Source organism: Nuphar pumila, chromosome 8, assembly GCF_984573655.1.
Source record: "Nuphar pumila chromosome 8, dmNupPumi1.hap1.1, whole genome shotgun sequence".
In the NCBI taxonomy this organism is placed as follows: domain Eukaryota; kingdom Viridiplantae; phylum Streptophyta; class Magnoliopsida; order Nymphaeales; family Nymphaeaceae; genus Nuphar; species Nuphar pumila.
The window spans coordinates 3,263,732-3,552,089 of record NC_143256.1 but is presented as its reverse complement, the minus strand read 5'-3'; the positions used below and the strand labels follow the sequence as shown (position 1 = coordinate 3,552,089).

Genomic DNA, 288,358 nt, shown 5'->3' with positions numbered 1-288,358 from the left:
AACCTTGTAAACTACAAGATCACACAGACCATAACCGGTCCCACTTTCAGTAACAACCCAACTGAAAGCAAACAACTCCTTTACACCAAGGAGTTCTTCTTTTTACACAAAAGAAATAAGAACTTACAATACAACCTATGAGCCTTCCTTTTGAATGCAAATGAGATGCAATTGGCTTTTGAGGTTGTTGAAACACTCTACTCACGAATTCACTATCTCTCAAAGTGATTTGAGTGAAAAACTGAAGTGAAAATATCACGTGAGTGAGAAAACAAATACTTGAATGGATAGGAGTGAAAAGCAAGATTCAAATCAATTGAATTGTTATTTTTGAGTGTAAAATGCACTCATATTTATAGTTAAAAGATTCCATACGTTGAGAGTATGAAAGAGTGTCAAAACGTTTGAAAAATGAAAAGATACCTTTTTGAAGTTTCAAGAAAACGGCAAAATTAGTCGACTGAAACATCAGTTAGTCGACTAATAGTTAGTTATTAGTAGACTGACAGTTATCGTCGGTCGACTGATCTGTTAATCGAGCCGTTTGAAAATCTAAACTTTTGAAACTTAGTCGACTTAAGAAAAGTTAGTCGACTGATAATATCATCAGTAGACTGAAAAACCTTTTAGTCGACTGCTGCTAAAAACTTCTGAAAAACAAACATTCTGTTTGGTCGACTGATAAAAAGCATTAGTCGACTGCTGCTAAATTTTCAGAAAACACATGTTCTGTTCAGTCGACTGAAAAACCATTAGTCGACTGCTGCTAATTTTCCAGAAAACAGACATTCTGTCCAGTCGACTGATAAAACCTTCGGTCGACTAATTTGACAAGAATGACTTTTTAGAAAATATGGCGCGAAAGGATTAGTTGACTGATAAGTCTATTGGTCGACTAATAAACATGAAAATTTAAGAAAAGAGTTTTCTAAAAAGATTTTCAAAAGAGATTCTTTTAGAAAAGTTTTTCTAAAGACTTTTAAGGTGAAATGCAACCTAAATATGCACTCTAAGTAAGGCTCTTACAAGAATCTAAGACTTTTAATGAATTAAACATTTGCACACTAGTCTTCAAGGATTCTTCACTGAATTCTTCAATTTCTTCATAGCCTTAGCTGAAATGTAGTTGATTCCACTTGCTCATCATCAAAACCTTGTACTTGAAGTATCATGTATGGCTTTATTGTCGTAACACAGAGGAGCATCCTTCTTTGTGCTGAGATGTTGTAGTTGTCATGCTAGATCATGGTCAAATCAAAATAATAGCAAACCTACTCTGATACCAAATGAAAGTGCAGTAGGATCAAGGCAACGAGCACTAGAGGGGGAGTGAATAGTGCTTTTAAAAATTGTCTGCGAAATTTTGACAGATTTTGCAATTCGCAAAGCAAACACACAAAGAACACAATAATTTATCCTGGTTCGGTCTTTCCCAAACTACATCCAGTCCCCAAGCAAAACTCGCTTGAGATTTCCACTATCAACCTTGTGTAACTACAAGATCATACAGATCAAATTCGGTCCCACTTTTAGTAACACACCTACTGAAAGCAAACAACTCCTTTAAACCAAGGAGTCCTTTCTTTTACAGAAAATTAAAACAAGTAACAACTTACAATACAACCTATGAGCCCTTCTTATGAATGCAAATGACATGCAATTGGCTTTTGAGGTTGTTGGAATACTCTACTCACAAATTCACTATCTCTCAAAGGAATTTGAGTGAAAAACTAAAGTGAAAAATATCACGTGAGTGAGAAAATGAATATGAGTGAAAAGCAAAGAGTAATTGATTCAAATTGATTAAATTACAGTGCTTTTGAGTGTAAAATGCACTCATATTTATAGTTGAAAGTTTTCATACGTTGAGGGTATAAAAGGGTGTCAAAAGAGTTCATTTTGAATGATCAAAACATTTGAAAAATGAAGACACGCCTTTTTGAAGTTTCAGGAAAAACGGCAAAATTAGTCGACTGAAACAGTAGTTAGTTGACTAATAATTAGTTATTAGTAGACTGACAGTTATCGTCGGTCGACTGATCTGTTAATCGAGCCGTTTGAAAATCTGAACTTTTGAAACTTAGTCGACTAGAGAAAAGTTAGTCGACTGATAATATCATCAGTAGACTGAAAAACCTTTCAGTCGACTGCTGCTAAAATTTCCTAAAAAACATACATTCTGTCTGGTCGACTGATAAAAGCATTAGTCGATTGCTGCTAAATTTCCAGAAAACACATATTCTGTCCAGTCGACTGATAAAGTCATTAGTCGATTGCTGCTAAAATTTCCAGAAAACAGACATTATGTCCGGTCGACTAATAAAACCTTCGATCGACTAATTTGATAAAAATGACATTTTGTTTAGAAAATTTGGCGCGAAAGGATTAGTCGACTGGTGAGTCTATTAGTCGACTAATAAACATGAAAATTTAATAAAAGAGTTTTCTAAAAAGATTTTCATGAAAGGTTCTTTTAGAAAAGTTTTTCTAAAGACTTTTTAGCTAAAATGCAACCGAAATATGCACTCTAAGTAAGGCTCTTACAAGAATCTAAGACTTTTAATGAATATAACATTTGCACACTAGTCTTCAAAGATTCTTCATCGAATTCTTCAATGCTTGTCATATTTCTTCATTGCCTTAGCTGAAATGCAATTGACTCACTTGCTCATCATCAAAACCTTGTACTTGAAGTATCATGTATGGCTTCATTGTCGTAACACCGGATTGTGTCTTCTTGAAAGACTCTGAGTCCTTCTGTAGTATATTAATCATCTCAATGACCTTGTTCAGGTTTTGTGGTTGGCTGATGAGGACCTTAGTCTTCAACCCATCATGAAGCCCATATATGTATTTCTTGGCAAGGGCTCCATCTATGGTGTAGAGGTGCAGGCAGTATTTTTCTATATACCATAATTTAGTCATGTACTTGGCAATCTTCATTCCACCCTACTTGAGTTCTAAGAATTCATGCATCTTACGATCTCTGGCAAAAAGTAGAAAGTAGGTGTCCAGAAACACTTCCAAAAATTATGCCCAGGTGAGCGCTTACGATTCCTCTAGTATGTACGGAGCCTCTCGTACGCTCTCCCACCAGCTCTTGGCATCCTCCTTTATTTGATTGACACTAAATGTGACTTGTCTGTCCTCAGGGACCTCTAGTACCTGAGAAATCTCCCTGATTTTACAGACCCATTCATCTACAATGTCAGTGTCCTCTTTTAAAGAGAAAGATGGGGATCCATATCCATAAACCGCTTGTAACTTGGTCCATGGTTCCTGTTGTTGTTTCTCCCATATTGTCCATCGCAATTGTTATTTCTCCCATTATTGACGAGGTCCTGATAAGTCCATGTCAAGCGTCTGGCCATCTAGTATAATAAAGAATCTATAAGTTCTCATAATTAACTGTGATGTCCATATTTCAACATCTAAGTTCACAATTGCAAACATTCAAACTCTCAGTACTAATTATCACAATTTCAATCAATTAACAAAATGAAATAAGCCCCTCGTTTAAAGAAAGTCTGCCAATCAATAAAGGTAGGCACCAATTGAAGCAAATGAATAAGCACTCGCCATTGTCAGCTTAATATACAATAGGTTCCAATTAAAAGGAATGGCTTTCCCCCACTCAATAGCCCTTTGAAAGTCAAGTAAGTTCAAGTGGAAGCCTTCAACAAGACTCTTTACAAGTTATTGAAGAAGGTGGTCCATAAAAAGAAGCGTGAATGGCATGAGAAGATGCTCGAGAACTTCTGGGCTTATCGCACTACCATAAGAACACCCATGGGATCCACACCCTATGCTCTAGTTTTTGACGGCTCTTGGAAATGCAGTTATCCTTGTTAAGAGTAGCAATCCAAGAGGAACTTACTGATGAAGAAAATGCTAAGTTGCGCTTTGCGGAGCTAGAAGCCCTAGATGAAAGAAGGCTAAAAGCACAGCAAAAACTGGAGATCCACCAGTCACACATGACTAAGGCAGTAAACTTGGATGCCCAGTGGTGACTCATCCTTTCCATACGCTCGCTAATCTTCTTCTTCCTTACGCTCAAGAAAGATGTACGTCCTTTCAGTGATCAATGAAAAAATGTGTCTCATCCTCTTGATTTGTTGCTTCTTGTTCTGCATCTGTCCCTTAGCCAACCGACAAGTCCTGCACCCTATCACAAACTTCTCAACATCTTATCTCATCCTCGACCAAGAGAGTGGTCATCAGCTCGACCGTTTTGTCTCATCTGACATGACCACCCCACAGAGCCCTCCCTCTTTGTCGCTATGTAATGATTTCTTTTTGGTCCCTCGCTCATGCCCTGCCCACCTAGCCTGGTCATTTGATAGGGCTGCTTGAGGCCTGTGTCTCTTATCTCAGTAAGCTTGCCTATATATATGCCCGATATATAGGTAGCCTACTCTTGCAGTTTATGCACTCAACTTCCACTTCTACTTGCCTTCTATGCAGAACGGGGAGAGAATTCCCTTTGCTGCGGTGGTTCACTAACTATATCATAGTGGAGGTTCTTGTTCCGCTAGTCGACATGAAATTCGCAAAAAGGTTGTTCCTGGATCTCTTGCTAGTATGCTCTTAGGCATGTCGCTGGCCAACGTTAATGGTCGATTAGTAACTCCCTCATTAACTCGAACAAAGGTGCTTACTGGATTTAAAAAAAGCCCGAAAAAAAATCATCGTAGCAAAAGCTAGGAAGACGACATCTCACAGTTAATGCTTCTAATTTATCCAACCATTCGCATAGCACCATTAAGAGACAAAGATGTCAAGTGGGGAATGAGAAAGAGAGATGTTAATGATGATTTTTTTGACATGGAATCGAGTCTTTCTAAATGGAAATGAAATGGGTGCTCTCAAAAAGGGACCGATTTCGAGTTGGATTCACTTACCAAATTTGAGTGGCTCTATGTCACAGCAGGTAGGTGGCTTGTTAAAAAAAATACTCCATCAATCGCCTTATACCGGAGAGAGAGAAGGCTTGATCCACCCACCCCCTTAAGATAAAGTAGTTGGGTTGTGCATACCAACTCCTAGGTTTAACAACTAGAATAGGAATGGCGGGCCAAACCTTTTGCAGTAGGGCCACATTTTTTAGAGCTTTGCTTCTGTTGATGATAGTGATGGTGCAGGGTCGGGGGATGGATACTAGTACTGGGATGGATTCCGATGCAAGGAATGCTCATACCCCTCACCGGCGTTGTCTCCTCGTCCATACCTATAGTACTTCTGCCTCCGGAGAATCTTCTATTGGAAATGGATGTGGATAGGTGTGTGCGCCCATACCAACCTGGTAAGGATACTGGCTAACTAATCTGAGGGGGTGCTGCCCCTCCCACGTTACTTATTCCATTGTTGGATCAACCTTCTAGGCAATGGTTCCACTGCTAGATAAACAACTCAGCAAAGTGGCTCTTTAATAAGTTGTGTGTGTTCTTCATATGGATCTTCGATAAAGGCTGGACCCTCCTACAGGAAGATTAAGTACGTAGTTCTACCAACCCACCAAGTGACCAAGCTCTCCTCGTGCAAGGCCCAACGGTAAGGGGCCTTTGACTGGCAATGGAATTTTTTTGTTTGCTAATTGGTAGCCTTTCCACTTACCCTAGGCCTTCAAGCTCCTCCACCATCTCTGTGAAGTCTAGAAGGCTATTTTCCACCGTCAAGTAGAGCCTGCGGAACTTGACTCTATAGCTCAAGCCTTCCCTCGAGACCTCTCTCGGGTCCTTTCTGTAGTAGCATGCTCTCCACTCATCTCACCCCTCTCCCCCATGATGGCTAACATCTACTTCCATGAAACGGACCTACCTTACATCATCGTCCCTGATGTGGAGGCAGGCAGCAAAGCTCAGCAAGAAGAAAAATGAGGAGGGGTCTGATTCTTTGTTGGGGTTTCTTTTTCAAAGCATTAGTGAATAATCCACTAAGATAGTTAAGGAGCTAACCAAAAAGGTTAGGAGAGGTTAGGGATTTGATGGAAATAGGAGATAAAGATAACCCCACCCTAGTGATTCTCTTAAGAAGAAAGTAGCGGCCAGAAGAGAGACCGAGTGATGGTCCCTCTTCCCCGACTGATCAAATGGACGAAGATTCTAGGTGTGATGAAGTGTAAGACAAAGAGCAAGTGAGGTGGAGCCATTTTAGGAAGGGAGTGGTTGAAACAAGAAGCTTCTATGAGCAGACCTTCCTTCTATGCTAGAGCGAAGGCTCAAAACATGAAACGACTAAAAGGATGGATGAGGGGTCGAAGACAGGTGTGTCGAACTCACTTTACCAGGAGGCCTTTTTCCCAGACCCGGCAGGGTCTACACCAACCTTAACTAAAGGCGAACAATAGCAAAGGCAGGCAGTGGCTACGATCACAACCACGGTGATGAAGAATTAAGCTGGTTGGCTCGTAGACTCACTTGTTTTTGGGCTCGCAAAGCTCAATAATCAAAACTCGCCCACTCTCATCACTCACCACCGTAAATGGAACTTGTTGTTTTCTGTTTCGTGGATTCCACGTATTTTACTTTGCTTATAGCAAATAGGTATCGTCCACTTTAACAGAACATGTCAACGATGGGAGTTTACGAAATGAGTAATCACTACCAAACCAATGTTCACCACCACTAATGCGGATGTTGCACTCGCGAGAGCTGCTTAAAGCGCCTACTACACGAAGGGAGTCTCTACAACTCGTTGAGTCTATCACTAATGCTATGGAACGAGCCCCTTCACCACCACTATAGCGGCTGCTAGAGAACAAGCCCACCTCTTCACTAAGGGCCTCCTTCGCATAAGAAGGCTAACGTGTGGATACACGTACATTTCGTGTACTCTAAAAACATCTCTCTACTCCACATGTCATGTCGGCTGCACTTTTGACTATTATAGTAGTTCTATTTCAGATGAGCACATAGAAGAGCAGAAAAACATATAAGAAACCAGCATTTACAGGTTGTCCATATTTGCAACAGTTTGCAGCAGTTTTCATTGTTTGAAGCAATTTACAACAACTCTCTGTAATGGAGGTGTGATTGCAGTCTTTGTTGTTTGGCTTTTGTTGGATTATAGTTGGCTGGTTTTTGTGTCTCCAGTGTGTATTTACATTTCAAACCAAGTGCTTGTTGCCGCTATAGTAACTTGCAAAATCAGAACAACCTTTTTGAAAACCATTCAGATGCTCTCAAAAAGTGAGATGTGCTACCCTAGACACCTGAGGAGACGTACAATCAAAGTGATCAAAGTTACAACTTCGTGAATCAATGTTACTAAAGAAAATGGACCTCAAAGGAATCCCAATGATGCAAGTGCTCTTCAGCAAATTCTTAATGCTCTCAAGTAGAGGCAACAAATCTTTGACTCAGCAGGTAACTTTGTTTCATTATCTGCTCATAGTAGATGCATTCCTTTATCTTCTTCCGATTGGATTCTTTTCTTAATTCGGATGCAACTAATCATATGATCGGTTGCAATCGTGAATTCCATGTCACTTCACCTTTCCCAGGGAATTCTTCGGTAAAAATGGTTGATGGTTCACTCCTTCCAATATCTAAAAAGGGGACCTAGGTTTGTCACCTACTTTTTCCTTCTCTAATCTTATATTTGTGCTTAATTGAGACAATTAATTATTCCTTCTCTCTCTTAGTCAATTATCCATAAGTCACACCACTAATAGCAGGCAGCTCCAAACCCTTGTTCCCTTCTTATTGCCTCAGACCTACAAGCAGGGAAGGTGATTGGATGGGGCCGAGAGAGAGATGGGTTGTATTACCTAGACACGGCTTTATTGGATTTACCTTCTGCACTTGTGTTTACAGTTTCGAAGAAAACGGATGTTGATTATTGGAAAGTATGGCATGCGAGACTTGGGCATTCTCATGACAAGAAGTTGGAGTTCTTTTTAGAGCTCAATTAAGAGTAGGGAACATGAAAATGCATCTTCGGACCACAAGTAATCATCCCCATTGTTTTGCCTATGAACTAGCCAAACATCGCAAGCTTGCTTGCTTGCTTGCTTTCCTAAAGGAAGGAAGGAAGGAAACCCAAACCCTTTGCATTGTTGTATAGTGTCATTGTAGAGAATTCTTGTCTTCCTCGCTAGCTACCTTCCTCCATGAAGAAGGAGTGATTCATCAGTTCTATTGTCCTTAGACCCCTGAACAAAAAGGAGTTGCCGAAAGAAAGAATAGGCACTTGTTGGAGGTCACTCGTGCATTGCTTTTTGAGAAGGATGTTCCTATACACGAGGAGTAGCGAAAAGGAAAAACAGGCCACCTATTGTTGCTCTAGCCCTCTTGATTCAAATGTATTACCTTAAACTTATAAACTATGGATGGAGCAAAGCTTCCTTCTTTTTAAGACTCTAAATTGGAATGAAGCAGTTAACAATGCCACCTATCTAATCAACTGAACCATGACTCACTTCTGTGCTGGGAAACAGATCGCCTGTGGAAGTCTTCCTAGGCCTAGGAAGATCTGCGAGTCTTTGGGTGCCTTTGTGTCTTAGTGGATATGTGACTTGGTCTCTAAAAGAGCCATCTGGTAGTAGGCGACTAACAACTGGCCATTCTGGTTTCACCTGGATGCTACTTACTCCTACCTTTCTCGTTGCTTCTGTCTCTAGCTTACTCTGCTACTTATGCTGTGACTTCCACTGTTGCTACTTGCTTTGCTACTTTAGGTAGTGTTGTTGTAGGCTCCCTTTGTTGCTAGAGGGCATTATGTTGTTGCTGGTGGAGGTAGTGGTGGGGAAGCTGGTTCTAGATCTACTTCTGTGGAATCGACAAAATCTACTACTCGGTCGACTGCTTCTTTGACTACTTAATCTGCTGGATTGATTGTTGACTCCTTTTGACTCTTCCTAAAAAAATCATGTATTTTGCTTTAGTAACAGAATCGCCAAAATCAGTCGGCTCTACTGAAGCAGCTACTCGCTTTGGAACTACTTGCTCTGAATATGCAACTGGAAGATAGGAATATATGCATAGGTAAAGGTATCATCAAAAGCAATCGTAGTGGTTGCCCAAAGCCGGAGTAGATGAACTCAAAGCAGATAAAAAGGCAGGTGCAAAGCAAACTACTAAGTCAAAGTAGCAGAGAGTCGCTATACATTTTTTCAAGCATAAGTAGGTGAATCCAAAAAACCACTAGCAGAGGTGGAGGCATCAGTGATGAATGTTGTGGGAGAGGCCTTGAAAAAGGCAAGCAGCAGGAAAGCCTGAATGTCAGCCAACAGCTTGTAGTGAGCCAGCAAATTAAGTTGCAGAAAGAATAGGTGTTTCAACAAGTGCTTGCATTCCTATAATTGTAGTTCTGATATTTTCCAAGCATAAGTAGGTGAATCCAAAAAACCACTAGCAGAGGTGGAGGCACCAGTGATGAATGTTGTGGGAGAGGCCTTGAAAAAGGCAAGCAGCAGGAAAGCCTGAATGTCAGCCAACAGCTTGTAGTGAGCCAGCAAATTGAGTTGCAGAAAGAATAGGTGTTTCAACAAGTGCTTGCATTCCTATAATTGTAGTTCTGATATTTTTATGTGTTCCTATACGTATAGTGTATAGTAGAATACAATGTGTTACAAAAGGTGTCCCAACAGTTGCCTTTGTCCTTAGGGGTGTCGCGGAGGTTAAGTCAAAGGCAATAAAGACAGACGGAGACCAACGAACTATCCTTTGCATGAGACTGGGTTTTTTGGAAAGTGTTGCTCCACTCCACTGGGTCTCTATATGACCTATATCCCCTATGAATAGGACTTGCATTGGATTCACCGGGACAGAAAGGGATGCTCGCTCTAGAATTGGCTCCACTATGGATTGATCCTGCTGCCAATAGCTTCTTTTCCTAGGGGACTGCTAGCTCTACCTTTCGAACTAGAATTAGACGGATGGATGGATGGAAGGCGGGTTATCTTTAAAAGGCATCGACCTCTCCTTGAAGGGGAAGCTTATTCACTATCCATCAGTGACTCGATCAAATGCCTCTGCCTCTGTCTTTCATGCTTGCTCGGATGTTTATGTTGCTTCAATGCATTCTATTTGGTTAACTAGCACTGGAACATATAGAACAGGCTCTGCCATCGGTGGTACTCCTTATTATACTTAAGATGCCTTATGCCTATATTTTAGTAAGCTCTGCCCTTGCCCTGTTAGTCATCTCAACCAACTGCCTTTTTTAATAGGCTTTTGAATGGGAATATGTATTGTCACTCTTATTCAACCTTTGCATGTGGGCCGGAACAGGTAGACTGGCCGGAGGGGAAATATGCTAGAATCGGAGAGCTTTTGAATGATCTGAAACAAGCTTTTGAATTTCCACTGGTCAAACTGGCACTGGAACAGTGGCTACTTTATCCCCCTTTGCTGCTTGGTAAACTTCTGGTTTCGGGCTCATCGCGGTCACCTAAATAACAAAAAGGCACTGGAGACTAACAAACGATCTACTTGGTCGGTCTAACAAGTGCATTTGGATAGGAAAAACTGGATATAGATCTGCCTCGGAAGGGTAAACTTATTAGGGAGAACCTACCCCTACCGATTCTGGATAAATGAGGAGAGGAAGAAGCTATTGAACCAGAAGTAGCAATGGAAGTTGCCTATCCATGACCTTCCAACCGCCCACAGATCGAGACTGAAACCCATTAGTGTGAGCATCAAAGTGCAAAATGTAGGCATTGGCATCGGTTGACCCGCACCCAAAACAGTATGATTGTTAGGTCTTGCCTCTTTCGGATTCTCTTTGGTCGAGCCAGCCTTACGACTTCTTTCTAGTTAGAGAAGATTGAGACCCAATGGTTGGAGATGGAGTTTACCTCATAGAGGTTGCAGGAACAAGGGTAGAGGCAATTGATAGAGCTTAAGTAGCAGATACAAGGCCGGTCAAAGAATTTGTTGATCTCGTAATGGAAGCAAAGGAACCAGCAATCGAAGCAAGGATGGTAGCAACTGTAAAGGCAGTAGATTCGAAAGATCAAGCTCATATTCATATCCCTACGCAGCATCTCTTTCCACCCTAATCCCAACAATGATTCCATTAGGCACTTGTTGCTATTAGCTATTAATGGAGCTATGCTTGATGTTGGTGACGTTTCATGCGTGCTAGCCAGAGCAGAGGATCGTGCTTAATTGGTTTGACCTCGTCTTTTGGTCTACACGAGCAAAAAGAAATAGAACACTAATAGCAAGAATACCATCAGTTGGTGGCACCCCAATCGCATGCACATCATCTGGAAGACCAATAATCTTCCACCCTCGGCCCACGTCACACTGCTCTGCTGTCGCATTTTTTGAAGAAGAATGTAGGACACCCACCACAGGGATAGAGAGTGAATCAAAAAACCATCTTCCAGGATATCCACCCCCCACGGAGACCCAAAAAAGCTATATATAATAATAGAGGTCATTTAGTCCATGAGAGGTACCCGGAGGAGCATGTCATAAACCGTAGCTATATATAAAGTCGTTAGGTGGGACCATCCACACCACTATGAAAGGATAAGGCAAGGCGCTATTAAGCCCTAATGCCACTACAGAGGAGCGTCGTGAGCCCGACCGAAAACCATACGAAGCACAAATGAAGCATGAACCATTTCTAAGCATGTTAGAATCAAGCCCTACAACCCTAAGAAAAAGTGTGGTGGAAATGGCAGAAATCATCATTCATCTTTCTTTTATGCTTTTCATTTCTATAGGATGCGTCAGAGAGGAGACAGACACGAAAGTGATCACTTGCTTCCCGACTCGTGTTGAGTGATTGTAAGCGAAGCACCGAGATGTTGCTATGTTGGCGAAGCGAGAGTTTCCAACCGTTATGCTGGCAGAGCGATTGACTACCGAGATGATGGGCAACAAGCACCTATTCCTATTACTCTTACTTGCAAGATAGTGCATTGCGCTATTGCGTGGATGTCTCAAGCGAAGCGTGTGGTGCATGCACCAGATTATTCTGTTCTCGCAGCACCAAGCAAGTAGAAAGCCAAGCAAGCCCTAACAAGCATGTTCTCGCTAGCCTAGCATCTCGAGTGAGCCCCCTTTGGGGGCGATGGGCAAGCATCCCGACCGTGTCTCCGAGGGACAGTGGAACAAGCGACTCATGAAAGCAGCCTGTCAAGTGGTCTACACTTGACGCAACAGGTTCTCTTTGTAATATTACAAAGAGAACAACATGGTTGAGATACTAACTGTCACCCAAATGAGTGAATCAAAAAGTCGGATACATGTGCTTGAGTAGCTAAAGTGTTTGCTTGGGATGAGCGTGTGTCAGGGTGAGAAGCTGATCCAACTAGTTGGTCACCCCCTTCAACCGTCAGGCACTAGGAAAAAGGGAGCAAGGCATCCGTCCCACAGCCAAGCGACCAATACGGGGGATCAAGGGGGTGTCCCCCATCCGGGGGTGAAGGTGGGTAGGCTCCCCTTCCCATACAGTAACACAGATAGAGTCAGACATCTCCCTTGTTGCTATGTGCCCGACCTACTAAGTCAAGAGAGAAAAAACTATACTAAAAAAAGAGAAAAAGGGAAACAAGGGCTGATTAAGCCAGAGAGGTAAGTAAATAGTCAAGGGCCCTTATGTTGTTGTGCCTTTTTTTTCATAGCCAATAAAGAGGGAAAGGATTGCTTTAAGAGGTTTTGCCTTTTTGTCGGTCTATGCCCGACCCAAAAAATAACTCAAAAAAAGGTCAGGTAAGGTATCTTAATTCTTGAAGCTGGGCTCTTCCTGCACTTTCCTGATTGTAGGACTATGGAACAAGATAAGCAAGTCAGCTCAAACAAGCAGCGGCTACTACTATGAGTAACAGCTCTATTGTTCTAGTCCCTTCGGACTTTAAACAAGGGATTGTTATCCTCCAATGATACACTAATGGAGGAAAGGAATAGGATCTACTACTAGCTATCTACTAGTAACTTTTCTTGTGCTTTGGTATTTGATGAGTCACACCTGACTTGGGATTTGAGAACACTCTAACTTAGTGGACTTTGGCAGACAGGGATTTGACTACCCTAAAGCCATTTACCGAAAACGGGCCTTGGATGAGACTTTTACACAGCTTACCTCAATTCAAAACTGGAAGGGGCAAGAATTGGACATGTCACAAACCAGTATTTTATTTATATTTTGATACCAAAGATGACTTTAGTAAAGACAATTTGGTATTCTCACTGAATCATGTCTTAGCTCTAATGCCAATGATGTAATGCCCCAAGATTTAAAACCCAAAAAATGCATAAAACACTTTTTTTATGGCAGCTAAAAGACAACCTTTTAACTTTGATTAAAAACCTCGGGCAGGTTATAGAACGCTAGATAATAGTAAGATAGAATAACACATATAAATGATTCAGATCCAAAATCAAAGTATTCTCATTCCAAAACAAGCCATAATGTTTCTACAAAATTAGTACAATCAAGTACTCAAAATACGTATTCTCATTCCAAAACAAGCCATAATGTTTCTACAAAAGTAGTACAATCAAGCACTCAAAATACATATCTTAGAAAAGGAGGATGACTAGCTCTCGACGTTGCTACAACTTCCTGATATCGCTCTAATAGCTATTCAGTACCTGTAATTTATAGGAGGTCAATATCCATAAGCCCCCAGTGGGAATACAATAACAAAATATAATTGTATAGAAATAGAAATACATAAAACGATAGACAATTACAATGCAGTTAAATATCATATGCAACAATCTTATTTATGCATGACTTACTTATGCAGGCAAAGCATTCACAATAAGCATGGATAATGATGCATGACATGCTTCACTATATGTACAATACACTTTTTGTTTATACTTTGTGGGTATAACACTATAAGACCTACAAATTTTCTGAAATTTTAATACAATATAGAGGAATTTTAATGTAAAAAAATCAAAATCTGAAAATATTGATTTCTATAATTAACTTAGCTAATTAATGTTGTTTATATTATAGAATACAGAATTTTTTGTATTAATTAACCAAGAAGATTATTTCCTAAATAACCTTAGTTAATTTAAAATCAAGGTTTAATTAAATCTTAGAGTAGCTAATTATTTTTGAATTATGCCTTAAGCTATGATTTCACTAAGGAAAAGTTTTTGACCTAATTGGATTAGATCAAAGTAGAAGATTCAAAGTAGAAATAAAGACTCAAAATGGAATTTTAGAAAAATAAAGACTCAAAATGAAATTTTAGAAAAATAAAGACTCAAAATAGAATTTCAAAAAAATAAAGACTCAAAATAAAATTTCAGAAAAATAAAGACTCAATATGAAATTTTAAAAAAATAAAGACTCAATATAGAATTTTAAGAAAAGTAAGATCAAATATAGAATTATCATAAATTGAGGTTATTAAATAAAATATCAATAAATAATAAAATAATAAATAATGAAGTAAGAATAAAAGCTAACTAGATAGTTAAGATGGTTGGATTTGAACTAGATGAAAGTACAAACAAAGCGGAGGGGGGGGCAATTTTTGCTAATGATGGTTTTGGGATTTGAAATCCAAGTTAGATCCACTAAATCCCAAATTGAATCTCTAAAATATCATAGGTGAAACAAAAAAAGTAGAGAAGCTAGAATCTTTAGCTTACTTTTCTTTCTCCTACCTCCTCAACTTTCCTTCTCTTGTTTTATTTATCAATCTTTTTTATTTTTTTACCATACGTAGTCTTGATTAATATGTATTACATATGTAGTATATACTATATTATATACTATGTGGTTTTCATGTGTATGGGCTGGTCGACATCCCCCCTTGGGGGTTTCTAACTTTTTTATATTGCAAGAGTTGTCAAACTTGTTTGCTTGGCAAGCAAGTTTGACTAGGTTAAGTTTATATTTTCTTTTTTTATTATTGGTTTTTTTTTCTTTCCTTTTTTCTTATTCAACTTCCTTTCCTTCTAAATATTCCAGCCCTATCCTAGATTAGACATACCCCCCTTGGGAGGCCTTTCCACTTGTTTTGACAAGTTTTGACTTGCTTTCTTAAAGTTGGATTTTGGTAACTTTTAAACATTTGTATTTTAAAGTCTTAAAGTTTTAACTTATATTTTTTTTTGTTTAAGTTAACAAAGGAGTGCCACAAAGGATGGGGTGGCCCACCAATGGACTTCTACTCTCTTATTCAATTTAATTGATTTACATTTTTCATTCTAATAAATTTTTTCTTAATTAATTAAATTTAGTATTTTCGATTTCAATTCTTTCTAAATTATAATTTAGGTTTTAAATGAAATGACTCTAAATGCAGCTTAAATTATTTTTAAATGAATATGGATTCCTCTAAACCAGAATTTGGCTAGCTTAATTATATTTTTTCCTAATAGTTTTATTTTCTCAAAAATAAACTTTGAAAGTAATTTCCACTGGGGTAGGTAGGGCCCATTTTTCTTTTTGAGTATTTTATTTTATTTTTTATAAATTGGATTTCAAACTTATAAAACTAAATTCAAAATTATTGAAATTACATTACATACATATTAAATTATCTTAATTTTGCCTAAAATCGCATTCAACAAAATTTATCAATTATTTTATTAAATTCTATCTTTTTTATAAATTCGATTCTAAATGCAAATCTCACTAAAATCAACTTGAATCAACCTTAATTCGTCATAAGATATTTTTTAGAATTCATAGTGGGCTAATTTATATTTTTATACTTCTTTCTCATAAAATTCTTCATTAATATTATTTTATTTATTAAAAATACCCTAATAAATCGCAGGTATTACATCCAAATTTAATTTAAATTCCAAACTCAATTTCGATGAATATTCAAATTATTGTATAATTCAAACTTGAATTGACATTCAACTATATCTTAATTTAGGCTCAATTTACACCCAAATCCAATTATAATATTCAAAACATATTTATTAAATCCAAATCTGATTTGAATTTAATTTTTCAAATCGAAATCCAAATTTGATAAAACTTCAAAAATTAAAATTGAAATTCAATGAGACTCCAAATTGAAATACACACTTAATTTGAATCCTCACTAATATTGAAACTTAAATTAAATTTCATTTAAGTTCAACTTAAATCCAAATTAAATCCGATCATAAATCAAAAACCTGATTCAAAAATAAATTCTCAGCTTGGAATTTATTTTAAATCATAATCAATGCTCGAATCACAATTTAATTCTCATCTTAATTTTAAATAATATTTTAACCTTAAATTTACCATTATTTCTCGTAAAAATATCAAAAAATTATAGGTTTTATATCCTTCCCTCCTTAAAGAAATTTTGTTTTCGAAATTTAACTAGGGTTATTTATCAACAAAATTCTAGATGTTTTATTTTTATCATGTATATGTTTAATAACTGAAAAACAATTTATGGGTATTACAAAAGAACCGGCCTTTCAGTGATCGGATTTGCTACTTTCGCAAAAGGGTAGGGGGTTCTATTCTTTACCCATAGAACGAAACTTGAACCTCCCATACGAGTTTATTTTGATTCTAAATAGAAAAACCCTACATCGATCCTACCATATGAGGATTCGATGTAAGATCTATCATATTTTGTGTAAAATGGTTTTGGGGATTGAGAACTGCCTCAAAAACTCAATTCTCACTCGAATCGATTTTGAAGATCAAAAATAAATTTGGGCTATATACACATATGCATGTATACATATTGAATCTGATGTGTATACACACATATATTTGTGAAAAAGACTCTGGTCTAGAGTATTAGGGAACAAAAACATAAGAAGATAATATATCTTTATGCATTTTAGCTAAATAGGGCCAAATCGGGCGTAGCCGATTAGCTCAAATCCTATGCACGAATTAAAACCCTTCATGGATTAGAATGGGTGTTAAAAAGGTGGGGACTGATTAGATCCCACAGTGGGGGTCGGTTCAGTCCCTAGAGAAAAACAAAATGAAAATGCATAGGATTGTGTAAAACTTGCGTATTGGCTTAATTAAAAAAAATGGCTTCGACTTCAATAGGGGAATATGTAAATGTTTTTCATAAAATGAACTAATGTTCTTGCATTATTTCTCTCATTCGTAGTATATGCCATTAATAAAAGAAGATTGAAAATATAAAATATATTTGTTGTGCAAAATAAATACATATGTTTAGTAAAATTACCAAAAAAAATATGAGGAAATGGTTTTTGAGATGACAGTTCATTTTTCAGTTTAATGGTTGTAGAATTATGGTTTATTTGCAAGAAAAAAAATTGTATTATTAGTAGTTGAGATTGTTATAATAATGTATGACATGTTGTTAGTGAAAAATAATGGAAAACCCAAGTTGGTTTGCCTATTTTTGCTCACCTGAATTGTAACAGTCTGATGGATTTCAAATAAAAAATATCAAGAATTTTTTTTTTAAGTTAACATGTTGATTTACTTTTTCTTTTCCAATATGTAATAATACAATGGTTTCACTAATGGACATGTTCCAACCGTACCAAATACTAGATGTCCCGCCTGAGTGCAAGCTTGAGCGTGTCTTAGAATCCTAGTATCAGATCCAGTATGGAACCACCGTTAACAAATCTGATTGAACCATTACATAGAAGAAATTATTAATTTAAGTCTTTCATCATTGGCATTACCTTAATGAAATAAGCTCTAAAGAGTCAGCTTGCATATGCACCAACATTTAATAACTTCTTAGAACAAAGTTCGAAAATAAAGCGTCCAAATGACAAAATCCTTAAGTTATTATTTATCTGAGTAAACACAGCATAAAATATTGATTTTGAAATCAATTTAATAAGCTGATTTTTTTGTTAAATCTCTTGGACATGTTACATTTTAAAAAGATATTATGATTCAATCACTAATAGGAGAAATTAATTGAAATATGAAATAATCTCATTAAATATTAAATCATTCAAGCCATTATTCAAAAATAGATAATTAAATAGTCAATGAATATCAAATTAAAAACACAAGTAGCCCCTATGATCTCGAAAAATATCAGCCCTCACAGCCCCCTCCAGCATCCTGCACTCGCTCTACTAATCACATATTACCTGAAAAATATTTTATTTTGAAAGCATTGAGACTTTGAAAAGTCTCAGTAAGATTCACACAGCTAATGCAAGATACAATACATAAAGCTTGCATAATAAGCATCAATCACCAAAAAATTATAACATTTGATATCTAATAGGTATATAAATGATTTTCCAGTAAGTTTATGCATTTATGATTCTAAAAATATACACAAGCATAATATAACAATTTCAAGCATACATATCTGTATTATAATTGAAACTGAGACATTTAATGATATGCATGAATCCATATAATCATATGAACATAAACAAAAGTGCAGAAAAGTAAAGTGAGCAAGTATTTTAGGTTTCACTTGATTACTAAATGCCTATCGGGTATGCGTAGGACCAACACGAAACATACTAAACTACTCAGATGTTTGTTATGCTATATATTTTAATTTCTCGAATAGATGATTGAGTCATCTCTCCTAGGAGCACAGTCAGGCCATAAGAGGTAATGTCGTGCTCAGAGAGAATCTACCCGAGAGCGTGGCTTTGTGCCACAATGATGATCATGAACACTCACTTTTGCAGAAGTCTCAGGGACATGCCCACTTAGGATATAAGAGACAGTCTTGATTCTCCTAAATTCTTTGTGTTGGGGACTACCGAAACATTACCCCTCGCAGTATAATAAAAAAGAAAAAGGCCTAGAGAGTTTTATACCGCCTACCCTCTCTAAGGAAGACCACCATCCATTCTGGTTCAACATACCTCGGTAAAGACATACCCAAAAATATAGCATAGGGTTATCTTTATTAATTAGGCCATAGGTAAATGCATCTACCATGTAGGCTAGTGCATTGCCATCTCATTGTTGTCTCTTTGAAACCATACATTATTATTTAATAGAGCATCCAAGTGCACATGCAACCCTGTGGGATTTATATCATCCTGCATGTATTTCACAAACACTGCATCTCAAAGCATAACATGCATTCTCATAAGTAATAAATCATGTCAACATGCTATTCAATAATTTATTCATGTAGTATCACATTATTTCAATATTTAGAAATAAGCATGCATCATTATCACAAATATAAATCAATCAGTTCTGAATCAATGTCAAGTTATTTATGTCTCGCGGTTAGAATAACCCAAAACCGCACAACTAAAACAAGTTTTGCCAAATCACAATGCAACCAACATGTTCATATACATGTTTCACATGCTTTGCAAATACAATCATGTTCATGCTCAATTTATCATAAAATTAAACACATTTAAGCTGTCATAAATGAATTTATTTATAAATTTCAAATATAATTTGTTTAAGAGCCTTTTTTTCATAAACAGGGCATCCTTACACCACAACTATAACTTACCAATTGCAATATAACTCACATTTAACTCTATCATAAATATTTATATCAGATATGATATGATCCAAAACTGCATTTATGAAAAGTTTAAAGAAAATATCAAAACATAATTAAAGCCACAAACCCGACTTTCCTGATAAGAGCTCCCATAAACCCTTACCGAGCAAATTGACATAACTTTAATTAATGTCTTGATTTTTTTTATAGTATTCAAATCATATTAGACCTAATTAAAACATCCACGATAACAGATTGAATCAATGAATCCACTACAACTAACCCACAACCAAAAACATATAAGTCAATTTCCCCAATCCAGGCCCCCATAAGCCCAAATCAGAAAGGCTTATATATCTTTCATTATGTTCAGTTGTAGCCATGCTTAAACATTGTAAATACACATTACTTAATTCAGTTCATATTGTATATAGTTTGGAAAAATCATATCTCAACAACATATACTTTTGGAAGAATCGAAATCTAAGAAAGAGCTCAAAATCCTAAATCGATTTATGAGAAATCAGGGTTTTGATTCTCTTAGACACAAACCATTATATCTTCATTAAGTCAAGCATGAATTTAGATATTAAACAAGCTAAACATGTTAAACATAATCATGTAAATAAAGGTACTCACTTTTGGAATCAACCAAAACAATTAATTTACAAAGCAATCAAGATTTGGTAATGTCTTTTAATTACAACTTGCATAAATTCTAATTCAGATCTTTTAAAATGTTTAGCCCTTTGTTTATGATTTAATAGAGTTTCTAAACACTGATAATATGCATAATATAACAGAAAAATTATAAAAACATAAGATCCAAATATGTTACTGACTAATCATAAGCATAAGTCATCAGGGAAATTCAGATCTCTATTGATCCATTTTTATAAAATCTGTCAGAAATATCATATCGCATATAAAATTATTATATTTTTACTGTGGTTGCTTGTACCTGTCAAGACTACAACCAATAAACCGATCTAAAAAACAATGAGTACAAAAATAATTAAAAATATTTTACGAAACCATGTTCTGACAAAGTTTTGATCCAAAATCTGTAAACCGTAAGTTTTTTATCAGATTAATGTTTTTCTTGAAATTTATAGAAAACGTTTTTGGCAAAACCCTTTTTAAACGGTTTGTTATTATATGTTAGTCTTCACCCAAAATGTTTATAAAATATTTAGAGTCATTTTGCTTGGGCGTTTTTACCTTTCATCAGAGATAGGTCGAAATAGTCCTATAACTAGAGCTAGAAACTGAAGCTCTACTAGAACAAAAATTCCTTCCTCAATATAAATCCAAATCAAATAAAACAAGATTCGAAAATCAAGAGCAAGATGCATAGATTAACCTAGTAGTTTTTTTTAGATTTTTTGGACTGATATTCGAAGAGATATCGATTTATTTCTGCAGCTGGTCAGGAATAACATATCAGTCATCACCAACTTAGGTTTCTCAAAAAACATTTTTGTTAACAATCTTCTTGAGTCCATAAAACCTTTGAAAACTCAATATTTTAGATTCAATCAGATACAATATAGGTTAACTTATGAATATCACTAATAATAAATAAGTTATGACTGAATCTAATACGAACCAACAAAGAAACCCTATTTAGGCATGCTTTTCAAAATCATTTTTATGAAAAACTCATGATTCGCCTTTTTCGAATCCAAATAATGATTTTTTTCATAAATAAAAACGTGTATAGCAGGTCTAAACATGTAGATATACTTTTAAAAATAAAAATGATTCATATATGCATGTTTAATGGATGTGAAAAGCATCTACTACGTAAATCTTACCTAAAAAATTGATAGATCTTTAAGACAAAGAAAAAATCGGATAGTTCAATCTCTACACCACCACATCCACCAAAGTTTGTGAAGGTTTATTGGTTGCACACACTACTCCAACCCTCCTATATGTTTTTAAGAGAAGAAGATGAAAAAGAAGAAAGAGAGAGAGAGTTTCTAAAAACAAATGAGTGGGGCATGTGAGAGGAGGTATATATAGTCTCTCCACAATCCCTAGCCTAGTTAAGAAAGGACTCGCCCTCTCCAAAATCATGTGGAGGGGGAGAGGAGTCCTTTCTAGAAAGAAAACTATCTTTTAGACTTCATTCTCTCTAGTTATTTGATTTTTTTTTTCAATTTTATTTAAGTAGGATTTTTAGGTTTGACTATTCAACAACTAACCATTAACAATTCTAACTATTATTAACTCTTCAAGAGGTGTGGGATGTCACAACCTTTTAAATCTCTTAATTAATTATTTAATTAATTTTTTAATTAAAAATCTTAATTATCACTTTTATATATTTATCTGAATTAAAATTAAATAATATTTTAATTTGTATAGACTCCTGGATCCAAATGGGATCTACATAAGACGTCCCCTGTGAGGGTCCAATCCATAACCATTGAGTCTAATAAATGTTTAAAATTGGATCCAATCCAAACACCCAAGATCCATATTAGATCCAAATGTCAATTTTAGATCCACAACCGAAGCCTAAGATCTAAAACCATACCAACTCGTTTAGTCTTTCTACCTTAGCTTTTTTAATTATTCTTGAAATATTCTACATAGCTTTAAACAAAAGTTCATAATTAATCTAAATCAAGAAAATCAAGAATTTGCAATTATAGTAATAAATACATCAATAATTCATCATTTATTCATTTTAATTATCAAGAAAAAATCTTGGGTTTTACACGAAAGCATATTACCCGTTATTGTTTATTGTGCATATCCGGCCTTACATCCGTTTGGTAAATCGTTTGTATCTCCCCCATCCAGAAGACTTTTCATGAATGGTTTACTGCATTGGAAAGCTAAAAAAAATCACATAATTAAAATTTTAGGCTCTGTGCCTGGATTGTGCATAGAACAGTGACAGACGAAACAAAAAATACAGGCAAACACTAAACTTGTTGTATCTCCCTCATTCAGAGGAATTCTTATGAACGGTTTGTGGCATCGAAAAGTTGACAGAATTTCCTACAACATACTAGAAATTGAGCTTTGTTCGCATATTGTACACAATTTTATGACAGTCGTAATAGTAAGATAGTTTGAGGGTCCAACGGGTCCCGGACCGGCTAAGGATCGGGATAGCAATAAATATGATACCTTACCAGTATTTGAATTTGATTTTATACTGAAATGAATGGTACTGCAAATATGACTCTAGTACTAATCTCATGCAAGTGTCGAGTGCCAAATACGGGTACGATTTGAATATAGTACTTGTTGTACAAAATGACTTTCATTGCAAATTGATATCGAAGTAAATGAAATGTGCATGAAATGTGAATGTATATGGATGCAGCTACCTGTGTATGTCCAATGTCTATTGATGAATGAATGTTAAAGTTAAAAACGTAAAAATATGCAATGATACATGACTGTTAAATTTGCATCTAAAGTATGTGCATCCATGAGCTCGGAAAGGGCCTGAATCTTTAAATTAGATTCATAGTGTGAATTTCATGGATTTAATGAATTAAAAAGGTTAACCATGTGACACTAAAGTATGATGATTACAAGGAGAGGATAAGTGGTACATATGGCTTCATGGATAATGTTTTTGAGCATGGAAGGTTGCTCATCCCCAACCATGAAGATACGAGAAACCTCCACAGTAGATTGCAGGGTGAATGATAAGAAACTCATGAGTCAAAAACTGATGCATTTGGATGATGGTGTTGGGAGCGCTCTCTTGATATGGTTGTCCCTCACGCGTAGGACTGGTAAAAAGTATTTGGTCAGGTCTAAAGTTATAATTGTATGAATACACTACCTATGTCATGGGCCTGATCCAAGTTAATGCATGTATCGTACCTATGGGGTTAGGAAGTAAGACCTTAAATTGATTGTGCATTTAGTTAGTCATGGCCTGCATCATTTAAAAAAAAATAATTAAAGACAATTAAGTCACTCATGCATAAATGGTCACCCGTTCTGTATTGGTAAGTGCATGCATCCTTAAGTGCTCATGCATATTTAACTATTCATGGATATGTAATTGCTTTTGATTGGAAAAAAAATATGCAAGTGTGTATGATTGGTAATCGTGTGAGGCATTGCAATGTATGCATACTTAAATCGATGGTTTATGTCTTTATGTGTGAGTTGTAAGAATATTCTTTTGCATGATTGTTTTAATTTACGTGTAGTGAATAGAACTTCCTACCAGACTTTCACAAGTCTGGCCCGTTTTATGGGCTTTAAGGTGAAGTATAATATGCAACTGTGGAGCGAATGTAGAATGCTTGGGCGACATCAAGAGCCAGTATTTTCCATTCCTGAGGATAGTTTTAAAAAAATTAATTTTGTTATTTAGATTGAAAATACTGTGATGTGAATTTTAAATTATTGGAAATGAATTAAATCTTAATAGTGAATGTTATTCACATCTTAATTTAGTATGATGATTGATCGTATTGTAACCTGCCTAGAATGTTTAACTCAAAGAAAATTTGTTTTTACTGTTTTAAAAAAAAAATCTCTTAAAATTTATGGGTGTTACATGTGATCTTATAATACATGAAGAAATATCAAAAATACCCTTGAAGGATTCTCCTCAATAAGCATGAGGTGGCTCAGATTTTTTCAAATATTTAACTAAGAGCAAGGGCACGCACTCTCATCTTGGTTAACAGTCTGATGATGGCAGCGACAGAACAGTCACGACAAAAGTGGCAGTGAGAGCAAAGTAACGACATTGAGGTGGCTGAGATGCGATAAGAGAGGCGGTTGAGATGGTGCATAACAGAGGTGGTTCAATTGGCTGCTGGTGTAGTTGGTGGTGAAGGTATTGTAGAGAGGTGGAGATGGCAAGGTGGTAGATGAAAGTGGTGGCAAACGGAAGTGGTGGTGGCTGCCAATAGGTATGGCAGTCAGGGTGAAGGTGGACGATAGTGGTGGTGGCACACGGTGAGGGAGAGTGGGGAAGGGAAGAGGGAAGAGAGAGAATAAGGTGAGGGAGAGAGACGTAAGGAGAAGTGAGTGTGTGTGCTGAATGGGTTTAAAGCATTAGAGGGAGTGGGTATTTATAGGAGGGGGATGGTGGAGGTAGGGCACTCAATGGTGGAGTCTTAATAAGAGGTGTGAGGGGATGGCATTTGGGTTTGGATTTGGTGAGACCCATTTTGGTCTCATTAAATTCAAATCCAATCTCAATTATTATTATTATTATTATTATTATTATTATTATTATTATTATTATTATTATTATTATAATTAAATTGATTTGGGTCCCAAGTGGACCCAAATCCTATTTATATAAGTGAGATTCATTTGGGTTTTAGGTGGATCCAAAATCTCATTATATATATTTATTTTTGTAACATCCATTTGGGTATTCCAAATAGATCCAAAATCTTATCTTCTTAATGGGATCCAATTGGGTATTCAGGTAGATCTGAGATCTCTATTTCACTTAGTAGGATCTAATTGGGTATCCAGGTGGATCTAAAATCTCTATTTCACTTAGTGGGATCCAATTGGATCTTCAAGTAGATCCAAAACTTAAGAGGATCCATTTGGGTCTCCAAAGATAACCAAAATACCCTTTTTTTAGTGCAATCCATTTAGATTTCCCAAATGGATTCCAAAAACACATTTCACTTAGTGGGATATATTTGGGTCTCTAAATGGATCCAAATCATGTTTTGCTTAGTGAGATCCATTTGGATTTTTAAATAGATCTAAAATATTTTTTAATTTACGACAGGTCCATTTGGGTATCAAATGGATCTAATCCCTTCAGTGTCTGGTTTAAACCTCGATATGGGTCTAAACCCTACCCAAATCTATTTGGGTTGATGCAAAACATAAAATACCTTATAAAAACCTCATAAATTTCCTAATTAAATGTTTAATAACTTAAATAAATGCTAAAATATTATCAATAATAAATTTGCTAATTAATCAATCGATATTTTAAAAAAATGGTATATAACTAAATAATTCACAAAAAATCTTCTTTTATTCATTTTAAAATTTTTGAGAAATTTATGAATTTTACAATTAGTAATCAAGATCATATCATAACCATATATACTAACATAAGCACATAATTCAAACCATACATGAAATGCATCAATATTATGCTAACATTATTACTAAATCACTTAAACAGTTGTGAACCTCATTTAATATATTATTACATTGTTACTCTTTCACTATCTTGTAAGGGTGCACTCGTAGGAACTTAACTTCAACTCAACAATCACATAGGGTGTTTATTATGCCATGTATTTTAATTTTTCCATGGATGCAAAGAATATGCAAAACACCCACTTGAGTGGTTCATGATTGAGAGAACTCACACTGGTCTAGTGTGAAATTGATTTCTACTCTTTAGAGATTTTGGACTTGCCTACCTATGCCTCTTTGGTAGTTTGAGCCCTTATGAATGATGGTCGAAGATCAAGTAGATGCCTTTGCCCTCCAAAGAAAATATAATGGTTAGTTGGTCATGTGTACCTCCTACCCTCTTCAAGGTAGACCTGAGTTAAAATGGGCTACTATGTGTTATGACACTAAGTTAACTATCAAACTAGATGCATTCGTCACTGGGCTCTTTAGGCCTATGCTCCACTCTAGGTAGGTTAACACATTGCCTCACTAGGCATGAGCCTCATAACCCTAACGTAACAACTGCGAAATTTCTGGATTTATGAATAAACTATTTTAACATAATTAATGATTAATTATCACTAGCTGTTATTATTTAATGATTTATCGGTAATATTCTGGTATTTGTTAAAGTTATTAGATCATTAGATCTCAAATAGTTAATATTTATTATTATCTAAGAAATTTTAGGGGAAAAACAATTATCGAAGGAATTACTAAATTATTTAACTAGTGATCTAGATATCGAGTTTGGATAGAACCCAATTTGAAGTAATTGCAAAACTGTAATTTTTAAAAGATTATTTTATGACTTTTGGTTGCATACGTGTCAAAAAATTTGAAATAAATGAAAGTGATTTCGTCAAATTGGGAGTTCATACAAGGTCAAAGCATGCCCAACAACACCAAGGGAAAAATTATAATTTTACCGATCTATTTTTAGAGTTTTAAATATTGGGTTGCATTTGTATCGAAATTCTAAAAAGAACACTCTTGATTTCATAAAAATAGAAGTTATAACGCATTTGGAGCGCTCCCGATAAGTTTTGGGGGCATAGTGATAATTTTTATTAAATTTTGAGGACACATAGGACGTGAGGGTCATAGTCATCCAACCCTCATTGACTCGGCTGGGTCAACTATAAACTAACCTTATTAAAAACCTAATCCTTAACTAAGGTTAGCTATAAGACTAAATTAATTAAAGGTTAAGTAGAAAAAGGTAACCAAACTAAAACCAAACGATAACTAAACTAGGACCTAACCAAACTAGAGACTAACCTAGTTAGGTCTGATTAGACCTTGGTGGACTGGATCTGGATCTTTACCCAAGGTCCAGACCCCATGTTTTTGGCCCATGGTTTTCCAAAAGGTGAAGCCTCTTCTTTTCCACTTGACAATTCAAAATTGCCAAGTGTGCCCCTCCCAAGGTCATGTGTCATCCCTTTTCCGACCTCTCCTTGGCTATAAATAATCCTCTTCCCCCTCCCCATTTCCCTCATTCCATCCTGCCATCTCTCTCTCCCTCTCCCATACTCTCGCTCCCCCTCCCCCTTTCTCCCTAGTTGGTGCCACCTTGGTGGTCTCCTCTCGCCCCTCCCACTCTAGCCTTGGCCTATGTTTCCGTAGCCTACGAGGTCCAGTCCCTTCTCCTCTAAGTGCTTACCCAGTTGACTCACTTAGGTCCAACCCTCCCTTGACCATTAGCCCAGTCCCTCGGCTCAACCCTATTCTTCCCTAGGCTTGACTCACCTAGCCCTCCTAGTGCACTCGGTTTGACCATAACTCAGCTAGGATCAAACACCTCTGGTTCCACCCTCCTCCACCTAAGTAGGTTCGGTCTAACTTAGCTCAGCCCAACAGGGTTCAAATCTGCCAATCTCCGTCAACGTAGTTATGCATTCGAAGGGATCACCGAAGCTATTGTAGTATTATTTCAAAAGAAAATTCTCCTGGGTTATTTTGAGAATTTTTTGTTTCTCTCAACAAGTGTTCCAAGGTAGGGTCTCTTCCTACCAAATGCGCCTAAAATTATAATGTTTGACTTTAAGATCGATTATTTTATTTTATTAATGCACCAGTGTGAATATTTATAAGAAAATAAATCTTTTACAAACATTGCAAGGAAATAAATATTTTATAATTGTTTTCCTATTAAATGCTCGTAAAAAATGCATTATATTTAATATATGCATTTATCAATTAAATTATGCAATTCCTTGTGACTTTGCAATATTTCGAATGTAATAGATTCCAATATAAATATCATTTGAGGACTTAAACATTTAACAAAGAATTAAATGCTTTTCGAAGAAGAAAAATATTTGAGATATTTTATAAAAAAATGGATGTTTTAAAAATATTTTACAAGAAAATAAATATTTAACTTAGAATGTTCCTGTGTTTCATATGTATTCACATGCATTAGTTTACGTAAAATTATAGCTCGCATATATTGTTTCATGCTCACATGCATTAGTTCACATAAAATTATGTCTCACATGTATTGTTTCATGCATTAGTTCAAGTAAAATTATGGCTCACATATTGTTTCATGTTCACATTTCACATACATCGCTTTATGGTTAAAATAATGTGTAAAGTTTGCATATGTTATTTTGAGCATGCCTAAATATTTGTGATGATTGGTGCAGCTCTTGTGGAACCCTGCAGGCAGTGAATTGTCACGCCTAAGAATAGATGTTATGCATAAAATAAATTAATTGTGGCCCGATAGAGGTCCAAAGTTAGAGGAACCTGTTGTTGCCATAGGAGGATAATAGTGTGTGTATGGCATAAAATTATACCGGGTTTGACTTGTATGCAAGCTCGAGATGACTCAAACTCATAGAGTGCAAAAAAGGGCATTAGTTGATAATGAAACATGCCTACACACACCTAAAGGGGCATCTACCTTCATAGGCATAGGCTCGTATATATAGAGATATCAATGAATGGTTGAGTATACAAAACCATAGTTGTTACCCTAAATAGGTACGTGGGTTAGTGAATCCTGGTCTGGCCTACGAGAGTGAGGCACATCCCCTGTAATAAAGATAACCCTTCAGACTCATTCAAGAACAATATCTACTTTGGAGAGGGTAGGTGGTACAAACTCTGATAAATATGTCTCTCAAATGGTAATGACTCAACGTCACTAGCAATCAGAGATACAAGATAGAATATATCACATATATATCCTAGGTGGGTAGTTTTCATACTTCTACAAAAAGTTAGGATGCATCCTTGTTTATGGCCCAGGGCAAACTTCTCTCATGGTTATTGAACGGCCTCCTACGGAGTCACAGAGTTAGTTAGTTATGCGAGGTATTACAATACGTAGCATAATAATCCCTCGTACAGCCCCAACTGCACTCAAAGTTTCTCCTGTGAGTACCCACAGTGGGAGTTAAATATCGAAACATAAGATCTTCCTGCTCACACTAATTATTTTATTATGTTACTGTACTTAAAGCATATTCTTTCTTCTGATTAAAGTATGCATACATGTTGATGAATTGTGACATCCAAATGGTGTTTTACTGTCACAACTGAATTTTTGTTTACTATATTAACATTCTGGAATCATGTTTTCTACATATCTATTGAGTTTCTAGAATATATAATCTAAATTTGTTGTGACTTCTAGATTTGAGAACACTGTGTTATAAATGTTAAATTTTATGCTTTTATTTGGAATTGGTATGGAACCCTACTACGTTTCACAAGTCGAACCATTTTTATGGTCAAATGATTGCAGATAAAAAAATACAATATAGCTGTGGAACAAATACGGGATGTTGTGACGCTGTCGATGAGCAAATGATTTTCCTTTCTTAGGCATTAAATTCAGACACATGATATTGTATTGATTTTAGAATATTTTAAATAATACATTGTTCTTTTGAATGAAAGCATTTTATTTGTGTCATCTTATCCCCTTTTGAATTCAGTATAATCATTTTTTAGTATAATGTAACCTGCCTGAGGTTTTGAACCCTATTTGAAAATATTTCTACTAACGATTTTAATAAAAAAGAAAAGTTTTTAATTTTCACGTATTTTTTCAAGGGTTGAAAAATCTTAGAGCGTTACACCTGAATTTTTCTGAAATACAATTAGCTCACTAGATATAGCCCATTTGAATTCTCGAGGTACATACTCTCCCTTAAGGGGCATCATGTAACAATATCTCTTTGAGACAAAAAAGTGTATATGAGTATGTTAAACATTATCCATAACCAATGGTGCAACTGCACCCAAATGGTCTTCCCAAACTAGGGCTTGCTCGCAAGCCAGTGTATGTATGCCTTACATGACTTACAGCACCAACACATACTACATATCATACTAACATGATGCATGAGACCATTTAACATAACATAAACCATGAAAATACGTAATCAAGATATGTATGCCAATGCACACTAACATGGTTCATCTAACATGTCAATCACATAGGATAACATGACACATGTACAACATTGCATAAGCACAAGCCAGCACAATTAATACAAGTTCACAAGTAAATATGTCCCAACCAAAGACTTACACTTAGCAGAAAATTATCTGTTGATCATGGCTTTGTAGGTCTGCAAAAAAAATTTTTGCTCTGACAGAATAGGGCAAATATAAGTTGCTCAAAGAAACTGCCACTAGCCTCAATCCAAAAGAAGTTTCAACCTCTCAAATTTTTTGGTGATAGCTACGTGTCTTAGCTTTCAAATGAACCTATTTTCATTGAAAAACTCATCATAAATTTTCTAAATATTTTGGACTAAACCCTTTCTAAGATAGTTCAGGTTTTTTGCATAACTCAAAAACTCACCCATCTTGAGTGAACTTTCGAGATTCACACACTATAAAATTTTGTATTATTAGTTACGGCCACTGGCCATAGTCAATGCTAAAAAAAACCATAATAAATAATCTTTAACTAGGGCCAACAACCATAGTGGATAATACTATATCTAATAGCATTAATTAGGACTGATGGCCATAGTTAATGGTGTGTTTTTTAAGTACTGGCGCTGACTATAGTTAATGAGGATACTGACCAAGGTAATGGCAAACTATTAACTACGGCCATGGGTCGTAGTTAGTGCCAGTAGTCATTGATGACTATTAACTACGGCCCATGGCCATAGTTAATGTTTTTTTTTTCATTTTGCCCAATAGGAGTTCTAGCTTCCACACAAAATATGAATCTGTTGATGACAAACCAAAAGTAGTTTATCAAGAAACCACAACATTCAATAGACAACAACAAAGAAGCATCAGATGCAAAAATGAAAAGAAAAAATTTAGAAACCATGGAAGATAAGTTCCAAATTAAGCATCAGATCATGTTTTTGCAAACCACTGGAATCCCTATCTTCCAATGCATCTACTTTTGCTTGATCTTGAAGTTGACCTTGCCAATCTCCATGAAGTTCTTTAGAAGCTGCAACTTTTCCTTCATTAACCTGGACCAGATCAGATTCTTCCCAATCCCTTCTCATGTCTTCTGTAGATCCTTCCTGAGCATTTAGCACAGATTTGTTGCTTTCCACAGCCTCCATATGTTCTGATATTGGATGTGCATCAGATTCTTCATCTCTTGGCTGAGACTCATACTGGACTTCATCTAGAACCACCAAAGTTGGCCTTGTTTGATCAGTTCTAGAAACATTTACAATACTACCAACAGCAGAATCAGTATGATTGCTGGATTGACCAAGAACAATATTTTCCAATCTGTATCGAAAACCATCCCTAATCACATAACATATACATCATTGTAATTTCAAACCAAAGTTTACAAAAACAGAACAGAAATGCAAATAAACTTAAGAGGACACATTGTTACATTACATTATGGTGTCTTATTATTCATTCACATCAAAGGATTATTTTTAAAATTATCAACACACATCTGAAAGGTCCTGGAAATTTTTTGGGCTCTCATGCCCTTCTGCAATTTTATGCCTTCATCATATGCACTTTTAGTATTATGTTCAGGGAATTCAGCCTATATTGGTTTCTCTCATGCATCAGTTCGATTGATATCCACAAGGGATTATCAGTTGGTGATTGATCAACAAAAAGCTTTAACATATAACATAACAATTTATTCTAGGATTCTTGCTATAAGTTGAGAAGGAAAGAGTGTCTAGGTAAAGATCAACTATGGTGGCATGTAAGTCTGTCACAAGTAATCAAACAATTTACATAGAGAGATTGGAATTATGGTGGCTTGTAACAGTCTGTTACAAGTAATCAAACAATTTACACAAGCTTTAAATATTTAAAACAGAAACTCACCTAGGGGCTTGGATGCCAGGGAAAACAAAAGGCAAGGATGTTAGAACATTAGAAATGGTTTATGCGACAGACTGATCACCTATAGAACCAAGGAAGCCTCTCTCAATTTATGTTTGTATGACTGGTAAAGACCAACTAGAGAAACACTTGAATCCCTAAGAAGTTTTGTGGCAAGAACATCATGCTTTTGCTTATGATATGAGTCGATAAAAGAATGCACTCATTGGACACACAGGATACTTACACGCCACCACGGTTGTGACACTACCATGTATGAGACATATGCTTTACTTAAAATCTTCCAAAATTACAAAATATGCCATTATATTATTGACATCAAATAGTCTAACGTTGTATCTGCATGGACAAAAGATGCTCAAAGTTATGAGTCAAATGTTGATCAATGATATTTGAATAACTAAGAACATATTTATCCCCAACTGAAGTAAAATTGAGGTAACTTGGAGCAAAAAAGCATTCAGAATTTTGGCCACTGTTATTTTCTTTTCCTTTTCTACAACAAAATAAAGACTTAATTGAAAGGAAAACACAGGAATAACTTGGCCAGATGTGAGGTACTAGTTAAATATACAGTAACCAACTTAAGCACAACATGCACACAAAGAGAGAAAGACCTAACAGAAGATGACAAACCATAAGCATTACAGATATAAGAAAGTCTAGCGAACTATCTATAGAGAAAAACAAACAAGTCACTAAAAAAATGCACCTTTGATGCCAATGCAAAGGCATATTCTGCAACAACAGTCTTTCCTGTAGATGTATGAGCAGCAACAAAAACAGAGTCCCCCTTTTCAAGATAATATAGAGCCTGTTTTCATTGAAAAAATAAGGATTAAAATACAAAACCCTTAAAAGTGTAAGTGATGCAGAGCAGGATGGACCCAGGTCCATACAGCCTGACCCAGGCGGTGGACTGGATTTGCACCATGGGATCGGTGATCGGATCCAAGTGGTGGATCCGATCCGGATCACTGAACCGAGGCGCGGAGAAGAGGTCCTTTCGTACCTACTCCAGGCGAGCACAAAGGGCACGAGACGGAACGCCCCTGATCCAGTAGCAATCAGAGTTCGTCTCGGGTCCAAGGATTGGACCCGAGACCCAGATCCAGCCAGGCATTATTAATACCCTGCCTAGGGTTTCGTGAAGGACAAAGAAGATTGGAATTCTACCACAGCCTGTTTTGTTTTTCTTTTCCTTCTGTTGGTTCACGGCAGCCTTTTGTTTTCTTTCAGCGTTTGTTTTTTTTTTCCTTTTCTGCACGATCGTCTCTTTGTTCCTAGCATCTAGCCATCAGTTAACCGTTTGCTTATTATTTACCTTGATTCATTGTGAGTTGCGTCAGTCCATTAAATAAATAGCCTTCTTTGCATTTTTGTCTTCAGTCGCACGATCATTGTTGGTGGCTTTGCATTCTTTCTGTCATTTTTATGTTCCCTGTTACTTTTCCATTAGTCATTGTTTGATGGTTCTTAATATTATCAGTTGGTGAACATTCTTGATTTCTTCAGTTCGTTAATTTATTGTTGCTTGGTTCTATTGAATCGAATTTGTGCTGATTCAACGTGGCCATTGGGATTTTGTGCATTGCACCACTGCACATTACAAGTAGCAGCCCGCGACAGTCCATTAACGGAACAACTCTGATCCTTCACCGCATCGGCGGCCCTCACGTTGATCCCCATCGATGTTGAAACTACGGTTCCCACACTGCATCAAAGTGGTATCAGAGCGTAAACATCCTCCTTTGTCAGCGGGATGGCTCAAGAGGCTTGGCACGATCCTACCGGTAGAAAAGAGCGGGAGGGAACCGCCGTGGAAGATCCAGTGCTGCGGGTGCTGGACGTAGTAACTCATATACAAGAAAACCTACTGCGCCTAAACAAAGATATGGCTGGTATGTCAAAGCGCATCGATGGGATTGAGGATCGACTTGTGATCGTCAAGTCATCCGGGGGTACGCGCACGGCCTCAATGTTGAAAACAGGGGCAGACCTGGGTGACGATGCAGACAGTCATGTACCTGTTACATCAGCCGAATCAGGTCAGTCGATCCTTCTTGGTCGTGCCCACGATCCACGTCAGGTATCGTCTGTCACAACGGGACCTGTTCCGGCTACCAACCTGGTCACTGGTGTTTGTCAGCCAAAACCAGGGGCTCTGGCCGTGTACCCCAACGCTAATATTGGTGCATAGGCCTGGCCACACGCCATGGTGCCTGTGCCGCAGCTTGGACCCAGGTCGCAATTCCCCAGCGTGACGTTGGGCCAGGCTGTTGGCACCACAGCGTCAGCTGGACCCAAGACCCATTTCCTTGAACCTGCGCGTGGGGGCGCTACTGCAGCCCACCTGCGCACAGGGGGTCATGGATCCGTGTGGGTGGGTCCGAACCTGGTTACGACAGGACCCCAGCCCGGGTCTCGGGGACCACCCTTTGGGTTCCTAGGAGCGAGTTCGAGTTTCGAAGCTCGTTACCCGACCTACCCAGTTGGGTTTGGTTCGCGGTTTGCCCCAAATCAGACCCAACCCATTATGTTTGAACCCCAATATGGATCCAATGCCGATCAAAACCCATATCGGACCCGAACGGAGCTCCAGTTTGAATTTGAGCCGGGTCGAAACCAGACCCATAATCATATGGATTGTGGATCAAGTTCAAACCAAGCCTTTTATCCCCACAACTCAATCCCCGATCCAACCTATCCAAGTCTGGGTTCGACGAGTAGCTTAGGACTAGACCCGATCCATATCTAATCGGGCGAATCATTCCAATACTATACCAACCAGACCCAATACCCGCACCAGAACCAACCCATTAACCCATCCCCGATCCAAAATGTCATCCAGTTCTTCTTCGACTACCACAATGTTGCTGAGCATCGTCGTGTCTCCCTAGCCTCTACTCGATTGAGAGGCCTAGCGCAGACATGGTGGGTTGAGCTGCAGAGGTCGAGGGAGCGGCAGAGACTAGAGCGCGTACGAACTTGGGAGGAAATGCAGTGGTTGATGCAGTCTAAGTTTGTGTTGTCAGATCACGCTGAGAGAGCCTACAAGGAGTACCTTACCTTGCGTCAAGGCACCAGTACTGTGGTGGAGTACACTGCTGAGTTCCATCGCCTATCCCTGCGAGTGCAGATCGAGGAGACCGCCCGCCAGCAGGTCACGAGGTATATTTCTGGTCTGCGTCCTGCTATTTTTTATGACTTCAGTTGTATCACAGTCGAATCATTAAATCAGGCAAGCAGTTAGACTATGAATGTGGAGGAAAATTTGAAAATGAGGTAGGAATATAGGACATCCCGTAATGATCAGTCCAGTCAACCCAAGTCGAGTTTCCCAACCAAGGGAGCGAGCTCCCCTAGGAAAAGACTCAAAGTCCACCCCTAGAGTCGACCCTAGCAAACCCGATCAGTTTGGACCTGCGTACCACACCAGATCCAAAGCTACGCCCAGTGAGTCTACCGTTCATTGTTTTAGGTGTCAAGAACTAGGTCATATTGCGTCCAAGTATCCCACCGTGAGTAAGAACACCCATCTAGCGGAGGGTATTGTTGAGTCAACGTCCGATAGTGAGAGCGAGGGTGAGTCGCTTGTTGAGGGAGATGACGAGATGAAAGTCGTTGAGTTCGACGGCAGCATCGAAAATTTGTTAACCATCCGTCATGTTTTGACCACATCCCGAGAGTCGGCCCCGACAAAATGGTTGCAAAATAATATTTTTAGAACCCGGTGCAACTGTGAGGGGCGTGCGTGTGATGTTATCATTGATACCGGGGCATGTGAGAATATGGTGTCTGAGAGTGTCGTGTCCACCTTGAACCTAAAAATGAAAAAACTGTCTCAACCTTATAAGATGGCATGGTTTATGAAAGGAAATAAAGTACCTATCACCCTGCGTTGTCTAGTTCGGTTTTCCATGGGAGAGCATTACCACGATGAAGTGTAGTGTGATGTGACCCCTATGAGTGTTTGTCACATCCTTTTGAGACGTCCTTGGTAGTTTGACCGTACCATCCATGATGGTCGTAGGAACACGTACACATTTATCTTTAAGGGTCACAAGATAGTTCTTCTTCCCACCAAGGAGACCGGGTTTCTCTCGCTCGCGGGCCTATTTTACTGGTCTTTCTCGTTTGATGTTGTCGAGCACATGCGTGACATACATAGAAAAGCCCGCACCAAACTCATTGAGAACCGCGAAGCCTACGGCACCTTTGTAGACCAAGGTCGTCATGATGTCCAGTTTCAAGTCGGTCAACTAGTATGGGTTTACCTGCATCCTGGGTGTTTTCGAGTAGGTACTTATAGTAAATTGAGTCCTAAAGAATATGGTCCTTTCAAGATCCTTCAATGCTTAGGTTTGAATGCCTACCTCCTTAAATTGCCTGAAGATTGGCACATTTTGCCTATCTTCAATGTGTCTGATCTATATACTTATTGTGGAGACAACAAGTCGTCAGAGCCGACTTCTTTCCAACCAGGGGAGAATGATGCAGAGCAAGATGGACCCAAGTCCATACAGCCTGACCCAGACGGTGGACTGGATTTGCACCATGGGATCGGTGATCGAATCCAAGTGGTGGATCCGATCCGGATCACTGAACCGAGGCACGGAGAAGAGGTCCTTTTGTACCTACTCCAGGTGAGCACAAAGGGCACGAGACGGGACGCCCCAAATCCAGTAGCAATCAGAGTTCGTCTCGGGTCCAAGGACTGGACCCGAGACCCAGATCCAGTCAGGCATTATTAATACCCTACCTAGGGTTTCGTGAAGGACAGAGAAGATTGGAATTATACTGCAACCTGTTTTGTTTTGTTTTTCCTTTTGTTAGTTCACGGCAGCCTTTTGTTTTCTTTCAGCGTTAGTTTTTTTTTCCTTTTCTGCACGATCCTCCCTTTGTTCCTGGCATTTAGCCATCAGTTAACTGTTTGCTTATTATTTACCTTGATTCATTGTGAGTTGCGTCAATCCATTAAATAAATAGCCTTCTTTGCATTTTTGTCTTCATCCGCACGGTCATTGCTGGAGGCTTTGCATTCTTTCTGTCATTTTTATGTTCCCTGATACTTTTCCATTAGTCATTGTTTGATGGTTCTTAATATTATCAGTTGGTGAACATTCTTGATTCCTTCAGTTTGTTAATTTATTGTTGCTTGGTTCTATTGAACCGAATTTGTGTTGATTCAACGTGGCCATTGGGATTCTGTGTATTGCACTGTTGCACATTACAAGTAGCCGCCCGCGACAGTCCGTTAACGGAACAGCCCTGATCCTTCACCGCACCGGCGGCCCTCACGTTGATCCTCATCGACGTTGAAACTACGGTTCATGCACTGCATCAGTAAGCATACCTGAAAAAAAAGTGTATTTAGCATGCATTCATCCATGAAATTGCAAAAATAGGAATTAAAATATAAAACCTCTAAAATTTATGCATAAAAAAATGGATTTAGCATGCATTAACCAAATAAACTACAATACAAATAGGTATCAATCAAACATATCTACAAAAGAAAGCATCGGTGGTTGAGTTGCAAGTTGCAACTATGCCAAAATTCATAAACTTAACAACTGAATCAACCACAACAGGGTTTCCAAATATTATTTTCAAAACATGCCCCTTCGAGCTAATAACAAATTAACAAGGGGACCTTGTCTAATTGAATCTACAATGACACATCAGGTTTGCAGTTACAGGACAGTATGTGCTTTCTCATCAAAATAGAGTTTGTTAAACTAAATATATCTGAGATCCAAGCCATGCATGATGATGATGAATAAACATCAAAGGTGTCCTATATTATTAAGCCATACCTCGTGATGAGCTGACCTCTGACACCAATCAGTTTGACATGCCAGACAAATCCTTTCTAAAACATACATGAATTTCAAAATTCAGGAAACAAAATTTATAAACCAAAGAAAAAGAAGTGGAAGACAAATGAAAAGAGCAAGGGACTGAAATGGAAACACTTACTTTTTTGCTTTGTGATTCACAAGGATTGCTGCTCTAAATGCTCCCCAGCCTATCTTCTATTATATCTCATACTGATTCATTCTTGATTTCATAATGATGTCCAATAACAGATCTAGAAATTAAATAGAGGATGATTTCCTATGAAAATCGAGATGAATTTACAGGGGCAATTTGAATTCTCAAAGAAAAAAATATACTTCCTTTAGTCATGCTTGAATCCGTAGAAAAAAAGTGTGATTTTAATTTTTTACACTTCTTGAAACTAATATTTAATGTTTACATGTGCAACATAAAAAACTAGAGATGGAAAAATATAAACAAAAAGTATAGAATAGGGTTTCTCACCTACACATGCATTTTCAAGTAAAACAGAGAATATGGATGAGTTTAGAATGGTTCATTTAGTACAAGTTATCCATTCACCTAACATGTGGATGTTGAGGGGACTTTCTATAGTTAGATTTTGGAGCAATCCAAGTCATTCTCTTTTATCTTTGCATAAAATACATTTTAACATTTACATTTATTGGTTCGATGTGTACTCTGAAATAAGAGAACGTGCTAAGCCCATCAATGCACCTAAAAATTACAAAATTGATGAGATAATACATATTCGTACATGAAGTTTTTGAAATGGGTGGGCACACCATAAATTTGGAATAATGAATAACATCTCATTACTTAGGATTTCTTAAGTAAATCTAACAGATCGAGCAGGACCGGACGAAGATAACAAACATGTGGATACTCCAAAGTAGGCTAATTCCAAGCTGTGACCTATAGATAGAGAGATTATTGATGATTGCATAGTGTATAGGCAGTCGGTCAAGAGTTTGATTTACATGACCATCTCTAGATTGGATATGAAATTTTCATTACATGCTGTGAGTCAGTTGATGACTGTATTAACATCAGTAACTAGTGAAGCCAAATAATCCCCACAATAGACTGTACCATGACCCTGTATTAAGCTTCTGTAGTAGACAATGCAATTCTTTGATACTTTTTATTCTCGCAAGAAATCAATGAGTTCTCATGATAAATATAAAAGTGAGTAATAGAGTGTCTATCTATATGAGAGCCTCCAAAGCCTGAGTCACAATGGGATCTCTTCCACTTACGAGGGCACCAAACACATTGAGATAGATTGTCACTTCACTAGAGAAGCATACTTGAATGGGATCATGTCCTTGACTTACATTGGTTCAGCCCAACAAACTATGGATATGATCACAAAGAGTTTGTCTACTTCTTAGTTTTATACATTTCTCCACAAGCTTGAGATGATATTGTTAACCTCATATGAAGCTTGAAGGAGAGTGTAGAAATACACTGTATCATAGTGCTTGTGCAATATTTATATAGTCAATTTAGGGATATTGCTGCAATTTTCTGCTTATGTAGAATGGTGATGTCCTTTGTCTGCCCCTCCTTTTTGTGTATAATATAGTTAAATGTATAGGAACATTTTGGTCATGGATTTTATCCCTTAGAGGGATCGACCATAATCAAACATGATGTAACCCTAATGCTGAATAGAATGAGCAATTTCTTTATGCTATTATTGTGTGCTTTTCCTCCCCCATTCATATAGGACCATGCTAATATAATATATATTAAGCGGTTGGAGGACTATGATTATTTTGCCACGCTATATAGAATCTTCAATGCAGAAGAAGATACAATGTGCATGCTATCCCACAAATCTCTACTATGGAAACAAATGAAAAACTATAGAGAAAAAACTGCCCTAATAGGCTAAAATCAAGAATAAAGAACAGGCTCTAATTGAAACAACACAACTACATTCATATATTTTAAAGCCTACGAGATGCCTTTCATGAAAATTCAAAAAACAAAGACCTCTGAAACTAAGGATGTAATCTAGTTGATTTACAACAAACTGATCTGTATTTATAGCAGAAAGAAATAAAAGGGGTAGAAAGTATAAGTGCCTATGGGTTAACAGTATCAGAAAATTAATAATTCCACTTACCCTCAGAATGTTCTTTTTCAGGAACTGCTCTGTACAGTCTAGACCCCATAGAATACCAATGCCTCTCTCTTTATTTGCTGAAAGGCCTGGGCTCGTTGATGGATCTGACCATAATACATCACCAGGAATCAAGTTTAGACCCTCCCAAGGAGGATCAAGAACCGTTCTCCTTGCCCTAGATAATTCCTCGATACTACCAAGGGTCGGGGACTTAAGATTAACATTAGAAATTATTTTACGTCCGTTCTTTGACTTTGCCCTCTTGGAAGAAACAAATCCAATGCTGCGGAACAGACCTCCATGAGAGGCATATACATAGCCAACTATGAGAGAAGCCAAGGGGAGACCTTCAAAGCATCCCAAACATTTCCTGTATACATGTTTCCCCTGGTCACCATACTTGGCCATTACCTCTTTCTCAAAGCCATAGACTGATGTGCAATATTTAGTCATGATTACCACGAAGAAGGAACACACTTAGGGGTAAAAGAATCTGCATACATAAACAGAAACAAAAATGTCAATAGAAATACACAGAAAAAGATAATAAAATGAGCAATAGAGTCACCAAAGCATAAAGAATTCAATAAAAGCATTCAAACTCCAAAGGGCTCTGCAAAATTTAAAGTGAAGCAAGGAAGTATATCTTATCCAATTTAGTTGTCAAGAATAAGTAGTTACATCTCTAATATTAACTCTACATACACTACCTAATGAGTAGTCCAGATGGTCATCCCATGACATGATAATGAAAATCTTCAACATTCCAATGCCTTGACATGGATCAAAGAAAAGGGTAAATGCAAAACTAGCTCATCACAAAGTATTAGAGAAATTCATGTTCTTCGACTTGTCCAGGTGCTCAACAGCTTCACCCCTTCCTGTAGTAAAAAAAGAACCAAGAACGACCAAAACGACATCAAAATCAAACCCGAGACGGATAAAAAGAGGAGGAGGATCATTAAGAAGCTCTGGCATCAAGTCGTTACCTCTCTTATATTCGACTTGTCAGAGGACAGCTTCGATACGACGTCCTGGATGTCTCTGGACGTCGCCATGGCGGATCGACGATTGGGTGCCTATGATACCCTAACTGTGAGCGTGGAGATTCGTTAGGTTTCTTGAGGAGGAAGGAGTGTAATTACCATAAATTTTTCACAATTATTAAGCAAATAAATGAAAAAATATATATACCAAGAATTTATCTAGTAACTTTAAATTTTGTGAAGGAAATTTCTTTAAATAGCTAACCCTATTAATTTTTGATATTTTTACGAAGAATCAAGACAAATTTAATATTAAAATATTATTTGAATTTAAGGTGAGATTAAATCATAATTCAAGTTTTAATTTGGATTTAGAATGAATCCCAAACTGAAAAATTATTTTGAATTGAGTTTTGATTTTTAATCGAATTTGATATAGATTTAGGTTGGACTTAATAGAAATTTAATTTGAGTAGTCGAGATTCGAATTGAGTGTGCATTTGAATTTAGATGTCAAATCTAAATAAACCCAATTCTAATTTAATATAATTATATTACCTATATATCAAATTAAACTTAAATTCATCTGAAATCATATTCTACTTTATTTTGATAAAATGTGTCAATTATTTCAATAAAATTCTATTTTTTCATAAATTTGACTTTGAATGCGAATTTTACTCAAATCAACTTTAATTCTTCATAAAATCTCTTTTAAAGTTTAACTTAAACTAATTTGCCTTCACATAAAAAATAATATTAATATTAATATTAATGTTAATATTAACATTAATATTAATATTAATATTTATATTATTTTATTTATTAAAAATACTCTAAAAATTCACAAGTGTTACATCCAAATTCAATTTAAAATTCAAAATTCAATTTCAAAAGGATTCAAATTATTGTATAATTCAAATTCTGAATTAACATTCAATGTAATGATAGTTGAAATGAAATTTTGAATCAAATCTGAATCCAATTAGAATATTCAAAATCCATTTATTAAATCTGAATTAAAATTCCAAAAATTAAAATTGAAATTCAATGAGACTACAAATTTAAATGCACACTCAATTTGAATCCCGACTAAATTGAAACTCAAATAAAATTTCAATTAAGTCCAACCTAAATCTAGATTAAAGTCGATTAAAAATCAAAATCCAATTCAAATTAAATTTTCAGTTTGAGATTCATTCTCAATCCAAATAAAGCTCAAATTATGATTAAATCTCACCTTAAGTTTAAATAATATTTTAGCATTAAATTCATATTTATTTCTCATAAAAATATCAAAAATTTATGGGGTTTACATCATTCTTTTCTTAAAGAAATTTCATCTCCGAAATTTAACTAGGGTTACTTACCGAATAAATTCTCGGTATATATATATTTTATTTATTTGCCTAATAGCTGTAAAAAATATGCGTGTATTATATTATTCCAAAAAAAAAAATCATCATCGAAATTCAATATCAAATCGTTGAACCTGAGATATACAAAATATAAATCATCATGTGTCTACTACGCAGTATCTCATATTAAACCTTTTATTATAATCAACATGAGTAATCACAAGCATACATCCTGGATCTAGTATATCAGAATTTACTTTCAGTGTTCATACTTAAAAAATCATCATATCTTGAAAACAAGTTCCACTCCGGATCACGTGATCTTGGGAATGTATAACCTCACATGGAGTCTCCGTCCTAATCGGATTACCTGGTCTTGGACAATGTTTTTCCTTACAGAGATTTACCGTCTTAGTGGGTTACCTTATTTTAAACAGTGCACCTCCTCACAAAGATCTACCGCTCTAGCCGGATCACCTGATGTTGGTCATGCATACCCTCACATATATGTTTTTTTAGAACAATTCCTCAATAGATCTATTACCATATATGCATAAACACAGTTAACCACTCATAGCCACCAATTCAGGCACAAGCATGAATACATTCAATGTGCATCATATCATATAACATAATCTAAGAAACAAAAGAAAGAAAAAGAAAATCTATATGTAACTAGATCAAAAACAAATCACAAGATTTGCCAAAGCATGATTTTCAAGAATTTTTTTTCTTACTTTATAACACAATACCAAATCGTGAGGCTTCTTTACTATGCTAATATCAAAAACAAATGAACTACAAACTAATATCAATACCCAATGCCCCGCTACACCTACTCCATTAAAAACAAATTTGAGACATCAATTTATACTAAATCAAAAGAACATCAATGTAATACCCGCAACTTTTCAAGAAATTTTCTTAAATGTTCATAATTTCCTTATTGAATAATAAAAAAAAATTATATTAAGCTAGGCATTGTGATCTAAGGTATATAGGACTTCAATTTTTTTTCTAAGTACAAGAAAACACCCCTACCGTCCAAGGGTCTCATCAACCCTATTGAATTTCATTTCTTTAGAAATTATTTCAGAAGAATTTGAATTAACCTTAGAAAGAATATTTAAAATAAATAATCAAAATATATGGATTTTCAAATTTTAATAGGTGACATATAATTGAAATTAAGCCTAATTAAAATTTCATCTAATGCCATTTCATTTAATTTCACATTTAAATTTTTAAAGAATTGAATTTGAATTTAATGTAAATTAATTTAGAATTTATTTAATGGAATGGAACTTGCAAATAAATGAAATTTTATAAACTTGTAGGAGTCCATGGGTGGGTCATCCCATCTTATGTGGCACTCCATTTAAGCTTTAAAATGTTAAATTAAAAACTTAAACTTTAAAATCAAGTTAAATTAAAAACTTACTAAAATAATAAGGTTTGTCTGAAAGTCAAAAGTTTCCTTTTTACAAACATGAGAGCTCCCATGAGAGGGGCGTCCCCCCAAGAGAGTTCTAGGAGGGGGTGGGTTGGGCCAAGGAAAAAAAAAGAAAGAGAAAAGGAAAGAAAGAAAAAATAATAATAAACTAGTCAACTTGCTTGCCAAGCAAGCAAGTAGATAATTTTGGTTTTGAAAAGAGGGTCAACCCCATGGGGGTCGACCAGCCCATATAGGCCACCTTATACTAATTATATAAAATATATACTATATGATATATATGAAATGAATACTACACCCTAAGCTAACTAAATGGAAAAAAAAAAAAGAGAAAGAAAATGGATTGGGATTTGGAAACTAACCCTAGATTTAGATCAAGGGCTGAGATTTTCTCCAACCCTTGACCCTTTTCTAAACCCTATAAAAATAGAGAAGGAGCTCATGCCCCCCCCCCCATTTGCTCTTTTTGAGATTGCTCCCCCTTTCTTCTTGTTTTCTCTTGCTCCCTTGTGTTTCCCTCTTCTTCCCCTCTTCTTCCATATGTGTGCTCCTCCTTGACCCAACAAGGAGTACACTTACATACGTGTGAAGAGCGTGAGGAGATCATGGTGAGGTCGTTGCACACATTGGATGGCCCGTTCGTGCTTGAAACTCATTTTCGTGCACGTAGGAGCAAATTTTTCCAAAAAAGGTAGGTGGTCCTATACTCTACATGTAAATTAGAATTCTTAGGCATTTCTCTAAATTTTTGTATGGAGAGACCCTAAACCATGCCTCCCACACATGGGGTTAGCTTAGAGTTGTTGAAATATGTGATAGAAAGGGGTTTTTGAAAGAAAACTCTACTAAAAATTGATTTTTCCAAAAATCAGGTAGGAAGACTTGAAATAAGTTTTTCGAAAAGAAACAAAAAGTGAATTTACAATAAAAAGTTATATTGGATGTTGGAACAAGGAGTAGACTTTGATTTTCTCTAGAATAAATCAATTCATCTCAAAAGATAGTCAAAATTTTAGACTAAAAATAAAAAATAAATCAAATATGCATGTTATTAGTTTCTCAAAAATAAAATCCATAAATTTTAAATTTTACACTTATTATTTAATTGTTTTCTTGCAAATTAAAATTTTAAATAGTAGAATAGGTTCACATGAATGTATTTTAAAATTTTTGTTGTTTTTCGTTATGTCTTGCATATAAAAATACATATTTCATGCTATTGAGTTTCTTATAAATAAACTCTATAATTTTTAGAAAAAACATATTCTATTTAATTATTTTTATGCAAATTTAATTTAAAATTTGTAGTGGTTGTGCATGTGAATACTCTGTAATTGTAGCATAATTTTTTTGATTTTATTCCATGAAAAAAATTATGTGTTTTAGTTATCTTAGTGTAATTTTACCGAAACTATTTTTGACAAAATAAGCTTCGGGGAGACGAGTCTATTTTCTGGCCTAACAACTGTGAAAATGTGACTTGTTCATAATGGATTAGTCAGAACTAATGTGTATTTAGATTTTATAAAATTTTGTAACATGTCCATGTAAGAAAATTTGAAAGTATGAATTCGGGTGGCGTGTTTTGGCCTCACCCGAATGCATATACCCGTTAATATATATTTTTATCGTAACACCCAATCGACAAATTGCCCGTATCTCCCTCGTCTGAAAGAGTTTTAATGAGCAATTTATTGTGTTGGAAAGCTAACAAAATTTTACAGCTACTGTAAAATTTTGAGCTCTATCCATGGACTGAGCACTGTTATATGATAGTCAAAACATGAAAGTATAGGTCTACACCAAAACGTTTGTAACTCCCTCAAATAGATGTAGTTTTATGAACAATTTGCGACATCAAAAAGTTGGCAAAATTTTTCACAAACTGTGAAAAATTTAGCTTTGACCATCGATTGAATTTTTTTTTTTTGTAGCTTCTGTAACAGTCGGACAGAGTTGAGTTTTTGCAAGTTTGGAATCGATTTAAGAACCGACCCCCGAATGCTTGCATAAATTACGTATTAATATGCATGCCTTTACGAATGAATGTCAACCTGTATATGCACTGTTAAAAGTTAATTTTCTTTAGAGAATCATATGCCCAACTATGGGGCATGAACTGAATGTTAAGCGAAGGAATAAGTCATCCAATATGGCCCTTTGCTAATTAAGGGACTAAGATGTTCATTTATGAATTAACTACAATGTTAAAGAGGATTGTACCTACTGTAATTTATTCATATGTATGCCATGATAATGATGATGATGATGTAAATGAATGGATGCATGAAATGTTTAAGAATTTCATCATTTTGTTTATACATATACACATATAATTGACAAGAATAAAGCATGAGCATGAATTCGAATGTAATATTTTAAATGTACATCCATTAGCCCCGCAGTGGCCGAATCCTCTTTTATAAGGTTATATACGGTGTTGCATGTAAATAACTTAAATTAAGAAGTAAAACATGTAACATTAAAGCAAGGGCTTGCACGGAGAGGGCAAGCGGTACTTACGGCTTCATGAAAACATGTTTTGAGCATGAAAGGTTGCTCCTCCTCAACCACAAAGATAGGATAAACCCTTTGTACTAGACTGCAGCATAGATGAAAGAAACTCATGAGTGAATGTCAATTGCATCAGGATGATCGTATTGGAAGCTTCTTTGTCTCTTGTTGTTCCTCACCTCGAGAAAGGTATCCGGACAAGCCAAAGCTACCAATGTTTGAAAATATTGTTTGTGTCACGATCCTTATCCAGGTATAAGCCTGTGTTTGTACCTACCGGTCTAAGAAGAGAAACTTAAATGTATATGCATTAGATAGGCATGATATGCATCATCTAAGAAAGAAAAGTTAATTAAAGATAAGAATCATCCTATGCATAAGAATGACTTCTGCATTGGTAAGTACACGCATTTCTAACTGTTCATCATTTTTTATTATTTATGTCTGAATGAATGATTGATTGGAGTTAGTTTCACAAATGTATACTTATATGAGATATTAAGAATAAATATTAAATTTTGTTGTATTCACTTTTGTTAAATGCATGAAAATTTATAGTAATTCCTACTTACTAGTTTCAATTTATGTGTTTTGTATAGTTCTACCCTACTGCGACAAGTGTTGTCTGATCCTATAGATTTTGATGTTTTTCAGAAAGTGAGTAAGCTCATATGCGATGACGGGAGGTTGCGATGGGGACTGATCCATGCATTTTCTAATCTCTGAACATTTTGGAATGAGAGCAATTTTAGTTGTTCAAAAGACTGATAATTTAATTTAATTTGTTAAATAGATATTTATATTTAATTTAGACATGTATGAACTTTTATTCAATTTTTAAATGTTCAATTTCGAAACTCTAAGTGCATGTATGGTTTGAATGTAAACGAGAATGTAATACGCTAAGATTTTGTTCTGTTTGATTTTTCACTGCAATTTGATAATAGAATTCAAAAGTATTTCAAAAAAGAAAAAATTCTATGATTTTCGGGATACAAAATTTGGGGCATTACAATCAAAATAATTTGGGGGCGATTTAAGGCCGTAACAACGGCCTGATAGGATTTTTGAGGTATGCAAAAGTTATTTCCAAGTTAGTTTATCGTGAGGTCTAAAACTAAGGCGCTATAAGCTGCATAATGCGTTTAAAGATTAAGGTAAAAAAATTTAGTCTTGCTTGCACAAAATGTGCCTAAGCATTGAGATGGAAAAAAGTATGTTCATAGCTTTCTGCTCCGTTTGTGCTTTTGTGTACAACCATCAATTCAGAGCATCGTTGCATTCACCTAATGAAATGGGAGGAGGTTTGTCTCCCAAAGGAGGATGAGGTTTGGGGATTCGGTCAGTAGCCTGCCTATCTAAGTTACAATGGGCAATGGCCATCAATCATAATAGCCCACAAAACACCCTTCCGCGAATGAGTTTTTAAATAGGAGCCCAAGTGGTGATGCAAGGCACTAAGTGGGAGGTGGGAAATGGAGAGAAAATCAATTTTTTGTATAACTCATGGTTATATCACTATCCTCTGAGTGCTTTACTTCCTACCACTCCCACTCAAAAACAAAGTAAGGAGCTGGCACTAAGGTCAGTAGCTAATATGCTCAACGTGGATAGGGAGCTGAGGAACATTGATTCATAGTTTTGTATCAACCTCCCATTAGAAACCTTGGTATCTCTAGATGATACTCAAATAGAGGCCAACAAGAAGGATGACTTTAAATGGACAGTGTCGCATCAACCCAGTTCTCATCAGCATCAACTTGGCAATTGATCCCAAGGAGAGGGAATGCAACACGATGGATCATATACATTATATATATATATATATATATATATATATATATATATATATATATATATATATATATATATATATAGTGTGTGTGTGTGTGTGTGTGTGGTGAAAAGCGGCCCTCAGAGAGAGAGCAGATCAGGTTATCTGCCAAATTACTTCAAGAAACTAATTTGACATCTTCACCGTCCATTGCTTCATCCGATGAACCCAATAAGCTTTTATGCAATTTATGGACGATGAGGGTGCCAAATCAGTTTAAGGAAAGTGATTTGGCAGATCACCTGATCTACTCTTACAACCCATTTGGTGATTACAAAAGAAACAAAAAAATTTGTTTGACTCAAGATTGACTCAAAACTGATGGGATTAGCCTTCCCTCATGCATACTCCTTACGTTTTAAAGCGAAGGAAATTGTGTGTCCCGAGTCGATCTTTCGAAATATGACATGTGCAGTGTGGAGATCTACTGAGTGAAAAATACATCGAGTGTAGGAACGTGCGGTATGCGTTCGCTTGATCGGTGACGTGCGGTGGTAGCACGGCATGCGATAGGCATCGATATCATCGTTAGTGCATTGTTGTGTAGCAGCACAGACATGGAGCATTGTTTGGTTACATAGTGCCAGCGAATCAGAGAATGTTGGCTTTAGAGATTTGGTTAAGGACCTCTCAGCTTGCAAGAGTGTCTCATGCATAGCGGTTGGACGCACGGAGGTGGGTGTGGGTTAGGGATAATTCTCCCAAGGATTACCTTAGGTGGTTCCAACCGAGTATGGTGACTCGAGGCTAGGAGAGTGAATGCCTAGGCGCTGATGAATGAGTCTGGGTGGTGCTCTTCGCTATGGAATTTAATCATCAACTGGTCTTCGGACTAGGGGCCATAAGGTCTTGTTCCTTCGGTGGTGAGGTTTTGCTATGTCCTGCGCATGGAGCTGCAATATACTTCATGGCATGTAAGGCTAAGCCAAAGTTTGTGCCTCCTTCGGAAGTGATAGATGGTATGTGACAGCTATGCACTAAGCGGCATCACTACAACAAAGCAGTGGATTAGCGATGACCTCATTCCGTCGCTAACCGGCTTAGCGAAGAAGTAGCGACAGATATCTTATGTCACAAATTTTTCGACACTAACTGGCAACGGCATAAATTCGTCGCCAGTTTCGTCGCTAAATGCGACGGAATAACGAACGATGGATTCCGTTGCAAATCCGTCGGTACTAAACGGCGACCTCAGCTTGGCGACATATTTACAGTCGTCGCTAAATTATATATAGCGACAGATATATCCATCGCTAATCCATCGCAAACAAGAAAAAAAAATATTTGAAAATTAAATATCGAGAACGCTACAATTTATATTTCCTATACAAATTTATATTTCCTGTAAATAAAAAACAAAGTACACATAAAATTACATATAAAAGGAAACTAAAACAATTAATCATTCCACTTTAAAATTCACAAGTGTAATTATTTACAATTCAACAATTACATTTTCGAAACAAAAAAAAATAGAACAAATTCAACACATTAATCTAATTATCGCCAAGATTTTGTGTGTTTTCTTGTTCATTGCCTTGATCTGTCTCTTCAGCTCCGCTACGCTGATTATCGCCAGCAACCTACACAAGAAAAGAACAGTCAGTATTGGTAAAAAAAATATATTGAAATAAATTATACACTATATGTGATTCTATCATGTGCTCATATGTGTTCTAAGGCAGTAAAAGAACTCTATATGTGATTCTATCATGCTCATATGTGCTCTAAGGCAGACAAAAAACTTTATATGTGATTCTATCATGAATGATATGTGTTCTAAGGCAGTAAAAAAACTCTATATGTAACTATATCATGCTCATATGTGTTCTAAGGCAGCCAGAAAAACTCTATATGTGATTTTACCATGCTCATAAGTGCTCTAAGGCAGACAAAAAGCTATATATGTGATTCGATCATGCTCATATGTGTTCTAAGGCAGTAAAAAAACTGAATATGTGATTATAGCATGCTCATATGTGTTCTAAGGCAGTCAAAAAAACTTTATATGTGATTCTATCATGCTCGTATATGCTCTAAGGCAGGCAAAACAAAAAACTTTATAAGTGATTCTATCATGAATGATATGTGTTCTAAGGTAGTAAAAAAACTCTATATGTGATTCTAGCATGCTCATATGTGTTTTAAGGCAGTCAAAAAACTGAATATGTGATTATAGCATGCTCATATGTGTTCCAAGGCAGTCAAAAAACTGAATATGTGATTATAGCATGCCCATATGTGTTCTAAGGCAGTCAAAAAAACTTTATATGTGATTCTATCATGCTCATATGTGCTCTAAGGCAGGCAAAAAACTTTATATGTGATTATAGCATGCTCATATGTGCTCTAAGGCAGGCAAAAAACTCTATATGTGAATCTACTATGCTCATATGTGCTCTAAGGCAGGCAAAAAGCTATATATGTGATTCGATCATGCTCATATGTGTTCTAAGGCAGTCAAAAAACTGAATATGTGATTATAGCATGCTCATATGTGTTTTAAGGCAGTCAGAAAAACTCTATATGTGATTCTACCATGCTCATATATGCTCTAAGGCAGGCAAAAAGTTGTATATGTGATTCTAGCATGCTTATATGTGTTCTACGGCAGTCAAAAAACTGAATATGTGATTATAGCATGCTTATATGTGTTCTAAGGCAGTAAAAAAAACTGAATATGTTAAGGCAATCAAAGTTACATGAAATCTAACGACATGTAATATATTGCATGAAACTTTCATACATGAGAGAGACCTGCAATCAAAGTTCTCCTGTTCAGGAAAAAATTGTTGAACTCAGCTCGGAGAACGTCGGCGACTGTTTCATGGAAGTAGTCACACATTGTGTCCTTAACGATTTGGCGTATATCATCACCGGAAAGAATAGGATGTTGCTTGAAGCTTATGTCGACGGAAGAAGTCTATGAGCCATAACTGGAAGAAGCAATAACAGGTGAAGTCTTCATATTACTCTCAAACCCGAACACACGACCTTTTTTGGGTTCACCTGCTGCAGTCACCCATGTTGCAGGATCAAATAATGGATGTTGAGTAGCGTCATCGCCATATCGCTCTACCATTTGTTGCTCATATGCCTCCTACAAAATAATGTTTACAGTATGCATTAATAATTAATGATAACATTATGATAACTTGCATATTGCAATGATTATTAATAGAATAAATACATACCATTGTCGTTCTCGCCTTCTCTGATACGAAGTCTCCCGTGGTCTTCCATTTATGTGTTTCAACAAACACATCCTTTTATGGTACAATGTCTCCTTTTTCTGCTTCCTGCGAACTTAAATGATAAAAGATTTAGTTAACAAGTTTGCAAAAATACTTATAAAATTGATATTATATATTAATAAGTTACCATTTTCTTCAGGTGGCTCCCAAAAGTCTTAGATCTACCTGTGTGTAGATGGGCTTCGAGCATTTTCGCTCGATTTTGTGCAGCCTTAGCAGAGTATTTCAAAATGCATCCCCCGCCCACTTGTCGCACATTCCCTCCCAATAATCTCTCCTAATAGTAATAGGGTCATGACCCTTCCACTGTAGTGGATCATCTATTCCGCCAGATGTTTTTTTGTTGCAGACTTCATATTGTGCAGCATGTCTGCAAATCGATTGGCAGCCACCCTCTGCCACACCTTCCTTGCATCATGTTCCTCCATCGTAGTCGCGAGACGATTCGAAACCTATATATATTTTTAAAAAGTTAGTAGACTTGATTATAAAAAAAATTTTAAATATGAAACACATTAACTATGACAAACAACTGTATACCGTGAATGAGGATCACAATCTGTCTATCACCTCTTTTTGATACTCTTTCCATTGAGCGACTAGTCCTGGTAGATGTTGAAGAAGTGAATTCCTAATCTCGCGTACTACTTATTGTAGCTCAAACCTCGTGCTGTATATGAATTGGTACACAGTAAATATCAATATAAAATATTTATAAGATATGCAATAATTGAAAATGAAATACTTACGGTCGATTATCGATATACACTATTTGAATGAGTCTTCTTATGCCAGACTGCAAAGACCTTGTATCCTGTGTTGGCTCCTGACTTGTGTGATCAACTGGTGTAGGTGGGTCGTGTACAGGCGAAACATCATCTGTAAAAAAATACGTTAGAAATTCTCAGAATGCGCATTTCAACTAATCAAGCATCCAATTAGTTAAATGATACACCTATCACAGGAGCCCGTGAAGATGAAGGCCGGGCCTAGCTACTACTGGATGAACGACCACTGTAACCTACACGAACCATATTCTAACAAATAACAAATGTCATACAATACATTCAAATAATTTGCATCAAGTATTACAATACATTCAAATCATTCGCATCAAGTACAATACAACCCATTCATTCGTATTAAGTATTACAATACGTTCAAGTCATTCATATCAAGTATTACAATACATTCAAGTCATTCACATCAAGTCATTTTGCCAAGGTACACATACATCCATTTTTTTTTTCATATTGATTGTACAAACCCACTTAGAGTGCTTTGATGCCTTTAAACCAGTCAAGCACACAAAATTAACCTTAAATTTTCTCACCAGTGTTATTGACATTGAGTGCAAGCTCATTAACCAAAGTATCTGCATCAGGTACCCAATTCACATTGCCCAATTAGGCCAGATTACCAAACTCCCTATCATTCATTTTGAATTCACAGTGGACAAAGGAAATCAATTCACATAACTTGACTGCATGCAACAGACAATTTTAATAAATGACATTTCATTAATATGTCTCATAGCTCTTCTACAAAAAGCAGCCAAAACTCAGACATTTCTAGATTTGAATGTCAGCAGTTTACATGATAAAATTTCAGATATAACCAAATTGCATTTACGCCCATTTCTATATCAAGTTACAATTAAAACATAGTGTTTCACAAATGGGTAGCATCACGTATTTGTAACTATGAGTAGAATGCTCATATGCAATTTTCATAGTAAATCAAATTCTTAATGGCAGTAAAGATCTAAACACAATTTTTCACTGATGTATAATATCACCTGGTTTCAGCTATAAGCATAATGCCCAAACACGGGCAACCAAGGACTGACTCATGTTATGCCAAGGTCGACTCTCTGGTCTTTCAGGTATGACATAATGCACTATGGGTCAGCTTCCTGAGAAAGGGTTCGGCTCCCATGCGCAGGGTATGGGCACATGTATAGTCATGACAGCAATGGGAAATCACATATTTCATTATCTATGTATGTGCAGCAGAACATATCAAAGAGGGAGTCCATTCTGTTACTAATGTCACAACAGAAAACATATACATATTTATGTGGGTGCACAGTAATGTGTGCAGCAAAATGCATACCAACTGAGTGTGTACTGCAGCAATACAATATTGATACAATTAAAGATTGGACACAATTTTTTGATGCATTCCAGAGCAAGTAACTATTGTTATCAACGTTTTACTTTCTACCATCAAATTGGATACAATATCAATTGCTAACCAGATTAATAAATAGAATATAAAGGTTTCTAGTGCACCTCAAATAATAGCAAAACATTTTGAAAGCAGTAACAAGATTCCTAACTTCAGTGTATGACCACCAGGGTTAACAGAACAGAACGACTGGTCAAGGACATCCTTAAACACTGCTATAATTCTAAAGGAAATTAAATGAGAGTTAACCACCATATTACAAGTGATGTTAGCACCAATATCATTAAGACTAATCATCATTCAAATTGGTTGTAACTGAAGCCCCAGAGGCTCTGCTAGGTAGGATTAGCTCGCCCAAGACCCTTTTTTTTTTCAAACATCATTAACGCCAACTATTTCATAAGTTAACCCACATCGACTGCTCGAACACACTTAATACACAAAACAAGTAAAAATGGCAGTAAGACCTACAACATGAAAAGAAGAACTTACCAACCCCCCCCCCCTCCATATCAAAGATCTGAAACCCCCAGATCATGAACTTGGGGTTTTCGGTTTAGGGTTTGACAACACTGTATTAAGAATCCAAAACCCCCAAATCATGGGTTTGGGGTTTTCAATTTAGGGTGAATTAAAAATCCGAAACCCCCAACCGCAGGGGGTCGACCCTCTGCCGAAAAACGCAGGGGGTCGACCCCCTGCCAGAAATCGAAAATTACCTGAGCGTCTCCGGGCGGCGGCGAAAGGCTGACGGAGATCGGCAGCCAGCGAACGGTGAACGGTGGGGGCCGAAGAGAGGCCGACGGGATGGATAGGGTGGTGGGAGGAAGAGGGCGGCGGGCGGGAGCAACGAAAGAAGAAAAGAAAAAGAGGGCTGGGATTAGGGGTTATGCGACATTTAGCAACGGATTAATTCCGTCGCTAAGCCTCCGTAAATCAAAACACGAAAATGGTGACAGAATATATTTCATCGCCAATTCCGTCGCTAAATCACGACGGAATATTTTTTGTCGCAAAAGACGTTGCTAAATGGTGCATCCATTATGACAAAATATTCTCTCATAAAATACGTCGCTAATTAGCAATGGATTTTGCGAGGGGATATATTCTGTCACTATTTTCGTAAATTTCATTGATTATAGCGACAGATGTATTTCTCTCGTTAATCCGTTGCTAACTAGCGAAAAAATTATTCTGTCGCTAATCACCTATTTTCTTGTAGTGCATGGACTACATGAAATGCATATTTGAAAATGTGTTTGATCAGCTTTCGCTAGGCAGTTGCGTACGGAATGGTGCACAGGGCCAATGAAAATGATTAAGCACATGGAAAGGTGTTGGTACATGGCCTTTGGCCATTAGACTGGCCAGCTTGAGCATCTTGGCACATTGCAGGTTTGCGAAGCATCCTATGCCCGTGACAGAGCGATAGAAAGGCATGTAGCAGTAAAGAATGATCATTACGCTGCACTAGCTTATTGAAAAAAGTAAGCCCGTGACAAATTGGCATCAGAGCAGAAAGATTCACGGAGACCTTGTTGTTCATTGTGTGCGACACTGAAGAGGATAATGATGGTTTATCTTGGTTACACAAATTATTGCATCTGAAGTGTAGTTGATCGAGTACAGAAGCAAGATGTTGGAAGGATGGTATGAGACATTATGTCTATTATAAGTAGAAGTGTAAGGTTATTGTTTAGTTGGCTAAGAGAACATAGATAAGCCAAAGATTTCTACCAGTGTTGTTAGGCTCATGGGTAGAGCATGACGTTTGCCTTGTACATGCAGAGAATGCACGTTGAATTCGGCTGGATGGATTTGCACCTTTGGGTATGAGAGACTCAATTAAACTTCTAGATTTCCTCATAAGATTATGGGTTAGTAGAGTGCCCACGTTGAGCAAGAATGCTCGTTATTTTGGTCCCTTGAGTTGGTAGATCCTTAATAGATTTGAGGGAGAAAAGTTGTTCATGGCTCGTTGGCTCCTGCGGGAATGTTTTGCTGACTCTAAGAGAAAGTTGCAGCATGCTTGCTTCAGGAGGGGAGTTTCAACATTGGGCCAAAGGTTCTCATGTAAGGACGGGTGCTTATAAAAATGCTTTGAAGGACCACTTTAGGGTGATACGTAAGAAGGCGTCCTCCCACTTGAGGACTAGTTTGGACCATTGAAAAATCGCAAGTTGGTGCTTAAGGATGTTGATATCTCTGCAGCACGCATTGGTGATCATCTTTCTCTGTGAGGACCACAAAGGGCTTGGAATTGCCCTTGCTGGGGTTAGAAGGCACCCTAGCCATGAGCATAAAGATGACAAGTTTATCATGCAGGCAAAGATGACCCGTTTGTGTTTGAGACTGCATTGGGGTCTCATGAGCAGAGAATGTTCGATGTTGATAAAGCAGAAGACTGTTGTTTAAGTGATCAGCGAAGCATTAAGGAATGAAACTTGACGTGTTAAAGGTTGCAACGATGGTGGATGTAAAGCAAAACAAGTTGAGTAGGCTGAAGAAAAAGAGTAAACCAAAGATAAGTACAAAGGAAAACTGGCATATCAGTGAAGACTGTGTTCTTACCTACATCATCATTGTCGAGGACGATAATGGTTTTAGGTGGGGGAGAATGTTCGGGGCTGGTCTTTTAGAATAGGACATGTGCAATGTGGAGCTCTACTGAGTGGAAAATGCACCGAGCGTAGAAATGTGTGGTATGCGTTCGCTTGATCGGTAACGTGCGGTGGTAGCACGACATGCGATAGGCATCAGTATCGTCGTTAGTGCATCGTTGTGTGGCGGCATATACGTGGAACATTGTTTGGTTAAATAGTGCCAGCGGATCAGAGGATGTTGCCTTTGGAGATTTGGTTAAGGACCTCTCAGCTTGCAAGAGTATTTCATGTGTAGCAGTTGGATGCACGGGGGTGCGTGTGGGTTAGGGCTAATTTCTTAAGAATCACCTTAGGTGGTTCCAATCGAGTATGGTGACTCGGGGCTAGGCGATTGAATGCTTAGGCACTGACGAATGAGTTTGGGTGGTGTTCTACGCTATGGTGTTCAATCATCAACTGGTCTTCGGATTAGGGGTCACAAGGTCATGTTCCTTCGATGGTGAGGTTTTGCTATATCGTGTGCATAGAGCTGTAATACGCTTCATGAAATGTAAGGCTAAGGCAAAGTTTGTGCCTTTTTTGGAAGTGATAGCTGGTATGGGACGACTATGCACCAAGCGGCATCGACTATAAGGAATGAGCATTTAAAAATGCTCTTGATCAGCTTCTGCTAGGCAGCTACGCACAGAATGGTGCGCACGGCCAATAAAAATGATTCAGCACATGGAAAGGTTTGTGAAGCATTTTATGCTTGTGACAGAGCGATAGAAAAGCTTGTGACGGTAAAGAATAATCATTGCGCCGCACTGGCTTATTAAAAAAAGTAAGCTCATAACAAATTAACATCAGAGCAGAAAGATTCACGAAGACCTTATTGTTCATTGTGTGCTACACTGAAGAGGTCAATGATGGTTTATCTTTTTTACATAAATTTTCACAGTTGAAGTATTGTTGACCGAACACAGAAGCAATATGTTGGCAGAATGGTATGAGACATCTTGTTGATGATAAGCAGAAATATAAGGTTGTTGCTCATTTGACTAAGGGTAACGTAGATAAACCAAAAAATATTACCAGTTGTGTGTTAGGCTTACAGGTAGAGCGTGGTGTTTGCCTTGTGCATGCAGAGAATGCATGTTGGATTCAGCTGAATGAATTTGCACCTTTGGGTATGAGAGACTCAATTAAATTTCTAGATTCTCTTCAAAGATTGTGGGTTAGCGAAGTGCCCATATTGAGCAAAAATGCTTGTTGTTTTAGTTTCTTGAGTTGGCAGATCCTCAATGGATTGTGTGTGCAAAAAAAGTTATTGTTTGTGGCTCGTTGGTTCCTGCAGGAATGTTTTGTTGACTCTAAGAGAGAGTTACAACATGTTGGCTTCGGGAAGGGAGTTCCAGTGTTGGGCCAAAGGTGCCCATGTGAAGACGAGTGTCGAGAAAGACGCTTTGAAGGACCACTTTGGGGTTATACGCAAGAAGGCATCCCCCACTTGAGGACTAGTTTAGACCATTGAAAAACTGCAAGTTGGTGCTTGAAGAAGTTTATATCCTTGTGGCACGCATTGGTGGTCGTCTTTCTCTACGAGGATCACGAAGGGCTTGAAATTGCCTTTACTGGGGTTAGAAGGCACCTCAGCCATGAGCATAAAGATGACAAGTTTATCGTGCAGGCGAGGATGACTCATTTATGTTTGAGACTGCAATGGGTTCTTATGAGCAGAGAATGCTTGATGTTGATAAAGCATAAGACCACTGTCTAAGTGATCAGATATGCATTAAGGAATGTGATTTAACGTGTTAAAGGTTGCGGCGATGGTGGATGTAAAGCAGAACAAGTTGAGTAGGCTGAAGAAAAAGAGTAAACCAAAGATAAGTACAATGGGAAACTGACATATCAGTGAAGACTGTGTTCTTACCTGCACCGACATTATCGAGGACGACAATGGTTTTGAGTGGAGGAGAATGTCCCGTGTTGATCTTTCATAATAGGACATGTATAGTGCGGAGCTCTACTGAGTGAAAAATGCATCGAGTGTAGGAACATGTGGTATGTATTTGCTTGATTGGTGACGTGCGATGGTAGCACGACATGTGATAGGCATCAGTATCGTCGTTAGTGTATCACTGTGTGGCGGCACAGACGTTGAGTGTTGTTTGGTTAAGCAGTGCCAACATATCAGAGGATATTGACTTTGGAAATTTGGTTAAGGACCTCTCAGCTTGCAAGAGTGTCCCACACATAGCGGTTGGATGCACGAGGGTGCGTGTGAGTTAGAGCTAATTCCTCCAGGGATCACCTTAGGTGGTTCCAACCGAGTATGGTAACTCGGGGCTAGGCGAGTGAATGCCTAGGCTCGATAAATGAGTCTGGGTGGTGCTCTTTGCTATGGTGTTCAATCATCAACTAGTCTTCAAACTGGGAGCCACAAGGTCTTGTTCCTTCGGTGGCGAGGTTTTGCCATGTCATGCGCATGGAACTGCAATACACTTTATGGCACGCAAAGCTAAGGCAAAGTTTGTACATCTTTCAGAAGTGATAGCTGGTATGAGACAGAAGCAACATGAACTACATGAAAAGAGCATTTTAAAATGTGCTTGATCAACTTTCGCTAGGCAGTTGTGCACGGGGTGCTACGCAGGGCCAATGAAAATGATTCAGCACATGGAAAGGTGTTGGTACACGACTTTTGGTTGTTAGGCTGGTCAGCTTGAGCAGCTTGGTGCGTTGCGGGTTTGCGAAACATTCTATGCCTGTGACAGAGCGATAGAAATGCTTGTGGCGGTAAAGAAGGACCGTCACACCGCAATGACTTATTGAAAAAAGTAAACCCGTGACACTGTGAGCCATATTTTTTATTCAATGCAGGATGGCAAAACAATTATGGAGGTGCCTACAGATGTTTGAACAAAATCAAGGACAAAAAAGTCAATCAAGCTTCATTAGTGACTTCCCAATCTGCTGTATGGGCTCTACGAAGAATGAGGAATGAGAGTTGGGAACCTCCTTTCTTAGAGAGGGTGGTGTATGTTCTCTCCCGATGATTCACTGAATCCCACGTCTGTGTTCGGGGCTTTGAATGAGCACCACGTATACAAGCACATGGGGCTCGTATTCTCGTGTATGTTGACATAACTTTGCATCGGACTCTGGTGTTGTTGTAAAGACTTAAGTACCCTTTCTTGCTATTCTTCTCATAAAGTGATGGTTTGAGAAAATGACAAAAATGCCCTTCATTCAAAAAAGAAAAAACAAACAGTTCAAAAAAAGGACAAACATGTCCTCCATTCAGAAAGTCGAGGATGATGTTGACTCTTAAAAGTCTTCTTCTTCTTTCTCCGTAAAACACTGTAAAACCCTCTTTCTCTAGAGAAGAAATCAAGGGAGGCAAAGAGTTCTCCCTGGAGAAGGCCATGAACATCAACCCTCTCACTCTCTCTCCCTTCTCTCTCTACTTCTGTGCACATCCAACAGACGATCCTACATTGCTCCATTGCCATCTTCCTCTTCTTCCTTCTCCATAAAACACTGTAAAACCCTCTCTCTCTCTAGAGAAGAAATCAAGGGGGCAAAGAGTTCTCCTTGGAAAAGGCCATGAACATCAACCCTCTCACTCTCTCTCCCTTCTCTCTCTACTTCTGTGCACATCCAACAGACGATCCTACATTGCTCCATCACCATCTTCTTCTTCTTCTTTCTCCGTAAAACACTGTAAAACCCTCTCTCTCTCTAGAAAAGAAATCAAGGGAGGTAAAGAGTTCCCCCTGGAGAAAGCCATGAACATCAACCCTCTCACTCTCTCTCCCTTCTCTCTCTACTTCTGTGCCTGATTTAGAGTTTTTGCCCTTACAGGAGGGGGGTCTGAGGGCTCCCCCTGGCGCGGATCCCGCTGCGTGGTCAGCGGGCGGGGGTCCAGGGGGGTCCGCCCCTGGCGGGGGGCTCGGGAGGCAGCGCCCTCCGGACCAAATTTTTTTTGGGCCTTCCAACAACGATTTGTAGTATTATCGGGCTTTTCTACAGCAATTTGTAGTATTTTTGGGTCTCCAACGAAACGCTATAGTGATTTGCGGAAGACACTATAAATCGCTATAGCGCTTTGCGGAAGACACTACAAATCGCAAATCGTTATAGCGATTTGCAGTGTCTTCCGTAAATCGCTATAGCGATTTGTAGTGTCTTCAGCAAATCGCTATAACGATTTGTAGTGTCTTCCGCAAATCGCTATAGCGATTTGTAGATTCTTATGCAAATCGCTATAGTGATTTATAGTGTCTTCCGTAAATCACTATAGCGATTTGTAGTGTTATTCAGTAAACAAATCGCTGTAAATCGCTACCCGAATTAGGACAAACTTGTGAGGGCCATATCTCCTTAACCGGAGGTCATATTCCAAATCCGTAAAAAGTGGTGTCTTTGTTATTGAGTCTAGTTTATTTCTGTAAATTTTCAGCGATTTCTATTGTCATTTCATTCCTCATTTTAACTAAAAACCAGACCCCTATTATTTTGTGTTATTTGAGTTGCACAACATCATTCTCGCTTGACATCCACATCTTGATTCTAGCATGCTCCTTGCTGGATTTTCCATTGATTTCTTCCAATCAGGCTCCACAACAATCAATGTGCAGGTCAGTCGGTGCTTGATGGAGCAATGTAAGATCTTTTGTTGGATGTGCATAGAAGCAGAAAAAGAAGGGAGAGAGAGTGAGAGGGTTGATGTTCATGGCCTCCTCCAGAGGAGATTTCTTTCTCAGATAATCCTGCAGTGTAGAGACTGAGTCTTAAATAATCATCTTCGGGGCACAAAAATATGTCTTTCTCACCACGATACCCTGTGCATTTTTTGACCATGACACCCGGGACCCGTGCCGGGGGGAGCCCCCAGACCCCCCTCTTGTAAGGGCAAAAACTCTAAATCAGGCTCCACAACGAATCAAGTTGAACGATGCTACCCACGCTGGGAGGAGCCCCCAAACCCTCCTCCTATAAGGGCAAGAACTCTAAATCAAACTCCACAATGAATCAAGTTGAACGATGCTATCCACGCTGGGAGGAGCCCCCAAACCCTCCTCCTATAAGGGCAAAAAGTCTGAATCAGACTCCACAACTCATCGAGTTGAATGATGCTACCCACGCTGGAAGGAGCCCTCAGACCCCCCTTTCTGTAAGGGTAAAAACTCTGAATCAGACTCCACAACTCTTCAAGTTGAATGATGCTACCCACGTTGGGAGGAGCCCCCAGACCCCTCTCCTGTAAGGGCAAAAACTTTGAATCAGGCTCCATAACGAATCAAGTTGAATGATGCTACCCACGCTGGGAGGAGCCCCCAAACCCTCCTCCTGTAAGGGTAAAAACTCTGAATCAGGATCTACAACTCATTTAGTTGAATGATGCTACCCACGCTGGGAGGAACCCCCAAACCCTCCTCCTGTAAGGGTAAAAACTCTGAATCAGGCTCCACAACAGTGAATGTGCAGGTCAGCTGGTGCTTGATGGAGCAATGTAAGATCTTCTGTTGGATGTGCATAGAAGCAGAAAGAGAAGGGAGAGAGAGAGAGAAGATTGATGTTCATGGCCTCCTCCAGGGGAGATTTTTTTCTCAGATAATCCTGCAGTGCAGAGACTGTGTCTTAAATAATCATCTTCGGGGCACTTAAGTCTTTACAACCACTCATTTTCAAGAATCGTCATTTTTTTTTTGCACCAATGGAGGAGAGGGTACTTAAGTCTTTGCAATCACATCAAACTCCAATGCTAATTAATGCTGACAAACATGGGGATACGAGATGCACATGCTTACATACGTGGTGCTCTTTGGGACCCCCGAACATGAGATGTAGCTAACTGCCATGTTCGAGGGGGGGGGGGGGGGGGGGAACATATAACCTGCTTTGCCTTCCTTAGGTTGGTTCAAGTTGAATGCATACAACATCTTCAAAAATGGATGGCAGATTGGATTCACCTTTGGTCAAGTTCTGGCTGCGGGATGGAGGGCCTGTCATGGAGGAGCAGTTTTTCTAAAAGAGAGGGAGTGAAGAGAGGATGGTTCAAAATTCTGAATCACATACCACAACATAGCAGGTGCATATAGAGGTATCAAGAATTGACGTTGCAAGCTCGCTTGTAAGGAGCTTTGAAGGCAAAGGCAGATCAAATACAGAAATCACAGGAGTACTTGTCCATATCTTACTAAACTTTGAGCAGCTCAAAGCGCCTAGCTATTCCTAAAGCACAGAATGGATTTGCGAGATCGCTGGCACTTTTTGGCAACAAGGACCAGATTGGATCCCATCAATATGTAATTGAGTTTTATACAGATCCCATGTATAGACTTTGTACGGCATTTGATGAATACACTGGTAGGGTTCTGCCAAACCCCACAGCTTGACTATCAAAAGAAAAGAAAGAAAGAAATTTTTAAAATAAAGTTTAGAAAACAAATAATTATATTTAATAATTTCTTAAAAAAATAATAACTCTAATATGGATTCAAATTTGTCAGATCTTGAACTTGGATCATGTTGAATCTTGGATTTGAACCCATACTTCTTAGATCCTACCTTCGTGGCCATGGTTTGTCACCTGACATCGGATGACCATGGTTTGAAACTAGATCTGGCCTGAAACTAGGAATGGTTTTACACCTCGGCAACATGAGTCTCCCACATGATCTTTTTTATTGTCAAACCCAGTCACATTCGTGGTGCAACACCTAGTATGTATGTTTTCAAATCATATACAGGCCTGAGTTTGCCTATATTGGATCCAGATCTGACCCATTTGAAAACTTAGGTAAGGAGGCGTAGGCCTCAATGTGAGATTCAATTCAAGCATTTCAAAAATGAATTTCCACTTAAAGCCATGGTGGGATCCATTTACTTTTATTTTATTTTTCTTTTACTTGATAATGAAGAGTGTAGGAACATGTCGAACCTCGTTTACAAGTTTTAATGAGCCGAACCACAAGCAACTCATCTTTCTCAATCCTATTAAAGAAAATAATTGAAATACATGTGTTCATATATTTGTTTTTCTTAATCTTAGTATAATTATTTCATTATCTTACCATGACTTATATTATATTTAGGCTATCTTACCATGACTTATATTATATTACCAAAATGGCGAAATAGAAAAGTAATAAGCTAGGACAAAAAGTTCCAAGACGGGGATGTCCAAGCCATGAGATATCTAAGTTAGGCTACAAGACTTTGGCCAAAAGAAAAGCATCATACTGGATATATAGATGCTAGCACCGACCCTAGATCCCTTTTGCGATCTAAAAATAATCTGTTATTTCTTTCTTCACAAACCTGGAAACAACCAACACTCCCAAAATTTCTTCCAATGCTTAGATTTGTTGTGGGTATGGAAAAAAGAGATGCAGTGAACCTGAATGTTGATGGGCAGAACCAGAGTAGACACATGAAGCGTCTGATTGCCAGTTGTCAACCATGCCTATTAATCCCTATCCCTAGCTAAAAATGGTTCATGCAAAGAACGACGCTTTCAGGGGAGTGTCTATAACCCCAAACCAACAAGTAATAATGGACATCATTTTCTTAGCCTTTCCAACTTGTTCATGTAAAACACTATAAGAAAAACGTGGATTAGCGACGGATCCGTTGCTAATCCGTCGCTAAATCTGATTAGCAACGGATAGCGTTCTACGCATAATCTTAGTCGCTAATCAGCGACAGAACTGATCTATTGCTACTTTCATCGCTAATTTGCGATGGATTAACGACAAACATGATTTGTCACGAGTCCGTCGCTAAATAAGCATTGATTTGGGTTTGCGGTGGATTATATTTCGTCGCTCATTCTGTCGCTAAAATAATGATGAAATTAGCGACGGAATATTATCCGTCGTTAATCCGTCACAAAATTTTTATAAAAAAAAATTAAAAAAAAAAAGAGCCCCGAAGCGTGCGCCTCATACACCTCGAGGCAAGGCATGCCTCAAGCCAAGGCGTATATGCTAATGGCAAGATACAAGCTCTATTCGCTTGATTTCTCTGTTTCATCATCAGGCATGGTTGATCCAGAAAACTCATCCTGACAACCTTGCAGTGGTTCTCAAAGAACCAGTGCTAGGCAATCTCAAGAGTTGCAGCTCTGCAATTCATCCACATAACCAGTAGTAAATGAGAAAGGGACTTCAAAACATGTAATTGTGTTTCCATCAACAAAGAATGGTCTACCTGTGACCGAGCAAAGCAAGAGGGAAAACAACACAAAACTTTGGCTGTCATATTTTGTGGTTCTTCTGCCATTGTTCAAAATTTTGATTTTTGAAAACTCTAGACTTGTTTTCTTCAAACCACTGGTACAGTGACCAGCTTCATAAAACAGAATGAGACCAACCACCCATAAACATCAGATATTAATGTTTATATCAAATGACAACTTCTGTTGCCAAAGAGTTTCTGCACAATGAACATAAACAAGAAATATCATGATGTTGCAATGGACCCCCAACAAGTAGCTTTTTAAACTATGTTTTGAAGCTCCATTGATAAAACTGCAACTAATATTTGATTCAGAAACGTCTAAACGGGGGGTGAGGCGTGGTGGGGCAAGGCGAGGATTGAGATGGGGACTGTTATCGTCGCAAATTTTTTCCCTCCCTTTGTAAGAGAGAGAAACGATTCTGCAAGTCAAACTCGATCAAAGTTTTTAAATTTGTTTTTGAAAATTACTCGCCTCTGTTTTTTTAAAATTTGCGAGAAAATTTTATAGAATGAGACTCGCCTGTCGGTACGAGGTTCAACCGTTCCTGGCGCCTTTACCAAGAGTAATTAAACCAAGAATCAAAAGTGTGCTCAGCTAGGCTCAAATATTTAAATCATGCTATATTTCCTAAATGCACAGAGAATCAGGCATGTGCTATGAAGTTTTTGAAGAATGCACATTTAAAAAGAGGATGTTTACTTCTGATGTTTGAAAAGGGTTTGAAAAAGATATTCTCTGAAAAATCATGAATTACTTTGAAGCTTGCCTTTTGAAATGAAAATTGACCTCTAAAGAAGATTTGAGAATTCTGAGAAAACTAATTTCAGTGGTAATTCAAAGATTTTTAAGAAAATCGATTTTTGGAATAATCTGAATATTCTTTCTGAGAAAATCAATTTCTTACTGAAATAAGTCAATAACAGAGGATTTGGCCCTTTAAAATGCTTTCATGATGCGAATTAACCAATATGAATGAATGAATGTAACTTTAAAGAATATTTTCTGAGGAATTTGAGAAATGCAGTGGATTTCAAAATAGCCTAAGAGTATAGGCTGAATGTGGCTTATACGAAGATGACAAATCTGGGTCTCGTTCGTATTCTAACTATGACCATAAATACGAATTTCACAGAATTTGCCAACTCCCTAAAAGCTTATGCACGTGCCATTTGTGTCAATCATAGTGGATTTCAAAAATACATGAATCATCATTCATCAGATATCAGAATTTACGGAAGCAAACTATATCCAGTGCACCCTATTCTATGCAGGAAATGTAACTCTTATTCCAATATTACATTTGTTTTTATATTAATGAAATAAAAGAAAAATAAATAACATATTTCTTCTGAATATCCCTACAAAACTAGAGAATGAGTTAGCACAAATATGTATATTTTTCCAGATTTATCCGACAATATCAAGAAATTATTGAATTTTATATAGATATAAACCCAATTCATACCTTCCTGATATAAATACAAGAAATAAATGATGCTAATGCATAAAAATACAAAAATAAAGTTTGAAAATTCAAAATTAAGATAAAATGATCAAAATACCCCTAATAACAAGACTATGGCCTTGAAATCAGGGTTTTCAGAAAGAAATTTTGTAAAAATGAGAGTTTTAAAATTCAAATGAATGCAAATGAAAATAAAATTAAACACGAGATGATATGATATGTTAAATCCTTAAAATTGTAAAAATATCACTAAAATATCGAATTTCACTTGAATCTCATGCGAATTTTGCCTTTTTTTTACTGTTTGACTAACACATGGCAATTGAACTTAGAATCAAACCAAATTTGACATGGATTATTATATTAATCCGAAAAATAGAATGGAATATAAAAATCAAATTCTTTAGCATTAGTTTAATATGAAAATTAATAGAAACCCTAAAAAAACATGATTTTTGCCTTTTAGCCTATACCTATCTTAATGACTGCCTGATTCTGGGTACTAACTTAACATAGAAATTCATCAAATTTTACAGGGTAACAGTAGACAGTTAGGCAATGATTTTTTCTTTTTACATATTTAAGATTTGACCTATGGTCGGAGAATTACAACTTCGGCAAAATCGATTAGAATCCGGTGAGTTTAAAATTGATGGCAAACTGACAAGCTTTCATAAAAATTAGAGGAAAAATAGTAAACAATAACAAAAATTCCTAAAATTTTAAAGGGGAATTGCAGACAAATCAGAGGAGCATATCTTTTTTTTTACAGTTTTGCATTTCGATCTACAGTTGCAGAGGACACACTAGATTATCAGACACCTAAATCTAATGAAATTGTAATAACTAGAAATTAGCAGATCTACTTTAAAATCTAGAAAAAATAAAAAATATAAATCGTAAACCCTAAAATTCTGAGAAATGATAGAGGACATCATGAGGATCAATTCCTCTTTTGACAGGCCAAACATCTGACTTACAGGCTGTGAGCCATGATCGACCTAAATCGATCAAAAGCTCTGACAAACCTGTAACAGGCTTGATACAATGGTCTGTAAAACCCGATTTTTAAAAGATAGTAATCTTTATCAGAAAAATCCCATAAAATTCAGTAAAATACTAGATCTCGCCATGAATCTAGTGTATTTTACATATTGTGAATCGAATCTCCCATGAGGGAGATCTCATATTAACAACTCTACTACAGTGGAATCCAGTGTTTTCACAGGGTTGAAAACCTGGTCCGGCTTTTTATTTTTTTAAATGGGGTCACAGAATCCAAAAGGATCTGGTTTTTTTTGCAGGAAACTAATAACAAATAAACATGATCATCACGAAATTTTCAGGATTTATTGACGAAAAATTTTACATAAAATAATGACTGGACTTCACGCGTAAAACCAAAACCTACAAGCTATTGAGCAAACATTAATGAATCTATTGAATACATGCAAAACAATAAAATAAACTAAGTATGATTCCTAGAACATGCCATCTACATGAAAACAATAAAAAGAAAAACAAAAATAAGCAAGGGCATACTAATCATCTTTTTTTTTTGTGGTTGTGGGAAAGGAGGATCTGATTCATGCCTCAGATGGATCTCCCTTATTCAGCCTTGATCATGTGAATCCGGTCTTAAACTGGATTCACATGGTAGATTTCTAGGAAAAAGAGAAAATGTGAGAAAGGTTTTTACCTTGAGAGGCTTTGTTGGAATCGGCTGAAGGAGAAGGCTGCTACTTCACTTGCAGTGGCTGGAGGTGGTAGCCCCAATGGAGATTGTTTCAGTTGATATGGTTGGAGCAATGGAGAAGATGATGGCGCCGGTTGAAGAGGGTGCAACAGGGCTGAAGGAAGGTGGTTATGGTGGAGCCGCCAAGGTTGAAGGAGGAAGGCTTGGAGGAGGTGTTGCGTCGGCTGGAGGTTGGTGATAGTGTTGTGGCTGCACCAAGTGGAGGTGGCCTGTCAAGGAAGGAGATGGGGCTAAAGCCAAGGACTGGGCGTAAATGAGAGAGAGAGAAAGAGAGTTGGAGAGGAGAGGAGAGAGAGATCCAATGCCCCAGCCGTGTGGTGTCTTGGGAGTATTAGAAAGAGGAGGGAGCAATAAGAAGAAAGGAAGAAAGGAGGGAAAGAAAAAAAAAGGAAAGAAAAGAAGGAAGGGAAAGAAGAAGAAGGAAAGAAGAAGGGAAAGAAGAAAAGGGAAGAGGAAAGGAAGAAAAGAAGGAGAAGGGGTTGGCGACCAGGGGGAGGAAGAAAAGAAGAAGGAAAAAAGGAAAAAAAAGAAAGAAAGAAAAGAGAAGAAGAAAAGGAAAAAGAAGAGGAAGAAAATGGAAAGTGGAGAGAGAGAGGGGGTCGACCCCCTTGTGGGCTCCACTCCCTTCTCTAGGTGGAAATAAGAAATAAAAAATAAAAATAAATAATCCAAGAAAAAGAAAAGATTTTTTTTAAAAAAAACTCAAAATGTGGTGCCACCTTGAAAGTGGGTCCACACATAATTTCAAAATTCATTTTGAAAACCAAAGGGGTAGAATGATTTTATAAAAAATTTTAAAAGAATTTTAGATTAAATGAAAGATTTTTGAATTGAAATTCAAGATTTGAAGTTTCATCCCCTTCGCAGAGTAGATCTAGTTTAAAAATTTGAAAATCAAGTTTAAAAGGAATCTTGATTGTTTTCTTAGAAAAATATTTGGAAATTTGGGGTTTCGGGGGTAAAAATGTTAATTTTGAAAACTCGAGGTTTGAAATTGAACTTTGAAAAACTTTAAAATTTGAATCTGGATTGAAATTTTCAAAATTGGAGTTCTAGATCTCAAAAATGAAATAAAATGATGAGAAATGATATGCAATGTCATGTGAAATGCAAACCCTGAATGAAGAATTTTAGGTATTAGACTCCGATTGACAGTTGTACCAGTTTAAAAAGTGATAAATTTGATAAAAACATGCAAAATGGTTCAAGAAATGGTTTTTTGTCTCTGCAGGGGTAAGAGTGACACTGAAAACTGAGGTTTTAACTGGTTTGAACTGGAATGAACTGAGTTCTAGGGTTTCAGAACTCAAATGAACTGACAAGACACTCGCTCAACTAAACTCCTAGACTGAATGATAGAGAAATTGTGTCGTTTTCAGAGAAATGGTGGGAAATGATCACTAGAGTGAAGTGAGGTACGAACAAGAATTGGGTTTGAGCTGAAACAAAGATCAGTAACACTGAGATGAACTAAATCTGAAGCTCAAACACTAGCTTAACTTGATTGGACTTAGCTCAATTTCAGCTAAAATGAGCTAAAATGGGCTAAAATGAACTCCTAGACAATGAGAAATGGATTTGGACTGAAACTGGAGTACTTGAACTCCTGGTGAGCTCAAGCTAGACTCAAAGAGATAAGATTGACTAGGAATGATTGACTCAGAGACAATTGTCTTGAATTCGAGCTAGAAATAAGATCATTTATGAGAAAATGAACCCATTTTGGCAGGAATGATCAGAAATGAACATGATTTGCTCATTGTGAGTTCAGGTGAGCTAGAGATGACTGACATTCTAACTGTTTTGAGCTTAAGAATGAGCTTGGTTGACTCTGACTGGCAGGGATCTAAAATAACCTGGGGGTAAAATAATAATTTTCCTAGTGAAAGGAGGTAAAATGACACCTAAACTGAGACAAACTTGGGGTTTGACTCTTATACTGACCTACCAGGGTTGACATATGCAAAAGGAGGATGTCCGAGAATGAATAAAGAAAATTTAAGATGTTTACAAGGACTTGGTAGGATTGGGGAAAGCGTAAGTCCATCTCCGAACGGGGATAAATTTTGACCTTCACTCCCGTTTCATGCCCTTCATCCCCCGTTCAAAAAAGGCGAGGGCGGGCCCCATTGTCCCCCGGTCCACTGCCATCCCTAGCCACCTTACCCGCCCCTTTCCATCTAGAAACAAACCCGAGCCACCAAAGTAAGAAAACCAAGCACTACAACATCATTTATAAATAATAGAAAGGAAAATAAGAAGAACATGAAATAGAAAAAAAACAAGTGGAGTGTGACACACATTCACAAGCACCAAAATAAAGAAAAGAAATCAGGTGGAGTGGGTCTCTCTCCCTCCTGTCGTAAAAATTTGAAAACATAAAAAACGGAAAAGAAAATGATGAAAAAAGTGCCGATGAGTGACCGCCGAGTCCTGTCCAACGCCAGCCAAATAGGGGAAGCCAAAAGAAGACAAGGGAAGAAAGAAACACGAACAGCAAGCAAAGGTGCGGCCGTCTAGCATCCGATCGCTCCCCATCGTCTTCCTCAAGGATGACGCCATACCCTAATTTCTGAGGAAACAGCAGCTGAAGCAAGACGAGGAGTGTTTTGACTCGATCGCTTTTGCTTTGTATTTGCGATCTCGTAAGGGGGCAAACAAAAAAATCCGTTTCCTTTTCCTCTGAAGGGGCGTTCTTCTTCGGGGCGGTGGATTGTTCGCTCGATCTAAGATGCCTTCCCACGCGGATCTGGACCGTCAGATCGAGCATCTGATGGAGTGCAAGCCCCTGCCGGAGGCGGAGGTGAAGGCGCTGTGCGAGCAGGCGAGGGCCGTCCTCGTGGAGGAGTGGAACGTGCAGCCCGTCAAGTGCCCTGTCACCGTCTGCGGCGACATCCACGGCCAGTTCCACGACCTCATCGAGCTATTCCGCATCGGCGGCAAGCCCCCCGACACCAATTACCTCTTCATGGGCGACTACGTAGGTCGGTTACCCCCCTCTTCTTCCTCTCCTTCCTTCCCTCCCTGTTCGTTTTTTGATCCGGCCTTCTCCCTGTTTTCCTTTTTCTGATGATGATCTGGAGATCTATTTTTCAGGTTTATTTGTTTTCCTGATGCCCTAATTTAGTTTCTTTTGAATCCTTTGGTTCTCTTGTCAACTGATTTCCCCAATTGGTTCCGACGCTCTACTTCTGTTGTTTATAACATTATTGTTTCTTTTGTTAAGTTTACGATGCCTGGCGATCAGTGCCAAAAATCTCAGTATCCGGATTTCCTCGGAGTCGGAAAATCTCGGGACAAATAAAAAAAATGTTTTTTTGGAGGAAATTAGGCATATAACATGTTACAAACTGAGGAACATATATAAAACATGTAAAGAAGAAACTATAACAAATTAGAAAAGTAATTCATGATACATTCAAAATAATCATGATACTTTTAAAATTGGAGAAATTTTGAAAAAAAACACGATTTTTGTTGATGACATTGGTTAATGAAGTAAAGACCCTGTCTGATTGTAAACCTATCGTGGTTACTTTGATTAACTTTGTTGAAGACATTGGTTAATGAAGTAAAGACTCTGTTTGTAAGATTGGGCAAAGTCCTGGGAGTTGGTTTTCCTGGGGTTTGATTCGATAAGAAATACCGCATGCTGTGGTGCTGATCAAACGGTTACAAAGTCCATTAGAATTAAATTTGGTTAAAAATAGTGGAGCCGTTTTAACCACAGAAAATTACAAACAGAAAATCAGGGATAAGACAGAAGGCAAGGATAGTACATAGTTTTCAGATTTTTGATCCTATCATTAGGACACTTATCTAAGAGGCCTGCTTATTCTGAAAAAGACCATAGTTTAGGTCTTCTTCAGTCTTTTTATGAACATTAAGAATACTAGTGGAGTGCTCCTTGAATATTCTTGCATTCCAGTCCTTCACGAGCTCTCATTAAACAGCAAAACAACCACAATCTTCAAACCATGCACCAGTTTCTTCCTTGTTTCACTAGTGGATCATAATAGATTTCAAGTTATTCGATCTCCCTCCCTGGTTAGGGGTGCAATGATCTGGCCAGACAAGTAAGGATAATAGTAGATAGGTGAGATGTTGCTTTTTGGCATCTATTACCCAAAGAAAACCCATTTTCTTTAGATTCAACTACATTAGTCTGTCCAGCGAGAAGGGCTGGGCAAAGAATACAGCTCTAGCTTAAAGGACCTCTTCACTGAATAAATAGGTGTAGCATTCGGGGTAGGCAGTAACCCACGCCCCCCTGGAGTACCTCGTCCTCTGTCGCCACCAAAATTATTATCCCCACGTCCCTGACCAAAAGAAATGCCAGTAGTAAGAACCTGTCCACCAGTCTCATGTGACATCCCCTTCAAAGTCATCTCATATTGAAGTAGTTTTGCTTGCAAGTCCTCAAATGACGGTAAGTCGGGTAGACATAGCAGTGAAGTCGAAAGGACATAAAATTCCGGTCTCAATCCATTCAAGGTTTGCCTGACTTTGTCTTCATCTGTCAAGTTGATCACTGATGCTCTTAACCTTGTTCAAGCACTCCATGACAGACATGAAGCCCTTAGTCAGGTGTTGAAATTCACGATAAAGAAAGAAAATTCTAGCCTCTGATATCTGAGAGTATGTCTTCACTAGTCTGTCCTACAATTCTTTTGTTGAACACTCGTCTGGAATTCCCACCAATACTTCTTGAGAGATAGTAGAGATAATAAAAGCAACTGCAGCTTGATCACGCTTCATCCAATTCTCGTATTGGGGATTTGGATTTTGTTGTATAAAATCAGCCTCATTTCCATTCTTAGTTTCTTGTATGATAAATTCTGGAGGAGCTGGAATTGATCCATTTAGATGTCCAGAGAGACCTTGACTTTTAATGAATGGAAGAATTTTTTTTTTCCAGATCAAAAAATTTGAATTGGTAAGTTTTTCAAAAATGAGTTGGCCAAGAAAATTAGATGAGAGAAATCATTGAGAAGAAGAATCCATGATTTAAAATTTTGGTGTGTGCAATCAGTATGTAAATTTTTCACAAATCATGATGCAACAAAGTAAGACTCGTCTCCTTTTTTTTTTAAACAGGAGAAAGCTCGAGTACTCAACGTGAATGTGAAATGTCAGATCTGATACACAGATCTAATCTGATTTCATCAAGGAAATGTGAAATTGCACACAGCAGTAATGGATACAAAGAGTAATAGATGAAACCGAGGATTAAGGAAGGAAAAACATATCTGAAAATGTCAGACTGCAGATCTGATTCTAACCAGCTGTCAGATTTGATGCACAGATCTGGGAAAAACTGTGAGGTGTCAGATCTGATACACATATCCCGTGAACAAACCCAATATGCAGAGATCAACGTGAATGGTAAAAGGAAAAAGGATGTCGTGAAACTGATTTGACGCAAACCCAAATCAGTTTCAGGAAATAAGAATGTTGTGAAACTGATTTGATGCAAACCCAAATCAGTTTCAGGAAATAAGGAGGTCGTGAATCTGATTTGACGCAAACCCAAATCAGTTTCAGAAAAAAAAAAGAATATCATGAAACTAATTTGACGCAAATTAGAAGGCAGAAAAATAGTGGTCAGACGTCAGATTTGATACACAGATCAGATCTGAATGAAAAGATTATAAGAACAAGAATCTAGAGAAGAAGAAATAGAAAACATAATATTAAAGATGAGATGCAGAATGGAAAAGCCGCAGAATAGTAGAAGACGAGAGGAGATAAGAAAGGGAATAAGATCTCTTAGAGACACATCTGCTTGGAAAACTTTCAGCCCTCGGATAAGATCCGCTCTGATACCATGTTAGACTTCTCCAAAATCGATAATCAGGAAACTGCAGAGAGGAAAGAGAATGAAGCTGCAACTAATCACGTTTTTCCATAGTGGAAAAATCGTGATCTCTTCCTTTTAATATATGAAACAAAACCTAATACATGGTTTTTTTACAAGTAACCCTAATAAGTTACAAGTATGTCCAATATATGCTGGACATGTTACACAAAAGTAGTTTGGATCCGGGTACTTCAACATCATATAATTGCATAACACTAAAGGTGAGAGGGGGAAGAAGAAGAAGAAAAAGAAAAACAGAAAAGGGAAGAAAGAAAAAGGAAATGGGAGAAAGGAAGGAAAAGAAGAGGGTGGAGGGTGTGGGGCTAGAGGAGGAAGAAAAAGAAAAGGGAAGAAGGGAAAAAAGAAGAAAATGCAGGAAAATAAAAAAGAAGAGGCTAGAGGGTGTGAGGTCAGTGGACGATGAAAAAAAAGAGAAAATAAAACAAAGAAAAAAAAGGGAAGGAAAAAGAAAAGAAAAGGAAGAAGATGGTGCGAAAAAGAAAAAAGAAGAATAAGAAGAAAAGAGGAGCAGGAGGAAGAAGAAACGAAGAAGAGAAAAAAAAGAAAGAAAAAAGTGTACCTGGTCTTCTTCTTCTTCTTCTTCTTCTTCTTCTTCTTGCAGCCACAACGAGAGAGAGAGAGAGAGAGAGAGAGAGAGAGACTTTCCCCCTTTGTATTTGCCCTAATGGGGTGAAAATGGGTTAGACTTGGGCCAGATCCGAATCCGAAATAAAACATGAATTCAAACCTGGATTGAATATCCGATCTGTTTTCAGCCCAACAAAAAATGATGTGTCCCCACGCCTAATCAACCCTAATCCATAAGCTCAGGAGGTGGGGCTGTTCTTAGGGCTTCTAGGCACCACTTTTGACAACTAAGGGCATAGTGTCATGTTTTTGCTTATTCCAAAAATGGAATTTCAGAAAAATAAATTTTTATTTGCTTTATGAATTTGACCACATTTTGAAATGACTGAGAAATTACTTTTTTGATATTTTTCTTAACACAACATGCACACATGTTCACTCTTCCTGCTTCTAAGGGTGAGGATCCTGGTTTGGAAGTTTTCCTGTTGTGAATGGAACCGACAATTATCTAACAATGCATTTTTGTCATATCTTTGGTTGCAGATCGTGGATATTACTCCGTAGAAACTGTCACATTGTTAGTGGCCCTGAAAGTACGGTATAGAGATAGAATTACAATACTTAGAGGCAACCACGAAAGTCGGCAGATAACTCAAGTGTATGTTCTTTCTTGTTTTTCCCTTTTATCTTCAGTATTGCTTATTCCACAACTCTCATAACTCTTTTGGTTGGTTTATTCCTTGAGGTGCTACTTATCTCATTTGTTTGTGATTATTGGGTCATCAATGCAGAGATTTAAAATAGGATTTTTGTTTTCTTGCAATCCATATTTCTTAAAGTTATGAGCTATGTAGTCAAAAGCGTTGGCTAGGCACCGAGTAGTCCACCTAGTCGGTCTAGGCACAAGTAAAACACCTAGGCTTTACGATTCTTAGGTGGGTACCTTAAAAGGTACCCATTTTGCCGACTAGGTACCAACTAGGGCACCTAGTAGGCAACTAAGCTGCCTGCCTAGGTATAAGGGCAGTTTAGTCTTTTAGTATTATATATTCTGTTATTTTTTGTATATATATAATTATATGTGTGTGTTTATGTAATTTGTTATGTGAAATAATGAAAACATGCTTAGTTAATTATATGTTTATGTATTGATTATTTATATACGTATATATGTGTGTTACTTTGCTTTTGGGATTTTTTCTGTGAAACGTTGAAAGCGTGCACAGTTTTAATTGATGATATTTTTTTGTATATTTGCTTTACTTTGTTTCTGATGAGTTCTTCTATAAAAGCCTGAAAGCATGTTTAGTATTATGGATTATGTAATATATTATTTATATAAGTATGTGTTATTGTGCTTCTGTGAAATGCTGAAAGCATATTTTGTTGATTGTTGCTGAATATGTTATGAATAATTTTTATATATAACAACAACAACAACAACTACGCCTTCATCCCAAAACAATTGGGGTCAGCGATATGAACCAAAAAAGAAATTCATTTTGGGTCTTCCACATGAATCCTTTTCCTCCAATCATATATATATATATATATATATATATATATATATATATATATATATATATATATATATATGTATCTTTCCATATATGTATATTCTGGTTATGTATTATGTATATTAATATAATTTGTGAAAGCATGTGTAATTTTCTACTTATGTGATGAAAATATCTTATTACTAGAAGAATTAAACATGTTTTAATGTATATTTTTTTTTACTTTTTTTATATTATAATTGGGGTACTGACTAGTCCTGCCTAGTCCTCGACTAGTCTTTTTAGGGGTCTACCGACTAGTCACTGCCTAGTGCTTTTGACTAGAAAGGTTATGAGGGAAAACATTAGTTTAATAATTGCACTTAATATTAGTCAAATTTGCAAAGAATTTGTTTCATTAGAAATGCTGAAACTTTGCATTTTCTGGTTGCCTCCTTATGTTCTTGTCTGATGTTTTTTTTCTTTTTATAACATTTATATATCAAAACACATGCCAATTAATTTGCAGGTTTTTTTTGCTTCTGTCATTATCCCTCCAACAGAATGCTCATGCATAAAACAAAAAATGAAACACCTTCTTTCAACGGTAGAAGATGTTTCCATCAACCCTTGCCTGTCAAATGAACTATCAACACACCAGCTCCTCTTTAACCCTTGAAGTTGATTTCCATCAACCCTCTCCTGTGAAATGAACTATCAACACACCAGCTCCTCTTTAACCATTGAAGTTGATTTCCATCAACCCTCTCCTGTGAAATGAACTATTCTTTCTGTTGCCATTTTAATAAGCTTTATGCTTGGGTACCTTGATCCAAGGGAGTTAAGTTAATCAAGTACATAATTGAAGCTTCACATTCCCCACTATCTTCAAGTATCTACTGACAGCAAAATCTAGTTGCTTAATCTAAAAAGTTTCCAGATCCACAAGTTACAAATATTATCTTGTTCTGAACCAAGTTTCTTGAAAATATAAGCTTCCTATTGCAAACATTATATGCGCAGGAGATATTTTCATTTTCAAAACATGTAAATGGATTATTGTTTATGGGGTTTCAAAATAATCCTGATTTATCTGTTGTCATCAAGATTAGTCTTTCTGTGCATTTGATGGTATTACCTTGTCAAGTTATCTCTATAATTCTTGTTTTACTCTAAAAGGTGTTTGATTATCCTTGTGTTATTTTTATCTTTTCCTGATCATCCAGTTAATTTTCAGGTATGGCTTCTATGATGAGTGCCTAAGAAAATATGGAAATGCAAATGTCTGGAAATATTTTACTGATCTTTTTGATTATCTGCCCCTCACAGCTCTTATTGAGAGTCAGGTCAGAGTTTATCATACATATCCATTTTGATGATCTCTGACTTGTCAAAATTCTGACAAGCATTGGTTAAAATTTAACATTTGTAGGTTTTCTGTTTGCATGGTGGCCTTTCCCCATCATTAGATACGTTGGATAACATTCGAGCACTGGATCGGATACAGGAAGTATGCAATAATTCTTGTCATCAAATTTTTCTATTATTTTTTCCCCTAATAACTTTCAAGTCTTCGTCAAATAAATGTGAAGAGTGCATTAAAGATGAGATTATCATCTTCTACTTCGGTCTGCACATGCATGTAGACAGAATGTGTGGGTGGATGAGTGTGGTTTATATGCATATTTTTCATTACAAGTTCACAATGTTTGTTTTACCCTGAGCAGACTCTAAGAAGAATTTGGTAAGTTTCAAAACACTTTGCTAGATAATTAAGATTCCCAAACTACAAGTTAGAGAAGGTGAAAATTTAACTGGGATGTCCTTGGGATGCCAACCTATTGTATTTTGAATATATAGGGCTAACATTTGCTAACTTGCTATAAATTCTTTTTCTAAATTCCATTTCTCTCAAATAATCATTCCATGATTGTGATAATGCTAGCAAATGCTAAAGTGTTTTCTTACATTTCTAGAGGTCCAGCGCATTGGCATCCAGCCATCCAACTTTGACACCGAGACTTCTAGACATGCATTGAGCACAGCTATTTTTCAACTCCAAGTGTCTGTTGTTGGACATGCTAGACATGATGTATGAACTGCTGGACATTCCACATGTACTGTATGAATTCTTGGGAACTTAATGAAGTGATATTTTACAACCCATTTTTTCATAAGTATCAATTATACAATAGAGAATGTGGACCTCTTGTACAAAATAAGCCTTTGAATTTTATTTTCTAAAAATCCTAGGGATCTTCCATCCAAATTCAAAGGATTTACAATTTACATATTTTTTCCTTCTCTTGGGTCTTGGCATCTCTCTCTCTCTCCTATAATGTGTTCCTTAACAAGAGTTTAGTGCCTAAGTTACTTTGTGGTCCTCTTCAGTATATCATGGCTCTTTCTCTTAGTTACGATTGATCGGTGTTTGGTGGGTGAAACAGGTCCCGCATGAAGGACCCATGTGTGATCTTCTGTGGTCTGATCCAGATGATCGTTGTGGCTGGGGAATATCCCCCCGTGGTGCAGGCTATACATTTGGACAGGATATTGCCACACAATTCAATCATACTAATGGTCTCACTCTTATTTCCAGAGCTCACCAGCTTGTGATGGAAGGTTTTAATTGGTGTCAGGTATGTAACATGACAACGGCTAGACAGATCTTTCTTTTCTTTTTTGTTCATTAATTACTGTAGAATTTTTGGATGTTTCTTTTGCAGGATAAGAATGTGGTGACTGTTTTTAGTGCTCCCAACTACTGTTACCGCTGCGGTAACATGGCTGCTATAATGGAGATTGGGGAGTCAATGGAGCAGAGGTTTCTTCAGTTCGATCCAGCTCCACGACAGATTGAACCTGACACCACGCGCAAGACTCCTGATTATTTTTTGTGATCCTTCTCACTTTTGTACTCTGCGATGCTTGTTTTCTGCGGTGTTTCTGCAGATTTGTCTTTGAAAAGAAAAGTTGCTTGGTAAGTGGAGATCATTATTTTGTATGGAGTCATGCTCTGCACAGTATTGCCATCTTTCTGATTGGTAGGAAACAGTTGAAAGGCTTTGTTGTTCATTGCCGTGTATTTTTGAAAGAGAGCAACAATAAAACGGATTTTGTAGCATCATTGTAAAAGAAGCATAAAAGTCCGGCATACAAGAATTTAGAGTCCCGGCTTGTAAGGGAAGCTAGATGGGTTGCTGCTAGTCAAATTGGTATGACTGGAGATGAATCTTTGTTTTGCGAGTACATGACCAGACACATGCTTGCCATGCATACTTGCTTCCACATTCTTTTCATGACCTTTGCGTGCATATACATTATACATTCTTTTGGGAACAGGTGGTCATGCTGGTTCATTGTCAGGAAAAATCCTATGTGAATGTTTTTTTCTGATGAGGGTGATTTCTTAACCAGCTGTCTTGAACAAATTTGGGATTGATTTGGTGGTCATCCCTAAGCTCTGGTTGCAAAGAAGATTTTTAGGTCCACCTTTCACTGCACGGGCACGCGCAACGCCTTTTTCTGGATAACCAGGGAAAACCACCTTACCCACTCGGCGAGTTTACTGGTGTAATAACAAAAAAAGTGAGTGCTAAGAACGTCAGATCCCCTTGCCCACGACGGACTGCTCCCAGCATTGGCATTGTATATGCACAAATTGGTGGATAATGATTGCATAAACCGAAGTTGGTAATGTGATTCTGCAACATGCACTCAATGTTGGCTTTTCGTAAATGGATTAACATTTGCTAACTTTGATCTGACCGTCTCAATGAGCTGGAAATCATGTGACCGCCGTATTGACCCAATCCGACCTCATCATGGATGGATTTAGCATGGTCCAAAGATTTTGGATCATGCATTTTCGATGAAAAAACATGGTTTTATAAGCCGAGAAAATATTGCACATTGTACCCCATTGATTTTTTAAGGCTCATATTGTGCTTATGCATTCTAATCAGATGATCTAAGAGCTGACTTCTACTAACCTAAACATGTAGATAACAACCCTAAAGTTACTTTTATGAAAAGCAAAACGAAAATGAAAACTCGTTTGTAGGTAATGTTGACATGAGCAAATGTGAACTCTTGGTAAATGCACTTAAAGAGCAGAACATTCTGGATGTTGTAGATGTGTTTTTTCTTTTGTTTAAATTTGTTTTTGATAGGATAATTGTTGTTTGGACGAACCATTTATTACATTGTTGCATTCAAAGAACAAGTTTTATCTACTTCTCAATGTTATTTTCAAATTGCTTCAATTGTTGCTTGCTCACTTTTCCCTACGCTTCCTCCTAAACGTTTTTCGATTACTCGCCTCACACATCGCTTCTCACGACCATATCTTACTCTAGTGACTCTGTTGCCCAGTTTTGTAAGGTGATTTTTTTTTTAGGAAAACGTGAATTTAATTAGAGAAGGTGATGAGAAATCACCCAAAAACAACAGGTACAGGTTTTGTAGAGGTCAATTGCCAACTGCTCGTGAATAAGGTGATCAAGCAGGAACATGATTGAAATCCAAATGGAAGCCTCAAAATTTTTTTCCTGAACAGCAAGTACACATGGTGATAAATAAACATGTGAAAGAAGGATTTCATTTCGTTCACAGCAAAACCACTAAACATTTTAAAGGAAAATATAAAAGATAACCTAAACTGCAGAAGAAAATGGAACTTAAATACAAAAAACAAATTCATCGTGTCACACTAACACCGAAGGTCTTGCTATTGCTTCTGTTTCCTATCATGCAGCATTAACCGCTCAAATGAGCCAATCAACAGTCCCCCCGTGATATGTAATAAACTAGAGGCCTTGAAAAGATTCTTGTTCATTATAAGTTTTAAAGAAGCACAGTACAAACAGATCATGCAGAAGGTTCCAGAAAAAGTGAAGGAACCATCACCGAAGATGACAGTTCACTTTTCTTGTATGACATAATACTGAGCCAAGTTATGGTGAAATCACAAAAGAATGAACCTGTACCATTATACATATATAGAAAGAAGAAGAAACTAACTGATCTTCTCAAAAGACAGATATATTCTAAACAATCATATGTTATAATAGAAGTTTAGGAAAAATTCAATTAAGAGATCAAGCATATACAGTATCAGCTAGATTATAACCGGCCTTACCTGGACATATAGAAAATAATTATTGCTAGGGACCAAAAAAAAAGTTGGAGAATAAAAAGAAAGGAGATGTGATTCGCTAAGTATAAGTGTCGATGTTAGATATAGGTTTGAAATGTCGCATACCTCAAGTTTTTAAAAGTAATACACATGAACATGGTCATGCATATGTGATTTTTTTTCTTTTTGAAGTCTTTTTTTTAGTGAACTGCTTTTGAAGTCAAAAAGGGGAGGAGAGAGAAAAAGATAGGTGTATAGACAGAGAGAAGAAATAACTTAAAAAAAGCATGAAAAGAAATAAAGATATAAATAAATCTTTGCAGCTTAGATGGAAAATTACTGAGCTCTTTTAAAGAATAGACTTGAAGCTAGTTGATGTTAGAGATCCCCACAGCTCACTATATAGACGATAATTGAGAGAAGAAAAATATAATTTATATACTAAGAAACATCATCCTTCCATACACCATAAATGGAGTTCCAACATTTGACATTCCCTATTAATATGACCAACCATGCCCAACACTTGGTTGGAAGAAGCCAATGGCAAGCAATTTTACAAATGTAAGACACAGATGGACACTAATACGTTGGACATCTGGTAATTCAAGTAACATAGACTATAACATGACATAACATCACCACCAGCAGCAGAAGCAGCCAAATTAATGCTTTGTTAGCCTACTACAGGACAATCACGACATATCCCCATCGACAATAAGAGAAAATTCAAGTTGGTAGCCTCCCCCTGCTGCTACATTCTTCCCAAAGATACAACAGTCCAAGGCTCTCTATTCCATTTCCAATGGCCAAGTCTGCCAATTAGACTACCAACATCCCAAGAGCACTACCATAATTCTATTAAAAGAGCATGAAAAACCATGTATTTTATTGTCATATACAACATATACAGATACCAACTATTGACAGGCAACAACTTCCCACACCAGATTTTACATATTGAAACAGTTCCAACCATACAACAAACACAAAACCTCCAATACAAACAAGAATTGGGGTCAGATACCCCTGAATTGCATCATTTATTGGAATCATCTGATACACCATATATACAAATCTCCAACTTGAATTGTCCATCACACAAATAAACATCATGCGGGATGAGGAGAAAATCCTGAGGTGGAACATCCAATACCTGTTTCATTCTCTTTGTAAAAGACTGTAATCTAAGGCTTCTTTCCCCACACCGAATGGCCAAGTCGTATGCAAAATCAGATTTTGGACAACTTGGACTGATTAAGGTCACTGACACAGCATTTCCTAAGGGGTCTGGTCTGTTATTGACAAGAAAGAGGAGACCATCGTCTCCATGTAGGACAAGGAATTCTTCAGTTTTATCCATTGTAAAAGTAACAGGATTGTTATATCTGAAACATCTTGTAGAAACTAAATGAACACTGATGAGATGAAATGACATTTGTTTGGAGGAACCACAAAAGGTGCAGTTCAAAATGGGGCAGATGTAGGGTGCATAAATGCACAAATCCTCGTGCTTTGTTTTATCTGCATAACTTATGGACTTCAAACATCCATAGTGTGCATGGCGGCATCTAGTTCTAATGGATTCAACAACTTTCTCCATAGCAAGACAGCGGCAGATACCAATGAACTGAGAACAAGAGTGACACTTCTTGAGCTTCAAGCAGCACGAGGAGCAGGCAATATGTCCATTCCAACACTGAGTTCAAAGACATCAGCTAAGCAAGAATGCTTGCACTATAGACGAACATAAGCAACATATATACACCATCTCTCAAGCAATGTCACAAGGAATGTTGAACAAGCCACATGTCTAGGAGATACAACACAAGATGGTGACACAAGGCGTGACACACCATAACATGCTTTAACAACTTTATTTGTATTTTATCATTTTATGGTTCTTATTGGTTTTTTAAAATAATTGAGTTTAATCCTTAGTTGAAAATATCATATAATATACTTTTCATAAATCAAATATATATTACTTAAAATGCATGTCTTCATATCCAATTTTTCATAAAAGTCAACTATTGATGTCCCATGTCCATACCATATCCATATCCATGTGAATAGCTTCCAAGTAAGCTACCTGGATATAAACACAGTACTGAAAAGGCAAGAATATGAGTAACTATAAGCTTATGTGCTCAGTCGGTTAGATTACAAATTTGCAAGAGCAGCATCATATGTTTCAACTGTTTTGAGAATTCAGGCCCTGTGTTGAAGGTGCATCAGAATAAGATGAAAGCTTATTCAATTTTTTTTCGGAGGTCACGATCCTTCAAAACTTACAAATACTTAAAACTCACACACACAATATTGGCCCTCTTACTTTTCTCTGGTAGGATTCCTATAACCAAAAGGAATGTAACTCTTAACAATATTGGTGTTAACTGGTTCACCTCAATTTTATACCCTTAACATACAACACCTCCACAATGGACATTTTAGTAATTTTATAGATAATAAATGAAACACCTTCCAACTGTATTTTAAAAATGCATGGGATCTTGTCCATACATTTCGAAAGCTCATAAAAGCACAATTATGCGTCAAATGACTCATTTTTAAGCTGTCAGGGTTGTAAATTTGTGGTGACTGATGAACCGTCGATTTCCACAAACGGTGATGAACATTAACAAGTTCACCATGAATTTATGCCCTAATAAGATAAAATATGGCATGGTGATTAATTGCATAAATTGACACCACAGGGCATTTTGAAGCTAATAGTTTCAAAATATCCCTTATTATCCAATACAATAATTAAAAGAAAAATATTCAGATATTTTCAAAACATTGCCTACTTAAAAACATCATGATGGATAGAAGTTATCTTAGAAGCATTCCCTCACGATTTTTCTATTTGTGCCGGTGGTTGTATGGTGGAAGGTTTGTAGATAAAATCAGAACAGAGCACATAAATGCTTCATTGGCAACTTGCGGAGATTTGAAGTTGGATAGGCTTATATCATTGGAGGTAGTAGATTCAAGCAGTGGAGTATAGTCAGCAACTTAAGAGGATTTTTATAATTTAATGTATTTCAGTTTTTGAAGGTGTGACCTCTAATTCAGATACTGACAATCTTGAAGAGCTGTTTGCAAAAGTAAAATGCGACAAAAAGGTATCACAGTTTGATGTAAGACTGTTGAACCATTATTCAATCTGGACTTATTTGTTCCATTGATACTGAGCAACTTTAACCCATTTTCCAACGTCCAAATAAGCAAAGCGGCATATGTGTGTGAGAGTGTGTGTTTGGGGGGGAGTTGGCATGATCTTAATTTTGTAATCTTGGATGTAGAGGACAAATACACAACCAAATATAAACTATGGTAAGGCCATATAGTCATTTTAACATCATCCTGACAGGATGAATGCTGGTTTGCCAATTTCCTCCCTTCTCATGGACAATACCAGCATATGAATGCCTTGCTGAAGAGATAAGCAAACACATAGATGGATACACTTCAGTCAGACAGATTGACAAGTTAATATACACAACAAAATTTCCAGTTAGGCTGGAAATGAATAAGGATGTAAAATTGTGGTGGTGACTCATTTCCAGCCAGCTTCTTCCTTGGTCCCAATATGAACAGTTAAGTTGTATGCATGTGTAGGAGAGAGAGAGAGAGTGTGTGTGTAACGCTCCCCCCCATCGTGGGGGGGTTACGGAAGGAGATGGGGACGACGCCCCTTCCTCTCCCACGAAGAAGATCGTGGGAGAGGAAGCGGGCTGCCCCCAGTTAATGAAGAAGGAGGGAGGGGGTAACCGACCAACCCCCATGGCTATAAAAGCCATGGGGGGCCTCCTCTCATTTCCCTATTCAATCACCAGAGGAACAAAGAGGGAGCGTGAAGGGAGAATCGGGAGGAGGTGTTGCAGTCGTCACTGGTCGCCGTCAGGTAAGCCTCTCCCTCTCGTTGGTTGTCTAAATACGGGGGTCGTCGGCAACCTCACAGTTGCCGGTGAGTTGCAACAAAACAGGGACAGGGAGAACCCTGTCCTGCCTTGCAATAGAAGAAGGAGAACGACAGAGGGGTTTCCCCTCTGTTGTTGCCTCTCGTTGGTGACAAAAATGGGGAGGGGAGGATCGGCTGTCGCAAGGAGGCTGTATGTCCGATCGCCGCCCTCATCACCACATGCACCGGCCCATCTGCAGAAGCTGCAACAGTTCGACAACAATGGTGTTGCCAGAACTATTGCAGAATTTATATAGGGCAAAATCGGTCTGCATTTTCTGCAGACTGAGTCGGCCATATTGCTCGGTTTGAGCATGACCGGATCGAGCCAGATCAATGCAAACCGAACCAGGGTCTGAGTACTTTGACAGACCGACTCGGTCTTAACGAACCGAATCGGGTCTATATACCGTGACAGACCGTCTCAGTCTATTCGGATCAAGTCGGGTCCTGATTAGTAAGCAGACGGAGTCGGGTTTGTAATGGGGGATCGATTCGGTCCAAACCAAAGGTGGACCCAATATGGGTCAGACCGACTAAGTCTAGACCGAGACAAATAGGATGCGTGTGCGATTGATTCATCGAGTACGGTGGAAAAATCGAAGTAGCGAAGACTCGATTTTTCTATTACAAATTGGATTCAGGTTTGGATCTCAGTTTGGACCCAAAACTCAAAAGGGATTCGATTAGACGACCTGGTTTAGATCCAGACAACCCCTTTTTAAGCAGGTTTGGATCAAGAATACTGAATCCATGATCCAAATCATAGTTGAGTTGAGGACCTGAGTGGTCAAATTTTATTATGTGTGTGGATCTTAAAGTAACATGAAGTAAAGATGACATAGAGGTCATTGAAAGAGCAAAAAGACTATTTTGCCCTTGATATGCCTACAAAATATACAAGGCATAGCTAAGTACCCGAAGTCAGATCCATGTGATTCTTGAATCCATGGATTCTACTGCTTGGGTAGAGTCTATTAGTAGGGGATGTGTGAACAAACTCTGAAAGAATGGAGTCAGAGTTTGACAATTAAGTTTAAGGGTGTTTTGGTAATTTTGATGATACGATGTATTCGTTGTTTTCAGATCAAGGGTTGCAATTGGAATTTAAGCGTTCCAGGTAAGTGAACATTTGCAAATTCCTCTTTAGTTGATTAAAACACATGCTAATTAGTTTAGGCATCTTTATATATGATTTCATGTGGTTCAAGTATGATAGTTTTGTTTATTGTAAAGAAACACTGTTTTGCATGCCTAGGAATCTATAAAGTTCAAGTGTGATGCTTAAAACTGATCATGCATATTTTCTAAGTTATAAAATAAAAGTGGCATGACATGATTGCATATATGAGATTGATGTGTTATGTGAAAATTGAGGGTAGAGTTCCAAAGTCTCAGGGTAGGTATTACCTTGGGAAATGTCACGCTTATGCCTTGGGAGGGGCATTGTAAGTGTTATGAATTAATCTGTGGTGGGTTGTCATCCTTAACAGTTCAGACATGTAAACATGTATTAAAAGTAATTAGTGGATATACATTGAGGATTGTATAACGCACTAAATTCAAGATGTGAATGTTGAGTAAAAGTTGTCTATAGGATGACCACCCGGTGTGTGATGGGAACTCTACTAGGAGGCATGGTCTAGGGTAATGTTGAGGTGTGTACCTCGTGAGTAGCCTGAGAATATCTCAGACGTTTCTAGGTGACCCTTAGGGGTTAAAACATTGCCCACTAGACACATGTAGGACGTAGCATGAACCACAAAAGCTTGGGGGCAGGTATAGATCTTTGAGACACCTTGGGGGCAGGTATAGATCCTTGAGACACCTTGGGATCAGGTATAGCTCCTTGAGACACCTTGGGGGCAGGTATAGCCACCCTGGCTCTTCGGCTAGCTATCGTTTGAGTCCCTTCGCTCCCGGCTTGCAACCGACGAGCTGCTGCAGCACCTATGTCCGTAGTCTGGGCCGATTTGGACTACGTTGTTTGTGAGTGATTCATAAGTCTGGTCAACATTGTAGACTCTGAGTTGTCTACATGGGTTGATACGCCCGAGGAGGCTATGTCCAGAATAGCCGATTAGAGTAGAAGAGGTGTTTGAAAATGAAAATAAAGATGCGGTAAAGAGGGTAAAACTCATAACTAACATGTGTGCATAAGTAGCAAACTAAACTAAGACAAGGAGCTTAGAGCTCACTATAGTTGCAACGGTCGTGTCTATTTTTAAATGGAATCTTACTGGATTGTAGACTCACCCCCTTCTTTTGGTTGCAACTGTAGGTTCAGGGACTGTTGTCATCACTCACAGGACTTAGTACGACTCTGCCACATCAGAAGTATGATTTTCCTTTACTTTTTATTCTGCTTTTGTCTTTGGATGGTTATGATATTGTAAATGGATGTATGGACCTTCAAGTATTGAATAAAAAAAAATGCACGATTTTTGAGCTATTTTTGAGATTATTGAGTAATTTCCCTCTGGAAACTAACGTCCACGAACCCGGGCTCGAGAGGCCCCGGATCGGGTCGTTACAGAGAGAGAGAGAGAGAGAGAGAGAGAGAGAGAGAGAGAGAGAGATTAGCTATATCTTGAGTTTCCAATTTCCGGTCTGCATATTATTTCTTTGATTTGAAATCTTAGTTTATATCCAGTATATGAATCTGGTCTCCTATTTTCCCTAATAGTACGTTAAAATTTTGTAGTTTTCAGTTACTGTTGAGTTTCCAATTTCTTGTCTGCATATTGTTTCAGTAAGTGGACCGTAACTTAAAATTCAGATTGTACTTTAAAGTATGATTCTGATCTCCTATTTCTCTTAGTTTGCAACATTAGAATTCTATATTTTTTTTCTGGGTTTCCTAAATTACAATTTAAAGTTGTCACTTACTGCTACTCCATTCCACTAAACAAAAAATTCATCAACTTGATTCAAAAGTTAAACAAATTATGGAATATCACTAACTTGATTTGGCTGGTGCTTCTAACCTAAGGGTTCAGATTTGAACAAACTAGACAATCTTAACACGCCATACATAGGTGCCACCACCATTGTTGTTTTTAGAGTCTGTTCAGAAGTAATTTTCACATCCACTCAAGCATAAATTGAAGGTTGAAAGATCAATCTTAAAATGATAAAGAAAAACATATACGAACTGGTAGTATGACTAAAACCTCGTCCTTGATTTTCAAGATTTTTGTTAACGACTAATTGTTCTAGTTCAGAGAGCCTATGCATAGAATGACACGGAAGCATGACATGCACCCTGGAATTGAAAAATTCAGGTGCATCCTTATAAAAATTCTCATTTTGGAACAGAAAATTTGAAAGAACAAACATCAAATTGGAAAATCTCAAGTGATTTGGTAATATATAGCCAAAATCCTCTCTAGTCGTCATGTATCAATTGGACCTCTGCTAGCAAATTGTGCACTCTAGCAATTGCCTAGTTTCAGCAGAACAAAGACAGCAGCTACTACGTAACCTGGTTTCCCCACAACCCCCTACTGTGTGTAGAATGATCCATGGTAATTTTAGGACAAATTTCCATTGAAGTTTATATCACATTCCATTTAAACACCCCCCACAAAAAAAGAAGGAAAAAACTAGGTTTTCCTTTTTTTTTGTGGATAGGTAGAAACTGGGTATTGATAATTACGCAATAGATAGACACAACCAAGATAAGATTGGAGGGCAACAGTATTGCGACAATTTCCACTTTCCTTATAAATCGAAAATCAGATAATTCCGACTAACATAATCAAGAGTCCTTCTTTCAACCGAAAGGGAGAGTAAGTAAAGAGGAGACCTGGTAAATGGGTGGGAACAAAGGTTCCATGCAGATGGGGCAATCGAGGAGGTCGGGGTCTATGGTGACGGAGATGAATCTGCTTCCCCTTCTCCCCTCATCCGCTTCGTCTTCCCCTACATCGTCTTCGTCGTAGTCGCGATCGACCGATTCCGGTGCACTCGACCTCCTCGTCCTCGGGCGCTTCCTCTGGGGGCTTCTGCTGTTGGTGCTGGTGCTCGGACCTTCTTCGTCGGTGTCGTTTGCGGAGAACTTGGTCATGCTATATGTTGCTGCTGCTTCACCTTCACCCTTCGGATCTTTCGAATGCACACCAACAATTCAGACTTTTGTAAAGGGGAAATATGGCCAAACCGCCAATCCAAGTCCACAAGGAGGAGAGGGGAATCTCCACCCTACTGACTCACACGCGTTGTCCATAATCCATATGCTGCTTCTCGCTTTTGCGAAGCGTCAGCACCCACACGGCCTTGTCCAAAGGAACCGTCCGCCATGAAGCTAGTCTACCTGTAAACGTACTGAAAAGAAAATAAAAGAAAAGAGAGTTTGTTTTAAAGAACAAAAAAGTCTGAATTTATCGCGTTTTTATTAGAGAAAAATATCGGCAGAATAAATAATGGCTCTCCTGCACTTGGTTGACCTTTTCTTTTTTGTTTTTCGAAAATTTCATTAGGTCAGTCTTTTTGCCTAATCTCAAAAAACGGCTTCACATTTCTGAATTTCTGATATCTGCCTTTCTTCTTCTAAAAACTGCCAGGAAAAGGCATACCCTTATCATTGTCTATTAACTCCCTACTACGAAGGTATTTAAGTATTTTTCAGTTCCAAAGGCAATATAGAGAATTCAACAAAATCACAGAAAATATGGAGGTTAAACCTGAAGCATTTTGGTAGTTTTTAGAAAAACAGAGACACCCTATTAGGAAATTCACAGACATCAAGCTTCTTCTTTTTTTGAGATTAAGGGAAAAAGGTTGGCCCCTAAAAAGTGAACATTTCCTTCTTCTTTTTTTACGAAAATAAAAGAAGTTGCACTGGTCAGAATAGATAGACTTGAATGCTTTTTTGATTCTTTTTGCTTTGCGTTGGTCTTCTGTTTGATGGTTGTACAGACCATATCCGATGCATCATGTTCTAATTTTTTTTATGTCTCTCGCAACGCTTTGGAGCATTTGCCGCTGCATGATCCATAGTCATTGATCACGATCATGCCTTATGTCTTTCCTCTTTTTCTTTCGGTATCTTTGCGTGCTATTTTATTTTTCTTTCGACTCCTCCTCACATGACTAACTTGTCTTTCCTATAGGTGTGCAGGTATTCCATTTCCTTGTGGCTGTCATCTGCATAAGTCTGTTTCTTTTTTTTTAAATCGAAACTGAATTTTTCCCCTTAAATTAGCTATAGCTTGTGCTTCACATCACAGTAGCTACAGCCTACTTAGAATTCCTTAAATTAGGCATCATTAGAAATATATATTTCATTTCTTCTCCATAATGTTCCGGCCTTCATCCTTAAGCATCTATAATATGCTCAAATTCAATAATTGAATAGTTCAATGCAGTTCTTAGGACTTTAAAGGGGCCTTTCGTATTCAAGACAAATGTCATGCGGACAGAACACTCAGCATTTGTTTGGTAAGTGTGGCATTTTCCTGAGAGGGTGTTTTGTTGTGTGTTCTTCCCGGAAGACGCATTGTTTGCTACAATGCATGTTTGGGGTTCCGAACGAGCGTCACGTATATAAGCACGTGGGGCTCGTATTCCCGTGTGTGTCGGCATCACTTATCATTAGAGTCCGATGCAGTTGCAAATACTTAAGTATCCTTTCCTGCTATTCTTGTCATGAAACGATGATTCAAGAAAAATATAAAAATGTCTTTTATTCAAAAAAAGGAAAACAACGGTTCGAGAAAAGGACAAAAATGCCCTGCATCCAGAAAGTCGAGGATGATGTTAACTCTTTAAAGTCTAAACGTTCCGTTTTCGCCCAAAGCAGTAAAATTTTGCATCATCTGCTGTAACAGAAGCTTTCTTTGACGACACACCCTTTGCCATCGTCTGCTGCCACCAGAGCAACTTTTGTCGTCGTCTCGAGTCCAGGTTTTCGCCTTGGTTTTTAGCTTGTGTTACAACACATTGTCGCCTTCTCGTTTTTGCCTTGTGTTACAAAATATTCTCATGTTCGCGATCGACTGGTTCGATCATTGGTGGGCATCATAGGGGCATTTGTCAGCCATCTCTTTTTACAGTCTTCTTTTCTTTTTCATTGTCATTAGGCAGTATGGAAGAAAGCAATGACGCACATACATTCCAACAAGTGCCATTAAGGCATCGTGAGTACCTTTCCATGTCATCATGCTATTATTAAAGAATGTATGTCGTCGTGAGTGCCATTAAAGCGTTGTTTTGTTATTACAGGTGGATCTTGTCCTTTCGACAGTTGAAAACTTAATGATATTTGTAAGACGCTGGGACCTGTTGACAAGAATGCTTGTTTACAGATGCGAGGAAGGGTCTCGACCCCATCAGGTATCGTCTATTCACTCAGTATATGCAATGTATCACAAATCGCGATTGTAGTAACATACTACCGATTTGTGAGATATTGGTTTGTTTGTTAATATCTATTTGTAAGCTATTATGCCGATTTTTTGTATCAATTTGTAATATATTTTGTGATATGTATATCGATTTGTAAGATATTATGTATTTTGTAGTATCGATTTGTAAGCTATTATGCTGAATTGTCGTATTGATTTGTAATATATTATGCGATATGTATATCGATTTGTAAGATAGTATGTGTTTTCTAGTATCGAGTTGTAAGATATTTGTAAAAAGAATTTTAAAACATGTGCATGCAAAAATACATTGTTGTGCGCTTGCAGTGGTGATTTTCGTATTCAAATCGTTGCTCATTTAGCGATTTCTATTGAAATCGTTTTACAGTATCGTAGATATAATTAAACCGTTGTCACGTGAATCGCTATCGTCAACATATATACGAAAAATCGTTTCTTTTATGGCATGGCAAATAACAACTCGATGCATAGTATAAGCAAATAACAAATCATTGTTGCTTTTATACGGTTATCCATTCAATCATTTTTTTGACTTGCTTAACCTTATCGGTATCCGTTGTTATATGCATCTTGAATAAATCGTAGTAAACGTATGTGTTGGCTAACACAAATTGATATCTTGCTTATAACAGTGGTGAGCTTATCATCTGGTTGTAATGAAGATGATATATCTTAATCATTGGAAAGTTGTGGAGAAGTGAACATTTGTACTAATGACGTACCTGAAGAAGTGAACATGTGCACTAATGATGCACATGATAAGAAGGGTGCATGCATTGGATTCACTCTTGACTTGAATGTTCGAGAAGAAGAAATGCAATTCGATAATGAGGTAGATGATCGTGACAGTATAATTGATAAAGGTGCATGCACTGAGAATGTACATGATAGTACACCTAACTCTATTCTCGTAGAAGGAATGCAGTTTAATAATGAGGATGCTGCACATAAATTTTACAATGATTAAGCCTTAAAATTTGGCTTCAGTGTTAGAAGGTATTCTTGGTCAAAAAATGCACATGGTGTCATGGTGAGAAAGACATATGTTTATTTTAAGAAAGGTTGAAAGAAGTCAAGTGTAAAACCAACAAGGAGCAAGTCAGATTCAAGATATGGATGTCCATCGAGAATGATGTTAAGAAGACTTCCGAATGGGAAATATGTAGTTCATACTTTAATCAGTGATCATAACCATGATTTATCTGATTCATTTATGACTCCTATATTAAGGTCACATCGTAAAGTAACTGAAGCGCATGCTGAAATAGCTGATAGTATCGGCATTGCACCAAGAAAAATATATAATTTATGCAAGCACATAGATGGTGGTCGCGAGAATGTGTCATTCACACCTATGGATCTAAGAAGCCACTTGAGAAGGAAGATGACAGATAACATGAAGAATGGAGAAATATGTTCTTTGGTTTATTACTTACAAAAGAAATCAAGCATTGACCTTGGTTTCTTTAATGCAATGCAATTGGATGAAGATGAATATGTTGTGAATATGTTTTGGGCAGATTCAAAGTCAAGAGTAGATTATGAATGCTTCAATGATGTACTTATTTTTTATACGGCAGTGAAGATTAATACTGAACAATGGTCATTTGCGCAGTTTGTCGGAGTGAACCATCACTCACAGAGTTGTATATTAGGAGGCGTTTTTTTATACGACCAGACCAAGGAAAACTTTGAGTGGTTGTTGACAATATTTACACAGACAATGAATGAAAATCAACCTGAAGCTGTACTTACAGATGGTGATCACGCAATTGTGGCTGCAGTGTCTCATGTGTGGCCATATGCACATCATCGCCTATGTTTGTGGCATATCTTTTAAAATGCAACAAAGAACATAGAACACATTTAATCAAAAAACAGGGTTTTACAAAAAGTTTACAAGGTATGTACTTGAGAGCGTATAAGAAGTCACCTTTGTGTCTGATTGGGAGAAAATGATTTAGATGTATGACCTTGAAGATTGTCTGTGGTTACAAAATTTATATGTAGAAAAAGAGAAATGGGCATTGACACATGGAAGACAATACTTTTGTGCATGTATGATAAACACACAAAGAGTTGAATCTATGCATACCACACTGAAGAAAACCATGTATTCATGTTTAACAATGTTTCGCTTCATGAAACAATATGAAATATTTGTAGACGGTCTTAGTCAGAATGAGCTTGAACAAGATGTGAAATGCTTCAATACATGCCCTGTAACTTTGGACATGAAAATATTGATGCGACCTGCAGATCCGTATACACTAATTGTATTTGAATGGATTAAGAATGAGGTTATACAGGTTATGAATTGTAACATAGAAGGACACGTGCAAACCGAGAATATGCACAATACTATATTGTATGGGAGGACAAAGAGCATCAGAAAAGGCAAGAAGCACATGTCACGTACAATTTTGACAACAAAACAGTTGAATGTACGTGCAAAAAGTATGAATTTAAAAGTATTTTATGTCATCATGCATTAAAGACATTTAATCAAGAGAAGATACAAGAAACACCTGAGTCATATTTAATGCAAAGATGGAGGAAACAAACAAATATTGAACTGCTGGATACATATAATATTAGTCAATCTGATGTTGATGAGAAGTGTCACATAGCCTCTCGTACCAACAACTGTGTAGGTCATTTAAGCATGTTGTAGATTTGGTATTGAAAAGTGAAGAAGCCTATGTATGCATGAGAAAAACGTCAAAAAAGTTACTTGAAAATGTGCAGTTAATTCCATCAGTCCATTGCAGTTCATGAAGACCAGTCCAAGAAAATGAGAGTGAACAACAAAGGTAAAAATCATGCTTTCCTTGACACTCATGAGAAGTTGCACCTAAGCGTAAGCATCATCTTCAACAAGTAGGAGTGAATGTTGTAGATTATGATGAAAAAATTCACATAGCGAAAGGTATAAAAAGAAAACTCCATCTGATCACAGTCGTCGGAGGACAAAGCGTGCACTAGAATTGGTTGACAAGAAAAGGTCTAAGAAACAACCAACCTCTAAGCAAAAGCAACCAAGCCTTTCGTATGAACATGTATGTAATATATTATATTGCTTTCTATGTAAATTGTATTACATGCAGCTTATCAATATCTAACTTGTGTAATTTCTAATATGCAACAATACCCTACGGACGTAATTTCCAACGTTGTAACCTTCAATCCTCCTGACCAAATTTTTTGGAATAAAAGCTTCAGTTTTACAAGTCTTTTGGTATGTAATCAATGTTGAAAGGATGTTTGAATTTCTTGTAAAACTTAATATGGTGTCTTATATTGTTTTATTTCATGACAAGCTCAGATCAATTCGAAAGTGAGCTATAGAATACATGAATTACGTGTGAATTATGTTTAAGTATTACCATAAAGTTGGGCCTTCACTTTTTATCACTCATCATTAATTTTTCAACATTTTTTAGTCACACCTCCTCCAACCATAAAACCCATTCTCATCTCGCCCCCAAGTTGGCAACAATGGAGGTGTCAACGAATCCAGTAAGAGAAAGGGCATTCCCATCCATACCGTAAAACAGACGCACCATTGGGAGACGGGTGTCAATGGGTCAGGTATAACGTGATCTCAACCCCTCTAATATTGTCTTTGGGTTTGGTTTTAAGAAGGAGGTCTGATTAAAAATTCAAGTCAGATCGATAGTAACCATTTAATTTACAGAAATGGGTATTATTTGTGAAATGTGATACCAGACCTAGGTCTCACCTGAGTTTCAATTAAGATCCGATTTCCAACGTAAAAAGCATACAAATATTGTTTTACCAGGTATGGACCAGATCTGGTTATGTAATCGTTATAAGATCCACGTATAGTTTTTTTTCCCTATTGTAGGTCCAATCATAGCCCGGTCCAGACCTGGTACCATCACCTTAAACTTGGATCCGGGTCCAGATTCAAACAGGTCTGGTGAAGGCCCGAACCGTTGACACCCTTAGGAGATTAGATATATATTATATGGACACAATAACAGTGTGTTAATCTTAAGTCGCGGTGATTAGGAGCACCCAATTAACCATTAAAATTAATACGACTTGAGTCGAAGTCTCTCTCTCTCTCTCTCTCTCTCTCTCTCTTCAGCTCTGTCAGATCGGAAGAAAGTAACGGCAGGAGGAAGAAGAGGAAGATCGTCGGAGGAGAAGGAGAAGGCATCACAAACAAGGAAGAAAGGAGAAATCTGTTTCTCGACGTGCGATCAATTCATCGTCAGCAATTTCGATGGCGAGAGGTGGGAAGCATCATCACTCCTCCAAGGTGGCTTCGTCATCGTTTCGGAGGTGGAATTCGAGCCTGCTGCTGCTCGCTTTCCTGTTGCTTTTCTCGGTGGTGTTGCTCGTCCTTCTCTCACGCGGGATCCTCTCCCTCCCCATCAACACAACCGCCCCTAAGACCGCCTACGACGTCTCCGACCTCTCCTCCCTCAAGTTCCAGACCGACCTCCACAACCGCCAGTACCATCTCTCTCTCTCTCTCTCTCTCTCTCTCTCTCTCTCTCTCTCTCTGCTTATTTATTTGTTGGTATCGCTTGGTTTTTTATTTGTCAGAGATAGCGAACCCGGGAATCAGCGGAGGCAGTGGACGGAGGTGTTATCGTGGGAGCCCAGAGCCTTCATCTATCACAATTTCCTGGTACCATGATAGTAACAAGCGTAGTAGTAGCTGTAACAGTAACACCAGCCACCACCACCTTGCATTTTTTCTGCTCAATTTGAATTTCAGTAAAATGTGGTTGCTTCTATTCTCAATTTGACCCAGTATTGATTTTTAGAATGTTGGCTGTTTTTGATGTTTTTGACGGGTGGTTGGTTCTCTGCAATGCGATCCGTGTTTTTTGCATTTCATTCTTTAGTTAACGCAGTAAGGAGTCCAATGATCTGGTTTTATGGAAAAAAGTTTCTCAATTTTTTACTTAATCTAGCTATGGATAGGTGACCTTTGATTAGGTTCACAACCTAATCCTCTGCACCACCAGCATTCCTTGAGGTCTTATATGTTGGTGAAAGTGATGTAATATCCATGGCTGGGTTAGTTTTTCAGGGAGGAACTGAAACTGAAACGAGGGAATTAACTGCACATGTTTACTGCTATTACAAAATTTGGGAGGGTGTGCGTGAGCTCAAAACTTTCAAATACATAACAAGGCAGACACACTTTTATTCTTAATCTACGCTCTGTATACAATTTTATGTAATTTACGTACAGTGACAGTTCCCTTAATCTCGATTAGGTCTATGATTTTTATTAGACCTTCCCATGTTCATCTCTACTCTCTACTAGGTGTATGAAGTTCAGATGGTTGTGACAATTGGCGGCAGTTGCTCGGTTAATTACTCATGGATTATGAATTTTATGCTTTTTCTTATCAGACAGAGGATGAGTGCAAGTACTTAATCGATCTGGCCAAACCTCACATGCGAAAGTCAACGGTCGTGGATGGCACAACTGGCAAAAGTCAAGACAGCAGGTTCCAAGCTTCTCAGATTATTTTTCTTTAGTTTTGGTTGAAACGAGATGTGCATTATATCTCATGAAGCTTTTTATTGTTGGTTTCTGCATCTCGGTTCTCAGAGTACGTACGAGCTCTGGCACATTCCTGCAGAGGGGGCAAGATAAGATTATTCGGAGCATTGAGAAGAGAATCGCAGATTTCACCTTTATACCTGTCGGTATGTTACTTAGACCCTTTTGGGTTAGGGTTGCCTTTTGATGCTGCTGGCTAGTTATTTTCTTTTTGCTTTTATCAGTGGTGCTATCTATATGGGATGCCAGTTATGGTACTCACTTATAAAGCTTCCAAGTTCAATTTTATGCATTATGTTATTTCAAGATATTGCTCAAAATCAGACATATTTTTTGTGTGTCAGCATTCAGTTTTCTTCATGTTGTTTGTCTTGATTTTCTATGCTTTCACTAACTTATGCTAGCGCAGATTTGCTTGATTCCTTTGTTGAATTCCAAGGATGAGCATGCTCTTCCTTCCTTCTTATCAAACTCTTTTTCATATAGCAATGGCTTGTGGAGGCTTGTTGTGTAGGATATGATATACCTGTATGTTATGCATTGTTGGTGGTGCTATTGAATTTGACCATTATTTTTCCATATAACTTATTAGACTCTAGACTATACATCAGTTGTCAATAAAATAAAATAGTTTTTGGTTATTCAAGAATTGAACTTTTGTTTAAAAACAATGATAAAGCACCATGCTTCACATCTCATTATATCAAGAAAAGGAAATGAACCAATCATATTTGAGTAAATTCTAATGAGGCTTCTAATGGATGTTTTGGGTACTGGTTTGAAGGCTGTACCAATGTAGAGCTTGTAGATAGTAGACATACTGAAATCAAAACACGTCCAGATCTAGAGGTGAACTTGGAGAAAAAAGTAATATTATAGAATAATTTCCCCTTTATAAGTGAACTTGAGTCTCAACCATGGAATGGCTAATTAACATGGAAAATAAAAAAATTACCTAAGCAACTTGATCCTATGCAACAGTAATTCCCAGAATTTCCCTTAGTGGTTTGGAAATTAACTATCATAAACTTCTTAATCTCATGCTTAAAAGGGGAAATTTGAACCATAGAGTGATGCATAATGGATGATAATACTAATACTGCTCATTATAACATTAGAGGTTTGAGATCCCAGAAAAGGAAATCCTTTAATCGCTTATCATATACACACATTCCTTTAAGAGTATAACATTGTTAAGTTTAGAGCATATGAAAATTTTACTAGAGCAAAATGTTATAGATAAATGTAAAAATTTGGTCATCACTTCATCCACAAAGCCTTGGACCAAGGTGGCTAAGGATGTTAGGAATGGTTTGCGGGCTTGGGCTTATACTTCATTGAATGTAGGAAAGATTCATATCGATTGGATGCTTAGCTGATCTAAGTGGGAATTTTGGAGCATTTAAGTTAATTTTAATTGTGGATACAAGTTTAATTTCAAGGATATAGAAATCATAATAAACCGCAAAAACTTAACTTCAAGCAGCCTAATCTTATTAGAACTCTAATTACTTACAAAACTTATTTAATCAAAATCTAATTTCTAAAACCATAATTAATTACTTACAAAACTAGTTTTAGAAGAATCTAATTACCAAAATCATAATTAATTACTTACAAAATTAACTTAATAAAAAATCTAATTGCTAAAACTATAATTAATCACTTAACCAATTTAAGAAGGCCTAATCATTAAAACTGAAATTAATCACTTACCTATTAGCGACAGTCGTAAGCATCGCAGGTGACCCTGACACCCTTGCTCCTTGGGCTCCTTTGTGTCCCTTCCTTCTTACCCCTAAGGGTATTTATAGAGGTGGAAAGTATTAGAGCATGAGGTTTGAGGTGGTCGGATCTAGATCTTGATCCAGATCCATATCACTCATGTCACTATTCACGACATTACTGTTCACGTCACTGTTCACAATGTTACTGTACACGCCTCTTAGTTCCCTATTGTATTTTATTATATATTGTGTTTCTAAAATACCCTTTATTAGTCTTCTTGTCTTTTGTGTTAATAAGGGTATTTTAGTGTAAAGTAAATATAAATAGTCGCAATGAGACACGATTTTTTCATATTGGGAATCGCGAGAGTTCAGCCAAAACCATTCTCTTATCTTCTTTCTCTTTGCAGGAACCTTAGAAAACCTAAATCTAACATGGTATCAAAGCCATGATCTGGAGTGGGGGCTAGAAAATCTTGGTGACCTTCAAGATTCAATCTTTCTTTCTCCAGATAACAATTGAGTCTTCTATTCTTTTCTCTCTTCCTCTCTTTTCTTTCCTTTTCTCTCAAATCTGCGTCTCTTCTCTTAGTTTTTTATTCTTAAATCATATATGCATATTTCTTGATTTCCTAATATCTCTTTATCTTTATTTTCTCGTTATTTCTTCCCCTTCAAATCAGATGTGCGTATTTCTTGACTCTTTCTTTTCTCCCTAAGATCTTGGATTTGAAATCTCTTTTATAAATTTGTCTCTTTTGTGTTTTGGGTCGCATCTTTCTGGCCGAACCAGATTTATCATATCTGAAAAATATTTCAGATTTGAAAAACAGATTGACGTCACCTAAGGCCAGCTATTCCTTTTTTGCGTCATTCAACAAAAAAAAGGGATTCTAAGTTGAGTGATTTCATTAAGATATTCTATTTGCAGCGGCATATCTGATTTACTGTTCATATTCCTTTCTGCAAAAAAAAGAGAGGACGTGATTGTTATTCTTGCCAATTACTCGTGCTAATTTTCTACATCTTGGTTATTGATTTATCTTATTTTCTTTAATTATTTGCTACCCTGTTTTGTTCCTTTTGCATTGATTCTTTATTCACCTGTTATGGATTCAAGTTCCTCTTCAGGATCCATCTCTGCTAACTTTTTTTGCCAATTAATTTTTGAAAAACTGAATAACTCCAACTACCTTGCCTGAAAAAGATAAATTATTCATTTTATTAGTAGTGAGGATCTCGTTGGTCACCTCGATGGATCAGTTGCTTCTTCATCTGAGTTTCTTATGCAAGAAGCTAAAGATGACAAAGGGGCTATAACTGCAATGAGGATCGTTAGGAATCTAGATTTTGTCAACTAGATGAAGAAGGATCAGGCCTTAGTGGCCTACTTCACTTCGACCCTATCTCAGGTAGTATTGGTGAGAATTTCAAATGATTGCACAACGATGACATTATAAAATACATTACAACAGACCTACTCACAAATTTCAGAGGCCAAGATCATTTATTTGAAAAGAGAAATTCAGATGTTGAAGGAGTCATCCATGTATATTATATAACATTTCAACAAGATCAAGTCTATTACAGATCAACTAGCGTTAATTGGATGTCAAGTGTCAAAGAAGGACAAAATTCAACAAGCTCTAGTTGGCTTGGGACTTGAATTTCATGTGTTGTCCACTACTTTACATTATACTGGGACCGCTTGTACTTTTGATGAAAAAACAAACTCCTCAATTATGAGATGTCATTGAAGGAAATGTCAGATACAAAAAAGATTGAAGCACATTCCCACGATGTGTTGTTTATGGGATCCTTTTCAGGCCGTGGACATGGAGGAAAATGTGGTAGAGGTAGAGGTTACAATCAGGGAGGTCGAAGAATTCTTCCTACTCCCAACATCCCTCTAGGAGGAAGAGGTGCATTCAATAATAACATTCCTACATGCTACATTTGCAAGAAGAAAGGACATGCAAAAGCAAAGTCTTGGTTCAAAGATTATCCGAGGTACAATCCTAAAGCTAAAGGCAAATATTTACTTAAAGATCAAGGGCAAAACAAGGGGAAAACTAATCCTCACAAGGCACTTTTGTTGGCTGCCCTTTCCAGACTTAGTTTCAAGTAAAACGATCAGGTTGTTTGGTACATTGATTCAGGAGCTGCTAGTCATGTCACAGATGATGCAAGTAAATTCTTCAAACTGATTCCTTATTCTAGTAAAAATAACATTGTTACTGAAAATGGTAGACTCCACCCTATTACACACTTCGGAGATATTGTGTATGACCTACAATTTTTTGAGAAAATTTTAAGTATTATGAAAATAAATTGTGAAAGGATAATGAATTTAAAAATGTAATTTTGTGGATTCAGAACTACTAGGATTCGGATCTGGGTTCAGTACCGAAAATATATGAAGCCCATTAGTATGGGAAATGGATCCAGTACTTGTATCTAGTTATTAGACAATATCCAAAATTTACAATGAAAGATATACAACAACAACTACGCCTTTATCCCAAAACAATTGGGGTCAACGATATAAACCAACAAAGAAAATCATTCTGGGTCTTCCACACGAATCCTTCTCCTCCAATCATTTATATCCAATGCCATGTCCTCGGTGAGGTTTAAAGCATTCATATCCTTTCCTATCATCTCCATCCAAGTCTTCCTAGGCTTACCCCGACCTCTTTTAACTAATATATTTTCCCATTTCTCCATCCTTCTAACTGGAGCATCATTAGGCCTTCGCCGAATATGTCCAAACCACCATAAACGATTCTCTCTCATCTTATTTTTAATGGGTGCAACGCCTACCTTCTTACGTATCTCCTCGTTCCGAATTTTATCTTTTATTGTATTTCCACACATCCATCTAAGCATACACATCTCAGCTACACTAATTTTTTGAATATGATGTCTCTTGGCAACCCAACATTCCGTACCATATAGTAAAGCGGTTCTAATAGTCGTCCTATAAAACTTTCCCTTCAACCACAATGGCATTCTACGATCGCACAATACTCCAGTTGCACTTTTCCATTTCATCCACCCAACCTTTATCCTATGATTTACATCTCCATCAATTTCTCCGTACTTTTGAATGATAGATCCCAAATATTTGAAACAATCATCCACCAGTATTCCTTGCTCACCAAGCTTCACTACACTCTCATCACTACTTCGTTGCTTACTAAACTGACATTCCATATATTCTGTCTTACTCTTACTCAACTTAAAACCTCTTGCTTCCAATGTTTGTCTCCATAATTCTAACTTAGCATTAACCTCAGCTCTAGACTCATCAATCAAAACAATATCATCAGCAAACAACATACACCACGACACATTTTCTTGAATTGATCTCGTGAGCTCATTCATCACTATAGCAAATAGGAAAGGGCTTAAAGCAGATTCTTGATGTAACCCAACTGTTATAGGAAAATTGGGTGTCACCCCTCCACAAGTGCGGACATTGGTTACTACTCCTTCATACATATCCTTAATTATACTAATGTACTTGAGAGAAACACCGTTCTTCATCATTGTCCACCAGAGAACGTCCCTAGGTACTCTATCATATGTCTTCTCCAAATCAATAAAAACCATATGCAAATCTTTGTTCCTCTTTCTATTTCTCTCAATAAGTTGTCTAAGAAGATGTATAGCTTCCATAGTTGATCTTCCAGGCATAAAACCAAATTGATTCTCCGATATCATGACAACCTTCCTCAACCTAGACTCAATCACCCTCTCCCTAAGTTTCATAGTTTGACTCATGAGTTTTATACCACGATAGTTTGTGCAATCTTGTATATCACCCTTATTCTTATATAGAGGCACCAAAGTACTCTTCCTTCACTCATTAGGTATCTTATTTGTCCGCCAAATCTTGTTAAAAAGATTTGTTAACTATTCTAAACCTTTCTCTCCCAAGCATTTTCAAGCCTCGATAGGTATACCATCTGGGCCAACTGTTCTTTTTTATTTCATTTTCTTCAAAGTCTCTGCAATTTCTTTCTTTTGAATCTTGCACATGAAGTCACGATTCATCTCATGAAAAGGAATGAACAAGTTTCCAAGATTCTGAGCATGACTTCCATTAAATAGCTTATCAAAATAATCTTTCCATCTCTCCTTAATCTCCTCATCTTTGACTAAAACCCTTTGTGTTTTATCTTTGATACATCTAATCATACTCAGATTCCTCGATTTCCTATCTCTCATCTTTGCAAGCCTATAAATATCCTTCTCACCCTCTTTGGTATCCAACTTGTCATAAACCTCCTTATATACCTTATCCCTCGCGTTTCGAACTACTTTTTTAGCTTCCTTCTTTGCTATCGTATACTTCTCCAAATTCTTATTATCACGACTCTTACTTAGATTTCTATAACAGTCTCTTTTAACCTTAATAGCTAATTTGACATCCTTGTTCCACCATGATGTATCCTTACCTAGCGGTGCACCGCCTTTAGACTCACCCAATACCTCCTTAGCCACCTTTCTCATGCCACCCGCTATCTTATTCCAAATTGATTTTGAATCATATACTTCTCCAAATTCTCATTACAATGAAAGATATAAAAGAAAAAAAATTTGTATAAGGGTTGAATTATGATAATTGGATCGGGATATCGAAAGGATCCAAATTGGATTTGGATCTCAATATCTGAAATCCACATTGGTTTCAGTAAGTGTATGGAGCGAGGTACATGAGAGTGGACCCAACATGGATCCAGACCTGAATGAGATAAAATAAGATGAAAGAAGTATTAGAATAAGATTTAATCCATGAGATGAATTTTATATGAAGTAATTACATAGTAAAGATATGATATGGATTTCATAAGGTAGGAAATAATTACATAGTATACACTTAGTAACATTATATATATAATGGACTAATAAAGTAAGAGGGAGATAATGACGTTAAAGAAGGGGGCATTCCCTTTAAGTGGACCCCACTTGAGAAAAAAAATATAGTAATAAGTAAATAGTAAGAGAGATAAAACACATTTTTTTTTGGGGTTACACTAAGTGTAAGAGGTGGGCTGAACCCACTCTCTCTTTTACGTAAATATGAGGGGGAGTTACACTAGTTAAGTGAGTTAGAAAAAAATATAATTAATATAGTAATAAAATTAATATAGCAAACTAATGAAATAGTGAAACACATTTTTGTAAGAGTGGCAAAAGTGGACTGAACCACTCACTCCCATTTACGTAAACGGGAAGGGAGGTTACAAAAGTAAAGAAGTGTAAAAAAAAAAAAAACGTGAATAAGGATGGTGGGCTGTGGGGGTTACATGAGCCAACAAGAATGGGCTGGAGTAACACCCCATTCACGCAAATGGAATAGAGGAGTTACAAAGAACATATAAAGAGAAAATTAGAAAAAAAAATAAAGAAAATAGAAGGGGCTGTTGGAGTTCTTGAAACTCCCACCCACTCCTTCACCATTAAGCATTGAGAGGGTGGTTACACTATGTGCTGTGTAACCTCCACTCTCCCCCATGCTATATAAACCCCTCATTAGGCCCTCAAAACTTCCATCTTCTCCTGCTTGTTCTCTAGATTTCTATAGTAAAATAAGAAGTGGAAGTGACGAGGGTTGCTGGCCGAATAGTGGTGGAAGTAGCCCGGTTTGCAATGAGTCCATCGTAAACCGTGAAGAGAAGAGTGATTCGAGGTAGGTACTCTGACCTTGTGTATGTGTATGATTGTAGGCTGTGCATATCGAATTTTGTTTATGGTATGAATTCCTGAAATTCGGTAATTTTTTTATTAGTCATGATGGTCATTTTTGCCATATTGTGTATTTCCAAAAACTTGCATTTTACTTGACCGGGTTATATTGAAATCTGTGGTTGTCAATTTTTCTATATCCTAAAATCTGGAATTTTATTTGAATTACCACTACACTGACTGATATAAAATATTCAGTGGTTATTGATTTTTTTTCAAGTAGTAAGTTGTTGTGAATTTCAGCTCACATTATTGACTGGAATTAAATGATTAATTGCGTAAATTCTTTGAGAATGATATGCTGTATCATTCTTTCAAGAAAAAAGCCTGTACTTAGAATTGGTTTATGTGTGTGTGCATAGACATTCTGTTGAAAGGAAATTACATATTGTCTGGACACGTATATGAATGCGAAAAGTGAAACATCTGATTTCTTGTTATTAGCATATTCGGTTTTTGAAATGACTTATTATAGTGTGGAAAGAAAAAAAAGAGACTTGTCACAACTTGGGTTAAGCGGCAAAAATTTAGAGTTTGATAAAGTCTGATTTGAATTCCAAATACCAGCTCGAAATCAGCGAGTTAAATTCGTGTATGTTAACAAAAAAAGAAAGAGATGTTATAACAAAATCAGTAATTTAGAACCTACAGGCCGTGCGTTTTTAGAAAAAAATATACATATGCCAAGATTTAAAGACTGCGATTTTTGTATTTTGTTAAAAAAAAAGAGTTCCAGGTGTAATTCATGTTGTGAATTTATTATAAAAAGCAACAATATTGATTTTGCTATATGTTTCGAGTATGTTGGCTTAGAAAAATGAAAACGGTTTATAAATGGATTTTGGATTTGATAAGTTTAGAAAATGGTGACAGTTTCTAAATGGATCTTGAATTATGTTTTGGTTCCATTGGTATGCCTAAATGATCTTGAAACGGCATATTCGCTTTATGTTGTGCTTTTTGATGAAAAATTTTAATATCTATGGAAATAGTATTTTGCTTTATGAAACAATACATTTTTTTTAATAAAGAAAAAAATATATGTATTCAAATAATATAAAGGTTTGACATCCAACTAGATGGTATTACTTAATAAATGCAAAGAAAGTCCGTATGTAATTTTGCGACACTTTAGTGAAATGTCTAAACTGACTCACAAAGGCAATAAGAAACGCCATAGCTGTTCTGAACCTCTGAAAAGAAATTTGTAATATGTATGCCCAAAGTGGTGGCCACTGACTGATTCAAAAGTTAAAAGAAAAGCATGTGTACTTGTGCCCTATGGAGGCCATTGTAAGTCTGAAAATTTTGTTTAAGTACGGATGTCATGAGAATTAATTAATTAAAAATATGAATGTTAATTCTCATGTTGCTTACAATGAGAGAGTAAGTGGTACATTTGGCTCCATGGGGTATTGTAAAGCATAGAGGGGTTACTTCTTTATCCACGGAGATAGGGGATAGCTATCACCTGTGCCGTGGGGGTAATAGTGAATAAGGCTTCAGCTAAAGAAAAGACTGGTATACCAGGTTGAGGGTGTCGGGGTTTCTCTCTCGATAAGTGTTGTCCTTCACCCATGGCCGAAAAGGATGTACATAACCAAGGTAATAAGACACAATTTGCTTAAATGTACCTCTTGGTTGTGTCTCCAATTCGGATTATGTCTGTGTCGTACCCACAGAAACTATTAACAAGTGGAACAAGTGTGTACTATGCATTATGGTAAAAGCATTACATGCATCATTTAAGAAAGAACACCTAAATAAAAGAATAATAAAACACTCATGTCATATATCTATACTTTGTTGCAGTGTTAGGTCATGTATAACATCCTTGATCATGCATACCTATCAGAGTATTTTCAGTGGTTTTATGATTTCCATAATGTCTGTTTGAAAATGATGTTTCTTGCATGCTTAATGTTGTATACATATACTTTGTTGTTGTATTCCTACTGGGGTGTTGTTTTGACCCCTACACAATTACAGGAACTTAATGAATCACTGGGGCAATGACGGGGAGCTGTGGCGGAGTCTGGGAGCCATTCCATTTCCCTTCTCTGAAAACTGGATTTTTGAATTATGGTCATTTTTTATTTGATTTTATGAACTTCTATATGCTACCATGCGAATTTTATAAAGAGATGTTTCTGCATTTATTAAAATCCAGTGCTAGTGTATTTGTCTGACGTAACTCGCCCAAGGTATTTGGATCCGATATGTTGAGAAATGTTTTCGCTGATGAAAAAAAAATTACTAAATTTTTTGGGTTCAAAATCTTGGGGTGTTACATATTGTAGTTCCTTTGTCTAAATCACATTTTGTCCAGTTGTCTGATGTATTGTGTTCCCCTAATATCAAAAAGAATATAGTCTATGTTTCTAACCTTGTTGATAATACCAATTCGTATATTGAATTTTCTCCATCTTCTGTGTATGTCAAGGATCTTCAAACGAGGAAGACGTTCGCTGAGAGAAAGATGTGGCAACATATACGTCTTTAAAAAAGATCCATGACTGCTCGAGCTACATTGGATAGTCACTCGAAGCTTGAGTCCTCTGTGTGTGTTTTCAGTATTTCAAAGTCTAGTCAGTCAAATGTTTGGCATGGTATGTTAGGTCATTGTGGTGGAGTTTTTCTTGAAAGACTAGTTTCAAATAAATTATTACCCAAATTTGTCTTGGGTGAAGAATCTTATGATAGTCTATGTCCTAGTTGTCAAGTTTGTAAGTCATGTTTTGCCATTTAATTTATATAATAAAAGAGCTTCGAGACCTTTTGGTATTATTCATTCTGATGTCTGGGGACCATCTCCACTTACTTTCTCTTTTGGTAGCATATATTATGTATAATTTATTGATGACTCGTTACTCTTGGTTATTTTTCTTAAAAGTATAAGTCTGATGTTTTTTGTGTGTTTAAAACCTTTTGGGCCTATGTTCGTACTCAATTTTCATCAAATATTATAAATATCCAGTGATGGTGGCGGTGAATATTCGTTAAAGGAATTCATTGATTTTTTACAGAATAATGGAATTGGTCGAAGAGTTTCATGTTCGCGGACACCTCAACAAAATGATATTGCTGAAAGAAAGCATTACTATATTGTAGAGAGTGCGATGTCCATGATTCATGAGGTAAAGTTCCCATAAAGTTATGGACCGAGGCATTTCATACAGCTGTATATGTCATAAACAGATTGCTTATGAAACTTTTGCAGAACAATTCTCCCTATTTTATGCTATACAAGAAGTACCCAAATTATAATGAGTTAAAGGCATTTGGATGTTTGTGTTATGTTCATGTGGACAACCAGTTGAGAAACAAATTTCAGGATAAAGCCATGTTTGTCATTTTGTTGGATATGCTGATGATTACAAAGGTTGCAGGTGCTATGATTCCAAGTCGGGCAGAATTAAAATATCTAGCAATGTTGTGTTTGATGAGTACAACTTTTCTAATGATCAGTGCAACCATTATGTTTTGCAGGACAAGAATAATATTGAAGTATATCATCCTTGGCTGGATAATAGCTTGTTTTCAGCCATTGAAAATAAGATAAAAGAGAATCGTTTACGGTGGTTTGGACATATTCGGCGAAGGCCTAATGATGCTCCAATTAGAAGGATGGAGAAATGGGAAAATATATTAGTTAAAAGAGGTCGGGGTAGGCCTAGGAAGACATGGATAGAGGTGATAGGAAAGGATATGAATGCTTTGAACCTTACCGAGGACATGGCATTTGATAGAAATGATTGGAGGAGAAGGATTCATGTGAAAGACCCATAATGATTTTCTTTGTTGGTTCATATCGCCGACCCCAATTGTTTTGGGATGAAGGCGTAGTTGTTGTTGTTGTTTGTAATGATAGGGTACAACAACTTGTTCTTTTTCCTAATCAAAGTCAAGATGTCTTAGAAGATCCACCAGCCGAATTGGATTGTGACACAAAAACCGATTCAGGCAATATAGAAATCACATCAAGAAGATTCAAAGAGGGATACGTTTATACAAGGCGTAATCGAAGCCAGCTTGCTTTGCAAGAACAACATTCGTCGGATCAAGAGAGACAACTTTAGTCAATAAGAAAATCAAGCAGGGTGAGACATCCGATTGAAAGATGAGTGAGTTACGAAAATTTCAGCATAGATTTTCAGTGCTTCCTTAATCAAATCAGCCGACAACAAGAACCTAAAACATTTCAGCATGCAGTGCAGTCAAATAGGTGGATAGAAGCTATGAATGAAGAAATGCAGGCCTTGCATGAATGCCAGACATTGGAGATAGTAAAAAGATTCTGCCTGATAAAAATGTAGTTAGTTCGAAATGGGTATATAAAATAAAATATAAACCCGATGAAACTATCGAGAGATATAAAGCTCGCTTAGTAGCAAAGGGATTCACTTAGGAGTATGGGTATGATTATGATGAGACTTTCAGTCCTGTTGTCAAAATAGGTACTATACGGATTATCCTTTCTCTAGTAGTTGATCATGGGTGGCAACTAAGTCAGTTGGATGCAAAGAATGTGTTCTTACATGGAGCAACCACCAGGGTATAATGAAAAAGATCCAAAAACTCATGTTTGCAGGTTAAAAAGAGCTATTTATAAACTGAAGCAAGCTTTAAGGTCTTGGTTTAAGAGTTTTTCAGTTGCAATTCAAGGTTATGGTTTTACTCGATCCCCATTAGATCATTTACTTTTCATTTACAAAGATAATCATTTTATCACTGTGTTACTAATTTATGTTGATGACATAATTGTTACTGACAGTTGTAGTGAACATATTGAAGAAGTGAAAAGGTTTTTGCACAAAAATTTTAAGATGCAAGATCTTGGTGTGTTACTGTGTTTTCTTGGGATAGAGGTAGATCGGCAAGTTGATTTCCTTATTTTAACTCAGCACAAATACACGATGGATCTCTTAAATAAAATGGGCATGAAAGATTGTAAACCCATTGCAACCCTAATTCCCATTCATCAGAGATTGGGTGCAAATGATGGAGAATTGTTTCATGACCCAACACAGTTCAGAAGCATAGTTGGATTCCCGCAATATCTCACTTTCATTCGTCCATATATTGTTTTTGCTATTAATCAAGTGTCACAATTCATGCATCAGCCTAGAACATTACATATGGAAGGTATGAAAAGAATTTTGAGGTATTTAAAGGGCACTGTTGGAGATGGCTTGCTCTACAAAAAATAGGGCACCACATGAAGATATATTAGTGGCTACGACTTATCCAGATGCCGATTAGGCAGGAGATCCTGATGAGAGAAGGTATGTTTCTCGATATTGTGTTTTCCTTGGAAGAAATTTTGTCTCGTGGAGTAGTAAGAAACAAAAGGTTATTGTGATGTCTAGTATAGAGGATGATTATTGTTTCATGGTTGCAGTTACAACTGAGATGACATGGATTAGACACGTTGTATGATTTGGGAGAAGTCATCCCCAAGTCACTCTTGTTATGTTATAATCAAGGAGCTAACAAGATTTTAGTAAATCCCATTCAACATGGAAAGACAAAACATATCAAAATTGATCAACATTTTATTCATCAGAAAGTGAAGAATCAGGAGATTGAGACCAGCTATGTTCGAATTGAAGACCAAGTGGCTTACTTGTTCACTAAAGGCCTCACAAAGAACAGGTTTTGGTATTTAAGAAGCAAGTTGTCTATGGTTGTTAACCATGTACAACTTGAGGGAGGCTATTAGAGTGTGAGGTGGTTGGATCTGGATCTTGATCCATATCCATATCACTCATGTCACTGTTCATAACGTTATTGTTCACGTATCCTAGTTCTCTATTGTATTTTATTATATATTGTGTTCCTAAAATACACTTTATTAGTCTTCTTGTATTTTGTGTTAATAAGGGTGTTTTAGTAAAGATGTATTTTAGTGTAAAGTGAATATAAATAGTTACAATGAGGCATGATTTTCCCATATTGGGAATCGTGAGACTTTAGCCCAAACCTTTCTCTTATCTTCTTTCTCTCCGCAGGAACCTCAAAAAACCTAAATCTAACAGTAAGGCGGCAGGGGGGGAGAGAGGGTAGGTGGGTCGGTTGGAACAGGGATGAAATGACTATTTCACCCTTAGCCTGCATTCTTATTTACATATAAGCCAATGGCCTCCTTTCTTATTTACATATAATATCATTTAAGTAAATAGCCTCATTTATATTTATTTTATTTTTATTCTCCATTTAAGGAAATTAGTATATATTATTTCCTAAAATACTCTTGGAAAATGTGAAGATTAATAACTTGCTTTTCCACTCTTGTACATCGACTTTTATACTGCCCTAGATCCTTCTTGTTATGAATGAGAAACCTCCTGTCGGTCTTCTTTGTCAAACTTGGCACCAAAACAAAAATCATACCTGCACTATGTCCTCAATGCAATCTCGTTTGAGTATCTGTCCTTGTAATAGTAGGAACCAAAAAGAAGGCTTTCTAAGAATATATATCAACAATCTTACTAAATCTTTTGTTGTGCGGCTTGCAGACATGTTTGTACAGCAGGTGACACTTGTTATGGATATCATTAAATTAGGCCCATAAGTTCATGTACTTTATGACTTTCCTTGGCCCCGTAGTTAGCATGGCTAGATCAAAATCAACAGAATAATCTTGCTCTCATTAGAAATGCTGGACATGCACGAAAGGGGCAAACTCAATCAGATACAACCACAACCTGTGCTGTTTCTGCATGTGGATGGGGATGATTCTCCCCCCAGCAGAGAGCAGCTAGGGTAGCCAGCATATAGCAAATGCAGCCTTCCCATGAGCTAGTAATTTTTTTTAATCTTCAGTGTGGGTTTATCACTTTGATGATTAACCATGAAGGCAGTTTGGCTTGACTTGTTGTATTGGAAGCACAAATTTTCTTCCATTTGACTAGTTGTTTCATTTGTTCTCCTTTTTGCCTATTCCTTGAATAATTAGTGTGAAGTTTTTCATTCTTAGAGCAAGGAGAGGGGCTTCAAGTTCTTCATTATGAGGTTGGACAAAAATATGAACCTCACTTTGACTACTTCCTTGATGAATTCAACACCCAAAATGGCGGTCAAAGGATTGCAACTGTTCTTATGTACCTGTATGAGATCAACCACTGATTTTCATCTAATTTAAAGATGTTGGTTTTGTTGGACTTGGTATAATTATGTAAGATGCTGTACTAATCTCATTTTTCCCTATTACAGTACTGATGTTGAAGAAGGTGGAGAGACAGTGTTCCCATCAGTCAAAGTGAATAGCAGCTCCGTTCCTTACTGGAATGAGTTGTCGGAATGTGGCAAAACTGGACTTTCAGTTAGGCCCAAAAAGGGAGATGCATTGCTTTTCTGGAGCATGAGGCCTGATGCTACACTTGATTCAATGAGTTTGCATGGTCAGTTGGTTTCACATCTTAATGTGGTTCCATAGATATTTTATTTCATCCTTTGACACGTCATAGTCCTTGAAGAACTTCACAATTCCTTAAGTGGCAAATTTGTAATTTTTATCAATTGAAGTTTTAATTCATCAAGTGGCTAGAGGAATTTTCATTGGCTATGATTATCTGATTGTGACATTTTGTCATTTAAAACTATGCCTGCATTTGATGTGACTTGGTGTTAACTTGCAAATCTAATTGTTCTTGTCAGGGGGTTGCCCTGTGATTAAAGGAAACAAATGGTCATCAACAAAATGGATGCGTATTAACGAGTATAAGGTGTAATTTACAATGATTTAAGGTAATCTCCATCCCATATGACCTGTATGCAGATCAGGATTATGATTGTTTTGGGTGGCCATCTCCATCCCATATGACCTTGAAAAATTGCTTATACAAGTAAGAATAAATGGAGCATGAAAAAAATAAGAATAGATGCATGACATAATCTGGCCTTCTTTTTCTTGTTCTTGATTAGATGGCCTAAATAGTAATTCATTGAATATCTGTCTTCATTTTCTGCCCTAAACATAAATGAAGATGGTGGTGGTGTTGGCCATAGCATATTTTAGTTACTCTTTTGCACATTTCATATGATGATTAAATTGTATGGAAGTCTTCTTTTAAGAAGGATGAAACTTGAAAGCGTGTTATACCATAACATGGAGTACATTTTAATATTTCTAATTGCTCCAAGAAAGGCAATGCCTCCAGACACAATCTTTGATTTTGATTACTTTTATCTTTATAAGTTGACAAATTAATTCAGTATTAGAAATTGCAACTCAATGAATGATTTTTAATTAGGGTGAAAGTATAGAAGAGGAAAGTCCTGATGTACCGTACTCTTTTGTAGGCAAAGAAAGGAAGCAAAATTCATTTGGGTAGAAGAGTGGAAAAGATTATGAAACTTGCAGAGGTTCAATACAAGGGTCACCGAGTGAAAGAGGATCAAAGGGAGAGGAAGTTGCTATTACTGGTAGAGGTAAAGGTGGAACTCAAGCCATGCAGCAAGATCTGATCACGGAGATGCTTGCCTAAACGTGTAATGAGTGACAAAACATTAAACCTGACACTCTTGAGAACTCTCTAAAATATTTGAAAATTCAGTTCTAGGAAAACATGCTCCCAAGATAGGTCCAATCACCATCTTACAGATAATTTATCTGAAATTGTTTCCCTTTGATCTCATGAAGCAAAAGGCCACCTTGTGAGGAGAAAACTTCCACTGTTATCTTCATAATTTCAGGTAGTGCTATAATAGTACTTGGATATCAAATATTGTGTTATAGAAAGGATTTAACTGGAAGATGGAAGTCAAGGTTGTTCTCTATTTAAAGTTGAGAAGTAGAGAATGACTTCTGTGAGTGATTCTCGTCCCCCCTCCTCAAGTGTGGAGCACCATGATGCTTCACACAGCCCTGGTCCCCCAGGTGGTCCGCCTAGGTTTGCTACTCAGAGAAAATCATGGGTGAATGTTTGTTGGAGGATTTTCTTCGATGCCATGTTCAGAGATGTCTCTGTCTAATGAAAGTGTTAAACAAAGGATAGTGGTTCCCCCTGACTGCTACGAGTTGATGTTATTGCCTTTTTGTTGGACTTTACATGCTGGTTTTGCAAGTCATCATGGACAGCAACCGGAATACAATTATGCTGTAGCCCAAGCTTTGTGGTGGTTCATTCCTAATGTTCAATTCTCGTCAATGAAGAAAGGTCTGTTTATGATCCATGTTACCAACAACGAAAACATGCTAAGGATCGTTCACGGTGGTCCATGGCAGGGTTACCGAAAATGCTACTAGCCCGAAATGTTAAGAATACTCACTGTTTGTATATGGATCTAGATCAATAATGTAACACGTCACACACATATAAATATAAGAAAATATGTCGGATCTATTAAGACGTCTTCCTTTCTAATCCACAGGTCTTCTCTCTTTTGCTTTCCTTGTTTTCTTCCTTTGCTGTCTCTTTATTGTGCAACAACAGATCTTGAGAGGATTTTCACATGGTAATGCTTCGAAAGCATGAAACGCGGTGAACAACTCCCATAATCTAAATATATGCAGCAAATAGTGTCAATACACAACATCTCCTTTACATGTCACACTCCTTTTCTATGAAAAGAGATAGAGAATTTATCATAAGAATTGGGACTATCATTGAATATTAGAACATTTGCAGCTTAACACGCATAAGCGAATATGCAACTAAATAGGCATTTGAGCATTAAAGCTTTGCAACTAATCTTCCGAATGTACGGCTTATCATGCATTTAAAACCGTATTACATATGCATCCTAACAGGCAACTAACTTGACATTTGGAAATATGGATGCATGCAACTTCATATGAAATCGAAGATCATCATAATAGGTGAATAGATCATGGCCTATAGTGGATGTGAACTGATCTGAATCCCGTAATACAAATCTAAGAGTGAAGTGACTCATCTGTACCACAATCTCCGGCAAATATGCTAATTGCTGAATAAAACATGAAAGACACAGCATTTCAGGCGCAGTTTTAGAAGATTCAGAAGTAGCATCAAACTTATTATGTTTACCAAACAACAATAGAAATATTCCGTTAATCAATTAATAAAGCACACAATGCTAAGACATAGTTTACTTATATATTTTTCCACATGAAATCAGGTGCCCAAAACAGAATCAAGACATACACAACTTTGTAGATGATATAGAATCTAATGCAGGAATCTAGAAAAACAAATCTGATCAAGACAATAAATATGATCAAGGAAATAAAATTGGATCAAGAAAACCCATTAATGAGATTATGTTTGTCTACATGAAACAGACACATTTGGCTGTCCAGATGTAACATAAGGACATTATTTAATGTTTGAATGAAACAGGCTCTAGAGATATTCCAAGAGGTGTTTAACAGAAATATTGTTAAAACTGACTCCACTTAGGACTGACAAGAATCAAACATGTTAGCTATTTCTCAATGAAACAGATGAAGATTAAGCTAATTAGAAAATCCATACCAACATGCTATGGTTACCAATAAAATCAGAACACAGACTCAAATGTGCATAACAGGGGATCACCTACACATGCAACCTACTATTTAAATAATATAGATATAATAGGTCGGCTGACCCCAAAACAAAAGAAAACTGCCTGGGTTTGAGATTTTCGAATAGATGAAATCGTAGGGTCCGTAACGACTTATAATCATACCAAGTACATACAACAATAAGACAAAAATGATCACATGTTTATTTAAAGATATGTGATTTCCAATATGTAAATATAAAAAACAAATATGAAGATGATTCAGAAAATATCAGATCTTATTTGAACAACAGTCTTATAAAAACCAGCTTTGAAAAGATCGAAAAAGAAACCCCAAATCATGGTTAGGGTTTTCAATACCAAGATCAAGAAATAGAGTACTAACATGACATGTTGTGTTTATCAAATGGGATTAGATACATACAATTATCAGTTAAGAAGATTTACATGCTTACGCACAGTTTCTAAAAAAAACAAGAATCGGATGCAAGATCAGCACCAGAATTTGACAAGAAAAAATCCCTCTCCCAACCGAGGTGAACATATATTGTCGAATTAGGGTTTTATCAAGAAAACCCCCCAAATCAATTTGATTTGGGGATTCTTGGTTTAGCAAGATTTCCCCTCCTTTTCTCCAAATTCATCGTTACCCTTACCAGAAACCCCAAAATAGGGAACCCCCAAAATCGATCTTCACTCCTACAAGAAACCCCAACCCACAACGTGGGTTCTTCGGCAAGCCAGAACACAGTCAAACGCCGTGGTTCCCTTCCATTGGAAAACCCTAATCACACACTGGTTTCATTCAATACCGACAGGAAAAAGATACAGGATCCTACCAGTTTTTTGGCGATTGAAGAAGGAGATGGCTGACGCCTGAAGCTGCACAAAGAGGGTCGCCTGCGACAGAATCCGCAGGCATTGACGGCAGAGGTTGGCCGGCGTTGTCGATGTTGATGGCTTTCAGCAGGTGAACGGGATCATCGACGACGAGGAGAATGGGCTCCAACGAGGTGGGAGGGAAGAGTCGAGAGGGAAGCGAGAGAGGTGGGTTAGGCGAGGTCCTCTCCTCCCATTTATCGAACCGAACCCCAGCAAGAATCTTGCAGTAACCCTCCTTGTTCTCTTTCTTGTTTTAATTTCACAAGAATCATGCCAGGCACGATTCTTATATATAGTGTTTATAAATAGCGAACCGGGTCCAGGTACGGGTCCCGCGACCCGCGGTGCCGTTGTACCAAATCCACTCTAACGTGGATCCGAGTCCAAAAAAAGTGGATCGATGGATCCATAGTATGATTTATTTGGGTCCAGTCCCAATTACTCAATGTTTTTTAATTATATTCTTTTGGATCCGGGTAACGGATCTTAAAGCCAAAATGCATAAAATTGCTCAAAATTTTGGGTTGTTATAGCAAAAGGCCACTATTATCAGAAAATCACCATTCTAGACGACCAACGTCAGAGAATTTTCACTCTAATACACTATCCGGATAATCACCACTCTGATATCATAAATACAGAGCCACTGCTCGAATGACATCGTTAGAAGATCACCACCCTAACTACATTGTTGAAGAATCACTACTCCAGCCACTTCATTAGGGTGTCACCACCTTAAAAACATTGTTAGGGAATCACCACCCTAATGGCATTACTGAAGAATCACCACTTCTATCACTTTATTAGATAATCACCACCCTAATGACATCGTTAGAGAATCAACACCTTAACGACATTGCTGAAAAATTACCACTCCAGTCACTTCATTAGAGAATCATCACCCTAACGGTATTGTTGAAGAATCACCATCCTAATGACATTGTTAGAGAATCACTACCCTAACGACATTGTTGGCATCATCAGGAATCACCACTCGAGCCAACCTTTCTTAGCACACCACGATCCCTTACGATTGTAGCTGGGAACAAGAACTCCCACAACGTTTTCTAAAAAATAATACCATGAAGTTTCAGTATTATGTTGCCTCCGTCCACAACCCTCCTAGGTGTCGACTACCACCAGGGGCAACTCATAAGCAATTTGCTAGGCACGAAAACTTTTATGTATGTTCTCATCACCAAGAAAATTTGGGGATCTACAGTTTCCTTTAACGGGAAATTCAAAGGTTCAACGGACACAGACAAGGCTCTAGCAATCTGTCTAAAAGGTCTAGATCAGGAAGTAGAACTCTCACAGAAGTTGACATGGGACTAGCTTGGGAAGCTACGTCCTCAAGCGCATTCGCATTTCCCTTTCAGAAATTCACACCAACTTTAACTGGCACTCATCTTCTATGTGTCCTCTCATGGGCCACATGATGTAAATTGTCGTTCATTTATTGCATTATAATAGCCTGTTGGCTTACCACCTCAGTCAGATTATGTAGCGTCTCCATAATATCGTTGCAACGGTTTGCCCAAGCTATATGTTTGGGCAATAAAATGGTTGTTACAACCTTAGTTATAAATCCATGAAAATATAGTATATAATTCTATGTTTTTGTCTCTACATTACGAAAACAATATTTTTACATACTTACAAAGCCAACGCGGTCGGTGGAAGAGCAAATATCTCATATTTTCAGTCCTGCTCTGATACCAAAGTTGTAACACCCCAACAATTTGGACATAAATTTTTGGATACTTTTTTTTTAAATAGCAGAAGTGACAAGTCCAAGTGTCGGGTGAATTATAGGTAAGACAGAGAGGCACTAAAATCATTCCATTTATTAATTTAAAGTATTAACTACATCTCATAAATGAAAATAGTAATCCAACTAATCAGAGTCTAAACAGGAAACACTGAAAAACTAAGATCTCTTGACTACTTCCAAATGTGACACCACGATGCTCTGTTTACTCGCTACCTGAAAAAGATTTAAAGCAGAAGGGTCAGACTCCCCTGTCTGCGTAAGAAGTATTATATTCATATATTGTGCTCAGTGGCCGGTATACAAATATGTGCAACATTTTAAATTCTGAACTATCATGTAATTATGGAAATTTTACTGAAATAGGCATGCTTTCTATAATGTTATGAAATAAGAAAACAATGCTATATCTAAGTTCATTCACACAGGTATGATCTTGTTTCTATCATTGCTATAGTTTCATGCTATTATTTACAATATTTACTCAGAGGCTATTACTAGAAACAATTCAACACTTTTTATGTTTGTCTTTCACTTATCCAGTGGGTACGCACATGCATTCGACATTGTATCAAAACAAAACCATACGGGAGTCTGTTATTTAGTAACCCGTATGACTAGCCACACGGATATCCAAAGGGGACGGTCCATGATCGAGAAAGAACTCCTTAGTGGCTAGAACTAGAATTAGGATGCACCCTGAACACTTATGCAGAAGACTTGGATCTACCACCTAGGACGCATCGATAGTCCTGGCTCACCCTTAACTCTGTAGACTGGAGACCAGGTGAGACCCCTAGTTCTCATAAAAACGTAATTGTCTCATGGATCTTGTATCATCTACCCTCTCCAAGGTAGACCATGGGTCTGATAACATACACTGTCTTTCAGGTGTACCCAGAGCCTTGGAAAACTGATAACATATACCGTTATCAGATATACCTAGCATCCCAGAAAATCGGTAACATATACCATCTTTCAGGTATACCCAGATTCCCGCAAATCTTATGATTTTACTTACATTTTTATGTTTCATTTATTGTCTTGTGCGAGCCATCGCACCACGGGGATTTCCAAAATCCTGAACCCACCACTGGGTTCAAACACACTGTATGCATCTTATCACTTGAGTGACATAAGCACTGCCAAGATATGCAAATTTCTCATGATTCAGCTCATCTCAGAGCCCACATTCAAACATTTATCTTTTGAGCTATGGCGTACGTTTTTGTACCCATGAACAATGCATACTCGCGGCAAGCTTTGTTTATCTTGAATGTGCACACATTTTTTTCTTTGTGTGCACTCTTATTGAGGTCACATGGACTTTAAACACCGTGTGGGGCTGCCCTAAGCATGCCCACACCATGGCCGTGTGGCAACCACCACCAAGTGATACCATCAACGAGACATGCTAACCGACACTAGCATTCATTGAGGGGTCCACCTGCCATTTATGTGAACAGGCCCTACAAGTATTTGCAAAAAAGATTCTTTCTTTCCCGACCTTGTTGCAAACAAGAGACCATATGAAGAAAAGGTACTCCATTGGCAATGTCCATGAAGTACTATTTATTTATAAATATAAAAAAAACACCTCGTTCCTAACATTCTAAAGTTATATCACATGGATATGGTGAAAGGATACAAAACAGTAAGCAAGAAGAGGATGAATACTCAACAGAGAAAATGAGCAGGACACTCTAGAGAAGCCTCTTTTTTTTATTGGCCTCGAGAGAAGCTTCATTGCACACTAATTGAGAGATTACAAGATTATAAGGGGGTCAACCCCTCTAAGTCACTACATGACAAGCTGACTCTACAACAACCTAAGGCAAAAATAATAGAATACCCCTGTAAATAATTATATGTACAAGATAGTAAAGAGGTACCATAAAAAGAGTAAAACACATATATTATACTACAATTCTCAATACAAAAAGGATACAAGGACATGGGAATTTTAAAAAAAATAAGGCATCAAGATGCAATCATTAGACAATTAGGATACATAATATGCATTTCCAAATATGAGCACGTAAGATTCCATAACTCTAAATTGCAATCTAGACTGCCAAGTTAAGGCATGATGACTAAGAAAAAAAAGATGAAACCATAGGCATCATACTTATATTTGACCCTGTCCATTAAGCATTATGGCACACCTGATGCGTGAATCAGCAAGGACCACCTCGCAGGGCTAAATACTCATGGGTGGCCAGTAGCTAACTGGTACTATGAGAGAAAGATGAAAAGAACGACCATGACAGAGCATGTGACAGGTTCATGCTGATAATCAATGGATACAAGTCCGTGTTTACAGAACATAAATCATAAGAATTAAAGAAGAAAAGGGAAAGAAAAGAAGAAGAAAACATGCTATGTGCTTGGTATTTCCATCCTTACCCACTATATATTGTACAACAAACTAAGGTCCTTCTTTCCATCTCCAGTTTCAAAAAAAAAATGAATTTCATCCATTGCAGTTCCACTAAACAATTTATCATTTCGTAACATAAATTTTTTTCTAGCAGCTTCAGTGTACATAGAAACCAAATTAATTTTTTTTTGTGGCAGTTATCCTTTGAATTTACATTCAGTGTAAGTGCTGAAGAAGTAGAGGATAAGGTGCACTCCCAAACTATATGAAAGTCCATTATCACGAGTAATTTTATTAGATCTTTCACAAATTGTCAAGAATTATTTAATTGGATTGAAGCTTATAGAAGTCATTCCCCAACCAAAAAGGTGTAATTAAACCATGGTCATCATTTTGATCTCACAATGATGGTAAAAAAAAACATCATGTATCTAACTTTACTTAAGATAAAAATGCAGCTGTTAGTAAAAATATTCCTTTAATTTGTTTTTTTTATTTAAAATGTTCCTATTGTGATAAAATGGAGGTCAATAATGGCTTGAAAATTTGAAATGAATTCCAATAGAAAGACAAACCACACAAATGGCATTCTGATGGCATGGATTTCAAGATGAATGAAACTAAATCCTATAAATGAATAGAACCATCCCGCCTTGATTAGCAGCCACAAAGGGGGGAAAAGGAAAAGTGAAACTGTAATGCAAGAAAAGAGAGCCAAAAACTAAGTTTAAAAAAATAATAGAAAAAAATAGAAAGGGAAACTAGAAAAACATTCAGCAACTGCATCACCCACACAGATACACACATGCATGCACCATACTAGTACCGCAGGGCACTAATCACACACACAAATAAAATACCCCTTACTTTTTTGAAGCTTCAACTGACGATAATGGTGTTTCTTTTGTTTTCACGTTGAAGCACACTTCTTCACGAAGGAGAAGACCCTCACGGTCCAACCATGGAGGTCGAGCACGATGGGAGAGAGAGAGAGAGAGAGAGAAGGTCTAGAGTGGGGTTTAGAAAATCGTGTTTCACGATTTCTAAAACCCCCTTTTTTATTTGTCTCCACTTTCTCAGGTGGAGTTTCAAAACTCAAACCTCATAAATCTCCTCCAAATCCCTCAATTTTTGTTGGGATAGCATCTCTTCCGATATTGCCCTTTACTCCATGTGTTAATTTTTCCAACTTTCACCCTTTTTTTTCTTACTGTGGTACCCCTCATCCCATGATGCATGGGATTCTTCTCTCTCTTTTTTTGTAAAGTGAGAGGAGTACATTTTTTGTGCAGAGAGGCCAAAAATGTAGGGTTTAATTTGAACCCACATTTTTACCTTTTCCAACAAGGTAAAAACCATGGTGTTTTATGCAAAAAGAACTCCGCGCATAGGAGGTTTCGAACCAGGGTCGTCCACCTGAGGGGCAGCAAACCCCACCACTTGTGCTATCTTTAATTTTGTTGTAAAGTGTATGGACTTTATTGTATTTAACCCTTTTGGTTCTGTTTCAATTTTCATGTAAAAAAGAAATGTTTTTCCTTTCTACGTGGGCGCACAGTCGATTTTAAACTAGGGTTGCGGCTTTATACAATCATGCGTCCTACCATAACACCACCTTCTCATTTGTTGTTTGATTTAGCAAAATAATTTCCTATATGCTTACTTTGGACGTTTTCCTAGTTGGTAAATTTTCTCTTTTCCATGCCGGCTTTCTTGATTCTTCTTGTCTCAATTATAACTTACATTTAATTTGCTTCGGATCTCCCGCTATAGTCCTGGAGTATTCAAATTTTTTGAATTAACCTCACAAATCGGGTCAGATCTTCAGAGCTCACTGAATTTTGAATCCGAGTCTAAATCCGAGTATTCTTTATCGGCTTCTCACGAACCAACTCGTAGGCATTGGAATCACATTAAATTTTGACAAAAATCATATTATTTCATACTAATTCACATTTTTATTTCATTGAAAATTCCTTAAAATTCATAGGTTTTACAACACCAATGTTATAGTCCAAGGAGTTGTATAACCATATTTTTTGTTCTCGTATATCCAACACGTATAAGACCCAATGCTTTTCTGATTGCCATAATGTATGAATCAATATCTGTAAATTGATTATAAAATATCTTAAAAAATAGATATGGAAATGCGTATTGTTACCATAAAAATTGATATTAAGAATCAGCATATAAATCGATATTAAGAATCAAACCAATATCTTAAATCGATATTAGGAATCTGCATAGAAATCGATATTAAGAATCAGAACATCATCTTAAATCGATATGGAAATTCTTATTGATAGCTTAAAAATGATATTAAGAATCAACATAAAAATCGATATTAAGAATCAAAACAATATCTTAAATCGATATTAAGAATCAACATAGAAATAGATATTAAGATTCAGAGCAATATCTTAAATCGATTTAGAAATTCGTATTGTTATCTCAAAATTTGATATTAAGAATCAAAACAATATCCTAAATCGATATTAAGAATCAAAACAACACTTAAATTGATATGAAAATTTGTATTGATATCTTAAAAAATGATATTTAGAATCAAAACAATATCTTAAGTCGATACTATGAATCAAAACAATATCTGAATTTGATATTAAGAATCAGCATAGAAATCGATATTAAGAATCAGAATAATATCTTAAATCGATATGTTGATAGCTTAAAAAAAGGTATTAAGAATCATCATAGAAATCAATATTAAGAATCAAAACGATATCTTAAATCGATATTAATAATCTAAACAGTATATTAAAATTTGATATTTAAAATTAGCATAGAAATCGATATTAAGAATCAAAACAATATCTTAAATCGATATGCAAATTCCTATTGATAGCTTAAAAATCGATATTAAGAATAAAAACAAGATCTTAAATAGATTTAGCATCTTATAAATCGATATGGTCACAAACCTTTTCACTTAAACAAAAGTTTGTCATTTGGTCATTGTTACCCCAGTATTATAGTTCATCTAAAAATCCAACCGCGTATGGCATTCGATGAACAATACTTTGTTCAACGAAACAGTAATAATAGTAAGTTTAAAACACAAAGGTACATTAGTAAATAAAAAAAACAAACATATAAGATAACCGATATACCATAAAATAAGGGGTGACGATGCTGACCGACATGGTTGTTCCCTTGCTTTGAATATACATGATGAAATCGTGTATAGTCTGTTTATAACAAATATGAACTTGTTAATATACATACCCATGGCATATGTAAATGTATAACTGATAGTGGATTCATACGTACAAAATTACTAATAGTGTGTCCTTTTGCAAATTCATCTCACATCCAGTCGATGTTCTCTTCGAACACTTTGTTGAGTTTTCTGGCACCTTGTTTTGTAGATGTTGCACTGAAATTAGCTGAATATTCAGTAAACGAACTGTAGCATTATATTCAGTAAACGAACTGTAAACGACGTAAAAAAGATGAAGCAAGTTATAGGAATCGAAGGTACCTTTTTTTGTCGACATTTGACTGAATTGTAGCATCCTTCTTCGACATCAATATAGCTTTTGTGATGAAGGAGGTTAAAGGAAACGTCGGTTTTTTTGTTCGTTGCTCACGAAGCAGGTTATAGGAAAGGCTCCTTTTCTTCTTTAAATGAAACATCGCCCGTTCCATGCTCTTAAAAGAAACGTCTTGTGTTCCTTGTGGAACACACTACTCAAGTTATGTGATGCTTCATTCATTTATTCTTCACGTCATTTCACGTCTCGCCAGTTTTAAAAAGTCGCACAAAAAGAATATTAACAAATAAATAAATTACATTGTGCATTAATTAAAAGACATCATTTCATTTTCTACTATCATCGAAACGACGATAGTATGTGTAAATGAATGACACGTCGCATGACCGCAGTAGCATGTCAGATGACGTTTCCCTAAACTCTAGACCCTAAACCCTAAACTGATGTTATGCGACGTTCCTTGCACCTAAAAGAAATGCTATAAATAATAAAACCTAAACCAGTAATCGCTTAACTATTAAACAAACCTGAGTACAAATCGTGGTAACATCGTAATCGCTATACCTAATAATCCCTATTACCGGAATCGCTATACAATATAAACTCAAAACTAGTAATCGCTATAGGATTTAGCAAACGTAAGTACAAATCGTGGTAACTTCATAATCGCTATACCTATTAATCGCTATACTAAGTAATCGCTATCACAGAAAATGCTATAAGTAATAAACCTTAAACCGGTAATCACTATACGATTTAGCAAAAGTAAGTACAAATAATGGTAACTTTATAGTCGCTATATTGAGTAATCGCTATACGATTTAGCAAACGTAAGTACAAATTGTGGTAACTTCATAATCGTTATACCTATTAATCGCTAAACTAAGTAATCACTATCACAAAAAATGCTATAAATAATAAACCTTAAACCAGTAATCGCTATACGGTTTAGCCAACATAAGTACAAATAATGGTATCTTCATAATCTCTATACTGAGTAATCGACACATTAAGTAATCGCTATCACGGGAAACACTATAAGTAATAAACCCTAAACTAGTAATTTCTATACAATTTAGCAAATGTAAGTACAAATTATGGTAACTTCATAATCACTATACATAGTAAGCGCTATACAGAGTAATCACTATCATAGGAATTGCGATACATAATAAACCCTAAGCCAGTAAGCGCTATATGTAACTACAAATAATGAAATAATTATATAATTACAAACCTAAGTTTATGTAGTCTTGTCGATTTTTCAGTGACACTTATGTGTTACACTTATTAAGGAAAGAATTATATAATTACAACAAAGAATGATAGAATTACAATATAGAATTATCGGGATACACAAATCACATAATATGTTTATTCACTAGCACTTTATGACTCAGGTGGACATAGAAATCGTCTCTTTATTGGACTTGGTGGAGTCTCTTTATTTGGTGGCATCTTTGTTCCCTTGATCTTATTAAACCCACTGGTAATCATCTCAACCAGTGACCCAATTTGTCTACTCAAATTCTGCACGTCCTTCTGTAACTCCTTATTCGCACTCTCCAGCATCGCTAATCTTTGGTCGGACGATACCTTCTCCTTTGGGAGCTGTGTTTGCTCCTCATCGTGTACTGCAATGAAGGGAATTGTAGTATTCACCAAATGGACACGATGGACGTTACGTCTATGCTGGAGGACGACATGCTCGGTGATAAGAGTGAGCTCACTTTCAAGTTGCTTCTCCTCAATCTGTCAATTTTCACGCATGGGTTGCCAATATTGTTTAAAATAGTTGGGGTCATATTATTGTTTTTTATAATCATATGATATGACACAAACACCTCCTTTCTTCAAGCTATACAATTGTTTTCTGAAGCATTCGTGCCAATTCATGTTCCTGGCCCCACCACTATTCATCTTCCTTTTCAATACCAAAGGCAATTTTGGTATCGACTGTCCTATGCCAGCTTGTAGGAGTACTCGACTACCATGCTGCAACTCGGCTTCACATTTGCTAAAGAGCTAAATATCGCAGACAGATAGTCTCGCAGCCTCGACAACAACCTCGTCGTCCTCATCCTTCCCATCCCCATAAGGTCTCCACACAACCTGTATAATCGAGATTGTGGTTTGGATATAGACATAATTATTCATGCAAAAAGTTGAATGCGATAACGATTTGTACTAAGGAAGATGAAATATTGAATGCGATGATTACTTAAGAATGCTTAACATTACAATGATTTACGCTAATGAAAGTTAGATACAAATACAATAACAATTTGTACTAAGGAATACAAAATCCTAAAGTGATGATTACTTAAGAATGTTAAACATTACAACTATTTAGGCTAATGAAAGTTAGATGCAAATACAATAACGATTTGTACTTACTAAGGAAGACAAAATGTTGGATGCGATGATTACTTAAGAATGCTAAACATTACAACGATTTATGCTAATGAAAGTTAGATGCACATGTGATAACGATTTTGACTAAGGAATACGAAATCCTAAAGCGATGATTACTTAAAAATGCTAAACATTGCAACGATTTATGCTAACGAAAGTTAGATGCAAATGCGATAATGATCTGTACTAAGGAAGACAAAATCCCAAAATGATGATTACTTAAGAATGCTAAACATTATAACGATTTACGCTAATGAAAGTTAGATGCTAAGGAGATAACGATTTATACTAAGGAAAACAAAATCCTAAAGTGATGATTACTTAAGAATGCTAAACATTACAATGATTTACGCTAATGAAAGTTAGATGCAAATGCGATAACGATTTGTACTAAGGAAGACAAAATTCTAAAGCGACGATTACTTAAGGATGCTAAACATTATAACGATTTATGCTAATGAAAGTTAGATGCTAAGGAGATAACGATTTATACTAAAGAAGACAAAATCCTAAAGCGATAATTACTTAAGAATGCTAAACATTGCAATGATTTACATTAATGAAAGTTATATGCTAATAAGATAACGATTTGTACTAAGGAAGACAAAATTCTAAAGTGATGATTACTTAAGAATGCTAAACATTACAACGATTTACATTAATGAAAGTTATATGCTAATAAGATAACGATTTGTACTAAGAAAGACAAAATTCTAAAGCGATGATTACTTAAGAATGCTAAACATTACAACGATTTTAAACAACTTACCTCATTTAATTGCAACTCATCTAAAATGAACTGAGCATTTTCGTCCTTGACATTTATTGAAGCTCACTGGCCGATCTTGGGAAAACCACAAACCACAGGGTCACACTAAGGACGCAATGCGACAATATGCTCCCATGTCTAGGCCTACAAAAATAATATATTAGTAAGACTACAATCTTCAACGAGCTCAGTCCAAAAGCACTAAATATATAGTAAATAAATACCTGAACAAATGGCCAAAACCTCCGGATGGTTTTCGTACCCCTACTCGCTTGGTAAAGTTGTTTGTACAAGTGTGCGAGCATAGCAACACCCCATGCCGAGTTATCGACTTCATCTAAGTCTTCTAGGAACTGCAACCACAAGTAACTTATTCTCGAACTCGAACAATTAAAAATTAAAGTAAGCCCAAAATAATAATGAAGGAAGTCGTGCAACTCTTGGCCAGCTGCTTCAGATGCACATGTAGCGGGCCGACCTTCCCATTTATTAAAAAAAAATAAACTTTCATCGATGAAAAATTGCTTCCACCAGAAATACACTCACACCATTCCTCCATCGACATTCCTACAAAGGTCGTGCAATTGTCCCTTGGGTTATAGTTTGAATATTGTGTTAGGACAACACTTCTATGGCACTTAAGACCCGTAATCCATGCCACATCTTCTAGGGTCATGGTGATCTCAAAACCCCCAAACTTGAACGTGTTCATCTTATGGTTTCACTTATTGACCCGGTGGGTCATGGTGTTCCAACAATTTCAAAATAATGTTGGTCCAGAAGGCCGCCAAAGTGCATCTTTCGTAATCGGTCCTTCTGATATTCACTCAGCTTTCTGAACCACGACAGAACTACAGGCCACTGACACCGCCCTTTCAGCTTTTCATCTGTTGCACTGCTTCTCTTCTGACCTGCCTGTAACACAAAATATCAAATCACATTTAATCACTATCGCAGTAATCGCTATACAGAGTAATCGCTATCGCATTCACCGCTATCGCAATAATCGTTATACAGAGTAATCGTTATACATAATAATCGTTATACATAGTAATCACTATACAGAGTAATCACTATTCATAGTAATTGTTATTCATAGTAAGCACTATACATAATCATACCTACAACAGTACATCACGACATAGTGTGCTTCTAATTGCTCATACAAAGTATATTGTTCGATGATTTCGTCAAGAGATTTCCCCTTTAACGATGAAGTGTTTCTTTTCTTACGAATATAAGCCATTGGTAACCTGCACAACACAAAAACTCATTGAGACGACAAAGGGTGCTCCGACGAAAGAAGATGAAGCATTAGATTTTTTGTGAAACGTTTAGGAGGAAATATTGCGAAGAGCTCCTTTTATAGCCAAGGAGATTAATGCTTATGGGACCCGCCAAAGATTTTTTGTCGGTTCACGTTTTGTAATAAAAGATTTTATAATAACGTCTTTGTCGGCCACAAAGATTTGCCTTTGTTACAAAAATATTGTCATAGTATAATGCAATTCGATGATCAAATATCATACTAATCGATATGGAAATTACTGTTGATAGCTTATAAATTGATATACAGAATTCAGATAGAAATCAATATTTAGAATAAAAAAAATATCTTAAATCGATATTAAGAATCAAAACATCTTAAATCAATATGAAAATTCCTATTGATATCTTAAAAATCGATATTTAGAATCAAAACAATGTCTTAAATCAATATTAAGAATCAAAACAATATCTCAAATTGATATTAAGAATCATCATAGAAATCGATATTAAGATTCAGAACAATATCTTAAATCGATTTGGAAATCTGTATTGATATCTTAAAAATCGATATTTAGAAACAAACAATATCTTAAATCGATATGAAAATTCCTATTGATATCTTAAAAATTGATATTTAGAATCAAAACAATATCTTAAATCGATATTAAGAATCAACATAGAAATCGATATTAAGATTCAAAACAATATCTTAAATCGATTAGAAAATTTGTATTGATATCTTTAAAATCGATATTTAGAATCAGAACAATATCTTAAATTGATATTAAGAATAAAAAAAACAACTTAAATCGATATGAAAATTCCTATTGATATCTTAACAACTGATATTTAGAATCAAAACAATATCTTAAATCGATATTAAGAATCAAAACAATATCTTAAATCCTTATTAAGAATCAACAAAGAAATCGATATTAAGATTCAGATTAATATCTTAAATTGATTTGGAAATTTGTATTGATATCTTAAAAATCGATATTTAGAATCAAAACAATATCTTAAATCAATATTAATAATCAAAACAATACCTTATGGGTTTGGGTTTAGGATTTAGGGTTATGGTTTAGGGTTAGGGCTTTTAGGGTTTTTAGGGTTTAGGGTTTAGGGTTTAGGGTTTAGGGTTTAGGGTTTAGGGTTTATGGTTAGAAATTAGGTTTAGGGTTTAGTATTTAGTAATATATTATGGGTTTAGTAAGATATTAAGGGTTTAGGGTTTAGAGTATAGGTTTAGGTATAGTAATATATTATGGGATATATGTACCAATTTGTAAAATATTAAGTGCTTTCTAGTGTCAATTTGTTAGATATTGTAGTATGTAATTGAAAACTATGCATGAGGAATTTACATTGTAGTGCCATGAGGTGGCCGTTTGTGTGTTCAAATCGTTGCTCATTTAGCGATTTCTATGAAAATTGCTCCAAAGCTTGGTACCTGTAATTAAATAGCTGTCACGTGAATCGCTATCGTCAACAAGTATACATCGTTATTTTATCAAATGTATAAATCATTTCTGCTTTAAACATACAAATCACTGGTTCAAACGTATAAATCATTGTATAAATCACACCCTTCATAAGTACATATCGTTGTAACGTTTGGGATTCAATAGTAAACATCGTTCCACATCCCGCTCATTGTCAAAAATTGATATGCCTTGTGAGATCTGGATTTCGGTTGACGATTTATGCGATTTACACAATGACGTATATGTTGGCCACAACGATTTGCCTTTGTATAGAAAATATTGGAATAATATAACGCAAATCACGATTTATAAGCAATTATGCTGAATTTTCATATAAATTTGTAATATACTATAAGACATGTATATTGATTTGTAACATATTCTGTGTTTGTAGTATTGATTTGTAAGATATTTGTATTATGATATTGAAACGTGTGCGTACGACATTTATATTGTTGCGCGATTGCGGTGAAGATTTGTGTATTCAAATCGCTGTTCATTTAGTGATTAAAATTGAAATCGCTTCACAGCGTCGTAGCTGTCATTAAATCATTGTCACATGAATCGCTATCGTCAACACACATATAGGATAAGTCATTTCTTTAATTGGCACGGTAAATAACTACTAGATGCATAGTATAGTGCGATGCAACTGACGATCGTGACAGATAACATGAAGAATGATGTTTATCTAGATTTAATTTTGCATGGTCGGCATGAAGAAATCCTTTTGCCTTATAAGTGCGCGTAGTTTTCATTCTCCTCCTCCTTCCTTTGCTTTTCCTTCTCTTCGTCATCCTTCTTCTTCGTCATCCTTCTTCTTCTTTATCTTTCTTCGTTTGCTTTTCATCTTCAATATCTGATAGATCAGGCTCCACATAATAAATATCCAACAATTTGTTTTTGTCTTTTTCATGGTCAATGTTCATTATATTTTGGTACTTTACATAACCCTCATATATATCGGATTGATAGATGATTTCTCTAAGAGTCATCCCCTCCAACGACGAAGGCTTTTTTGCTTACGAATTGTAGTCATTGCTAACTTGCACAACACATAAATTTAACAACAAATCGTTGTAGAAATTGAACCCTTCATAAGTACATATCATTGTAAATCATAAATTGCTACTGCATTAAACGTATAAAGCATGACTGCTTTAAATGCATAAATCATGAATCATAAATCGACTAAATCATTACTGCTTGAAACGTATAAATCGTTATTGCATCGAACAAATCGCCACTGCACTAAATGTATAAATCATTGTTAAATTCAAACTTACAAATCATTGTAGAAATTTAGCCTTCATAAGTACATATCATTGTAATGTTTGACCTTCATAAGAACAAATCGTGCTACCTGTTTTTCGATGCCCAGAAGGTGGATAGGTTCAAATCGATTTGTTTCAGTATGAAAATAGGTGTTATTTAGCATGAATAGTATAACCAGTTGTAAGATTTATCACTCTGATTTACATAACAACAATTGATTTGTTTACATAACAAAACCTTACACAAAACTCATCGAAAGGACATAAGTTTTATTAATCCGACAGTGGAGGAGAAACACCAAAAAAGTAGATACAGCCGATGGTGGCAACGGTGCTTCAACTACGCTCCGACGGTAGTAGACGACGAAAAGGGATGCTCTGGCGACAATATATGACCAAAAGGGGTGCTCCGACGACAACAAACAACAACAAAAGGTGATCCCGCAGCAGCAGACGACGTCAAAGACTGCATCGTCAAAGGGAGCTCCTGTTACAACAGATAGTGCATCATCAAAGGGTGAGACAGAACGTTTAGGGCGACATATTGCGAGGAGCTCATGTTAAAGCAAAATCGTTTACTTCTTAGAGAGAAAATGACAATGATTTTAACCCTTTCTCTTTTTTGGCGAGAAGACATTTTTGTCCTTTACTCGAAACATCGTTTTATGACACTAATGACAAGAAAGAGTACTTAAGTCTTTGCAAACAAACTGGACTCCGATGCTAAGTGATGCCGATACACATGGAAAAATGAGCACCATGTGCTTACATACGTGGCGCTCATTCAGACCCGAGAACACGCACCTGCGTGTTCCGGGGGGGAACATATAACCTGCTTCGATAAAGGCCTTTTTAGTGGCTTTGTTTGATTAAAGAAATGCCAACTAGATAATTATAAATTATTTAGGAAGACCAAATATACGATTGAAACGTAAATTACAAATTGTAAAGCCGGCAAGTCAATGCAATAATCGGATGTCAAGGGGACTTTTGTGAATTGTTGATAACTTAGTCGGCTTTTTGTAATTAATCGACACAATTTAATGGGAAGATGTTACAAGAAGTTGATGTAGAATTCGTAAAAAAACAAACAAACGGTGAAGCTCTCCAGCATGAATTGAACATGAGAAAGCCTGCCTAAGAAAGGAAATCATTGATTTGAAGAAATTAAAAAACAATAAAAAAATCTTTAAATGTGGTAATAAGGAATGCAATACACAAGTAGACCGAATTCCTCCACGCTTAGATTAGATGGCCTAAACTCACCCGCCAGCTAACCATATATGTTGACAGAGTTGATTTTAAAACAAAATGACATTATTAAAAATATAATCTGCAAGTAATGTTGAGAAACATTGATTGTGCCTTCCGGGGTCCTTCATCAGCGACCTATAAAAAGATAAATTCTGTTGCTTTCACCAAGTCTTAACTGAGAAACAGGTGCTGCAGGTCTTATACAGGTGCTCTCTATGCAAAAAGTCCACAATTAGAAAAAAAAGTGCCATGTATGCCACGCATGTCCTATGTTAGGAAGACCATTTTAGCAAGAAAATTTCTTGTCATCAAAAGTTTTCTCTCTCTTCCCATCAAAAGTTTTGGCTTCCTTCCCATTCTTTCCTTTTCCATGTCTACAAAAGATCCTTCTAATATGTAAATTGGCACCTAAAAATGGCAAAACAATATCAAACCAACCCCTCAACAAGGAAATCACAACCGTGTGAGCCTAGCTGTCTGTCCCACGTTTTCAACTAACTCCCTACAGAGAGAGAGAGAGAGAGTTCTCTCATTAATACAATAAACAATATGTGCATAAAAACCATTGAACTTAGTTTCAAACAACAACCCTCGCTCTGGACACATGGCAACAAAACTACTTTGGTTTGATTTTTAGATAGTTTATATAATTTTAAGAATACAATAGTTAAATCCCACGAAATATTCTATTATTCTATTAAGAGAACGGATCCGGGTGAACAAAAGGAGAAGAGAAAGGCGACACCCTCTCTCTCTCATTCATTCATTCGGAGAAGGCTGCCACCATTTCAATCTCTCTCTCTCTCTCTCGAAAGGAGACACTTCTCTCTCTTCTGTTTGGGGATCGCTAGGTTCGGAAAATGGGATAGATTTTCTTCTTGGGAGGGATATTGATGAGCTTCCAAGGCGGTTCATGGCAGCGTTCAACAATCAATCGGTCGGTTACGCCCTTCTCTTTCTCTCCTTCCTCTTCCTAAACGCCAGAATTGCTGCCTCATCCTTTTCCTATTCCATCATCGAGAGCGCTTCGTGCGAGGACGATCTCAATGGGACGGGGTCATTCCACACCCTCTGTACTCTCACTACCAGCTTAACCCTAGACAAGGATCTCTATATCAAGGGGGACGGGGGCCTGCGTGTCGCTCCGGGCGTTTCCTTGACTTGCCCAATAGCCGGCTGCGTCATTGATGTGAATATCTCCGGTAGTTTCGAATTAGAGCAGAATTCGTCGATCGTTGCAGGCACTGTCGTGGTTGGGGCGGCAAACGCGAGCTTGGAGGAGGGGGCGTTGATCAATTGCACCAGTTTGGGGGGGAAGCCGCCTGATCAGACCAGCGGGACGCCGCTTGGGATCGATGGTGCGGGCGGTGGGCATGGTGGGAGGGGCGCATGCTGCGTTAGGGACAAAGGGAAGCTTCCAGAGGATGTTTGGGGCGGGGATGCGTACTCATGGTCGACTCTCTCTGAGCCCTGGAGCTATGGGAGCAAGGGTGGGACCATGAGTAGGGAGGAAGATAATGGGGGTGGCGGTGGAGGGAGGATTAAGATTGTTGTGGCGGATGTTTTGGATGTGAACGGCACTATATGTGCTGATGGCGGAGATGCAGGTCTAAAAGGCGGTGGGGGCTCCGGTGGGAGCATCATTCTTAGGTCGTATAAAATGTAAGTCAAAAACTCCTTTCTTTCAATTCTTTTTTCCTTTTGATAATTTACTTCTAACCTTATAGATTCATTCTAGACTTACGTAGGTCAGCATGTATGCCCATTGAAGTTTTTGAATATGTCATGCTTCTTGGACTTGCATATATCGGTCTACCATAAGAGGCGGCTATTTGCAAATATGATTATTAACTAATGAATTGTTCTTACTTGTATAGAGAATGTGTTCTTGTGCCGATAGCAGTAGAGATGTGAAAGGCGTATCTCCTGTTTCGTATTTTAACTTCTTGCTTATATCTCTATCATTGGACTATATGTTTGGAACTGTATTTAGCAATGAATCAGTAGATTGTTATTTGTCTCAAGAAGTTATTCTCATGCTGATAGCACTAGAGATGCGGAAAGGGTGCTGTTTTTTCATTTTTTTAGTAACTGGGACATTCTTACTCGTTGTTCTTGGATTTTGCCTGGTAGTCTGTGGTAATTGCATGCTACACTAGTTCACGAGAAAATGAAGAATATCATAAGATTTACTATTAGGCACATGAAGAAAGATAGGTTGATTGTACAATGTGGTCGTTACAGAGGAGTCCTTTTAAATATCAGTATAGGAGTTGCTTCGCTAATGTTTTATGTTTTGGTACTGTTTATATCCTTTTTAGGTAGAGAGCTGGTGCATCCTGTTGTTGGAAAATCCAATGTAGGTGAGTCTTGAAAGCCAGTTCAGATGATAAGAGGCTTATGAACATATCGTGAAATTGAGCAGTGGTCATTATAACAGAGTGTTTAAAAGTTCTTGTAACGCCCCCAAAATCTAACCTTTTAAAACTTTCACATTTTGAAAATTTTCAGATAAATTTTTTTATTACATTGATTGGTTAAAACTTCCTGAAATGTAATTTATCAACGGGTTTAATAATGGCTACGTTCCAACTATACCAAATGCTTGAGGCACCGTATGAGCGCAACCAGAGCCTATTATTATGCTACTAGCATCAAGTCCGGTACAGAACCACCCGTAATCCAACCCGATTAGATTTTATTACACAATGAAAGCCATAACAAAAACAAAGTCTAAAGGATAATGCAAAAATGAGTTATTCTCAAAATGGTTAAGATCTTTGGCTGGGGTCACATACGAGAAATAGATAAGGAAACATAACCATATGGGATATTTTGAAACCACTTGAATAAACAAAGTTTAAAATTCACAATGTACTCTCATTCCAAAGTATAAGGACAAGTTTATCAGTCTTTACAAGTGCTTAAAATAAAACACAAGTCTGAAAATAACGAAATGAGTAATCTCCCCAAAAGATTGAAGAAGGTAACAATATTGCCCCCATGATGCAACTCGATCCGCCCTTCGTGTCAATCATCAATAATGATATCTGTAAATATTTTTGGGCATCAATACAACTTGCCTAGTAGGATACACCAATACTCAACTTGAAGAAAACAAATCAGGTATTCAAAGGCATAAACGTGATGTTTCATACATCCTTAATCAAGCGATGGACAAGGATAAGCGTCCTGTCAAATCGTTCATCTAAGCAAGCATATATAATACTCACATACAATAAATATAATCCTTATGCATTCATAACACAAGAATAACTCATATGCATTCAAGTATAAGCAAATTCTTTCTCAATCCGACATATGACATGTAGTTGTTTCATATGCACATATGCATCCCACATTATATCATCCTCGGACATTCCACTAGCATTTGCATTTACACATATGCCCATATGTAAATTAGCATCTATCATTAGTGTTTGTGCTCATATCCACTTGCATTCTTCGAGTTATGATTCAACATTGTTACATGCATTATCCTTCATCAAACATCATGCTCACACGCACTAACATACAACAATTGCATCATGCTCATTATGCTCTAGCATGTATTCTAACTGACTACATGTTTCAATTATGTTATCAATGCGTATGACAAAAAGAATACATGATATATTTCTAAGTTACTAATGCATTATTCCTCTTGAAATAGTTAAACTAAACCCATTTGGTACAAAAGAGGGTATAGCCACCCAGAAACAACCAAGGTTTTAAAACCCGTGACTCGGGACTCGACTCATTGTTTATTGACTCGTGACTCGGTGGGTCAACTCGGTGACTCGGACCGGGTTTTGTTAACTTTTGATTTTAAAAGAAAAACAATTTATAATTTGTCTCAAACCATGTTTTTCAGTAAACAAGAGATCCTTGGGTTGTGTTAAGGCATGTAATCACTGAAACTGGGAGAGAGATGTGACTCTTTCTTAGGTTGCTTTTGAACTGATAACAATTGGCATCAACTAAATTAGCTTGGTTTTTGCTTGTATTACTTCCTGGGTTTGTCATTTTCTAGTTAAACCATTCATAGAGAGCAGTAGCATTGAAAAATGCATAGGCTGATCTCTGCCAGACTATCTCACAGGAATATTCCCAACTTACCAGTTACCCTTGTGTCATGCCCCCTTATACTGTATTCTTAATGAAAAATTGAACAACAATGGCATGCCATGTGTCCTTTATGTTGTCCATGTGACCATATATAAATGTACATCCTTGACAAATGAACAAAGGTCATTAAAAGCAACTAATGCTGTAGCAAAAAACTCTAGGATAGCCTGCTAAATAGCCTTCAAAGGACTATGGAGTAAGTTGAAGAATAACTATGGTGTAAGTTGAAAAATATGAAATTAAGTGGCATGACAAAAATTCTCGAAGGAGATGCAGCATATAAAATCCTGGTTGTTCACTCCCAAATAGAGCTAAAACTCTTTTCCCTATGAACATTGGCTCCTAATGTTGTTTCTTATGAATTAGTGGGATTTTTGTATTTTGATGGTTCTGTGCATTGTCAAGCAATCAAGAACTTATGTGAAGCTCTGTTGACATTTGTCTTATTGGTAGAAATTTATGGAAACATTACAAATCCTCTCTTGAGTGACTTCTAGCTACTGGCTACCACAAGGCCAATTACCAGTTTCCAACATATACTTAGTTCCTATATTTTATGCTTCTGATAATACATGATGAATATTATAGTTGATTATGCTATGATAGTGATACCTAGTACCTGTTACGAAGTTAACACACACACAGGGAAGATCCAAGAGCACACATACCACAAATCCAATGAGCACATCAGTCCACCAAATCAGCCAACACAAGGACCACTAAGGACACACTCACAAGAGACCTTAAGGGTCTGTCTGATTGCTTGTCCAAGATTGGACATACCCTTAGAACATAACAGACAGAACATATGTTCTGTTTGTAACAACCGTACTTCATCCCATGTTTGTTTCAACTCAAATAAAAAATCAAATTTCAAACATCCCAGAACTCGCCCGAGTCAGGCCGAGTCAAGCCGAGTCAAGCCGAGTCAGGCCCGAGTCAAGCCCGAGTCTTGGCAAGCCGAGTTTGCCTTGCCGGGTTGACTCGTTGGAGGGCCGAGCGCGAGCCGAGTCAACGAGTTGACTCGGCGAGTTTTAAAACCATGGAAACAACCATTGGGGTGTTCATTATGTTATGTGTTTTAGAATTTTCCCTGAAGGTTTAACTAGGTCTATCCCGAGCAGTCAACCCTGTGGTGCAGTGGTTGGGAGTTGGACTCGTGCTCCTCGTATCAACCTTGACCTGATACAGGGACGAACCTAGACATCTCGAGAGCCCGGATCACCAACACCTCCAAATGGACCAATTGTCCGAGGCTATCTTTCATTAAGGTCATGAGTCATATTTCTAGTGCCATTAATTCTTTTGATGACCTTTTGTTTCTTGTATTCATAGATAGCCTAAGCTCACATATTTTTTACACACAACATGCTCTTATGCATGATTCATGTCTCAGTTTATCCATGCTATTATGCATAATTCATTTCACAATTTATTGATGTTCTTATTGCATGATTTATGTCACAGTTTATCCATGCTCTTATGCATGATTCATCTCATAATTTATCCATGCTCTTATGCATGATTCATTTCTCAATTTATTCATGCTCTTATGCATGATTCAATCATACACACACACATAAATTTCCACAAAACATGTATCATTGACACAAGTCATGCAAAACATCAAAACAAGCTCATGCATATACATGGTTCATTATATTGAGTGTACCTGCAACAAAACATTTATTATCTCCACTACACTAAAGTCATGTCTAGCATGACCTCCGTACCACAACAAGAAAACACACTTCATATTCCTACTAATCTACGTCATGCTCCGCATGACTCAACTTCAACAAGAAAATACACTTCAAATATTCACTTTACTACGTTATGCTCCACATGACCTTCAACTTCTTTTATATATGCATGATTATTTAAATCATGCACACTTACGATCGCCTGTCATTCATTGATTTGACATTCTTTCCAATGCCATTGCATTTACTATGGGCATCACATCACTTGATGCCTCATAGAGCATTTGCACCTGTCAAGCACACAATTCATGCATATAACATTTTATAACTCAATCACATTCATTTGCATGTAAAAATTTATGCTTATCCATGCCTTTAGAATTTAAAATTTAACATGTGCATAAACATGGGAGTTAACATCTACTTATGCATTGGAATCTAAATTTTTAACATGTTCTTAATCATGTGAATCTCATCCACTCATGCATTTAGAATCTAGATTTTTTTTCTAACATAACCATATGCATAGGCTTAAAGCTTTATCCACGTAACTCATTCATTTTCTCTAAACAGAAAAATTTGAGGTGCACACACACATACAAAACTAAATTTCAAATATGCACATTCAATTATTCCAAACTGAATTTTTGATATACACATTTGCTTTCAAAACTAAATTTAAAAAATGCACAATTACATATGCAAACTGAAATTTAGATGTGCACATAATTACTTTCCAAAACTGAATTTAAACTATGCACAATCAACTATACAAAATTGAAAATTGGATGTGCGTGTTAACACCTTCAATCTGAATCTTAGCTGTACACAACACATATCCCAATATGCATTTTAAATGTGCATAATGACAATCAAAACAATATTGTAAACGTGCACAAGGGTACCTTCCAAACTGCAATTTAAATGTGCACAAACACTTCTTAAAAACAAAAAATATAAAGGTGCATATTATCACATTCAAATCTGGAATTTTCTCTCTTGCAGATATTTCAATGAACACTTTATGTATAGGCACAAATCTCAATGCCAACACTAATTTCCAGTACCATTAATTTACTATAACAGAATTTTACTCAACACCTAGGCATTCTAATGTCACGAAATGGTGTGGATTCCAATGTACTCCATAATGATCTCCAAGACTCAAAACATTATACATTTAAACCACAAACTTAAGAATTAAAAGACACATCAAAATGATCTCCAAGACTCAAAATAAATAATTTATTCATAATGAACATTAAAAGAAATACAAAATAAAATTATATTCATGCCTCACTACAATGCACTCAAAGAAAAAATATTAGACAACCCTAATATTACCCATCACTCCCTCAACCTTAGACATGCACACTCACCCTTTATTTATAGAAGAAAAATAGAGGAAGAACTAAAAGATAGGAAGAGAGGAAGTCTTCTTAATAGCCAACAAGGAGAAACCTCCCAACGGCTAGAATTCTAGCCGTTGGTAGCTAGTCAAACAAGTTTGACTTGGTCCCCAATATATATATTGTAAATGTATGTATATATGTTATAATAAATAAATAAATAAAAATATATATATACATATTGTACATATATAGAAATATATATACGTATACATTTGAACGTATACATATATGCTATACTATATACATAAGTATGTATATATACAAATAATAATATACATATATATGTATGTATATACGCATATATACAAAATGATACATTTAATCTTAACATTCAAAAACACTAAATTAAACATCTAATTAGTCAAATAACAATCTACCTAATCATTTAGCATTTAAATGATCTAATTAGGCAAAAATCTCAAATAAAAAATTAAGAGAACCATAATTATAGTAAAACTAATCATGCTTTTATACTCAATGGATCCCTAAAATGAATTCAACAAGTAGGATATAGGGATCCTACCTAAAAAATATGAAATCCCCAAAAATCCGGAAATGAAGAGATAGCTTAAACCACCAAAAATCGTTGGTGGTGGTTGCTCCAAATAGAAATTCGACGAAAATTGGTGGAGTGGCTGCCACCTCCAAATTGAATCTCCAAGGTGGGCGTCTCCACCAAAAACGGCAAGATAGAGGCAGCAAGGGTGAGAAGAGAGAGGGATTTTCAGCCTCTCAAAACTCAAGGATGAAGAAGGAAATAGGGTTGCGTTTTTCATGGCTCCTCCACCAAAATAATGACAAGGGGGGGTGACTCCACGGCTGGGGGTCCTCCACGGAACCCACAGCCAAGAGAGGGAGCGTGAAGAGGGATCTCACGACAGCCAAGGAGAGAGGAAAAGAAGATGTGAGAGATGGGGGTGATCAATGGAGAGTCTCACAGTGGCTAGGTGAAAGAAAAGAGAGGGAGGTAGTGAAAAGAAGTGATTGGACCCGACCTTTGTACCGGATCGGATCCAGATCCAAACATAGTGTTGTAATTCTTTTTGTTATTAAAGGATATTTTTGTACCCTAAAAGTATGTATTAGTTAAATACTCATACCCTAATATAATGAAAACACGCTGAACACTTTAACGTGTTGTTTTTCTGTAGCCTCTTTCCCATTATCGCGTTTTCTCTTTTCTTGCACAGGTGAACTTGGAGATCATCGTATTTTAACATGGTATCAGAGCAGTGTTAAACTGGGCCTGGGATTGTTTTTCCAGAAGGAATGACCACAAAGAGAAGATGATCTGATTTTTTCCTCAACCCCGAATTCTGCGTCTTCTCCCTCTTTTCTTCTCTGTTTTCAAATTTGGTAAGAACGTCAACATCTTCCTTCCCTTACCTCTTCTTCAGATTTATTTGTGCGTCTCCCTCCTCCTCGGTTTCAGTTCTGAACCGATTTACTTTCTTCTTCAGATCTGAATCTCTAGAGATTTAGAATCAGTTACTCTATTCAAAAACCAAAGGGTCCTCGTTTGGGTCTCTTGACGTCATTTTTGAGTCTCTCGACGTAAAGAGACATCGATCAGTTTTTGGCAGTCGACCAGAATCCTATGCTTGCTGAAATTAATGTTTGTGAGTCTTCAGTTTGCATAATCGCTATCTCGAAATACTCGTATTCCTGTCTTTCATGTTTTTTGCCTAATCTGGAACCATTTTCTGTTGATAGTCAGTTTTCTTTACTGTCGATCTGAATATTATACTCTCTGAAATTCATATTTCTGCTATCTCAGTCTGCAATATTCTTTATCTTGAAGTATTCATATTCTTGTTTCATCTTTCTACTTAATTTGGAACTGCGTTAATGTTGATATTCAGTTAGTTGATCAGTTTTTCTTTCTGATCATACCCGAATACAATATATCTGTCATACTACCTAAAAAAAAAGGGCGGGGGGACAAAATATTCGAGTAACTGAGTTTCTTGCGAGTTAAAATTTTGGTTTAGAAAATTTTCTTGAAAATTCTCTTTCTTCCCACAATATCTTCCAATGGACTCAACTTTCCCACAGTCAGGCCTCTCCTCTAACTTTCTTAGCCAATTAGTCTATGAAAAGCTGAATAATTCAAATTTCTTGACCTGGAAAAGGCAAATTATTCCTTTTATAAGGAGCCAGGATCTCTTTGGTCATCTGGATGGATCAGTCTCAACCCCTCCAGAGTAAGCAGGATGATAAAGGGGCGCAATCTACTATTCTTCTAAAAAATCCAGATTATGTTGCTTGGGTGAAAAGAGATCAAGCATTAGTGGCATACATCACCTCAACACTCTCACAAGAAGTTCTTGTAGCCATTCCCGATGATTGTTCAGCCAAAGAACTATGGGACAAGGTAGTGCAGACATATTCGCAGATCTCTGAAGCGAGAATCGTGTTTCTCAAGCGAGAATTTCAAATGTTGAAGAAAGATTTAATGTCAATTATGGAGTACTTGAATAAAATGAAAGGCATCACAGATCAACTGGCTATTGTATGATGTCTCGTCAGTGATAAAGACAAGGTGCAACAGACCTTGAGTGGATTGGGGTCAGACTATCATGTTCTGGTGACGTCCTTGCTGTGTCTCCCAGAGCTTCCAAAATTTGAAGATCTTCGTGCAAAGCTTCTGCAGTATAAAATGACCCTGAAAGGGTTTTCTGAGGACACCCATGCACATTCAGGAACTCCGGATGTGCTGGCCACCAGACTGACTTATGGTAGAGGTAGAGGTAGAGGAGAAAATTCTTTTCGAGGAAGGGGAGGACAAGGGAGAAATGTCTTTGGAGGTCGTGGTTTGCTTCCAACGCCCAATATACAGGGACAAATGCCCATTCCTACTTGCTTCCTATGCAATAAGAAAGGGCATATTAAAGCAAATTGTTGGTTAACCCTCAAAATAAAGGAAAAACCCTACAAACAGAGGCTAAGAGGGATGGAGAAGTAAAGGAGTTGCTATTGGCAGCCTTGGCAGGCTTGAACATGAAACAAAATGATAAAGGTATTTGGTACGTTGACTCCGGAGCCGCGACCCACGTTTCGGGTGATGCGGGTAAGTTCTTGAATCTTACTCCTTATGTTGGAAAAAATAACATAGTCACAGGAGATGGTTCTCATCACTCAATCTCACATATTGGAAATGCCATTATACCCATGTCTAAATCTTCTCTTAATCTTTCAAATGTTATTCATGCTCCTAATATTCGGAAGAATATTGTTTCCGTCTCAAAACTTATTGATGATGTTAATGCCTCAGTTGAATTTACTCCCTCTTCTGTTTATGTCAAGGATCTTCGCACGAGGGAGACATTTGCTGAGGGAAAGAGACGATGCAACATGTACATCTTCCAAGAAGATCCCTCATTCTCAGTTTATTCTGCCTGTTCATCCTTCAAGCCTCATCAGCATCCATCTTTTGTTTCTTCCGATTATGTGTTTGCCATTTCTGAATGTAATAAGCCAACTCTTTGGCATAGTCGTTTGGGTCATTGTGGTCGTCATTTTATTGAAAAGCTTGTCTTGAATAATTTCATTCCTAAGTCTAGTCTGAGTCCAAAGGCCAGTGATACAAAGTGTCCTAGTTGTCACTTATGTAAGAGTCGTGTTTTGCCTTTCAATTCAATCAATAAGAGAGCTTCAATGCCCTTTGAGGTCATATGTTCTGATGTCTGGGGTCCTGCCCCAATTGCTTCTGTTTCTGATAGTAAATATTACCTTATTTTCATTGATAGCTATTCACGCTATACTTGGATATTTTTTATGAAACACAAATCAAAAGTTTTTGGATTGTTCCAAAAATTTGGCTTGTGGACAAATTGTTGGTGCATGTTAATGTTCCTTCTCTAGTAAGATGTTTGATCAACTGTCTAGAATAAATTTTGTCTCATAGTTTTATTCAAGGGATGGTGGTATTGGACAGCTGTTTTCTTGTCCGAATTCTCTAAACAGAAATGGATTTTTTGAAAGAAAACACATACATGTCATAGTGGTTTCTCGTTCACTAATGTTCCGTAGTGGCAATCCCAAAAGCTTATAGATAGAGGGTTCTCACACAACTATTTACTTAATTAATAGACTTCCCATTGAGGAATTAACTAGTGCATCACCATCTGAAATATAATTTGAAAGGCCACCTGATTATTTATTGTTGCAAACTTTCGGTTGCACATGTCATGCCCATGTCAGTAATTTTTTGAGAACTTCGTTCTAAAATGGAATTTTGCGTTTAATTTTGAAAACCAAAAGAGATATAAATGTTATTCTATGCAAGCATGGCTTTATAACATGGATGCTTCAAAGTGTCGATTAACTGCATTAACACCAGTGCTTTAGGAGATAGTGCTGGTGCGAGTGCTTCTATGAGTTTAGGTGGGTCTGAGTCAGTCCTGTCTATACATGTAGAAGAATGTGAAAGTTGTAGGTAGGCAAAGGCTTATGCCTTTCCATTTGGGTTGAAAGATTGCGAGTCTGAGAGTCCCTTTAGCTTGTACATTCAGATGTTTGGGTCCTTCACCCCCATTTTGTCAAAGGGTGGTTCATCATATTTTGTAACCTTTATAGATGATTGTACAAGATATACATGGGTCTATTTCACAAAGAATAGAAATGAACTATTTGATATCTTCAATAAATTTTGTGTTATGGTTGAGATTCAGTTTTCTGCTAAAATTAAAGTGTTACACACTGTTTCTGGTGGAAAATATATTGGTAGAATGTGAAAATGTCCTGCAGGAAAGAGGAATTGAGCATAAGAAAACATGTTTATATAGTTCTGAACAAAATGGCGAGGCAGAAAAAAAGAACATACACATTTTAGATGCTACTAGAGCATTGCTCTTTGGTGGAAATGTGCCTAATGTGCCTAGAGATTATTGGGCTTATGTGATGTTCATGGCAATTTATTAGATTAATTGTATGTCGTCATGGGCGTAAAGGTACATCTCCATTTAAGAAATTGTATGGTATTGCTCCTAACTATTAGATGATAAAGATTTTTAGGTGTACCTATTTTGTTCTTTTACCTAGTAGATATAGAAACAAGCTATCACCTCGTTCTGTGAAATGTTTTTTTGAGATTTTCTAAAAGGCAAAAGGGGTATAAATGTTATGATGCTATTGAAATAAGAATTTGGATATCATGACATGTATTTCATGAGGATACACTCTATTTCAGTAAAAGTGACATTAAGGAAAACAATCAGTTGGTTTCTCCTTTTTGATACTGTTTCTTGTGGAAGCGAGGGTTGAAAAGAATATTGGAAGTCAGGGGAAGGAAACTCAAGGTAGAGGTGATAGATTTAAGCAAATCTATTCCTAGAGGCGAGAAATGTGGTAGAAATACCGTGTTTGGATCAGGTAGAAGTGAAGGATTCAGATGATGTAGAGGCTAATTTTGATTCCCTTCCAGCTGATCTAGAGCAGGCAAGTTCAGAGTTCACTCCTATATCCTCATCTCTCTAGGTATATAGAAGTTCTAGAAGATCTAAACCTCCTACTCATTTTATGTCCTATGATTCCTTTTCTCCTCAACATCATGCTTATTTGGCCATGATCCACTCTTATATTGAGCCTGCTTCCTATGCAGAGGAAGCTTCTAAAGAGGTGTGGCAGGAGACAATGGCTGAGGAGATAAGGCACTAGAGATGATGCATGCTTGGGATATTGTAGAACTTCCACTTGACAAGAATTTAGTTGGATGTAAGTGTGTCTAGAATATTAAACTAAGGCAAACAAACCACCGTAAGAACTCTACTTGCGGTTGCTTCGATACGAGAATGAAACCTTTGACAACTAGATGTGAAAAATACATTCTTGAATAGAGATGTATATGGGCCTACCACGGATTCTCAAGGCAGAGTGTGCAGATTGAGAAGAGTCTCATATGGACTTGAGCAGGCACCTTGGGTTTGGTTTGAAAAATTCAGTAAGGCTATGAGATCACTTGGCTTTAAGGAGACTGATCACGACCTTGCTTTGCTTGATTCCTCCTTCACTCAGGAGAGGTGTATGTTTCTCCTTTATGTGGATGATATGATTATTACAGGAGATGATATACATAAAATAGTTGATATGAAGAAAAGATTAAGTGACATTTAAAATGAAAGACACGGTGAACTTGAAATATTTTCGTGGCCTTGAAGTTGCATGCTCAAGAAGAAAGTTCTATTTGTCACAACATAAGTATGCAACTGATCTTGTGGTGAATGTTAGGTTGGCTGACGATTTCAAGCGGGTGACTTCTCCAATGGAGGCTAATGTCAAACTAAGAGCTATTGATGGAGAAAAACTTGAGGATCTTATAATATATATGCAACTAGTGGGTAGCCTGATATACTTGACTTTCACCTGGCCAGATGTCATGTACACAATCCATGTTGTTAACCAATTCATGAGTTCCTCTACTTCAGTCCATCTTGTTGCTATGCTTAGGATTATTCAGTATGTGAGGGACTCTATGCACTTCGGGATGTTCTTGTCGTCCTCTATAGATGTTAGACATTTTGTGATTCAGATTTTGGAGATTCGACTAGAGATTGTATGCCTACTATTGGATTTTGTGTGTTCCTTGAGAGTTCTTTGATTTTCCTGAAAAGTAAAAGGCAACAACAAGTTGCTTTGTCTACTGCAGAAGCAGAGTACAAAGCTATGACACAAGCTCCCTCAAAGATCACATAGGATGACTTTTGGAGAGCTGGGTATTTCAGTCTTTGGGAGAACCTCCTTAGATTGTGACAAACATAAGTGCCATTTATATTGCTAAAAATCCAGAATTCCATGAAAGGATGAAGCATATTGAGATTGATTGTCACTTTACTAGGAGGGCTTATGAAGATGGGACCATAACCTTGATGTCTGTGAGTTTGAAAGAGCAAATTGTAGATGTGTTCACAAAGAGCTTACTTGCGGCACACTTTCAGACATTTCTCACCAAACTTGGGATGAGTCCTTTAGCATCATCTGAAGTTTGATAGGGAGTGTTGAAGAGTGTAATATGGATGTATATGTATTACTATCTTTGGTGCTACCATGTTCTTTTGTTCATAGCTATGTATCATAGGTGCGTGTGTGAATGCGGGTGCGGTGATGCGGCACTTTAAAAAAACTTGGGTGCAGGGGTACGGGGAGGGTATATATATATATATATATATATATATATATATATATATATATATATATATATATATATATATATACACTGTAACAGTTTTAAGTTAGCATTACTAATGAAATAAAAATAATTATCATATCAAGAGCATAAACTAGCAGGCCTATGTTTAGGTTGTGCCGAACCCGACAACATTGCTGAACCAAACAACCATGGGTTCAGCAGAGCCGAACCCAACAACCCTGGGTTCGGTTCTGCTGAATCCAGGAGCATAAACTAGCAGGCCTGGGTTTTTCTATTGAACCCAGCCACCATGAGAGCCGCACCCAAGCTTGGGTTCGACCCTTGCCAAAACAAGGGAAGGAGGAGAAGGAAGAAGTTGAGAGAGAGGAGCAGGAGGAGAAGGAAGAGGAAGAAAGAGAGAGGAGGAGGAGGCAGTGGAGGGAGGAAGAGAAGGAAGAAGGAGGATTACCTGTCGCTGCGGGTGCTGGTAGGAGGAGGAGCGAGGAGGACGAGAGGAGCGGATGAAGGGTTGAGAATGGGGGGGGGGGGGAGGTTGTGTTTTGTGCAAATGTCCCCTAACACCCACCTTAAAACACAATTTTTTTAGATCGAAATTGACTCGATCATAGTTGACCTAGTCCATTTTTTGGACACATAATCCTGGGTGTGGTTGACCGTTGATCGCACCCAGAAAAGTTTAACCGCACAAGGTGATGCTGATTTTTAAAATAGCCGCACGGGGTGCTCCACCCACATCGCGTCGCGTCGACGTGGGTGCGGCAACCCTTTACAAGAGTCCATGTGACATAGGTACATAGGATTATTTATCAGGGCCAATTCTGTATTTTATTAGGAGGTTTGAGGTCAACCAATTTTGTATTTCAAAGTAACAAAGGGGACCATGTTAAGATGTATATATATATATATATATGTGTGTGTGTGTGTGTGTGTGTGTGCGTGCGTGTGTGTGTGTGTGTGTGTGTGTAAACCGAAATACCCATCAGGGGTATTTTGGTCTTTTCACTATAATAGTCGTCAACCCATTAGGGGCTGATATTTTAATTTTCTTTTTGTATTTTATTTTTTTTTGATTTTATCTTTTTTCAAGATATGATGGGACACCTCCATATCCTGTTGGAGCTGACCGTTGGGTGAAGCCCCAACAACCATATGGAGCTGCACCCTTTAACCTCCATATGTATTATAAATAGGCCCTTTGTGGCCTTGTATTTTTAACTCATTCAAGAGTGCCTCTATGCAATAACAAAGTTTATTTGACCCTTGTGTTGGTGGTTTGATTATTCAATCAAGTATTCTACTTGATTGAAGTGTGTTCTTGCATGTTTATTGGGTTGAATCCATTTCATTACATGGTATCAAAACTTTGGTGCTCTAAAAGCAATTTTTGAAGAGGAAAATTGTGATAGCATCAAGAGGAGGATCGTGAGCTTGGCGAATACAACGAATCGTGGATTGTTGCATCGGGAAGCGCACAATCTCTCAAGCAAATCTTGTATTGCATTCCCTTCCTTTTTCTCTTCTTCTCTCTTTCTCTCTCTATCTCTCTTCTTCTCATTGTAAAGAAATGGAATGAAAGGGAAGTAATAGTCTCCATTCCCATATGCCTAAATAATACAAATTATGTGATGTGGGCATTCATAGTAAAACACAAAATATGGGCAAAGAAACTATGGGGTTTGGTGGATGCTACCGAAAAAGAACCTAAACTTATTCTCATTAAAATTGAGAATGAGAAGGAAGTTGCCCTTCAAGGAAAGGAAATGTCTAAAGCCGTTTTTGATTATGAAAAAAGTTGGAAAGAATGGAGGATAGGTCATTCCAAGATAATTGGATGACTCATCAATAGTGTGGACATCTACGAGCATCTACAAGTGTTCTAGTTTGGCGAAATTTGATTTCACTAGTGATGTGTAAAAATATCTTAAAGACACATATAGTCTTAAAGATATTGTTCACATATGTAATGTTCAAAACAAGGTAAGAACCATGACTCAAAGAGAGATGAACATTAGGGAATACTACAATGCCATCTCTCTTCTTTGGGATGAATTGGTTATTCTTGAGCCAAAATGGCGTTGCCCACAAGATGTAGAACTTCGTAAAAACCAAATTAAAATGGAGTACTTCTACCAATTTATTAATGGTCTTAGGCCCAAATTTGAAGTGACTAAGTCGGCTCTCCTTCATAGAGGAGGTGTACCATCCATAGTAGAAACTCTTGAGAAATTGACTATGGAAGGAAATAGATTGAAGAAGCCTTCCGCTTTAAAAGATGAAGAATCCGTGCTTGCTATGTCAAAGCTCGGTAATCATACTAGAAGCTATAAACATTAATGAGAATTGAAGAAACCCCAATAACTATGAAAGAAACGGAAAGAGGGGTGACCATGAATACAAAAAGGGTAAAAAAATCATATGCTATCATTGTTATGAACCGGGACACATCAAACCATTTTGTCTGAAAAGAAAGAAAGATGATCATAGAGAAGGCAAAAGAGTTGCTTCGGTTGAAAGGAGTGATGTAGACGACTCCAAATGTATTGGCTCAACAAATGGAGGCGCTACAACCAATGTTTAAAACTCAAGCTTCTTCTTTCTTAAGAGTGGCCGTATCCACAAGTGGTGACCTTGGTAAGACTTCTTGTATCCTAGATTCTGATGCTTCTTTTCATATGACTCCAAATGAGTCCATATTTTCCGAATGTAATTCTAATTCAAATGACTCTTATGTTTCAACCGCCGATGGGACGTCATTGAAAATCAAAAGTTTTGGGATTTTTAAAAAATCACAAGCGGCAGATTTATTCACTAAGGGCCTTACCAATATGCGCTTCTCGTTCTTGAAGAACAAGTTGTCCATGGTGCAAGACCATGCACAACTTGAAGGGGAGTATTGAGAATGAAATGTATGGGTCTGGTTCTAGACCCATATTGTCTTTCTTGTTTTATGTTACAGGTTGGTATTATTGGATCTGGACCGACAGACCCGATCCAATGTGTATTGTTTATATAACACTGAAATAGGGCACGATAGTGGTGTGCGTGTGCATCGTGATATCCACTGCCGCCTCCCCTCCTTCCAACCCTTCTCTCTCTTCTGCAGTGTACGAGATTCAGGCTGAAGGTACGTGATTTCTCACACTTGGGTGCTTACATGGATTTTGCGAGGGACCTTCAAATCCAATTAGGTGAACAATTGGATCTGGTTTGGAGTTTCTCCTCTGCGCCCCCCGTCAAAAGACAAAATCCGGTCAGAACACCAAACATGTATTAGTAATGACAAAATGTTATACGGGTCTAGTGCCTCCGGGGTTATTTACTATCTATGTTGAATAAGAACCTAATATTTGGTTATTTAGTATTTGGTATTACCCAATGTCTAGATTCATTGGTAGTTCTGGTCATGAATGAGGATATTGTATTGCACGTAGATACCAAAATTGAAAGTGGGTATGAGAAGCAATGACTTAAGTCAAAGTGAGGAAGTTAGTATTAAATATAAATGAGGAAATAAGTATTAAATATAAGCATGAAGCATGAAGTTGTAGAGGCATGTGGGAAGCAGTAAAAGTAGCATGTAGTTAGTGATGAAGCAGAAGTGGAAGTGAATCAGAAGGGATATGGGAACATGGTGGGTCTGATGTGGAAGCGAGCATGAAGCCAAATGAAACTGAATGTACAAATTCTTATAGTAAAAAATAATATATAATAATAGAAAGAAATAAGAAGCAAGTGGGAAGCACATTTCTTTACACAGGAAGCACACTTCCTCCTAACCTACCTAGATACATCTGGTATCTATGATGGCCAGTTGGAGGCTTTGCACTTTATCTGCCGATTTATATTTTCCATGATCTTTCTCAATGGAGTTGATATCTATGTAGTGTTAATTGGGAAGTTATCAATTAAATTTATTGTGGAACAGTGTTTCTCATTTATCTGCTATTGGAAGTTTCTTTGTGAAATTGTTACAGCACTAATGACATGTTTGAATGGTTGTCAGCAATGTTCTTCATAGCATGTTTGTAGGTGAAAAATCATAAGTGAAAATTTTGTTTCACTAGCACATGGCAATGAATGAGTAATCTTCGATCATGTATGTGTGCATGGACTGAATTTTTTGTTTAGCATTGTTTTCATTTTATAATATCCTGTTGATCTTGTAAATTGGGTTTTGTATTTGTTAATTGAGAAGGAAGGGAACTGGAAAGATAAGTGCTTCTGGAGGTAATGGTTGGGCAGGGGGCGGAGGTGGAAGAATTGCTATTGATATGTTTAGCCGTCATGAAGACCCAGAAATTTTGGTTCATGGTAAGCTTGATTAGTTGCCTTGGCTTTTCTTGTTGTAGTTGGTTGGACATGTCTTTGCACTGTTGGCTATTTTGAATAGTCTGTTCTAACATGGTCTTCTTTCTTTGAATCTTACTAGAATATATGCTTATTTCATCTTAATGATTTTTTAATTCATATACACCATTTTGGTCTTGAAATTGCATGAAGCTGCAGTTCACTGTCTCTTGTCATTGTTCCTGTCCGCAATTTTGTATGGCTGCTAATGGTTACTAGCGCTGGTATCTTGGTGTAAGAAGCCTGCTGAAAAGTTCCGACAGTTGTGGGCTGCTGAAAAGTTCCGACAGTTGTGGGCCTTTTAGCATTTTATAGTGAAATCTCAAATATGATCCTTAAAAATTTATTAATCACCTTTTTTTTTATATCTTATCCTTCAAATTCCAAGTCACCTTTTATAAGTTTAGCCACCTTGTTCTGACATGGGGAACAATGCTGATAGAAATATTCATACATTTTAAGGATACATAAATAACATTGAAGTAAAAAATTGAGGGAGCATGATATCAACGTAAAACCCATCTAATTTACAATGCTTGCAACCCAAGATAAAATACGAGACCAAGAGTATTCTGATTGTTAGAAGTTAAAATGGTAATATCTTTATCCTAATCCAAGATAGGTTAGCGGTAACTGCCGTTAATTTTAAAAAAGTTTATTTTGACCTACATAAACAAACTTTGGGACCTTTTTAAAATTTTGAAAATGTTAAGTATAATTTTTTATTTTGCCAAAGCGTTGTTGCAGTTTTAAAAATTTCCCTTTTATTTATCATACTAAAAGAGTCCTTGAAAATCAGGTACACTTCACTAGAGAATAGAGATTGAGAGAGAGGAGGAAGAAGAGAGATAGAAGAGGACTGCAACAATACTCCACACACCCAATGTGGGTCTCGGGTACCTTTTAATAAACAATACTAGATGTACAAAAATGCCCTAGGATAAATATGCAATATAACTTACATTAAAGGGGCAAAACAGGAAACAAATGAATACATTAAAGGGGCATTACATTAGGGATCAGTATTGACGTTAGTTTGAGTCCAGATCTGGATCTAGATCCAAAGTGTCATGTCTCAATAGCCTCCCTCAAGTTGTGCATGGTGAGAACCATGGACAACTTGCTCTAAGTGTCAAAACCTTTGCGCACTTATCTCCTTTGTGAATAAATCAGCCACTTTATCTTGATTCCCAACAAACTGGGTTGTAATCTCCCAACTTTCTATTTTGCTTCTGATAAAATGCTGGTCTATTTCAATATGTTTGGTTCTTCCACACTGAATTGGACTAAGTGAGATCTTAACCACACTTCGATTATCACAGAACAATATGGAACTTGGTGTCTGCTGATTTAGATCAAACAATAAATACCTAATCCAAGTTACTTTCGATGAAGCTGCCACCATTGACCCATACTCTGCCTCAGTACCGGAATGGGCCACCGCCTTTTGTTTCTTACTGCTCTGCGAAACTATATTTTTCTCAATAAAAACATAGTATCTAGAGACTGTTCTTCTTTCATCTGGGTCCCCTGCCCAGTCCGCATCTGAAAAGGTCATCACTGTTATCATGTCCTCACCATGCCAAACTTGATTCATTATAATTGGTGGACAAACAAGGAGTTGATTTTACTAAAAATGTTCTTAAGGAAAAATTTCAAATGACTGATTTTGGTTTCCTTAGATACTTTCTTGGAATTGAGGTCGCTTATTCCCCTCATCGATAATTATGGATTCAAACAAAATTTGCTATTGAGATCATTAACATGTCTGAAATCTCTGATGAAAATACAATCAATACTTCAGAAGTTATTAATACAAAAATGAAGATCGATGATGGAATACCTCTAGAAGACCTCACACCATATCACTAAATTATTGGACTTCTCACATGCCTATCAATCACTCGACCATATATTTCTTATGCGATTCATACAATGAGTCAATTTCACATTCTACCCTCACAATAGATATGATTATTGTTAAATATATTAAAAATTATATTTTTAAAGGGCTTTTATTATCTTCATCCTCTTCTCTAGATTTAATTGCCTATTCTAATTTTGATTGGAGAGGGGACCCTAAGAAACAATGCTTAACCAAACTCAACCATTGGTTTTGTGTATTTTTACGTGGTTCTTTTGTTTTACGAAAATGCAAGAAGCAATAGAAAGTATTGTATCATCAAGTGAAGTTGAACATAGAGCCATGGTCATGACAATTTCCAAAATTGTACGATTGAGATGACTGCCAGAGGACATGAGACATGTGATCGCCATTATGAGAGAAATATTTGAATAAGGCCATATCTTTGCCCTTAGTGTCTTCAAAATATCAACTAGCGATCTTCTTCCCCAAAGCACTTTCCTTTCCTCATTTTCATTTTCTCCTTGACAAACTTTCAGTGATTTCACCGTCCGTTTGAGGGGAGCGTTAAAATCTCTCTCTCTCTCTCTATATATATATTGATTCAACCTGGATCCAAAACAATTTTTTTTTTAAACCCGAGTCTTCACATCTGTATTCTGCGAGTCGACTCTTTTTATAAAGAGTCGACCCTTGTAACAGAAGAGTCGACCCCTGTTATAAAAGAGTGAACCCTTTTTATAAAAGTGTCAACCATTGGATTTAAAGAGTCGACTCCTACATGCAGAGTTGACCCTTGAATATAAGAGTTGACTCCTGAGACACCCGAATGTGTTTTTCTTGGAATTTCGACTTCGGGTACGAGCTATTAGGCTAGGGGTTCGATGTATTAGCCTGAAATTTGTTGTGTATGAGTTGCATTACTTGTATTTAATGCTTTTAGAGCTGTTTTTGTACAATGAGGCACTGAAGTGAGTATGGATGGTACAATTGGAACCCATTTTGTGCATTGATGTATATTGCATGTTGTGTGATGCATTGGGATGTGAAAGTCCACATATTCCAGTTATGAGAATTTCCAGACTGGTAACATCAAGAAATAAAAAAGGATATGTATACGTGCAGTTGGAATCCTAGGGTAACAACCTTGTTGGTATATTGTCACAAGCGCATGCTTGGGTGTTGACCCATGGTACCAAAATAATACTTGTGATGCATAGAAGTGTACACTACGTTAATTATAGAGAGAGGGATAAGGTCTCAGACCCCAAGTCCTAGAAAAAGCAATGCCTTGACGAAGGATTTTCGGACTCTGGTGCAAGCATCAAGGTAACCATATGGGTTTTATAAATGAAATAGAAGAATGAATACCCATTGAATGGTCCGGTGATGCCCAAATGGCCACGGGAGTTGTGCCCCTTTGGATAAGTAGGATTAAAATAATAAATGTGTGGTGTTAGCATATGACGCAACAAAAATTGAATAAAAAGATTTAATAAAATATTCATACATATAAGCATAAATGGCATGAGTGTGTCCTCGGTGCATGGTGCACCTAAGGGTCCACCCCATGAGTTGGGAGAGTCGACCCTTGAGTTGGATGTGTCTACTCCTCTTAGTTTATGTTGGTGTTATGTTCGGCATTAAGAGTCGACTCCTTTTGTTGTATATTATGTCAGAATTTTGAGAGTTGACTCCCGGATGTATCTGAGTCTCCTCCTCCTTGTTAGCTGGGGTCGACCCTTGTGTTGAAAGAGTCAACTCCTCTTGAGTTCTTCCTTGTATGTGTTTTTTTAGCCCTTGAGTCTACCCCAAGGTGGGGCGAGTAGACTCCTTTGAGTTTCTTCTCTCGAATGAAAGTTTTCCTGAAGGTCGACTTTTGATAAGTTGATCAATTTTTCTTGTTTGGAAAAAGGGTTTTTAAGCATAGTGACCTTTTCGAACGTACTTGATCTCGTGCTACTACCTGGTGACGTTTGTGTGAGTAGGTGGTTCACATTGAGACTGCGGTTTGTCTCACTCCACAATTATTACTATTTTTCAGGTATTCAGCAGTAGGCAAATGTGACAATGAAGGATACATGAGCAACTCATGGCCATTAGTGGACATGGACCTAGTACTTCTTCTGTGGTCCTTGGGAACTTTGTACAAGTTGTAAATGTTGATAAACATTTTGTGCAAGTTACATTTTGTGAAATAGAATGACCTTTATGTTTTGCAACATTGTGCAATTGACTTGTGAAATTTGGATCCTTGTTTGGAACTTGTATTTGAAAACGAATTTTAAAGAACAATCTTCTCTTGTCTTTTTGAAAAAGGAAAATTTTAAAAAAAGAAAATAGTGAAATTCAAACAAGGGTTTACATGCAGTGCGGTACGCCGCACTGTGTCAGGTCTAATGTAGACCCGAACCTCAGAAAAAGAAAACAAAATTTCCCCCCCGTCTCGAAACCCTGGACTCTATCTCTCCTTGGTCTCCCTCCCGAAACCCTCAACTCTCTCTCTTCCTGATCTCGCTCTTCTCCTCTCTCGTTTCTCCCATCTCTCTGTCTCTCTCTCGACGACTGCGAGGCCACTTGATAGAGAGAGAGGTAAACCAAAGGGGCTGGGGGAGGGGGAAACGAGAGAGAGAGAGAGAGAGAGAGAGAGAGAGAGAGAGAGAGAGAGAGAGAGAGAGAGAGAGGTGGGGGGTAAACCAGACGCGTTGGGGGATGGGAAAATATGAGAGAGAGAGAAAGAGAGGAATGACCCGTACTTGGTGCCACCTCATCCATGTCTTCCTTGCGGAGCGAGAGAGATTTGAGAGAGTGTCAATGCCCTTCCCACCGCCTTTTTCTTCTTAATGAAATTAAAGGCCCCTACCAATCTTCATATTCTTAAAAGAGTTTCTTTTTACTTTTTTTTTGTATTCATAATATCATCTTCTTCCTCTTTTATTTAAAAATAATCAAAAGATTCCCTTTTATGTTATTTCAAAAACACATTTTTAAAACACCTTTTATTTTAAAAAAATTCATTTTCCCCTTCTTCCTCTTTTACATTTAAAATGTTATTTTTTTTCCTTTTATATATATATATATATATATATATATATATATATATATATATATATATATAGCCATGCCCCCGTACCCACATTTTTTGAATTTGCCATGCCATACCCTCTGTACCCGCACCCACACCCGTACCCGTACCTAAGTGACAAAAATTGACTCCCGAAAACATCTATACGGTCAGATTTAAGTAATACATGGGAAGATCCCATTGAAAGCCTGGTTACCATGGTGGTCAGCTAGAAAAGTGATTAGCAGCTACCACCTTCTTTCTCTCTCTCGATATATATATATATATATATATATATATATATATATATATATATATGAGTAATGCGTTCCGTAAGCCCCCTTTTTCGTTAGGTCTCGTTAGGCTCCTTCAAAAATCATAGTTTTAAGTATTTTTTTCTCACGTCTAACACCGTAGATGTGATCTATAGGTTTTATTTAGTAGGAGTCAGCTTTTGGATTGCCGAAATCTGACCTGTATGCAGGTTTTTATGGTGATCCAAAATCAATGGCTATGAAGGTACCAGTTTTCCATGGCTCATAAAAACATGTTTTTTCGTCGAAAAAACATGATCCAAGAGTCGATTCCCACTAAATCGATCATGCTAAACACGTCTAATGGTTCAGTTATATCATAAAACACTTAAAACCTATTGGGCAGAACATAGCAGAATGAGAAATGGGGCCTAATTTGTTCTATTCTCTCTCTCTCTCTCTCTCTATATATATGTATATATATTAGACTTATGTACTTTTGTTGTCATGCATTTTCGTAGTGCATTTCATTATTAATAAAATTTAACTTTTGTCTTGCGTGCTTGTCAATTCAATTATATCTATTTGCCAGCCTTGTTTCTAAATGGTGGTTTAACCTTGTGTATTTAATATTTAGCTAGGTATAAGTTGTATTTGTGTTATATTTCTTGACTCTTTCAAGTTTATTGCATTTCAATTATGTTGAGTTACAATATCTTAATCTAGGTCTTGTCAGTTCAATTGTTCAGCAAAAAAAAGAAATTTGCTTTTGGACAAAATGGACTTAATATTCATTGCTTATGAATGACTTTTAGTCTGAAATGAGAGAAGAAATACATTTCCTTTTGGAATAAGGATTCATTGTCGCTTCTTTTCTTTTATTGTTCCCACAGGTGGGAAGAGCTATGGCTGTCCAGAAAATTGTGGTGCTGCTGGTACACTTTTCGACTCTGTTCCTCGAAGTCTTATAGTGAGCAACCACAACTTGACAACTGAGACAGATACACTTCTTTTGGAGTTGCCGAATCAGCCTCTTTGGACAAATGTTTTCATTAGAAACCATGCACGAGTTGTTGTTCCTCTGTTGTGGAGCCGTGTGCAGGTAATTTATTGTCCTTCTGTGGTGGTTTTTCCTCTATGTTTCTGCTGCTGTTCTTATTATGATTGTTGTATTGTTAATTCTTCTCACTTATAATTTGTATCATATTGGCTGCATATATTGTTCCCTATCCATGTAATTGTTAATTGGTACTCTTGGTAAGCCACCTTTTTATTTCGTTGTGTCCAACCTTCTTCATTTTTACAATATCAGCAAGTTTGATGCTTGATCATGATCTTTTAACCGATTTGTGATTTTGAGTGTTCCAAGAGGCAGAACCTTGCCATATTCTGATTACGGAGGTTGCCTAGGCTGGGGTAATGTTCTATGATCTTGTGATCTGGAAGTATATGAACATTTTGTAAGTACAACATATATTGTTGATTATGCATTTTCAGGTACAGAAACTTGGGCAGGAAAATATTGTTTGCATTGTAAATTACATCGAGGGTACATTTTGGAAAAAAAGATTACCCAATGTCTTATAAATATGGCATTGTATACAAATACATTTTTTTGCTGCTTGAATATATCAATGTCATGCTTAAATATGCTTCCGGTAACTTTGCTTTAAACCATGTGGAGGATCATTAGGTTAACTTATAACCTATCATTTGTTGGTTCTTGCTATGTTGGATATGGGTGGGGATCTCACCTTGTGATACATTACTAGAATTTAGTGTCTACATTGCTATTACTTTGTTCTCTCTTTGCATTTTTACTTCATGAAGTGCTTGTCAGCTTCTTATTACATGAAAATTTAACTTTTCAATAAATATCTTTGCTCTTCTTTGCTTTACCACCCTTACCTCACATATAGAAAAGACTTCTTCGAAGCCTTAGGTTTATAGAATACATTGTAATTTCTTTTCAAACTTGAATGCTTAGGAGTTGCTTTAGATTCTTTTATAATGGTTTGATATTCAATCCACACATAGCTGGCTTCGGTACTAAGGGATAGCTATGCATGAAGGCATACATGTTATAGTTAAAAAATTGATGTACTAGTGTACATGTTCAGTTTTTCTAGAAAAAATGTTCCTGCATATTTCTGTTAAGGCATTCGTTTGTGGTTTCAGTCATGGTTTGTTGAGCTAGCTTAGGTATTAAGAGATATCTATGCATGAAGGCAAACATGTGACAGTTAAAAACTCGACGTGCTAGTGTACATGTTCAATTTTAATGGAAGAAATACCCCTGCATATTTCCATGAAGGCATTGGTTTATGGTTTTAGCTATGGTTTGTTCTCATTGTGATTATTCAACTGACAGGTACGAGGGCAGCTTAGTCTGTTGTGTGGAGGGCTCCTCACATTTGGGCTTAGTCACTATCCATTTTCTGAGTTTGAGCTCATGTCTGAAGAGCTTCTCATGAGCGATTCTGTAATAAAGGTACAAGGATTCTTTTTGTTTTTTTTTGTTTTTGAAAAATTTCTGTAACTGTCTTGCTTATGATTATTTGTTTAAGCTCAAATATGTTCTGTTGATTGGCATGTATTAAAGTTAAGAACTGACCTGCAACCTGTTCATATGTGTGCAACCCAAAATTACTTAATTGTTCAGGTGTGACAAGGGAAATTTTGTTATCAAGACAAAGCACATTTTTGGCAGTTACAAAGCTGTCCAGGACCGGGAGTCAGCTGTTAATGAGAAACATTACAATGCCCCAAGTGTAAATGTTTATGAAGTAGTAACAATGGTAACTCTTGGACAATGGTGTAAAAAGTGTATTTTAATTTAATAAAATAGGTAAATGATAGTATTGCATTTTTATACAGTACAATATAACCCCTGCATCAAAAAGTGGTCTATCAAACCATATGTAAATACATGCTATATAGTACAATATGTTTGATTTTTTGTACTTTAAAATTTTTACGATAATTTTTTGAAATTGTTATTTCACTTGTGATGAGGACTTTATTTAAGGTCCTATTTACCTAATCACTCTATTAGTAAGAAACAGGAAAACAAAGCAAAAAGCTTCTCATAGTTTATTTTCATTAATATTTGGGATCAAACATAAAAGAGGAAGGAAGGAAAGAAAATGATTGTGGGAAAAAGATCATTGTTTCATTTTTATGTTTATTGTGATTAGTGGAAATAATTAATAAGAGACATTGGAAAACCCTTTCTTTATTTTGTTTTTGTCGTAGTATACTTATTAAGAATTTGTTATACTATTGAATTAAAATTTGATGGCGAATACCACTTATAATTTTAAGTGCTGTTGCTTATTACTTTATTTAATGCTTTTATTTTTTTTAAGTTTTAATTTTTAGATCCTTCCTTTGCATGTTAAAAACACTTTTCGTTCACTCTCTTTAGGGAATTTAGATCGCATCTTATACATCTCCCTCACCGTTGTATGATGGATAGTTTGTGACATTTTGGCTAGAGTTGATGGATGAAATGTGGAGTTGCATTTTAATTAACCAATGAAGAACTTAGGTTTCCCTTCTAACAATACTTTTCGGAGTGTACATTTTAAGTTCCGCCACACACATGCTCTAACACCCCAAAGTTTCAAACTTTTGAACCTTTCAGAAAACAGGCAAGAGACTAAAAGAAAATCTCTTTCCTTTCAGAGTTTGTTTATGAAATCAGCGGAAGATAATTCTTTTGTTGAATTTAGAAAGACAAGCTGACAACTTTGGGCCCGTTAGCTAAAAGAACCAAAACTAACAATCCATGTTACTTGCAAAACACTTGAAAAAGCCACTTTGATTAAAAGAAGTTTCCAAATAGTACAAAATTCGGATATCCAAGGGAAAATCCGTGACAAAACCCACAAACGTCCAAGACGTGAGCTAAGAACAACAAAAGGAAATCTTGAAGTCATCTTGTCATCGCCCGTGGTGTACCTAATCATCACCTGTACCCATAGAATAAGTTAGTTTCGCGAAAAACTAGTATGTGCACAAGAGAGACTACAGAAAACTGAATTAAAAGCATTTAATTCAGCATGCTAAGCAGTTTAAAGTAGATCAACAATTAAACATGTAAGCAGTTTAAAGCAGGTAAGCAGTTCAAAACTCGATTGAACAAAACGTATATGTGATTAAATTTTTGTCTTCGCAAGAGTTTATACAAAGCCATAAAAAGGGTTTAGCAGAAGACTATAAGAATGCTATCTTCTACTTGATTCGACATGGATGAAGAGACACAATGAGACATTGCTCTAGCTTGTTTTCGTTCCTTGAACGGGGCCTCTGCATTTAATTATTATCAGGTCATCGTTTGTCGCTCTCACTATTTCTAACAAACTCTTTGTCCTGAACAATCTTAATTTATTCTCATCTCTCAAGGCCTTACGCAGCCAACTGTCACCTGTAATGACTCACTTAAGGCGTCATACTTTCTCAGAAAAGCTTACCCTTCCATAGAAGGTCCAAAACATGATCATGATCTAAAATCAATAAAGATCTGATTCTCACATTTGAGTCCTGAATGAAATCATGCTAAAACAGAAAGCCAAATCTATAGATTCATATCTGGCTATTTCAATCAATCTCAGAAGATTATCACAGCTCACCATAACTTTTTATGGTAATAAAAAACCACAAGTTCCACATCGGATCGTTGGCTTGAAAAATATACGACCTTACAAGGAATTACCGCCCTAGATGGTATACCTGGTCTTCGACAATACACTTCTTCACAGGAGTTCACCGTCTTTGCGGCTACCTGCTCTTGGACAATGTACATCCTCACATAGAATCTACCACTCTAGCCGATTACCATATCTTGATCATACATACCCTCATAGAGAATCCTTTGGGAACCCGGTTCTCAACAAATGCCATATCCAATAAAAATTATTGTGATACACACATCAACACAAATGATCGCTCTCAGGGTCGATAGCCATTATTATAATTAACAAGATCAACGCCGGATCACCTGGTTTGGGAAATGTACAACCTCATAAGGAATTACCTTCCTAGATAGTATATCTGGTCTTGGACAATACACTTCCTCACAGGAGTTCACCGTCTTTGCGGCTACCTGCTCTTGGACAATGTACATCCTCACAGAGATTCTATCGCTCTAGTCGGGTCACCTGATCTTGATCATACACACCCTCGCATATAATCTTTTGGAGATCAGGTCCTCAACAGATACCATACTCAGTGATACATGCGTCAATACAATCGACTGCTTCGAACAATTGACCATTCTTGGGGTCAGTAGCCACCAATATGGGCATAAACATGTATACCAGTAATATGCATCGTATCACTTCACATGGTAAAACAAATCACATATGATTCAAGTTATATGTGCAAATATTCAGATCATTGCATCATCATATGCATTCACAATTCTTATCTCAAAGCACATAGCATTCGACCTTTCTAGCGTGTAACTCACGCACATATCTTCAAGACATTTTAATCAAATATTCATGATACTTATCAATCATGTTATACAGGTATGATATATTCACACAAACAATCATAATTCAATATTCTGCAATAAAACTATGTAGGCGTGGCGTGTCATTTACCTGCATAAGCATCATAATCATAAGAATCTCGGAGACACCAAAGTCATACGTAATTTCATCGATAAGCTTTTACTTGACAAAAAATACGTATAAAAAACACACGAAAGTCTTATGACCCATCAACTAGTGTGAACAGACTTTATGTTTTGACATTACTAGCCTGCGGGTACACGCAAACCAATCGTAGAAACAATTGAGACTAGTTCGGGCGTCTGTTATTCTATGTATTTTCAATAACTCGAATAGCTAGTTGGGTCCGCTCCTAAGGGGGCGACTTTAGCCGAGAGAGGATTCCCCAAAGTCAGGTACTTGGCAACAGATTCATCCAACTTCTGCAGAAGTCCATAGGATCTACCACCTAGGATAATGTCTGGTAGTCCCTTTCCCTAATTCCAATGACTGGGGAGGCCGGATCTTTGCCCGTGGGGTGGTTGTTAACAACCTGTCCATTAGAGTGTGTACCGCTCTGTCCTCTCCCTTGATAGACTAAAAGAAGCGAATGAGTGCGTCAGGGGTAAATTAATTGACGACTTATTCTATATGCTTTGGTCTTTTGACCAAATGAGCATCGTACCTGTGAAGGCGATTCCATTTTTTATGTGTTTACAGTATTGTGCATTTGACACTGTTCGAGGTCGCACGACTGTCTCATCCGATCATCGCAGTACTAGCGTGTAGTGCACGACTACAAGTACTCTAGGATGAAAGGGGTATAGTTCCTCAATAGGAGCCTCAACAAAAGTGTTTCGCAAAGATGTAATGTTTCTCAAACTTTACTTTTGACATTATTTATCTTTTGAAACAGCCAACAGCTTGTGCCAACATTTGACATGCGATTTTCTAGAATCTCATCCGCTATCGTGGTATCTACATGCCTCACATGACTCGATATCGGCCTCGATGAACGAGATACGAGTTTTTCAATATAACCCCCTGCTAAGAAGTTCGCTCAAGCCCTAATTCGGGGCTACCAGAGATATATCGAATAGACGAACAAAACCAGCCAATCACATCCTTCCAAATACTTTGATTTGGGCAGTCTTTGATGCTTTTGCGTAGCTCCCTAAATTCTCAAGTCTACTTTGCAGGACTGCTCACTCAAAAAGTCAGGATCCCTGCTAGGAATCCCTCTCCTTAGACGATGATGTATCATTAAGCTCCCGACTCAACTCTTGTCGCAAGAGGGAGAGTGATAAATACCTCTTGCATCCTCCACAAGGATGCCTTTATAATACATGCAATGAGCGAAAACCTGAGCATCATCTGCAATGGCAAGGCAATAACGAAGCATTTGCAAAAGCAAGAGCCTGGGCGCAAAGCGCGACGTCAAAGTAAAGACATGACAGAAAGTGAAGGGCAAGGTTCGCGAAACTGCGTCCTTGCGCTAACTACGTACTCGTATAAATATATATATGCATATATATTTATTTAATTATCCTTTGTAGTTAATTGAACTCAATTCAATTGCCCAAGTCCTCCGTGCAATCTTCCCCTACCTTGGGGAGTTGCGAGATTGCTGTCGTCTGTGGGTATAAGCGATGGACGGCTCAAGTCACGGGGTGCGAGCGTGATTTGTTGTACGAGCTACAAAAGTGAGACGTCAACGTGCTATCTCAGTCAGAAAGGTAGAGAGGACAGGGGCGTTGCCGTTGTCCTGACGTGAAAGAAGCAGAGGCAGGGGCAGCGTGCCCCTGACGAACCTGCTTTACGTGTAAGAAACAGGGACAGGGGCTGCGAGCCCCCGTTGACCCGCTGTCAACAAGAACAGGGAGGCAGAGTGTTGCACCCCTGCCTGCGGATTGTTCAGAGAGAGGTAGGGGTTTCGCCCCTGCCTGACGAAGGCAAGGAGAGAGGCAGGGGCTTCGCCCTTGCCTGTCGAAAAGTACAGAGGCAGGGAGCTTCGCTCTTGCCTGCCGAAAACTTGCGATGGCAGGGGCGATGCCCCTGCTATAAAGAAGAGGGTGCAGGGAGGGGGCTCAGTCCCTCCCCTTCCCAAACCAAGGGAGGAAAGGGGTCTCGGCCCCTCCTCAGCAAAACAGGGAAGCAAGGAGGGAGCCGATGTTAAATTATATACCTAATCATTCAATGTAATATATATATTTTATATATATAAGGTAATACATATACATATATTAATATATATGTATATGTATCTACTTATTATATATATAAAATATATATTTCTGTTTTGTTTAGCCGTAGGGGTAGATTAGTCTTTTCCTCCATTTTACGCACATTCAATTTATGAATGTGATTGTAATTTATTTTCGTTTTCTTTTTCTTTTATTTTTATTTTCTTTTATGTAAAGTACCAAAAGGTACCTTGGGGGCCCACTAACATAGACGTTGGGCCCTCTCCAACGGTCACATTTGTGACCGTTGGAGGGGCTCCAACGTCTATGAGTGGAGCCCCTCCAAGGCCCCTCTTGTGTTGTTATAAATAGGGGTTTCACCCCTTTGTATTTCTTATGGCTTTGAGGCAAAGCCCAAGTTCTCAATAAATCGATTCCATTGTTTTTATGCCTTTGTGCATTTGTGAGTTATTTGTGGGTTGTGCTTTTTGTGCACAAGTGCTCTAAAGTGTTCTTATTGTGCTTTCGTGGTGGGTTTAATATCAAGAATATTAAGGTCTTGATATTAGTATCTTATTGGAGATACTTTCACAACCGACCTCTTCCCTGGGCAATAAACAAGCAGGGAGGACCTCGACCCCTCCCCTTGTGTAGCTTGAAGGCAGGGAGGGATTGACCCTCCCAGTGAAAAAGAAGAGACAGGGAGGGGTCTCGACCCTCCCTGAAGAAGAGACAGGGAGGAGTCTGCACCCTCCTACTGTTAGGGGGAACCAATCACACACACACACATATATGTGTGTGTGTGTGTGTCGGGGGGGGGGGGGTAGTGGGAAGCTACCCGACTGCCAGATGGTACTAGATTGCTTGGGACAGTCAAATTTCAGTATTTTTTTGAAATTTTGACCTCACAGATGTGTTCAACAGATTGATTTACTAGAAATTGACAGAAATCATTTGATTCTGATGCATGGATAGGTTTTTATAAGGTGCAAAAATCAACACTCTACAATTTTCATAAATTTTGAGGCTTCAAACATGTTTTTTTTCCATACAAAATGCATGATCCAAGTGTCAATTTCTAGTAAATCAATTGTGCTAAGGTCAGAATTTCGAAAAAACACCGAAAAATTTCTTAGTGGGTAGGGTTGGTATGTTTTCTATCTAATTGGTTTCCATTTCTCTATATGTATAGGGTAGTGGGAAGCTACTCGACTGCATCCTTACCAGATGGTACCAGATTGCTTGGGACCGTCAATTTTCGGTATTTTTTGAAATTTTGACCTCACAGATGTGTTCAACTTGATTGATTTACTAGAAATTGACACTTGGATCATTTGATTCCGATGCATGGACATATATACATAGAGAGAGATGGGAGTAAAGTGTTTGACATTATGTCGGAGGAGCATGCATTGCTGATCGCGCGCACGATCAGTGATGCACGTTGATTATGCACATATAAGGCCTTTAGTGGCGGTCTTTACTGCCGCTAAAGATCCTACAGTTATCGCGTAAAATAACTTTGTGATTTTTTTCCCGCTGCTGATCGTGTGCGTGATCAGCGGCGGGGATTCGTCCGCCGCCCCTATCTGATGATAGGGCGTTCGACGATACTCTTCTCTCTCTCTCTCTATATATATATATATATATGAACTGCATAGGTAATATCTGGTTTGGAAATAGTCAATATATATGAAACTCCTAACAAACTGGCCTAAGATTACAACATTAACATGTTTCATGAGTCTTCAAAAAGGTACATTGTTGGGCTGCCTTTTTGCTGTGGCTTTTTATTTTTGTTATGGATGCAACTGTTCTAAAATTATGCTAAGGGTTTGATGTGTAATCTGATGCCAATGAAGCAACACAAGAGGGCAATAAGCCAATAACACACTCCAGTAAGGGCAATACAAATGCACTAAGACAAATAGAATATGAGAGTGAGAGAACACCAACATAAAAAGTATAAATTTCATTAATAATAATGCTCACAAAAAGCATACATAACAATGAGTTTGAAACCCATTTAAATACAAACAAGTGACTAGCAGTTAGAAGTGTCTAACAGCTAGCCACATTACAAATAACAATAAAAACAACAACAAAAAAAAACATAATTCAAAATATGCATATTATATATTTTATACATACAAAAATATATATACGTATATGCATAAATAGTATATACATAAATAGTATATCTATACATACAACAATCTTTAACATGATTTATTCCATATTCTTAAAACATGGAATAGTGCTGCATGTTTTAGTTCAAATGTAGTTGTCCCAAAATTATGTGAACTGGAAGATGTGATGTTTCATTTTATGGTGCTTTGATTTTGTTAAAAATTTAAACCTATAATTGTAATTTCTTGATGTGTGAACCACAATTAGTATCCAAAATTTCCTTTCATTTGCTAATATCTGCCTACAAAGAAGTGATGCATTTCACCTCTTTGCTCATTGTTTTCTTTTCCCAACATATATTCGATCTTGTTATTTCTCATCCTGCTTCATTTTTGTATATCTTCGCTTTATCTTCTATTGAAGACTTGTATTTCAGATAGTCAAACTATTGGAAGTTTTTTATTTTCTATCTCCTTCGGGATATGTATGCTTTTTCTATTACCTATCCAGTTGGCACTCTCTTTGACTCTTATTGTCATAATGTTTTTGCTTGTGTTCATGCAATTCTATGAAACACTTCTTAATATTGCATGTGTTTAAAATGTGAAAGCTTCGTTGTTTCTAACTAGTTCTTGTCTAAGTTCAGGTCTATGGGGCATTGCGTATGTCTGTCAAAATGCTCCTAATGTGGAACTCAAAGATGCTAATTGATGGTGGAGGTGATTCTATTGTCGCAACATCCTTGCTTGAAGCCAGCAATTTGGTGGTTCTTAAGGTATTTACCTATGTGCTCTTCTACTTCTTTTGTGTATCCAATGTCATGAAGTGATCCTGGACACAAAAAATAAGAAAAAATAGTGATCTAACTTAAAACAAATGAAAACCAAATGCATTATGTCAATGCATTTGGCTAAAGACAACAAACAATACATAACCAACAACAAATAAAAAATAAATATTTTTATTAATCAAAATATTCACATAATTTACAAGGCATCCTTAATACGATCACTCATGCACACACACAGACACCTATTTACATCCATCCTGTCTCAACTACACAACAAAAAGAATGAACAATATATTGAGGAAGGCACCCAACGGCTAGTTTGATTAGTCAAACTAGTCTTTAGACTTAGAGCTAATCCCAACAACTAGTTGGTTATTCAAGCTAGCTGTTAATGCAAAACCCAACGACTACTTTGATGCCTTTAGAGCCAATCCCAATGGCTAGTTGGTCATGCAAAAAATGAAAAAAATATATATGAAAAATACAAAAGTAAAATATTTAGTCATTTCAATAATGACCAAAAAAGAAATAAAAAACCTAATCTAACCTAAAGTATACATTAAGTATACAACAACAACAACTACGCCTAAAGTATACATTAAGTATACAACAACAACAACAACAACTACGCCTTCATCCCAAAACCATTGGGGTCAGCGATATGAACCAAAAAAGAAATTCATTTGGGGTCTTCCACATGAATCCTTTTCCTCCAATCATTTCTATCCAATGCCATGTCCTCGGTGAGGTTCAAAGCATTCATATCTTTTCCTATCATCTCCATCCAAGTCTTCCTAGGCCTACCCCGACCTCTTTTAACTAATATATTTTCCCATTTCTCCAACCTTCTAACTGGAGCATCATTAGGCCTTCGCCGAATATGTCCAAACCACCGTAAACGATTCTCTCGCATCTTATTTTCAATGGGTGCAACACCTACCTTCTTACGTATCTCCTCGTTCCGAATCTTATCTTTTATTGTATTTTCACACATCCATCTAAGCATCCGCATCTCAGCTACACTCATTTTTTGAATATGATGTCTCTTGGCAGCCCAACATTCCGAACCATATAGTAAAGCGGGTCTAATAGTCGTCCTATAAAACTTTCCCTTCAACCGCAATGGCATACATTAAGTATGCTTAACTTAAATTCTGAAAAGGCACACATAAAATATACCTAAATCGAAGATTAAGTACACAAAAATTATAGCTTTGGTATACCTCAAATGCAAGGATCAATGAAATAAAAGAAATACAAAAGAAATGCCTATAAGTACACTTTAGTATACTTAGGTATGTACAACGTATACAATGCATATATCTGAATACTCCCCCTCAAACTTATGGTGGATTACCGGATGTTTGAAAATACAAGACAAGGGACAAAGATTGGTCTTCAAATGCCTTCATTGATAATCTTCATGATAAGATCTTCAAGACATCTTAAAAAACTGATACTTTAATCGCCATTAGAACTCCTAACACTTTAATCTTCAAGTCCTCAAGAAACCTTAGCTCAATTTATAACTTCTCTTAGAGCTTGTGAAAAAAGAACACGAGACCACAATAACAAAAGAACCATCAGAACAATATATATGTAAATAAATAACTTTTTAAAAACAAAACAAGTTTCAAAGAAAAACACAAATAAAATTAAGTAGTTAGAATACTATTAGACTAATGTATGGAGAGATGTTGGTCAAGCACACCATAAAACACAAAAGTACAATATATAGAAAATATCAGAAACAATTTAAATCACAAACATTTAAGCAATCATGAGAAAAACTAATTAAAAATACTTTAAAATAAATTAAAATAATACAATAAACATTCAAACAAGGGACAATAGTCATTAACATAGAAATGAGGAAAGTAAATATTTTTTTTTTAAAATTCCCAATAATTTAAACAACCATAACTGCAATTTTTTTAAGAAATATCAATGTATCTCCAACCCCTGTTTGGATCACTTTTTAAATTTCTCCTTGCCATTTATACTTGTTTTAAGTAGCAAGTTTTGGTGTTTGATCTTTTACTTTTATTTTTTGTTAATGATATTTTATAAATTTCACCTTTTTTTCGAAAACAGGGGGCGGCCTACTTTTTTTTATTACAAGTTCTTATTTTCTTCCATTCCTTCATCCCCATCACTTCTCCACCATCGTCACCATTACCACCACCACCATCCATCACCATTGCCATGGCCACCATTACCATGGCCACCATTACCACCACCACCACCATTACTGTCATCACCACCACTACCATTACTTTCATCACCATTGCCACCACCGCCATTTCCAGCATCACCGCTACCACCACCACCACCACCATTGCCATCATCACCATTACCACCACCACCACCATGTACCGTCATCGTCATCACCACTACTCACTAATCTTCTTTTTTTCATTATAATTTAAACAGTTAGTGATCCAAACATTTACTTAATTAAAAATAAAGGTAAGATTCTTTATAAAATGTGCTTAAATTTATATATGTAAAAAATAAATAAAAATGGATCCAAATAGGGCTCAAGAAAACATAGAAAATACTAAAAATAAAAAGATCGAGCCACTAAAGACCAAAAACAATCACATATCAATATTAGATATAAAGTATCAAGAAAGGAGGACATTCATATAGATAACAATCAAATCTTCATAGGAGAAACATCATTGCACAAAATTTCAAACAAAAATCTAATATCTTTATAGAGCAACCAATGCAGGAATAAACCATGCCCAAGGAACAAAAACAATATTCAAAGAGATGAAGTGTCAATAATTCTAGACATCTGTAATAACTAGCAAATATTTAATGATCTAAATATTAGATACAAGGTTCCAAGATCTATAAAATTCTACAAAAGCTCAAGAGAGCTCACAACACAAGGAGAATTAACTTTGAATTAGAAAATGCATATGCCAACACATGCAAGATGAAGAAATAAATGGAACCTTTTCTATAATAGGTGACACTAGCAAATCTTATAAGTGCAACAAAAAGGATTTTAATGCCCATAGAGAAATTTTGAAATCTCTACACATTGAAAAACAAATATCAATAAGAAAAATTTCAAAAAGAGAAAGTTAGGCATTTATTCGGTTATCATAGGTAATCACTCACAAGCCTCCAGCTTACCAACCTCAAAACCAGTCTACCAAATATATGCATATATGTTTAGCATGTGAGACATGCACAAGCATGGTACTTAAATCCTCATGAGAGGCAACGCATGATATAAAAACATGTATCCTAAATTCCATAAAGAGGAGCAACAAAACCTTGTAAACACTTATGATGTCAACACAAACAACTTATGCATGAAAATATTCTCATGCATCCACAATACGTAAACAAATAACTCATTGACATGTATGAGATATGCTTGCAAAGAAACAACAAGATTTTATATATCCTTAACTCAAGTCAATAAGACTCATTAAAAGCAACCATTCAAAAACCATGAATCTCATGAGAAATCAATGATTCATGCTCAAGAAGAAGTAATCAATCACAAACTTCTGAAAAGAAGTTTGCAACATGCACATGAGGAATCATACATGATTTATAGAAGCATGTTTTATCACATAAAAAATATTATTGATATTCACAAGGTACTCTCATAGCCATAAATACGATAAGGAATATGTATTCAATGATACTAAACCATACAACATAATAAGAGACATCAAAAACAAAAATCAAATCAACACCGATATATGTCAAGTCCAAGAAAATAAATTTTGAAATCCACGAGGATACATTTAAATTTTTTAAAATCGTAACAAAAAAATTAGCATAAGCTCACCAAAGAGACATGATACGAAGGAGACTTCAAAAAATGAGGATTTCAAAAACTACAAACAATTTATATTATTATTTTTAATCATAAATAAATGCTTTCTCATACACAATGCATGAGAATAGCAAAAGAAAATACATATCTGATCAAGATTTTTTTTGAATTCAAGCCACCCTTCGATTAATGCTTTCTCAAGAAACACCTTCTCGAACAAATGATCCCGAGTCCACCAAAATCCAAACAACAAAGAGATCATACTTTGGCTCTGATAACATGTCATGAAATGGCATAAAATTCGAGACACAGAGAAAATATAAAAGATAGTAATCTCACTTAAAACAAATGTCCAAATGCATTATCCCAACAAACACTACATATCCAAGAATAAGAAATAAAAAATAATTTTTATTAATCAAAGTATTCACATAATTTACAAAGCATCATCACTACAACCACTCATTCACACACACACCTATTTACATTCATCCTCTCTCAGCTATACAACAAAAAGAATGAGCAATATATAGAGTAAGACATCTAATGGTTAGTTTGACTAGTCAAAATGGCTTTTAGAGCTAGTCCAAATGACTAGTTTGACTATTCAAGCAAGCCGCTAAAGCAAAACCCAACCACTAGGCCGTTAGAGCAAATCCCAAAGGCTAGTTGGTCATTTAAAAAAGGACCAAAAATAAAAAAAATTACAAAAATAAAATATTTGGTCATTTCAATAATGACCATAAAAGGAAATAAAAAGACCTAATCTAACCTAAAGTATACATGAAGTATACTTAACCTAAATCCTAAAAAAGTACACAAAATATACCTAAATTAAAGATTAAATACACAAAACATTATACCTTTCGTATACCTTGAACACAAAGATAAATAAAATAAAAGAAATACAAAAGAAATACCTATGAGTACACTTTAGTATACTTAGGTAACAATGAACATATCTTAAAATTCCAATCCATCTATGCTACTCATCCTTTTTTTGGTGTTGATCTAGGAATCTTCCATCATACATTCAAACTCAAATCTGGGAGTGCATGGGCAAGGATTACTTAATTTGTCAGGACCAGGAGATATAATTGAGGCTCAACGCCTGATTCTTTCACTATTTTACTGCATCCATGTAAGAAATTGCAATCACCCCTTCTCTCTCTCTCTATATATATATAAGTTGTAACCAAAGGAAGATCCAAAATCTACAACCGATGATAATTGATGGTGTTCCTTCTCTAATGATTGAGTTCTTCATCGATCAGACTTTACATATTGAATTTTTATCATTCATTTAGTGAACACATGTTTTCAATTATGAATTTTCGATGTTTAGATGCATTTTTGAAAGCGCTAAAAATCAACTGCCCACTATACTTTGTATTGTGAAGTTTTAAATGCATTGTGAGCCATTGATTTTTCATTTATTGAAAAACATGTCTATATGTCATAAAGTCTTCGTGTAAAACATATTTCTTACTAAATAAATTATATAGAACAAACATGAGGTCCGATTGATGAGATGCTCAAGCATTGGAGAAGGGGAGCTGTCCATTCGTCGTCGGTTGTAGATTTTGGACCTTCCTTTGGTTGGACGACCTCCCTTCCATCTCTCTCTCTCTCTCTCTATATATATATATATATATATATATATATATATATATATATATATATATGAGCCTCTCTATATGTTTCCACAAATATATTTATTGTTGAATACATGAATACATATATTTGTATATATTCCTTGTACATTTTCTTTGGCTTTTGGGGTTCTATGTTTAAGCTTGTGTATTGAGTTTTTGGCTTTTTGATGTATGATAGAACACTAATTATGTATAGCCGGTCCATATGTTTCTTAGCACGTTAGATGTAGTTCCATAGCATCAAGAAAATGCCATCTGTGCTTCCAGAGTTTTTCTGCATGGGTCATATCTTGTGGCATCTTATTGATGGGATTTTTGCTAGCAGGCTATGTCATAGAGATACTGCCTCTTTTATTTTGGAACCATATCTCACTACATGCTAGTTTTCTTATTGAGATTAAGGAAAAATTTGTTAAAGATTTGAAATTTACAGTCGTACAAGAAAGATCATGGTGACAACAGGTTATCAGTTTTGAGGCTTCAGTAGATCCAGTTAATGAGGATGTAAGGTCCCATCTAGGACAAATCAAATTTTGGCCGCTTATTAGCAGCACAAAATACAACATCAAACTGATTAGCATGATGAATATAAAAAGAACCTCACAAGAGTGCTCCCTGAATATTGTTTCTTTCCTCCCTAACAGTTCCAACCACAAAGAAGCTAGCACATTCACATTAGCTTCCAACTCTTGCGTGTTCTAATTTTGGCCGAGTTCAACAGTAAATTTCAAAAGCATGGGGCTTCCTTCATGTCCTAATTAAATTAGGCTGGACCAATGCCTTTAACTTTTGAGAAAAAATCACAATACCATAACAAGAATTCTGTAGTTTCCTCCTATTTGCAACAAGCAACATGTAACGATCCCAACTGACTCTCGTAAAAATAGTGGATTTTTTTTAAACATTTGTGGAAACAAACACAAAGATTCGGGGCCTCACAAATTTAATATACCAGACCACAAACTAAACTGTGCATTGAAAAAAAAGAATAATCATCAACTTTATTAAATCAATAAATAATGTCAAATAAACTAAGATAGTAAAACCGTCTATATCATGAATGAGCCACTCTATCAGAGAACCAGAAACCAGTCATACAAGGCTCGTAGTCTCCAGCCAGCAAGTCAAGACATCACTAAGCATTAGGATCTGTAAAAGTTTTATGAAAACGGGTAAGAGCCAAAGTTCTTTGTATGAATTCCTCTAAAAATCTAAACATTTAAGAAAATAATATAAACCAAATTTATGCATAAATTTTAGAGGAATATTATAATTAACAACTTATCACAATCAACTTACCATTCAAACATTTAAACAAGTATCATGCAATAACAAATATCTTGCAAAACAAAATATGCATGAACTAATGTTAAACAGTAAAAATGCACGATTCAATGCATATGCATGAATAACTTATTAAGTTATTTATCAGAATTGCTTTTGCTTGTATAACCCTATTAAATGCACACAAATTTAGTTTTCACTTTTCTTTATACCCGCAGATACTTAAAACAAACACAAATTCTCGAAGTCCGAGTTAGGTTTTCAGTCGTAGCTTAACATACAATTTCTATTTTATTACTGGGTTCTACATTTGTTCCTCGATCGATATCAAGAATCAACACCATCAATCAGAACATTAAAAATCAACATCTAATGCTGGGACATCAGGGAAATCAACATCCACTGACACCACTTTCTTGGTATACCAATAACTACAGCTGAGTCAACAATACCACTCCTAGGCAAAATGGCTGAAAGCTCACTAAAACCGTGGTCAGGATGTGAACTTCTACGTCGAGTTCTGTGATGCAATAATTTTTTTTGTCACTTCTTATATTTTATTTTTTCCATCCAAAATATTGCATAACCTTAATCCATGCTATTCTTCTTCATTCGAGTTAAGAGAAGAATCTGTACCTTTTTCGAAGCTTGAAAAGCGATCGGAGAAACTTTGAATATTCGAAGAGGAAGAAGGCTTCTTCCTTTTTCTTCTTCACTTTTCCTTCTCTTTCTTCTTTTCCTTTTTTTTTTTGAATCTTTATATAATGGGCAGCTAAGGGGGTGACGCCCCCCCACCTTTTCTAGCTTCTTCTAAAGGTGGCTCGAGAGAGGACTTCCAATATGGGAGTTCTTCTCCACCCTTCTTTCCAATTTTTTTAACACTTTTTTTATTGACTTTTCTACTTCTTTCCTTTTCTCTTTTTTTTTGTTAACTTTTGTTTTTCTTTTTTTAACAACTCTACTCTTTTTAAGGTTACTAATGGGCTCTTCTAGAGAACCTAAATAGTTAGATACTTCTGAAATTCAGATTTTATTTGTTTTTATAATAAAATAATTAATTAATAATTATTTATTACCCAAAAATTTTTAGAGGGTACCTTATACCTCTGGGAGTCTTTTTAACATTAAATATCTTCAATTTAAACCTTTATTCTAATTTTAAAACTTTAATTCCATTGGATCTGGATCCGGATCTAAGATCCAAATCCAAATCCAAATCCAAAAATCCATTTGGATTTTAAGCTGGATCGAATTCCACTTAATATGGGTCTTGGACTGAGTCAAGATCCATATTAATTTGGATCATATTATTTGGATACAGTCTGATCCAAATTCAGACCTGGATGGGCCTTTTTTGAAAAGTTGCAATTTTTGGGCCAACCGTACCTCGAATTGGGAAAAGTAAATTACCGTTGAGCTTAGAATTTTGAGACGCATCAAATAGTATATATTTCAAATTTTGCCTCTGAATTTCTTTCGAATTTAACCTGAATTTCACTCGAATTTAAAGGTTTAAAATAAAACTTTTTATCACCCTTTAATTGGCTCGTTTTAGGTCTTGTTGATGAGACCTGAGCCAAGCCTAGACTCAATTATCACATTTCTATTATCGAAGGTTTATCGATTTTTCCTCAACACTTAGACAAATTTTCAAAAGTTCTAAATTTGACCAAGTATAAAGATGCACAATATTACACATTTTGTTAATGACCTTTGTAAAAATGATTTCACTTTGTAATGATTGTATTCTTGGAAAAATGAGAAGCTTGCATTTTGAACAAAGATCTATGTTAACAACCAAACTGTTTGAACTTGTGCATTCGGATGTATCGGGACAAACACCCGTTATATCTAAAGGAGGATTGACATATTATGTCATTTTTTTATGACTACTTTAGATATTGTTGGATATATTTTCTTAAACTTAAACATGAGGTATTTGCATCCTTCAAGACCTATCATATAATGATTAAAAATCAATTTAATGGTAATTTAAAAATTCTTAGAACTGACTCCAGAGGTGAATATCTTTCAAATAAATTTAAGAACTCTCTTGAAATTAATGAATTTGTTCATAAAAAATCTTGTACCAAAACACCTCAACAAAATGGTTTAACCGAAAGAAAATATAGACACATAATTGAAACTACTAGAACTATGCTTATTTCTCAAAATATTCCTAAAAGATTTTGGGTCGAGGCGGCTTTTGCATCCGTTTATCTTATAAATCATCTTCTCTAAAAAAATTTAAATAAGATCTTACCTTTTGAAATTCTATACAAAAAAGAACCCGACTACAATAGGTTAAGAGCTATGTCACGTGGGTGCGGAGCAATTTCAAAATTTTTGGACATGGGGATACGACTATATATATACATATATATATATATATATATATATAAAAGACTCGGTCAAAGTTGTGCCTATTAGGGGACACAGTGTTAGAAAATAATATATACGTATATATTTGTAATCTTTTTTCTTTTTCTTTATTTTTTACTTCTTACTTTATTTTTTTGTTTCTTTTTACTTTGTATTTTCTGTCAGTCAATGACAGACTCTGCAGTTGCACAGTCTGCTAATGACAAACTCTGCAGCTGCACAGTCTGCTAAAGCATTAGAGACGTTAGTCTGCTAAAGACAGACTGTGCAGGCTAAAGAATTAGAGACATGGCTATATATATATTTAAAAAAAATGATATAAAATGATCATTTTTTTTTAGTTTTTATACGTCTTTTGCCTTAAAAATGGATAAAAATAGACTCAATCAAAGTTGATCGAGTCCAAAATGTGGACAGACTCGGCTTCGGTGCTTTGATCGAGTCCGACACTTGGTTGACCGTGTTTGCCCCGTGTTCGAAGCTGCACCTGTGTCGGGGCATGTCGACGCGGGTGCATCGACCTTATAGACGAGTCCGTGTGACTTAGGTTAAGAGTTTTTGGATGCAAATGTTTTCTTCTTACCGAAAAAAATAATAAACTTTTACCAAAAGCTATTTCTTGTGTATTCCTTGGATATTTCGAAATACAAAAAGGTTTTAGATGCTATGACATTAAAAATGATAAATTATATGTTTCTAGAAATGTAACCTTTTTAGAAAATGTTAGTGGTTTTAAGGAGTGTGAACCTTATGGAGATAATATGGATTATTCCTTTTTGTTTGAATTGTTATCTAGAAATGATGATATTTCTAGTGATGATGAAATGCTATATAAAAATGATGATACTCATAGTGATAATGAAAATATAGAAGAGAGTAACAACTCTCATTATCAATATCTTGAACAACGGTAACATCTATTGAACTTATTACCTATACACATAGAGATAGGGATTCTTTTATGAGTGTGATTGAGAAATCTAGTCAAATGAATGAGCCTATCTCCACAAATAACCTAAATACTCGTAGGTCCGAAAGAACTAGAAGAAATCCTACTAGATTTATATCCTATGAATCATTTTCAACCAAACATAAAGCTTGTCTTAGTGCCATTCATTCATATGTGGAACATAAAAACTATGAAGAAGCACAAAAAATTGTAAAGTGAAGAGAAGCAATAAATAATGAACTTAGACCTATGAAAAAGGCTAAAACTTGGGAAATTCTAGATCTACCTAGTGAAAAGAAGTCAATAGGATGTAGGTGGGTTTTTAAGGTAAAGACCAAAAGTGTTGAATCCCTTGAAAGTTATAAAGCCCGTCTACTTGTAAAGGGGTATAGTCTAGAATACAGAATAGACTACGATGAGACTTTTGCTCCTGTTGCACGTATGGTCTGAAAAGACGTAGCCATTCACATCTGGGTCTGGACCCTGAGATCCAAACCCAATTCGTTTTATCTATTTTAACACATGCTCATTAATGGTATGTTGTAATTTTAATATTGTCTGTAATGGGTATTTTTGTACCCTAATTTCTGTATATGAATTTACTTAATGAAAATCAAGCATAGCCGACCCTATTGGGGTTTCTCCTGCAGCCTTCAGAGCTTCTCTCTCCTGTCGTTCTTTTCTGATATGGTATCAGAGCGGTGATCCTCTCCAAGGTCTCAGTCCAAGGTATTTCTTCTTATCTTGCTCCTCCTTTTCCAGCCAACATATTCCTTTCTTTTCTGCATATTCCTATTCTCTTTCTTTCTGCCTATTTTCTTTTCCTATTTCTAAAATCTGAATCTGCATATTCCATCCAACGTAGTCTTCTAAAATCTAATGGCTATTGTCTGAATCCTATCCTTTCCTATTCTCCTTCTTTGTGCAAGTTTCTGCATATTTTTTTATTTCCTATTTCTTACTCGTTTTTCTCTTTGACGTGTTTTCATTTTCTTTTCATATCACGTCTATATTGTTTTTTATTTTTTTTCCAGAAAGACAAGGCCAGATCTGAGTAAAACATCAGATCTTTTTTCCTTTCGGGTTTCCTTTCTTTTATTCCTATTTGTTTTTCTTTCCTATTTGTTTTTCTTTTTTTGAAAAGAAGCGCATGAAGTACATCTAGATGGACTGCCACTATGTTAGAGAAAAATATCTCAAGAAAGTCATAGATTTGCCTTATGTAACATCAATGTAACGACCCCAACTCATAACTCTTGAAAATGCATATTTTTTTAAACCATTGCGGAAATCATCCATACCATAGCAAATCAAAATTTTATTAATTAAGTAAGAAATGTCTCGAGACAATTGCATAAGCAAATCAGAGTGCATAGACATTTAAATGTAAAGAAGTAAAGAAAAGCAGAGCCACATTGTCCATCTGTAAAGCTTTCTAGTAAATGTGTAACACTTGTAGCTCTCCCAGAAGCGAGTCATTTCACTGATCCCCTGAGGCTGCGAAAAACACCAAAAGTAGAGTGCCAAAATCCAAGGAATTCTGTGCACGAATATTTCTAATGAATCAAACAAATAAAAAGAATACAAATAAGATTCATACAATATTTTAAAGGGATGCGATTATGACAAATTTATAACTTAATTAACTATTCATGCAATATGACACAATTATTAAGCATAAGAGACAATTTAATAAACAACAAGGATCACAATTTAAGCAATAAAGACATGTTATATGCATTAGGGAACATACATCATGCATTTACCAATATATCAAAATTAAAAGAATAAGTAAATATGCATGATTTAATGCATATCAGGAATATGCATGATTTCAGTACAATGTATGAATAAATTATTATCTTTTATCAGAGTTTTCTTTTCATATGCATGTCCCTATTAAATGATACAATTTAAGTTCTTTTTTTTAATTACCGTTGCCTGCAGATACACCAAACAAGTAAAATTTTCTGAGGTCAAGTAGGGTTCTTAAGTTAACTTAGCATACAAGTTGTATTTTATTATTGAGTTCCAAACTTAGCCCTCGACCGAATCACCTTCGAAACATTAGACCTCTACATCTAATGTCGGGACACTAAGGACCTCCACATCCAATAGTGCTACTTTCTTGGTATACCCAAACAACAATTGTGTCTACGTACCACCCCCAGGTAAAGTGACAGACTCTTCCTAAAACTGTTGTCAGGAAAAAGAACCTCAATATCGGGTTTAGGAGTAATCAATAATGCACACAGAATTTTTGTATCCTCGTGGTCCTCCAAAATCGAAACTCTAAGATTCTTATTCTAACGTTGGGAGATCTTAGAACATATATTACATTGTTCTTTATTTTCTTTATCTTGTTATTAAAGGCCAATTATTTATTTTGCAATTTAGCATGCAAAAGCAAATGTATAAACTCGCATATTCCCTCGCGAGAACCATCACAGGACTAACGCCTGCGGAAAAACATAGAACAATGCAATACAGTGCGACAACATTAATATGATTTTTGCGATGCATTATAAACAAGTAAAGAAGGAGCAAACCAAAGCTCATGACTCACCAGACCTACGATGATTCATTTAGATCATCGATGCATCATATGCAAAAACCATAGCGACATGTCATATATGCAATAGAGTCACGTGCTCTCCGATGCACATTCACTTATGCTTATTTAACAATGAGCAAGGACTACAACAATCACATGCACATGTCCACACTATTCATGTGCATGTATTCATGTACTCATGCCACATATGCTTTTTATTCAATACCCATATTCATATCCAAACATGAATCCTTTTAATGCATGTGTGCATGTCAAATGCAGGCTTTGACTCATGAATCCACCTTACTTGAAACATATGAATATGCATGCCATTATGTACGTGCAAAATCTGTCTATCTCACATATGCATATGCACAAGAAAACCACAACCACCTTGCATTAACACTTTAATTAAGCATGAGGTACTAAGCTGCAAGCATCCAAAACTTTTATTCTTCTACATGCATACAACCATGTTTAATGCACATAATGAAATTTACATGCAAACTTAACATGCCATTTTCAGATTTAATGTAACATTTCATATGGGCATCAATAACATTCACAAGATACCCACCTGTACATGACAACCATATATATTTTTTTTACACCTATGACCCAGCTGACACGGTCGGCTGAGTCTGGCACACAACCAAACCCACCCAGCCGACTTAGTCGGTTAGGGATGACTGCTCATGGCTCAGCCGACTGCAGGTCGGCTGTGGCCCAAACAGTTAAAAGAAAACTGTTCTTTTTTTAAATGTTCACACCCAGCTGACCTAGTCGGCTGAGTCTAGTTTGGACAGACCCTGGCCGGGCCTCCAGGCCTGTCCCAGTCCTGCCCAAGGGCTGGACTGGGCCTGGCAGGTCCGAGACAGCCCCAGCTAGCCGAGCCAGCCCATGCACTTCCTATATATACATATTCAATTTGACATGCCGACTTCAGCCTTATAAATCTATTTCACACGCATGGCCACACTCAACATGCTTGTAGATGGATTTTTTTAAGTATAAATACCTTGATCAAGTGCACTCAGGTCCATAACACACAACATGGTCATACAATACATATCTTTTAGTACCACAACAGCAAACATGCATGCCACAATTTTCATTTTTTGTGAGCACATATGAAAAATAACTTAAACATATGTATGCACATCTCGATTTTACAATCAGCTCTTACATTACCCCTCTACACAACCCATTGTCATGAAATATACCTTTAAAGTTTAAACATACCGTCATATCATGGTAAAAATTATGTTTTAATATAAAAATACATCCACATATATTTTATTCCACAATAACCTTCAAAAAGAGGAAAATACATTGATTTGAACCATGGATTTTAGAGTAAATAATCAAGATTACTCTTTCTCATGAATTTTCATCGAAAATAGTGCATGGAATACCGATCCATGCTCTTTTTCTCTTTCAAAACAAAAGAGGAACCCGTACCTTTACGTGAATTGAGAAAAAAAACAAAATCAATGGTGAAAAACACGGATAATAGAAGAAGGAAACCCTCTTCTTCTTCCTCACCTTTTCCCTCTTTCTCTCTTTTTCCCCTTTTTCTTTCTCTTTCTTTCTTTTTTTCTCTTTTTTTTTTGATCTATTTATAGAGCTCTAGATGGACTGGAGAAGAGAGTGCAGCCTCAGCTGAAACTCTCTTATCTCTCACCCACTTTCTCGAATTTTTCGAAACTCTTCAAGTGTTGACTTTTAAAAGTTAAGTGTTTTGAAAAGTCTTTCTTAAAGCTTCTAAGGCATGAACAAGAGCTCTATAAAGAGTCCTAAACTCTCTAAAAATAAATCTCAGAATTAATTAAAAATAATTAATTATTTATTTTTTATTAATAAATAAATACCTATAAGCTTTCAAAAATGATATTATTGAACTGAAACACTTCTAAAGTGATTTTATATGGGTTTAAGGGCTCTACTTAGAGTCCTAAACAATTGTCAAATTAAATTTTTGAAATTACATTAAGTTCATTAATTAATTAATTATTTAATGTTAAATATTAAATAAATTTCCAGAAGCTTCCAAAAATTACCAAATTAACCTTAACATTGATAAACCCTAATTTAAAGGTTTCTAATGAATTTAAAGTTGGAAAAATCATTGGGCATGAATTTGGATTTAGATCCGAATCCAAGATCCGAATCCATCTCAAAAATCCAAATGGGTCTTGAGCTGTAATATGGGTCTTGGATAGAGTCCAAATCCATATTATTTTGGATCCGATCCATCCTATCCAGTCCGATCCAAATCCGGATCCGAACCGACAAGCTGCTCAATTTTTGAAAAAATGCAATTTTCGAGCCAACCGCATCTCGTATCAAGGAAAATAAAATATCAGTACCCTCAGAATTTCAAGACGCATCCATCGATATATAACTCGAATTTCACTTTCGAAATTTGTCCGAAAATAACCCAAATTTTGCTCGAATTTAAAGTTCAAAAATATTTTTTTTTCTCACATTTAGATTGGATCGTTTAGGCCTTCACAATGAGACCTGGGCCAAGCCCAGATTCCAAAGCGTCGGCCAAAAATTGAGAACCAAACGATTTTCCTTCTATACTTAGCCAAATTTTCGCAAAATCTCAAATTTAACTAATTGTGAAAATGCGCGATATTACAATAAGAGTATCAACCGGTTGACTTTTTCACTAAGGCGCTCTGTTCTCCTAGATTCAATTTCCTTCTTGGCAAACTTTCGGTCATTGCACCGTAAGTTTGAAGGGGGTGTTAAAATTATGTAGACTTTATGTAAATACATATATATTTAACTATGTATATTTATATATGTATATATATACTTTTCATATATTTATATATATATATAGTTAAATATATATGTATATAGGTTATATTTGTTTTTTCTTTTTATTTATTCTCTCTTTTTCTTTTCCTTGTATTTTTCTTTTTCTTTTTTTTTGTTTTGGTCAAAATAGGACTTTGACCAAAAGGTTGACCAGCCGTTGGACTAGCCCCAACAGCTCTATTTAGAGCCGTTGGAGCTAGCCCAATGACTAGACAACCCTCCTCTCATGTATAAATAGAGGGGACTATTCCCTTTGTAATGAAATGCTTTTGCTAAGCATTTCTTCTTCAATTAACACTATATTTTTTATGCCTTTGTGCATTTGAGATCATTTGTGAATGTTATTTTGTGCCTTTGTGCACATATTTTCCATCGTGATTGTTGTGGGTTAATCAAGTCATTTTTCGGACATGATTATTTTTCAAGTTTGAAGATATTTTCATAGTTGCCACCAAGAAGCTTTCACACGAACACCCGGACCTCCAATACGAACACGATCTTGAATCCACATGCTCCAAGTGCCCAAGGCTCTGATACCATGTGATGAAACAAGAAAAAATACAAGAGGAGGCCACTAAGGGCTACAAAAGAGCACAAATACAAAAGGGGTCACTTATGGGCCAAATACAGTCCCACAAAGGAGATACACAACTATAAAATCACAAGAGAGCAACAATGTAAAAATCTAATATGTATTACTTCACAAAATTCTTAAGAAAACATCTGTTTTACAATGTGGAAATCCCCTATATATAGATCCAAAAGAGAGCAAAAGGGACCAGTCCAATTAGTCGTTGAACTAGCAAAGGTTATAAATATGACCATTGGGACTAGCCTGACGACTAGTTGGGCTGTCCCAACAGTCACATAATATAAAAAATAAAAAGCAGAAAAGAAGAACAAAATTACAGAAACAACCCCTACTAGGCTGACCCTATTACAAATAAAAAATACCAAAATACCCCTAATGGGTATTTTATATTATATGCAACACACACACACACACACACACATATATATATATATATATATATATATATATATATATATATATATATATATATATATATATATATATATGCCCATACACAATATACATCAACAACCAACACAATCACAATGATGATGATTACACGCCTTGTGAACTACAGTGACTCAAGGAATATTGAGTGGACAACTATGTCACCTGGGTACAGGTACGAGTACAGGTGCAGAGGGTATGACAGCAGCAACAACAACAACAACAACTACGCCTTCATCCCAAAACAATTGGGGTCGGCGATATGAACCAAAAAAGAAAATCATTCTGGGTCTTCCACATGAATCCTTCTCCTCCAATCATTTCTATCCAATGCCATGTCCTCGGTGAGGTTCAAAGCATTCATATCCTTTCCTATCACCTCCATCCATGTCTTCCTAGGCCTACCCCGACCTCTTTTAACTAATATATTTTTCCATTTCTCCATCCTTCTCACTGGAGCATCATTAGGCCTTCGCCGAATATGTCCAAACCACCTTAAACGATTCTCTCTCATCTTATTTTCAATGGGTGCAACGCCTACCTTCTTACGTATCTCCTCATTCCGAATCTTATCTTTTATTGTATTTCCACACATCCATCTAAGCATACACATCTCAGCTACACTCATTTTTTGAATATGATGTCTCTTGGCAGCCCAACATTCCGTACCATATAGTAAAGTGGGCTTAATAGTCGTCCTATAAAACTTTCCCTTCAACCGCAATGGCATTCTACGATCGCACAACACTCCAGTTGCACTTTTCCATTTCATCCACCCAACCTTTATCGTATGATTTATATCTCCATCAATTTCTCCATACTTTTGAATGATAGATCCCAAATATTTGAAACAATCATCCACCGGTATTTCTTGCTCACCAAGCTTCACTACACTCCCATCACTACTTCGTTGCTTACTAAACCGACATTCCATGTATTCTGTCTTACTCTTACTTAACTTAAAACCTCTTGCTTCCAATGTTTGTCTCCATAATTCTAACTTAGCATTAACCCCAACTCTAGACTCATCAATCAAAACAATATCATCAGCAAACAACATACACCATGACGCATTTTCTTGAATTGATCTCGTAAGCTCATCCATCACTATAGAAAATAGGAAAGGTCTTAAAGCAGATCCTTGATGTAACCCAACCGTTATAGGAAAATTGGTTGTCACCCCTCCACAAGTGCGGACATTGGTTGCTACTCCTTCATACATATCCTTAATTATACTAATGTACTTGAGAGAAACACCTTTCTTCATCATTGTCCACCAGAGAACGTTCCTAGGTACTCTATCGTATGCCTTCTCCAAATCAATAAAAACCATATGCAAATCTTTGTTCCTATCTCTATTTCTCTCAATAACTTGTCTAAGAAGATATATAGCTTCCATAGTTGATCTTTCAGGCATAAAACCAAATTGATTCTCTGATATCATGACAACCTTCCTCAACCTAGACTCAATCACCCTCTCCCAAAGTTTCATAGTATGACTCATGAGTTTTATACCACTATAGTTTGTGCAATCTTGTATATCACCCTTATTTTTATATAGAGGCACCAAAGTACTCTTCCTCCACTCATTAGGCATCTTATTTGTCCGCCAAATCTTGTTAAAAAGATTTGTCAACCATTCTAAACCTTTCTCTCAAGCATTTCCAAGCCTCGATAGGTATACCATCTGGGCCAACTGCCCTTCTTGATTTCATTTTCTTCAAAGCCTCTGCAATTTCTTTCTTTTGAATCTTGCGCATGAAGTCACAATTCATCTCATGAAAAGGAATGGAGAAGTCTCCAAGATCTTGAGCATGACTTTAATTAAATAGCTTATCAAAATAATCTTTCCATCTCTCCTTAATCTCCTCATCTTTGACTAAAACCCTTTGCGTTTCATCTTTGATACATCTAACCATACCCAGATCCCTCGATTTTCTATCTCTCATCTTTGCAAGCCTATAAATATCCTTCTCGCCCTCTTTGGTATCCAACTTGTCATAAACCTCCTTATATACCTTATCCCTCACGTTCTGAACTACTTTTTTAGCTTCCTTCTTTGCTATCATATACTTCTCCAAATTCTCATTATCACGACTCTTACTTAGATTTCTACCTTAATAGCTAATTTGACATCCTCGTTCCACCACGATGTATCCTTACCTAGCGGTGCACCGCCTTTAGACTCACCCAATACTTCTTTAGTCACCTTTCTCATGCCACCCGCTATCTTATTCCACATTGATTCTGAATCCTCTTCGAGACACCAATCATCTTCCTTAACTTCCTGCTCTACAAACATTTCTTGTTTAGCTCCTTTCAGTGCCCACCACTTAATTCTAGGATCTATCCTATGTCTATCCCTTTTGCGGCATTGTCTAATTCTAAGATCTAAAATTAAGACTCTATGTTGTGTAGCTACACTTTCTCCCGGTATAACCTTACAATCAATGCAACAACCCCTATCTCTCTTTCTAAGTAGAAAAAAATCTATCTGACTCGTATTAACCCCACTTTTAAATGTTACCCCTCTTTCTAAACCAAGTGTTTGCTAAGATCATATCATAGGACAAGCCAAAATCTAAAATCCTTTCTCCACTTTCGTTTCTTTCTCCTATACCATAGCCTCCATGGATACTCTCAAATCCATCCCTACTAATGCCTACATGCCCATTAAGGTCACCGCCGATGAAAAGCCTTTCTCCAAAAGATATCCCTTGTACTACTCCATCTTAATCTTCCCAAAATTGACGCTTAGTAGAATCATCTAAACCTACTTGAGGTGCATAAACACTAATAATATTAATAATATCCGAACCTAATACTAATTTAATAAGTAAAATCCTATCACCCTTCCTACGGACCTCAACTACATTATCTATAAACTCACGACTCATAACAATCCGTACTCCATTCCTATTCCTATTTATTCCTGTATACCAAATCTTATATCCCCAAGGTTCTATCACTTTTGCTTTCTCACCTACCCATTTGGTCTCTCGTAGACATAAAATATCAATCTTTCTCCTACACATAATATCTACTAACTCTACCAACTTACCAGTTAAAAATCCTATGTTCCAAGTGGCTAACCTAATTTTATGGTCTTGGACTAACTTCTTTACCCCCACCCGTCCAACAAAGTGAGGGAACCCTTGCCTATTTGACACCACACTCGGGCGCCGGTGTGACGCGTTGCTTCCGGGCGACGACCTAGCAACCCTTGCCCATTTATCACTGCCTCCGGACATATAGAGTACAACGCGTCGCTCAGTAGGGAACACCCCCAACGAAATTCTCATATTGGTTCATATTCATAGGGTATGACTAAGCTTTTATGCTGGCTGTCACAGGCCTACCACAACCCTCCTCCTTTATCCGGGCTTGGGACCGGCAGTGTATAACTAAACAATTATATACAGGCGGAGTTTGCAGAGGGTATGACAACAATTCCAGAAAATGAGGGTATGGGTTCACAACTCTATATATATATATTAAATATCACATGAATACAAAATAAATTCAAAATAAACTGAATATAATCTAAATATATATACTATATCTAAAATATATATTATATACTGAAAATATAAAGTCATAAACTGAAAAAATAGTTATAAATTATAAATTAAATACAGACTTGTATGTATGGAGGGTGAAATGGTGTGTCCGGCTGCCGATGTTGTCGACACGGGGATACACGTGTCGACACGAGTACAGAGGGCAAAATGAAGTGTCTGGGTACCATAGGTGGAGAACTTCACAAGCTTATGACATGGGTATTTCTACCGACGCCCCAATGCCAGTGTTGTACATGCACTGGTACTTGGGTACTTTGGTTATGGGTCAATCAGGCTTTGGACAGGACGATACATTTTATTCATTTTATGATCCAATCAACATGTAGTCAAGATTCGGGACCAACAACATCCAGTGTTAAGTATATAATTTTTTATTATTGATTGTTTAGTTAATTATACATCTTTGATACCTTATGGACTTTTAATTCATATTTGGCAGACTATAAATTCTCATATCATGTCCTTCATAACCCATAGCTGCACACGTGCCTATGTGACAGTTCATAAGACTCAGTTACAGGTAAAACCAATCTGAAAACATATTTTAATAATATAAGTGCATGAAATAATCGAGAGCAACTGTAACTCCTTGATTTAATAGGTCAGATAATCAGTGGAACAAAAAATTTGAGTATAACAAGGTGGCAGTAAATCTTTATGAGCAAAAGAATAGTTTCTAAACATAGCATTAGAAAATAGTGAAACCTCCACTGTGATTGTTCTTTTGGTGTTTAACTGATGAAAGCAAGGTCTTTTAGGAATGGAGAGGTGCACTTTCATGAAGAAGAAAACAGTGATAGAAGTCACTCGATGGGAGTAACATTGTAACAAGATCACAAACATGTAACATGAGAAAGATTAGAAAAAAGAAAAGAAAAAGAGAAAGCATTGAACAGAAGATTATATTGAAGTAGCTTGTGATTGCAGTCTTCTGGATCCAGTGCAATGAAATTCTGAGTCAGCCTATTTTCCCCTAGCATATAGGGGGACTTGTGATTGAATTCTTGTTTGTATCACCTCATGTCTTTCTTCTTCCCCATTGAAAATCCTGTCATTCTTCCCACACAAGGCATACCACCAAGCAAGGAAAAACCACCACTTTCAAATCATTTTCCATTTCTTTCCTTCAGCATTCGTTGATGGAGCTAGGAGAATGGTTCTAAATGATTGAACAGTCCACATACGGATACCCTAATGTGGCCATGCAAGGTAAAGGACAGAGAAAAGCTACAAGATCATACAAGATGCCGTGTTGTTTCTTTGTTGGATTCACACATACTGCAACGACTGGCCAGGTTTAAGCCCCTCGTTCTTAGGTTCTCCTGGGTCAGCACTCTGCCTAATGACACTAGCCATGGAAAATAACTGGTGCACATTAGATGCTGCAAGGACGTTGAAGGTGTCAAAACTTTTTCACCGCCAGAGCTATTCCAACTGCAAGAAAAAGAACCCAAATTCCAACCAAGTCGTTCCCATGAAGGAACCCCAAAATTCAATTCATGGCTCTGATATAATGTTAACTTGTTAAGTAATACATAGGAAATGTGAAAGATCTCATCTATTATGAGATTGAATAGAACAATTAGGTGAAGAATAAAAGAGTACCTAAACTATGCATTACACATAAGACATAAAAGTAAAGATTGACAAGAATACCCTGCCCATGTACAAGGTTATTTACTTGTTATACATTTAAGTACTGAAACCCTTCACATTATGAGAAGTAGCATGGGAACATTTCATTCAACAAGAAGCATGTGAAATTTTTTCAAGATAAGGTCACAGGGTTCTTGTCGGTTTTCTTCATTGGCTTGTTAATGCTGGCAAGTTTGATTGCTTAAATAAGGTTAAAAAAACAAATTAATTGGATTGGTTAGTTGGGTTGCTTGTGTTCAGATTGCAAACCAGAGAAGTAAAAATACAAAGTGCAAATATACATCCCTTTTCGGGTGAAAGTACAAATATCTTTTTTGGTTCTTCACTATTTGATGGGATACAAGCAGTTATTGATGTTTGATGACACAGCTTGTGAGCCTTACCAGGCACTGTAACAAGTTTTGGACTCTGTGGCTCTGCATCAACTGTTCAGATGATTCTGAAGCATGTTTCATGAAGATGCATTATCTAATTGTTCGGGATTTTTTTTTCTATTTTCTGATTAATTTAACCGTTTCATAGGTTGTAAGTTTATGTTTGTCAAACTGATAACTAACACTCGTTTCTGTCATTATTTAATGTTAATTGGTGGATACAAACTGTTCACTTTGTAGGTTGGACCAGGATCTGTCTTGCGGGGTCCTTTAGAAAATGCGACACCTGATGATGTGTACGTATAGATCCTTTTTCCTTTTAGGTTCCTATGTCAGGTGAGTACTCTTTATATTCATTATATCCTGTAAAATTACAATGCAGGACACCTAGACTATACTGTGAAAGCAGGGATTGCCCTGTGGAACTTCTTCATCCTCCTGAAGATTGCAATGTTAACTCCTCACTTTCTTTCACTCTTCAGGTACCTTGCATCTGTGGAGTTTGTCTTATGACTTTATGCATTGGCTATGATTCTTTACTGATAGTCTTATTTTGCAGATCTGTCGGGTGGAAGACATTAGTGTTGCTGGTTTTATACAAGGGACGGTTGTTCATTTTCACAGGGCAAGGTCTGTAGTGGTCCATTCATCTGGAAGTATAAGTGCATCTGGACTAGGTATCTTAATTCTGTTTAAACATAGTATCCGTTTGCTTCTGTTGTCTCTTATCTTCATGATATAATTGAATCTACACAAATTTCTATTCTCTGGGTACAGGTTGCAGAGGTGGCCTGGGAAAAGGTGGGGTTTTAGACAATGGTCTTAGTAGTGGTGGTGGGCATGGTGGAAAAGGAGGTGCAGGGTACTTCAATGGGAGCTTGATTGAGGGAGGGGATGCATATGGAAATGCTGATTTGCCTTGTGAGCTGGGTAGTGGGAGTGGAAATGAAACCTTCAGTCCTGCCGCAGGCGGGGGTATTATAGGTGTAGTGCTTGCAAAATGAATTAAATGTGATGTACCATTTTAATCATTTTCTTAAATGTTTGCATTTTTGTAGATTCCTCATGAACTATTACCTGATTTTGTTTATGCACTAAGATGATACCTTATCTTTGCATAATAATATTTTAGTTTTGATTATGATTTTAAGCGGAAAGTTTCAATAGTTTAATTCTCCGGTCCTATTACTGCAATTATATCACCTTTTGTATAGTTTTGCATCCTCATGAGTGCTCATTTTGCTTCTTTTTTAATGCTACATATTGTTTTGCTTGTATATGAATTTTGTCCTTTCTTCTGCTTGATGTAGGTCTTCATGCAAACACTACTGTTATTTGTTTTCCTAGTTTATTTTAGGTGCTGGACTTTCATCCTGTTGAAAGTTCACATCTGATGAGATCATGAAGGCTGGATTTTCACATCTTTTGAGTAATGTTGTTTTTCCCCTTTCATGCTGCATATGAAAAAGGTCTTAGTTGTTGAAACTAAATATTTCCCAGCTTGTATATTTCAGAAACACGGTCAAAAGTCAATCTGTTGGCTATATATAGGTTACACATTGCTTTAGTCAGCAATTTAATAACTAAAATATATAAAGTATCTCATACAGCAAATTTTTAGTCATGTAACCCATTCATTCATGTTAGCCTACTAGCCTTTAGGAAAGCAAAACCGGCCAGATTCAAATTGGATCTAGGCATGAGAAAAAAGGACGTAATCTTTCCTGTGAGATAAAAAAAGGATGTAATCATACCTATCATTGTCCAAAACCAAGCACAGAATACTAGTTACAAGACCACAATCTGAATCCAGCTCCAATTAGGACCCTAAACAGGATCCAACTATGAGGCTGCAATATGAAATCAACTCCATTTAGAGACTCCTAACTTTATGGTATCCAAATATGGTAGATAACTTTCATTCATTGCCATAATATATAAACATAGTATCTGCACAAATAGTAAAGAAAAAAATCATAATTATGTAAAAAAAAGATGTAAGAATGGAAGGACCAAGGCAGTAAAGAAGATGGTATTAAAGTATGCATGTAATATAGTGTTGTACCAATAGAGTCAAATAGTCTTCTCTTTGTGGTCAAATCATTCCAGTTTTATTGTTTAGGTTCAAATTGTAACTAGTCAAGGGTATGCTAGTCATGTAAATGTTGTAATAAGGGGAGTCAACCCCTATGTATTCTTTACTCCATTCTCTTTTGGTTTAATGGAAGCTCTTCTGCCCATTGTTTATGCCTACACTTTTGGTCTTGATATTGGTATCAATGCCATATCTAGGGCAAAGGGAGGCTTGTTTGAGGTTGTGTGAAGGAAGAAGAAGCCACTATTGACTGCTTCTAGAATCGGTGCGCAGGAAGAGGGCTGATGTCAGCCTCGTTGGTACGGCCAGCAGGGTTTTTGGTATTTGTAATGAAACCAAGTATTCTTCACACACCAAGACCAAGAGGCCAATGCAAAACCCACAAAAGGAGCAAAGCACAATAGCCACTTACGGCCTTAGAAGACCATACACAACAACATAAAAAAATTACTTTTATTTACTTTAAATGCACACAAAATGCATACTTTTACAAGGGGCTCAAGAGTCCAAGACCCATATACATATACAAAGAGGGAGTGAGACGCTCTCAAAAAATAGCTGTTGGGGGCTCCCCAATGGCTAGAAATCTAGCTGGTGGGAGCTCCCAACAGCTATAAAGTTCTTGCATTGTCAAGGGACAGAAATGGCCTACAATACAACAATATACAATAAAAAATAAAAATAAAAAACAAGCTAGGGGCAACGCCTATTACAATAGTCAAAAGACCAAAATACCTCTGGACTGGGTATATATATAACAACAATAACCATATTTTAACACTCCCCCTCAAACTCACGGAACGACAACCGAGAGTTTGCCAAGAAGAAACTGAAATCTGAGAGATGGTAGCCCGTTAGTGAAGAAGTCCGCTAGTTGATACTCAGATGACACATGGTAAGGTGATGGAATTCTTCATGGACATAATGACAATCCATTTCAATATGCTTTGTTTGATCATGAAATGTATGATTGTTTGTGATATATACGGCACTCTTGTTATCACAACATAACTTTGAGGGCGAAGATATGAAAACTTCGAAATCTTCGAGTAACTGTCGCAACCACACAAATTCAGAAGTTGTAGTGGCCATGACACAATATTAAGTTTCTGTGGAGGATAGAGACACCTGTTGTTTCTTGCACGTTCAAGATATCAAGGAATCACCTACAAAAACACAAAAGTTAATGGTTAAGCGACAATCATTTACATCTTCTCCCCAATCAAAGTCAGTATATACAATAACATCTAATGGGGATGTGGATGACAAAAATAAACCAAGGTAGAATTTTCAATATATCTAACTATTCTCATTACAACACTCATATAGATTGTTGGAATTGACTAGCAATATTAATAGTATGAGCAATATTAGTACGAGTAATAGAAAGGTAAGATAAGGCATCAATCATTTGACGATATGGAGTATTAATAGTATGAGCAATATTAGTACGAGTAATAGAAAGGTAAGATAAGGCATCAATCATTTGACGATATGGAGTTGGATCTTTCAGAGGTTCTCCATCATCTATCCTCATTTTTGCATTGATGACCTTTGGCATGTCCACTCTCTTTTCATCCGTAAGGTCTGACCTTTCAACTATCTCGAGTGCATACTTAGTCTGAAACCAAAAATACCCTCAGGCTGAGTAAGCAACTTCTACTCCAAGAAAATATCAAAGAAAACCAATATCTATCATATCAAAGTTTCTTTTGAGAACGTCCTTGATATGACTAACTCCTTGTTTATCACCTCTTGTGATAATCATATCGTCCATATAAAGGAGCAAGATAACTATACCTGCATAAGAGGACTTAACAAATAAAGCGGTGTCAATATAACAAGATCTAAATCCTAATTGAATCATCACATCACTAAAACGATTATACCAAACCTTAGGAGCTTATTTTAAACTGTACAAAGCCTTTCGTAATCGAAAAACTTTTCCATGTGCTAACCTGGTTGGAGGTTCCATGTACACTTCTTCATTAAGGGTTTAATTTAAAAAGGCATTTAGGTCATTTTTTAATAAATGCTATAGTAATAAGAGTTTGAACCGTGGTCATCCTAGCTACTAGGGCAAAGATTTCCTTATAATCTATTCCATATTTTTTTACTATACCCTTTGGCAATTAACCTAGCTTTGTATCTTTATAATGTTTCATTACTTTTGATTTTAACTTTATTGACCCATCTACGTTCTATGGTTTTCTTTCCTATAGGCAATGATTGAATCTCTCCAGTTTTAGCCTTTTTTAAGGCTTCTAGATCATTATTCATGGCTTCAATCCATTCATGGAGATTTTTGATCTCATTATAGGAGGAGGGCTAGATGTAATATAGTGTATTTTTATACTTAGTTAAATTTTGAGATTTCTGAAATTTGGCTAAGTATTATAGAAATATAGTAAAACCCTCGATACTAGGATGAGATAATTGAGTCTGGGCGTGGCCCATGTCTCATTGATAAGACCAAAATGAGCCAATTAAAAGGTGATAACAAGTTTTATTTGTAACCTTTAAAATTAAGTGAAATTCAGGTTAAATTCAGTCGAATTTTGGAGGCAAAATTCGAATTATATACCGTTAGATGCGCTTCAAAATTTTGAGTTTAACGGTATATTACTTTTTCGAATTTGGGCTACGGTTGGCTCGAAAATCACATTTTTTTAAAAAAGGCTCGTCTTTATGGGATCATGTCTGGATTGGATTGGACCAGATCCGATCCATATGATCCAAATTAATATGGATCTGGACTCAGTCCAAGGCTCATATTAATTCAGATCCAATTCAACTCAGGATCCAAATGGATTTTGGATATGGATTTGGATCTTGGATCCAGATCCAAATCCAACAAAAATAAAACTTTAAATTCAGTATAGAGGTTTAAATTAAATAATTTTAAAGTTAAAAAGACTCCCAGAGGGATAAGGCACCCTCTGGAAGTTTCTGGATATTTATTTATTAATAAATAATAAATAAATAATAAATTAATATTAAATATTATTTAATTCCGATTTTTAGTAGTTGCCTAATGATGGGGACTCTAGAAGAGTCCATAATGGTTAAGAGGAAAAAACAAGGTAAGAGAATAAAAAAAATAAAAGAAATAGGAAAGAGGGTTGAGAAGTCTTGAAAATTTTTTAGAATTAGGAAAGGGGTGTTGGAGATGGACTCCCATGTGGGAAGTCCTATCTCCAGCCCTAATTAGAAGAAGCTAGAAAGGGGAGGGGGGGGGGGCTTCACCCCCTAAACCTCCTTATAAAAGCTCAAAAAAAAAAAGGAAGAAAGAAAGAAGAGAGAGAGAGAGAGAGAGAGAGAGAGAGAGAGAGAGAGAGAGAGAGAGAGAGAGGTGGATTCAGCCTCTCCTCCTGCCATCCGACGCTTTCTTCAACCTTTTTTCGAACTTCAAGAACAATGTACTGATTCATTTTTTTTATTCGAATAGGAAAAAACACCTAAATCGGGTTTAGGCAATATCTTCGTAGGAAATCATGAACCTGATTCGTTTTCCCATGTCCAAATTAGGGAAAACGATATATTCATAGTTATGGTGTACGGTCAGATCTGGACAGATCTGACCCATGCTATGTACGGTCAGATCTGGGCCGATCTGACCGTTGAGATGATGACCATCATATATGCTGCCAGATCTTGATAGATGGATAGATCTGTCTGGACAGATCTGATGAGGCAATCGAGGCGTGGGATATATATATATATATATATGAAGCTGACCAAAACCGGCCGATTCTGGCCAAGACTAAGCCCAGCCGAAACAGTCGGCTGGGCAAGGCTGAACATTGGTCAGACCCAGCCGACTGGTTTGGCTGGGCTGAATTACCACCGCAGGAAAAAATATAATATGTAGACAGTTCTCTTGACTGTCAAAAAAACAAATTTTGGGCAGATTTAGGACCTGTCAAGCCCAGCGGCTGAGCAGATTTTAAAACAAAAGAAAAAGAAAAAAAATTTAATATATGGGTTGATTTGGGAATGGCTAAGCCCAGCTGAAATAGTCGGTTGGGCAGGGATGCATATTGCTCAGTCCCAGCTGACTGGTTTGGCTGGGCCGAGTGGCCACCACACACACACACAAAAAAGAATGGGCCCAGCCGACTGTCTGCTGGGCTGCCATTGGACTGATCAAGCCCAGTCGGAAGCGGAAGCGGAAGCGGAAGAGGGAATTTTAAAATTTATACGAAGCGGGAAACACAGTTTCAATTTAAAAGAAAAATATGCATAAAAAATGAAGCAATATGGAATAAAAAAAGAAACAAATAAAAACTAAAACAAAATTGATCATTCTTATATTTCATGATTTTTCTGTAAAAGAGTTAAATTTTTTGTTAAAATCTAACAATGATGGTTACCAATTTAAAGAAAGTACATGGAAAGTGAGTGAAAGCGTGAGAGAAAATACATAAAAAAGATGAAAAGAAACGTGAGAAAAGTATATAGTATGCATAGACCATGTGTATGAGAAGCATGGGGGAATCAAGCTTCCCATGAAGTTTCAGAAGCGAGGAGTATCGCGCTTCCAAAGCGAGTTTTCGGGAAGCGAGCTTCCCACCTACCTAAGAAGCTTCCGGTAACTCTGGGATAGCATGGCTTGGACTCGGTGGGTATGTGTTCTACCCTGAGCTTGTCGAAATGGCTTAAAAAAATTTGTTGGTTATGTATACTTATGAAATTTAATATGTCGTTTACATACATATGCATATAGTGATAATTTACATCCTGAAATTTATATTGTTGTTGCATTCGTATGATCACATGCATGTTTGCATATTGTGCATGCGATGAATCATGAAAAGAATGATGTATTTGCAAGCATGTGATATTATGCATATGTGAAATAACTATACATGTACCTTCTCATTTTGGTTGCATGTATGTACATTGGCAAGCATCTTGAATTATTTCACATGTGCATGCTCATGGTGATTTTTGCATAAGGTGCATCAATCGTTAAAAGTTAACCGCTGTACGCCGTGTGGGCCACGAGCTGGGGTGCTCTATATTTTGTTATATGCATTGCAAAAATCAATTTGACATTATTTGAATTAATTGCACTTTTTATATTATAACGGGCTCTGGTCCCCAGTTGTGTTTTGCATGCTGAATTGCAAAACAAATTATGGTGTTGTGTTTTGCATGCTGAGTTGCAAAACAATTTTTGGTATTGTGTTTTGCATGCTGAGTTGCAAATCAAATTTTGGTATTGTGTTTTGCATGCTGAATTACAAAACGAATGTTGATAAATAAATCTTCTTTTGATAAAAATATAAAAGAAAGTAAAAAGTGTAATTAATGCTTTTTCTTAGATATCCCTTCCACAGTGTGAGAATCCTACACTTCGGTTTTGGAGAATCGTGAGGATACTAAAACTTCGTGTAATTGTGCCCCTGAACTCAATTAGGTGGTTCACTTCTCGGGTACGGTTTTAGGGAGATTCTGCCACTTTGCCTGTGGGTGGTGTGTAGACACAACTGTTGTTATTGGTATACCAAGAAAGTGACATCAGTGGATGTTGATTTTCCTGATTTTCTTACATTAGATGTTGATTTTTAATGTTCCGATGGATGGTGTTGATTCTATAGCGAATAGTAACTAACTCTACCCGTCAGCCAAACAAAACAACTGAATAAGACAAACACTCATAACAATGCTCTTAAAACATATAATTACCATAAAATGGCTCAGTCCATCAACAAGTAATTAAACTAATCGTAAGTCATAAACCATTACATCACAAGCCATTCATAAGCAATCATACGACAACAATTGTATCACAATATGTAAGCAGCTTACAAGACAAGCGGCCACATCAATCCTAGTTGCCACCAGTTCGTAGATTACGAGCTGTATGCAATCACATAAATCATAAGAGATGCAAGCCAACAAGTGCTACACTGCCATAAGCACCAAACAGTTCGACCAAGGGATAAAGTAAGTCACATGCTAATATGTAGCAATTGGCATAATGCTATTATTATAAGCATTTAACTAGTATGAGAAACTTCTTATTACTCTGCAAAGAACTGCGTAAGCAGTTTAACCAACTAGAGTAACGCCTTGACAGGCGTGCACAACTCAACGAGTAACATACTGAACTATCAAGCAAACAAGCGAATTAGTAGTGCAAGCGAAGCAATAGTGCAAGCGAATCTCACGACTCAACTGTTAAAATGTAAACTGTAATATATATATATATATATTATTTAATATTATTATATTTTCTTTTATTATTTTCTTTTTCTATTTTTCTTTATTTTCTTTTTTAGCATCTAGTTCAATAGAAACTAGATATTTGATCCAGTCAAGTTCCTGTTGGAACTTGACTGTGCAAATAGCTGTTGGACTGTAATCCAACAACTATAATAAGAGAAGTTGGACTACAGTCCAACGTCTCTTTTGGAGAGGTCAAAATGAGCTCTCCTCTCTCTTCCACTTTTTTGTATATATAGGGGTGAACCCCTTCAATGTAATCTACTATGCTTCTTAAGCATTTTGTTCATGAATAAAGTATTATTTATTTTTCAAGTGTTCTTCCTTTTATACCCTTTCAAGGGTCATGCTTGTAGTGTCTCCAATAGACACTTGTTTGTGAGTTATTCATGCATTAGTTGAAGACCACCATTTCATTACATGTTATGGGAGCAATTTTGCGTATTATTAGATACTTAAAATCCTCTCTTTCACGAGGACTCTTTTTGTCTGCTTCATCTTCATTAAATTTAATTGCTTATACTGATGCTGACTGGGGAGATGATCCCAATAATAGACATTCAACTACTGGTTTTTGTGTATTCCTAGGTGAAACCTTAATTTCGTAAAGGTGCAAGAAGCAACAAAAAGTCTCTCTTTCCTCCACCGAAGCTGAATACAGAGCCATGGCAACCACCACTATGGAGGTTGTTTGGCTCAGACGATTGCTAGCGGATATGGGAGTTAAAGCAACACAAGCTTCAAAGATGTGCTGGGACAACAAAAGTGCGATCTGCATTGCAAGCAACCAGACATTTCATGAGCGCACTAAACACATTGAGATAGACTGCCACTATGTCAGAGAGGAATACTTACATGAAACCATTGATCTGCCATATGTTACATCAGAATATCAATTAGCAGACTTCTTCACCAAGCCTCTCACTGCTCCCAGATTTCACTTCCTCTTAGACAAACTTTCGCTCATTGTACCGTAAGTTTGAGGGGGAGTGTTAAAATGTAACTGTAATATATATATATTATTTAATATTATTATAGTTTCTTTTTCTATTTTTCTTTATTTTCTTTTTTAGCATCTAGTTCAATAGAAACTAGATATTTGATCCAGTGCAAATAGCTGTTGGACTGTAGTCCAACAACTATAATTAATGTTGTTGGATAGTCCAACAACTATAATAAGAGACGTTGGACTACAGTCCAATGTCTCTTTTGGAGAGCTCAAAATGAGCTCTCCTCTCTCTTCCACTTTTTTGTATATATAGGGGTGAACCCCTTCAATGTAAACTACTATGCTTCTTAAGCATTTTGTTCATGAATAAAGTATTATTTATTTTTCAAGTGTTCTTCCTTTTATACCCTTTCAAGGGTCATGCTTGTAGTGTCTCCAATAGACACTTGTTTGTGAGTTATTCGTGCATTTGTTGAAGACCATCATTTTATTACATCAACGACCAGTGTGAACAGACCTTATGTTTCGATAATTACGAACCTGCGGGTACGCGCAGGCAAAACGTAGAACCAACTGAGATTAGTTCGGACGTTTGTTATTCTATGTATTTTCAATAACCCGAATAGCTAGTTGAGTTCGCTCCAAAGGGACGACTTTAGCCGAGAGAGGATTCCCCAAAGGAGGTTGTGCCACGGATGCATCCAACTTCTGCAGAAGTGTTGAGCTAACTAATGTAGCCCATTTCCCCTAACTCCAATGACTGGGGAGGCCGGATCGTTGCCCGTAGGGTGGTTGTTAACAACCTGTCCATTGAAGTTTGTACCGCTCTGTCCTCTCCCTTGACAGACACATAGAAGCGAATAGGTACGTTAGGGGTTGCTTAACTAACGACCCATTCTATGCTGTGGTCTTTAAACCACTCGAGCATCTTGCCTGTGAAGGCGAATGTGAGGCCATTTATGTGATTGCAGCATTTTGCATTTAGCGCTGTTCGAGGTCGCACGACCATCTCATCCGATCATCGCAGTACTAGACGTGTCGTGCACGACTACAAGTACTCTAGGATGAAGGGGGTATAAATCCTCAATAAAAGCCTCAACAGGAGTGTTTCACAAAGATGTAAAGTTTATCAACTTTACTCTATCTTTTGAAACAACAGTACCTTGTGCCAACATTATTCATGTGATTATCTCGAATCACATCCGCTATCGGGGTATCTACATGTCTCGCATGACTCGATACCAGCCTCGATAGACGGGATACATGTTTCTCAACTGAACACCCGCTAAGAAGTTCGCTCGAACCCCCAATTCGGGATCACCCGAGATATGCCAAAAAGGCGAGCAGAACCAACCAGTCACATCTTTCCAAATGCTTCGATTTGGAGCAGCCTTTGATGCTTTTGCGCAGCTCCCTAAAATCTCAAGTCGACTCTGCAGGACTGCGCACACGAAGAGCCAGGATCCTTGCGAGGTATCCCTTTCCTTAGATGAGGATGTGTCGCTCGCTCCTGACTGAACTCTTGTCGCAAGAGGGAGAGTGGTAAATGCCCCTTGCATCCTCCACCAGGATGCCCTTAAGGCATACGCAAAGAGCAAGGACCTGCACGTCTGCAATAGTAAGGCAATACCAACACATATGCAAAAGCAAGAGCCTAGCGCAAAGCGCGACAACAAAGTAAAGACTGTAAGCAGGAGTACAACACAAAACCTGTGCGCGATGCGCAACAGCAAAGTAAAGGCTGTAAACAGGAGTGCAACACAGAACCTTCGCGCGATGCGTGACGACAAAGTAAAGGACAAGGATCGCGAAACCGCTTCCTTGAGTTAAATGTATTCTCGTATAAATATATATATATTTCTATATATATATATATTTATTTAATGGTCCATTTTTAGTTAATTGAACTTAATTCAATTGTTCAAGTCTTCTGTGCAATCTTCCCCTACCTTTGGGAGTTGCAAGCTTGCTGGCGTCTGCGAGTGTAAGCGGTAGACGGCTTGGGTCGCGGAGCGCGAGCAGGATCCGTCGCATGAGCTGCAAAAGTAACTATCTTAGCAAGCTACCACCAAAAATAGAAGGTCAGGGAGACTGTCGTCGTCCTGACGTAAAGGAAGCAGAGGCAGGGGCATCGTGCCCTTGCGCACCTGCTATAAACGCAAGAAGCAGGGGCAGGGGCTGCGAGCCCCTGTTGACTTGCCGTCGGCGGACTTCGAGGAGGCAGGGGGTTGCACCCCTGCCCGAAGAAGACAACGAGGGAGGCTTCACCCTGCCTGCCATGAGAGCAAGGAGGCGAGACCCTTTCCTGCAAGCCACAAAGGGGGAGGCAGGAGGCCGCACCCTGCCTGGCGAATATGCAAAGAGGGCTAGGGGACTCGGTCCTCTGCCATCTCTGCAAAAAGGGCAGCGACGACAACCTTGTTCCGTCCTGTAAAAAGAAACAAGGATATGGGATGAGCCCCTGCTTGCCAAGCAGAAACAGAATACAGGGAGGGCTCAACCCTCCCCCGAACAATAGAGGGAGGAAGGGGGTCTCGGCCCCCCCTTCCCAGCGAAACACGGAAACAGGGAGGGGATTCGCCCCTTCCCTGCGCAATAAACAAGCAGGGAGGGGCTCAACCCCTCCCCCTGTATAAAAGACAAGCAGGGAGGGTCTTGACCCCTCCCCTAACATCAAGGGACCGAGGAGGGGGCTCGACCCCTCCTCCTGCATATTACGAAAGCAGAGGGGGGTTGAACCCTCCCCTGCATAGCACGTAGGCAGGGAGGGCTCGAACCCTTCCCTGCAACAAACAGAGGTAGGGAGGGTCGAACCCTCCCCTGCACGACCAAAAAGGAGACAGGGAGGGATCAACCCTCCCTGTGAAAAAAGAAGGGACAAGGAGGACTTGACCCTCCCTATGACCAAGAAGAGACAGGGAGGGGTCTCGACCCTTCTTGTGAACACAAAAGGGCAGGCAGGGGCCCCAAAACCCCCTGCCAGAACCCTTCTCACAGGCGGCAGGGGTTTTACCCCTGCCGACCTGTCGGCTAAGTGGCAGGGGCTCGACCCCTGCCGACTTACCTGCACAAGAGGCTGGTAGGGGAGGCGGGGCTTGCCACCCTGCCGTCCAAGGCACGAGCAACCCCTCCCCTGAAGCCCTACGCCCAAGAAAAGAAGCGATGCAGGCGACAACCCTGCCGCCTGCCGAAAAGAAGAGGTGGGAAAATGAGGGGGACGAAGAGGAGAGAAGGAGAAAGAGAATTGTACCTGGGGGCTGCCGGCATCAGCGACGACGTCGACGGAGGGAACGAAGGTAGTCGACGGCGGCAACAACGGAGGGGGGTATCCGGCGAGAAGAGGGAGCTCCTACGTCGGGGGCTCCTCTGGGGAGGCTGTCGGAAGGTGCTTGTCGGAAGGGGGGGCGTCAGCGGCGATGCTCAGCAACGCAGAGAGGGAGTCGATCGGGGGAGACGGACCGAGAGAGGAAGAAGGGGGGCAGGGGTTCTCTTTGAAACCTCTACATCACTGTCTTCAAAAGACACGGGAGGCGGTGCCTCCCTTTCGGGTCCGGGTCCGACCCGAATCCAAACTTACTTTTTTTTTTCGGTTTATTACATCCTACCCTCCTTAAAAGAATTTCGTCCGCGAAATTACCTTGGCCTATATTAGTAAAAATACAAGTCAGGGAATTTTTCCCTAATATTTGACCATTCGTAAGCCGAATCTTTGTTCGAGTTCCTTGCCATCCTTGGAGTAAACAAGGAATACCCAAGATCAAAATCTCAGGAAGCTCGAAAAAGAAGCAAAAAACATCTGTACTATTCATGCGTAACATGAGTAGTTTACAAAACCCAGCAATGCTGGTACATAAGCATAACATGTCAAGCCATTTAGCTTAACAACGCTAAAAACATCTATAAAATAAGAAAATTTGTATACTTACAGCGCGATGCAGATGCTCAATGGTCAAGAATCCTTACTTCCCTTAGCTCTGATACCAAGTTGTAACGCCCCAAATTTCAAACTTAAGAACCTTTTCAGAAAAACAGGCAAGCGACTAGAAATATCTCTTTCCTTTAGAGTTTGATTATGAAATCAGCGAAAGATTCTTCTTTTAATAAATCATAAGGCAAGCTGACAACTTTGGGCACGTTAGCTAAAAGAACCAAAACTCACAAGATTCGGATATCCCAAGGCAGTTGGAGGGGGCATATTAAAAATAAATGTTTCATGTTTAGGATGTTTGAGTCATTCCAGTTTATTTTGTATGTTATATATCTAAGGATATTTTAACTTTGGCCCAAGTATTTAATAATAGGGTTATGTACAGAAACATACTTAGTTTTTTTTCTTATTATTCAGATTCATACCTAAAAAAAGTTACAGTTCAAAAACATACCTAGTTTTATCTTCACTTATCCAAATTCATACCTATAGTGACAATCTTTCTTGTAACCATAGTTAACTATTATTAAATTTCAAATTATTCCAAATTTATCCTTATTAAGTTTTCTTCTCTTTAGCCATTTACTCATTAACCTCTCTCTCTCTCTGCATGCGGAAAACTATCTTTGCTGCTAAATTGAAACAACGTAGAATGATGTGCATTTTGAATGATGGGCAACCATGGTGAGAAAATAACACTAAGGTGGCTATGTAGATATGCTCGATTCTTTAGATCTTCTAATAATCTGTACCGAACTTTGCCTATATCTGTCTGGCAGCTGGCTGCTCTCATTGATGCTTTTTGTTCGTGGGTTGCAGTTTCTCATTGGTTGGCTTGACATTCTGATGTTCAAGTCATTTCTTCATTTTCTTGGATTGTTGCTAGCCTCTTATTGTATATGGTGGTTTATTTATTTGAGAGATCTGAAGAGAGAGTATCTTCCATAGATGGCCTGTGCAATGCTGGTAATTGTAAAATGGATGGCTGTGCAATGGTTGGGAGATGGGTTGCCCCTGATTAAATATGTAAAAGAAATGAAGTGGGAAAAAGATGAAAGTTGTTGATTTTGATTGTGAAGGATAAATTTGGCTTTTTAAACAAGGCTAAAATAAAATGTTTGAGTGAAAAAAACGTAACTGCCAGCTTTGGCACCAACCACAGATGATTTTGATTATCCGTAAAATAACTTAGGTGTACATTTGAATTACCACATTTTTTGGGTATGAATTTGAATCATTAAAAAAAAATCCAAGTATGAATTTGTAAATAACCCTTAATATATTGCAACCTCTCTTTTTTTCCTTTTCTCCTTCTTTCTTCTGTCCTTTGGCTCTCTTGTTTTAATCTTGCAGGGCATGCATCTTGAGGCATTTGACAATATAAAATGTCCACAATAATGATTGATGTATCTCGCGAAGGCTTAGCACCTTTTTCACTAAGGGTACACTTTTTGGCCCACACATCCTAGCTCACATGACCTGTGAATGCTGCGAGATAAACCAATGCAATCAAATCCATATCTGGTTTGGTCAATGCTAGTCATTACATTCAGACATGACCGAAGATCAAGATTGATTCCACCACTACATTTGTATGTGGTATGCATGTGTGGTTGTTTTTTCTCGTGTCCATCTGCATGTGTGCTTGCCTGAGCGCATGTGTACACATGTATATGTATGTTTTGTTTTAATAGATGGGGTGGCTTAGGCTATTACATAGGCATTTCTCTTCAAGCCTACTTTTTCTTGTGCTCATGTTTTTCTTTGGGATTTATGTTTAGTTTCCTTGTTGAAAAATCTATTGTGTTTTCGCAATAGATGCTATGGCTTAGGCTTCTATGTAAGCATTTCTCATGAGACACTTTTGGGTATTGAAACATTTTGGGGTAATATTTTCCATTTTCTTTGCTCAAGATTTGATGTATTTTGTTGTAGATAACGACAGCAGCTTGTTGGTTTAAGGGTCTGCTAACAAATTTTGTTACTTATTTGACAGTTATGGGATCTTTGGAGCATTCTTTATCAAGCTTGTTGGTTGATGGTTCTGTTAGGGCAGATGGAGAAAGCTCTCATCCTGTTGCAGATCGACAAGATTTTGGTGCAATTAGTACTGAAAATGTTGGCACAGGTGGAGGTTCCGGTGGGTCAATCATTTTGTTTTTGCGGACATTGACCCTTGGAGAGATGTCCACAGTTTCAAGTGTCGGTGGGCATGGTGGTCACACTGGAGGAGGAGGTGGTGGTGGGGGAAGAATCCATTTTCATTGGTCTGACATTCCTACGGGTGATGAATATCTTCCAGTAGCAAGTGTTAATGGAGAAATAACTACGAGGTTTGCATCTCTCTCTATATTTTTCAATTTCTGTCAAATGATATTGTTTCCTGCATATTTATGCTGCTAGGTAGATTTTCTGATATTGGACACTTAAATTGTTATTGAATTCTTTATTAGACCTGAAAAGGACATTATTTATTGTTTATGTCAAAACTCAATGTTTATTGTATGATATTTTCTGCAAGTTAATTAATATGGAAAAGATGCTTGGTTTCAATTTTATCATTTTCTTTGAACAAACTGTTGAAGGGCATGTCTCCATGTATTGACTTTTGCCGCAGTTGATATGTAATTTTTTTGGCAGCTCTCAAGCAATCAAGAATCTTGTGCCTATAGATTTTCAAGTCTTTGTCTGGTCTGCCTATGTGGCTGTAAAATCTGAAATACACCAGTGTTGAATCTTTTCTTTTCTTTTCTTTTTTGTTTTTCCCCGTTGAACCTCTCAAATGAAGGTAGTTTTTTCAGTAATGGAATTGTCAGCTACGTGGTGAGTTTATCCATGAACTACAGTCAACAATCATTGCTAGTTGGAAGCATTAGGCATGGCCTAGGTGAGAGCAACTGCGTGTAACCTAGGAGCCCACAAAAAGTATGATAACTTGAGATGAAATAAAAAATATAGAAATGCAAGAACATAAGATATATGTGTGTGCATTAAATTCTTTATTTATTTATTTAATGTTTAGGTGCCTCTCTCCTGGACCCTTGACGAGGCACCTAGCATTGCTAGAGACTAGAACATTGCCTAGGTAGCCTAGGTGCCTAGATGAGCACCTAGCTGTCGCATGGGTACTCCACAACATCTCTTGTACTTGTATTGACATGGCTGGGTGTAACGACCCCAATTCATACCTCTTGAAAATGCATATTTTTTTTAACATTATTGCGGAAACATTCCCAGAGACCCGAGGCCTTTACATTTTCACTCACCATTGGATAACCCAACCAACCACAAGAGATCTTACATTTATCATCCATACCAAACCAAATCAAACTTTTATTGAATAATAAATGATAGTCTCGAGACAATTACATGAGGAAATTCAGAGTGCATAAACAATTGAATGCAAAAACAAAATAAAGAAAAATAGAGCCACTGTGTCCATCTATAAAGCGGTCTAGCAAACGTGCATCACTCGTAGCTCTCTCAGAAGCAAGTCACTTCATTAATCTTCTGCGATTGCGAAAAACCACATAAATAGGGTGTCAGAAATTTGATGAATTCTGTGTACGAATCCCTCTAATAAATTAAATGAGAATAAAAAATACAGATAAGAATTCATGCAGTATTTTAGAGGTATGCAATTATGACAAATTCGTAATTCGATTAAGCATTCATGCATTAAAGACAATTATTAAGCATGAGAGAACATTTAATAAGTAACAAAGATCACAATTTAAGCATTGCAATCATTTAACATGCATTAGAGAATAACATTATGTATTCGTCAATATTTAACAGTTAAAGGAACAGGTAAACATGTATGATCTAATGCATAGCAGGAATATGCATGACTTCAGTGCAATGCATGAGTAAATTTTTACCTCTTATTAATTTTTTTATATGCATGGTCCTATTAAATGCACACAATTCTATGTCACATGGGTGCGGTTGCGAGTGCGGGGGTGCGACACTTTCAAAAACCTTCGGTACAGGGGTGCGACTGGGCAAAAATGTAAATATATATATATATATATATATAATTTTGAAGTTTTAACATATAACATTGTCATAATTTAACATTTGTCATAATATCATTCATCATGCATGCAATATATCAACCTAAATATCAATCAAATAAGTAAAGCAATTACATAAATCAACCTAAATATCAATCAAATAAGCAGAAAAAAATTAAAAAGAACTAAATTACATACCAAAAGTATATCCTACAATGTATATGACAATGAAGTAATAGATCTTAATAATTTTCTTCATCATCATCAAATGCATCATTAAAAAGAATACTGGGCTCAACTAAATCCATGTTTGTCATGTTGAAATCATGCTCTCCCTCAAAGTCACAGTCTTCTGGATTTACATCCCAAAATTTAGATGTTCCTTGTCTGCATTACAAACCCAATTTGAAAATGTTAAATACAATACAAGTATATTTAAATGAAAACTAAGAAATAATCAAATAACTAAGAGAGCAAATTAATACTTGTATTCATCATTGGTTCACGAAAGTAATCGAAGATTTGAATGAACATATACTAAATCCTCTGCATGTTTGCTGGTGAGTTTGTTTCTCTTCATGTTGTGAATTTGAGAATATGTGCTCTAATTTCTTTCACAACAAGATGAACTAGCAGGCTGCGATAGCAATCTTAACGCAAGATGTTGGAGAAGAGGTGTTTCTGATCCAAATGTTGACCACCATGTGATAGGATCTATATTATCCTCCTTTCTCGTGAATAATGCCGGTCTATATAATCTCGAAGATGAAATTTTTTTAAACTCTTGTGTGACTTGATGTAGAAGATATGTTTCTGGAAAAAGTCTTGTCATACATATTTCTATGTCTTGATAGCTCCGGATCTAAATTTGGAGGGAGACTACCAATACCACCTGCCCGCCACTTATTTGCATAATATTTTGGATTAAGAGAATGTGCCATGCAATGCAAATGAGTGTGCTCTTATCCCATCTTCTGACTAAAATTGAATGAATATGGTTAAAAAATTCTGAATCATCCAATGCAGGATTTTTTTCTTCATGCTTCAAAACTATAACTTTTATTTTTTCAATCATATTATCCCACATTTCATAAACGCTGTGAAGCATGAGCTCATTCATATCAACTTCTCTTAACATTTCTCAAATATGTTGCGTAAATTAAAGGAAGTATACTACTCTGTCCCAAAACTCATCATCAAGAATGAATTTCTTAATTTCTTGAGCCTTGATATCATCATCAACACGATAGAATGTCCAATTTTCATCAGTTATCATGTTAATCAAAGCATTCTTCACTTTTTTAATCCTCTTCACCATCACAATGATGGACGCAAAACATTAGCACGATGGTGGTTAACAACAAAATTTCTAATGCTTTTGACATTTCTTTCTAAATCTTCAATCCATGAACATAAAGCATATGCTTGTGAATTTTCTTCTTCTTTGGGGTTGCAGATGCTCTTTAGGGTCAGATTTAAGCTGTGTGCTATACAGGGAGTCTAAAAAATATGAGGGTACTTACTCTCCAAACTCAACGCTGCACTTTTACAAACTGGAGCGTTGTCTGTAATGATTTGTACCACTTTCTGATCACCCACTTCTTTTATGACTTCTATAAACAACCCCTTCAAATACTCTGCATTTTTATATTCCCCAGATGCATCATCTACTTTCAAGAATATTGGGCCACTAAGCGAACAAGCAATGAACTTGATCAATGAACGCCTTTGAATATTTGTCCATTCATCAGAAACAATAGAAACTCAATTTTGCTCCCATGAATATTTTTTAATCTCCAGCAACCTCTCCACATTTGCCCTCTCTTCTACAAGAAGTGTGGTTCGTATTTTTTCTGAGCTTGGAGGCACATAGCCACTCAAATTACAATTTGCCAAATATGTTACTAAATCCTTCAAATAAGGATTTCTAGCCACATTAAATGAGAGTGAACTAGAATAAAAATACCTCCTTACTTTTCTATCTATATCCTCCCTTCCATATGTATTGAATGATGCTTGTATCGTTCCTCTACCTCTTACATTGACTTTTTTTTTCAGCATCTTCTTGGTGACTTCCAAATAAACACTAATTGCACAAGAATCACTCATTGTCTTTCTCTTCTCATATTCTTGTATTTTCTTGTATTGTCTTCACATTGCCTCGTCAACTTTTCTGCATCCTGAAATGCCATGTCCTAGTATCTTCAACAAATGAGCCTTCACTCTTGTGTAAGACCCAACAAAATCTCTTTCACAGAGCTTGCATCAAAATCTCTTGTTTCCTACACCTCCTTCTCCAGTTTTTGCAAGCTTATCTACATGTACCCATAGTGGCCCTACATCATCACTTCCACTACAACTATAAACAAAACTAGCAGCAGAACTCACATATGGGGATAAAGATGACACAAGTCCTTTCCCTTTATCCGTCATTTTTGTCCTGAAAACACAAAAAAAGTATATTAAAATCAATTATGCAGACAATCAAGATTTATAATATCGAGTCCAATGATGAGTGGTGAAGCCTGATTCAGAGTTTTTGCCCTTACTAGGGGGTTCGGGGGCTCCCCCCTCGGCACAGGTTCTGCTGTGCGTTCAACGGGCGGGGGTTCAGGGGGGGCCGCCCCTGACGGGGGGTCGTAGGGGGGCAACACCCCCCGAAAGAAATTTTTTCTTGGGAGGGGCTCAGCCCCTCCCCTGAAATCAGAGGGAGAAGGGTGGGGGGCTCGGCCCCTCCCCTGCCGAAAACAGGGAGGGGCTCGGCCCCTCCCCTGAAATCAGAGGGAGCAGAGTGGGGGGCTCGGCCCCCTCCACTGCCGAAAACAGGGAGGGGCTCGGCCCCTCCCCTGAAATCAGAGGGAGCAGGGAGGGCCCCTCCCATGCCGATCCAACAAGAGAGCAAGAGGGAGCAAGGGTGGCTCAACCCCTCCCCTGCCGACCCAATAAGAGAGCGAGGGGGAGAAAGGAGGGGGACTTGACCCCTCCCCTGCCGTCCCAACAAGTGAGCGAGGGGGAGTAGGGGGGGGGTCGACCCCTCCCCTATCGACCCAACAAGAGAGCGAGGGGGAGCAAGGAAGGGGGCTCGGCCCCTCCCCTGCCGACCCAACAAGAGAGCGAGAGGGAGCAGGGGGCCTCCACCCCTCCCCTGTCGACCCAACAAGCGAGAGAGAGAGAGCGAGAGGGTACCTGCAACGAGGGAGAGGAGGTGGCGTCGGGCTCCCCTGCGAGACGTCGGGAGGAGAGGAGGCGAGCGAGAGGAGAGGATTAGGGCAAATTTTTTTTGCCCTAATCCTCTTTCGCTGTCCCTTTTTATTGGGCATCAAGATTTTTTTTACGTTAAAAAAATGGACAAAAATGACCCTGGGAGCGTTGATCGCACCTAGAGTCTTGTTGACTACACCGGGTGCCTCACGCGCACCCGCGTCGCGTCACGTCGACGCGGTTGCGGTACCTGCTTTGCCGAGTCCCTATTACTTAGACACAATTTAAGTTTTTCTTTTTAATTACCATTCCCTGCGGATACACCAAACATGTAAAATCTCCGAGGTCAAGTTAGGTTCCCATAGTAGCTTAACATAACATTCATATTTTAGTATTGGGTTCTAAACTTAGCTCTCGACCAAAACAACCTTCGAAACATTAGAGCACCTTTCTAATGTCGGAGACACTAAGGACCACCTATCCACAAGTGCCACTTTTCTTGGTATACCAAAACAACAACTGTGTCTACACATCACCTCCAGGCAAAGTGGCAGAATCTCTCTAAAACCGTGGCTAGGAGAAAGAACCTCAATATCGGGTTTAGGGGTAATCAAATAATGCACACGGAGTTTTTGTATCCTCGTGGTCTTCCAAAACCGAAACTCCAAGAGTCCCGTACTCCCGACGAGACATCTTAGAAAGTACATTACACAGTTCTTTTATTTTTATTAGATTATTATCATCACATTTCTTTAATTTGCAATTCGGCGTGCAAACAAAAGAAACAACTCGCATCTACCCCTGCGAGAGGCATCAGAGGACTCTCGTCTTTCGAAACACATAGAACAATGCAATACAATGCAATAAAAATAAATGTGATTTTTGCGATGCATTTAACAGTAAATAAAGAAGGAGCTGTAAAAGTATTTTCAACAAGATACTAAAGTCAAAGGAACGATATAAATGTGCAAGCATACACACACCAAGAACACTTGGAACACTTGTGCACCAAAAGCACAAAATACGAAATCACAAAAGTGCAAATGCACTCATAAGTTTTATAAACACTAAAATGGTTGGGCAATAAATCCCAACAACCACTACTAAATACAAGAGAGAGTGCCCATATTTATAGGGCTAAAGGAGACCTTGGAAGGGGCTCCACATAGTCGTTGGAGCCCCTCCAACGGTCACAAATGTGACCGTTGGAGGGGTCCAACGACTAGTGTGTTGGGCCCCTCCCAAGGTAGGTATAAGGCATTTATTAAATGAAAAAAGAAAAATAAAAAGAGAAAAAAAAATTACAAAACATATTCAAAAAAGAATGTGTAAAAATGTCTAAACTACCCCTAAGACTAAAGATAGAATTATATATATATTTTACATATATAATAGGTAGATACATATACATATATTATATATATGTATATGTATTACCTTATATATGTAAAATATATATACGAAGTTACAAGATTGAATTACATAATTTAACACCCCCCCTCAAACTTAGGGTAGGATGACCGATAGTTTGCCAAGAAGGAAGTTGAACCGCGGAGCACACAAGGCTTTGGTAAAGAAGTCTGCCAACTGATATTCGGACGTAACATAAGGAAGATCAATGACTCCTCGGAGATATGCTTCGCGAACGTAGTGACAGTCCATTTCAATGTGTTTGGTCCGCTCATGGAATGTGTGGTTTTTCGCAATGTAAATTGCGCTCTTGTTGTCGCAACACAGATTGGTGGGCCCTTCTATTGTGACTCCCATGTCTTCAAGCAGTTGATGAATCCAAACAATCTCCATGGTAGTAGTTGCCATGGCACGATATTCAGCTTCTGTTGAGGAGAGTGACACCTTTTGTTGCTTCTTGCATCTCCATGAAATCAGTGAGTCACCTAAGAATACACAAAAATCAGTGGTGGAGTGACGGTTATTTGGGTCACCTCCCCAATCAGAATCAGTATAAGCGATTAATTTTAAATCGGAAGAAGATGACAGAAAAACTCCCTTGTTTAGAGTACCCTTTATGTATCTTACGACTCGTAAGATGGCACTCATGTGAACGGATGTAGGCGCATGCTGAAACTGACTTGCAGTATGGACTGCATGGGATATATCTGGTCTGGTAATACTCAGATACATCAGAGATCCTACAAGCTGTCTGTAGGGTGTAGGATCCAAAAGTGGAACCCCATCATCAATTTTCATCTTTGCTCCTACTACCGCAGGAGTTTCGCAAAACTTCTCATCCGTAATACCTGACCTGTCAATGATCTCAGATGCAAGCTTAGTTTGAGATAAGAAATATCCTCTAAGAGAGTATGCTACTTCAATTCCCCAAAAATAAGTTAGAAAACCCAAGTCAGACATTTCAAATTTATCTTTTAAGATAGATTTTATACTCTTAACCCCGTTAGAGTCACTCCCAGTGATGAGCATGTCATCAACATACAGAAGTAAAATAACAATCCCTATATTGGATTTTCTAACAAATAGAGCAGTGTCAGTAAAACAAGAGGAAAAACCATTCTCAATCATAACAGAGTTAAATCTATCATACCAAGCCTTGGGGGCTTGTTTTAGTCCATAGAGAGCTTTTTGAAGACGAAGTACCGTTCCCTTAGGAGCCTCCATTCCAGGAGGAACATCCATATAAACTTCTTCACTTAAATCACCATTTAAAAAGACATTTTTAACATCCATTTGATAGATGTTCCATTTGTTGATAGAGGCAACGATTATCAGGCATCGGACAGTGACCATACGGGCTACAGGAGCAAAAGTTTCTTCATAGTCAATACCATATTCTTGACTATATCCTTTTGCAACCAAGCGAGCTTTATACCTTTCAAGGGATCCATCACTTTTAGTTTTTACTTTAAAAACCCATCTGCATCCTATTGTTTTCTTACCTTTAGGAAGATGTTGAAACTCCCAAGTTTTGGCTCTTCTCAGAGCCTCAAGTTCACTGTCCATTGCATTAATCCATTCAGGGCACTTTCGTGTTTCTTCAAAGTTTCTAGGTTCTATATAGGAGTGAATGGCACTAAGGCAGACTCTATATCTTGGTGAAAAAGAGTCATAGGAGATGAACCTAGAAGGAGGCCTTCTACTTCTTTCGGTTCTACGAGGGATTATTTCATTCTGTGAACCACTGGGACTGGCATTACTATATCTGTCAAGAGCACTCCTAAAGTTGTTTTGATCTCTATGAGTATAGGTGATAGGGTCTCTAGGTAAGTCAATATGTTGATGTGACGAAGAAGGCAAGGAGGAGTTTTCCTCGGTTTCAAATTCATTTGGGTTACTTTGATCTGACTCATTATCACTAGTATCATCGTCTTTATTCAGTAAATCGAATAAAAAGGAGTAATCCATATTTTTATTTTGAGGGTTACTATGTTCGAACCCACTAACATTTTCCAAAAAACTCACATTTCTGGAAACATACAATTTGTCACTTTTGATATCATAACAACGAAACCCCTTTTGGGTTTCGGAATAGCCAAGAAAGGCACAAGGAATGGCTTTAGGAGAAAGTTTGTCATTCTTATCAGTAAGAACAAAACATTTACACCCAAAGACCCTTAACCTGCTATAATCAGGTTCCTTATCGTACAGTTTTTCAAAGGGAGAAATTTTGTTTAAATTCTTCGATGGGAGTCTGTTTATGAGATAGACAGAAGTAAGGGCTGCCTCAGCCCAGAGATTTTTTGGAATGTTTTGAGAAATGAGTAAAGTCCTGGTTGTTTCAATGATGTGCCTGTGCTTTCGTTCGCCTAACCCATTTTGTTGAGGGGTTTTCGGACAAGATTTTTGGTGAAGAATACCAAAGTTTTCAAGATAACTTTTAAATTCATTTGAAAGGTATTCTCCTCCAGAGTCAGACCTAAAAATTTTTAAACATCCATTGAATTGATTTGAAATCATTGTGTGAAAACTTTTAAAGGTTGAGAAAACTTCATGTTTATGTTTAAGGAAATAAATCCAACAAAACCTAGTGTAGTCATCTACAAAGATCACATAATATGAAAATCCTCCTTCAGACATTACCGGAGCCGGTCCCCATACATCGGAATGGACAATTTCAAATGGTTTTGTCGTGAACATGGATCTTTGAGGAAAATGCAAACATTTCATTTTCCCAAGAATGCATTCATTACACAAAAAGTCACTTTTACAAAGATGTTTAACAAAAGGTAAATAATAGATTTTAACAATATTGGGATGACCCAATCTCTTATGCCATATATGAATGTCTTTGTTTTGGACGACGTTGCAAAATTGACTCTTAGGAACTTGAAGAAAATCTACGTAGTAGAGGTCTCCTCTTCTAGAGCCTTCCCCAATCAATCTTCCGGACTGGCGATCCTGTATCCAACATTTATTAGAAGAGAATTTTATATCGCAACGATGGTCCGAGAGTTGGGAGACGGAAAGAAGATTTAAGTTAAGGTTTGGGATAAAACGAATTTTTGGAACAAAGAAGTCTTGTTTTTCAAAATTACCTACTCCTTTAATCTCAAGAGATGTTCCGTCCGCGGTTGATACAAAAGATGGAAAAAAATTTTTAGAGAAATTTAAAAGAGAGCAAGAGCTAGGGGTCATGTGAAAGGATGCCCCGGAATCTAAAAGCCAAGATGTCTTACCGGGGGAAGAGGATGACATAGCGGCTCCGGAAGTGCCTCCCTTGAGAAGAGGTTGGAGTGCTTCTACAATTTGTTGAAGAGAAAGAGACTCATTTGATGAAGAAGGTCGTTCTTCAACTTGGGATGCCATAGCCGTTGCAATCAATTTCTTCCATTTAGGACACAAAGGTTTGATATGTCCGGGTTCTTTACAATAGTAGCAAGTCACTTTGCTATAGTCTCTTTTGCCATATCGATCATTTCCTCGTTGACCTTGATTCTTGAAATGAGGAGGTCTATAGGTTTTCATGTTGTTTCCCGGTCTTGACACGGCATTAGCCATTTCACCATCTTCTTGAGTAGAGGAAGCAACAAGAATGCTAGAATTATTTTTGCCAATCCCCATACGGGTTTCTTCACCACTTAGCTTGGTGATAACATCTTCAAGCGAGGGAGATGTGAAAGTGGAGAGAAGAGAGGACCGAACTTGTTCAAATTCGGGTCTAAGGCCATTTAAAAAATTGAAGAACCGGTCTTCCTCAAGTTGTTTGTGCCTTAATTCGATTGCCTAACCACTCCACTTAGGTTCAAGAATTGCGAGTTCGTCCCAAATAGCGGATAATTCGGCAAAGTACTCCCGAATGGTCATGTCATTTTGTTGGAGAGTCAAAGCCCTCTTTTGGAGAGAGTATTTGTGGGATAAATCTCTTGAGGTGTACATTTTCTCAAGATATACCCAAGCTTCGGAAGCCCTTTTAAATTTGATGATGTTGGCATTTATCTTGGTCTCAACGGATGAGAAAATCCAAGATAAGATCTTGAAGTTCTTCATTTCCCAATCATCATGTTTTTTAGAATACTCTTCAAGGGCCTTTTGTCTTTCATCCCCTTCGAGGATCTTGATATGCCCTCCTTCAACAATTGTAATTTTAGGTTCCGGTTCCGGTATGGATCCATGGACGTAACCCCAAAGGCCCTTTCCTTTAATATGAACTTCCATATTACCGGCCCAAACATGATAGTTTGAGCCATTAAGCTTAAACCCAAGAGAGAAATGGGAGTCTTTTTCACCCATTAGAGAGGAAAGAAGCCAAGGAATAATACGTACCTCAATTACTTTTCGCGTCTTCCTTGATACGAGAGACTCCTAAAATATTGCTCGAAGAAGGTGATCCTCTTTGATTTCAAAAAACTTGAAGGCACGCTTTTCGAGGAATGCTAGAGAGGGCGAATCGCAATTCTCCTTTTTCAACGAGGCTCTGATACCATGTAAAAGTATCTTCAACAAGATACTAAAGTCAAAGGAACGATATAAATGTGCAAGCATACACACACCAAGAACACTTGGAACACTTGTGCACCAAAAGCACAAAATACGAAATCACAAAAGTGCAAATGCACTCATAAGTTTTATAAACTCTAAAATGGTTGGGCAATAAATCCCAACAACCACTACTAAATACAAGAGAGAGTGCCCATATTTATAGGGCTAAAGGAGACCTTGGAAGGGGCTCCACATAGTCGTTGGAGCCCCTCCAACGGTCACAAATGTGACCGTTGGAGGGGTCCAACGACTAGTGTGTTGGGCCCCTCCCAAGGTAGGTACAAGGCATTTTTTAAATGAAAAAAGAAAAATAAAAAGGAAAAAAGAAATTACAAAACATATTCGAAAAAGAATGTGTAAAAATGTCTAAACTACCCTTAAGACTAAAGATAGAATTATATATATATTTTACATATATAATAGGTAGATACATATACATATATTATATATATGTATATGTATTACCTTATATATGTAAAATATATATACAAAGTTACAAGATTGAATTACATAATTTAACAGGAGCATCTAGTGCTCAAGGCTCTCCAGGCCTGCGATGATCCCCTTGTATCATCGATGCACCATCTGCGAAAACCAAAACAATATGCCATTTACGACACAAATTACATGTTCCAAATGCACATTCATATATGCAAACCTTTATCATGCGTATGAAACAAAAATATTCATAAGCATGTATTTACTTAATTCATATGCAACTATGTCAAGTGCATTCTTTCATTTACATATACGTATCCATGCCAATGCATATGTCCTTTGAATGTATGTGCTCATGTAAATACATATTCCCATCAAGTGTGCATATTCATGTCAATAACGTAACCTCACAAAATCAATGCATGTTCTCATTACATTCTGCACATACTTAGCCAATGCATGTTTTAATTACACTCGTCCTAAACATGACAATACATGTTCTCGTGAATTTCTATATAAACCTAGCAAATGCATGTGCTAATTAAATTTTGCATAAACATATAATTGCATATCCTCATTAAATTCTGCAACCATGACAATACATGTTCTCATTAAATTTTGCATAAACATGCCATTGCATGCTTGTATTAAATTCTGCATCAGTATATCAAACAGACTTCTTTCTTATGGACAGTATAGTCAAGTCCGAAGCATGCATATTGCATACTTTCACCGTAAGCAACACTTTTGCCACAGTCTACTGCCATTCAGGCTGAGAAGCAGTTTCGTGACAGGTGCTAGCTCAACAAAAGAATTAATGAAACACAAAAGAATCATATGTCTGAAGTTCTGAACTTTGAAGTGCTCTCTAACTTCAATCTTCTCTTAAAAAGGAATGAAAAATTGAAGTGTCAGTCTCTTACCAGTTTTTTTTTTAAACATACACGTATGCATATACCTATATCTGTAAAATATATATATATATATATATATATATATATATATATATATATATATATATATATATATATATTTTATACGATTGCGTGCAGCCCCTACTCGGCTGGGAGTCAGGGTAACCCTGCACAACTTTTTTTTCTGAAAACCATATACATCTCTCAATCATTGCTAATTTATGTACACATAGTCATAACCTACTGCAGGAATATACAAGGTCCAGGACAAAGTGACTGCATCAAATGATGCAACGGTGCCTCCCTTAAGAAAACCTTTAAACAGTAAGCCTCTAACAAACAGTTTATTTGTCAGTTCGAGAACACTAAACCTTAGATTCAGATTAGAGCAGTTATGAGGATGGGGCATAATAACCATGATCTTCTTTGTAAAGGTTGAAAGATTTCAATACCATTTATTCATGGCCATCATGCAAACTCACCTGAAGACCGACCTTTATATTCATAACTCCTAGAATCATTCACTGCAAAAAGACCAAACTTAATTTACAACATGGGTGTGGCAGACCAATTCTAATCAGAAAAGTCAAATATGAACAAGGAGCTCAACTTCCTTACTAGGCTATTCCTGTAATTTCAGATCTGCACACTTTTTCATCTTATAAGACACCATGAGAAGAAAGATCAAACACATATTTCTCAGCAACAATTTTGATTACAAAAGCAACAATGCAATGTTTGGAAAAATTAATTCAAACATAAGCAAACACATGAAGAAAGATTTATTTGTAGAAAAAAAAAACTACAGGTGACCTGCTACCAATACCTAAGTCATGCAAATTCCACCACACACCCAAGATCTGGACCAGATCTGCTCATGTTAAACACATGTCAGATCTGTCCAGTTCTATGTATCAATAGCACACTAAGGTGTTTGGACATGTATATGTGTACATATATGTGAAAATGCATATATGAATACAGGCTATGCAGTTTATATATATATATATATATATATATATATATATATATATATATATATATATTATAGAAAGAAAGGAAAAAAAATAGCGTCGACTGTGGATCTTAGGGTGAATGTCAACATTCACACTTTACTCACTGGATTTCACTAAAATATTCCATGAAAAGTGAATCTGATCTCTTTCTCATTCGAAATCAAGAGAGGTGAACCCTTCTTCTTTTCTTTTCCTTCTTCTCCTTCCGTCCTCTCTTTCTCTCTCTCTCTCTCTCTTTCTTCCTCTTTCTTTCTCTTTTTTCTTTCCCCTTTTATTTTTTTATTTTTATAAAGTGAGGGAGACAGGGGTGACGCCCCCCTTCTCCAGCCCTCTTTAGATGGGCTGGAGAGGGAGGGTTTCCCCCTTGGGACCCTCTCTCACCTTCCTTCTTTTTAAAAATTTCCAAACTAATTTTTTTTTGACTTTTCTAAAACTTTCCAAATTTTTTTGAAAGTCCTTCTTAAACCCTCTTAGCTCTTTTTAGGTAAGTATGAGGACCCATCTTTTGAAGCCCTAATCAGCCCTAATTACAAACTCGGAATTAATAAAAATTAAATAATTAAATTTTTTAATGAGTGTAGCTGAGATGCGTATGCTGAGATGGATGTGTGGAAATACAATAAAAGATAAGATTCGGAACAAGGAGATACGTAAGAAGGTAGGCGTTGCACCCATTGAAAATAAGATGAGAGAGAATCGTTTACGGTGGTTTGGACATATTCGGCGAAGGCCTAATGATGCTCCAGTTAGAAGGATGGAGAAATGAGAAAATATATTAGTTAAAAGAGGTCGGGGTAGGCCTAGGAAGACATGGATGGAGGTGATAGGAAAGGATATGAATGCTTTGAACCTCACCGAGGACATGGCATTGGTTAGAAATGATTGGAGGAGAAGGATTCATGTGGAAGACCCAAAATGATTTTTTTTTTTTGGTTCATATCGCCGACCCCAATTGTTTTGGGATGAAGGCGTAGTTGTTGTTGTTGTATTAATTATTAATTGTTTAAAAGCTTCCAAAAATAGTCAAATTGACTAGACATACTTTTTATACATAATTAACTCCAATTTAAAGCCCCTAGCTGAATTTAAAGCTTGTAAAAACGTTGAACATTGGATTTGGATCTGGATCCAGATCCAAAAATCCAAACCCATACCCAAAACGAAAATGGATCAAGATCTGGATAAAATCCAAATTAAAGTAGGTCTTAAATAAGATCCAAATCCATAATAATTCAGATCATATGCATCGGATCCAACCCTATCCAACTTCGGATCCGTTTCGACAAACTGCTTATTTTTTGAAAAACTGCAATTTTCGGGCCAACGAGAACTCAAATTCAGAAAAGTAAAATATTGTTGTGCTCAGAATTTCGAGACGCATCCAATGGCATATTACACGAATATTGAATTCTGCGTTTTTCCGGAAAATAACTTGAATTTCTCTTGAATTTAAAGGTAAAAAATAAAACTCTTTCTTACGCTTCGATTGGCTTGTCTCGACCTTGTAAATGAGACCTGATTCAGGCTCAGACTCAAAAACATCGGTCTAAATAACAGGGTCCAATCGATTTTTCTCTCAGACTTGGCCAAATTTTTGAAAAATCATAATTTGGCTAAGTGTGAAAAGCACGACATTACACTGGGTATGGGTGCAGTGTAAGAAAATATGTGGAAACACAAAAACACTAGCCACTTGAAGGCTTTATAAGATTACAAGCATATAAATGCACATGCACAAGTCCTCTATGGGATAATACAAAGAGCAATAAGATATTCAAGAAGTAATAAATATAGGCACTCTTATTGATAAAGGGCTTCAAAGGAGCATTGGAATACAAGGGGGGAACAACCCCTATATTTATACACAAAAAAGAGAAGGTAGGGGACCCTTGGGAGCTCCCAAGGGAGTCGTTGGGAGCTCCCCCAATGACTCTATGGTCATTTTGACCATAGAGCCCCTAGGGGTCCCCCAATATTACAAAAAGTAAAAAAATAAAAATAAAAAATAAAATAAAAAATAACTGTTTTAATAAAACAATTTATTATATGAGTGAAATGACTAAAATGCCCCTACATGGCATATACCTATATGACAAGAAAAAACCTATATATATACATACATATACATAATACATATGTGTATATATAATTCTAACACCCTCCTCAAACTTATGGTGTAAACACCAAAAGTTTGTTGAGAAGAAAAAGGAAACGTGGAGCAACAAGACGCTTAGTGAAGAAGTCCGCAAGTTGAAATTTTGAAGTGACAAAAGGCAACTCAATAGTTCCTCTCTGAATTCATCACAAATATAATGGCAGTCCATCTCGATGTGCTTGGTGCACTCATGAAAGGTGTGGTTGCTGGCAATGTAAATTGCGCTTTTATTATCACAACACATATTCAAAGAGTTGGAGATGTCAACACTCATATCCTTCAGAAGATTTCTTAACCATACAAGTTCCATAGTTGTAGTTGCCATAGCTCTGTATTTTGCTTCAGTGGAAGATAATGAGACCTTCTGTTGCTTCTTGCATCTCTAGGCAATCAGAGAATCTCCTAAAAAAACATAGAAACCAGTAGTTGAGATTCTATTATTGGGATTTGCTCTCCAATCAACATCAGTATAAGTAAATTTAAAGATGAGGATGAGGATAAAAAAAACTCTTTAGTTATGGTATTCTTGATATATCTGACAATTCAACACTCATGTGTACAATTGTTGGAGCATGCTGAAACTGACTAGGAGAGTGAACGGCATGAGCGCTATCTGGCCTGGTAATTGACAAATAAGTGGGAGATCCAATTAGCTGTCTCTAAGGTGCGGGATCGTCGAGGAGAGTCCCATCTTCAAGTCTTAATTTAACATTCACCACTTTAAGAGTTTCCATCTTCTTATCATCTGAAATGCCAGATTTAGCATACATATCTGCGACAAGTTTCATTTGAGAAAATATATACCCTCTGGGAGAGTATGCAACTTCGATTCCTAAAAAATATCTTAAAAATCCAAAGTCAGACATATCAAAATTATCTTTTAACACATTTTTAATATTACTAACTCCATTTTTATCATTCCTTGTTATAATCATGTCATCTACGTAAAGTAGAAGAATAACAATGCTAGTACCTGTATTTTTCACAAAGAGAGTAGTGTTAGTATAGCATGAATGAAAACCCAAATTAGTCATGGCATTACTGAACCTATCATACCAGACCTTGGGAACCTGCTTAAGACCATACAAAGCTTTTAAAAGTTTAAGAGATTTTCCTTTTTCAATGTCAAATCTCGACGGAGGATCCATATAGACATCTTCATTTAGTTTTTTTATTAAGAAAAACATTTTTGACATCTAATTGATATATAGGCTATTTTTTAGTTAACACAACGGCTATTAGAGTCCTAACACTAGTCATTCTAGCTACGGGTACAAAGGTCTTCTCATAGTCAATTCTATATTCTTGTGAGTATTCTTTAGCCACTAACCTTGCTTTATATCTTTTTAAAGTTCCATCACACTTGGTTTTAACTTTGAAAATCCATCGGCATCCAATAGGTTTCTTGTTGAGAGGTAGGTTAACTACCTTCAAAGTTTTTGCTTTCCTAAGACCACCTAGTTCTATGTTCATGGCTTCAATCCATTGATGAACATTTTTAGCTTTATTATAGTGTAAAGGCTCATGGTGTGAATGTAAAGTTATTAAGCAAGTCCTATAATTAGGAGATAATGTTTTATAAGACAAAAACCTATTTGGTGAAATAGATTTTCTACTAGATCTTCTAAGAGGAGTTTCTTCTATAGATTTAGTGTATTGAGAAAATTTTTCTAAGGCACTAATATGATTATTTTGCTGATGCTGGGTATAAACTTGAATATTTTTAGAGTTTTTATCAATGATGTCATCACTACTTGGTGATGTTCAAATATTAGAATCTTCATTATATATATCATCTATAACTTCATGATGATTCAATGAATCATCATTAAAATGTATATCTTCCCTTGGGGAGAGATCATACAAAAACATATAGTCAATTTTCTCCGTTACTATCATATTTTTCAAAACCATTTTCATCTTCTAAAAATGTTACATCTTTGAAAACATAAAGTTTGTTACTTTTAAAATCAAAGCATCTATATCCTTTTTTATTTTCACCGTATCCAATGAAAATACACTCAATTGCTTTTAGAGATAACTTATCTCTTTTGTGTAAAAGCACAAAGCATTTACAAAAAAAAAATCGCAAGCGATTGAAGTCTGGTGTTATTTTGAGAGAGATATTTTTCAAGGTGGATGATGATAAGTATAGGTTAAAATGACTTCGGCCCAAAAAAAATTGGAATATTTTTAGAAATAAGTAATGTTCTAGCCGTTTCTACTATATGCCTATGTTTTCTTTCCGCTAGCTCATTTTGTTGTGGTGTTCTAGGGCAAGACCTTTGATGGCAAATTCCATTTAGCTTTAGATAATTATATAAATAATTAGATAGATATTCTCCACCCGAATCCGATCTAAGAAAAAATATATTGCTTTGAAATTGATTTTCAACTTTCATATAAAATTCTTTAAAGAAAGCAAAAACTTTCGCCTTAAGATTAGGAAAGTAGATTCATAGGATCCCATACATCTGAGTACACCAATTCAAAAGGTCTTGTTGAGACAAAGGTTTTATTTGGAAATGAAATAGATTGTTTTTTCTCAAGAATACAATCTTTGCAAGTCATATATTTTTCATTATAAAATTTGTTCCTAAAAGAAAAAAGATACATTTTAGAGTAGCTTGGATGTCCAAGTCTTTTATGCCAAGTTTCAATACCCTTATCTTGGACATAAGTACAAAACGAGTTTAAAGGAAGAGACAAATAATCCATAAAGTAAAGTTTCTCCTTCCTATGACCTTGCCCAATCCGCTTCCTGAACTGAAGATCCTGCACAAAGCAACCATTAGATAAGAAAGATATTTCACATTCATGGTCAGTGATTTGAGAAACGAAAAAAGGTTTAAGTTTAGTTTGAGAACAATTCTAACTTTTTGAACAATTTTTTTTTTAGAATTTTTAGAATCCAATGTTTCTATACTCTTAATTTTTAAAAAAGTTCTATCGACCGTAGAAACACAAGATACATTTGAATTGGTGCATACATCGGTTAAGGAATTTTCATGGGGAGTCATATGGAAAGATGCTCCCGAATCTAGAATCCAAGAATACGTATCGGGTCAGGATGCGGAGGCAATGGCGGCACTCGATGTAGAAGAAGTTGCCTTCAGAATTTGTTGAAGTGCCATGAAAATTTGTCCAAGTGTCTTTAAGATCTCCACTCTTGCCTTCTTCTTCTTTCTTGGGGGTTGATTCTTCAACGGAAGTAACCTTACGCTTGAAAGTTCCATTTAACTTAGGGAAAACAGGTTTAATGTGACGCGACTCATTACAATGATGACAAGTAATAAATTTTCTTCCTCCACTATACTTATTATTATGACTATAGTTACTTTACCTCTCAAAGTATGGATGTTTATATGTTTTGACATGGTTGTTGGGTTTTTTAGTACAACCAAGACTTCATCAAAACTCGTACTCGTACCAAGATGAGTTTCTTCATGGATAGTTTCAGTAATTGCATCTTCCAAAGGAAGAGTAGTAGATCTATGTAGGAGAGAAGACCTAACTTGATCAAATTTAGGACGAATCCCAAATAAAAATTGAAAAAATCTTTCTTGTTCCATTTGTTTTTGCCTAAGTTCCACTTCTTCAATGGCAACCCATTTAGGCTCTAAGAGTGTTAATTCATCCCATAGGGGATTTAAAACACTATAGTAATCTTGGATACTCATTTCACCTTGTTTGGTAGTCCTCACATTTTCTTTCCAAAAATATGCTCTTGCAAGACCTTTTTGGGTATACGTACCCTTCTTTAAAAACTAAGCCACATTGGCTTTCAAAATTTTGCAATGTTAGCACATATCTTGAGTTCCACGTTTTTCAGGAACCATGCAAATTTTTTTGCATGATTACTCTCCTAATCTTCCACTTGTTTATGATGATCTTCAATGCCCTTGGTGCGAGCATCTTCCTCTTGACCTTCTTCTATCTTTGTGAGCTTGAGTTGGGGTTCGGGAATAGTACCATTACATAACCCCAAAGCTTTTTCCCTTTGAGATTATTCTCCATTGCGGATGCTCACGTCATGTAATTCTTATCATTGAACTTGAAGGAGAGATCAATCTTGGTTTCCATCTCGTGAACAAGAGATGAAAGAAATGAAAAAGAATGGGTGTTGTCACAAACACAACCTCTTGTCGGCAACTTCTCTTGTCCAAGAACACTATAGCTTTGATACCATGTAAGGAAATACGCGGAAGCACGAAAACACTAGCCACTTGAAGGCTTTACAAGATTACAAACATACAAGTGCACGTGCACAAGTCCTCTATGAGACAATACAAAGAGAAATAAAATATAAAGATATTCAAAAAATAAAAAATATAGACACTCTTATTGATAGAGTGTTTCGAAGAAGCATTGGAATACAAGGGGGAACAACCCCTATATTTATATACAAAAAAGGGAAGGCAGGGGACCCTTGGGAGCCCCCAAAGGTCATAATTGGGAGCCCCCAACAACTCTGGTCATTTTGACCATAGGCCCCTAGGGGTCCCCCAATATTATAAAAAGTAAAAAAGTAAAAAAATAAAAATATAAAAAGAAGAAAATAAAAAATAAAAAATAACTGTTTTATTAAAACAGTTTATTACACCAGTGAAATGACTAAAATGCCCTTGCAGGGCATATACCTATATGACTGAAAAAAGCACACACATATATATATTATGTATATATATGTATATACATACATATACACAATATATATGTGTATATATAATCTTAACATGCGGGTGCCTTGTCCTTGCTTGATACGGTTTGGATCGAGTCGGCTCTAGTTCAACATTGATCCAATCCAAACTACCTATATCCTTTTTTTCTGGTGGGCTAAGAAAAATATGGATTTTCGTCAAAAAACATGATCCAAGAGTCGATTCCCACTAAATCGAGCATGATAAACACATCTAACGATTCAGATCTATCATAAAACACTTAAAACCTATGGGGTAGAACGGGGCAGAACGAGAAATAGGGCCTAATATGTTCAGTTCTCATATATATATATATAAGAGAGAGAGAGAGAGAGAGAGAGCGAGAGAGAGAGAGAGAGAGAGAGAGAGAGAGGACTTCACATACATCCTTTGTTGTCTTCTTCTTCTGAGAGAGAGAGCCTACTCTAGCTTCTTTTTTTTATTATGAAAGAAGAGAAAATCGTGGCCTTTCTATATATATATATAGCCATAATTTTCCACATCGTGTATATATATATATATAGAAAAAAGTGTAGTTGCTCAACCCTTAGGTGCGCAACTACAAAAGGAATCACGCTGGGCATCCGTCATCGCGTGTGATGGATGGCCAGCATGCGAAAACGCGTAAAAATGCTGAAAAACACATTTTTTGTGCATTTTTCGACCGCCGCTAACATCCCCAGGGAGCGTGCCAGGCATTAATAAAAATCCCTTTCAGCGGTGGTTTCAACTGTCGCTAAAAGGGCTTTTTTGCATTTTTGATGCTGTTTTCTTCATTTTTTGTGGGCAAAATGCTAAGCGCCCATCACTCCTACGATGTACAGTCAACGTCGTTCCACTCGGGTTTGCATTCCTATGGATTGCGCAACTACACCCCACTATATATATAGGGTGTAAATCCATGTCCTTTTTTACTATTCAGGGAATGAACTCTTATTGTGACTTTTAAGTTGTATATATATATATATATGGTGTAAATCCAGGCCCTTTTTTACTATTCAGGGAATGAACTCTTATTGTGACTTTTAAGTTGATGGTGCACTTTTTGTTGCAAGGATTTTAGTAGGGTGGATGTAAACTCCGTAAATTAATCAGGTTTAAAAAAAATGGATTGGATAATATCGGATCCAGGTCGGATGTTGACATCCCCCCCTCCCCCCCCCACCCCACCCCCATTGGTCTATTTAAACCATGGTTGCCAGTTGAGGAAGCGGGAGCGGGAAGCGATACGGGAAGCGGGAAGCGAGGCACTTTCAAAAATTTAGGAAGCGGGGAAGCGTGGGACCACTTAGGAGTGATTTAGGAAGTGTCTTGGAAGCGACCTAGGAAGCGTCTCGGAAGCGACCTAGGAAGCGTCTCGAAAGCGAAAAAAATAAAAATAAAAAAATAAAAAAAATAAAAAATACAAAAAATTGAAAAAAAAACAGGGGAAGCGAGGGGGAAGCACGCTTCCCATTAAAGGGAAGCGCACTTCCCAAAAAAGGGGGACGCTTCCCCCCACACTTCGGAAGCGCGACGTTTTGCGCTTCCGAAGCGCGCTTCGGGGAAGAGCGCTTCCCCTTTTAGCTAGGCGCTTCCGGTAACCCTGATTTAAATCCCCCAAGGTTTTTTTTTTCTTTACAAAATCCAACACCCCCATCTCCCTCGCAGGTAGGGATGGCAGTGGACCGGGGATGAAGGGCATGAAACGGGGATTGAGGCAAGGATGAAGGTTAAAATCTATCCCCGTGCGGGGATGGAGGCGGGGATGGACTTATGCTTTCCCCCGCCCCGTCCCCGTCTCAATCCCCGCCTTTCCCCACCCCGCCCCTTCCCCAATCCTTTAAGGAATGACTATAGACCGAGGGGAAACAGGCCCCCGCCCTGCCTCACCCCCGTTTGGACCGGGGATGGAGGACATGAAACGGGGATGGAGGTTAAAATCCATCCCCGTGCGAGGATGGAGGTGGGGATGAAGGTTCAGATTTTGAAACGGGGCGGGGGTGGATACCTTGTCCCCCGCCCCCGTCCCGGTCCACTGCCATCCCTACTTGCTGGGATCACGAGGCCCGATGCCCCGCCTCTCTCTCTCTCTGCGTAACCCTCTCTCCTCTGACCACAACTCCCTCCTCGTCTCTCTCCCTCACCAGGATTGTCAGGACCGATGCCTACCCCTTGACTGTCTCCTTGTCTACCGTCTCTCTCTCCCTCGCTGGAATCTCCAGGCCCGATGCCCCCTGACACCCTCCCGTCTCACTTTCTCTCTCTCTCTCTGCGCTCCCATTCGATCGCCAGGACCACCAAGCCGGTGTGAGAACTCGTGCATCAATGTCCAGCCACTGCAGAAGAGAAAGAAGATTGAGAGAAAGAGAGGCGGCAATGAGTGGTACAATTCCCAATATGGGATCGTGCCCTATATTCAATGATATATATAATACAAGTTGGATCTGTAATGAAATTGGTTCAACCCAATACACATGCAAGAACACACTTTCAATCAAGTAGAATACTTGATTGAATAATCAAACCACCCACACAAGGGTCAAATAAAATTGTTATTTCATAAAGACACTCACAAAGGAGTTGAGAATATAAGGACTAAAGAGACCTATTTATAATACAAGAGATAAATGGGGGCAACCCCATATGACTGTTGGGACTGCACCCAACGATCACATTTATATATAATACATATATATTAAAGCATATATATAGAATACATATATATTAAAGCATATATATGTATTCTATATACATATATAATAGTGTAAAGTACACAATTTTGCATACTCTTTTCTACTTTAGATTACACCAGTATGTATTTAAAGGTGCAAATTTGTGCATCCTCACCGAAACTTGATTTTTAAAGGATTTCACATGCGAGATTTCAAGCCCGCATTAACCAATGTTCTCGAAAAGCAAAACAAGTGTTTTGCATTTGCATATTCGCAACTGAGTTTTTTCTTCGAATCAACATAACAAAAAGGCCTCGACTACGTAGCCTTCGGTGGTACGTACATCAGATCCTTCTTTTCTATACCCGAAATGACTCAGATATTTCTCAGCCTAAGGCACGAGATATTGAAATTTTTTAAATGTTGTGTTTGAGTTTCTTTCTAATAAACCAATATCTTCCTCATCGTAGTAGTACTATCAGATATGCAAGACATGTTAGTACGATGATGATTGGACTAGAGGTTTATGGTAACCTTGTAGTGCGACAATGCACGATGATTAAAAGAAAATCACATAAATGGAGATGATCGCCTTCACAGGCAAGATGCTCGATTTGGTTTAAAAGACATCATATTGAATGCGTTGTCAGATAAAATAAGACCTGACATATCCATTTATTCTTTGGTTCTGTAAAGGGAGAGGATATGATAGTACAAAAACTTCGATGGACAAGTTGTTAACAACTACGCTCCTCGAGTAGCAATGACTCAGTGTCCCCGATCATTGGAGTTAGGAGACTGGGTTACCAAGTATTATCCTAGATGGTATATCCCAATGACTTCTGCAGAAGTTTAGATGCATCCTCCTATAACAAGTGGCATCTTGGAAATCCTCTCTTGGTCATTTGGCCGTCTTCTCAGGAGCGAACTTAGCTAATTGTTCGGGGTATTAAAATACATGGAATAATAAACCCTCAGACAGTCTCATTTGTTTCTTTAATTATTCTGTGCATACCCACAAGTCAGTAATTATCGAAACAAGATTACCATGCTCATTTTTACTTATTCTGAAACATGTGAAATAACACATATGTTAGTCTTGTTCTGATTTTTGATATCTATGCACCTACCATACTTTCATAAGTCCGATCCATTTTATGGGATATTGGTGATGATTAGGTTGTTGTAGCAGGTGATGACGTGATGATATCAAGAACCTACTCTCTCTGTTGTTTCGTTCTTGAGCACGTTTTGAAATTTTGTATAGGGGGTTCTTTTGTAATACCTCATTTTGTGTTTATCAAAAACCTTGTTTTGAATTTATATGGTTTCAATGATTGTATGGAGATACAAATCCATTGTGTAAAGGAAGGTTCTCCTCTAATGCGCTCAAGGTTCTTTGAGTTCTTTCAAACACTGTTTTTTGCTGAACTACCATTTTAAACTCTGAAAAAGGATTGATTGCAAAGCTTTAATTTTTTCCTAAAAGGTTTACAAGTTCAGGATTTTGGGGCGTTAGAGTGGATGGCTGGTGCAGTGATTTATTAGTCACTTACTGCATTAGGTGGTAAATTCATTGTTTCGACATGTAAAATCTGCTAAACATATGAAAATAAATTGATACATGTTTCTTCTTCATGAACTTGCTGTGTACTGCAAACGGTATGTGAATGGAAGTTGAAACCGGTTTGACTACTCCGAACCAAGGTTACTGGAAGCGCCATAGGGCATGGAAAAGTGCACTTCTGCGAAGCGCGAAACGTGGCGCTTTCAAAACGTGCCGAGAAGCACCAAAAACAATTGGGAAGCGCACTTTCCATTTCCCCCCCTTACTTCCCCTTTTTTCATTTTTGTTGTGTTTTTATTTTTATTTTTCTTCTTTTTTCTCTTTTTTCGCTTCCCTCTCACTTCTTAAGTCGCTTTTGGTTTGCTTCCTAGATCGCTTTCGAGACGATTCCCGGTTCACTTCTAAGTCGTCCCACGCTTCCCTTCGCGCTTCCTAAAATTTTGAAAGTGCCTCGCTTCCCGCTTCCGCTTTCCGAATGGCTTCCCGCTCCCGCTTCCCCTACTGACAACTCTGCCCAGAACCTTGTTAGCATGTTTTCACACCTTTGTGTAAATATTTCTACAAGAAATTTGGACCTTATGGAAGTGGAATGGATGAAGTAACAGATTACTGCTCAGACACTTTATGACATGAAAAATGGATCTGCACCTATGATAGAAATGACCATTGTATGATTATTTTTCTTGTAAATGAATGAAAACAATGACCTCTGGTAAGTATTGCAACTATTCTGTTGAGTTTTACAATAGCTGAATTTCTTGGTTACCTTTTGTATTTTGTGCAGCTGTTTGTTAGATTCTGTGGTTATTTTGTTTGACCATGCCTCGGTAGCTAGAATGGTTTATTTGTTACTGTCTTTTGAACCATTTTATCTTTATCTCTCTCTTTTTCAATTTTCAGAGGAGGATTAGGAAAAGATGAGGGTATAGGAGGAGAAAATGGCACTATAACAGGAAAAGAGTGCCCAAAAGGGCTCTATGGTTTGTTCTGTGTGGTAACTTGTTCACTTCACCTTTGGTTTATTTTCATCTTCGTTATGTTTGTCTGTCATTTGTATTATAGTTTATTGTTCTGTTCAAACCGTTGAATGAAGAGTGGATTTCTAAGCCTCTTAGAAATGATGTAATTTTTCTTTATAGTTGTTGGATCGGTAAATGTTAGTATTCATCTGTTATTTGCCCCTTTTGCTAGAAAACTTGGTTGCAGTAATAATCATTTCACAGTTATCTTGATTTAGTTATGCATGACATTTTCTTTTACCCTGGTTGTGACCACCAACTATATCATACCAACATATGTTTCCTTATCAATGATTGTCTAGTACTTGCCCTACTTGAAGCTATGTCATAGGGATTCGGCTAGGAGGGTGCCGCACCCGCGTCGACGCGACTCGACGCGGGTGCGGGTGCCGCACCGGGTGCGGGTGCCGCACCGGGTGCGGGTGCCGCACCGGGTGCGGTCAACTCGATCCTGGGTGCGTTGACCGCACCCAGGATCATTAATGTCCATTTTTAAAAAAAAAAAATTTGCCCAAATGGGCTTCGAATTTTTTTTAAAAAAACTTTATGCTAGTCTGTCAGCTGCTGACAGACTAGCATAAAGTAAGTTTTTCACGCACAGCTGCTGACAGCAGCTGTCTGTCAGCTGCAAAGTTAAAAAAAAAAACCCCGCCTATTCCCCAACCATATATATATATATATATATATATATATATATATATATATATATATATATATATATATATATTACTTATTACATTTTTGCCCCTGCCGCACCCCCGCACCCGGGTTTTTTGGAAGTGCCGAATCCCCGCACCCGCACCCGCGCCCGCACCCGCACCCGCACCCGCACCCATGTGACATAGACTTGAAGTTATGAAAAAGCTTTGCCATGTGCTTATTGCACATCGTGTTGTTTTTTGGTCCATGATCTTTCCCAAGGATCTAGTCTTTATTAAAAAATATATATTTGTGTAATTAATGAATTTTTTTCTTACATTTACAGCACTATAGTTGGGATATCTTAATTAGATTGAAGAATAAATCTTAAAATGACAATACACTATCTACTTTTTTAAAGTGCAAGCTTTTTTATGTTTTATTGAATTCAAAGGAATTTTAGTTTATTCATTTAAAAAAATATCAAGGCACGAGCGTTCAAAACTTTCCTAGTCATTGTAAGAACATATACATTATTATGCTAATCTTCGGTTATTATTTTTTGCTCATTAGTTCTAATATCGATAATTTTTTTTTTGCTTAGATATGTCCAAACCAGATTTTAATGAAGTTGACTAAGTAAAAAATAAGAAAATTATTTTAGGCCCACTAAGTATTATATAATTACATCTATTTGTATTTTAAAAGAAAAAATTTAGTGAAAAAGTCTTGGGTAAGTTGGTACTTGGTAGCATCACATAGTCTAACAACTTTGACTCTTTATTTCCAGATTCTTGAAAACATCTTAATTCTTCTGCCTCACCCTCCAATTTGGCTTTCCCCCTGAATGTGTTTTGACTAGCTATGTTGTATGGCAAATTCATGGTTACCAAACGCTTCTACTATCTATTAATGATATATTCCTTTATTGGATGTTCCTTTTATCTGTTTTTAATATTCTTATCTTGTAATGAAAATGGTGACTCTGCTGATTTTCAGGAGTGCCCATCGGGAACCTACAAAAATGTCAGCGGATCTGATGTGGAGCTTTGCCATCCATGTCCAGCATATGAGCTCCCACACCGAGCAATATATATTAGTGTTCGAGGTATGCTTATCCTTTTAGTTTTTCTGGATTATCTTTGTTATTATTAGGAACACCCAAAGGAAGTTGAACAGTAAGATATCTGGTTCTTACTGATATCACTGTATTGTATGTCAAATGCATCCAGTTATTTTTCTCAGGTATTGTTTTAAGACCCACTTAGTATATCCATAGAAACAATTTTGGTTTTCTTGCAGATGAATGGATTTCCTGCCATATGAGTCAAACTAAAGAACTTTTGAATATTGTTTATTTTATGTTAGATATTATACATGCAAAATTTAAATCCAAACTCATTTTTTTGCAACAGGTGGTGTTGCTGAAACTCCTTGCCCTTACAAATGCATGTCTGAAAGATATCACATGCCGAACTGTTACACTCCTTTGGAAGAGTTAATATACACTTTTGGTGGGCCTTGGTTGTTTGGTCTTCTTTTATCAGGTCTTCTTGTTTTATTGGCTCTTGTGTTGAGCGTAGCACGCATGAAATTTGTTGGCACTGATGAATCGCCTGGTCCTGCTCCAACTCAACATGGATCTCAAATTGATCACTCATTTCCATTCCTAGAGTCACTCAATGAGGTTACATTTTTTTTTCTTTTTAGCCTGTTGGATAGGGTTGTAGTCATAACCGGTTATGCTCTGTAGTAAGACACTTCAATTTCCTTGATTTGTTGTTCCTGCAGGTTCTGGAAACAAATAGAGCTGAGGAATCCCAGAGTCACGTGCATAGAATGTATTTCATGGGTCCAAATACTTTTAGCGAACCTTGGCACTTACCTCACTCACCTCCAGAGCAAGTTATGGAGATTGTGTATGCCACTGCTCTGTGATCAGTTGCAGTTTGATTTATTTATTTATTTTGGCTTTCTTCTCTCTTTGTTCATTTTTCTGGTATTAATTAAGATTTGTCATCCTTGGTTCTTCCATTTGTTTTGTTCCTTGTTACTTTGAGTTCATTGGTTCATAGTACAGTAACCTTACTCTTATTTTGCAGATATGAAGACGCATTCAACAGATTTGTTGATGAGATCAATGCCCTGGCTGCATATCAGTGGTGGGAGGGCTCTATCTATAGTATTCTCTCTATGCTTGTTTACCCTTTTGCTTGGTCATGGCTGCAATGGCGTCGAAGGAAGAAACTTCAAAGGCTGCGTGAATTTGTTCGGTCAGAATATGATCATGCATGCTTGCGCTCATGTCGTTCCCGTGCTCTCTATGAAGGGCTTAAGGTCAGTTACTATAATGTCCATCTTTAATGTTGCTTAGGTTCATAGCATGAAGTTTCATTGCAGTTTTTTTCTGTCTTTGCTCGTGTATGCTAGTGTATCATCAGACCTGGACTGTGAATCTATTCCAACTCTGGACGAATTCCTATGATTTCAAGCAGTTGTCAAGCTTTGTCGGGTTTATGACATTAGTTGGCTACAAAATTTCCTTGTGATATTGCCTGTTGGCATTTTGGGTTCTTATATATTTCAATATATTACCAGAGTAGGAAAACCATGGAACTTCTGTAGTTCATTCATTCCAACATTTATGGTTATCTGGTGTGCATTTTGTTAAACCATTGGCAACACCTAGGCTTTTCCATCAAAGGTTAAGTATGAATGATGGAAGTCCATATGTGGATCATACCAAGTACAAAAGTATAGTTGGTATGGTACATTATTTTACTTTTACAAAGACTGGTATTTTTTATGCAGTGGATCAAGCATCCTAGTTCATGCATGAACTTAAAACAGATCATATGGAGGATATGAAGAGAATCTTTAGATATTTAAAAGGTACAATTGATGATGGCCTTGTCTACAAGAAAAAGTGACAAGATGAAGTCATGCTCACCATGATGTCAGTTTCTGACACTGAGTAGACCAGTGATCCAAATAAGAGCTGATCAATTGGAGGCTACTGTCAGAAATTTAATATCATGGAACAGTCAAAAAATAGAAAGCAGTGGCAAGATCTCCCATACGGGGGTTGAATATAGGTCTATGATAACAAAGATTGAAGTTCTTGAGTTAGAAGCCAAAATTGTCTTGACTGAACACCAAATTGCACACTTGTTCATAAAAAAGGCTTATACAACAGAGAATTTTTGGTTTCTGAAGTCCAAGCTTTCCATGATGATGACCCATGTACAACTTGAGGGAGGCTATCAGAATGTCGTTGTATCGTGTAATGTTTATTATAGTGCTCATGTAGAGTTGTGTAATATAAAAGGGCAGTTTTGACTTTTTCCACCCCATTACTTGTAGGATTTAAGACTAACTTTATGCACTTTAACAGGTTGTACTTGATATAAAAGGACACAATAAAGATCATGGTCCCTGATTGGGAATTGTGCATTCACATCAGCTCTAATATCTTCTCCTTTTCTTGTATGGTGACTTTAATGAAAACTAATAATTTACATAAGATCAAAACAGATAACAGAATATTACAAACAATAGCACTAAGAATTACATGACGAATAACAACATAAATGGAATCAACCCACTAATGTGACACCATGTGAAAAGAGACTAAAATGCTCCTGTTGTGATTTGGTATTTAAGACAGTACCCCTGATATCATTCTTCATTATTAAAGCAGGTAATCTATTTGGCCACCAACTGCACGTTTAGTTAGACATTCCTTGGCCACTTTTGTTATCTTCTATCCACATGGAAGTACTTTGATCGTTGTGCTAAATTATAGATAATTTGTTTGCTTTTAAAAAGGAGATATTTTGAAGTTTCTTTGTTTAACGTGTCATAAATTAATATGCTTCTCTAGATGATCTGTGCTACTTCATTAATGCCGTTTAACTAGATACTTTTAGCTTAGATCAGTAGAATGCTGTTAGATTATCATGCATAGAGTCTGAATTGTGGTTGGCTAAATGTGGTTCTTCTTGTTTGATAAAACCCTGAACAAGTTGTTTTGGGTTAATATATGTGTTCTTGGTAGGATAGATTGAAGATCTTCATGGAAGGGATGAGTATTCATGGGCTTTGGGTGTGTCGAGTGCCTATGGTATCATATGGACATGCCAGTCCAGGCCTGTTGGACTGGTCTGATTCAGCCAATAGTCTTGTCCTGATTAGGCTATGTTTGGCTAGATCATGGCCAAGTGTGCTTCTGCCTTGGATTAGATAGATTCATGTGGTGATGTTAATATGTTCAGTGCAAGTAAGATCAGGTTCCGTATCACACTGACACTTCATTTAGCATGAGCGTCTTATTTGGACACAATGCAACATCAGAGACACCACAACACTTCATTAACACAGTCAAACCTGTCAGGCACGATCAACACTGTGTTTTTATTCTCTGAAGGGATGAACACTAGGATACAACTGCATATATTATACATACAAGTTCGTGTAACTGTACTACATTATAGAAAATGATTTATTTATGAAGTTGTAGATTGTCAATTACAAGTTAAAAGTCTAAAACATGTCAGTGGTACATAACTAACTATTAACTAACAATAAAAAGAATATAGTTAACAACCAATGCTTGATCCTGAGTGTTTACCACACATTGGCTGGATCTTGATGGATAAGATGGGTTGAGTCAAGTCTAAATCTCAGCTGATCTGTACTCGTAATACCCAAGTACTAATGGGGACAAAGACGGATAGGGAGGCTGGTAGAGGTACTCATGTTACGAAGCTTTATTTATATCTTTCTATGATCTTGATTGTTTATTTTGAAGTCTTCCTCTAAACTTGTTATTGATTACATTCCATTTCAATTTTCGAGTTAGATTTACTCTTTAGTAATCATAATAATTTAGAATGTTGGTTCAAGAATTTTCACTTAAGATGATATTTATGTCTTATTGCTTTAGGTTAAGAATTTTAAATTTATATGTATCTATCTATCTATATATATATATATATATATATGAGTGTAGCTGAGATGCGTATGCTTAGATGGATGTGTGGAAATACAATAAAAGATAAGATTCGGAACGAGGAGATACGTAAGAAGGTAGGCGTTGCACCCATTGAAAATAAGATGAGATAGAATCGTTTACGGTGGTTTGGACATATTCGGCGAAGGCCTAATGATGCTCCAGTTAGAAGGATGGAGAAATGGGAAAATATATTAGTTAAAAAAGGTCGGGGTAGGCCTAGGAAGACATGGATGGAGATGATAGGAAAGGATATGAATGCTTTGAACCTCACCGAGGACATGCCATTGGATAGAAATGATTGGAGGAGAAGGATTCATGTGGAAGACCCAGAATGATTTTCTTTTTTGGTTCATATCGCCGACCCCAATTGTTTTGGGATGAAGGCATTGTTGTTGTTGTGTGTATATATATATATATATATATATATATATATATATATATATATATATATATATATATATATATATATATAGAGAGAGAGAGAGAGAGAGAGAGAGAGAGAGAGAGAGAGAGAGAGAGAGAGAGAGAGAGAGAGATGTATGTATGTATTTATGCATGCACATAATGTAGGTATTACGTGTTCCCATGTCCTAGTTATATAGAGCTTTCATGTTGTATGAAGCGTGTCCATGTCATATGTGACAGATCAGGTCAGCAATGTGGATATGAAGGCCAAAAGGGGCATAGGGCTTAAAGTAGGCCAAAGTAGCCAGACAGAGCTAGGCAGGCTTCTTTTGCTCTTAGTTGGCTGACTTTTTGGGCTTGGCTTGTAAAAAAAGTATTCCCAGTGGGCTTTGATGTTACATGTAGCTGGGTGTCACGTCAAATAGTTTTCATTAATGAGCTTGGTTTGTCCAAACCGTGTGTCATTAGAACCTTGCTTGTTTCTCCTGGAACAGAGTTGATCAAGTGCAACAACTAGTTTCACTTGCTGTTGGCTAGTTGTTAGGCATGTCTAACAACTAGTTTTGTCTTCTTTCATGTATATATAAATGGGTTCCTTCCCATTGTAAAGTATGCTTCTCCCAATCATTTTAATAATAAATATTTTTATTTTTATTTGTGTTTTTCTGCCCTTTAGTGGATTGTAACTGTGCTGCCTATTGTGTTCTTGTATTTTCCCATCAGTGGCTCTTGTATTTGCCTTATTGGCCTTTTATTTGTGCACTCTCTTGTATTTTGTGTAGCTTCAAGTAGCTTTTGTATTGTGCACTCTTCTTGTATTTGATTACGAATAGATCCTTAAACCAAGAAACAACAATTTCTCAATGCATTTGTGTAAGATTCAAGAGTTTTTTTTCAAAAAAAAAAAATCGGATCAGGTTGGATCCAACCCGGATCCGATTCCCAGCCACGCATGGCGTGGCCTATTTAAACCCCTGCAGGGGGGGTTTCTCTTTACAAAATCGGAAACCCCCTCCCGTCTCCCGTCTCCCTCTCTCTGCTGAACCCCAATCCCTACCGGGATCCCCCTCTCTCGACTCTTTTCCCCTCGACCCACCCTCACCGAGGAACCCCCCGATGCCTCCCTGCTCTTCTCGTCTCCTCCTCAAGCTCGCCGGAGCCCTCACGCCGGTGCAACCGGGACCAGCACTACCTCCCCCAGGTACACTACTCTCTCTCTCTCTCTCTTTCCCCCCCTTCTCTTCACTTTATTAACGCCATGCAGGAGGGCGCCACCCCCTCTTGCCCTCTCTCGTCTCCTTGTTAACCCCAGGCTGGAGGGCGCCATCCCTCCTGCCCTCTCTCGTCCCTCTGTTAACCCCAGGCAGGAGGGCACCACCCCTCCTGCTCTCTCTTGTTTCTCTCTAAATCACCTTTAGGGAGGGTGCCGAGCACCCTTTCTGTTGTTTTGATCCTTGTGGGAAAGATTGACCAGAGCCACCAAACGACGATGGCTCTAGCTCGTTTAAAGGAGGGTGCCAAGCACCCCTTCCCTTTTCCTTTTCTTCTTTCTCAACAGCAGTCGTAGGCTGCTATTGCTACCATACCGGGACAACCGACAGGGGGTGTCGAATCCCCTGCCGCACCCCTTGGTGCTTCCCCCCTCTCAGCCGAGCTGAGCCCCGACAAGGCCATCCGCTGTCGCACCCCGCTCAGCCGAGCCGAATCCCGACAGGGCCAGCCCCCCTTCCTGTGCGGCTTGATTTGAGTCCCAGTCAAGCAATACACATACGCCCCTTCTTTTTGGCTAGTGCTCAACTCAGTTGAGCTTCGACCAAGCCAAACTGTTGTCGGCTCAACCAGGTCAAGCTCGGTTTGGTCTTAGCTGAGCCTAACTCGATTCAGATAATGCATCTGAGCGAACTCGGTCCATTCCAAAACCGAGCTAATTCGGGTTAAGTCTCTCCGAGTCTGGCCCGATCTGGTTAACTCGAATAGGGATCGGGTTTGACTCATACGATGCAATCATCATTCTGATAAGTTTTTAATACCATCCTTCATGTAGCGCAACATAATCTTTTTGTGCTCCATGTCGGCACCACGAACGCGACACACTCACCAAGGCACAAGCTCTTGAAAACCTACGCTCGGAATCGTCAGCGAGTCCGACCATCTCCGAGGTAGGGAAAAGTTGCATAAGATAGCAAATGACGGAATACTTCTAACTATATATATATATCTATATCTATATATGTATATGCTTTTAACTCAAGGAAGCATTTTTGCATATTCTTGTTTATTTAAAATTGTCATTTACTTTGCCGTCATGCTGTTATGTGCACATACCGATGTATGGTTTCGTACATCGTGCATTGCTTATGCAATTTATTTGGCCGATGTATGGTTTCGTACATCGTGCATTGCTTATGCAATTTATTTAGCCGATGTACGGTTTCGTACATCATGCATCGCTTACGCAGTTTATTTAGCTCGATGTGTGGTTTCACACATCGAGTCTTGCTTTATGTCATTTACTTTGCTGCTGCACTGTAATATACACAGGCTTATGCTTTGATATATATATATATATATAACTTTGTAAAGTACGGAGTTTTGCATATTATTGTCTATTTTATATTATGCTTGCATTTAAAGACGTAGATTTGCGCATACTCGCCAAGTCTTTAAAAAAGAAAAAGGGATTTCAGATGCGAGATTCTAAAGCTCGTATTATTCATTGTTTTGAAAAACAAAAATGAATATTTGGAGTTTGCGTATTTGCAATCAAGTCTTTCCCTCAACCCTGCGTAACGAAAAGGCTTCGACTGCGTAGCCCTAAGTGGTACGAACGTTCGATTCTTTGTTTTGGTATTTGAAATGACTCGGATATTCCCAGCCTAAAGCATAAGACTTTGAGATTTCTAAATAATGTTGGGGCTTCTTTATGAGAAATCGATATCCCTCTCATCGTAACGTTGCTATCAAACATGCATGACTTTTAGTACTACGATGATTGAATGAGAGGTTTATGGTAACCTCATAGCGTGCAAATGCATAACGATAAAAGGGAAATCACATAAATGGTAATGATAGCCTTCACAGGTAAGATGCTCGAGTTGGTTTGAAAGACCAGAGCATGTAGAATGGGTCGTCAGTTAAAATAGAACCTGAGATACCCATTCGTCTCTTTGGTTCCGTCAAGGAAGAGGATGGGATGATACAAAAACTCTGATGGACAAGTTGTTAACAACTATGCTCTTTGAATAGTAATTGACTCGCTGTCCCCGATCATCTGAGTTAGGGGATAGGGCTACCAAAAATTATCCTAAGTGGTAGATCCCATGGACTTCTGTGGAAGTTGGATGCATCTCTTGCCATGAAAGCCTCTAGAAAATTTTCTCTCGGTCACTGATCATCTCCTTAGGAACAAACTCAGCTAGTTGTTCGGGGTAAGAAAATATATAGCATAACAAATTCCCGGGCAGTCTCAATTATTTTTACGTTTCTCCTGTGCGTACCCTTAGGACAATTAATATCGAAATAAGGTTATCATGCTCATTTTACTTATTTTGAATTGCACATCACGAAAGAAACAACACATGTTAGTCTTGTTTTGAATTTTGATATCTATGTACCTACGAGATTTTTATAAGTCTGACCCGTTTTATGAGGTACAAGTGATGATTAGGACGGTACAACAGGCGATGACGTGATGATATCAAAATCTCACTCTTTTTTTGATGTTGTATTCCTCAACATGTTTTTTTTTTTCACAAGGGTTTCTGTAAAAATTCTTCTTTTATATAAACTCTAAATTATTAAAAAGCTTGTTTTGAATCTATAGGGTTTCAATCTATGTCACACGAACTCGGCTAGAGAGGTGCCACACCCGAGTCGACACGCCCCGACACGGGTGCGGCTTCGGACACGGCCCAGACTCGGTCAACGAGTCCAGGCCGAGTCCGTCCTTTTTTGGACTCGGTCAACGTTGACTGAGTCCAAAAATTGTCCATTTTAGGGTAAAAAACAAAAAAAATGATCTTTTTATATATATTTTTAAAATATATATATATATATATATATATATATATATATATATATATATATATAGCATGAGTCTCAAACATAAACCCTAGAAAAAAAAATTCCGGAGCACGCCAGAGGGAGCCCCCGACCCCCCTTTATGCAAGGGCAAAAGTACATTTTGCAAAGTTTATAAAAACACTCATGCTGGTGCCAAACTTTACAGGACAATATCCACATATATGCACACAGGATATATATATATATAGCCGAGTCCCCGTGTCCAAAATTTTTAAAATTGCGCCGCACCCGCACCCATGTGACATAGGTTTCAATTATTGTACGGAGATATAAATCTATTGTGTAAAGGAAAGTTTGCCGGTAATGTGCTCAAGGTCCGTTGCCTTGTTACTTCAAACACCATTTTTTGCTGAACTGCTATTTTAAACTCTAAAAAATGAATGATTACAAAGCTTTCAAAAATTTCCTAAAAAGTTACATGTCCAAGTCGAGGATTTTGGGGGCATTATAATTTGCACATAGCCATACCAAGGCTATGTTTCCCTTTCCACCTATAACAAAGATGCATCAATATGCTTTCTTGCATGACCATGAACATTGGTGACTGGTGCAAAACAACTCAAAGGACCGAATCCAACAAAGTGTAGGATTCTGATCCTTGCACCATGCTAGACATAGCCGAACCCACCCAACTTCAAGCAATTCATGCTAACCTTAACAACCTCAACCTACAACCGAACAATATGAGCCTGATAAAGCACATTATCCTTCCTCAACCATCATCAGCATCAAGGGGGGTATGCCTATGTCACATGGGTGCGAGTGTGGGGTGTGTGACACTTTTAAAAACCTTGGGTGCGGGGGTGTGGCAGGGGCAAAAATGTAAAAAAAATATATATATATATATATATATATATATATATATATATATATATATATATATATATATATATATATAAAGGGGGGTCCGGGGGTTCCCCCTCGGCGTGGTCCCGTATTCATGATTGCTCATTAGTGATCAGAAGGTTACCAAACATATTTCTAAATGTTGGGATTTGACTACCTATCATATGGGTGCCAATGAATTCAATGATTTCATAGACTTAGCAGGACTGAAAGAGATTGATTATGGGTCTTCCTGTTTTACTTGGCATAACAAGCAAGTTGGTCCTAACTATTGCGCCAGTAGGATCGATCGCTGCTTCATTAATGACCATTGGATGTTCAGATCATTCCAACTCTTCCACCTTATAACAAACCGAAATACTTAGCGTAAACAAATGAACTGACTTTAGAGGGAGGACAAATCCTATGTGGTGGGAAGAGAGTATTTTTTGAGAGGCCTCAAATTATTTCTTCAAGTTATTTGTCAGCGGCTACATCAATCATAACCCTTTTAAAGGTTGTTCAGATCCGTGGGGTTAGAAGAGGAGGTGGTTAAGGTGGTCTTTATTCTTGATGGAGATAGCGCCCCAAGCTTAGATGAGTACCCAGATAGCTTCTTTACTTCATTCTGGTCTATTGTATCTAAAGACATTTCTGAGCCGGTCAGAGATTTCTTTCTCAAAGAGAAGATCATGTCCATGATGAGTTGTGGAGCCTGATTCATAGTTTTTGCCCTTGCAGGAAGGGGGGTCCCGGGGCTCCCTCCGACGCGGCCAGCGGGCGGGGGTCCAGGGCGGGCCGCCCCTAGCGGGGGGTTATAGGGGCGCAGCGCCCCCCCCCCCCCTCAAGATTTTTTTTTTAAATTCCGCAGCCCATTTCATAGGGTTTTTTAAAAAAAATCCAAAAAATGGACCGAAATGACCCTGGGTGCGGTCAACGCACCCAAGGTCGGGTTGGCCGCACCCGCGTTGAGTTGCGTCGACGCGGGTGCGACACCCTGCTAGCCGAATCCCTGTGACTTAGGGGTATGCCTAATGGCTAGTAGTGCAACAACTAGTTTTAAAAGAGATGTAATACACAATGATATTTTATAATATATATACAAAGGATATATATACAAGTATTATATGTATATATGTACATGTATTATACAAATATACATATATATACTTATATGTAATTGTGAAAGTATCTTCAAGAAGATACTATGATTAAGACCTTAATATTCTTGATAGAAACACGTGCACTCATGCATAATAAGAACTCTTAGAACACTTGTGCACAGAAGCATAACATACTAAATCTCACAAATGCTCAAATGCAAAAAATCGGAAAGCTTTATTAATCACTTGGGCTTTGACCCAAACCCCTGAAAAAATACAAGGGAGAGGGGTCAATTTATAGAGCTCTTAGTGGGCCTTGGAGGGGCTCCACATGTAGTCGTTGGAGCCCCTCCAACGGTCACAAATGTGACCGTTGGAGGGGCCCAACGACTATATGTGCCCCATCCCCCCAAGGTACACAAAGTACATATTTAAAAAAAGAAAAAAAAGAAAAAATAAAAATACAAAATACAAACATATTCAAGAAGATGAATATGCGTAAAAAAAGAAAAAGACTAAAATACCCTTACGACTAATATATATATATATATAATCAGTAGATACTTCTACATATATATAATATATGTATATGTATTACCTTATATATATAAAATATATATTGGATTACACTATTTGATTACATAATTTAACACGCCCCCTCAAACTTAGGGCAAGATGACCGAAAGTTTGCCAAGGAGGAAATTGAACCGCGGAGCACACAAAGCTTTGGTGAAGAAATCTGCCAACTGATATTCTGAAGTTACGTATGGAAGATCTATACCTCCCTTCAGATATGCTTCCCGAACATAGTGACAGTCCATTTCAACGTGTTTAGTCCGCTCATGAAAAGTATGATTTTTAGCAATATATATTGCACTCTTGTTATCACAACATAGCTTGGTGGGCCCTTCTATTGTGATCCCCATGTCTTCTAATAGCTGATGAATCCATACAATTTTCATGGTTGTAGTTGTCATTGTACGATATTCAGCTTTTGTTGAGGATAGAGACACTTTTTGTTGCTTCTTACATATTCATGAGATCAACGAGTCCCCTAAAAACACAAAAGCCAGTGGTGGAGTGACGGTTATTTGAGTCACCTCCCCAGTTAGAGTCAGTATAAGCAATTAATTTTAATTCAGAAGAAGAGGATAAAAACACTCCTTTGTTTAGAGTACCCTTTATGTATCTTATAATTCGCAGGATGACACTCATATGAACTGATGTTGGTGCATGTTGGAATTGACTTGCAGTATGAACTGCATGAAAAATATCTGGTCTAGTAATATTCAGATACATCAATGATCCCACATGCTATCTGTAGGGGGTGAGATCAGAGAGAGGAATACCATCATCAATCTTTATTTTGGCTCCTACTATAGCAGAAGTTTCACAAACCTTATCATTCGCAATACCTGACCTGTCAATAATCTCAGAGGCAAGCATAGTTTGAGATAAAAAATATGCTCTATGAGTGTATTGTTAAATTATGTAATCAAACTTGTAATTTCGCATATATATTTTATATATATAAGGTAATACATATACATATATATAATATATGTATATGTATTTACCAATTATATATATAAAATATATATTCCTAGTAAGGGTAGTTTAGGAATTTTACACATTCTTTTTCGAGAATATGTTTTTGTATTTATTTTCTTTTTCTTTTTGCATTTAATGCATTGTACTTGCATTGGGAGGGGCCCAACCCACTAGTCGTTGGACCCCTCCAACGGTCACATTTGTGACCGTTGGAGGGGCTCCAACGACTATGTGGAGCCCCTCCCAAGGCCTTCTCTAAGCCCTATATATATGGGCAGCTCCTCTTGTATTTTCTCAAGGGATTTGGGATTATAGCCCAACCTCTTTAGTTGTTTATAAAACTTATGAGTGCTTTTGCACATTTGTGATTCGGTGTGTTGTGCTTGTTGTGCACAAGTGTTCTTGGGTGTGTATGTTCACACATTTGTTCTCAAGGTTATTGCGTTATCAACTAAAGTATCTTGTTGAAGATACTTTTACATGGTATCAGAGCCTCGTTGAAGAAGAAGAGTTGCGATTCGCCTTCCCTTGCATTCCTCGAAAAGCGTGCCTTCAAGTTTTTTAAAATCAAAGAGGATCACCTTCTTCGAGCAATATATTAGGAGCCTCTCTTGTCAAGAAAGACGCGAAAAGTAATTAAGGTACGTACTATCCCTTGCATTCTTTCATCTCTAATAGGCGAAAAAGACTCATTTTTCTCTTGGGTTTAAGCTTAATGGCTCAAACTATCATGTTTGGGCCGGTAATATGGAAGCCCATATTAAAGGAAAGGGGCTTTGGGGTTACGTTCATGGATCCATACCGGAACCGGAACCCAAAATTACCATTATTGAAGGAGGGGATATCAAGATCCTTGAAGGGGATGAAAGACAAAAGGCCCTTGAAGAGTATTCTAAGAAACATGATGATTGTGAAATGAAGAACTTCAAGATCTTATCTTGGATTTTTTCATCCGTTGAGACCAAGATAAACGCCAATATCATCAAATTTAAAAGGGCTTCCGAAGCTTGGGTATATCTTGAGAAAATGTACACCTCAAGAGATCTATCCCACAAGTACTATCTCCAAAAGAGGGCTTTGACTCTCCAACAAAATGACATGACCATTCGAGAGTACTTTGCCGAATTATCCTCTATTTGGGACGAGCTCGCAATCCTTGAACCTAAATGGAGTGGTGAGGCAATCAAATTAAGGCACAAACAACTTGAAGAAGACCGGTTCTTCAATTTTTTAAATGGCCTTAGACCCGAATTTGAACAAGTTCGGTCCTCTCTTCTCTCCGCCTTCACATCCTCCTCACTTGAAGATGTTATCAATAAGCTAAGTGGTGAAGAAATCCGTATGGGGATTGGCAAAAATAATCCTAGCATTCTTGTTGCTTCCTCTACTCAAGAAGATGGTGAAATGGCTAATGCTGTGTCAAGACCGGGAAATAACATGAGGACCTATAGACCTCCTCATTTCAAGAATCAAGGTCAAGGAGGAAATGATCGGTATGGCAAAAGAGACTATAGCAAAGTGACTTGCTATCATTGTAAAGAACCCGGACATATCAAACCTTTGTGTCCTAAATGGAAGAAATTGATTGCAACGGCTATGGCATCTCAAGTTGAAGAACGACCTTCTTCATCAAGTGAGTCCTTTTCTCTTCAACAAATCGTAGAAGCACTACAACCTCTTCTCAAGGGAGGTACTTCCGGAGCCACTATGTCATCCTCTTCCCCCGGTAAGTCATCTTGGCTTTTAGATTCCGGGGCATCCTTTCACATGACCCCTAGCTATTGCTCTCTTTCAAATTTTTCTAAAAGTTCCTTTCCATCCTTTGTATCAACCGCGGACGGAACATCTCTTGAGATTAAAGGAATAAGTAATTTTGAAAAAAGCAAGACTTCTTTGTTCCAAAAATTCGTTTTATCCCAAACCTTAACCTAAATCTTCTTTCCGTTTCCCAACTCTCGGACCATGGTTGCGATATAAAATTTTCTTCTAATAAATGTTGGATACAGGATCGCCAGTTCGGGAGATTGATTGGGGAAGGTTCTAGAAGAGGAGACCTCTACTACGTAGATTTTCTTCAAGTTCCCAAGAGTCAATTTTGCAACGTCGTCCAAAACAAAGATATTCATGTATGGCATAAGAGATTGAGTCATCCCAATATTGTTAAAATCTCCTATTTGCCCTTTGTTAAACATCTTTGTAAAAGTGACTTTTTGTGTAATGAATACATTCTTGGGAAAATGAAATGTTTGCCTTTTCCTCAAAGATCCATGTTTACGACAAAACCATTTGAAATTGTCCATTCCGATGTATGGGGACCGGCTCCGGTAATGTCAAAAGGAGGATTTTCATATTATGTGATCTTTGTGGATGACTATACTAGGTTTTGTTGGATCTATTTCCTTAAACATAAACATGAAGTTTTTTCAACCTTTAAAAGTTTTCACACAATGATTTCAAATCAATTCAATGGAAGTTTAAAAATCTTTAGGTCTGACTCTGGAGGAGAATACCTCTCAAATGAATTTAAGAGTTATCTTGAAAATTTTGGTATTCTTCACCAAAAATCTTGTCCGAAAACCCCTCAACAAAATGGGTTAGCCGAACGAAAGCACAGGCACATTATTGAAACAACTAGGACTTTGCTCATTTCTCAAAACATTCCAAAAAATCTTTGGGCTGAGGCAGCCCTTACTTCTGTCTATCTCATAAACAGACTCCCATCGAAAAATTTAAACAAAATTTCTCCCTTTGAAAAACTGTATGATAAGGAACCTGATTATAGCAGGTTAAGGGTCTTTGGGTGTAAATGTTTTGTTCTCACTGATAAGAATGATAAACTTTCTCCTAAAGCCATTCCTTGTGCCTTTCTTGGCTATTCTGAAACCCAAAAAGGGTTTCGTTGTTATGATATCAAAAGTGACAAATTGTATGTTTACAGAAACATGAGTTTTTTGGAAAATATTAGTGGATTTGAACGTTGTGACCCCCATAATGAAAATATGGATTATTCCTTTTTATTTGATTTATTGAATAAGGACGATGATACTAGTGATAATGAGTCAGATCAAAGTAACCCAAATGAATTTGAAACCGAGGACAACATCTCCTTGCCTCCTTCGTCACATCAATCTATTGAATTACCTAGAGACCCTATCACCTACTCTCATAGAGATCAAAACAACTTTAGGAGTGCTCTTGACAGATATAATGATGCCAGTTCCAGTGCCTCTCAGAATGAAGTGATTCCTCGTAGAACTGAGAGAAGTAGAAGGCCTCCTTCTAGGTTCATTTCTTATGACTCTTTTTCACCAAGATATAGAGTCTGCGTTAGTGCCATCCACTCTTATATAGAACCTAGAAATTTTGAAGAAGCACGAAAGTGCCTTGAATGGATTAATGCCATGGACAATGAACTTGAGGCTCTAAGAAAAGCCAAAACTTGGGAATTTCAAAATCTTCCTAAAGGCAAGAAAACAATAGGGTGCAGATGGGTCTTCAAAGTAAAAACTAAAAGTGATGGATCCCTTGAAAGGTATAAAGCTCGCTTGGTTGCAAAAGGATATAGTCAAGAATATGGTATTGACTATGAAGAAACTTTTGCTCCTGTAGCTCGTATGGTCACTGTTCGATGTCTTATAACTGTTGCCTCTATCAACAAATGGAACATCTATCAAATGGATGTTAAAAATGTCTTTTTAAATGGTGATTTAAGTGAAGAAGTTTATATGGATGTTCCTCCTGGAATGGAGGCTCCTAAGGGAACGGTACTTCGTCTTCAAAAAGCTCTCTATGGACTAAAACAAGCCCCCAAGGCTTGGTATGATAGATTTAACTCTGTTATGATTGAGAATGGTTTTTCCTCTTGTTTTACTGACACTGCTCTATTTGTTAGAAAATCCAATATAGGGATTGTTATTTTACTTCTGTATGTTGATGACATGCTCATCACTGGGAGTGACTCTAACGGGGTTAAGAGTATAAAATCTATCTTAAAAGATAAATTTGAAATGTCTGACTTGGGTTTTCTAACTTATTTTTGGGGAATTGAAGTAGCATACTCTCTTAGAGGATATTTCTTATCTCAAACTAAGCTTGCATCTGAGATCATTGACAGGTCAGGTATTACGGATGAGAAGTTTTGCGAAACTCCTGCGGTAGTAGGAGCAAAGATGAAAATTGATGATGGGGTTCCACTTTTGGATCCTACACCCTACAGACAGCTTGTAGGATCTCTGATGTATCTGAGTATTACCAGACCAGATATATCCCATGCAGTCCATACTGCAAGTCAGTTTCAGCATGCGCCTACATCCGTTCACATGAGTGCCATCTTACGAGTCGTAAGATACATAAAGGGTACTCTAAACAAGGGAGTTTTTCTGTCATCTTCTTCCGATTTAAAATTAATCGCTTATACTGATTCTGATTGGGGAGGTGACCCAAATAACCGTCACTCCACCACTGGTTTCTGTGTGTTTTTAGGAGACTCACTAATTTCGTGGAGATACAAGAAGCAACAAAAAGTGTCGCTCTCCTCAACTGAAGCTGAATATCGTGCCATGACAACTACTACCATGGAGATTGTTTGGATTCACCAATTCCTAGAAGACATGGGGATCAAAATTGAAGGACCCACCAAGCTATGCTGCGACAACAAGAGTGCAATCTACATTGCAAAGAATCACACCTTTCATGAGCGGACTAAACACATCGAAATGGACTGTCACTATGTTCGTGAAGCATATCTCCGAGGAGTTATTGATCTCCCTTATGTCACGTCCGAATATCAGTTGGCAGATTTCTTTACTAAAGCATTGTGCACTCCGCGGTTCAACTTCCTTCTTGGCAAACTTTCGGTCATCTTGCCCTAAGTTTGAGGGGGGGTGTTAAATTATGTAATCAAACTTGTAATTTCGCATATATATTTTATATATATAAGGTAATACATATACATATATATAATATATGTATATGTATTTACCAATTATATATATAAAATATATATTCCTAGTAAGGGTAGTTTTGGAATTTTACACATTCTTTTTCGAGAATATGTTTTTGTATTTATTTTCTTTTTCTTTTTTCTTTATTTCTTTTTCTTTTTGCATTTAATGCATTGTACTTGCATTGGGAGGGGCCCAACCCACTAGTCGTTGGACCCCTCCAACGGTCACATTTGTGACCGTTGGAGGGGCTCCAACGACTATGTGGAGCCCCTCCCAAGGCCTTCTCTAAGCCCTATATATATGGGCAGCTCCTCTTGTATTTTCTCAAGGGATTTGGGATTATAGCCCAACCTCTTTAGTTGTTTATAAAACTTATGAGTGCTTTTGCACATTTGTGATTCGGTGTGTTGTGCTTGTTGTGCACAAGTGTTCTTGGGTGTGTATGTTCACACATTTGTTCTCAAGGTTATTGCGTTATCAACTAAAGTATCTTGTTGAAGATACTTTTACAAGTATGCCACTTCAATACCCAAAAAATAAGTTAGGAATCACAAATCAGACATTTCAAATTTATCCTTCAAAATTAATTTTATGCTTTTAACCTCTTTAGAATCACTTCCGGTTATAAGCATATCATCCACATATAAAAGCAGAATAACAATCCCTGCATTGTTTTTTCTAACAAACAAGGCAATGTCAGTGAAACAGGATGAGAAACCATTTTCTAAGATTACGGAGTTAAACCTATCATACCAAGCCTTGGGGGCTTGTTTTAAACCATAAAGTGCTTTGCGAAGGCGAAACACTTTTCCTTTGGGAGTCTCCATATCTGGTGGAGCATCCATATATATCTCTTCATTCAAATCACCATTTAGGAAGGCATTTTTAACATCCATTTGATAGATGTTCCATTTATTGATTGAGGCAACGATGATGAGACATCAGACAATGACCATTCGGGCCACAAGGGCAAATGTTTCTTCATAGTCAATCCAGTCGAGCCTTATATCTCTCAAGAGATCCATCGCTCGTAGTTTTTACCTTAAATACCCATCTACATCCTATTACTTTCTTACCCTTAGGGAGATCTTGGAACTCCCAAGTCTTTGTCCTGTTGAGAGTTGAAAGCTCACATTCCATTGCTTTTAGCCATTCATCATTCTTTTTGGCTTCTTCGAAGTTTCTGGGTTCTATATAGGAATGAATGGCACTAAGGCAGACTCTATGTTTAGGAGTAAAGGAATCATATGAAATGAACCTAGAAGGCATATTTCTACTTCTCTTAGTCCTTCGTAGGTTTTCATCATTGGTTGAGTTGGAACTACTAGGTTCACCGTATTTTTCAATTGCACTCCTAAAATTGGTTCTATCTCTATGGGAATATGTTATGAGATCTCTTAATGCTCCTTCATTATTATGTTGGGAGATAGGGGGATGGGAAAAACCATCATCTTTATCATTGACTTCATTATGAATGAGATCATCATCACTATCATCATCATGAGCTAACATTTCAAACAAAAAAGAATAATCCATGTTTTCTTAAAGGGTTCACTCCTTTCAAAACCATTAACATTTTTCAGAAAACTCACATTTCTGGAAACATATAGCTTATCATTCTTAACATCATAGCAACGAAACCCTTTTTGAGTTTCGGAATATCCAAGAAAGGCACAAACAATAGCTTTAGGTGAAAGCTTGTCGTTCTTGTCAGTAAAAATGAAGCATTTACAACCGAAAATTCTCGATCGACTATAGTCGGGTTCTTTGGTGTATAATTTTTCAAAAGGCGAGATATTGTTCAAGTTTTTTGAAGGTAGCCGATTTATCAGATAGACAGACGCTAGAGCCGCTTTAGTCCAAAAACCTTTTGGGATATTTTGAGAAACAAGTAATGTTCGAGTTGTCTCTATTATATGTCTATGCTTCATTTCGGCTAATCCATTTTGTTGAGGGATTTTCAGACAAGACCTTTGGTGAAAAATACCATAACTTTCAAGATAATTTTTTAATTCACTTGAAAGATATTCTCTACCAGAGTCTGTTCTAAAAATTTTAAATTTCCATTAAATTGATTTTTAATCATCATATGATAGGTTTTAAAAACCGAAAAAACTTCATATTTGCGTTTAAGGAAATAAATCCAACAATATCTCGTGTAGTCATCAACAAAAATGGCATAATATGCGAAGCCTCCTTTAGATAGGACGGGTGCCGGTCCCCATACATCTAAATGAATAATTTCAAAAGGTCTTGTTGTAAACATAGATCTTTGACAAAAAGATATTTTTTTCATTTTCCCAAGTATACAGTCGTTACAAGTGAAATCACTTTTTCATAGACTTTTAACAAAAGGTAAATGAATTTTTTTTACAATGTTTGGGTGTCCAAGTCTCTTGTGCCACACATTAATATCCTTTTGTTGGACAACATTACAAAACAAGTTTTTTGGAATTTGAAGGGAATCAACATAGTATAGATCGCCCTTCCTAAAGCCTTCCCCAATCAATCTCTCAGACCGGCGATCCTATATCCAACATTTGTTAGATGAAAACTTTATATCACACCCATGATCCGAGAGTTGAGAAACGGAAAGCAAATTTAAGTTTAATTTGGGTATAAATCTAATTTTTAGAATGAAGAACCCATGTTTTTCAAAATTTTCCTATTCCTTTTACTTCAAGAGATGTTTTGAAACAAAGGAAGGAGAGAATTTTTTTGAATATTCGGAAAAAGAATTAAAACTTGGGGTCATGTGAAAAGAAGCACCCGAATCTAAAAGCCAAGAGGTCTTACCGGGAGGAGAGGAGTTTGACATGACGGGTCCAGAAATAGCCTCTTTTAGAAGATGTTGAAGTGCATCCACGATTTGTTGCAATGAGAGAGCTCCATTTGAAGATGACGAGCACTCTTCCTTTTGATGTTGAGACGTAGTTGCCATGCTTAGTAACTTTTCTCACTTTGGGCAAATAGGCTTAATGTGCTTTGGTTCTTTACAAAAATGGCACAAAAGCTTGCTATAATCCCTCTTCCCTTCTTGACCATTTGAGTTTTGATTCTTGAAGTGGGGAGGCTTGTAGGTCCTTAAATTACTCCTCGGTCTTGTGACGACATTAACACCTTCATTTTCTTCATTAGGTGTAGCTAGAACACTTGGGTTGTTTTTGCTTATACCCATACGAGTTTCTTCCCCACTTAGTTAAGTAATTACATCTTCAAGAGAGGGGGAAGTGAAGGTGGATAAGAGAGAAGACCAGATTTGTTCGAATTCGGGCCTAAGCCCATTCAAAAAATTGAAAAGTCCATCTTCTTTCAATTGTTTATGACAAAGCTCTATGGCTTCTCCACTCCACTTGGGTTCGAGCATAGCAAGCTCGTCCCAAATAGAAGAGAGTTCGGCAAAATACTCTCTTATAGTCATCTCTCATTGATGAAGAGTAAGCGCCCTCTTTTGGAGGTAATATTTATGGGACAAGTCCCTAGAGGTGTACATCTTTTCAAGGTACTCTCACGCTTTAGAAGCCTTCTTAAACTTGATAATATTGACGTTAATTCTAGTTTCTACGGATGAGAAAATCCATTAGCGGATTTTAAAATTTCTCATCTCTCATTCTTCATGCTTTTTGGCATAGTCTTCAAGAGCCTTAGCTCTTTCTTTGCCTTCAAGGATTTTTATTTCTCCTTTTTCCATCAAAGTTATCTTTGGCTCCGGTTCGGTAATTGAGCCTTGGACATAGCCCCAAAGCCCTTTTCCTTTAATATGAGACTCCATGTTTCCGGCCCAAACATGATAGTTGGACCCATTGAGTTTGAAACCGAGAGAGAAATGAGAGTCTTTTTCACTCATTAGAGAGGAAAAATGATGAAAAAGAATACGTACCACAAAGGATTTTTAGATCTTTCTTGATAGAAGAATCTTCTAAAATATTGGATGAACAAGAGGATTCACTCCAATCTTCAAAAATTTGAGAGCACACTTTTCGAGGCACCGAAAAAGGTAGAATCCACACGATCTTTCTTTCTCCAACCTTGCTCTGATACCATGTGAAAGTATCTTCAAGAAGATACTATGATCAAGACCTTAATATTCTTGATAGAAACACGTGCACTCATGAACAATAAGAACTCTTAGAACACTTGTGCACAAAGGCACAACACACTAAATCTCACAAATGCTCAAATGCATAAAAAATAGGAAAGCTTTATTAATCACTTGGGCTTTGACCCAAAGCCATGAGAAAATACAAGGGAGAGGGGCCGATTCATAGAGCTCTTAGTGGGCCTTGGAGGGGCTCCACATGTAGTCGTTGGAGCCCCTCCAACGGTCACAAATGTGACTGTTGGAGGGGCCCAACGACTATATGTGGGCCCCCAACATATTTAAAAAAGGAAAAAAGAGAAGAAATAAAAATACAAAATACAAAATACAAATATATTCAAGAAGATGAATATGCGTAAAAAGAGAAAAAGACTGAAATACCCTTACGGCTAATATATATTTTATATATGTAATCGGTAGATACATATACATATATATAATATATTTATATGTATTACCTTAAATATATATAAAATATATATTGGATTACACTATTTGATTACATAATTTAACAGTATATACATATATATATAAGTGTATATGTGTGTGTATGTGTGCGTGTAGGGAAGGGGGACTGTCCAACCAAAGTAAGGTCCAAAATCTACGACAGTTGAGAATCAACGATGCTCCTTCTCTAGTGATCGAGTTTTTCATCGATCAAAATTTACATATTGGATTATGAATTTTCTATGTTTAGATGCATTTTTGAAAACACTAAAAATCAACAGCCCACAATACTTCGTATTGTAAAGTTTTAAATGCATTATGAGCGATCGATTTTTCATATTTTGAAAAACATGTTTATATGTCATAAAATCTTCACGTAAAGCATATTTCTTACTAAATAAATTATAAAAATCAAATATATGAGGTTTGATTGATGAGATGCCCAAGCATTGGAGAAGGGGAGTCGTCTGATCCTTGTTGGTTGTAGATTTTGGACCTTCCTTTGGTTATACGGTCCCCCTTCTCTATATGTATATAAGGAAAATACATTAAATATCAACACTTCCCATCAAACTTACTGTGATATCATCAAAAGTATGTCAAGGAGAAACTGAAACCAAGGAGAAGAGAGCGCTTTGATGAAGAAATCAACCAACTGATATTGCGAGGTAATATATGGTAGTGTGATAGTCTTCTTCAAGTATTTTGCCAGATGTCGTGGCAATCCATTTCAGTGTGTCTAGTTCTTTCATGAAAGATATGGTTGCCAACTATATAGATAACGTTTCTTGTTATCACAATATAATTTTGAGGGTGCCTTTAAGTAAATCCCAATATCTTGAAGCAATCTTCTCAACGACACAATCTTTGATGTCGTAGTTTTCATAACAGGATATTTCGTCTCCATTGATGATAGAGACACTTTTTGTTGCTTCTTGTACTTTTATGATATCAATGAATCACTTACAAAAATACAAAAAGCATTGATTGATCATCTATCATTATGATCTTCCCCCCACTCTGAATCAAAGTAGGCAATCAATTCAAGAGAGAAGGTGGATGATAACAAAAGTCCTTAGAAACAAAAAATTATATCTAATAATCCTCCTTACAATGCTCATATGAACTGTTGTGGGAGAATGCTAAAACTAGCTTGCAGTATGAACTGCATGAGATATATTAGTTCTGATAATGGATAAGTATGTAAGCGCTCCAATCATTTGGTCGTAAGGAGTTAGATCTTCTAGAGGTGTTCCATCATCAATCTTGATCATTGCATTGATAACTTTTGGTGTGTCCACCCTCTTTTCATCACAAGTTCCTGACCTGTCAATAATTTCATTTGCAAACTTAGTTTAAGTTAGTAACTATCCATAAAGAGAATAAACCCCTTCAATTCCTAAGAAAAATCTTAGAAATCCAAGGTCAGTCGTTTCAAAATTATCTTTAAGAACACTTTTAACGTAAATAACTCTATGCTTATCTCCTCTAGTAATGATCATGTCGTCAATATAGAGAAGCAAAACAACAATATCTATGTCATATTTCTTAACATACATAGCGGCGATGTAACACAGACTCTTCTAAAGAGTACCGCATCCAGACTCATGTGGGTGCAATACTTGGACACGACTTTCTTTGTGTCAGGTGAAGTCAACCACATTGAAGTCCATTTTTGTCTAAAATTAATTCAATTAACCCTAACCAAGTCCGGTTTTATCCTATATTATATTTATAAATACATAAATGCACACACATACACGTATACATACATACATATCCACACCTTTGCACGAGTGTAGTGTTAGTTTTTATTGATGAGGAATAACAATTGTAAATTATTAATTTGATTTATTGCATGAACGTATGTATGATGAATTTATGATATGATAATTGTTTTTATTTCATTTGTATTAACTTAAAATTGTTAAAAATTATATATACTCTCCGCACCCCTGCACCCAAGTTTTTTTAAAGTGTTGCATTGCCGCATCCACACTCATATCCGCACCCACACCTATGTGACATAGCATAGTGGTGTAAGTGGCAAGATTCATAGTCAAGTTTAATCATTACATAACTAAACCTATCATTAATAGGCTTTAAGAGCTTGTTTCAAACCGTACAAAGCTTTTCTAAGATGAATAATCTTTTCAAATGGAACCTCATTCAGGAGGTGGATCCATATAAATTTATTCTTTTAATTTGTCATTTAAGAAGGCATTTTTTACATCCATTTTTTTTTCTTTTTTTTTTAAAACACAGCGGAACTACTCAGGCACGTCACAAGGCATCCAAACCAAAGATATCATTCCAGTATAACTCACTCGTGACATATAAATAGGTACAAATCATTATAAGCATTTTTTAGTATATTATAAAACAAGTTCCACATGCACAAAGAGCAAAAAAATAATAATTTAGTTTTTTCTTTTTATAATCCCATGGGTACTCGCAAGCCAAGACAACCGTAACAAAAGAAAACATCCAGGGGTTTGTTATGCTATGAGTCCCATCTCCGATAATAATACTATCTTTGCCATGATACAAAATCAAAGTTGATAACTTACCCTTGTCACTTGTGATGTGATTAACAGTTCCAGAATTAAGATACCACTTTCCTTGCTCATTCTGCTTTATATTAAGTCTTGCAAGGACGGCAAGTAATAATTGTTTATCTATAGTCCACTAGCTTTCACCATTACTCTAACCATTTGTCTGACCTCCAGAATGACCTTTGCCTTGGTTTTTATACTGTGTTGTTTCCTGATTGTACCTAGGATCATCTTTAAACTATCAATTTGCTTTAACATGCCCATGTTTCTTGCATATGGAACATATAGGGATAGGATATTGTCCTTGTGCAGCATGGCTAAGAGGAATATTGGGTGTGAAAAGTATACCTCGGCCTCCCTGTTTGCCTCCATGACCTCGCCTTTTACCTCCTCTAAAATATCTTCATCTTCCACGACCACATGACACATTAGTCATCAGAACTTCCTAGGATTCATGGGAGGTATTTGCATCAACACTGAGAGTCATCTCATAATGTAATAATTTGGCCTTTAGGTTATCAAATGTAGGGAGCATATGCAAAGTGGTGGAAAGAACATGGTAGTAGTCAAGAGCAAAAATATTGAGAGCCTGTTGAACCATATCTGAAACCTCATAATCAACTATGGCAAGTTGATCAATGATATTTTTTATCTTATTAAGGTATTCTATAATGGTCATGGAACCTTCGAATTTTGAAATTTCTTCTTAAAAAACATAACCCTGGACTCAAATATCTAAGAATACATCTGGACTAACCTAGTTCAAAGTTATAGAGTCGTGCAATCATCAGATACTCCAATGAGTAGCTCTTGCGACCAAGTGAAAATGATATATGCAACTAAAACCTGGTCTCTTTTCATCCATGAAATAAATTCTAGATTCTTGACATGAACAAATGAAATAATAACCCCATTCTCATCGGATCCATCAAGCTGTCTGAATCGCGAATTAGATTTTCAGATCTATAAAACTGAACATGTAGGGCAAGAAAATATAACCAGGGTGACGTCAAGTTGGAAAAGAAAGAAAACAATTTTGACATCAATCAAGAAAAAACAATATGAAAATATATGCTCAATTAAATGACAACACAAAGAAGATTGGGAACAAAAGATAACAGGTCAATACAACTAGCAAAAAAGAGGAAGAAAGAAAGAGAGGGAAAAACTTGGAGAAGCAAGGTATAAAACCCAAGATCTCTTAGAACATATCTCAATAGATCGAATCAATCTCCAGCTCTGATACCATAATAAATATGATACATCTAGATGTCCAAAACTGTCTTAAGAAGTAGGAAGAGAAAGGAATAACATGGGTTGCGGTTGAACAGATTCCCGGTAGGGAGATCGTGTGAGGGGATGTTCTATTTATAAAACACAATTTACAATCCTTTCTTTACACAACAGTCCCTTTCCATACACAATAAGAAAACTAAATAAAAGTAAACAATAAGAATACAAATCAGGAAAGAAACACATAACATCTGATTATATTCTCTTCACATTGGATCTGGATCTGGATATTGATACTGATCCAACTGACATTATCTCTTAATAATGATATCAATGAAAATTAGTATTACATTAGTGAAATGAAACAATGGGGAAAGATAATGCTGGCATTGATGGTATCTTTGTCTCATGAAAACTGTAGGCAACTGACAATAATTGCACCAAATAATTGTTTCTAGACTCCTAGCATGTTTTGTTGTTCTCTTGACAAACTTGTGAAAGTTTGTCCTTTATGTTGCCTCTGCCCTTGTGTAACTAAGAGTCTTCAGCAAATGGTTTGTACTTGACATGCTTTATCAAATTTCACCATGTGATAATCTCTATGCACTATAGTCTTGTCTTTGTATTCATACTCCAGGTAGTTTTTGACTATTTTGGTATTTATATAGGTGGCTGCTACTCCGGATTTAATGCTTTCATATATTGATTTTTTCCTTGGAGGAGATGAGAAGAGGCCTGATCTTCCTCCTCGCCTTCAACAACGGTTCCCCATGTGTTTGATATTTGGTGGTGATGGAAGCTACATGGCACCCTTCTCTCTTCATAGTGACAATGTTCTAACCAGCCTTATGAGTCAGGTTCGTTGAAAGCCTCAAACAAGATACCTATTACTTGAATTATGCACTTGATAATAATATGGGATCCATGTTGAGCTTTTTTATGTTTTTATATGCTTTTTATGTTGTTATTTATACCCTCTATTTGTTGTTTACTGTCTCTTTTTCAGTCTGTTCCACCAACAATATGGTACAGGCTTGTAGCTGGATTAAATGTGCACTTGCGATTAGTTCGCCGAGGACGCCTACACGTAACATTTCTTCCAGTACTTAGCTGGCTTGAGACACATGCAAATCCTGCTTTGAGCATGCATGGTGTATGGATTGATCTAGCCTGGTTCCATGCGACAGGATTTGGCTATTGTCAGTTTGGTCTTGTGGTATATGCCTTTGAAGAAGGAACTCAGACTACCTTTGAAGGCACTGGTGAATCATTAAGAAATGAATTGCCACGGTATGTCTTTATGCACTGATTACATATATGTTTAACTATGGTCTATGTGTGCTGTTAGGCAATCTTGAGATGAAGACACTTGTGGTCTCTTGATGCTCATTGGTAGTAACCCTACCTTGTCTTGTGTCACGAAGTGGCACAGGGCCTGAGATACAACCAAATGAAAAACAAAAATGGACTAAAGCATATACATATCAAAAAATAATGAACACATTTGTACATTTACAAAAGACCCAAGAGATAAAATAAAATAAATATTTTTAATAATAACAAAAATTTATGAAAATTTAAAAAGTATTCACACCCAATGTACACCCATCCTCACTCAACTATACAATAAAAGAATGAGCAATATATAGAAGAAGACATAATGACTAGATGGACCAAGTAAACTAGCCGTCAGAGCTAGTCCTAACGGCTAGTTTGACTAGTCAAACTAGCCATTAGAGTAAATCCCAACAACTAGCTGTTAAAGCAAATCACAACAGCTAGTTTGACTAGTCAAACTAGTCGTTAGAGCAAATCCCAATGGCTAGTTGGTCATTCAAAAAATGATCAAAAAATAGAAAACAAAATAATGTAAAAGTAAAATATTTAGTCATTGTAATAGTGACCGAAAATAAGAAAACTAATGTAACTTAAAGTATATATTATGTATACTTAACCTAAATCTTAAAAGGTACACAGAATATTCCTAACAACTAAATACACAAAAAGTATACTTTGATATACTTTGAATACAATGAAAAAAGAAATACAAGAGAAATAGAAATACAAGAGAAATACCTAAGTATACCTTGGTATACTTAGATATATACAAACTACATGTATCTTAACCATCCTGATCATGTACAATTTTCATGATTTTGTATTTGTTGTTGGCCTGCAGTACAAATAGTCTTCAAGGAGATGATCAGTTGAATCATAATGTAAGGAGCAATGAAAATATTTTGATGCGCAAAAAGATTTGTGGAAGTATTTTAGACTCAAATAGTTTGCGCTTGCTTGAGGAGAAAAGAGATATATTTTTCCCCCTCTCTCTTATTGTTCATAACACCAAACCTGTTGGCCACCAGGTATTTTATTCTATTGTTTCAGTTGTTCATTGTTTTCCCCTCTACTCGACACTTTTAGTTTTTGCTGCGGGACTTTATCATTGTGGTTGAATAATATCTCATGTTTTCTGCTTCTGCTTTAAATTTTGCAGGATCTTGTTGGGTTGGTCATCTCAATTCTACTGTTAGGAGATTTTAGTCTGGTGTTGCTTACGTTGCTGCAGCTATATTCTTTTTCACTGGGAGATTTCTTTTTGGTTTTATCCATTCTTCCTTTAGGCATACTTTCGCCATTTCCTGCTGGCATCAATGCCCTATTCAGCCATGGTCCGAGAAGGTCTGCAGGTCTTGCTCGAGTGTATGCATTGTGGAACATTACTTCTTTAGTTAACGTTGTAAGTTGCTTTCCAGTTTCTTGTGGCCTTCTTCATGAATGCTTTTCTATCAATTTATTTCAGTTTTTTCTCTTCATTTGGCGGATTACTAGTAACAGCTTATTTCTGATGTGGGGTTATGATTGTTGTTTTCTTCTTAAAATTACTTGTTTTTTGTGTGTGAATGCATGTATTTGCATGCTGATGTTCCATGCATGTCTCTGCATGTACAAGCTGTATAGTTTCAGTTTATTCTCTCTGTTCAGATATAAATGTTGGTGACATTAAGCTGTTAGGATACCGCCACTGGGCACTGTGCTTGATGTTTTCATAGTCTTTTGTCCTTTGAGAAATAGTATATGAAGATGCAGGTGTGGGTCTAAGACACAGGATGGAAGGTTTAGCATCTCAATTTGGTATTCGGGCATCTAATTTTTCTCCACAATGAGGACTCATTTAATCAGTCTAGTATAACAATGAATCAGGCTTAGTTAGTTGTACTCATCTTTTGTTACTTCTGTATGTTTGCTCCTGGATCCTTCCACGGTTGAATTAATGGGTTCAAGTTGACTTTATATTTTTGGAGCATTTTAACAAGAGCATCTTTAATACCAGGTTGCTGATACTTTTGACTTTGTGAGATTATCCATGCTTGTTAAATTCTCATCTTACTGATCACTTTTTATCAAATGTTGCTACTTGCATCACCAAGGATGGCATAACGACAAAATATCACAATATTGTTAGTCATGAAAGTGTGCATACATATTGACTTCGTGTATGTACACATGCTAGGGTGGTGATGCTTTGAGGTGAACCAGTGACAGTGTTATTTAAATATCATTTTGGTGGAGCTTGTATATGTTTCTGTTATCATCATTATCTATGGAGAACCAACTAGAAGTGTTCTTGAACTGGGATGTCTTAATTTGAAGTTTGTGTTGATTTATGAGCTTTTTCGACATTTGACTGCAAATAGATTTGTTCTTTCAGAGCATGTCTGAGGCCCATGTTCCTGAAAAACCTGTAGGATTTGAATTATCCTTACCAACGATGCAGGATAGGAGCCCAATACAGTTAAATAGACCAGTTTGAGTGCCCAAAGGAACCAACATGAAATGAAAAAATTTAGCTCACTGACCAAATGCTCCTAGTCAAGTGATATTTTATGCATTATAAGTGTTATTAAGAGCTCCATAACTTTGGCTTTGTGCCATACCTACATCTGTATTTATTGGCTACATTTTTCACGCCAATATGGCTTTGACATCAAGTTGCTTAGTTTTCATCTTTAGGTGATGAAATGTCCAGCATTTTTTATATTGCTGCATTGTATTAATGTTAATTAACTAGGATGCAAGTGAGCTTGGATTACCTGGTTATGGTTGGAGCTTTCTAATTCTCGAGTGATGTAGGTGAGAAAGTGAATTTCAGCATCCTTGGTGTTATTTTCCATTTTCTCAATGTTGCTTTAAAAAGAAAATTTTAATTGATAGCATATGGTTTCACGCTATGCCTATTATCTGGCCGTGACTGGGATCAAGATTTGGAACAACCTAGTACAGTAGGAAGTTTTCAAAATTAAATTAGGGCTGTGCCTATGGAAATTTTTGAATTATATCCATTGTTTTGGTTGATTGATTTCGTCTTATCAGCCATATGCAAGTGTTTGCCACAAAAATCAGACATTGTAAAGTTGCAATTTGCAAAATGTGATGATCCGTGTTGTTGATATCATGCATGTCATGATACGGTTTGCCGTAATTTGTTGTGATGGTGGATGTGATGTTTCACTATAACTAGGGGTCATCCTACATCTACAATCAGTCATCCAACAGAGGTCTGAATGCTTAGGAGCCAAGTGCCTATTTGAATAACCTGAAATTGGACTCTCGTCCTTGAAATTTTTTGGACTGGTATATGGTGAAATCATGACCAGCATGGTCTCTAGGTGAATAGCATGTATCACAAGGACAGGTCGATGAAACTTATGAGAAGTTTTTTTCGAGATTCCATCTAGCTTGTTGACAGTAACGTGGTGTGCATGTGTATCTGATCATGGTTAGAATTAGAATAAAACCTTCAGTCCAGTAGCAAGATCCAGGGTTCCCTATGTAAGATATGTGTCGGTCCACAAGTGTGCAACATCCCATATTTGTTGGATTAGTTCATCAACTGGTGACAGCGAAATGTATATTCTGGTTTCATCTATAGCACCATGGACTGCAAAGACTCGGAGGATCTTGTGTTCTAGGCTGCTACGGTGCTAGTACTAGCATTTTTGAATGCCTACTAAGTGCATTGCAAAAACTCAAATTTTCATCTGTGGCATGTTCTTTAGTGCAAGAATGAATCAAGTATACCATCTGCTCGGAGTGGTTTGATCTGTCTCCTTTAGAATTTCAGGTGCATATTGCATCAAACTTGACCCTCAGCACTTTTTGCCATTTGAAGCAATTGTTTGGCAAGGAGTGATATCAATTTCTACAGGGCATTGGTGGATTCACTCTACGATATGCTCATCTGAACAAAACTTCCACATCCTAGACATCGAGACAGTTTATGGTTTGATCCTGAACATAAGGCTACAAATGCCTTCACTTTTGCTTTTCTCGTAAACTTTCCCCATCCCTTTGCTTTTAGGATGGTGGCTTTCTAACTGCCCATAAAATGTTCCAAGAAATAAAAGGCCACTCTCAGTGTAGGACCTTATCATGGTCCATATGTGCAGACCTGCTAAATGTGTTGATATAACTTCCATCTTACAACAAAATGCTTTTCCCCATTCACCCTCATTAATTGAACTTGATCCCATCGAACTTTAGCATGCTAGTATAGCCAAGTAAGTGATAGATACTTTAGGCTAACTGGAAGCTCTTTCAATAGAATGGCTATTTTTTATAGTTTTCTGTGAAGAATAGTGATGCAGGAGCGGGGCAGAAGACCCAGGTCCATAAGGGTCCATCTGGATCCATTTATATTTTGGATTTTTATTTGTTACTTTGAATTATTTTTGTATTTGGATCTCATATCTGATCCAAAATTCGAGGATAAGTTTAATCTTCTTAGAAAGTTATCAAAATAGGTAGTTTACTTAATTTAGAATTAGAAAAGTTTCATCTATTTATATTGTAGGTATGTTTGTAATTAGGGAGTACATGGAGATGTTGAAACAAGTTAATTTGGTTTATTTTCTGCTTTTGCGTTAATTTTTTACAATTTCCCATTATTTTCTAGCAATTTCCTTGAATTTCTTGTTATTTCCAAATTTATTTCCTGTTTTCCTAGTTAATTCGTAGTTGGGTTAGAAGTTCCTCGTAAATCGGCCTTTTTGATTTACATCAGTTGGTATAAGAGCAATATCTCAATTGCATATTCGTGATGTCTCACAATTCGAGGAACGAGTGGGAAGAAGTCATGGAGATGCACATGAGGAGTGTAGAATCCAATGCAAAGATCGAATATTTGATGAGATGCAAAAAACTTTAACATTGATGATGATACTCAACCAACAAACTGGTGAATCGAATCAAGAACCGGCACATCCAAAGAAAACTATGGCAAGCGGCGCGGTGCTACCACCCCTCATGCTTCATCTTCTCATCACTATCACCACCCACCAACGTGTCCTCCATTACCACCGTGAGTGAACCCACTACTACCACTGTCAACGACTCAGCAGTCACCCAAGCCGCCCCTGTCCCCTACTTCTGACCGATTTGGTGAGGGCGGGAAGGTTCTCTCTACCCCTTCCCCTTCCTCCTCGCTTCTGAATAAGCACAACCGACCCATCGTCAGGTCACCGTCCGGCACGAGCCGATGGGGGCCCACCTAGCCGACGGCAGTTGCCGATGGTGGACCTCGATTCACCGCCAGGTTGGGTGATGGAGCTCCCACCGTCAACTAACGACTGTCCGGCTTGCCCATCCAGCAGGAGTGGTTGGTGGTGGATAATAGTTCACTGGTCTTCTCGCAATAGGATGGATGGGGGAAGCCATGGTGCCCCCCCCCCCCCCCCCCATCGTCGTTCAGCTACCATCCGACGAGCGTCCGTCGAATGGATTAGGTTGGTAGGGGCAACCCCTTCCAGTGGCGACGGTGGACGAGAGCCATCGCCCACCCAGGCTGTTTTAGGAAACCCACCCATGGTTTCCTTCCACGGGTGGTGTTCCTTGTGAGACAGGAACCGACCGAACCGGTTCCCATAACTGGTGTGGTACCGGAACTGAGTCCCAAACCGGTTTTCATGCCCAGAACCTGGTTTTGGGTGTTTTAGGTTCGAAATTAGCCCGATTTTGACCCAAGACTCCCCAGTTCCGGCCTAGGGTTCCTAACCCCTAATTTTGGTCTTAATTTTAAGATCCAAACCCAAATTGGACCTAATCGAACTCGGATGAAGCTCCAGTTCCAATTCAGACTGGGTCAAAACCAGACCTAGCACAATTTTGGATATGGATCGTGTCTTAGCCAAACCTTTTACCATCAAAGCTCGGTCCAATATCCGACCTATACACCAATTCGGGTTCGATGACTCAATATCCTCCTGGTCCGGTCGTGACCCAACTGGATCCTAACCTAGTCAAAAGTAACCCAAACTTAACCCAATCTCCTAAATGGTCCTACAACAACCTAAATGCTACCCAAAACCCACCAGTGTTCATGCACACCTATCCACTATCTAAACAACCCTTGAAGTATTCTTTTGGCCCATGTATAACAATTTTAGATCCAATCAGTTATATTTGGATCCAGAAGCCTTTATAGTTGGACCTTTCTACTATGACTCAAATATCGCAAGTGGATCCATTTAACATTGTGCTACACTAGCCATTAGATGATTGGTTCATTCTTCGGATCAAACCTTACCAGTGCTAGTGGATCTATGCCTTCCAGAAGTTTCAATGGTCCATTATTTCTTGCGGTTAGAGTGCAACTCGAAGAAGCGTAAGGGGCAAGTCTTCTCCAACCCGGAGAGAATGATCTAGGAGTAGCGCAGAAGACCTAAGTGCATAAAGGTCCATTTGGATCCATTTATATTTTGGATCTTTATTTGTTACTTTGAATTCTTTTTGTATTTGGATCTCATATCTGATCCAAAATTCTAGGATAAGTTTTATCCTTTCACATGGGTGCGGGTACGGGTGCGGGTGCAGAGCAATTTCAAAAAATTTGAACACGGGGACACGGCTATATATATATATATATAACAATAATAAGATTGTAAATTTTAAAGCAAAAATAAAAAAGTAATTCTATTGAAGTAACAACACAAACTTACCAAAATATAACACATAAAGGAGGAAGACAATCGAAGATCAATTTTTTTTAGTTTTTATACGTCTTTTGCCCTAAAAATGGTTGAAAATAGACTCGGTCAAAGTTGACCGAGTCCAAAATGTGGATGGACTCGGCCCTGGTGCTTTGACTGAGTCTGACACTTAGTTGACAGTGTCCACCCCGTGTCCGAAGCCGCACCCGTGTCGGGTACGTCGACCTTTTAGCCGAGTCCGTATGACTTAGGTTTTATCATCTTAGGAAGTTATCAGAATAGATAGTTTACTTGATTTAGAGTTAGAAAAGTTTCATCTATTTATATTGGAGGTATCTTTGTAATTGGGAGGACATGGAGATATTGAAATCAGTTAATTTTCAATTTATTTGGTTTATTTCCTGCTTTTACGTTAATTTCTTGCAATTTCCCATTATTTTCCAGCAATTTCCTTGAATTTCTTGTTATGTCTATTTTTATTTCCTGTTTTCTTAGTTAATTCGGAGTTGGGTTATAAGTTCCTTGTAAATCAGCCTCTTCAATTTACATCAAATAGTGATACACATAGTTAAAAGATTCATTATCATTCTCACGTGGGTGTTATTGGTGATGTCATGATTGGTGTTTGAGTCCTGATCTGAAAATTGTGGAAAGCTCTGTTTTCGAGTTACTGCTTATTGTGTCTGCCTGGTTCACCTCTTGCATGCATTCTCAAATGGCGGTAAGTATATAACTTTCTGTTTACTGGTCTCTGTTCAAGAAAATCCCTCTTCTTTTATTCCCTTCAAAAAAATGATGGTATGAACCTGTGACAATAGGCTAGGTCCTCTGCTACTGGACAGTTTCCTCATGATTGTATCACTCATTTGCACTTGTTGCTTTTCACTGATTAGTTAGAATTTGATGCCAATGGTTGAATTCACTGCTGTTATCTATGGTCAAATGAAGAGTTCTCATTGCAGATCCTTCTCTTTTCCTTTCAAGATTTTTTTGTAGAAATACTTTGTAGCACTGATATGCGTGCATATAATTTCTGCAGGTCGTAGCCTTCATATGTGGATTCCTTCACTACAAATCCCAGTCTTCGAGTAGAAAACACCCGAATTTTCAGCCTTGGAATTTTAGCATGTACGTACATTTCAGATTTTGAATTACTTGATAAAGAAACAAACAATTCTCATTTTGTTATTCGACAGGGATGAAAATGGATGGTGGATGTTGCCTACCTGTCTTGTGCTATGTAAATGCGTTCAGGCACGATTGATTGACTGGCATGTTGCTAATCTAGAGATTCAAGACCGATCTTTGTATAGTAACGACCCAAACAGGTTCTGGCAATCCTGATATTAACAATTGATCATGGTGAGTACACATGTATTTTTGGCCCTTTTTTTTCTCTCTTTTTTTTGGCAGAGTGAAAAGGAGTTGCTGAGAAGTTTATTGTCACACGGAAAAGGGGTAGCCTTCCTTATGGACGTTATTCATTTTGTAACTATAAAGAGCACTGATTGGTCTTTTTGAGTATAGTAAAAGTGGAAAGGGTAACATCCTTGTGCAGCTACAATGATTCTTTTTTCTAATGTAAATATCAGATGCATGATATTCTTTGCTGACCGGCTTCTAGTGAGAAGAATTGCGCTGTTTCAATCGCTCGGAGTTGGATTGACTCGAAAGGCATACCTTCTAAGCCCTCTTCGTGTTCAGATTATTTGTTTTTCCCTTTTGGTTCTCGGTGAGCATCATCAAATCAAAGTTCAACATGAAACGCATGACTGTAATTCCGTGATGCTAAAGTATCACATTTGTAATTCCATCTCTTAAGATTATTCAAATCTAGGTAAAAATTGGAGGCCACTCTTGCTCAATTAAAAGGAACGATTAAAAAAAAACAAGGAACTGTTGTAATTCGCAGTTTTTTCGTTTTGGAAAGTCAATTCTCCTTGTTACCAAATTAAGAAGCAGTGCCAGCGGGGACTCCACTTGTCTGGCCGGAGCAGTTAGTGCACATCGCCTTGTGTTGGGACGTTGCAAGTTCAAACCCCAAATGGTACGGTTGTATAACTAGTAGGGGTCTGCAAAAAAAGCTGTGGCTGCGAGATGCTATCCGAAAGGCATGATGCGAGGAGTGTCCAAGGCACGCCTAGATACGAGAATCGTCACAGTTTCTCACTCCAAATAAATAGAAAATAATGTAAACTTATAGTGGAAACTTCAATAAATTCTACAAAAGTATTCATTATATTGTTGATTTTATAGTAAAACCATTAAAAAAGGTATAATTCTTTAAGATGAAAAAACATTTTCAATGTCAATTCCATTTCCATGTTCAGATAAGTGGATGTTTTTATTTTTTGACAAATGATTGTACTGTAAGACAAAAATGATATGTTTTTTAAAAATGGAAAATGACTACTGAACAGTAAAAATGATGCATTTCTTTAAAACAATTTATGATTTTCTCTTCATGTTCAAAATCACAAATAGCGGGTGTTGCAATATCTTTTTTACCCTTCGCATGTGTGGAACTAATGAAGTTTGTGTGATATATCACTCTACTCTTTGGTGCTGCATAGGCTCACTTAAACTGAGTACGCATATTTTTTTTGCGGATTTTATGAAGTTTGCATAAGATTATGTATGAACTTTCTATTAAATTTGAATAAAATGAGAAAATTTGCATATATTTTATACGGACTTTCTCAAGTTTTCATATATTTTATGCGGACTTGAGGAAAATGTGGACTTGAGAAAGGTTGCATATATTTTATGTGGACTTCCTCAAGTATGCATAAAATATATTTGAACTTGAGAAAGTATGCATATATTTTATGCAGACTTCTTCAAGTATGCCTATATTTTATGCAAACTTTCTCAAGTCGACTTATATTTTATGTGAGCTTTCTTATCCTCTCTTATGTTCATTGTTTGCATGTTTAGGAGGATTAGTCTATCTTTCATATGACATTTCTTTTCAACCATTCATCCGATCAAAGTGATTTTGGTGACAGTGGAAAGCTAACGTCCTTATCTATCTCTTTTTTTTTTAGATTTTTGATGCAGATAGCCAAAAAATAGCATATAACAAAAAAATACTCAATCCTAAAGGGTACAAAGCATGTTTCTATTCTTGTTTTGAAACTCAAAAACAAGAATCCTAGAAGGGTTTTCGGTTCAGACTTAGAACATGAAAGTTATATGCGCATGTCAGCTTTCCAACTACTCTAAAAGCAAAAATTGTTTTACAAAAAAAATAGTCACATATTTGAGAGAAAGTTCATATATTGGAGTAGTTCACATGTGTGAAGGGTAAAAGGTATTTTTAAATTCAGATATTTGCTATTTTGGACATGGGGAGAATATCGAGAATTATAGGGTTTCTAGGGAAACACATCACTTGTACAATATGGTCATTTTTTGTTTTTCAAATGTCTTAAATTTTTTGAAATCTGTATGTTGTCTAAAATCGCAAATAGGCAACTTTTTAGGACCTTTTAACCCTTTACACAAGCAAACATCATGAAGTTTGCATAATATATAATTTCGCCCATCGATTAAGTCAAAACCTCGTTTAAATGTATATTCACACATTTTTTTTATGTCATAAAAAACATACAGAAAATTTTGTTATTTATCTGATCTTCTATGTTAATCATAAAATCGTAAATACCTTAGTACAATTGTATATTTTATACCAAAATCATGGAAAATTGTGCTAACCTTCTTTCTCCTTTCTTTAACTATTACTTAAATGTATGTTTGCAACTATTTTTTTGTGGTCTTCATGAATTACGCAAAAACAAGTTTTGTGAACCTTATTATAATCGTAACTTTGCAAATACCTTATTAAAATCATATATTTTATACCAAAGTCATTGAGACCATGCAAACCTCCTTTCTGTAACCCTCACTTAAATGTATATTTACACTTTATTTTTTTGGTCTTCACGAAGTGTGCAAATATAACTTATGTGAACCTCTTTTAATCGTAACTTTACAAATAATGTCGTAAAATCACATATTTTGTAAGATCATACATTTAAATGTGTGATGTTCTTTCATGTTTGCGATTTTCTTGCTAGAATAAATGTGATTCTTTGTAGTCCTCAATTTTTTTTTATCTTTCACAAAAAAATTCAACAAATTTTTTGGCCACTTTTTTTCGATGATTCATCAACGACACTTTATCGTTGAGTTTTTCAGATTCATCGACGGTGAGTTTTTCGGTAGGCACAATATTTTTGACGAGTTTTTCGGTAACCCTTTTCCTTATTTTTTTAAAATATCGAGAACACCGTGCCTACATATTTTAATATATTTTTATATTATTGCATCTTCTCTCTTGTAACGCTCATTATCCTTTATGTAGAAAATATGCCTACAATCAATATATTGAAAAATGTAAGAAACTATACCAATATTAGTTTACCTTCTTAAACATTGGGTTTTATTGGCACAACTGAATAGTGGTTTAACTTCTTGGTTTAATGGCTTGAGGCTCTTCTATGGTGAGACAACGAGTTAACCACACTTTGGTGATGGCTATGAGCACTTTCATCTTCTAATGCCTAGAGCCATTGCAATTTTTTTTCTTATCTGATATAATTAAATATTGTTTAATGCTTTTTAAGTATGTTTCTTAGTTTAGATTTTCTAGAATGCTTAATCTTTTAAGTTGTTTTGTATGCAATGGTGGTGTTGTTGGTGCAATAATGACATCTATGACTAATAATTTATTTTCATTGATGAATAAATTTTGTGCTTCTTAGTGTTGTGTATACTTTAATGTCAAATGTTGGATTTTCTATTGATACTTTCAGATGACATGTTTTACTTGTCAAGATAATAATTTTATATCTGTTGCAAGATATTTTTTTTAAACCTCTTAAGGTTTTTCTGTTACAAAAAAGGTTTTATGAGTTACTTGGATTTTGTTACAAGTAGAGTTTGTAGATTTTGGAACAATATGGTGACAGAGAAGTCTGTGTCTAAGGGGCCCGCACTCACATCGTCTGCTAGTGTTTGAGTACAACAATAATTGCCAAAAAAGGAAAACTATATATTGGGTCATTCTATGTACTATGATGTATGCAATAAGCTTGACACATGAGAAGTATGCTCCGTGGTCAAAGTACTAGTTTTTTGATATTTACCATAAAAAATGCAGGCTCAGTTATCACTCACCCCCAAAGGAGCAGCAAAAAAAACTTGAAATGTTTGTTAAATTACATCTAACAACTCCCGCCTGACATAAAACTGAAGTAGAATATGCAAAAAAGGATGAAGAGTTTGTTGTCACAATCATGTCTTAACATCGCGAAAGCATCAAAGCAGGAGATGTGGAGGGGGACTCAGCAAAAAAGAAGTTTGAATCATATGCTCACGTTGAGGTTTTTACTACTCGCAATGATCAGATAGATGAAGCTGGAGATGTGACCATAAAGAATATGAATGATAGAGGGGCAGATGAGTCACCTCAACGAGCAAAGGCTGTAGAGAAGAAAGTGCAAGTTCCAAGAAAGAGATTAAAGCGGGGTAAAAGTCTTGGTGCTTCTGAACAAGTACTTTGGTCATTTATTGTTTTGTAAATACTACATGTTTTTAAGATGTATACAATCATTTTTTATTTTTATTTAATTATTTATTAAATTATCATATATATATTATAGGAGTTGCAAGGCAAGAAGAGTGATCAAATAGGCCGCATGCACTGGTTCTATTGTTTACAAGTACACTAGTGGTTTCTATCTCTATCGGAGGATGTGAAGGACTAGCTTGATTGTATGCATTTCTGAAAATTCTTGAAGATCACACTTTGGAACATTAGTCACCCCCTCTTAGAGGTCGTTATGAAGTTCTAGAATGTGGCAACCAATACATTATAGTTTGGGAATATTGAGATGCCCATCACATTGAAGGACATAACACAAATCACTGGATTTAAGTGTCATGGGGAGCCAATGAGTGGATATTGGTGGAGAGATTTCAAGCATATATGTGATATTTATTTGGAAGCAAAGGATAATGTGTTCCTAGGAGAAAGGCAAAGTTATCATGGTTGAGAAATCACTTTGACCCAACAGGGTGGTGTAAGTTTTATGAAATCGATTTTAAAGATGTATTTTTGCGAAAATAGTTTATGAAAGCCAGACACCAAATAATAAAAACCGGATCACACTAGGGTGAGATTCGGGTCGAACTCAGGGAACAGTTTTGAGAAACTTTGTATTCTAAGAAAATGAATGCTTTATTGCCTAAAAAAAATTACAAAGTAACTAAGAATGTAAAAAGAAAATGCTCAAAGACTTATTACAACCCAAGTGCTGAAAGAAAATTAATTACAAACTTTGAATGTGGCCTTGAGGCCTTAACTAGAAGTTAAAAAAATCAGAAAATAGAAAATTAAGCCTTCGCTTTTGCTCGTTCACAGGTGATCCAAATCTACCTCAACACACTGCACCCCGTATGTGACAACCACCTGCAAAAATCAAACACACACACATGAAATGCAAAATACTATGCTAAAAGGGGTTAGCAAACTAAACTACAAAGATGTCCTGTGCAATTTCTGAAAACCTGTCAAAACCATTTTTGGGAAAATCATAGAACAATATAACAAATAAATTTGGTTCCTATTGAAAATTTGTAGAAAGAATCTTAACACACATAGGAACCATATTCAATTTACATAATTGAAAAATTATGTGCAAAACTCTCGGAGTAGTTAAATCAACAAGAAATTACATAAACAAAAAATTGCTCAGAAATTTTCTAACAGCTTCTCGTATCCGACTATGTGAACTGAATAAAATTTTTAGATTGAAACTAGATTCATCTAAAAATCGAATCCACTTTACGAATTCAAATTCAGAATCCGGAAGCTTCAAATATCCTAAAAACAAAATACAACAAAAATATAGAAAGAAACAAAACAAAATTACTAGAGTTTTCTGGATAAGTTGCCAAAAAATTCTGTGAAACATAATAAGATCTTGATGAATTTCTCCTGAATGAAAATAGATTCATTCAAATATCTGATTCAATTTACGGATTTTAATTTGGAATTCAAAAACTCAACTTATACTAAAAGTAAAATCAGACAGAAAATTAAAATGAAACAGAAATTTAGAATTATCGATTTTTACACTTTGATTCAATTAATCGAATCAAAGAATGAATGAATCAAAATTCCAGCAAGTAAAACTAATTTCTAATCTAACTAATTACAGAATACAATCGAAGAAAGAGAAAATAAAATGCAAAAATTAAATCTACACTTGTAGAATGAAACGATCAACAACTACAATTGGATTTACGCCAATTGAGCATGGATCATCATTCTCTTGTTATGATTTTGCTAAAATTGAAATGAAAAATCAGATCAAACAAAGATCAATTGATTTGATCTGAGCTAATCTAATCTAATGAAGAAAAGAACAAAAAGAATGCTGGAATTATAGAAATTAACTAGATCTAAGTGAGAAGATTGATCGGTGGCTTGGAATTGAACTTGCACCAATTCCCAAATCGTCAATCGATTATCTTCTTTTTTGATTTTTCAAATTGGAAATCAAATGCAAGAAGAACAACTACAAAGTATGAACTGAAAATTACAGAATTAAATGCAGCAAAGTAAAAAAAAACAAAATAAAAAAACAAAAGAAGAACATGCAATTACGTGATTTGGACATAAAGAAGAGAGCTAACTCACCAGATTTGCCCTCCGGCAACTCCATTGGCCTTGGTTGAGAGAAAGAGCGGTCTTCATCTCTTGGAATACGCAACACAATCTCCAGAATGGATCTCCACACAAATCCTTGGTGAAAGAAGGAGAATAGAAGAAGAAAAAGAGGAAGAAGAAGAAAATATTTTAGAGGGTGGCGTGGGATAGAAAGGAGAGGGTTGTGCATGAAATGGGGTTGAAGGCCACTTTCAAGCCACCCTAGATGAGGTATTTATAACCATTTAATGAAATTTACAAATTAACTTCAATAATTCTTTAGAAATTCAAAATACTACCTAATTGAAATAAAAATTAGAAAAACAAGGTGGCGCCAATTCCAAAAGGGTTTTTTTGGAAATTTTTGATTTGGATTTGGGTTTTGAATTTGCTGATCACATTTAAATTGGATACATGATCCAATTAATGTGATTTAGACTTGATTGAAATTCGATTCGCCTCGAAATCCATTCCAACACTATAAAATGATGATAATTTTCCTATTTTAACTCTAAATTTTATGAGATTCGAATCGTAGATCCTTGATTCCTGAAACATCATAAACATAAGATGTAAAACAATAAAAGACACATAAATACATGATTTTTGTATTAATCATGAATGCATTATCATGTATTATCAAATTCCTCCATGCTTACTGTTTGCTAGTCCTTGAGCAAACACGACTCTAAGACTACAAGAAAAGAAAACTATATTCTAAACAATGTAGAATTAATGTAAAATGCCTAACTCACTTTCGTAGAAATCACGGTTGCATTTAGCATATGCAACAAGCCCCTTAACCCCTTGGGTTACCCCAGTGGACGAGTAAGGTTTTGTGAGGGTTTCCAGTGATAATACCCATAAATATCTCTGTCATGCATAATTTTACACTTTCTAAAATTATCAGGCAAGTAAAAGCTATTTTTAACAAATATATTTCAGGTATTCACATTCTTTTTCCTTTATTGACTCATCCATGCTTCTATAGTAGAAAATTTTCTTTCTATCTCTTTAGACTTCTAGATTATGTATGTTTTATTTTTAGAAAAATTTGTTTACTCATGTCATCTTCTATTTATCATTATACAAATGCTTCTACACTATTTTGTAAAAATTTTCAAGCAATGTTTTTCTTTTCTTTAAGCTCTTTTATTTTTTTTTTCATTTAACACTATATCAATTTTTAGAATTCATGACCCATGTAACAAGCTTTAGGCCAATGACTCCTAGGCCAGACCACCTTAGGGCACTAGACACAGAGTGTCCCTCAGACTTAATTACTCGAGTCACTACATCTTGAATTTTTATAGTTACATATAGTTTTTCTCTCTACTTTTAGCAATACCGATAGTGCTTTCTAATGTATCCTTGTAGCGAGTTTTGGGTTGGTGGCGCCCAAACCAAATGAATTTAGGGCTCCAAGTGATAATTGCGCAGAGAGTTTTGATATTTCTAGCTGTCCTATTTGCTTGAGTACTAACACTTTAACTCATATTTAAACCCAATGATTAGGAATTCAATCACATAAGTGCAAGCACTTCAACTTGTGCCTGAATCTTTCTTTTAAATGTGCTATAGCTAGAAGTGTCAAAATAGTATTTGTATGCTCTTACTTTTCTTTCTTTGCTAACATTGCTCATTTTTAAAAAAATTCAACGCATCTGTATTTATGTAAATCATAATAGACTTTAACAATTATTTTCCTCAAACACCACACAAGTAACCTTTTTATTTAAATCGATTTTGAAAAAAAAAATCTACATGGAGCTTAAAATTCTTCTCAAAAATGTCAAAGATATGAAAAAACCATCATATATTGTTAAACTTTTACTTAAAAAATGCTTAATTTTTATGAGTTTTTCAAAAAATTTATACATGGATTTTTTTTTTAGGTATATCATACCTTCCCTCTATGCTTGAATGTCATTATCCTCAGTGACACTCCCCCATGCTTGAATGAAATTATATGAATGCATGAATACACATAAAGAACATAGGACAGTGAGAGAAGATACATCCAGATATAAATGTTAGAGCTCCCTTAATAAAATGTCTCATATTACAAAACTCTAGGCTGTCCTAACACCTGTAACTCATCATGACATGTATGCATGATCTATCATTTATGATCATAAAGAAAGAAGAAAGAAACAAATAAGCAAAAAAGCTACTAAAATTATAATACTAGGATGGGCTGCCTCTCAACGAGCACTAAGTTTTACGTCATCAGCCAGATGGATCTCTGGTTACCCTTCACTATCCATGAGATCGGACTCGAGGTCATGCTCAATCGGGAGGTCTAAAGTAAATGGTTTCATCTTTTTCTCTGTCCACTACATTGCCTCCAACTCGATCCTTTTTCACCCTGTGATAGTTTTTTTTCTTACTATGAATGCACTTAGCATCCACATTTAATTGTAAATCATTGTGCAGCTCGTGCAAACACATCTCTAACGATGAAGAGCCATATACCGAACTTTTATTCGTACATATATCCAACTGTGGATCAGAGTGCTTTCGTTTGATGTCATTCACATGAAAGCATTTGTTATGTCTTGTCGCTCTCGTGGCAGTATCAAATATGTTCAACCTTAAGTGTTTGTTTTCAGAATAAACATCCATCTCCCGAGTACAACAATTAATACATGCGTTGATAGTGGTCAAGAATGATGGGGGTTTTGTGAGTGACATTAGTGCTTTTCATATCCAAAATGAGAAAATCCACAAGGAAATAAAAGTTCTCGACCTTGACTAACACATCTTCCAAGATTCCTCTTGGAATCTTAGTAGATTTGTCTGCCAACTATAAAATGGTCGTGGTGGGTTTTAGATCCTCAATCCCAAAAATGTAATATAGGAAACTCGACAATATGTTTACATTGGTCCCCAAGATCGAGCAAGGCACGCTCGATGATCATATTCCCAATGACACAAGAGATGATTGGTGCCCCTGGATCTTTAAGTTTAGGTGGGGCTTGGTGCGAAAACACCGAACTCACCTGTTCAGAGAGGAAGATCTTCTTGGGAAGAGATCTAGATTTCTTTTTTTTGTGTGCAAAGTTCTTTAAGAAACTTTGCATATGCGGAAACTTGTTGAATGACATCTAGCACAGGGAGGTTTATGTAAACATGCTTGAATATCTCAAGCATTTCTTGCATTCTTTCTACCTGCTTGCCAAAAGCAATCAGTTTTTCTAAGGCCTGAGGAAATGAAGCTTTAGGAATATACGAAAAAGAAAGTGCAAGCCATGAGCCCTGGCTGCTTTCTTTGGGCCTAGCAGAAGAATTCAACTGGTCTTTATTCTTTTCCTTAAGTTCTACAGTTGTCTCTTGGACTGGGTGGAATTCCTTCACACTCTAAAAGGTCATAACAGAGTTGGCCTGCTCTTGATGAGACTTTGTCATGTGCAGGCCATGGTGCATGGGTTCCTTATCCCTCGAGTTGGGCACAAGTTGACTAGGCAGGCTCCCCTCGATGCGCTTGCTTAATGCCTTGACCAACTGTTCCATTTGAGTCTCTAGCTTCGCTATTGACTGTGTATGGGAGTTGAGATTAGCCTTTATATTTAAGAAGGCCTTGAGGAGCTTCTCCTAAAAAAATTGGCTCGCTGTGGGTTCTTGGGGAGAAGGTAGGCTAAATTGAGGAGGAGCATGTGGGAATGTGGGCCTCTGGTAATTTTGTTGAAAGTTACTTGGTTTGGTCTGTGTCTGGGAAGGCATGTAGGGTGGGTCTTGTGGATTTCTCCATGAAAAGTTGGGATGGTTTCGCCATCACCAATTATAGGTAGGTACATATGCATCATACATCGATCTGGCAAAACCTTGGACAACATTCACCTGCTCCTGAACAAACTCAGGATAGAGCGGTGCTGCCAGACAGTTAGAAACATTGTGTGCAGGGATGACACATAGCTCACGCACTTTACTCACTTGATTTATTAAAGTTGAGTTGGTTAGCAGTTGATCTACTTTTCCAGCCGACTGTTCTACTTTGATTTGCAATTCTTGGTTGGACCCAACTTTAAAAATCCCTCCCTTTTTAGGACCACTAGAGGCAGAGGTGGTCCTATCAAATCTCGAAGATAAGGCATAATGCATCTAGTTTTCACTCAATATTTTGAATAGGGTCCATACCTCGTCTTCACTTTTGAGCATGAACATAACCCAACACGATGAATCTACCATTTGCATGTCTTTCTTAATTAGGTCATCATAAAAGTACTGTACCAACTGCCACTTAGGCACTTCATGGTGGGGACACTTCCTAACTAGGTTTTTTAGCTTATCCCAGGTTTCATGAAATTTTTCTCTCTCTATTTGAAGAAAACTGGTTATGGCTTTTTGATATTGATTTGTTTTGCCAATGAAAAAATATTTTTTAAGAAATTTCATTTGCATTTGCTCTCAGTTAGCAATACGAACTGTATCTAAGGATTTACGTCAGTGTTTTGCTTTATCCTTTAGGGAGAAAGAAAATAGAGTTAACCTCAAAGCGTCATCTTTAAAGTTATGGATCTGCACAGTGGAGCAGATCTCAAGGAATTTGTCAAGGTGACAATATGGGTCCTCATTACTAAGGCCATAAAAATATGGCGACATCTGTATGACACTGACCTTAATCTCAAATTGATTTGATCACACATCAGGTCTCGTGATACAGGAGGCAGTGGTGTAAACATTTGGAATGAATTATTCCCTAAGGAGACATGTAAGTTGTTGATCTTCGACAATGTAGCCTGATCAGTGGACTTTCCTAATTAGGGACTCGGGGTCCTCTATGGTTAAAACAAGCTCAAGATTTTGCGAGCATCGTCCTTGCATACACCTTAGGTAGAGATCGGTGTAGCAACCATCCTAAAGTGGTCTTCTACCGAAGTCTAGTGTGCAAGCGTTATCAAACCAACAAAACCACGAAGCAGACAATTACAGAAAAAACAGAAAGCAGTAAACACACAATTACACCCAAGAAATTAATTTGCAAAAATAAATCTACATGCACGATACAAATCATGCATGGTTACATATGAAATGGGTCACCTACTTGGTGGGTCGGGCAATAAAAGTAAACTAGTTCTATGAATAGCAAACAACGTGGTTCTAACAATCTTAAGTAATTAACAAAAACAAACTAATAATCCTAATAAAAGTGCAAGAAAAGTAAACTAGCAATCCTAATTAAATTACAAAAAGAAAAACTAACAATCTTAGATAATACATAAACAAACAAGTGGCAATAAAGTGAATACTCATTTTTCAAGAGTCGTTCCCCGGCAACTGCACCAAAAATTTGGTGTAAGTTTTATGAAATCGATTTTCAAGATGTATTTTTGTGAAAATGGTTTGTGAAAGCCAGAAACCAAATAATAAAAACTGGCTCACACTAGGGTGAGATCTGGGTTGAACTCAAGGAACAATTTTGAGAAACTTTGTATTCCAAGCAAATGAATGCTTTATTGTATAAAAAAAATTATAAAGTAACTAAATATATAAAAAGGAAATGCTCAAAGACTTATTACAACCCAAGTGCTGAAAGAAAATTAATTACAAACTTTGAATGTGGCCTTGAGGCCCTACTTAACTAGAAATTTAAAAAATAAGAAAATAGAAAATGGGGTTTTCGCTTTTGCTCCTTCACGGGTGATCCAAATCTGCTTCAACACACTTCACCCCGTATGTGGCAACCACCTGCAAAAAGTGAACACACAAACATGAAATGCAAAATACTACGCTAGAAGGGGTTAGCAAACTAAACTACAAACCTGTCCGAACCAGTTTTGGGAAAATCATAGAACAATATAGCAAATAAATTTGGTTCCTACTAAAAATTTGTAGCAAGAATCATTACATGCATAGAAACCGTATCCAATTTACATAATTGAAAAATTCTATGCGAAACTTCTAAAATAGTTAAATGAATAAGAAATTATAGAAAGAGAAAATTGCTCAAAAAATTTCTGACAGCTTCTAGTATCAAGTTGTGTCAGTATATCAAATTGAATCAGAACTGAACAAAAATTTTTAGATTGAAACTAGATTCATTCATAAACCCAATCCACTTTATGGATTCGAATTCAGAATCCGAATGCTTCAGATATCCTAAAAACAAAATGCAACAAAAATATAGAAAGAAACATACAAAATTACTAGAGTTTTCTGGATAAGTCACCGGAAAATTCTATGACAGTCCATGAAACAAAATCAGATCTTGATGAATTTCTCTAAAATAAGAATAGATTCATTCAAAAATTTGATCCGATTTACGGATTTCAATTTGAGATTTGAAAACTCCGCTTATATTAAAAATAAAATCGGACAGGCAATTAAAATGAAACAGAAATTTAGAATTATCGATTTTCATACTTTGATTCAATTAATCGAATCAAAGAATGAATGAATCAAAATTCCAGCAAGTGAAACTAATTTCTAATCTAACTAATTATAGAATACAATAAAAAAATAAGAAATGAAATGCAGAAACTAAATCTACGCTTGTGGAATGAAACAATCAATGACTATAATTGGATTTGCACCAATTGAGCATGAATCATTGATGCAACTTTTTCAATAGAGTATTTTTAAAAAGATATTTTTAATAAAAATTTTTGTGCAAACTGTGCATCAAATAATAAAAACTGTCTCACACGAGTGGTGGAGTCCGGGTCAAACTCTGGAAACGGGAAAATACTTTGTATTCAAGCAAATAATTAAATACTCTTTATTGCCAAAAATAAAGAAATAAATTAAATAAATAAGGGAGTGCGCCCCTCTGCAGAGGGCTTAAACAAATAAATAACAGTACTTTATTACAAACCCCAAATTGAATTAATAAAATAAAATAAAAGCTTAATCTAAAAAGAAAGGAAAAGAGTCTTCAGTGCTTCGAGTCTTTAGTCCCCTTGAGGTTATGCTTGTTTTCTTGAACTTGGCTCCTTGAGGGCCTGAAGGGCCTTTTGAGGGCTCCCCGCATGTCTTACCGCTTTCTTGCAAAAATCAAAAACACCAAACGCAGTAGAACAAACAAAACAAAACCAAATCTAAGACTTAATTCACTAAAAATTAAGCAAAACAAATTGAAAAAAACTAAACAAACTACTTACACTAAAAGACAATTTAGCAAAACTACTAACAAACTGTATAACAAGTTATGAGCAATCTAAACTAACATGGAGTAAATAGCTAACAAACTATGAAATAAATTTACTAAAGCTTGTAACAACCTAATTACTTAAAACAACTTCAAGCAACTAACTAATTTCAAAAAAAAAAAAAAAAACGTGAATATGATTTACTCAATCTAACTGCGTCCAAACATGTATGGAATAAGCTAAACTCATTTAACTAAAAGCAACTGTTAATAACCTAAATATGAATTACTAATCTAATGAGGTTATAGTTAATGTATACCAGTACTACCAGTATATAACCAACGAAAAGAAAATTCAAGAACTATGTTAATGACACACACAACATAGCAATCACGCACATCGATTCGATCAACATGACCGGCTTTGCTCACATGCCTGTCGACATTTAACCGATCGTCTGAATTTCAAATCATGAGACGCTGAACTCAGAATCACTCAACAAAGCACGGTCAGGCCTAACAACATGTGCTTGATCATGCTAACCAGCTTGTATATTTGATCAGATAAAGATCAGTAACTCGATTTCAACGGATTTGATTGTAATATATTGGAACAGGGCTGCCGGTCACGTTAATCGATCTGTATGAGCCTGTTCTGGCCTAGTCGAGGTTCGACCAAAATAGAATAGTGTCTATCGAGAAGAATCTGATCAACATTGTCATTGGGACGACTCTGATCTGGTTCTTTTGCAGATCTGACACTATTATTGCCCTCTTGATTATTCTACATGAATATCCTCTTAGTATGGTTGATCATTATGGGTTTAGAAAATATTCTAATACTCTTCAACCCTTGTTCAAAATGATTACTCGAAACACTGTGAAGAAATTCAAAAAATTTATAATGTGGAATGAAACAAGACAATAAAGTTGGAAAAAACTAAGAATATAGTTTCCATCACTATGGACATGTAGTCATTTACCAATCAAAAGAAGGGATACATGACTATCACTGCATACTTCATTGATATATCTTAGAGCTTGTAAAGTTGAAGCATAAGGTACTTGTCAATGTCAATCCATTTTTTTTCAATCCTTACTAACATGTTTTTCCAATATCAATATTTAATCACCTTCGTTATATTATGTTTAGGTTTTTATATGTACCTTATTGACATACTAAGGAAGTTTTTGCTGAGTGTTTGATGAATTGTTTGTTCAAGTGAAACCTTGATAGGAAGTTGATAAGTTTAATGATGGATAATTGCACCACTAGTGATGCAGTTGTGGATATTTTATTAGATAAACTTCCATTTGGTTCATTAATATTACATAGGCGGTTGTTTTATATGCATTGTGCACATATTCTCAACTTGATTGTCCAAGATGGTTGGCTGTAATTGAATAAAGAATTGAAATAATTTGTGATATTGTTGCTTATTAGACATCATCTCCCATGAGAATACAAAGATTTGAAGAGGCTACCCATCAGATGCATATTTTAATTACCAAGAAACTTGCTCTTGATGTTAACACTCGATGAAACTCATCTTTTCTCATGCTTCAAACTACTTTGCTTTATAAAGATGTTTTTGCTCGTTTGACATATCGAGATCTCCACTATAAGCGTTGTCTGACAGAAGAGGATTGGGAGGTCGCATAAGATAATTTTGAGAAATTATAGTTATTTTATCATGCAACGAAATTATTTTTAGGTATAAAGTATCCTACAACAAATGCCTACTTTCCAGCTATTTGTAGAATTAGAGTTGAGATGACTAAGTGGCCTAGTGATCCAAAAGATATGAAAAACATGGTGCTTAGACTGTTAGAAAATTATAATAAGTATTGGAGTGTGATCCATGGTATTATGGAAGTGGCCACTGTTTTAGATCCACGATACAAGTTGTGCATGTTGGAGTATTATTACAAAAAGATTTATGGAGATAATGCGGCTTTAAATGAAATCACAAGGATTAATAATCTTTGTTTGGAGTTGATTAGCAAATATAAAAAACAAGAAACAACACCAATGAACCTCAACTTTCTCCTCCTCCTCCTTAATCAAGTATTTGATCCAAATGTTCACTAACTGATGATCTTTCTGACTTTAATAAATTGGAACACTACTTAGAAGACGAGATGATGCCAAGAGCTACAGATTTTGATATACTATCATTTTGGAAGTCAAGTGGTTCCAAGTATCCTCTTATACAAAAGTTTGCAAAAGATATATTTGTTATTCCTGCCTCCATAGTTCCTTCAGATTCTGCTTTTAGTACAGGCGAGAGGGTGGTGAGTCCACATCATAGCAGATTTCTTCCAACTATAGTAGAGGCTTTGATGTGCTCTCAAAATTGGTTGTGGGTTGAAGCACAAGGTAATGAAATAATAATTTTATAATTAGTGAATGCTTATATTATAATGTGTAACTAATGCATTATTTTTTCATTTATAGGTTCATCATCATCGAAGGACCCATAGTGTTAAACATTCTTAGAAGATATAGATATGGTGAATTTTATCTTTTAATCAGTCTTTTATCTGCTACTATCACTCGCTGATAAAATCTATGTTGTTTGGTTAATAGGAAAGTGAAGTAGAAGATAAAAATGCTATAAATGTTGATGATATTTAGAGTTTAATGAGCTAATGGTAATTCTTTATTTGCAAGTTCATTAGCAAATTATTAGAATTTTCTCTTGCATTTATTTCAATATTCTTAGTTATAAATTACTTTAAGTGAAGAACTAATCAATGATTTTGTATTCAAATCATTGAAATTATGAAATAACATGAAGACTTCCAGATAATTCTCAAGAAAAGCATGAATGCTTTGGAATCTTGATGTTTGCAATGCCAAAGGGAGCAAAAGTATGTCTTTCAGATATTTACTTTGTATAGCAACTTTCAATGAAGTGTAAGATAATGAATTGCTCAAGAAATATCCAACTCTATTCTGACTACATATGGTTCCAATTTATTAAAGCAATTCTTTTGAGTCCTAGTGAACTGTAGTTATCAGCTAAAAGGTCAATTGAACCAAGTGGTCATTCTGAATTTTTAGAGATATCTTCTTATTATAACAATGTATACTAAAGAATATATACATTTTGTATTTCTGTTTTACATCTTCAATTTTTGTATCATTTATGGCGTCATTTGGCTTTTTTATTCTTCTTTTATACTTGCTGATCTAAATCTAAATCTAAATCACCTATTCTGTAAACACTTCAATTGTTGACTTTCATTATGATGTGATGTTTAATATCATATTCATCCAACCAACTTCTATTTTTTTATGATGTTGGGTTTCATCAACCATTGTTCTTTTCCTGTATGTGACAGATAGGCATAGAGATAAGAGTAGTCATATCTCTTATTATGGAGGTAATTTCTATTTTCTTTTCATTTCCTCATCCAATTTTGTGATTTCATATCAAATGAAAGTGTGAACCATCTTTTTTCGTGTTTGAAGATATTAAAAATGTCTCAAATAATATTCTACAGGGTTTGATTTATTTGTAAAACTATCTAAAAAGATAAAACGACATAAAAGCCTCCAGCAGGAGAAAGGAATGCAGGAAGTTAGAGAGACCGAAAGTACATGTTCTAAAGCTCTTAGTTGAAATGTAGCTTTTTCCATATAGTTGTTTGAATGGTACATCTTCACATTTTTTGTTCTTTAATGGTTAGAGATGTCAAAGACATGGATTCAGCTTGGATATCTGACTAGTTAAAACCCATATACTTGTGTTTGGTAATGCCCATCTGCTGTGGGGATAATGGACCAAGTTAAAATTGTGGATCTGATTATATGTGAACTTGAACTCAGTAAGCATAAAAGGCTAGTCGGATTAAGGGGCATCCATATTTATGTTTAAATTTGATTATGTTTTATTATCCAATTAGATCACATTTGACAATGCCAATGGCGAGGCCAAGTTAGACCAGGTTACGTGGTTGCATCCCGCACAAAATACATCAGTCTATGTTTTTCAATGTATCCTTTTGGTCCCCTTAGACACATACATAAGCTTTCATAGCACACAAAGCGAGAGGGTGTTGTGTGTTCTCCCCGGAACACAAATTGCGTGTTCCGGTGTGTACGAAGGAATATTTTAGGACCCACAATAATTCATATGCCAATGTTGCCCACGATGACTTTATAATAAAATAACATATAAAAAAGGTAGATATGCTTTTGACGAAAATGTCCTCCCGTAAGATAGATATGCGTTGGACAAAAATGTCCTCCCGCTCCCCGTAAATAGATTTGCACATTCCACCTTTGTTTTTAGCTTGTGTTACAACACATGGCTGCCTTCTCGTTCCTGTCTTGTGTTAGATAGAAAACTTTTTTGGGTCCATTCTTACCTCGTGAAGATAACTATAAATCGAACGACTGGTTCGATCATTGGTGGGCATCATAGGGAGATTTGTAGGCCATCTCTTTTTACAGTCTTCTCTTCTTCTTCGTTTTTGTTAGGCATCATAAAAAAAAAACAATGACGCACAAACATTCCAACAAGTGCCATTAAAGCGTGGTGAGTACCTTTCCATGTCATCATGCTATTGTTGAAGAACGTATGTCGTCGTGAGTGTCATTAAGGCATTGTTTTGTTTTTGCAGATAGATTTGATCGTTTTAACAGTTGGAAACTTGAAGACATTTGTAAGACGCTGAGACCTGTTGACAAGAATGCTTGGTTACAAATGCGAGCAAGGGCCTCTACCCCATCTGATATCGTCCATTCACTCAGTATATGCAATGTAATGCAAATTGCGGTTGCAGTAACATGCATATCGATTTGTGAGATATTGTTTTGTTTGTTAATAACGATTTATAATATATTATGCTGAATTGCCGTATATCAATTTGTAATATATTATGTATTTTCTAATGTTGATTTGTGAGATATTGTTTTGCTTGATAATATCAATTTGTAATATATTATGCTGAATTGCCATATATCTATTTGTAAGATATTATGTATTTTCTAGATTCGATTTATGAGATATTGTTTCGGTTGAAAATCTCAATTTATAATATATTTTATTGAATTTCTGTATATCAATTTGTAAGATGTTATGTATTTTTCAGTGTCGATTTGTGAGATATTATTTTGTTTGTTAATTTCGATTTGTAATATATTATGCTGAATTGCCGTATATCGATTTGTAAGATGTTATATGTTTTTCAGTGTCAATTTGTGAGATATTGTTTTGTTTGTTAATATCGATTTGTAAGCTATTATGTTGAATTGCCGTATATCGATTTATAAGATATTATATGTTTTCTAGTGTCGATTTGAGATATACTATCTTGTTTATTAATCTCGATTTGTAATATATTATGCTGAATTGTTGTATATCGATTTCTAAGATGTTATGTGTTTTCCAATGTCGATTTGTGAGATATTGTTTTGTTTGTTAATATCGATTTATAATATATTATGTTGAATTTTCGTATATCGATCTGTAAGATATTATGTGTTCTCTAGTGTCGATTTGTGAGATATTGTTTTGTTTGTTAATCTCGATTTGTAATATATTATGTTGAATTTCCGTAAATTGATTTGTAAGATGTTATTTGTTTTTCAGTGTTGATTTGTGAGATATTGTTTTGATTGTTATTATCAATTTGTAATATATTTTGCTGAATTGCTGTAAACATATGCGCTGGCTAACGCAAATTGATGTTTTGCTCATGACAGTGTTGAGCATATCAACTGGTTGCAGTGAAGATGATGTGTCTCAATCACTGAAAAGTCATGGAGCAACAAACATTCGTACTATCGACGCACCTGAAGAAGTGAATATGTGCACTTGTGATGCACATGATAAGAAGAGTGCAGGCATTGGATTCACTCTAGACTTGAATATTCCAGCAGACGAAATGCAATTCGATAATGAGGTAGACAATCATGACAATGCACTTAACAAAGGTGCAAGCACCTCAAGTCTACATGATATTACACTTGACTTTGTTCCCGTAGAGGGAATGCAGTTTAATAATGAGAAAGGTGCATACAAATTTTACAATGATTATGCCTTAAAACTTGGCTTCAGTGTTAGAAGGTATTCTTGGGCAAAAAATGCACAGGGTGTCATGGTTAGAAAGGCATATGTTTGTTCTAAGCAAGGTTGGAAGAAGTCAAGTGGAAATCCAACAAGGAGCAAGCCAGAATCAAGATGTAGCTGTCCAGCGAGAATGGTGTTAAGAAGACTTCCGAATGAGAAATATGTAGTTCCTACTTTAATAAATGATCATAACCATGGATTAACCTCTTCATTTATGACTCCTATGTTAAGGTAACCAAAGTGCATGCTACAGTTGCTGAAATAGATGATAGCGCCGACATTGCACCAAGGAAGACATACAATTTGTGCGCGCACATAGATGGTGGTCGCGAGAATGTACCATTCACACCTATGGATCTAAGAAACCATTTGAAAAGGAAGAGGTCAGACAACATGAAGAATGAAGGAATATGTTCTTTGGTTGATTACCTACGGAAGAACTCAAGCAATGACCCTGATTTTTTTAGTGCAATGCAACTGGATGAAGATGAGTATGCTATGAATATGTTTTGGGTAGATTCAAAGTCAAGAGTAGATTATGAATGCTTCAATGATGTGCTTGTTTTTTATACGACAGTGAAGATTAATACAAAACAATGGCCATTTGTGCAGTTTGTCGGAGTGAACCATCACTCACGGAATTGCATATTAGGCAATGCTTTTTTGTATGACCAGACCAAGGAAACCTTTGAGTGGTTGTTCAGAGTATTTACACAGGCAATGAATGGGAAGCACCTTGGAGCTGTACTTATAGATGGTGATCATACAATTGCGGCTGCAGTGTCTCATGTATGGCCATATGCACATCATTACCTATGTTTGTGGCATATCTTTCAAAATGCAGCAAAGAACACAAGAAACATTTTTAATGAGAAGACAAGGTTTGATAAAATGTTTAGAAAGTGTGTTCTTGAGAGCATGAACGATGTCACTTTTCTGTCTGATTGAGAGCAAATGATTCAGATGTATGACCTTAAAGACTGTGTGTGGTTACAAAATTTATATGCAGACAAATAGAAGTGGGCATTAGCATATGGAAGACAATACTTTTGTGCAAGTATGATAAGCACACAAAGAGCTGAATCTATGCATGCCACACTGAAAAAAACCTTGTATTCATGTTTAATAATGTTTTGCTTCATGGAACAATATGAATTATTTGTAGACGGTCTTAGACAGAATGAGATTAAACAAGATGTGAAATGCTTCAACACCCGCCCTATAACTTTGGGCATGAAAATTTTGACGCTACCTGCAGATCTGTATACACTAACTGTATTTGAATGAACTAAGAAGGAGGTTATACAGGTCATGAATTACAATATAGAAGGACATATGTAATATGAGAATATGCATAAATACCATGTTATATGGGAGGGCGAAGAGCAACCAAAAAGAAAAGAAACACATATTACGTACAATGTTGACAACGAAACAATTGAATGTATGTGCAAAATGTTTGAATTCAAAGGTATTTTATGTTGTCACACATTAAAAGCACTTAATCAAGAGAAGATACAAGGAATACCTGAGTCATATATAATGCGAAGATGGACGAAACAAGCAAAGATTGAATTGCTGGATAGAAATAATGTCAGTCCATCTGGTGTTGATGATAAGTGCTACATAGCCTTTCGTTACCAACAACTATGAAGGTCACTTATGTACGTTGCAGATTTGACATTGAAAAGCGAAAAAGCCTATGTATGTATGAGAAAAGTGTCAAGGAAATTACTTGAAAAAGTGTAGTTAATTCACCATGAGTGTGTTGCAGCTCATGAAGACCAATCTACGAAAATGAGATCGAACAACATAGGTGAAATTCACATTTTCTCTGACTCTTATGACAAGTTGCATCAAAGCGTCAACATCATCTTCGACAAGTCAGAAGTAAACATTGTAGATTATGATGGAAATATTCACCTAGCGAAGGGTATCAAAAGAAAACCTGCCTCTCATCGCAGTCTTCGGAGGGCAAAGGGTGCACTGGAATTGGTTTGCAAGAAAATGTGTAAGAAACAACCAACCCTTAAGCAACCAAACCCTTCACATGAACATGTATGTAATACAGTATATTGCTTCCCATGTAAATTGTATTACGTGCAACTTATCACTATCTAATTAATTTGTGTAATTTCCAACATGCAACAATACCCTACAGAGGTGCATTACAACGTTGGAACCTACAATCCCCCCGACCTGTTTCAGTGGAACGATGACATGAGTTTGACAAGTCTTTCAGTATATAACAATTTTGGGAGGATGTTTGCATTTCTTGTTGAACTTAATGTAGTACTTGATATTGTTCTGTTTAATGACAGGCTCAGTTCAATTCAAAAGTGAGCAACACAACACAAGAATCACATGTGGATTCTTCAGCTATAAAATACTTGTAGCATTTAACTTTTATTAGTGTAAATCGTTGTAATGTTTAACATTCTGTAATTCTTTGTTGTAATTCTATAATTCTTTGTTGTAAATCGATAATTCTTTCTTGTAATTCTATAATTTTTTGCTGTAAATCTATAATTCTTTGTTGTAATGTTATAATTCTTTGTTGTAATTCTACAATAGAAATCATACTACAAATATTATAAAACTCGTCCCTAGAAAATACATAATATCTCACAAATCGATATACAACATTTGTGCATAATATCTTACAAATTGATATACGACAATTCAACATAATATCTTACTAATCGATATTAACAAACAAAACAATATCTCACCAATCGACACTAGAAAACAAATAACATCTTACAAATCGATATACGATAATTCAACATAATATTATAAATCGATATTAACAAATAAAATAATATCAACAAATCAACACTATATCAGGAAGCTTCATTCTTAAAAATGTGGGTTGCGGATGCGGTTTCACCTCATTCATTTGCTCGAGAGAAGAGAGGGTGTGCTGACAAAAACAGTAATCAGACTGACATTAAGAAGCCAAAGATTGAACTCGTTGATGAACCTTTCCTTATTTCATCAATTAATGACCTAAAAGTGACCATTTCTAAGAAAGCTCATAAGAATTTTCACTTCTCTTTGGCTTGATATCTTACAAATTGATTTACGGTAATTCTGCATAATATCTTCCAAATCGATATACCGAAATTCAGTATAATATATTATAAATCGATATTAACAAACAAAATAATATCACCAAATCGACACTCAAAAACACATAATATCTTATAAGTCGATATATCGTAATTCAACGTAATAGCTTATAAATCGATATTAACAAGTAAAATAATATCTCACAAATCGACATTAGAAAACACATAATATCTTACAAATCGATATATGATAATTCACCATAATAGCTTACCAATCAATATTAACAAACAAAATAATATCTCACAAATCGACACTAGAAAACACATAACATCTTACAAATCGATATACAACAATTCAACATAATATATTACAAATTGGTATTAACTAACAAAACAATATCAACAAATAGACACTATATCAGGAAGCTTCATTCTAAAAAAGGCGGGTTGCGGATGCGGTTTCGCCTCATTCATTTGCTTGATAGAAGAGAGGGTGTGTTGACAAAAACAGTAATCAAATTGACATTAAGAAGCCAAAGATTGAACCCGCTGATGAACCTTTCCCTATTTCTTCAATTAATGACCTAAAAGTGACCATTTCTAAGAAAGCTCGTAAGAATTTTCACTTCTCTTTGG

The 288,358-nt window shown here is 36.9% G+C and overlaps 5 protein-coding genes and 1 pseudogene across 6 annotated transcripts; 3 read left to right on the top strand and 3 right to left on the bottom strand.

Moving 5' to 3' along the window:
- Positions 1 to 30,739: 30,739 nt before the first annotated feature.
- On the bottom strand, positions 30,740 to 32,668 carry LOC149829458 (uncharacterized). Its single transcript, XM_090015543.1, has 2 exons — positions 32,535 to 32,668; positions 30,740 to 31,255 (listed from the first exon to the last, which is right to left on the bottom strand). The coding sequence occupies exons 1-2, from the start codon at positions 32,555 to 32,557 to the stop codon at positions 30,805 to 30,807; spliced, it is 474 nt and encodes a 157-aa protein (XP_089871669.1). The 5' UTR covers positions 32,558 to 32,668; the 3' UTR covers positions 30,740 to 30,804.
- A 5,202-nt stretch (positions 32,669 to 37,870) lies between these two features.
- Positions 37,871 to 40,858, bottom strand: LOC149829457 (serine/threonine-protein phosphatase 7 pseudogene; annotated as a pseudogene). Its single transcript, XR_016433769.1, has 3 exons — positions 40,790 to 40,858; positions 39,801 to 40,293; positions 37,871 to 37,942 (listed from the first exon to the last, which is right to left on the bottom strand). The product of XR_016433769.1 is annotated as a serine/threonine-protein phosphatase 7 pseudogene (transcript).
- Positions 40,859 to 69,805: 28,947 nt separating this feature from the next.
- LOC149829456 (serine/threonine-protein phosphatase PP2A catalytic subunit) lies at positions 69,806 to 78,546 on the top strand. Its single transcript, XM_090015952.1, has 6 exons — positions 69,806 to 70,430; positions 74,438 to 74,552; positions 76,628 to 76,736; positions 76,823 to 76,900; positions 77,838 to 78,029; positions 78,117 to 78,546. The coding sequence occupies exons 1-6, from the start codon at positions 70,178 to 70,180 to the stop codon at positions 78,288 to 78,290; spliced, it is 921 nt and encodes a 306-aa protein (XP_089872078.1). The 5' UTR covers positions 69,806 to 70,177; the 3' UTR covers positions 78,291 to 78,546.
- A 2,819-nt stretch (positions 78,547 to 81,365) lies between these two features.
- LOC149829455 (putative E3 ubiquitin-protein ligase SINA-like 6) lies at positions 81,366 to 88,816 on the bottom strand. The gene is made up of 2 exons (XM_090015542.1): positions 88,303 to 88,816; positions 81,366 to 82,226 (listed from the first exon to the last, which is right to left on the bottom strand). Exons 1-2 carry the CDS (start codon positions 88,561 to 88,563, stop codon positions 81,567 to 81,569), a joined length of 921 nt encoding a protein of 306 aa, XP_089871668.1. The 5' UTR covers positions 88,564 to 88,816; the 3' UTR covers positions 81,366 to 81,566.
- Positions 88,817 to 95,001: 6,185 nt separating this feature from the next.
- Positions 95,002 to 112,487, top strand: LOC149829454 (putative prolyl 4-hydroxylase 10). Its single transcript, XM_090015541.1, has 8 exons — positions 95,002 to 95,368; positions 95,462 to 95,546; positions 96,284 to 96,381; positions 96,486 to 96,583; positions 110,898 to 111,027; positions 111,134 to 111,321; positions 111,578 to 111,667; positions 112,223 to 112,487. The coding sequence occupies exons 1-7, from the start codon at positions 95,136 to 95,138 to the stop codon at positions 111,649 to 111,651; spliced, it is 906 nt and encodes a 301-aa protein (XP_089871667.1). The 5' UTR covers positions 95,002 to 95,135; the 3' UTR covers positions 111,652 to 111,667; positions 112,223 to 112,487.
- Positions 112,488 to 132,165: 19,678 nt separating this feature from the next.
- LOC149829453 (uncharacterized) lies at positions 132,166 to 265,411 on the top strand. The gene is made up of 22 exons (XM_090015951.1): positions 132,166 to 133,087; positions 150,011 to 150,126; positions 156,238 to 156,446; positions 157,716 to 157,835; positions 165,802 to 165,930; positions 170,769 to 170,894; positions 188,282 to 188,337; positions 188,424 to 188,523; positions 188,601 to 188,718; positions 188,819 to 189,025; positions 203,241 to 203,577; positions 228,758 to 228,851; positions 230,515 to 230,623; positions 230,931 to 231,202; positions 231,307 to 231,434; positions 231,618 to 231,852; positions 256,445 to 256,633; positions 256,783 to 257,066; positions 257,956 to 258,142; positions 258,274 to 258,516; positions 264,804 to 264,892; positions 264,961 to 265,411. The coding sequence occupies exons 1-22, from the start codon at positions 132,339 to 132,341 to the stop codon at positions 265,106 to 265,108; spliced, it is 4,245 nt and encodes a 1,414-aa protein (XP_089872077.1). The 5' UTR covers positions 132,166 to 132,338; the 3' UTR covers positions 265,109 to 265,411.
- Positions 265,412 to 288,358: the final 22,947 nt, after the last annotated feature.

Coding starts and splice junctions, on each gene's coding strand:
- LOC149829458 (XM_090015543.1), bottom strand. CDS start 32,557: ATGCCTTTGCATTGGCATCAAAG. Junction 31,256..32,534: donor CCTTTGCATTGGCATCAAAG/GTGCATTTTTTT, acceptor TTATGTGATTAG/GGATGGTTTTCGATACAGAT.
- LOC149829454 (XM_090015541.1), top strand. CDS start 95,136: ATGGCGAGAGGTGGGAAGCATCATCACTCCTCCAAGGTGGCTTCGTCA. Junction 95,369..95,461: donor ACCGACCTCCACAACCGCCA/GTACCATCTCTC, acceptor TTTATTTGTCAG/AGATAGCGAACCCGGGAATC. Junction 111,322..111,577: donor TGATTCAATGAGTTTGCATG/GTCAGTTGGTTT, acceptor TGTTCTTGTCAG/GGGGTTGCCCTGTGATTAAA.
- LOC149829453 (XM_090015951.1), top strand. CDS start 132,339: ATGGCAGCGTTCAACAATCAATCGGTCGGTTACGCCCTTCTCTTTCTC. Junction 228,852..230,514: donor TCTATGGTTTGTTCTGTGTG/GTAACTTGTTCA, acceptor GCTGATTTTCAG/GAGTGCCCATCGGGAACCTA. Junction 231,435..231,617: donor GAGCAAGTTATGGAGATTGT/GTATGCCACTGC, acceptor CTTATTTTGCAG/ATATGAAGACGCATTCAACA.
- LOC149829455 (XM_090015542.1), bottom strand. CDS start 88,563: ATGACCAAGTTCTCCGCAAACGACACCGACGAAGAAGGTCCGAGCACC. Junction 82,227..88,302: donor TGTTCCCACCCATTTACCAG/GTCTCCTCTTTA, acceptor CTTTGAACTCAG/TGTTGGAATGGACATATTGC.
- LOC149829456 (XM_090015952.1), top strand. CDS start 70,178: ATGCCTTCCCACGCGGATCTGGACCGTCAGATCGAGCATCTGATGGAG. Junction 74,553..76,627: donor AGTCGGCAGATAACTCAAGT/GTATGTTCTTTC, acceptor GTTAATTTTCAG/GTATGGCTTCTATGATGAGT. Junction 76,737..76,822: donor CAGCTCTTATTGAGAGTCAG/GTCAGAGTTTAT, acceptor TAACATTTGTAG/GTTTTCTGTTTGCATGGTGG.